This window comes from Macaca thibetana, chromosome 11 (genome assembly GCF_024542745.1).
Source record: "Macaca thibetana thibetana isolate TM-01 chromosome 11, ASM2454274v1, whole genome shotgun sequence".
NCBI classification, from domain to species: Eukaryota; Metazoa; Chordata; class Mammalia; order Primates; family Cercopithecidae; genus Macaca; species Macaca thibetana.
This window is the reverse complement of record NC_065588.1, coordinates 10,041,426-10,286,535: the sequence shown is the minus strand read 5'-3', so window position 1 is coordinate 10,286,535 and position 245,110 is coordinate 10,041,426. Positions and strand designations below refer to the sequence as shown.

General features: G+C 37.9%; 7 protein-coding genes, 2 long non-coding RNA genes and 2 pseudogenes across 20 annotated transcripts; 6 read left to right on the top strand and 5 right to left on the bottom strand.

The window, feature by feature from the left end:
- Window positions 1-13,530: 13,530 nt before the first annotated feature.
- CLEC7A (C-type lectin domain containing 7A) lies at window positions 13,531-26,277 on the top strand. 5 transcript variants are annotated; one of them, XM_050746613.1, is made up of 6 exons: window positions 13,531-13,820; window positions 15,917-16,015; window positions 17,060-17,197; window positions 18,325-18,476; window positions 20,081-20,199; window positions 24,791-26,277. In XM_050746613.1, exons 1-6 carry the CDS (start codon window positions 13,691-13,693, stop codon window positions 24,921-24,923), a joined length of 771 nt encoding a protein of 256 aa, XP_050602570.1. In that variant the 5' UTR covers window positions 13,531-13,690; the 3' UTR covers window positions 24,924-26,277. The 5 variants fall into 5 exon arrangements, with proteins under 5 accessions (XP_050602570.1, XP_050602571.1, XP_050602572.1 ...); XM_050746614.1 differs by lacking the exon at window positions 17,060-17,197; XM_050746615.1 differs by lacking the exon at window positions 20,081-20,199 and having other exon boundaries at window positions 13,560-13,820.
- A 3,885-nt stretch (window positions 26,278-30,162) lies between these two features.
- LOC126930498 (heterogeneous nuclear ribonucleoprotein A/B-like) lies at window positions 30,163-32,835 on the bottom strand (annotated as a pseudogene).
- Window positions 32,836-46,241: 13,406 nt separating this feature from the next.
- On the top strand, window positions 46,242-76,991 carry CLEC1A (C-type lectin domain family 1 member A). 3 transcript variants are annotated; one of them, XM_050746634.1, is made up of 6 exons: window positions 46,242-47,335; window positions 56,617-56,715; window positions 64,590-64,766; window positions 70,348-70,499; window positions 72,578-72,696; window positions 75,041-76,991. In XM_050746634.1, exons 1-6 carry the CDS (start codon window positions 47,221-47,223, stop codon window positions 75,219-75,221), a joined length of 843 nt encoding a protein of 280 aa, XP_050602591.1. In that variant the 5' UTR covers window positions 46,242-47,220; the 3' UTR covers window positions 75,222-76,991. The 3 variants fall into 3 exon arrangements, with proteins under 3 accessions (XP_050602591.1, XP_050602592.1, XP_050602593.1); XM_050746635.1 differs by lacking the exon at window positions 56,617-56,715; XM_050746636.1 differs by lacking the exons at window positions 56,617-56,715; window positions 64,590-64,766 and having other exon boundaries at window positions 46,246-47,335.
- A 3,579-nt stretch (window positions 76,992-80,570) lies between these two features.
- On the bottom strand, window positions 80,571-94,837 carry CLEC9A (C-type lectin domain containing 9A). The gene is made up of 6 exons (XM_050746633.1): window positions 94,572-94,837; window positions 92,992-93,072; window positions 85,661-85,807; window positions 83,717-83,868; window positions 82,064-82,185; window positions 80,571-81,112 (listed from the first exon to the last, which is right to left on the bottom strand). The coding sequence occupies exons 1-6, from the start codon at window positions 94,822-94,824 to the stop codon at window positions 80,980-80,982; spliced, it is 888 nt and encodes a 295-aa protein (XP_050602590.1). The 5' UTR covers window positions 94,825-94,837; the 3' UTR covers window positions 80,571-80,979.
- A 4,502-nt stretch (window positions 94,838-99,339) lies between these two features.
- Window positions 99,340-135,845, top strand: LOC126930102 (uncharacterized). The gene is made up of 8 exons (XR_007717450.1): window positions 99,340-99,432; window positions 114,508-114,596; window positions 115,359-115,474; window positions 118,252-118,410; window positions 119,314-119,489; window positions 121,508-121,622; window positions 127,923-128,109; window positions 135,798-135,845. It is a non-coding gene; the product is annotated as an uncharacterized LOC126930102 (long non-coding RNA).
- Window positions 101,607-108,611, bottom strand: LOC126930101 (C-type lectin domain family 1 member B-like; annotated as a pseudogene).
- On the bottom strand, window positions 124,926-133,242 carry CLEC12B (C-type lectin domain family 12 member B). 2 transcript variants are annotated; one of them, XM_050746803.1, is made up of 6 exons: window positions 133,009-133,242; window positions 130,807-130,905; window positions 128,951-129,169; window positions 128,285-128,439; window positions 127,969-128,084; window positions 124,926-125,378 (listed from the first exon to the last, which is right to left on the bottom strand). In XM_050746803.1, exons 1-6 carry the CDS (start codon window positions 133,097-133,099, stop codon window positions 125,228-125,230), a joined length of 831 nt encoding a protein of 276 aa, XP_050602760.1. In that variant the 5' UTR covers window positions 133,100-133,242; the 3' UTR covers window positions 124,926-125,227. The 2 variants fall into 2 exon arrangements, 1 of the variants encoding a protein (XP_050602760.1); XR_007717449.1 differs by having other exon boundaries at window positions 125,336-125,378; window positions 127,822-128,084.
- A 6,102-nt stretch (window positions 135,846-141,947) lies between the features above and the next one.
- On the top strand, window positions 141,948-143,560 carry LOC126930099 (uncharacterized). Its single transcript, XR_007717448.1, has 3 exons — window positions 141,948-142,030; window positions 143,075-143,322; window positions 143,426-143,560. It is a non-coding gene; the product is annotated as an uncharacterized LOC126930099 (long non-coding RNA).
- Window positions 143,561-146,752: 3,192 nt separating this feature from the next.
- Window positions 146,753-170,151, top strand: CLEC1B (C-type lectin domain family 1 member B). Of its 3 annotated transcripts, XM_050746801.1 has the most exons (7): window positions 146,762-147,015; window positions 147,662-147,760; window positions 148,761-148,880; window positions 149,039-149,193; window positions 150,789-150,895; window positions 168,730-168,877; window positions 170,063-170,151. In XM_050746801.1, exons 1-6 carry the CDS (start codon window positions 146,952-146,954, stop codon window positions 168,833-168,835), a joined length of 651 nt encoding a protein of 216 aa, XP_050602758.1. In that variant the 5' UTR covers window positions 146,762-146,951; the 3' UTR covers window positions 168,836-168,877; window positions 170,063-170,151. The 3 variants fall into 3 exon arrangements, with proteins under 3 accessions (XP_050602759.1, XP_050602758.1, XP_050602757.1); XM_050746800.1 differs by lacking the exons at window positions 168,730-168,877; window positions 170,063-170,151 and adding an exon at window positions 152,697-152,923; XM_050746802.1 differs by lacking the exons at window positions 147,662-147,760; window positions 168,730-168,877; window positions 170,063-170,151 and adding an exon at window positions 152,697-152,923 and having other exon boundaries at window positions 146,753-147,015.
- Window positions 163,757-182,265, bottom strand: CLEC12A (C-type lectin domain family 12 member A). Of its 3 annotated transcripts, none has more exons than XM_050746798.1 (7): window positions 181,633-182,265; window positions 177,437-177,547; window positions 170,076-170,174; window positions 169,626-169,814; window positions 168,419-168,570; window positions 167,020-167,129; window positions 163,757-164,483 (listed from the first exon to the last, which is right to left on the bottom strand). In XM_050746798.1, the coding sequence occupies exons 2-7, from the start codon at window positions 177,525-177,527 to the stop codon at window positions 164,327-164,329; spliced, it is 798 nt and encodes a 265-aa protein (XP_050602755.1). In that variant the 5' UTR covers window positions 177,528-177,547; window positions 181,633-182,265; the 3' UTR covers window positions 163,757-164,326. The 3 variants fall into 3 exon arrangements, with proteins under 3 accessions (XP_050602755.1, XP_050602754.1, XP_050602756.1); XM_050746797.1 differs by lacking the exon at window positions 181,633-182,265 and adding an exon at window positions 177,655-177,717; XM_050746799.1 differs by lacking the exon at window positions 181,633-182,265 and having other exon boundaries at window positions 169,626-169,793; window positions 177,437-177,702.
- A 32,121-nt stretch (window positions 182,266-214,386) lies between these two features.
- Window positions 214,387-237,560, top strand: CLEC2A (C-type lectin domain family 2 member A). The gene is made up of 4 exons (XM_050747565.1): window positions 214,387-214,441; window positions 227,913-228,079; window positions 233,997-234,100; window positions 237,446-237,560. The coding sequence occupies exons 1-4, from the start codon at window positions 214,387-214,389 to the stop codon at window positions 237,558-237,560; spliced, it is 441 nt and encodes a 146-aa protein (XP_050603522.1).
- Window positions 237,561-245,110: the final 7,550 nt, after the last annotated feature.

Below are 245,110 nucleotides of genomic sequence, written 5' to 3'. Positions count from 1 at the left end.
CGATCTCCGCTCACTGCAAGCTGCGCCTCCTGGGACTACAGGCCCCGCCACCACGCCCGGCTAAATTTTTGTGTTTTTTAGTAGAGATGAGTTTCACCTTGATAGCCAAGATGGTCTCAATCTCCTGACCTTGTGATCTGCCCGCCTTGGCCTCCCTAAGTGCTGGGATTACAGGCGTGAGCCACCACGCCTGGCCTCTTTTCCTTCTTTCTTGCTTGCCTTCTTCTTTTATTTTACTTTTCTTTCTTCTTCCCTTTCTTTCCTTTCCTTTTAAAATTATATTCTCTCAGGGCTTCATTTTTAATAGTGTCTCTTGTTATATCTCCAGGTTCACTAATCTTTCCTTCTGGGTGTCCAATCTGCCATCCATACTTTACAGTGTATTTTTAATTTTATCTTTTGTAATTTACATTTCTAAAAGTGCACTTTGGTTTTTTTTTTTTTAGTCTTCTACATCTCTATGTAACTTTCAAAATACATAAATGTGTTCTGAACATGTTAATTATCTTAATGTCTGCATCTTCTAATTCTAACCACTGAGCTCGTTTTGATTATTATTCTCTCCATTATGGGTCATATTTTTCTAACTCTTTGCATGTCTGCTGATCTTTGATTAAAAGCCAGACATTGTTCATTTTACCTTGGTCAATACTAGATAGGTTTGTGTTCCTTTGAGTTTTATTGTGAGATATGTTTAAGTTTCACAGAAACAGTGTGATGTTTCTGTTATTGCTTTTATGATGGGCAATATTAAAGAATTTGTCATTCTGGGGCTTAATTATTTCCCACTGTGAAGGCAAGATTTTCTGAGTATCCTACTCAAAGCCTCACTGAACTATGATCTTTTCCAGCCTTAATGTTGGGAAAGGGCACTGTTCCTTGCTGTGTGTGTGGGAAGCACCACTGGGAAGTGCTTCCTCTAATCACTTTGGATGTTTCTTTTCTTGGACCCTCTGGTAGCTCCTCATACTTGTGCTTTGATCTGGACTCTGCTGAGTCCTCAAGCAAGATCCTCTGTAGATCTCTGAGGTTCTTTCTTGATGTAGCCTACTGTTCTCTTGTGCTATCCTCTGAACTCTGTTTACCTTTTTCTTCTCTGACATTCAACTTCACATTTCTTTAATCCATGGAATTTACCAGCCTCATCCTCAGTTCCCCTTCCGTGTGTGTGGCCTGAAACATTCTAAACATGGTAAGCTGAGGCAACTATAGAGCTCACCTTGCTTGTTTTCCATCTCTCGGGAATCACTGTCCTTGATTACTTGATAGCCAGTGTTTTAAAAACTGTTGCTTTATATATGTATATCGTTTGGTTTGTTTTAATTTGGAAGGTGAACTGAGTCCTTGTTACTCTATTTGGCTATAAGAAAAAGTTCAAGATAAGTGTTTTGTAATTAGGTACTTAAGTTTCTCTTTCTGTTAGAGCTACTGATATCACTGAACAAAGATATGTTGAACTGAGAGTATCCCTGGGGAAAACATTGTAGTTCAAGACTGAAAGATGGATTCTTGACTTTGTGTCTGGTAGTTTCTATTTTAAAGTTGATGACAGGGCTATCTTCTTTAGCCAAGCTGACAGTGCCTGTGAGTCATTGTCCATTCGCCCTTACTATTTCTGTCTTCAATCTTTATAGACACTGGTGCATTATTTTCTTAAACCTTAGATTCAGAGGCAATTGCCATGATCTGATCTATCCTGGGGATAACTCTTTCTATTAGTTCATATACTGCTGATCCCAACTGTATCATTTAAATCAGGGCTAACACTTCAGCTCTGGGCCTGAAGCCTGTTACGTGCATGCTGTGATCTAAGACTAATTTTTACATTTTAAAAGGGTTATTACAAATATATGCAGCAAAGACTGAAAGACAAAATCTAAAACAGTTCCCTCGCTCCCTTTTCAGAAGATATTTACTGACTCCTGATGTAAATAAACTGTTGTTCGTGCATGTATTTCTTTAACGAGAAATAAATATGATAGTTTAGCACAAGGGCTCTGAAGTTGAACTGAGTTCAAATCCCAGTTAATTACTGAACATTTCTGTTGTCTAAGGCAAGTTATGTACCCTCTTAATGCCTCAAAGTTCTCAGTTGAAAGAAGAATACCGCTAATAGCTACCTCAGAGATATTTGAGGATTTAATGGAATGGTATTTATAAAGTCCTTCGCAATGTGCCTAGAATTTGGTTAAGAGTCCAAGAAATGTTAGCTATTCATATATTTGTTTAATTTTTTTTATCTTCTAAAGGCCCTATAAATATTTCTGGTTTTGATTGTCGATTCTTAAGTTCTTAGAGCATAATCTAAGAAATGATCTAAAGGACCTGTTAATTAGGTTTAATTGCACTGGTGAACATTACTTTGGATTCTTTGTTGCTGTTGTTGTTAAAATAGCATGCCGTGGAACAGATCCTGACTTGGCGCTTCTTTTACTAACCATAAAAAGTAGCGTCCAGCATTTCTGCAGGGTTTTTTTTTTGTTTTTTTTTTTGTTTGTTTGTTTGTTTTTTAATTGTGGAGATTTTGCTGAGGTTCACTGGGACTCTGAAAGAAAACTTGAGTTGGTATGGGACTAGAAGGTATATAAGTGAATATAATTTCAAATATCCAATTACCTTAGAGTATTTCATACAGTCAACTTTAGGCTATACTGGTTTAGCAGAATGCGTAAACTTTCCTGAATTTATTGTTTAAGGTTTTTTTGTTTAGTTGGATTTTTTTTTTTTTTTTTTTTTTGAGACAGAGTCTCACTCAGCCATCCAGGCTGGAGTGCAGTGGCATGATCTTGGCTCACTGCAACCACCATCTCCTGGGTTCAAGCAATTCTCCCGTCTCAGCCTCCTGAGTAGCTGGGATTACAGGCACCCGCCATCATGCACGGCTAATTTTTGTATTTTAGTAGAGACAGGGTTTCACCATGTTGACCAGGCTGGTCTGGAACTCCTGACCTCAGGTGATCCATCCGCCTCAGCCTCCCAAAGTGCTAGGATTACAGGTGTGAGTCACTGTGCCAGGCCTGTTCATATTTTTAAAATGTAACAAGTAAAATTAGCAAATTTAAGACATTCCATCTTTATATTAATATCTTCAAATGTTCTTCCTTTGCATCTGTGTTTATCTCCCAGATCCTCTTAATCTCCACTTTTCCATGACCCCCTTCATCCCATGATGGATAACACCTGTAAAAAGATGCCATAAACCATAAAACTGTTGGAGTACTCGTTTCCTGGAAGCAAATTAAAAATATATGGACATATTTTTCATTATTATTCTTTACATATGCATATAGTTTAATTGTTATTCATATATATATATATATATATAAGAAGTGAGGAGTACTAAGCATTGACACAGTTGGGAAGCACAGAGTTAAGTAGGAATATCATCCATCTGACTTGTGTGTGGACCATAAGGAAATCTGAGGGCTTTCATAATTATTAAACTGACCTTCAGTGACAACACAGTTAAACTTAATGGTCCATGTTACACTCCAGCAAACAGTCACATGTCTCAGATCTTCCCTAGTTCTTTTACTCCTTTAACAGCACAGCTGGTAGATAATCTGTATCTCAACTCTCAGATAACATACAATCCAATAGTAATATTATACATAATTCAAATTCAATAAAGCATCCTATAGTACTGATAGCAAAAATCTATCTCAGTATATTCATTAAACATCAAATTGTCTGCCTTTGCTAAGCTTACACAACATTGTCTTATTTATTTACAACAAATGCCAAACCTTTTACAAATTAAAATAATTACTTATGCCTGTCTTATTATTTTGCTATATTTTGAAAATGATATAGGATATCTACTATGTAATTTTTTTTTTTTTTTTTGTGAGACAAGGTCTTGCTCTGTTGCCCAGGCTGGAATGCAGTGGCACCATCTTGGTTCACTGCAACCTCTGCCTCCAGGGTTCCAGCAATTTTTGTGCCTCAGCTTCCCGAGTAGCTGGGTCTACAGGCATGTACCACCATGCCAGCTAATTTCTGTATTTTTAGTAGAGATGGGGTTTCACCATGTTGGCCAGGCTGGTCTCGAACTCCTGACCTCAAGCAATCAACCCACATGGGCCACCCAAAGTGGTGGGATTAGAGGTGTTAGGCACTGCGCCTGGCCAACTATGTAATTTTTAAAAGGGTGAACATATACTTCAGTAAGCTAGATACAAAAATAACAATTTCAGATATTTTGATTTCCCTTTAATTAATTTTGACAAAGATATATGGATTAGAAATATTTTTTCTCATTTTTTGGTTTATTCATTAATTAATTCATTTATTTATCAACGCTCTAGTGAATACCTTCTTTCTTTAGTGCTAATAGGGTTGACAGTAATGAATATACATAGAACCTGTTCTTGTGGTGCCTACAGTGTGGTATACAGGAATAAAATAAACAAATTAAAAATAGCTATAGTCGGGCACAGTGGCTCATGCCTATAATCCCAACACTTTGGGAGGCCGAGGCGGGTGGATGACGAGGTCAGGAGATCGAGACCATCCTGGCTAACGCGGTTAAACCCCGTTTCTACTAAAAATACAAAAAATTAGCTGCGTGTGATGGTGGGCGCCTGTAGGGCCAGCTACTCGGGAAGCTGAGGCAGGAGAATGTCATGAACCCAGGAAGCGGAGCTTGCAGTGAGTCAGGATCGAGCCTCTGCACTTCAGCCTGGGCGACAGAATGAGACTCAGTCTCAAAAAAAAAAGAGAGAAAGCTAGGTATATGATCGTATTCATTCATTTAATGTTGTTAATGCATCACTGTAGGCACTGGGAATTGGTACTGAGCAAGAAATGTTCCCTTCTTTCTGGGAACTGATGGTGGCAGAAATTTAAAATTAAAAATAAATGTACATGGTAATTATTGAACTCTCACAGGTGATCTTAATAGAAGCTAACTCCTAATGATGATAATTCCTTAGGAATGAAGAAATGAAGAACCATAGATGCCTGTTAGCAGAATGAAAGTGCCATTTTTATTATGAGACAGGTCTAGCCTGCAGAAAATTTTCAGTTTTACTTGCAAATGAATAAAATAGATTAACTTCCTCTAACTTACCTTGAAATTCCTAAAACGAAGCAGCAGATGGCACCATCACGTCATTCACGCCTGCGGATTTTGCTACATCATTTTGGTTAACTCATGCTGGCTTAGCTCAGCTCAAACACCACAGGGAATCTTTTTTTATCAGTTTTTCTGTACTTATCTTATTTGCCACACAAGGATCCCAACAGAGATTTAAGACCCATTATCATTTTACTGGTCAAGAAGCAAGCACAGAAAATTAAACAATATATCTAAAGTCACACAGTCCATCAGTGACAGAGTCAGAAGCAGCAATGCCACATGCGGCATTTATTGGATAGCATGTAGACTCTGAAATTCGAAGTTCTACCAGTGACTTGAAGTTTTTTCTTTCTTATGTAATTTAATTCACCTATATTGAGTTGTTTCTTTTCTTAAAAATTATTTATTTATTTATTTATTTAGCCTTGGTTAGTTTTGAGGTGAGGTCTCGCTCTGCTGCCCAGGCTGGAATACAGTGGTGCAATCTCTGCCTCCCGTGTTCAAGCAATTCTCTCACCTCAGCCTCCCGAGTAGCTGGGATCACGGGGGTGTGCTACCATGCCTGGCTAATTTTTGTATTTTCAGTAGAGATGGGGTCTCACCATGTTGGCGAGGCTGGTCTCAAACTCCTGACCTCAGGTGATCCACCCACCTAGACCTCCCAAAGTGCTCGGATTATAGGCGTGAGCCACTGCGCCCACCTGTGTTGTTGTTTTTTTTTTTTTAAGACAGAGTCTCACTCTGGTGCCAGGCTGGAGTGCAGTGTCAGGATCTCAGCTCACTGCAACCTCCTCCACCTACTGGATTCAAAGGATTCATGCCTCAACCTCCCGAGCAGCTGGGATTACAGGCCTATACCACCACGCCCTGCTAATTTTTGTATTTTTAATAGAGATGGGGTTTTGCCATGTTGGCCAGGCTGGTCTCGAACTCTTGGCCTCAGGTGATCTGCCCACCGCCTCGGCCTCCCAAAGTGCTGGGATTACAGGTGTGAGCCACTGTGCCTGGCCTGTTGTCTCTCTTTTTAAAAATGAATGGAATTTGTCAGGTGAATAGCTTCCCAATATTTTCATAGCTCAATTGCTTTTTTTCTAAATGAAATTGTATATAAAATTTCCACCTATCAAAAAAGCAACATCAGAGATACTCTGGTTGAATCAATATTGGGACAGTCCAGAGACCTTCCTGTTTGGCCTGTCTTGCATCACATTCTGCCATGCTTTTCTACTAAAGATAATGCTGCGTTATAGGATACAGGAGAAAAAAAACAATAGAGTTAACATATTTCACTGAAACATGGATGGCCAATAAAGTAACAAAAGTGAATGCAATGGAACACAAAGGTGCTATGGGTAAAATAAAGAAGGGTGACCCGCAGGTAACCTAAAGCAAACAAATAAACATACACAGCTGAATTTTGCTTCCTATGCCATTTTTTTCTTGACTCCCACATTTGGAGATGGTTTTTTTTTTTTTTCTTCCAAAGTTTCTCCATTTGTACCCACATAGGAACGGTCTATTTAGAGGGTAGATTTTGCCCCCATACCATTGCTTAAGAGTCTTCTGAAACTACCTCCTGCATTCAAAATGAAAATGGGCAGTTTGGGACTCAGTGTCCTTGGTCAACTGCCCTGTTCCTGCTTCTTCCAGTTTCTCTCACTAGACCCCAGGACTCCTTTTCCCAGCTACTCGGGAGGCTGAGGCAGGAGAATCGCTTGAACCCGGGAAGCGGAGGTTGTGGTGAGCCGAGATGGCACCCCTGCACTCCAGCCTGGGCAGAAGAGTGAGACTCCATCCCCCTGAAAAAAAGACAATTCAAAATTCAAGTAAATGATAAGTTTAAAAGTACCCAAACTTGGTTTCAGGATTAATTCTAAAATTCATTTAATTGAATTTTTCTCTAATTGTACTCTTGAAAAAGAAGTAAGTGTAATATCTACTATTGAAATGGTCAGAAGCAAAGGAGGGAGGAGAAGAAATAACACTTTTTAAAAAAAGAGGTGGACACAGAAAACTTACAAATAGGCTGTTTATTTATTGTATATGAAATTTACTTATAAACTTATAAATAGTCGATTTATGAGTTTTCTACGTCCACCTTTTCAAGGAAGAGGAGTCCTGGGGTTCAGTGAGATAAACTGGAAGAAGCAGGAACAAGGTAGTTGACCAAGGACATTGAGTTCCAAACTGACCATTTTTCATTTTGACTGCCCGAGACAGTTTCAGGGGACCCTTGAGCAATGGCATGGGGGCACAATCTACCCTCGAAATAGACCGTCCCTGTTATGGGTGCAAATGGGATTACAGGCACCTGCCACTACACCCAGCTAATTTTTGTGTTTTTGTTTTGTTTTTGAGACGAAGTCTCGCTCTTGCCTCCCAGGCTGGAGTGCAATGGCGTAATCTCGGCTCACTGCAACCTCCGCCTCCCGGTTTGATTTAGCATTCAAATTGGAAGAGAAGTTTAATTTTTTTTTTAATTGGGAAGGTACTTTGAAATGTTGCTATCTTCTGAGGACTTACATATTTTTCTGCAGTGGTTCTTGAGTTTAATACTTAACTTGGTTTTAATAATCTTGTTTTCTTTATTTTTATTATTTTTTTGAGACAGAGTCTTGCTCTGTTACCCAGGCTGGAGTGCAGTGGCACCATCTTGGCTCACTGCAACCTCTGCCTCTGGGGCTCAAAGAAATCCTCTCACCTCAGTCTCCCAAATACTTTGAACCACATGCACATACCACCATAACTGGCTAATTTTTTGTATTTTTTTTGTAGAGATGTAGTTTTGCCATGTTGCCAGACTGGTCTCGAACTCCTGGACTCAAGTCATCCACCTGCCTTGGCCTCCCAAAATGCTGAGATTACAGTCATGAGCCATCGTGAGCCATAATCTTTTCTATTTAATTCATGTATCCATTTATTTCTATATATTTACATGTTTACTTATTTCTCTTCATTTATTTGTATGAGTTTTCAAGAAAGGCACATTAAACATGTACAAAATAGATATTTGTTTGTAAAGAATGCTACTTTTTGAGGTTTAATTCTGAGAATAAACACTACTACTTAATGCATTTAGCAGTGAATGAGCAGACCGACTCAGCTATTCTTTTATTTTTTATTTCAATAGGTTTTGGGGAGCAGGTGGTGTTGGTTACATGGATAAGGTTTTCAGTGGTGATTTCTTAGATTTTTGTTGCACCCATCACCTGAGCAGTGTACACTGTACCCAATGTGTAATCTTTCATCTCTCACCTGCCTCCCGCCTTCCCTCCAAGTCCCCAAAATCCACTGTATCATTCTTATGCCTTTGTGTTTTCATAGCTTAGCTCTCACTTTTTTTTTTTTTTTTTGAGACAGAGTCTCGCTCTGTCGCCCGGGCTGGAGTGCAGTGGCCGGATCTCAGCTCACTGCAAGCTCCGCCTCCCGGGTTTACGCCATTCTCCTGCCTCAGCCTCCCGAGTAGTTGGGACTACAGGCGCCCGACACCACGCCCGGCTAGTTTTTTGTATTTTTTAGTAGAGACGGGGTTTCACCGTGTTAGCCAGGATGGTCTTGATCTCCTGACCTCGTGATCCGCCCGTCTCAGCCTCCCAAAGTGCTGGGATTACAGGCTTGAGCCACCGCGCCCGGCTGGCTCTCACTTATAAGTGAGAACATACAATGTTTTGTTTTCCATTCCTGAGACTCAGCTATTATGAATTCGGTTCTTTCAGTTATTTTATTGATGTAGTATTCAATCTACCTCTGGGTTCCATTAATTATAATTTTAATGTGTTTTTCACTTCTAATAACTCTTCTCAGATTGCTCATTTTTCTTTTTTCTTTCTTTCTTTTTTTTTTTTTTTTGAGACGGAGTCTTGCTTTGTGGCCCAGGCTGGAGTGCAGTGGCGCGATCTCAGCTCACTACAAGCTCCGCCTCCCGGGTTCACGCCATTCTCCTGCCTCAGCCTCCCGAGTAGCTGGGACTACAGGCGCCCGACACCTCGCCTGGCTAATTTTTTGTATTTTTAGTAGAGACGGGGTTTCACCGTGTTAGCCAGGATAGTCTCCATCTCCTGACTTCGTGATCCGCCCGCCTCGGCCTCCAAAGTACTGGGATTACAGGCGTGAGCTACCGCGCCAGGCCTCTTTCTTTCTTTTTTTTTTTTTGACAGAGTTTTTGCTCTCGTTGCCCAGGCTGGAATGCAGTGGCATGATCTTGGCTCACTGTAACCTCTGCCTCCCGGGTTCAAGCGATTCTTCTGCCTCAGCCTCCTGAGTAGCTCGGATTACAGTCAAGCGCCTCCATTTCCGGCTGATTTTGTATTTTTAGTAGAGACCAGGTTTCTCCATGTGGCTCAGGCTGTTCTCAAACTCTCGACCTCAGGTGATCCACCCACCTCAGCCTCTCAAAGTATTAGGATTACAGGTGTGAGCCACCGCACCCAGCCCTATTGCTCTTTTTTTCTCGGAAGACCCACTTGCTTTACGGATGCAAGTTTTCAACAAATCTCCCTGAAAATGTAAATTAGATAATCGTTGTTTGTTTGTCTTTTTTTTGTTGTTGTTATTAGGTTGGTTTGTTTCCACCTGTTTCTTTCTTTCTTTTCTTTTCTTTTTTTTTTTTTGAGACGGAGTTTCACTCTTGTTACCCAGGTTGGAGTGCAGTGGCGTGATGTCGGCTCACTGCAACCTCCACCTCCCGGGTTCAAGCAATTCTCCTGCATCAGCCTCCTGACTAGCTGGGATTACAGGCGCCCGCCACCACACCGAGCTAATTTTTTGTATTTTTAGTAGGGATGGGGTTCCATCACATTTGCCAGGCTGGTTTCGAACTCCTGACCTCAGGTCATCCACCCACCTCAGCCTCCCAGAGTGCAGGAATTACAGGCCTGAGTCACCATGCTCGGCCTTCTACCTGTTTCTTGCATTAACATTTAATGAGGGGTATTTTTCTCTGAATACACAGACTATCTCTCCCACTGTCTTGACATATGAAGGGCATCGTTTTTCTAGTTTGTCAATGATTTGTGTAATTAACGTTTAATTGCTTTGTTTTAGACAAAGAGACAAAAAAGGAGAAAAATGAGAATTAGACTAAAGTTTATGTTATTGAAAAATTTCTTTGACAACTTAGAGAGTTAACTGTTTTCATAGGATTGTGATTAAATAGGGGGAGACAGTTAAAGTCACTACAGGGAAAGACTCCCATTGGAGGCCTGATTTGATAGTAAAGACAGCTTCTTTTTTTTTTTTTTTTTTTTTTGAGACAGAGTCTCGCTCTGTCGCCCAGGCTGGAGTGCAGTGGTGCTATCTCGGCTCACTGCAAGCTCCGCCTACCGGGTTTACGCCATTCTCCTGCCTCAGCCTCCCGAGTAGCTGGGACTACAGGCGCCCGCCACCTCGCCCGGCTAATTTTTTTGTATTTTTAGTAGAGACGGGGTTTCATTGTGTTAGCCAGGATGGTCTCGATCTCCTGACCTCGTGATCCGCCCGTCTCGGCCTCCCAAAGTGCTGGGATTACAGGCTTGAGCCACCGCGCCCGGCCAAGACAGCTTCTTATTACTGACTGCAAGGTACTCCCCTTGTTATTGTTCTCCATTTCTCTATTTCTCTATTTCTATTTAGGAGGCTCTTCTTCCTGGAGACAATTTATTCACTGTTTGAGAAATTCCATGGTATCCCTTTGTAGAGGTGAAAGATTCCTTTTCCTCACTTATTGCTAGGTTCATGGCACCTATAATAAAACATAGATTAACAAGAGAATAGCATCCAAATTTATTTAATAGAAGTTACCTGAACAAACAGACCTTGTTAAATTCTACTCAGCTTATTACCATTAGATTATACCCTTTTGTTCTCCAATCATACTTCTGCATAACTGTCCATAGAAATATTCAGTTTGTCCTGTGTCTTCATTTCAGAAGGCTCTCTTGTCATAAAACATTTATATGCTTTTGTTTTGTTCATCTGTCTTTTGCTGTAGGCGTCTCAGTCATGAACCTTGTGATGGGCAAGGAAAAGATATTACTTTTTCTCCCCTACATTGGACAAGGGGAGTGTGATCTAATGGTAATAAACTGGAGGGAACTTAGCAAGGCTAATTTGTTCAGATTCTTCTTGGCATCTCTGTGTCTTCAAAGATAAGGATGTTTCTTTCCTCTGGGAAAGGATACTTCTAGAATAAGGGTCTTATGATCTGCTTCAGGGCAGAAAGATGCAGAAAGGTGTGAGAGTGAACTTCCTGATCCTGCTGTTTTCTCAAATGCCAAGAATCCATATTTTGGGGCTGCGTGTCCTGAACCTCCTACGTTGCCTTCCAACCACTGCATTATAGAACTGAAAGACTGATGAATGTTGAGGTTAAGATCCACATTACCACTTTGCAACATGTCTACAAAAACTTAGTAAAACTTCCATGGCAGCTTAAGTAAGGCGGGAAGCTCATTTATGTACTCTCCTTGAGCTCTCCTCCATTTTGATAGGTGTTAGACCGTGAGAACTGCAGAACCCTCATCATATAACAACTCCTCCCAAATCTCTGCACTAGAGACTTGGCAAACTCTAGCATGCCTTCTAGCAGCTTACGGCAAGGTCCATACGATGACTCAGCTCTACTTAAAATGCCAGCTAAGGAAGCCCAATGCTGCTAGGAGAATTTACTTTTTGTTCCAGTCAAAACTTGGTAACAGATAGGCTCCCGAATTCCTTTTAGAGCAGTTACTTTAGAAATCTTACAGTTAGACCAGGTGCGGTGGCTCACGCCTGTAATCCCAGCACTTTGGGAGGCCAAGGCGGGAGGATCACCTGAGGTCGGGAGTTCAAGAGTAGCCTGATCAACATGGAGAAATACCATCTCTACTAAAAATACAAAATTAGCCAGACGTGTTGGTGCATGTAATCCCAGCTACTCAGGAGGCTGAGGCAGGAGAATCGCTTGAACCCAGGAGGCGGAGGTTGCGGTGAGCCAAGATCATGCCATTTGCACACCAGCCTGGGCAACAACAGCAAAACTTCATCTAAAAAAGAAAAAGAAAAAGAAAAAGAAATCTTACCGTTAAATTCTTTCTCTGCCCTTTGAGAAGCAAATCTACCACACAGAACTCTTTCTTCAAGGACTTGGGAGCTGTTTCTTTGAAATGCAAACATTCAGGGAGATAAATCTTGCTCTTTCTTTCATATGGAGCATAAGGACCAACTTAGCTGGGTGCTTCACTTCAACTATATCACCATGTCCTTCTGTCATATAGAGAGGCGAAGTTTCCCTCCCCTCTGGATAAGGGCCAATTAACAAATCCAGAGGGTCTAGTCACATTAACCTTCCTTAACACCACTCGGTATCTTTTCCTTAGCACACTCCACTTTAAAATGTCATCGGCTTTACTTTTGGGGAAGTTGAGTTCAGTTCAACAGGAAACAGTGCAGCTGTTTCCTATTGCAATAGTATTACCGAATAAAACCTGTCCTCACCACATTAACTAGTATCCAGATTTGTTGATCTTTGACAACACACAGATGTCTCCTGCACTTTACTGGCTTCAAGATCTGGTAAATGAGTTGAACACCTCTTCAGTTTCCAGCAATGTTAGGTGTTTTCTATATTTCTTTGATTTGATCATTACTATGGAAACTGGAAGAGAGGGAAAAATAATCAAATATCTGGCATAATATTTCAGTCCCAACACCTTCCATAAGCTGTTCCTTGCAATATAAGTGTATGGAATGATGAAAGAGGCAGTGTAGCATAACAGAAAAGATCATGAGTTTTGCAGCAAGAGTCAGCTTTGATTTGATTCCTTGCTCTAAATTTTTAAAATTAGCTTCTTAAACCTGAGAAAGAGACTAAATTTTCTGTCTCATTTTTTCGTTTGAAAATAGAAATAATAATGCCTACTATATAGACTTGGAAAAGTGAGATTGAACAAGAAAACATATGCAACATGTGGTTCCTAACTCATAGTAATTGTTCAATAAATAATTGTTATTTTGTGTTATTAATATCTGATAATTCTCAAAGAGATTTGTTTTCTCTGTCTCTCTGTCTGTTGTTACAACAATGCACCTCCTCATGCCATCCCTCATTTACCTGTCTATATATTTCCTCTATTAGGCGATGTCTTTCTTCTTAGGTATCATTTTTCCTTGTATTCTAAGCTCCCGCCAATTGAAAAGGTGGATATTCAGTACCTGTTTATGTAATTTAAAAAATACATGAATACATACATGAACAAAGTTACAACAAAGTTATGGTAAACTTAGAGCACCAAAACTGTAATAGTTTGCATAGGTTAAATTAATTAATGTCAGATTTAGTTGTGAGAGTAATGAAGGCAGCATAAGACATTAATTTATGCATTTTTTCTTACATTTGGTCTGAAACAAAGACTTATCTGCTATGCTACCTTTCAGTTTTCCTGAGTCAGCAGTCTCAGAAACAGGATCTAAAGGTACAAATGGAAAATTACCACAGCATAGTTTCATTTCCTGCTCTTGAATATCTGGCTGAACTACTTAAGCTTAATTTGTTAAACCCCAGTAAGTACCTATCCCACATGATTTGACTCAGAGATTCTCTTTCCTCCACAGGCAGTCATCTCAGGAGCAGGAAGAAGAGAGCTCCCAAATGCTATGTCTATTCATGGGCTCTCAAGAACAATGGACTATCATCCTGATTTAGAAAATTTGGATGAAGATGGATATACTCAATTACACTTCGACTCTCGAAGCAATACCAGGATAGCTGTTGTTTCAGAGAAAGGTATATATATATATTTTTTCTAATGTATGCCTTTAGCTCTCCCATTTGAAAAGATCCAAGGGGAGGCTGGGCACAGTGGCTCACGCCTATAATCCCAGCACTTTGGGAGGCCAAGACGGGTGGATTGACTGAGGTCAGGAGTTTGAGGCCAGCTTGGCTAATGTGGTGAAACCCCGTCTCTACTGAAAACACAAAAATTACCCAGGCATGGTGGCACACGCCTGCAGTCCCAGCTACTTGGGAGGTTGAGGCAGGAGAATCATCTGGACTCGGGAGGTGGAGGTTGCAGTGAGCCGAGATCACGCCCCTGCACTCCAGCCTGGGTGACAGAGCAAGACTCCATCTCTGAAAAAAATAAAAACAAACAAACAAACAACAAAACAAAACAAAAAGATATAAGGGGAGAAAATTTGAGAGGCTTGTGATGTGTACATTTTTATGGATATACTTTTAAAGGGCTTCAGATGTCAATGAAGATAATTTGAATGCACCCTAAACTTTTTTTCATGAAAATTATTCAGTGACTAATTATTAGTATTTAAATTAATTATGTCTGATGGCAGAAAATGCAATTTCTATTTTATATAGATATAGACATTTCATCAGTGAGGAATCGGTAATAAGTGGGATAATACACAAAGATAAAGGATTTCCGTATGAGTGACTTGTTGCTTGTTTGATAGAAAGGCTAGATTATTGAATGGAGGCCAGGAAACTTAAAGAAGTATATATATGAACAACATGTTTTTTTGTGGTAAGAGATTAAATTGTTTTTAAACAAAAAACAATTATTGGTATACCAGTGAAGGAAAATATATTAATATATGGTGGATAAAAACATCCCATTGGCAGGACATGAGTCTTAAACAAAAAGTAAACGAAATGAAATAGAAAGAAGGGCTTTGGAAGATCTCTGTATTCACAGAGTGGGTGATTTCGCCTACTCTATGTGACACTTCTATGAAATGTCCTGACAGATTAGTCTCAGTGGAAAGCAGAAATACATTCTGGTTATGGCAATGTTAATACAAAATTAGTTCCCTATTTTCTTTGAGAGAGAGATAGATCATTTGTTGGTTTTGACACCAGAGTTTGCTTTCTTCTGCTTTCTGATTCTTCACATTGCACAAATATTTTCCTCTCAGTACTGATGTAATTCTTTTCTTGGGCAGCCTATTGAGGAAGGGTGGAAAAAGTGGGTGAGGCAAGAGGTAGGGAGACATGTGCATGTTTATGCATATGTATAGGCAAACGGTATCCTGTAACAACACACCTATAATGTGCTAGCAGTGGCTAAACGAGGTGCTTTTATACGTGTTAGCTCATTTAATTCCCACAATAATCCTTTGAGATATTATTACCCCAGTTTCATAAAGAGGAATAAAAAACAACAAAGGGAGTAATTTGCCCTGGGTCATGCAACAAACATATGAAAAGGGAAAATTACCCTTAGTAATCATTGCTCTCTTCCCAACATTAAGCTATTTCCTCTAAGAATCAGTGGGATTTCAGGGATCCTACTAAAGTCGTGACCTATAGATATCAATGTGGAGCTGAAATTAGGAGCATACAGATATCAAGGCAATGTGCTGAAATTATAATTGAAGAAGAGGTATCCTTACCAGGGGAGAAAAACACAGCGAATCCTTGATGACTAGGTAACCTAGGCAGTGATTAATAATTCACTTTAAAATTTGCCAGTATTTTTTGTTATTGTTGTTTTGTGTTCTGTTTTTTTTTTTTTTAACAGGGTATCGCTCTGTTGCCCATGCTGCTCTGGAATTCCTGGGCTCAAGCGATCCTCCTGCCACAGCCTCCAGAGTAGTTGGGACTACAGGAGCTCACCACCATGCCCAGCTAGTTAAATTTTTTCTTTCTTCTTTTTTTTTCTTTGGTGGGGACAGAGTCTCCCTGTGTTGCCCAGGCTGGTCTTGAGCTTCTGGCCTCAAGCAATCCTCCTACCTCTGTCTCCCTTCTGGGATTACAGGTGTGAGCCACTGTGCAAGGCCAGATTTTTGATGAACTGTAGAACTGAAGTGCCCCACCTTCTGTCATTCTCTTTCTTTATTCCATTTCTGCCCCCTCTGGCTCCTCAGGATCTTGTGTTGCATCTCCTCCTTGGCGCCTCATTGCTGTGATTTTGGGAATCCTATGCTTGGTGATACTGGTGATAGCTGTGGTCCTGGGTACCATGGGTGAGTATTTGGTGGAGAAGATCAACAACAACAATAACAACAACAGACAATTTAGTAAGCAATTATTATGTGCCAGGCACTCTTTTAAGGGCTTGACATGCATAATCTACTTTAATTTGTATGTAATCTGGTTTTGTCTTTATTGGGTTGGAGCTGTTAATGCCCATTTCACTTATAAAGGGTGTGAGAGACTGAGAGGTTATTTTCCCCTTCCAGGGTTATAAACTAGTTAGTGGTGGGACCATGATTAGAAATTTAGGCGATCTGTCTAAAAAACTCATACTCTTAACTACATTGCTCTCCTACCTCCCTTGCATAGCTGGTTTCAAAGCTGTAGAATCCAAAGGATAATAAATTAATGGAAGGAAACACATGGAGCTGAAGAAGAAAGTACAATATGGTGCTGTCTTCCTAATGAAATAAATTAACTAAATAGACATTAACCTGTTTTTATGAGTCATATTATTTAGGGAACTTATTTCTGATCTTTAATATAAACACCTTTGCATAGACCAGAAATTTCCTGAGGCACTTGGTCTTAAGTCGGTATTTTGTAATGGATGAATTGTTTTTTAGATTTTATATCACATGCAATCTGTTGTTAAACACCTTCAGAGAGTCTTCATGACATTCCTTAATTAGTCAGATGCACTTAGTCAAGTGCATTCTATGTTATAGGTACTGGGCAGTTTCTCAAGGACCTCTCATTTTTAAGTAATAGAAGAAAGGTGAAAGATGTTGCTATTTCAAATCTGCCATGGGTCCAGTTAACTCTATGACATTTGCCTCTTGCTGCCTCCCTCGTTCTATTTCTTCTTCTCTACATTCTTATTTCTTTTTAACTATACCTCCGTTATGAAAGTTATTTATTTCTTTTCATCTATCCTATCAATCATCTTTACTTCTCCACAGCAATATATCATCTATTTATCATTAATCAATAATGTATTCTTTTATTCCAATAACATATGGGTTTCGGGATTTTCATTTTCAAACACAGAAGAATGACTTTTTTTCTGTCACTGTTATTGTTGGGATATGAAGCTATTTGGAGACCCAATTCAGGAAGAAACTCATTGGAGAATGGCTACTTTCCATCAAGAAATAAAGAGAACCACAGTCAACCCACACAATCACCTTTAGAAGAGAGTGTGACTCCTACCAAAGCTGTCAAAACCACAGGCAAGGGCATAGTTAAAGGATGGAATCTTGATTCAAGAGGGTTAATTGTTGGTGCTGAGGCCTGGGGCAGGGGTATAAGGAAAATATGCTTAGATTCAATGATTGTACATTTAAGGCAAGCACACATATTAGTATTAACTTAGTGTAATATATCCCTGTCATATATACAATAAGGTGAAATTATAAGTACTCTATGCACTTGGCTGAACGGTTCTAAATTGGACTTTATTAATTTTTAAAATCAGTAACCGATTTATCACTGGCTATGTGCTTAGATCTACAGGAGATCATATAATTTGATACAAATAAAAGAAAAGTGTTCTCTCCCCTTACAGAATTGAGATTTTTAATGCGATACAGTTAGAATAGAAAATATGACATTAGAAAGGAAGAATGACAGGGAGAAAGGAAAGAAGGGAAAATGTTGCCAAGAATAAAGAAGCTATATTAAAAATATACAAAAGAGGTAGACCTAATACACATGTTCCTGAAAACTCATCAAATTTGTTTAATCATACAATTTCATTTACTTAATTACAATTCTATATACACTTGACCTTTACTTCTAATTGCATCATAATTGACTATGACTTAATGTTTTCACTTCAGTTTTTCATCTCTGGTCCCATACCTCCTCACTATTTTTATTAAGTAGCTAATAACATATAAGAGAGAGAGTATGTAATATGAATAACTGACCTATACTTTTTTCATTTGGAAAGTCACATTCTGAAGTAGATCTTACATCATAAAATAAGTTAAGTAGCAAATGAAATTGCTGTGTACCTCAATGATTGATTGTGAGTGGAATTATTTTAAGGAGTTATTAAGGAGAAAGGTAGTTTTGAGCTAAATTAGAAGGAATAGAAGACAAATCAAGAAAAAAAGGATAGTTGGCTGCCTAAAATACTATTTATAGCTAATTCATTTTTAAATTCTAAATGAATAGGAAGATTTGAATGTATTCTCATCTGTAAAATCATATCACTGTAGTTTGAATTGAAAATGAAATATAATAATGGCAACTCATTGGTTTTTTCATAAGTGTCCTTAAGATGAATGTTGTTCATACTAAAAGAGTGAATTGGTGTGCTATGAACCTCATGGTACTAATCTTTTATTTCCAGGGGTTCTTTCCAGCCCTTGTCCTCCTAATTGGATTATATATGAGAAGAGCTGTTACCTATTCAGCCCGTCACTAAATTCCTGGGATCGAAGTAAAAGACAATGCTCGCAACTGGGCTCTAATCTCATAAAGATAGACAGCTCAAAGGAATTGGTAAGTGTAAACTTCTGTTGTAATTATCTGTGGTCTGTATCCAGAAGGAAAATAGAGGGAGATTCCAGGTAATAACAATTTTTCCTAAAATGAAGTCTTTTTTTTTTTTTTGAGGCAGAGTCTCACTCTGTTGCCCAAGCTGGAGTGCAATGAAGCCTCGACATCCCAGGCTCAAGGGATCCTCCCACCTCAGCCTCCTGAGTAGTTAGGACTAGAGGGGGCACCACCATGCTCATCCAATTTTTTTTTTTTTTGGTATTTTTCGTAGAGATGGAGTTTCTCCATATTGTCTAGGCTCGTGTCAAACTCCTGGGCACAAGCGATCTGTCCATCTTGATCTCCCAAAGTGTTGGGATTACAGGTGGAGGCCACCACACTTGGCCAAAAGTCATTTTTAATATCTCTATAATTATAATCATAGCATGCCTTAAGCACATAAAGTGCATAATATATACTTTTATTTTTAACTAATTTTATTTATTTATTTTTAACTAATTAAAAAAAAAACTGTATTTCACCTTGAAATAAATCCTTTCAAACACACTCCATGTATGCATGACTGCAATAATCAGGCCATTACCTGTTTTTGTGCGTTTGTATTTCAATTGTTAAATTTGGTGGAGTAAAGTAGAAAATTCTCCTCCTTGTCATCATAATTATCAAGAAAATGGCAACAATGATAATATATGTTTAGAAATTATTTACTCTTTGCAAGATACTGGGAAAGGCAAAGAGGGTTAAAAAATAACCCTGCTATCACAGGACACATATAATCTTCTAAGTAAAAAAAAATGCAACTCAGCAGCTATTAAAAGTTAAATATCTGGCATTGGCAATAAATGCTATAGGAGTTTAAAGAGATCCCCGTGTTCCTAAGAAGTTTTCAGAAAAAGTGGCACTTGAATGAAGGGTAGAGCTTAGATGAGGTACGAGAAGGGGTTTATAGGAAACATTCTACATTATAAATCTAAACCAGTCTATAACTTCTACATCTACTCTCACTATTCTAATTTTGTTTTTGTTTCTGTAATGCCTTACTCAGTAGTAATAATTTTTTTAAAGTTAATGGAACTACATGTATGGCAAAGAAAGAGTATTGGGTTACAAGTCTATCTGACTTTTAGGCCAGCCTATAATTGAAAATAAATTGTTATAGATTTGTAAACAATTCAGATATCTTCGCTGAATCTCAGATTACTTATTCATAAAATATGCAGTTGGACTAAATCATTTTTAAGTTTTTATCTAACTCTGAGAAATATTTCTTAACAAAAGTAGCATCAATTTATTTCTTCAATTGGAGAAGACAATGGCTAATCACCCATGAAAACTGCCTAGGGGGCCTGTCATCTGGGATTTTGTCAGATAGGTTGAATGGAGGCAGTACAATCTTCACATTATAAATCTATTCTTTCGGAAAATTAAATGATAATTACTTTAAATAAATAAGGTAGGCCTTTTGAGACATTCAATGACAGGTTGATGCCAGGTTAGGCATGCATTCTTTACCAAAGTGATTCGATCAGTTGTCTTTTTCTCAGTGTCCATGATAATGGTCTCTCTCTCTCTCTCTCTGTTCTATATTTGTATATGTTTTGTTACAGGGATTTATAGTAAAACAAGTGTCTTCCCAACCTGATAATTCATTTTGGATAGGCCTTTCTCGGCCCCAGACTGAGGTACCATGGCTCTGGGAGGATGGATCAACATTCTCTTCTAACCTGTAAGTGTTTGGAGAGACAATGCTTCATCCTCTTTCTCAGAGAAGTTTCCACCTCATCTATGAAAACCTCTGTCAAGCATCTAAGAACCTGATTTGCTGACCATATATGAGAAAGAGAGAGAGAAAGATATAGAAGAAGAGAAAGAGTGAGCTACAACAAAAGGAGAAAGATGAGGAGAACCTTAGAGTGAAAAGGAGCGAGGCCATCTAGCAGCATCAACACAGCTGTTTTTCTAGTTTTCTTACCAGGGAGGCATCCAACATGTTTGAAGTTGTCCAGGCAAAGAGCAGTCACTGTCAGTCAGTGTAACCCCCTGGTTAAGAACATGGGCTTTGAAGCCAGACCTCAGTTTGGGTTAATGATTACCCCACTCACTGATCGTGTGACATTGGGGATAAGTCACTTTTCCTCTATGAGTTTCATTTTCCATAAACAAGAATAGAAAGTTACTCTTGGCCGGGTGCGGTGGCTCACACCTGTAATCCCAGCACTTTGGGAGGCCCAGGTGGGTGGATCACTTGAGGTCAGGAGTTTGAGACCAGCCTGACCAACATGGTGAAACCCCATCTTCACTAAAAAATGAGCCAGGTGTGGTGGCATTTGCCAGAAATCCCAGCTACTCGGGAGGCTGAGGCAGGAGAAATGCTTTGACCCGGGAGATGGAGGTTGCAGTGAGCTGAGACTGCACCATTGCACTCCAGTCTGGATGACAGAGTGAGACTCCAGTGAGACTCCAACTCAAAAAAAAAAAAAAAAGAAAGAAAGAAAGAGTACTTTCCTCTTCGAATTGTGAGATGGGTATAAAAGTAAAATAATTTAGCACAGTGTCTTGTACATAGTTAATGAGCGATATTATTAAGTTAAAAAGCAACCACATTTTCACATTTTGCATTTTAAAAAGATATTTTAAACGTATTTCACATTCGCACGATTATACATTATTCCTTATTATGTGTTGGTCTTTGTCACTGCAGTTGTCATTCATTTGCTTTTTAATATCTGCAGAATATGAAATATGTCCCTTTTAAGTTCTTATTATTAGTATGTGTGTGTGCACACCTGTGTGTGTTTTTTCATCTCAGTAGGAGTATGGTTTGATTTAGTTTTTCAAAGAAAATAACTTTTGACTTTGTTGACTCTGCCTCTTTTTATTATTTCTTTCATTAACTTTGATTCTAGTCTGTATTACTTCCTTCCATCTAATTTATTTTTATTTTATTTTATTTTTTTGAGACAGAGTCTTGCTCTATTGCCCAGGCTGGAGTGCAGTGGCGATCTCAGCTAACTGCCAGCTCTGCCTCCTGGATTCATGCCATTCTCCTGCCTCAGCCTCCCAAGTAGCTGGGACTACAGGCTCCCACCAGCACGCCTGGCTAATGTTTTGTATTTTTAGTAGAGACGGGGTTTCACCGTGTTAGCCAGGATAGTGTCAATCTCCTGACCTAATTTATTTGTTTTAAATTTGCTATTCCATCTCAAACTTCTTGTATTGGGTGCTTGACTCATGAATTTAAGCCTTCCTTTATCTCAAGTATGTAGATTTAAAGGCTATAATTTTAATGTATTTTCATTGTCATTCAGTTCAAAATACTTTCTGATTTCCACTGTGAGTTGCTCTTTGACCCCGGAGTTATTTAGAAATGTATTTCTTAATTTACAAACATATGTGTTTCTGGTTATCTCTTTGTTTTAGGTTTCAGGCTTAGTTCCACTGTGATCAGAGAACATGCTCCACGTGCTTGCAGTTCTCTGATTTTTATGTGCTTCTTCCTCTTTCCATATGAAAAGAATTGTGTTGAAATCTTCCGCTGCGTTTCTACTTATAGTTCTGTAAACATTTGATTCGATGTGTTGAAGCTGTGTTATCAGGCACATAAGATGTAGAATTGTTACTTTTTTTCCCTTTCTTTCCTCCTTTTTGGACTGATTTAACACTTTTTCTTATTTTTTTTTCTTTTCATTTGTAATGTGCTCTTTCGTGTCTTTTACATCTCTTTTTCTAATCTTTTAGTAGTTTTCCTAGGAATTACACATGCATACTTCACTCATCAAAGACTAATATTAACTGACATTTTTATGTACTTCCTGACCAATATAAAAATCATAGAGCATTCCTTTACTCTGTTGACTCCCTCCTCCATTTATATGCTATTATATTAATGTATTTATATTTATTTATTTATTTTTATTTTATCTCCCAGGCTGGAGTGCAGTGGCGCAATCTTGGCTCTCTGCAACCTCTGCCTCCTGGGTTCAAGTGATTCTCCCACCTCAGCCTCCAGAGTAGCTGGGACTACAGGTACGCCTCCAGCTAGGTGTGGTGGCCTGCGCGTGTAATCCCAGCTACTCAGAGGTTGAGGCACCAGAATTGCTTCAACCCGGGAGGTTGCAGTGAACCGAGATCGCGCCACTGCACTCCAGCCTGGGTGACTGAGCCAGACTCAGTCTAAAACAAACAAACAAAAATAGCCCTTGGGCTGGGCACAGTGATTCACGCCTATAATCCCAGCACTCTGGGAGGCTGAGGTGGGCGGATCACTTGAGGTCAGGAGTTCGATACCAGCTTGACCAAAATGATGAAACCGCATCTCTACCAAAAAAAAAAAAAAAAAAACACACACACACACACAAATTAGAAATGGTGGTGCACAGCAGATTTATGCACTAGTATTCATTTCAATTTGCCCACATATTTATGATTTTATTTATTTCTTTCTTCCTTTCCAACTGCACATTTCAGGTATTTTTTCTTAAGGCTGATATTTCCAATAAGTATAGGATTAGAGGTTGGTTGTTTCTTCTCTCAGCCACTCAAATATATTATTCCACTGTTTTCTATTTTTTATTGTTGTTTTTGAGAGGTCATCTGTTTGAAGGTAATACATGTTACTGAAAAATTCTCAACCATACTTGCTTCATATTTTGCTTTGACCCATCTTTTTTCCCTTCTCCTGGAATCTCAGTTACATTAATTACAGACCCGTTGACACCATCCTATATGTTTCTTTTGCTTTTTCCTGTGTTTTCATTCTGTTTTAGCTTTTTGCTCCAATCTATGTAATTACCTTTCACATATCTTCCAGTTCATCTATTTTTTCTCATCTGTGGCTAATCTACTGTTAAATGCCTCTATTAAGTTTTTTATTTTGTTTGGTGACATTTTCAGTTTTATAATTTTAGTTCGGTTCTTTCTCAAATCTATTATTTCAACACTTATACTTCTATTTTTTCTTCCAACATTCTTAGTATTATCTTTTAACTTTCAGAATACACTAACCATAGTTGTTTTAGCTTGTGTCTAATAATTCCAATTTCCTATATGTATCTGTTTCTGTTTTTTTTCCTATTTTTGTTTTGTGTTGATTAGTTTTCTTTTATGTCAGATTGCTTTTTATAGGGTTGTTAACATTGTATCTTAAAATCTTTGCAGAATTAATTTGAAGTGTTTTTTCATTTGCCTCTGTTCTCACCACCAGGTCTGTTCACCCAATAGTGTGAACAGTACAAACAGCTGAGTATAATCACTTAACTGTTTTACTTCTACTAGGCTATGTACAGTGAATTTATTAACAATCAGCCAAATGTATTTTCTACTTTTTTATAGCACTTGTTTGTCTTGAATTTTCTTTTGCTATTTTAAATGTATGGCTAGAGGACTCTTTCTGTAATCACAAGCAGGCCCAAGTTAACATTTTGATATGTTTATGTTACTAGTCTTTGATTTTCTGGGTGGCATTTATTTAATCTAGCTGTGTCTATGCCCCCAAAACACTTAGAGATCAAGGAAAATTTTGAAGGAATAATGCTGGTCAGAGTTCTCCCTGAGGTCTGAATCTAAGTAGTTAATCTTAGTCTTAGTCATCTCTAAAGCAAAGTTTTCTCAATCTTCCAACCTCAGGGTCAAGAAGGAGAGATAGATACCCAGGACGAAGAGTGCCAAGTCATAGCTTTTGCACTGAGGCTCAGTGATGCCCTTTGAGCTTGACTAATTAACACTGCTGCTTCAGGAGACTGAAGACTAAATTGAACAGGACCATACTTCTATTTACCAGTGTTGATTTCCATAACTATCAAGCATTGTATTGTAATGTAATTCTCCTTCCAGGATACATTAAAATATGCAGAGTTGTTTGCGCTGCCTTTAAATGGCCTGGGCATCTCTGATTCTTTTTCAGTTCTAGATCCCTTTCAGCATTAATGCTTCTGCTTGGTCTATTCATTAAGTATATCCAGTAATAATTTATTAAACTGTTGTTTGATAAAGAAACATTTAAGTAATAGGCTGAAAGATATATAAAGAACTTTTTATAGAATATTAAATAATTTTCCTTCTTTGTCAGGAACTTTTTTTAAGTTTATGCAGCTAGTAGTATTTCTTGAAAAAATTAAGTTATTTTTCTGCCTTAATAATGTAGACTATTCATTTAACCACTTGAGATTCACAACAATTTAGATTTAAGCTTCCTTTTCCAATAATAGAAACACTTCAAAAATCTTTTCACCGATATCCTTACTAATTTATTTGAGCGTCCTGTAGACAGTATTCTTTAACATTTGTTCTAATTACCTCACTGTATTCTATTTTAACAGATTTCAGATCAGAACCACAGCTACCCAAGAAAACCCATCTCCAAATTGTGTATGGATTCATGTGTCAGTCATTTATGACCAGCTGTGTAGTGTGCCTTCATATAGTATTTGTGAGAAGAAGTTTTCAATGTAAGGGGAAGGGTGGAGGAGGAAAGAGAAATATGTGAGCTAGTAAGGTGGACAGAAAAAGGAACAGAGAAGAGTAACAGCTGAGGTCAAAATAAATGCAGAAAATGTTTAGTGAGCTTGGCAAACTGTAATCTTAACCAAGAAATTGAAGGGAGAGGCTGTGATTTCTGTATTTGTCGACCTACAGGTAGGCCAGTGTTATTGTTCTACGTGCTAAATCCCTAGACATGGAATCAGGGCAGCTAAGCTTGAATTTTTTTTTTTTTTGAGATAGGGTCTCACTTTGTCACCCAGGCTGGAGTGCGGTGGCACAATCTCGGCTCACTGCAGCCATCTCTTGCCTCAGCCCCCCCAAGTAGCTGGGACTACAGGTGCATGTCACCATACCAGGCTAATTTTTGGTGTGTTTTTGTAGAGACTGGATTTTGCCATGTTGACCAAGCTGGTCTTGAACTCCTGGGCTCAAGTGATCTGCCCACCTTGGCCTTCCAAAGTGCTGGGATTACAGACATGAGCCACCACACCTGGCACCAAGCTTGAATTTTCTTTCTGCCATTGACTTGGCATTTACCTGGGGTAAACCATAAGCAAGTCTTAATTTCTGGCTCCATCCGAGTTGTTTTTGTGCTCAACAATGCCATTGACGCGCATGGTGTGTTGCCATGATTTGAGTCTCAACTTCTAGCAGTATATCAGATATGAACTGAGGGTGAAATATATTTCTGAATAGCTAAATGAAGAAATGGGAAAAAATCTTCAACACAATCAGAGCAATTTTATTATTTTCATCGATCTGATCATAATTATGATTATCATCTTTAAAAAGCAGGAACTCCTGCTTTTTCTTTATCAGTTAAATAACCCAGAGAGTATGTCTGCTGTATCTCTAATAGAATCTTGTATAATATGTAATTGTAGGGAAACTGCTCTCATAGGAAAGTTTTCTGCTTTTTAAATACAAAAATACATAGAAATACATAAAATCTGATGATGAATATAAAAAAGTAACCAGTCTCATTGGAACAAGTGTTAACATTTTGGAATATGAAACATGTTTTATTAGTTTTGTGATGTACTGTTTTATAATTTTGACTTTTTTCATTAATTACTGTAAAATGGTATTATTGGAATGAAACTATATTTCCTCATGTGCTGATTTGTCTTATTTTTTTTCATACTTTCCCACTGGTGCTATTTTTATTTCCAATGGATATTTCTATATTACTGGTGAGGCATTTATAGTCCTCTAATGTTGATTAATATGTGAAAAGAAATTGTACCAATGTCACTAAATTATTCACTTTAAAATGGCTGTTTTTATGTTATGTGCATTTCATTTCAATAAAAAAAACTCTTATTAAAAAACCCCTGGCCCCTAAATTATGTGCCTGTGTGTCACAATCCCTATCACAATTTGCCCTCTCCCCAAAAATGATGATGAATTTGGTATGGGTGGAGTGGATATTTACAGTAGATATTTTGATATTAAAGCATTAATTTGAGATCTAAAAAATTTAAAACACCTAAGAGAAGGTAAAGATTTTTGTGAGGTTTACTATTGTTGTTTAATATGCAAATTTGTGTTTTCATTATTTAAAAAAATGTAGAAAGGGAAGAGATAGACAGATGCAGCAAACCACCATGGCACATGTATACCTATGTAACAAACCTGCACATTCTGCACATGTATCCCAGAACTTAAAGTATAATTAAAAATAAATACATAAATAAATAAATGATGTAATGTATAATAAACATAAAAGAAAAGGAAGAGATAGATCAGGCTGAGAACATGAGTATGGTTAACTGTTTTAAGTAGTTAAGGCTTAGGATGGAGTTTGGAAGAGATACCTAGTATTTTAATTTTGGTTTTGTTTTGATTCATTCCTCCCAGGTCCTCAGGATATAGTGAATGAGTCAAGAAATTATGGTAATCAAGGTAAATAACTGGATACTGAAGATCCAGCTGTACTAATCTAGGACAGGCCAGGCAACCTAACCCATGACGTGAGTTATCATGAAAGTGAGGGTGTAAAGTAAGATTGCTCTAGGTTGTGCAAGACAAAGAGTACCTGACGTGTTGAGATACGTTTATATCACAGCTTATATGGAAATATATGTGAATAAACAGAAAACATACACACTTTTCCAAGAGACAGAAAAAGTGAAATAGCTGCTAGCTGAACCTCAGTTGAAAAGTTAAATTCGAGATGAGTAATGATCACACCAGGAGACATGCTGAGGGGCCACCATGTTCACATGTCTGGATTACAGCAATAATTTTTGTAGTAGTGTCTGAGCCTTCACCCTTGTCCTCTACAGTCTATTTTCAAACAAATCAGAGTGAGGCCATTACATTTAAATAAAATCATGTCGGTTCTCTACTGAAAATTCTCATCAACTTCTCATGTATCTCAGAGTAAAAACAAAACCACCCAAAAATGAAATACCTTTGTAATTACCTGTAAGAAGCTACATATTCTGGTCCTCTTAACTTTGAGCTAAACTCCTACTTCCTTTATCTTTACTCATTGCACTCAGGACGCTGGCTTCTCTGTTGTTTCTCAACCATGTCAGGCATGCTTCCACCTCAAGGTACTGGTGATTCTTATCTCCTTTACCTGAATGATTCTTACCTGACAAAGCTGCAGGACCTGGTCTCTCACCTATTTCCCATCTCTGCACAAACATGAGCTTCTTAATGATACTTACTCAGATAACTCTAAAGTTACCAACCCTTTCTCCCTACATTCTTCATCTCCCTTACCTCTGTTTATTTACCATAGCATTTATTATAGTCTAATATACTGTACTATTTACTTATTAGGTTGGTGCAAAATTGCGGTTTTTGCCATTGAAAGTAATGGCAAGAACCGCAATTACTTTTACACCAGACTGATACTTCTTATCTTTCTTATGTATCATCTGTTTTTCCCCATAGAATATAGTCTCTAAAAGGGTTGACAGCTTTGCTGTACATGGATGTATCCAAGAGTCTGAGAATAGTACTTGCCATACAGTTGATAGTCAAAAATATTCTTATTTTTGAAAAAAAACTTTTAAGGAAAAGTAGTATAAATGTTACTATAGGTTGATTATCAAAAATTATTAGTAATATACTTGAATAACCGAAGCTTGGTAAATAGTTCTAATTGCTATTTTATGAGAATCATAATTGCAGGCACCTCCTAAGTGCCTTTCTTTCTGATCCCAGCTGTTGTTAATTTTTAACCCTCTATCTCTGTTTTATTCACATATGGGCTTTACATAACTTCATCTTCGCAATTTTGACTACCTTCTCTTTTATATGGCTCTCTGATATCCAACCCAATGCAAACAAACAATTTTTGATTTCCTACTTCTTACAAGGCACTGTGCAACAGGAAGGTATTTTTATTTTTATTTATGTATTATTTCAATAGCTTTTGGGGTACAAGAGGTTTTTGGTTACATGGATGAATTATATAGTTGTGAATTCTGTTTGTAATGCACCTGTCAGTCACCTGAGTAGTGTACATTGTACCCAATATGTAGTTTTTTTAATCCCTCCCCCTCCCTTTTCACTTCCTGCTTCTGAGTCATTACATCACTCTGTATGGATTTGCCTACTTATAGCTTAGCTTCCACTTGTAAGTCAGAACATAGAGTTTTTGGTTTTCCACTCCTGACTTACTTAGAATAATGGCCTCCAGCTCTAACCAAGGTACTGCAAAAGACATTATTTCATTACTTTTTATGGCTGAGTGGTATTCCATGGTGTATATATACCACATTTTCTTTATCCACTCATTGGTTAATGGGCACTTAGGTTGGTCCCATATCTTTGCAATTGTGAATTCTGTTACTATAATCATACATGTGCAAGTGTCTTTTTCATATACAACAACTTATTTTGGGGTAGATACCCAGTAGCAGGATTGCTGGATTGAATGGTGCATCTACTTTTAGTTCTTTAAGGAATCTTCGTACTGTTTTCCATGGAGGTTGTACTAATTTACATTCCCACCAGCAGTGTATAAGCTTTTGCTTTTCACCATATCCATGCCAACATCTATCGTTTTTTTTTGACTTTTTAATAACAGCCATTATTGTAGGAGTAAGATGGTATCTCACTGTAGTTTTAATTTGCACTTCCCTGATAATTAGTAATGTTGAGCATTGTTTCATGTTTGTATATCTTCTTTTGAGAAATGTCTACTTATGTCCCTTGCTCACATTTTGATGGGATTTTTTTTTCTTACTGATTTGAGATCCTAGTAGATTCTGGATATTAGTCCTTTGTTGGATGCATAGTTTGCAAATATTTTGTCTCATTCTGTGGGTTGTCTACTCTGATTATTTATTTTGCTGTGCAGAAGCTTTTTAGTTTCATGAAGTCCCATTTATTTATTTTCATTTTTGTTGCATTTGCTTTTGGAGTATTAGTTATAAATTCTTTGCATAGGCTAATGTCCAGAAGAGTTCTTCTAATGTAATCTTCTGTGATTTTTATGGTTTCAGTTCTTAGATTTAAGTCTTTGACCCATCTAGAGTTGATTTTTGTGTAAGGCGAGAGATTGGGATCCAGTTTCATTCTTCTACATGTGGCTTGCCAGTCTTTTCAGCATCATTTATTAAATAGGTTTATGTTTTTGCATGCTTCAACAAAGATCAGTTGGATGTTAAGTATTTGGCTTTTTTATGGCGGGGGGTTAATGTTTTATTTTAAACGCTTGGATAGCTTCAATACCCAGGTTGTGGCAAAATCAGGACACGTGTAAAATATGTTACATTAGATTCCCCAAAGGTACTAAAAAGTACAGTAAAATTAACCCTTCCATTACTGGAAGTGTATGACATAAATAATATAAAATTAAAAGGTGACACTGGTTTCCTGAGATACAATATACTCTGTACAACCAGGGCCCACAGGTCCAGGCTGCAGCATGCGGCAACAGGAAGCAAAGACTGCCATTTTGTTGTGGAGGACCTGGTACTAAAAATCAGCCAGTAATGCCCCTCCGGCCTCTCAGACACCACACGCTGCCTAAATAACTAGAGCTCTGGAAATAGTAAACAAGAGAGTGATTTCCGTGTGGGAAATTTTAAATAAGATGCACGTGGGACAAGCCTAGAAAGTCTGTCAAGTTAAATTTGGTACATAATTGTGTTCACGCCATATCCAAACACAGCATGTGTGTGATTGGTTGGTCTCTCCTGCTGCTGTCTCAGTATGGCTTGCAGGTATTCTGAGGGCCACCATGTCACTGCCTGTTGCTGTAGTTTGTACTACCCTGACCACCACCACCACCACCACCACCACCTCCCGCTGCCTTGTTACCTCAGTTGTGGTTTCCACAGCCCCGAGAACCATACCGCTGCTGCCAGTAAATTTCTTTGGGCTGGGCCACCTTGATCTTACACTTGCTTCCAGTGATAGTATGGAACTTTTTCTCCAGAACCTTCTTCACAGATTTTTTTTTTTTTTAAGGTAATAAACACAAAACCTTGTCTTTTGTTAAACTTTGGATCCAATGAATTTCAATGGCCTCAGTCTCCTCAAACTCGCCAAAGTACTCCCTGATCTTTTCCTCAGTGGCTTCAGGATTCAGACCCTCCATGAAGTCATGTTTCCGGAATTGGTGGGTTCTTGGTCTCACTGACTTTAAGAATGAAGCTGCAGACCCTCCTGGTGAGTGTTACAGTTCTTAAACATGGTGTGTCTGGAGTTTCTTCCTTCTGGTAGGTCCGTGGTCTTCCTCATTTCAGGAGTGAAGCTGCAGACCTTCCCGGTGAGTGTTACAGCTCTTAAAGGCGGCACGTCTGGAGTTGTTCATGCCTTCCGGAGGGTTCGTGGTCTCGCTGGCCTCAGAAGTGAAACTGCAGACCTTACCCCTGAGCGTTACAGTTCAGAAAGGTGGCGCGTCTGCAGTTGTTCATTCCTTCAGATGTGTCTGGAGTTGTTTGTTCCCGCAGGTGGGTTCGTACTCTCGCTGGCTTCAGGAGTAAAGCTGTAGACCTTCGCGGTGAGTGTTACAGCTCATAAAGGTGGCGCGTCTGGAGTTGTTAATTCTTCCCCGTGGGATCATGGTCTCGCTGCCCTCAGAAGCGAAGCTGCAGACCTTGGCAGTGAGGACTACAATTCATAAAGGTGGCACGTCCGGAGTTGTTCGTTTCTTCGGATGTTTAAATGTATCTGGGGTTGTTCGTTCCTGCCGGTGGGGCTCGTAGTCTCACTGGCTTCAGGAGTGAAGCTGCAGACCTTTTGCAATGAGGGTTAGAGTTCATAAAGTTGGCGCGTCCGGAACTGTTTGTCCCTCCTGGTGGGTTCCGGGTCTCGCTGGCTTCAGGAGTAAAGCTGCAGACCTTCACAGGGAGTGTTACAGCTCACAAAGGCTGCCAACCCAAAGGGTGACCAACAGCAAGATTTACTACAAAGAACAAAAAAATCAAAGTCCCCACCCCTCGGAAAGGCACTCTAGCGGGTTGCAACTGCTGCCACTGGTGCTCTGCTTTTATTCCCTTATCTGGCCCCACCCACATCCTGCTGATTGGTTCATTTTACAGAGAGCTGATTGGACTGTTTTACAGAGAGCTGATTGGTCTGTTTTGACAGGGTGCTGATTGGTGCGTTTACAGTCCTTTAGCTAGACCCAAAAGTTCTCCAAGTCCCCACTAGATTAGCTAGACACAAAGGGCTGATTGGTGTGTTTACAAACCTTTAGCTAGACACAGAGTGCTGATTGGTGTGTTTACAATCCTTTAGCTGGACACAAAAGTTCTCCAAGTCCCCACTTGATTACCTAGACATAGAGCACTGATTGGTGCATTTACAAACCTTTCGCTAGACAGAAAAGTTCTCCAAGTCCCCACCCTCCCAGAAGCCCAGCGGGCTTCACCTCTCACTGGCAGTCGCCATGGGACTCCGTGGCACCCTGCCAGGACACCCCCACAGCCCAGAGGGATCTCGACCCTGATCAAGCCCAGCAGGCGCCTACCTGCCTCGCGGAATGCGGGGCCGCAGAGCCCACGCCCACCAGAGAACCCGCGCCTGCCCGCGACTGCCGCGGGCGGCCCCGGTTCCCGCCCGCGCCTCTCCCTCCACACCTCCTGGCGAGCAGAAGGACCTGGCTCCTGCCTTGGCCAGCCCCCAAGAGGGGCCCCCACAGTGCAGCGGCAGGCTGAAGGGCTCCTCAAGTGCGGCCAGAGCGGACGCCAAGGCCGAGGAGGTGCCGAGAGCGAGCGAGGGCTGCTAGCACGTTGTCACCTCTCATTCATAGCCATGGCCTTTTCAGGGTCAATGACACGGCCATCCAGCCTGTACTCCTGGTCTAGGACCTTCTGCACATTGGTTGCATCTTTGAACAGGATAAACCCAAACCCTCTTGCCCATCCAATGTTGGGATCCATTGTTTTTGTACAGTCAATGACCTCTCCAAATTTAGTAAAATGGTCTTTTAAATCTTTTTTGCTGGTATCCCAGCTCAGGCCACCAACGAGTATTTTTCCTGCATCCTCCTCGTTTTTGCTGGCATTGATCTGTTCGTCCTCAGTGATATATTTTTTTATTTATTTATTTATTTTTTTTTGAGACGGAGTCTCGTTCTGTCGCCCAGGCTGGAGTGCAGTGGCAAGAGCTCGGCTCACTGCAAGCTCCGCCTCCCGGGTTCCCGCCATTCTCCTGCCTCAGCCTCCCGAGTAGCTGGGACTACAGGCGCGGTCCTCGGCGAGTTTTGATTTTGATTCCCGCTCGAGGGCGCTGCGGCGGCACCGACGACTCGCCTTCGGGGAGGCCTCGGTTCTCGGTGGCTCCAGTCGTCTCTGAGGACATGATAGGCCGAGTCGTGGCGGCTACTCACCCACTTGTCCCCACCCTCCGGGGAAAGCGCCTTGGGCTCTGCTGTGCTCCAGCTCGGACTGCTGAGGTCTGGCCTCATCAGCTGACTGAGCCGCTTCAACTGCAACCCCTCCTTCCCAGCTGCCTCCGCAGAGAACCCACTTACCCACGAACCAGTTCCCGCTGGCGCCTTGCCGCCGCCTCTTTTTTGTTTTCTGTTTTTGTTTTTTGAGATGGGGTCTCGCTGTGTTGCCCAGGCTGGAGTGCAGTGAAACGTAATCTCAGCTCACTGCTGCCTCTGCCTCCCAGGTTCAGGTGATTCTTCTGCCTCAGCCTCCTGAGTAGCTAGGATTACCGGTGTTGGCCACCACATGCAGCTAATTTTTGTATTCTTAGTAGAGAAGGCGTTTCACCATCTTGGCTCTGCTGGTCTCGAACTCCTGTCTTCAAGTGGTTCGCCCGCCTGGGCCTCTCAAAGTGTTGGGATTACAAGTGTGAGGCACGTTGCCTGGACATTAATTAGGCTTTACTTCTGAGTTCTCTTTTTTCTATTCCACTGGTTCATGTGTCTACTTTTATAGCAGTACCATGCTGTTTTGGTAACTATAGACTTAGAGTAAAATTTTAAGTCTAATTATGTGATGCCTCGAGATTTGTTCTTCGTGCTTAGGATTGTGTTTTCTATCCAAGCTCTTTTTTGGTTCCATATGAATTTTAGGATTGTTTTTTCTAGTTCTGTGAAAAAATGATGATGGTATTTTGATAGAAATTGCATTGAATCTGTGGATCACTTTGGGCAGCATGGTCATTTTCACAATATTGTTTATTCCAATCCATGAGCATTGGATGTGTTTCAATTTGTTTGTGTCATCTATGATTTCTTTCAGCAGTGTTTTGTAGTTCTCCTTGTGGAGCTCTTTCACCTCCTTGGTTAAGTATATTCCTAGGTATTTATTTTTGCAGCGGTTGTAAAAGGGTTGAGTTACTGATTTGACTGTCAGCTTGGTTGTTATTAGTGTATAGCAGTGCTACTGAATTGTGTACATTGATTTTGTAATCTAAGAGTACTGAATTTGTTTATCAAGTCTAGGAGTCTTTCAGAGGGGTCTTCAGAGTTTTCTAGGTGTACAGTCATATTGGTGGCAAACAGTGATAGTTTGACGTCCTCATTATCAATTTGGAGGCCTTTTATTTCTTTCTCTAGCCTGATTGCTCTGGCTAGGACTTCTAGTACCATGTTGAACAGAAATAATGAAAGTGCGTATCCTTGTCTTGTTATAGTTCTCAAGAGGAATGCTTTCAGCTTTTCCCCTTCGGTATGATGTTGGCTGTGGCTTTGTCCTATGTGGCTTTTATTATTTTGAGGTTAAGCCTTTTCTATGCTTAGTTTGTTAAGGGTTTTTATCATAAAGGAATGCAGGATTTTATTGAATGCTTTTTCTGCATCTTTTGAGATGATCGTACGGTTTTTGTTTTTAATTCTAATTATGTGATGTTTCACATTTATTGACTTGCTTATGTTAAACCATCCCTGCATCCCCGGGATGAAACACACTTGATCATGATGTATTATCTTTTTATATATTTCTTTTTTTTTTTCTTTTTGAGACAGAGTCTCATTCTGTCACCCAGGCTGGAGTGCAGTGACATGATCTCAGCTCACCACAACCTCCACCTCCCGGGTTCAAGCGATTCTCCTGCCTCAGCCTCCGGAGTAGCTGGGATGACAGGCACGTGCCACCACACCTGGCTAATTACTGTATTTTTAGTAGAGATGGGGTTTTGCCATGTAGACTAGGCTGGTCTCCAACTCCTGACCTCAAGTGATCCGCCTGCCTCGGCCTCCCAAAGTGCTGGGATTACAGGCATGAGCCACTGCGCCCAGCATTGTACTATCTTTTTGATTGGCTGTTGGATTCAGTTAACTAGTATTTTGTTAAGGATTTTTATGTCTATATTCATCAGGGATATTGGTCTGTAGTACTGGTCTTTTAAAAATTATATTCTTTCCTGGTTTGGGTATCAGGGTGATATTGGCTTCATAGAATCATTTAGGGAGGATTCCCTGTTTTTCAGTTTTTGAATAGTTTCAGTAGGATTAGCATCAATTCTTTGAATGAGTGATAGAATTCAGCTGTAAATTCATCTGGTCCTAGGCTTTTTTTGGTTGGCTTTTTTTTTTTTTTTTTTTATTACAGATTCAGTTTTGCTGCTTTTTATTGGTCTGTTTAGGGTTTCTATTTCTTCTTGATTTAATCTAGGAGGGTTGTATTTTCTATGAATTTATCCATTTCCTCTAGGTTTTCTAGTTTGTGTACTTAGAGGTGTTCATAGTAGTCTCAAATGATTTTGTGTATTTCTGTGGTATCTATTGTAATGTTTCCATTCTCATTTCTTTTTTTTCCCCGGAGGATAAACTATTTATATTTTATTTGTTACTATATAACATATTGACTGCTTCAAAAAGCAATCAAACCCAAACCAAACAAAAACCTAGAAATTCAGAATTTGACAGATACAAATGTATGACGGTTGCCTTATAAACAGCTTGGGAAGCTATATTTCTATATCAACAATGTCAAATTTGCAAAAGACACAAAACTAGAAAAAACAGTTAACATTATTTCCATAGATCATATTATTCTCTCTTTTTTTTATTATTATACTTTAAGTTCTAGGGTACATGTGCACAACATGCAGGCTCATTACACAGATATACGTGTGCCATGCTGGCCCACTGTATCCATCAACCCATCATTTACATTAGGTATTTCTCCCAATCCTCCCGCCCCCCACCCCATGACAGGCCCCAGTGTGTGATGTTCCCCACTCTGTGTCCAAGCGTTCTCATTGTTAAATTCCCACCTACGAGTGAGAACATGTGGTGTTTGGTTTTCTGTCCTTATGATAGTTTGCTCAGAATGATAGTTTCCAGCTGAATCCATGTCCCTGCAAAGGACATGAACTCATCCTTTCTTATGGCTGCCTAGTATTCCATGGTGTATATGTGCCACATTTTCTTAATCCAGTTTATCATTGATGGACATTTGGAATGGTTCCAAGTCTTTGCTATTGTGAATAGTGCTGCAATAAACATACGTGTGCATGTGTCTTTATAGCAGCATGATTTATCATCCTTTGGGTATATACCTAGTAATGAAATCGCTGGGTCAAATGGTATTTCTAGCTCTAGATCCTTGAGGAATCGCCACACTGTCTTGCACAATGGCTGAACTAGTTTACATTCCCACCAACAGTGTAAAAGCGTTCCTATTTCTCCATATTCTCTCCAGCATCTGTTGTTTCCTGACTTTTTAATGATTTCCATTCTAACTGGTGTGAGATGGTATCTCATTGTGGTTTTGATTTGCATTTCTCTGATGACCAGTGATGATGAGCATTTTTTCATGTGTCTGTTGGCTGCATAAATGTCTTCTTTTGAAAAGTGTCTGTTCATATCCTTTGTCCACTATTTGATGGGGTTGTTTGTTTTTTTTTCTTGTAAATTTAAGTTCTTTGTAGATTCTGGATATTAGCCCTTTATGAGATGGGTAGATTGTGAAAATTTTCTCCCATTCTGTAGGTTGACTTCTCACTGTGATGGTAGTTTCTTTTGCTGTGTAAAAGCTCTTTAATTATCCCATTTGTCTATTTTGGCTTTTGTTGCTATTGCTTTTGGTGTTTTAGTCATGAAGTCCTTACCCAGGCCTATGTCCTGAATGGTATTGCCTAGTTTTCTTCTAGGGTTTTTATGATTTTAGGGCTAACATTTAAGTCTTTAATCCATCTTGAATTAATTTTTGTATGAGGTGTAAGGAAGGGATCCAGTTTCAGCTTTCTACGTATGACTAGCCAGTTTTCCCAACATCATTTATTAAATATGGAATCCTTTCCCCATTTCTTGTTTTTGTCAGGTTTGTCAAAGATCAAATGGTTGTAGATGTGTGGTATTATTTCTGAGGCCTCTGTTCTGTTCTGTTGGTCTATATCTCTGTTTTGGTACCAGTACCATGCTATTTTGGTTGCTGTAGCCTTGTAGTATAGTTTGAAGTCAGGTAGCATGATGCCTCCAGCTTTGTTCTTTTTGCTTAGGATTGTCTTGGCAATGCGGGCTCATTTTTGGTTCTGTATGAACTTTAAAGCAGTTTTTTTCAATTCTGTGGAGAAAGTCATTGGTAGCTTAATGGGGATGGCATTGAATCTATAAATTGCCTTGGGCAGCATGGCCATTTTCATGATTTTGATTCTTCCTATCCATGGACACGGCATGTTCTTCCGTTTGCTTGTGTCCTCTTTTATTTCGTTGAGCAGTGGTTTGTAGTTTTCCTTGAAGAGGTCCTCACATCCCTTGTAAGTTGTATTCCTAGGTATTTTATTCTCTTTGTAGCAATTGTGAATGGGAGTTCACTCATGATTTGGTTCTCTGTTTGTCTGTTATTGGTGTATGGGAATGCTTGTGATTTTTGAACGTTAATTTTGTTTCCTGAGACTTGCTGAAGTTGCTTATCAGCTTAAGGAGATTTGGGGCCGAGACAATGGGGTTTTCTAAATATGCAATCATGTCATCTGCAAAGCGGGACAATTTGACTTCCTCTTTTCCTAATTGAATACCCTTTATTTCTTTCTCTTGCCTGATTGCCTGGCCAAAACTTGCAACACTATGTTGAATAGGAGTGGTGAGAGAAGGCATCCTTGTCATAAATAGCTCATATTATTTTGAGATACGTTCCATCAATACCTAGTTTATTGACAGTTTTTAGCATGAAGGGCTGTTGAATTTTGTCAAAGGCCTTTTGTGCATCTGTTGAGATCATCATGTGGTTTTGGTCGCTGGTTCTGTTTATGTGATGGATTATGTTTATTGATCTGCATGTTTTGAACCAGCCTTGCTGGTTCATCCTTCATCCCAGGGATGAAGCCCACTTGATCGTGTTGGATAAGTTTTTTGATGTGCTGCTGGATTCAGTTTGACAGTATTTTATTGAGGATTTTCGCATTGATGTTTATCAGGGATATTGTTCTAAAATTCTCTTTTTTTGTTGAGTCTCTGCCAGGCTTTGGTATCGGGATGATGCTGACCTCATAAAATGAGTTAGGGAGGATTCCCACTTTTTCTATTGATTGGTATAGTTTCAGAAGGAGTGGTACCAGCTTCTCTTTGCACCTCTGGTAGAATTTGGCTGTGAATCTGTCTGGTCCTGGACTTTTTTGGTTGGTGGGCTATTATTGCCTCAATTTCAGAGCCTGTTATTGGTCTATTCAGAGATTCAATTTATTCCTGGTTTAGTCTTTGGAGGGTGTATGTGTCCAGGAATTTATCTATTTCTTCTAGATTTTCTAGTTTATTTGCGTAGAGGTGTTTATAGTATTCTCTGATAGTAGTTTGTATTTCTGTGGGATTGATGGTGATATCCCCTTTATCATTTTTTTATTGCATCTATTTGATTCTTCTCTCTTTTCTTCTTTATTAGTCTTGCTAGCGGTCTATCAATTTTGTTAATCTTTTCAAAAACCCAGCTCCTGGATTCATTGATTTTTTGAAGGGTTTTTTGTTTTTGTTTTGTCTCTATCTCCTTCAGTTATGCTCTGATCTTAGTTATTTCTTGCCTTCTGCTAGCTTTTGAATTTGTTTGCTCTTGCTTCTCTAGTTCTTTTAATTGTGATCTTAGGGTGTCAATTTTAGATCTTTCCTGCTTTCTCTTGTGGGCATTTAGTGCTATAAATTTCCCTCTACACACTGCTTTAAATGTGTCCCAGACATTCTGGTACATTGTGTCTTTGCTCTCATTGGTTTCAAAGAACATCTTTATTTCTGCCTTCATTTCGTTATGTACCCAGTAGTCATTCAGGAGATGGTTGTTCAGTTTCCATGTAGTTGTGCGGTTTTGAGTGAGTTTCCTGAGTTCTGATTTAATTGCACTGTGGTCTGAGAGACAGTTTATTGTGATGTCTGTTCTTTTACATTTGCTGAGGAGTGCTTTACTTCCAACTATGTGGTCAATTTTGGAATTAGTGCGATGTGGTGCTGAGAAGAATGTATATTATGTTGATTTGGGGTGGAGAGTTCTGTAGATGTCTATTAGGTCCGCTTGGTGCAGAGCTGAGTTCAAGTACTGGATATTCTTGTTAACCTTCTGTCTCATTGATTGGTCTAATATTGACAGTGGGGTGTTAAAGTCTCCCATTATTATTGTGTGGGAATCTAAGTCTCTTTGTAAGTCTCTAAGGACTTGCTTTATGAATCTGGGTGATCCTGTATGGGGTGCATATATATTTAGGATAGTTGGCTCTTCCTGATGAATTGATCCCTTTACCATTATGTAATGGCCTTCTCTGTCTGTTTTGATCTTTGTTGGTTTAAAGTCTGTTTTATCAGAGACTAGGATTGCAATCCCTGCTTTTTTTTTTTTTTTTTTTTTTTTGCTTTCCATTTGCTTGGTAGATCTTCCTCCATCCCTTTATTTTGAGGCATCTCTCTGCATGTGAGATGGGTCTCCTGAATACAGCACACTGATGGGTCTTGACTCTATCCAATTTACCAGTCTGTGTGTTTTAACTGGGGCATTTGGTCCATTTACATTGAGGGTTAATATTGTTATGTGTGAATTTGATCCTGTCATTATGATGTTAGCTTGCTCTTTTGCCTGTTAGTTAATGCAGTTTCTTCCTAGCATCGATGGTCTTATAATTTGGCATGTTTTTGCAGTGGCTGGTACTAGTTGTTCCTTTCACTTCTAATGGAACTTTCTTGAATCTTCTTTTTGTCTTGCTTAATCTAGCTAATGGTATATCTATTTTGTTTATCTTTTCAAAGGGCCAGCTTTCTGTTTCATTGATGTTTTGGGTTTTTAAAAAATTTTTAATCCCAGCACTTTGGGAGGCCGAGACGGGCGGATCACGAGGTCAGGAGATCGAGACCATCCTGGCTAACACCGTGAAACCCCGTCTCTACTAAAAAATACAAAAAAAACTAGCCGGGCGAGGTGGCGGGCGCCTGTCGTCCCAGCTACTCGGGAGGCTGAGGCAGGAGAATGGCGTAAACCTGGGAGGCGGAGCTTGCAGTGAGCTGAGATCCGGCCACTGCACTCCAACCTGGGCGACAGAGCGAGACTCCGTCTCAAAAAAAAAAAAAAAAAATTTTTTTGGTTTGTTCATCTAAATATCATTTAGATCTGCTCTCATCTTTGTCATTTTCTTTCTTCTGCTAGCTTTGGGTTTAGTTTGTTATTATTTCTGTAGTTCCTTGAGGTGTGACATTAGGTTGTCAAGTTGTGCTGTTTCAGAAGTTTCGAGTAGATATTTAGCACTATAAACTTTTCTCTTAGCACTCCTTTTTTTTTTTTTTTTTTTGCTATATCTCATAGGTTTTGATAACTAGTGTTACTACTATCATTCATTTCAATTAATTTTTAAATTTTCATCTTGATTTCATTGTCAACCCAAATGAAAATAATGAGCAGATTATTTAATTTCCATGTATTTGTTTAGTTTTGAGGGTTTCTTTTGGTATTGATTTCTAGTTTTTTTCCACTGTGGCCTGAGAAGATACTTGTTAACTTATTGAGATTTGTTTTGTATCCCATCACATGGTTTATCTTGGAGAAGGTTTCATGTCTGATGAGAAGAATGTATGTGCTTTGGTTCTTGCAAAGAATGTTCTGTAAAGCCCATTTGTTCTAAAATTTAGTTTAAGTCCATTATTGGTTTGTTGACTTTCTGTCTCAATGAACCACTGCTACAGGTGGAATATTGAAGTCCTCCACTGTTATTGTTTTGCTGTCTATCTCTTTCTTAGCTCTGGTAGTAATTGTTTTATGAACGTGGGAGCTCCAGAGTTAGGTAAATATAAATTTGTGACTGTAATATCTTCTGTTTGGATTGATCCTTTTATCATTATATAATGACCTTTGACTTCTTTTTTTTAAACTATTGTTGCTTTAAAGTCTGTTATGTCTGGTATAAGACTAGCTACTCCTGCTCACTTTTCATTTTCATTTGCATGAAATATCATTTTCTACACCTTTACCTTGAATTTATATGAGTCCTTACACGTTGGTTGAATCTCTTGAAGATAGCAGATATTTGGTTTGTAATTTTTAAAATTTATTCTGCCAATCAGTTTCTTTTAAGTGGAGCATTTAGGCCATTTATGTTCAATGTTAATATTGAGATGTGAGATACTGTTCTACTCATCATATTAATTGTTACCTACATACTTTGTGTTTTTCATTGTGTTGTTGTTTGATAGGCCTTGTGAGTTTTATGCTTTCAAAAGGTTCTATTTTGGTGCATATTGAGCTTCTGTTTCAAGATTTAGAACTCCTTTTCACATTTCTTTTCTTTTCTTATCTTTTTTTTTTTTTTTTTTTTTGAGACATAGTCTCACTTTGTCACTGAGGCTGGAGTGCAGTGGTGCAATCTTGACTCACTGCAACCTGTACCTCCCAGGTTCAAGCGTTCTCCTGTCTCAGCCTCCTGAGTAGCTGGGACTATATGCACCCACCACCAGGTCTGGCTAATTTTTGTATTTTCTTTTTTCTTTTTTTTTTTGAGATGGAGTTTTCCCTCTTGTTGCCCAGGCTAGAGTGCAATGGCCTGGTCTTTGCTTACCACACCCTCCACCTCCTGGGTTCAAGTGATCCTTCTGACTCAGACTCCCAGCTAGCTGGGATTACAGGCACCCACCACCACACCCAGCTAATTTTTGTATTTTTAGTAGAGATGGGGTTTCGCCATGTTGATCAGGCTGGTCTCAAACTCTTGACCTCAGGTGATCCGCCTGCCATGGCCTCCCAAGTGCTGGGATTACAGGCATGAGGCATCAGGCCTGGCCTAATTTTTGTGTTTTTAGTAGAGATGAGGTTTCACCATATTGGCCAGGCTGGTCTCCTGACCTTGTGATCCTCCTGCCTCGGACTCCAAAAGTGCTGGGATTACAGACATCAGCCAAAACACCCGGCCCTTTTCACATTTCTTGTAGTGCTGGTTTGGTAACACTACAAATTCTCTCAGCATTTGTTTGTCTGAAAATGAGTTTATCTTTCTTTCATTTTATTATATCACTCTTTCATTTAGTTTTGCTGGATACAACATTGTTGGCTGACAGTTGTTCTGTTTAAGGCAGCTAAAGACAGGGTCCCAATTCCTTTGGGCTTATAAGGTTTCTGTTGAGAAGTCTGCTGTTAGTCTGATAGGTTTTCCTTTATATGTGACCTGATGCCTTTTGTCTCACTGCTCTTAGATTTCTTTTCTACATGTTGACTTTTATGGCCTAATGACTATGCCTTGGTGGTGATCTTTTTGCAATGAGTTTCTCAGGAGTTCTTTGAGCTTCTTGGATTTGGATATCTAAATCTCCAGCAGGGCCAGGGAAGTTTTCCTCAATTATTCCTTCAAATAAGTTTTCCAAACTTTTTTTTTCTCTTCTTCCCTCAGGAACACCAATTATTCTTAGATTTGGCTGTTTTACATACTACCGTATTTCTTGGAGACTTTGTTCATTTGATTATTTTTTCTTCATTTTTGTCTGATTGGCTTAATTTGAAAGCCTCATCTTTGAATTCTGAAATTCTTTCTTCTACTTATTCTAGTCTTTTGTTAATACTTTCCACTGCATTTTGTAATTCCCTAAATGTATCTTTCATTTCCAGAAGTTCCTTTTTTATGATATTTAGCTCTCTAGAAAATTTTTCTTTTGTAATCTGAATTTTTTTCTTTTAAATTTCTTTATGTTGGTTTTCACCTTTCTCTGGTGTCTCCTTGAGTAGCTCTTATACAACATTCTAAAGTCTTCATTTGCTATTTCTAAAATTTTGTCTTAGTTTGGCTTCATTTCTTGAGCGCTAATGTGATCTTTTGGGAGGTGTTATAGAACCCTATTTTATCATATTAACAGAATTAGTTTTCCTCATTTGGGTAGACTGTTTCTTCTAATTATTCTTAAATTTATTTTTGATTTGACTGTGTGATTTTATTTCTTATTTTCCTTCTTAAGGGTTTGACTTTAATGTTTATTGTTTGTTATAGCCTAATTTGGTTCTTGGTGCTTTTAGGGTTGAAAAGTCTGTATGATTTCCTTGGTTATAGAGAAACTTTGTATGATGGCTTTCTCAGATGCTAGACATAGCAGTAATGTACTCAGTGTGTGAGCAAACTTACTGTCTCTGGAAGCTTATCTCATTCCAATGTGGTATGCACTTTTAAACTTTTTAACTTTTCCCCAGTATTTCATTCACTGGGTTGATGGTTCAGGCTTCAGGCCAGTAGTGGAGGTGTTCCCAGGTAGGAACCAGTTGTGGCTAAAGAAGGTGGGTAAATGCAATACCCAATGGTGGGCAGAGGTCTCAACCTTGACAAAGGGGGCTGGGGGAGTTGTCAGTGAGACACACTGAAGTCTTATCAGGGGAAGGGTGGTAGCCACCTTGGCTCCCCTGTCAGGTCAGCAGGGAAGCTATCCATCTCCCAGACACACGCCTGTCCCAACATTCTGGCTATTCAGATCAGACAGGCCTCTCTTTTCATCTGTTGGAATGTTAATGTTCCAAGTAGACAATTGTGACTCTGCCTCTTATGTAAGCCTGAAACTGGAGGGTGCTTCTCCTGTGGGGATGCGGTCACCCTGAAGTGTTCGAGAAAGTCTGTCTATGGGTGCATCCATGCTGAGCTCTTGTGGGAGAAGACCCAGCTGTGTCTGCAGTGGTGGACGAGGTTGGTAAGAAGTCCCTTTCTCCAAGATCCTTGATAAGCATCAGGGCTGTCTGACTGTTGGGACAGCTGTAGACATTCCCTGCTGAACCCAGCACTTCAATTCTGCCTCTATTGAAAGAAACTTCCCACCAGTGGAACAATCTAATCCTCAAGACCTGCCATCTGGATTCTTTGGTCACACCGGGTGTTCCCTTGATGTGGCGCACTCTCCCTTTCCGTAGGAGTAGAAGTTCCTGACAGACAGACTACTATGAGTGCTGCTTCTCCTCTGGGTCTAGCCACTCAGTGGCTCCAGATTAGTGCTGGGAGATGTCTGCTAAGGATCCAGTGACATGACCTGTCCTCCAGTTTTTCAACAGCAGGTATCAGCACCAGGTCTGATGGGGGTGCCAGGGGCGTGACATAGACTCTGTGAGATTCCTTGATTATAGATAACTTTAGTGCGTTGTCTTTCTTGAATGCTGGTTCAAGTAGTAATAAACTGGTCATGTGGATAGACTCAGGACCTCCTGGTTAGATAGGGTGGTGCAGGAAGTGGTAATAGCTGAGGTCATACAGTAGTTTTGTCCTTCCTGAGTGCAGTGTTATTCCACCTACAGATGCTGTAATGGACTGTGTTGGTAGCCTTCCAGCTACTGGGTGGCATTTGCAAGAGAGTACCAGGTGTGGTAGTAGCAGTGGGATTTGTGCTTGCCTTATGTTGCCCAGGGTAGGTAGTCTGGCTTCTCAGGTGATGGATGGGGCTATAAACCTCCCCAGGGTTTCTGTCCTTTGTATTAAGCTACCACGGTGGGTGGAGGGGCAAAGCCAGACGAGGGCTGTGTTAGGTGGGTCTGCACTCTGAGTCACCATGTGCATGGCAAGCAGCGGTCCCTGTCGGAGATGTGTTTGCACAGCGAGTGGGGAGTAGCAGGCAGCAGTAAGCCTAACCCAGATTTCACACAGTTGACAAGGCAGATCTGGCTCCTGCAGTACTCTGCTAGCAGCAGTGAGCTAAGTTCCAGGCAGTGTGCACTCAGAGCTCACACCAAATTGCCATGGTGATAGCAACTGCTGGCTTTCGGGCCATGCCATACTCTGTCACCCACACAGCTGGCACCCAGATCCTGCACTCGTGGCTGCAACACATTTCCCACTCATCTTTCTGGTTCTGGCCAAGGGAGTTCATCTTCTCTTGAGGTTATATTGTGAATTTCAGTTGGGAGTTTTTACAATGTGCATCCCCTGGCTGAGCTAGTTGGCTGAGTTCCACGAGGTTGTCTGTGAGGTGTAATAAGGAATAGCTTCCCTTGGTTCATGCTGGAGACTGGGAATACACACAGGCCTCTTCCTGCTGCTGCTGTTACTTTTATGTTCCTCACTGCTCTTTTAATTGGTTCCAGTGCTGGGAAGGGTTAAGGCCTTCCCCCATGGCATGGACTTTCAGGTTCCCCAGTGGGGGTTTGTATCCTGGAGCCAGTCTCTTCACCTCTCACACCCTGGGGGCTTACAGTTTTTCACCTAACTGACGGCGTGGGATGTAACCTGCTGCTTTTTTCAAAGAGTCTATGGATTCTTTCAGTTTTCCTGTTCAGTTCCTGCATTGCTTCTTGGAAAAATGTACACAGTGAGAATTTTTATTTTTATTTTTTAGATGGAGTCTCGCTCTGTCGCCCAGCCTGGAGTGCAGTGGCACGATCTTGGCTCAGTGCAACCTCTGCCTCCTGGGTTCAAGTGATTCTCCTACCTCTTGCCTCCCCAGTAGCTGGGATTATAGGCACCCGCCACCACACTTGGCTAATTTTCATATTTTTAGTAGAGACGAGGTTTTGCCATGTTGGTCAGGCTGGTCTCCATCTCCTGACCTCAGGTGATCCACCCACCTCAGCCTCCCGAAGTGCTGGGGTTAAAGGTGTGAGCCACCATGCCTGGCCCACAGTGAGAGTTTTTTACTCACTATTTTATCCTTCCAAGTGGTAGAGTCATGCTACCACTGCCTCCAATCTGTCATCTAAAAAAAAAAAAATCCTGTTTTTAAAAAATTTAGAATAATTTGATGAACAACACACAGCTTAAAACACATGTGAATCCACAATATGCACTTCCTCATAGATCTTTTAGATGGTCTGGCTACCCCACCTGGAGCATTCTGACACTCCTTTATATTTAGCATGTTTGATTTTGCCCATCTATCACTTAACATCTGGAAAAGTTTTGGTAGAGTAATATAAGCCTATTGTACAGATTCAGGAAGAACTTTTAGACATTATCTAAAACAATCTTCTTGTCTTTCAGTTTAGGAAATGCAGACGCAAATTGTTAATTGTCCTCCCAAAGCCACAAGGTTGTTACTGATAACTATCTTACTATGGTTTGAATGTGTTTCTTGCACGATTCAGGCCTTGCCAGTTTGGTAGTATTGAGAGAGGTGGGGCCTTTAAGAGATGGTTTGGCCTTGAAGGCTTCTCTCTTGAGGATGGTATTAAGACCTTTATAAAAGAGGCTACATAGCCGGGCACGGTGGCTCAAGCCTGTAATCCCAGCACTTTGGGAGGCTGAGACGGGCGGATCACAAGGTCAGGAGATCGAGACCATCCTAGCTAACACGGTGAAACCCCATCTCTACTAAAAAATACAAAAAACTAGCCGGGCGAGGTGGCGGGCGCCTGTGGTCCCAGCTACTCCGGAGGCTGAGGCAGGAGAATGGCGTAAACCCGGGAGGCGGAGCTTGCAGTGAGCTGAGATCCGGCCACTGCACTCCAGCCTGGGCGACAGAGCCAGACTCAGTCTCAAAAAAAAAAAAAAAAAAAAAAAAAAAAAAGAGGCTATATGTAGCATTTGGCTGGCTTGTCCTTCTGCTTTCTGCCACGTGAGAATAGCCTTCCTCCACTACAGAGAGTGCAGCTCTCTCCTGACATCCAAACCTGCCAGTGCCTTGATCTTAGATTTCCCAGCTTCTGGAATGCTGAGAAATACATTTCTATTGCTTGTAATTTATCTGGTCTCAGGTATCCTGTTGCAGGTCAGCACAAACAGACTAATTCTAATGTACTGATTCAGGAAGAATTTTTTTCACATTACCTAAAATATTTTCCTCTCAGTTTAGGAGATTTAGGCACAAACTAACTGGCTTCTGCAAACCACATGGTCGTTAGTAATAGTTTTAAAAGTTTTTACTTCCAGTAAAATGTATAATTCCTCATGATCATAATGTACCAAATGTGCTATAAAATGTTACATCAAGTTCAGATACTATAAGAATGATCACTACTCTGTTCTTGGAGAAAGGAAGGGGCTAGATCCTATAATCTCTTCTCTTTTCACAAAGGCACAGAGAGGTTAAACTAAGTGACTCCCTAAAGGATGGGTAAGAAATGAGGATGCGTGTCCTTCCAAGTTATTATTATTCCGCATGCTCTGAAGGAACCACAGGGCTACACCATGCTATTGTAAGTTCTTGCCTTCTTTACACTGAAGTTACATGAGAAATGCAAACAGGTAAACAAAAAAGACCTGAGAAAGGCCAACTTTTTGATGACTGTTTAGACAGAGACTGCCTAAACCGAAAACGCATGCTGTTTCCCCTCAGCCTGATTGATTTGGCATTCAGAGTACAAGCTCACAGCAGAGGGGCTGGGCCTGTCCAGTCAGGAACTGCAGTCGGAGACTTCCCCTGCTACTTGCTGGGAAAGAACATTAGGAATGCCTTTCAGTGCCTTGCTTCCTGAACGAGCTCACAGTAGCCAGGCGGCCCAGGGCAATCCCACCATATTTCACTCTCACCGCTGTAGGAATCCAGATGCAGCCCAAGTACAGCAGCACGAGGGACGTGCTGGATGATGATGGAGACACCACCATGAGCCTGCATTCTCAAGCCTCTGCCACAGCTCGGCTTCCAGAGCCCCGGCGCACAGGTACCCTGTCTCCTGGAGTCCAGATAGACCAGAGCCCTTGTGAAATGTGTGAGATGAGCTATCCCTCCTAGAAATTTGTACATTTAACTTCTATCTTATAACTTTATTTCCAATTCCTGTGACATAGTAGTGATTTTTTTTTTTCCAGTTCTATTCAGTTCCATAATTCACACAGTTAGAGAAGGATTTTATTTCCTGGGCCACTCAGCCAATCTAAAGCTAAAATATGACTTCAGTTCTAGTGAAAAGGACTCACATGGTAATATACACAGGACTAGGTTCTAGGTCCTAACCCAGGTACGCCACTTTCCTTCTGTGTAACCTTGGATGAGTTATTTAAGTATCCTGGTAACATCACACTCTTTATTTATAAAATATTAATGGCCACAAACATGTATAAAGGGCTCATTATGTGCTGGCAGTGTTTTAAATGCTTTAAGTATATTAATTCATGTTAATTTGAATTAATATTAAATAGAAGTAATAAAACTTCCTTTACAAGGTGGTTGTGAGTACTGAGAATGATAAATTATGTAAAATATTTGAGTGTCTGTCTGAACTGATGTAGACTGACACAAAATTGCTGAAAGGAACACTTGAGGAATTCTCAAGAAATGAAATGTTGAAAGGAATCCCACATTTTAGCTTTCATTCAGTGCCTGTATTTTAATATGTCCTTTCCCTCTGATTATATCATCGTTTTCTTCGCCTTTGTAAATTTGGATATACATTTAAAATATTTTAAAAAAAGATCCTGTTCCTTATTTCTTTATCGAATAACTTTTAGTTTTCCTTCCTTTCTCCTACTAAACCCTCCATTCACTTTCTATTTATTAAATGACTCTCCACCTGAGACCTACTAATATGGCTCTTTTTTTGTTGTTGTTGTTTTTAAACTAAACTACCCAGTAAGCTGTTAAGGGACACTGGGGATTTCCAACCTCTTTGAAATGAAGCTAAGTGACAAAGTAGGGATGTCAGCTTCTGTAGCCACAGGATATGTGTAATAGGATACAAAGTGTTTTCCTCCAAAAATCTTAGGAAGAGTCCATTTGTAGGGCTGTGGTTTTGAGTAGCTTGTATATAACTTCATTTTCCACCTTTGACTGGAGCCAGAAGCCTCTCAAAGATTAGTGATCAGCATAATCAGGAACAGCATGTACAAATAAGTTCTGCTGAGGTTGAAGGGTGGAGAGGGACGTGGAGCAAGATAAAACACTAGCTGCAACATCTGGGAGCTTCTCTGTAAGAAATAGAAATTGAAGCAGTAGGAGTAGAGATTACAAAGAATTGTGTTGGAGGAAATCATCTGGAAATAGTTATCTTACGCAACATATATGAGATCTTGTTTTCATCTTTTTATGGTAATACAAACATTCAGGGGAATGCCATCATAGAAGTATAATTATTTCTTAGATAAACATATCTGATATACCTTCGCTGATAAAAATAACAGCAGAAATCACTCAGAAATTTTTGGCAATGTGGAGGATTCAGATTCAACATACTGATGTGACACCATTAAGAGCTGGCAACTTTTATTTTTTAGAATTAATACAAATCACATTCATTTAATTTCTAGACTTTTGTCAATAACAATTGACATAACAACTATGTTTGTGTTTACAAATGACAAACAAGATAGTAAAAATGCCAAACAATTAAGATAGTGAAAATGAAAGACAACAAGCTCATATATTTTTCACAAACTTATGTTTGGGGTCATGTTATCCTAGTACTGAGGATATAATGTCCAATGTGATATGGTCCCTGTTCATAAGGAAATTGAAAGTCTAATACAATTCTCAACTGAGAAATAAGTATAATAAGGTGTTATGGCAGAAGCATGTACAGTACAGCCGAGAGCTTGGTTATGTCTACCTAATTAAGTAGAGGAGCTTAGGAAAGGCTTAACAGGAGGAGCGACTGTGGAATGGAGTTAATTTTAAGATCTTCCACATAATGTGGAATCAGGAGTGAGGATGTTTGAGAGGCTGGGGAACACTACAGACAGAGAAACATATGAAGGGAAAGTCATGAAGGTTTTCAGTAGCTTTGTATTTTTAGAGAACTATAAGCAATATGTATGGCATAGGTGTAGAGTTGGAGGAGGGAAACTTGGCAAGGGGGTAAGTCTGGCAAGTTAAGGAGGTATTTTCGGGCATGCTGCTCTATTTTAATTCTATTCAATATTTAAAATGAGGTCAATGCAGGATTTAGATAGGGAGAAACAGAATTTTGCATTTGGGGAAGACCTTCCAGGCTGCAATGGAAAGGATAGGTTGAAAGTATATGAAACTGGATGTGCCGATACCAAATTTTTTCACTAGTCGGGTACAAGAGTAAAAGAACCTGAACTGAGGCAGTATAGTAAAAACGAGGAAAAAGAATCAGATATGAAAGATGTCGAGGCGATGGAGTTTAGATAATCAGTGATTGGTTACATGTGAGGAGACAAGGAAAGGGACCTCGGTGGTAGGTTGACTAGGTTCTGTCTGACGTAATGTGGATGGTACTGCTGTTTAACTGAGACAGAAACTATAGAAGGGACAGGAAAGGTGATGAATTGAGTTTGAGTTTAAGGGGTCTGTAGAAGGAGGGACATGCATTTGGAGCTGTCCAAAGACACCTGTATATGCAGGATGTGGGTTAGGCTACACATATTTGTGGGAATTACTGGCATAGTAATTAAATAAATAAATAAAGTAGATGAGGTACCTAAGTCATTAAGTAAAATAAATGGATAGTAACTAAAATGTATGGGAGTGAGTGAGATCACTGAGGGAGGGAATGTAAAATGAAAAGGTGAATGAACAGAAGAATAGAGTGTCAAGGAGAAAATCTGAGGGAATATCAGGACCTGAGGAGCAAGAAGAATGAAAGATTCCAAAAGGAGCTACTAGGGATGAACAGCAGAGAGTGGTAGAAGCAGGAATCTGGGAGAGAGACCTCAAGGGCATCAAGAGACAATAAAGTCAAGAGTAATGGAAAATCAGAATAATGGAAGAGACAATAAATTCAAGAGTATTGGAAAAGTCAGTGATGATGACTGTGAGTGTTAAAAACAACAAATAACAAATACTGCAGAGAGTTTAAGTAAAAGGAAGACTAAAAATGAGTATTTAACAGTTTATCAAAAAGGAAGAAAATATTTAGTTTTGATAGCAGTAGTTTAAAAAGGAACTGATGGTTACATAATAAAATGAACAATTACTTTGGTTAAATAATTTTAAAAAATTTAATAATAAATTCAAGTTCCTCTTTACCCTTGTTTGCATTAATTACAGTACTATTGCATTTCCCAGTGTCTTAGTTTTATTTCCTCAATTACAGCATAAATCTCTCATCACAGTCATGACATAAATCACTGTTAACTGATTCAAGAACTTTTTAAATCAAACCTACTCATGACAAGACATTATGGCATGTACTAGAGGAACCTGTTTTTCAGGTGCTTAGAGAAGTGGAAGGAATGCTCTAAATCAATAGTTGTAGTAAATGTCATTTAGTGCTGTTAAATCAGTGTTGGAGGCCACAGAAGCAATATAGGAATGAATGAGTTACTGATTGAGTTTAGTTTTACAAGTTCCCGGAGGAAGTGACATGATCTGGACCCATGAGGCTAACGAGTATAATGAGATCCTATTAGGAGGAGCCTGATACAGCACACTAAGAAACTGACTAGGACAGAATGAGCCTTGGGAAATATTTCTTCCTATGGAAGAGAGGAAGTGTGATTAAATTTTGCTTTCAAAATTCATCTTGCTGGTAGAGTGGATATTTCGTAATGTAGAAGTGAAAAGTTGCAAGCTGCTGTCGTTCTATGATTCCAGATGCACTGCCATGTACAAATATTGATCTGAGATGTGTTGGGAGGATAGGAAGATGACTGAAAATGTCCAGCTCTGGAATCCGTCTGCTTGGGTAGCTCTGTTACTTACCAGTTGTGCAAACTTAGGCAACTTCAGTGACTCCTTGGTAATTGAATTTTTGCAAAGGTTGCTTCCAATGAAATAAAGTGTATCTAGAACACACTTACAGTTACTATTAGTAACTATTTCTTTCTCTCTGTTTTTCAATATTCTCCATTCAATCATTCTATATAAAGACATGAAGAAACACAATCCTGGGGAGTTACTAATAGTTCATTAGTAACTATTACTAATAGTAGCTGTGTGTTCCTGAATAAGCTGTCTAAACCCGCTAGGCCTCAGTTCCCTACCTGTAAAATGAGATAATAATATCTACCTTATAGGGGTTGTTTGTGAGGCTAGATGAGAACATTCATATAAGACATTTTTCTCAGTAACTCAAGAAATTTGAGAAATTATCATGAATGGTAATATTGTTTTTGAATTTTATTTCAGTAAATAGTATCTGTTGATGGAGATATAAAATTGCATCACCTAAATTTTACTGAAGAGGAAAAATATAATTAAGTTTCTAAATACTGTGAATTGGAACCTCAATGATATTCTAGAAATAGCTCGTATGTTCTTAGATATATACTTTTTTCAAATAATAGGAAGGATAACACACATTTTCATTTAGAGAGTATGAAAATAGCAATATTTGAAATAGATTCATATGAGAAAAGAAACCTGCATTTACATGAACACAGAAAAGCAGACTCAACCCATGAACTCAGACTCCTATTTTCCCATGCACTACATGTGAGGATTAAGGAAACAGAGACATTTACATTTCAAAATACAAAGGGATCAAAAAGTGCTTTCTGAAATATTGTGTACATTGCCACCAGTTTTGCCCCCATGTCTTCGTGACTCCTGACTGGCTCACAGAAAAGTGTGCAAAGTATAGCGTTAAGCATAATGATTTAATCCTAGCTCTGCAACTAGTTTGTAATGTGCACATTATTTAAACTCTCGGTGTCTCCTCCAGCTTTTAAGACCTTTTGCATTCATAGGTATACTAATAGACTGTATATGGTAATGTCAGCTTAGTTTCTTGGGTGGAAAACAAAATTTTCTCTCTCTGATGCCTGATGAAGGGTAACTGGTTCAGTTTGACAACTCTCCACCCACAAAGTTTCATATAATTACACAGTAATTGGTATCCAAAATTTGACCCTAGCACAAAGGCCTTTTATACTATGGTTATACTAAGAGGATACAGGAAAGGTTTTTTTTTCTATATATATCTTATTATTCTTAGGGATGTTTATATCATTCCTTGGCCTATCCACACCCCTTTCTAAGTATGCCTCAGGAGAGAGCAAAGGGGTTCTCTTCCAAAAAATAAAACCACAATAAAGCCAGGCCAAACTCAAGCGACCTCCCAGGCATCTTATTTTTGTGAAAATCTTTCTCGGGTTAGGGTGAGGGTGATCCCTGGAGAGAGACTTCAGTATGATTAGGAGCACTTGGAATAAAACTGAGAAACATTAGACTCATAGTTAGAAGAAAAACATCTAGAAGGAAAAATAGCATCAAAGAAAAAGAAAAAGTGAAACTTTCAACTTCATGGACTTTCCGTCATGGGAGCTTGGTTTCCTGGAAGATGAACTACCCAGGATTGTGTTTCTCCATGTCTTTACATAGAATGATTGGATGGAGAATATTGAAAAAGAGAGAGAGAAAGTGAGAGAGCAAGAGGGAGATGGGAAGAGAGAAGAAAAATTTCAAAATGGGAAAATTTGATCAGAGAAAGAGGATTTCTTAGAAGAGATTTTTAAAAACCTTTTAAAGCCTATTATATTTCTTTTATTTTTTCCGACCTAGAGGCAATCTTAGGAAGGATCCTGTATTTTTTTTTCTTTTCATGAATATAGTTATCATTGAAAGATGTTCTAATTTCTAAAGTCCAGGCCATCACTTCACAGAAGGAATTTAAGTTCACTCTTTTTGGTCCTTTGGGCAGAAAAACAACACTTCCCATGTCCTCGATATTATGCAAGGGAAAGCAGATTTATTTCATTTCATTTCATTTCGTTTCATTTCATTTCATTTCATCACTACTTTTGAGAGAAGATCTTGCTCTGTCACCCAGGCTGGAGTAGAGTGGCACGATCACGACTCACTGCAGCCTTGACCTCCTTGGCTCAAGCAATCCTCCCACCTCAGCCTTCTGAGTAGCTGTGACTACAGGTGTGTGCCAACATGGCTGATGAATTTTAAAAACTTTTCTAGAGATGGGGATGGGGTCTCACTATGTTGCTATCTTTTGTAGAGATGGGATCTCACTATGTTGCTCAGGCTGGTCTCGAACTCCTGGCCCAAAGCAATCCTCCTGCTTCAGTTGGGAGGATTCCGAAGTGATGAGATTACAGGCCTAAGCCACCATGCCTGGCGGAAAACAGATTTATAAAGAGATAAATAAGTTAGTTGACTGTCATAGTTCTTCTCCTTTACCTCTTATTTTTAATTTCAGCCAAATATTAATTATAAGAAGTAACAGGATTTTAAAAATTATTATGACTTTGAGATGTGTATTAATGTAACTATGTTTGAGTAGGGGTAGGTAGGCATATAACACAGATATTTGTATATAATGGACCTATTCATTCATTTATTTAAATTTAATTGAGCTTATTTCAACTACTGCACTAGGAACTGGGTTACAATAATGGCTAAATAGATATTTTCCAAGAAAGAGCTTAATTTTTCCTGGAGTAAGACAGATATAAGCTAAATGAAATAACAAAGATATACAATATATTTAATGGTAATAAGAGGTATGTGGAAAAATAAAATCACCATAGTGATGGGCTCACATAAGCACTTTTAACTGTGGAATCTAGAAATATCCATATGATTAACTTTCTTGGACTGTATGGAAATTTACAAATACAGGGTTTTGGAGAGGATGATTCATCCAAACTATATTCTGCCTCTAATCTTTTTTTTTTTATGTTCTGCTGATCTGAAATACTTTTATAAGTCGATACCATGAGAAAACCATCCTTTTGCAAAAAAACCAAGACTAAATCACATAGCTCAGTTAACTGAAGGAAACAGGAGGAGGCAAATCTCCCTTAGATTTGTTCATGATATAATCTCACAAAAGTCAGTGTATAGAAACCACCATGGCTGGGAGATACATTTAGCTGAGCCTGTTTTCTGCTGACATAGATGTTGCTGAGAAGTCAATGGACTACAGAAAAACAAACAAACAAACAAACGAAAACCCTGTAAGCTTAACTTTGGAGAACCCACTTAACTCTTTAAAACTTAGTTTAAGTCATATTAATTTTTTATAATTTCATTTTTCAATTATTTAAACTGTCAAAGATTTACTCAGCCCTTATGTCCCAGGCACTACTTTCAGTAGTGGAAATACACTGGTGGACAAGATAGACAAGATCATTGTTTTAATGGAATGTTAAATGGAGAGAAAGGAGACAGGCAAAAAGAAACAAAAGTCATGAAAATATTACCTAGTACAGGGTGAGTGATATGCTAGAGATGGACTCATGGACCTCCTCCAAGGATGTACCATTGAAACTGAAATTAATGCAGAGGCAGAAGTGGGGCTGATACAAGGTACTTAGGGTCGAGCTTGATCAGATCAAGGATTAAACGGAAGGCCATTGTGAGTAGTACATGTGAATGAGAGGAAAATAGTTCAGAAAGGGATGAAAGAGCTAAGGAAGGTCTCAATAAGACTAATGTAGGATTTAATTTTAAGTGCAATAAAGCTTTTGAAGTTTTTAAGTAGGGAAGTAGCATAATAAAATTGCCATTTTCTTTTTTTTTTAAAAGGAGCAATCTGTGAAAAGTGATTCGGATTTTATTCTAAATGTAATGAGAGCTATTTATAAAGGAGATGATTGCTAAGAAATAAGATTCACATTTAAAAATACACCAGTATGTCTACTCTGAGACTTTAACTTATTTTCCCTACTAGATTGTAAGTTCCAGAGGATAGTAATCATATTGTCTATTTCTATATTCTTTACTAGTTATCATTCCCCATTTGGAAATAATGTTTCATATAAATCTCTGTACGTGGTAGCTCATGCCTGTAATCCCAGCATTTTGGGAGGTGTCGTAAGAGGATCACTTGAGCTCAGGAGTTAGAGAACAGCCTGCAGCCTTGGCAACATGGTGAAACCTCATCTCCAACAAAAATATAGAAAAAAAAAATTAGCCAGGCGTGGTGGCACGTGCCTGTAGTTCCAGCTACTCAGGAGCTGAGGTGGGAGGATTGCTTGAGCCTGGGAGGTGGAGGTTGCAGTGAGCCGAGATCACGCCACTGCACTCCAGCCTGGAAAATCTCTGTACCTGGAATGTTTTATGTATAGGACCTTGCTAGAAGGAAAAGAATTTTCTTTCAAAAAGCCCCTCTGAACTCTTTAATCTTTCTGTTTCAGAACGTGACTTGAATTCTCAGTGAAGTAGAACTAACGGGCTACAAAGAGATGAGAGTTTCTTTGAGGATTTCACTCTCTCTTTGTTCATTTTTATCACAATGCTAGATGCCAGCTGCACCTGAGTGAAAAATCTTCCCTGTCAGATACATTAGGTCATTCAGACTCAGATAGGTGATCTCACTAGGTGAAGGGTCTACCCATGACTTACAGTAAAATCTCTGCAATTACTAGTCAAACTTACGAGAATGGAGGGCAAGGAAAGCATGTTTGCCACAGTTTTAAAAATTATTTAACTGTTGCAAAAATAGTTTAGATTCATCTTTCAGAAATTGATGATCCTATTTCTTTATAATCTATTTTTGAAAAAATATAAATCAAATGAATGAACAAACAATATCCTTACAAAAGAGGGACTTTCAATGAGGCAATTCCACAGAAAAACAGTAAAATTATTACTTCCCATTACTAACATGCAATTTGCCCTTTAGAAAAAGCATATACGGAACTTGGGGGGAGGGGGATGTTTTTCAAAAGTAACAGCAAATTAATTTCATCTTCCCCTGATTATGTAAAAAGTTGTCCCTTGGTAAGGTTCAGAGATTCTCAGACATTTTCATGACAGTCTTTCATAATTAGAATTTTGACAAGCAGAAGGTTGTACAACCAACCACATAAAGATAATGCATAGTGTGCTTCAGTGCAAAGTAAGACTTGAGAGGTCGATACAAATGGGTGGGGTTTGTGAGAAAATCTAGCTGTGATAAGTGAGGCTTGCACTGAGCCTTATGATGATGTTTCTGAGGACAGAAATCAAGTTATCCAGCCCCCGTTACTGTTGTCCAGCATAATTTGTTCCCGTGCAGAATCAACTCCTCTCCTTTACCTGTTATTGACTTAGATGCGAGAGGAAGAAAAAGCCAAACCCTGCTTTCTCTTCTGTTCCCTGCAGAGCACAGGGCTCCCTCTTCAACGTGGCGACCAGTGGCCCTGACCCTGCTGACTTTGTGCTTGGTGCTGCTGATAGGGCTGGCAGTCCTGGGGCTTTTGTGTAAGTCTGCGCTCTGACCTGGGGGAGGATCCTGGTTCCAAGGTTTGTCTAGGATGAGAAACACTTGTCATGGATTTGTTTTTTAAGCTTTAATTCTTTAGCCTTTGGAAAACTCAGTGTATCTTTTCTTAAATGTAGCTATTTAAATGGTGAATAATGGAAGAAGAATTAAAATATGACAATCAGTTGCCAACTAGAATTAAACATTCTGTTTGAGATAAGAAGGGTTTTGTCTGGTTGTTTATATGTCACTGTCTAAAAATATCATTTATTTTAAATAAATGCATGCTTCAGCCCTCTCCCATTCCACAAAAGACTAGGGTATCAGAGGTTTTGACTCTGAGAATACAGGGTTCGGTGGGCTAGTGCAGAGTATACTACCCACAGAGCCGCGCATACCGTCAATACAAGGAGAGTAGGTAAACTCCTTCATCATCGTATATTTTAAAGGCCAGGAAGTTATACAGTCATTTTATAAAAACTTGTGAAAATCAAATCGGAAAAATGCATATCTAAAAATATTTAAATTTCAAACTAGTAAAAACAAGTTAAAAACCTTAAAAAAGAAAGTGGATGAATTTGCCTCAGTAGGTGAAGTCCCCACAGCAATGTTTCCTAAACAGCTGAAGAAGGTTATTCAAAGAAAAATGTTATATAGAAGAGCAGATTTTAATGTCAAAAACTGGATTTTACAGGAATTTTAAGACTTTTGTTTGTATCTTATATTTCAAAATTACAAATAATTTCTTATTGCCCCCTTTGATCCCAAAAGTTTTATTTCATTGTGATATAACTATTATTTTGCAACCACCATTATTCTTGGAAATACAGAGGAACTCTCATGATTCATGAGAGATTTCTATACTTAGATGTAGAGACCTGAATTTCAAATCTGAATGTTGAAAATTTCTAGTAAAATGACATTAGGAATTTACTTGTTCTCAATGATCCTAATTGCAAACTATAAAATCATGGAAAAAATAATAACACTATTTCAATAACTGAATAAGTAACAATATATGGTATACTGTCAATACTCAATATAATAACCAACATATAAACAGATCGGTGGTTTTATGTTGAGTAACATTTGAGAGTATACATAAAAAGATTTATCAAGCAATAAATATAGGTTGAGAATTTATTCTTGAAGTTGGGAACTAATATTATAACTCCACATTTCTATTTATGTATTTATAAATAGATATAGATAAATTATTTAAATTATACATTTTTTTAGGCCAGGAATGGTGGCTCATACCTGTAATTCCAGCACTTTGGGAGGCTAAGGCAGGCGAATCGCTTGAGGTCAGAGTTGGAGACCAGCCTGGCCAACATGGTGAAACCTCATCTCTACTGAAAATATAAAATTTAGTGTGGTGGTGGGCACCTATAATCCCAACTACTCAGGAGGCCAAGGCACGAGAATCACTTGAACCCAGGAGGCGGAGATTGCAGTGAGCCAAGATCACACCACTGCACTGCACTCCAGCCTGGGTGACAGAGTGAGACTCCATCTAAAAATATCTATCTATATATATATATAGATATAATATATATATATATAGACTCCATCCAAAAAAAAATATATTTTATATATAAATATATATAATACATATATTAAAATGTTATATATGTGTGTGTGTATATATATAACATTGAGGTATGTCCTTTATATGCCAATTTTGCTGAATGTTTTAATCATAAAGGAATGCTGGATTTTTTCAAATGCTTTTTCTGCATCTATTGAGATGATCATATGATTTTTGTTTTTAATTCTGTTTATGTAATGTGTCATATTTATTGACTTGTGTATGTTAAACCATCCCTGCATCCCTGGGATAAAACCCACTTTATCATGGGGTATTATCTTTTTGATGTGCTGTCGGATTCAGTTAGCTAGTCTTTTTTTTTTTTTTTTTTTGAGATGGAGTCTTAACACTGTTGCCCAGGCTGGAGTGCAGTGGCACAATCTCGGCTCAGTGCAACCTTCGCCTCCTGGGTTCAAGTGATTTTCCTGCCTCAGCCTCCCGAGTAGCTGGGATTACAGGCACCCACCACCACGCCTGGCTAATTTTGTGCTTTTAGTAGAGACAGGGTTTCTCCATGTTGGTTAGGCTGGTCTCGAACTCCCGACCTCAGGTGATCCACCTGCCTCAGTCTCCCAAAGTCCTGGGATTACAGGCATGAGCCACCGTACCAGGCCCTCAATTAGCTAGTCTTTTGTTGACGATTTTTGCATCAGTGTTCATCAGGGATATTGGTCTCTAGTTTCTTTTTTGTTCTGTGCTTTCCTGATTTTGGTATTACTGTGATACTGGCTTCATAGAATGATTTAGGGAAGATTCTCTTTTTCTATTTTTGGGAATAGTTTCAGTAATATTTGTACCAATTCTTCTTTGAATGTCTGATGGAATTCAGCTGTGAATCCATTTGTGTATAGACTTTTATTTGTTGGCAGTGTTTTTCTTACTGTTTCATTTTCACTACTTCTTACTGTTCTGTTCATAGTTTCTATTTATTCCTGGTTTAATCTAGGAGGGTTGTATATTTCCAGGAATTTGTCTATCCCCTCTGGACTTTGTTTATAGTAGCTTTGAGTGATCTTTTGTATTTGTGTGGCATCAGTTGGAATATCTCTCATTTCATTTGTAATTGAGGTTATTTGGATCTTCTCTCCTTTTCTTGATTAACCTTGCTAATGCTCTATGGATTTTTTTTTTGTTTTTTTTTTTTTGAGACGGAGTCTCGCTCTGTCGCCCAGGCTGGAGTGCTGGAGTGCAGTGGGCGATCTCGGCTCACTGCAAGCTCCGCCTCCCGGGTTTACGCCATTCTCCTGCCTCAGCCTCCCGAGTAGCTGGGACTACAGGCGCCCGCCACCTCGCCCGACTAGTTTTTTCTATTTTTTAGTAGATACGAGGTTTCACTGTGTTAGCCAGGATGGTCTCGATCTCCTGACCTCGTGATCCGCCCGTCTCGGCCTCCCAAAGTGCTGGGATTACAGGCTTGAGCCACCGCGCCTGGCCTGCTCTATGGATTTTATTTATCTTTTCAAAGAACCAGTTTTTTGTTTCATTTATCTTTTGTATGTATTTTTTTTTTTTTCATTTCAATATCATTTAGTTCTGCTCTGATCCTTGATACTTCTTTTCTTCTACTGGATTTGGGTTTGGTTTGTTCGTGTTTCTCTGATTTCTTGAGGTGTGACCTTAGATGGTCTATTTGGGGTTTTTCAGACATTTTGATGTAGTCATTTAATGCTATGAACTTTCCTCTTAGCACCGCTTTTGCTGTATGCTAGAGGTTTTCATAAGTTGTGTCACCAATATTATCGTTCTGTTCAAAGTATTTTTTAATTTCTATCTTGATTTTGTTGTTTACCCAAAGATCATTCAAGACCAGATTATTTTATTTCCATGTATGTGTGTAGTTTTCAGGGTGCCTTGTATTGTTAATTTTCAATTTTATTTCACTATGCTTTGAGAGAATACTTGATATAATTTCAGTTTTCTTAAATTTATGGAGACTTGTTTTGTGGCCTATCATATGGCCTTTGTTGGAGAATGTTGCATGTGCTGATGAAAAGAATGCATACTCTGCAGTTGTTGGATGGAATGTTTTGTAAATATCTGTTAAGTCAATTTGTCTTAGGATATAGTTTAAGTCCATTGTTTCTTTCTTTGTTCTTCATTGTTGACTTTGTGTCTTCAAGACCTGTCTAGTGCTGTCAGTGGAGTATTGGAGTCCCCCACTTATTATTGTGTTGCTGTCTATCTCATTTTTTAGGTCTAGTAGTAATTGTTTTATAAATTTGGGAGCTCCAATGTTAGGTGCATATATATTTAGGGTTGTGATACTTTCCTGTTGAATTATTCCTTTTATCACTATATAATGTCTATAATGTCTCTCTTTGTTTTATTTTATTTTATTTTATTTTTTCCTGTTGTTGCTTTAATGTCTGTTTTGTCTGATAAAAGAATAGTTACTCTGGCTCATTTTTGTTTTCCATTTGCATGGAATATCTTTTTCCACTTCTTTACCTTAAGTTTATGTGAGTCCTTATGTGTTAGGTGAGTCTTTTGAAGACAGCAGATACTTGATTGGTGAAATCTTATCCATTCTGTCATTCTTTATCTTTTAAGTGGAGCATTTAGGTCATTTACATTCGGTGTTAGTACTGAGATGTGCAGTACTGTTCTATTCATTATGCTAGTTCTTGCCTGAATATCTTGTTTTATTTTGTGTGTGTGTGTGTGTGTGTGTGTGTGTTATTGTCTTATAGGTCCTGTGAGATTTATGTTTTCAGGAGATTCTATTTTGGTGTATTTTGAGGTTCTGAGATTCTGTTTCAAGACTTAGCACTCCTTTTAGCATTTCTTGTAGTGCTGTCTTGGTAGTTACAAATTCTCACAGCATTTGTTTCTCTGAAAAAAACATTATCTCTCTTTCATTTATGAATCTTAGTTTCGCTGGATACAAAATTCTTGGCTGACGATATTTTGTTTGAGAAGGGTCAAAATAGGACCCCAATCCTTTCTGCCTTTTAGGGTTTCTGATGATGTAAGCTATTAATCTGATAAGTTTTCATTATAGATTACCTGATGTTTTTGTCTTACAACTTTTAAGATTCTTTCCTTCATCTTGACTTTAGATAACATAATGAATATTTACCTAGGTGATAATCTTTTTGCAATGAATTTCCCAGGTGTTTTTTTAGCTTCTAGTATTTGAGAGATTGTTTGGAGGTTCTAGCAGGAGAGTGCAGCTACTTGTATACCCTTGACCAGACTGGTCCTCCTCTATCGGGTATAGTCATCCTCTTCGACCATGTGCATTCAGGAGGGATGCACCAGGAGCAGTGAGGGAGGAAGGGGACACATGCCTAGCCAGCCAGATCAGCCAAATGAACACTGGCAATCAATGGGGTGACAGATATCGCAGCCAGAGAACCCTTACATCCTGAGCTTCTAGTGTTTGAATGTCTAGATCCCTAGGAAGACCAAGGGTTTTTTCCTGGTTTATCCCCTCAAATAAGTTTTCCAAACTTCTAGATTTCTCTTCTTCCTCAGAAACAATTATTCTTAGGTTTGGCCATTTACTATGGCTCCAACTTACTTGGAGACTTTGTTCATTTTTTTTTTTTTCTATTATCTTTGTCTTTGTCAGATTGGGGTAATTCAAAAGCCTTGTCTTCAAGCTCTGAAGTTCTCTCTTCTTGTTCTAGTCTATTGTTGAAACTTTCTAGTGCATTTTGTGTTTCTCTAAGTGTGTCTTTCATTTCCAGAAGTTGTGATAGTCTTTTCTTTATGATATTTATTTCTCTGGATAATTTTTAAAATCCACATCCTATATTGTTTTTTAAAATTTGTTTAGGCCAAATGTGGTGGCTCATGCCTGTAACCCCAGCACTTTGGGAGGCTGAGGAGGGAAGATCACCTGAGGTCAGGAGTTCAAGACCAGCTTGGCCAACATGGTGAAACCTCATTTCTACAAAACTATAAAAATTAGAGAGGCATGGTGGTGGGCACCTTTAATCCCAGCCACTTGAGAGGCTGAGGCAGGAGAATCAAGTGAACCTGGGAGGTAGAGGTTGCAGTGAGCCAAGATCACACTACTGCATTCCAGCCTGGGCAGCAGAGTGAGATTCTGTCTCAAAAAGAAAGAAAGAAAACCATAAATAAGTTTCTTTAAGTTGTTTTTCATTTTTCTGTGGTATCTCCTTGAGTAACTTAATAATCAGCCTTCTGAATTCTTTATCTGGCAATTTGAAGATTTCTTCTTGGTTTGGATCCATTGCTGGGGAGCTAGTGTTATCTTTTGGTGGTGTTATAGAGTCCTGTTTTGTCATATTACCAGACTTACTTTTCTGTTTCCTTCTCATTTGGGTATATTGGGTATTTCAGTGAAAAGATCTGGAACACACAGGCTGCTGTTCAGATTCTTTCATCCCATGGGGTGATCCCTTGATGTTGTGCTCTCCCCCTTCCCCTAGGAATAGGACTTCCCTAGAGCCAGACTGCAGTTATTGTTATTCTCTTCTGGGTCTAGCCACTGTGGGTGCTACCAGGCTCCAGGCTGGTGCTGGGGAATGTCTGCAGAGTCCTGTGATATGATCCATCTTCAGGTCTCCCATCTGTGGGGCACCTGCTATGATGAAGTTGGCAAGGAAGTGAAGTAGACTCTGTGAGAGTCCTTGGTTGTAGATATGTTTAGTGTGCTGGTTGTCTTGAATGCTGGTTATGCTAGCAGTGAAGTTGTCAGATGGACACACTCAGGACCTCTGGTTAGCCAGGATGTTGCAGGCAGTGGAATTAGCTGTTGTCTTTTCCCTCCTTGGAGCAGGGTTATTCTGTCCTGAGTTACTCTAATGGTTTGAGTTGGTTGGCCTCCAGCCAGGAGGTGGTGCTTTAAAGAGAGCACCAACTGCAGTAGTAGACAGGGGATTTACATCCTGTCCTGGTCACTCTGTCCCCATGTTATCTGGCAACAGAGAGATGGATTTCCCGCCAGTGAAAGTGAGAGTCAAGTATTATTTAACTAGAGGTCTGGCAAACTGAAAAAGGGTTGGGGCTTCCAGATCATGATCAGTTGTTGGGATCCTGTGATTCACAGCTTGTTCTAAGTTTGCCAGGATAAGTATTCAGGTTTCTCAGGTGATGGGCGGGGCCATACAGCTCCCAAGAGTTTATGTCTTTTGTGTTTGGGTACCAGGGTGGGTAGAGAAAAAACATCACATGGGGTCAGGGTTAGGCAGGTCTGAGCTCACACTCTCCTTGGGCAGGGCTTGCCATGAATGCTGTGGATCATGAGGGTTGCTTCTCAGGGTATTATGGCTGCCTCTGCTGTGTCATACAGGTCGCCAGGGAAGTGGGAGAAAGCTGGCAGTGATAGGCCTTACCCAGCTCCCACATAGCTGGTGAGGCAAGTCTTGTTCCTCCCATGCCCCACCAATAACATGGAGTTTATATCCTGGCAGCTCATGCCTGGGGCTGTGATCTTGCCCTAGGCTACAACCCTTCCCACTGAGAAAGCAAGCAGGCTTTCAGGCCACGCCCCTCCCCACCTTCTCACACCATCTGTTACAGTTCCTGTGCTGATATCTGTAGCAGTTCCTCTTTGCCCCCTGGATCCTGCTTAAGAAAATTCGTATCCAGTTGAAATTATTACAAAATTCATTTGGAAGCTTCTTTCATCCTGTGACTCCTCTTTAATTCCACTGGTTGCCTTGTCCAAGGACCCCTGTGAGACAAAGTCAGGGATGGCTTCCCTGGGCTTGAGCTGGAGAATGGGAGTGCCTACAGGACTCTTCCTTCTGCCTCTTCTACTTTTATGTTTTGCATATATTTTATATTTGGCTCCCTATATCCATTTCTGTTCCAGGTAAGGTTAAATCCTTCTCATGTAACCCAGATTTTCAGGTTCCCCAGTAGGGATGTGCGTTCAGAGGTGGGTTTTTCGCCCTTCACACATTTGTGGCTGTCTTACAGAATTTTCAGTATTGAGTTGCTTCCTTCAAAGGATCTGTGAATTCTTTCAGTTTTCCTGGTATGTTCCTAAGGTGGTTCCTGGAGGAAAAGTTCACAGTGTGAGTCTCCTCACGCAGTTCTGTTGTCCAAGTGGGAGCTCCACCTTAGCCCTCTTAGCTGCCATTTTCTCCCCATGACTTCACATTTTTAGACAGACTTAAAGAAATTAATTTGCCCAAGGTGATACAACTTTTCATATATGTACTAGAGTCCAAACTTGAATATAGGCAATATGAGATCTCAGAGCCTGAGATACTAAAAAATATACTGTTTGTTTTCCCCATAGGCAGAAAATGGAAATAAAACATAGAAATAAGCTGTCCAGTCTGACTTGGTCATTTGGGTTAGTTTTTCAGTACTACCAGCTCTCCAATACTGGTCAAGGCACCATTTCTCAAATGGCAGAAAGATTAGGAAATACATCCCGAGAGTTGCAATCTCTTCAAGTCCAGAACAGAAAGCTTTCAGGAAGTCTGCAGCATGTGGCTGAAAAACTCTGTCGTGAGCTCTATAACAAAACTGGAGGTAAGTGTGTCCTGGTCACTCTGTCCCCATGTTATCTGGCAACGGAGAGATAGATTTCCCACCGGTGAAAGTGAGAGTCAAGTATTATTTAAATAGAGGTCTGGCAAACTGAAAAAGGGTTTGGGCTTCCAGATCATGATCAGTTGTTGGGATCCCGTGATTCACATGTGTCTGTGATACCATACATCAAGGGACTCTTCAAATGCAGACATTTTAAAACAATACAAACAATTAACTATGAATAACCAAAATAAGACAACAAGTAAAGAAAATACAGGGTTATGTCTCAATTTACCTCAGCAGATGTTCTTACAAATTCTTTCCTAGTAAGAAGTAAGTAAACTCATAACTGTAGTTCTCAAATCTTAAAAATCATACAGGGACTAGTCCAAAAATGCAGATAACCTGAATCAAACTCAAGTTATTTTAATTCAGGATAACTTGGCTGGGTATCAGAAATATGTAGCTTATTAAGGACCACAGATAATGACAGTGCCAGTGGTAGGTGAACCACCATTGATAAATTTACTGCTGGAGAAGGCTAGGAGCATCGTTTCAGTGTGAGTGTGTGTGTATTCCTATTCTATTCTTTTCAAGTTTTGTGATAATCCACTTTATTCAAGTCAGCTCTCCCTTCTGCTCTCTTTATCATGCTTACTTAGGAAATGGCATACATGTTCAGGTTTCCACTTTTTATTTCTTTTTTAGGAACTCTGAAGGAGGGCAAAGTCTCCTCATCTACTATACACACACCACTTCCCACCTGAAACAGACATCCTGATTGCGTGGCTACCTAGGAAAAAATATTAATAGGCACAGTTTTACTTCTCTAAGTGATTCTTTCCTACATGACTAATGACCTCAATGGTCATAATGTCCTTATTTACTAATTTTTCTTTTTCTGTTTTTTTTGGGTGGGGGGAGATGGAGTCTCATTCTGTTGCCTAGGCTGGAAGGCAGTGACATGATCTCAGCTTGCTGCAACTTCCTCCTCCCAGGTTTAAGCAATTCTCCTGCCTCAGCCTCCTAAGTAGCTGGGACTACAGGTGTGCACCACCACACCCAGCTAATTTTTTTTTTTTTTTTTTTTTTATTTTTAGTAGAGATAGGTTTTCACTGTGTTGGGCAGGCTGGTCTTGAACTCCCAACCTCAGGTGTTCCCCCTGCCCCGGCCTCCCAAAGTGCTGGGATTATAAGCGTGAACACCCCACCTGGCGCTTATTTACGAATTTTCCAACAAAGCCCAGTGTGCATACTTTCCTTTGTTATTTGCCATATCTTCAAAAAGATAATCCACTACTTGACAGGCTGAGGCTGGAAGATTGACCTGAGGAGATCAAGACCAGCCCAGGCAACATAGTAAGACACTATCTCAGAAATTATTTTTATTTTTATTTACTTATTTATTATTTATTTTTAAAGTCAGAGTCTCACTCTGTCACCTAGGCTGGAGTGCAGTGGTGTGATCTCGGCTCACTGCAGCCTCCATCTCCTGGGTTCAAGCGATTTTCATATCTCCTCCTGGGCAGCTGGGATTACAGGCGTGCACCACCACATCTGGCTAATTTTTGTCCTTTTTTAGTAGAGATGGGGTTTCTCCATGTTGCCCAGGCTGGTCTTGAACTCTGGCCTCAAGTGATCTGCCCCCCTCAGCCTCCCAAAGTGCTGGGATTACAGGCATGAGCCACTGCACCTGGCCAAAAATATTTTTTTTTTAAGGTAACCGAGATTTTCCTAACACAAATGGTCTTTCAAATTTTTATTTAGGTATATAAAAACAAATAAAAAGAGAAACTATGCAAATAAGTCATTTAATTTAAACATAAACTCTAAATGCAAATATATTAAAGTTTCTTCTCATATAAAATTCTTATATACTTTTGGTTAGATGTCAGTTCTCAGTTTTAATCTGCTGCTTTTTATTTCTTACCCTCATCTTACCCATTATCCATCCATCCATCCACCCACTGAAGTGATATTTATCCATTTAGTTAGCACTACTACCAGTATGGTTGGAGTATTTACTGAATGCCTACTGATGCATATCTGACAAAACACACAGGATGTCTACTGTCATGGACCACTTACTCTAGTGGGGTGGTAGAAGTAAGTATATTGAAAAACATAAAATAAGATGACTCATGTCTTTATCTGTTTGTGTTGCTATAAAGGAGTACCCGAGCCTGGGTAATTTATACAGAAAAGAGTTTTATTTGGTTAATGATTCTGCAGGCTGTACAAGAAGCGTGGTGCCAGCATCTGCTTCTTCTGAGAGCCTCAGGCAGCTTTCACACATGGGGGAAAGTGCAGCAGGTAACAGGACAAGAGTCCAGGAGGCAAGAGACTGGGGAGGGATGTGCCAGGCTCTTTTTAACAATCAGTTCTCCTGAGACTAATAGAGCGAGAACTCACCAAGCTGTTCATAAGGGATCTGCTCCCTTGTCCCAGACACCTCCCATTAGGACCCACCTCCAACACTGGGGATCAAATTCCAATATGAGATTTGGAGGAGACAGATGTTCAAACTGTATCAACCAGCATTTCCAAGTTTTCCCCCAATGTTCCCTATTTTAGTACTAAAAGTCCCAGATTCTGGGAAACTCTAGGTCCCAGGTATACAATAATGATTAGCCAGCCTAAATATAATGTATGAGAGATTAATCAATCCTATGAGAAATGAAGGCAAACAAGGCAAGAGGGATAAGGAATTCAAGGGTAGTCTGTTGCTACTTTAAATAGAACAGTCATAAATCCTTAATTAAGATGATTATATAGTAGCAAAGACTTGAAAAGTTGAGGGAGTTAGCTGTGTAATACAGATAAATAACAAGCTTTATAGGTAAAACAGGAAACACAAGAGCCTTAAAACATGGATGTATCTGCATATTCAAGGAATAATAAGGAGCCCACGTGGTTGGAGTGGGAGACTAACAGGAGGCTAGGTAGAGATCATAGATAGCATTAGGTGCCTTTGCGAGAGATTTGGCTGCTATTTTGAGCAGATGAGGATTAATTATGGGGTCTTGAGCAGAGGAAATACATGATCTGGCATAAGTTTTTAAAGGCTTAATCTACAATTATGTTAAAATTAGACTAGAAGAGGAAAGAATAGCAACAGAGAAATCAGATAAGAGATGGCTATTACTAAAATCCAGGAGAAATATGATGGTTCTTCTAACTAGGATATTGTTTGTGGAAATGATTTTGCATGATGGGACACAAATGGATGTGTGAGAAATGAAAGATTCAAAAACAGCTGCAGAATTTGGGGGCAAAACAGCTAGAAGCATAGAGATGTGATCGAGCGAAAGGAGGAAGAATTCTCTGGCTACAAGGGGAAAATTGGAAACCAGGAATGCTGTTTGGGGAGCTAGATATATGAGGAAAAAATTCTGGGCCAGACATGTAAACAGACTTACATTCCTTTTGTCCAAAACACAGCAAAAATGAAGGGGAAATGGAGAGAGAAAGGACTGTGAGAAAAAAAAGACGATTAGCCTTTTTTTTTAGGATGACATATTTTCATGTATTTATGAAATGGAATGCCCTTCCTGGGGTTTTTGGCCTTGCTAATATGACCATTGTTGTTTATTGATCCTAAATATCCGTAAACATTTGTTGCACTATATCATATACAAAAATAGTAATTTATAGGTAAAGAGAGTTCATAGAAAGTGTACGTGTTCCGTTTAGAAATTAGTTGATATTTTATTTTTCTTAGGTGTATGTGCCATGGACAAAACATTTGAGAACAGGTCATTTTCAGTCCACCCATTTTTCTGGCCAAAAATATGCATTTTCTCCTTTAAAAATATATATTTTTGAGGGGGAGCAGAGAGGTGGGGAAACAAGGTCTCACTCTGTTGTCTAGGCTGGAGTGGAGGGTGTATGTATATGTATATCTATTTATATCTAGGTCTATACCTATATCTATACGTATACATAGAGAAATGAATTTCTTCTGACCTGTATTCCATTTTCCTCCTCCAATGGTTTAAGTAATAGTATATTAAATATTTAGTTAGTTGAAGTTAAGGAGGTAAAGCGGTTTCTCTATTTCTGTCTCTTTAGTTACATCGTATCACTACCTATTTCACATAAGGCTCTCAGTCCTTTAGTCTCTCACCTTTTGATCTAATTGTCCCTTGCTTCCTCTTAAACATTCATTGAAAATTTCTCTATTAATTCCCATGCAAGTATGGGACTTATTTTTACATAGAGCACATAGAGGGTCACTTGTATCTGAAGATCAAAGGTATTTAAGAAAACATTGTACGTGAGATGGGAATAAGGTATTAATGCACTGTACTAAAATTGCAGTTACATAGTTTTTATTTACTGAATCCAGAGCAGAATGAACCAGGATTCTCCTTGCTGAGTCCAGTTGCTGCTTCATAATCTTTTTCAGCACGGCACTCCAAGCACGTATTACCCATCTAAGTTCTCATAACACCAGGGACCACAGTTGAAACTGACCTTTATTAAATGCTTCTTATGCGTAAGTCTCTGCACAAACTGCACTCTGGTTTTTACGTATTTAATCTTTACAATAATCCTTTTAGGTAAGCGTCATTCCCATTCTTGTTCTGTGTTTTAGGAAGTCTGAGGCTCCCTGCATTTTTGCTTGAGTCTCTCCAGGTTGTTACATTTCTCCTGGTAGAATTCCGAAGCAAGCAGACCTGTCCGAGAGAGTGCAAAAACTATTGACTTCCACAGCAAGTTTTTCATAACATGACAAAGATATCCTTCTAAGTTATTTATTTAAATTTTGTTTTACTTCATGAAATATTTCAAATTTACAAGAAGATTAAATGATAATATAATACCTACCTGTGTATTGGCTACTGAGATTTTAACATGTTATCTAGGTCGCTTTTAAAATAAAGAAATTGTTATGGCTATGACTTGAGTTCTCATCCCACTACAAACCCTCAAGAGACTGGATTAGGTTCCTAACTAAATGACCCAAGGTCATGTATCCACATAGGGTTAAAACTATAGTGCTCAGGGCTCGGATCCTATGTTTGCGATCCCTACCCATAATTCTCTGGCCTGGATGCCCAATTTAATTTGCGACACATGGAGATTCAGCATTCTAACTTCATGCTTGCTTCAGTGTTTTTTTCCTTAAAAAGACTCCACATCGTATCGGTATATACTGTCTTTTTTAAAACTGATTTTACTGTTATGTAAGATAATTTTGAGAACATTATAGAAACTTTATTTCCTAAACACAATGCGGTTGGAGTTTCTGTACATTTCAACTGCTTTGTGAAATTGAATATTCTCTTCACGTGCTGAATTTCACAGGCAAGTGGCAAGAAAGTTCCAATGATTTATTACTAGATTCCACATAAGCAATTAGTGTCTGTTTTAATTTCTACAACATACTTAGGACCAGTTACAATTCCTGGCATTTAGTAGGTATCCAGTAAACATTGTAGTTATCATTGCCTGGGCAATTAATTAAATATTGAAGAGGAGTTAATTCTTTCTTAGGACATCAAATATTATGTAATTTCAAGAGAGGAGCAAGACAGACTCATACAGAAAATAACAATAAATTTGGCTTTTTTCCAAGTGCACAGGTGCAGCCCTTGTACTGACCAATGGAAGTGGCATGGAGACAAATGCTACCAGTTCTATAAAGACGGCAAAAGTTGGGAGGACTGTAAATATTTCTGCCTCAGTGAGAACTGTACCATGCTGAAGATAAACAAACAAGAAGATCTGGTAAGATTCTGAGGCTTTTCTCAAAAAGACGCCTTAAAAGAGTTAAGCCAGAAGATTCTAAGGATCAAGAATATAGGTCCACGGTTTTTCACACTCGTTTCAATCAGGGCCTGAGTCTTATTCCTATTGCTTTGAATGGTCCCCTGAAGTAGCTAGAAGGAGTTGTGTTCTCCAGAAATACACACCCCTTAGAAAGATAAGCAATATCACTTCAAACTCCCCTCTCAGGGAGCAAAGGTAGAATGTCCTAACTTCTTTCCTGTTTTGGTTTGGGTAGAAAAGGAAGAATATTGATGCAATGTCAGAAACATGAAGATAGTACTGCCTGCTCTTCCATTTTAAAAGTGGCAAAGCTTTTAAGTGGAAAATATTTAACTAAATTATTACCATAACCTGCAAATATATATCTTGCTTTCCAGAAGTTTACAGTCTAGGATAGATTGGTCAAGGCAAATGTGACAATAAAACTACAAATTGACATATATTGAGTTAGTACATGCAATTAAAGTACACAATTAAAATATGATTATTCCACTTTCTCTCATATTTATTATTGCCTTTGAATTGAAGTTCTTAAATGGTATGGCCGTTGCTTATTTATCATTGTTTCTCTAGAATTTGGCAGAGATTTTTCTTGAAAAAGAGTAGGTTATCAACAAAGGGTTGTTTAATTGAATTAAATTCTCAGCTCACTATACAAATTCTTAACATCATTCTAGTTACTTCTTAATTTCTACCTACTTCCTGAAATCTGTGATGAAAGAACCTCTGTAATTTCTCTCAGCTACTAAGACATTTTATAACCCTTTCTCGATGGCTTAATTTAGGCATCAAGCGAGGCAATTTCTTTGACTAAGACAGTGTGCCCTAGCATAAACCCTCCTAATTTTTCTTATTCTCTTTGATTCCTCTGCCTCCAGCATACACTGCAAACTCAGGTATAAAATTGAACTATACTATATCAGGTGGTAGGACATTTTCTTGTTAAATCTATGTAGTTATTTTTTATATGAACTTCATATATTTGTATATATTTAAATCCTTTTCATATGATTTGCTTTCAAAACTTTTAATTTGAAGGGACCCCCCTATTTAATTAGAATAAAGATTTTCAACTACAGTTATTTTCACATGTTACTCTATGACTATTGCTTGCTAATAGCTTCATTTACATTTGCAATAATCTCTCATTAAATCGGTATATTTTATTAATTATCTGAGGGGTTATGGATGTAACAATGAAACAAAGTGTATGGCCTTGAGAAACTCATTGTATAAATGGGTAATTATAATAAATATTTAGATAATGTCTATGTTAAAATATTAGGAGTACACTGAGCCTGGGAGGTTGAGGCTGCAGTGAGCCATGATCGTGCCAGTGCACTCCAGCCTGGGCGACAGAGTGAGACCCTGTCCCCACCAATTCTCCAAAAATATGTATTAGGAGTGCAGAGTGAGACTAGATAGAAGGAAGCAAATCACTTTTTAAATGTAAACATATGTTAAATATGGATATTGGGAAAAGAATTACCATGTATAGGACTATACACATGTATGCACATAAATATTTATAAATAGAAATTTAAAAATTTCTTTCTCCCCTTCCTAGTCTAAGACGTAAATCATCCTTGCAAATTTTTCTTTTAGTTTTTTTCTTCCTTTCCCAGGCATTTATAAAGGTTGCTACCTCATTCCTGCACTTTTCCCTCCATATTCTTCCCTGTCCCAGAATCATTCCACATCTCTTTATTAGTCTTTCCCTCATATTTTTATATCAACATTCATATTTAATTCTGTGCCTTAAAAGCCATGGGTCAGGAATAAATCTGGGTTGATGTGATTTCTGCTTTCAGAATATCGATATGTGTTCCACATTTACTAAGACAAAACGAGTTATTAAACCCGGACAAATTTCGGACAGGCCTCAGTGTCGATGCTTTTTCTCTTAAGCATGTGAGCATCTGTGTGAAGCAGGACTGGTGTGTGCTTTGAGAAAAGCGTTGGCTGGCCCATGCATGTCTGTGCATGTGTGTGATCATGCCTCCAAAGCTAAAGCTTTTCTTGTGTGCTTTCTGCAGGACTTTGCCATGTTCCAGAGCCGCTCTCCGTTTTTCTACTCTTATTGGACAGGGCTTTTGCGCCCTGACAGTGGCAAGGCCTGGATGTGGATGGATGGAACCCCTTTCGCTTCTGAACTGTAAGCCTTCAGGATATTTTATGGGAAAGGCATTTAACAAAGATATTTTGCTTGAGTGACAGAGTTCAAGAATTTGGTCCATCAAGTATTGCTCAAACTTCTGCTTTGTACTGGATACTGTGTTTGCAGGAGGATGACTGAAGATATTTGAACCATAGTGCGTCCTCATTTTGTTGTGTGTGTGTGTGTGTGTGTGTGTGTGTGTTTGTTTGTTTTTTAAGATAGGGTCTTGCTCTGCTGCACGGGCTGGAGTGCAGTGGTGCAATCTCTGCTCACTGAAGTCTCTGCCTCCCAGGCTGAAGCTCTCCTCTCATCTCAGCCTCCTGGGTAGCTCAGACTACGGGCGCGCACCACTACATCCAGCTAATTTTTTGTATTTTTTGGAAAGTTGGGTTTATGCTGTGTTGCCCAGTCTTGTTTAGAACTCCTGGACGCAAGCGATTTGCCCTTCTTGGCCTCCCAAAGTGCTGGGATTACAAGCATGAGCCACCACACCCGGCCAGTGCTTGCTTTGGAACTGCTTATAAGCCAGTGAGGGAGACAGATACACAGCATTAGTGAAATATCAGGGTAGTTCTCTTGCTGCTGGCAGAAGTTTGTGTCTGGGACATACTGTGGATGAGAGAAGGGAGAGACAGAGAGAGAGATCTTTATGGGCGAATAAACTGAAGCCCAGGAGTCCAGGCTGTAATGGCGGTTGCCTAAAATCACACAACTGGTCAGTACCCAGAGATAGGATAAGATTTCTTGGCTTTCTGTGCATTAGTAAAATAGGGAACACATCTTTAAAAAATGCAGTCTCTGAGAAAAGATTTGCTGAAAATGTAAGGTGTAATATAAAACACTAGTCTCATATATGCCGTGAGCATTTAGATAGGAGTACACATGGTATCTGTGTTAGTCTATTTTTGCATCAGCATAAATGAATGCCTGAGGCTGGATAGTCTATAAAGAAAGGAGGTTTAATTGGTTCACAATTCTGCAGGCTGTACAAGCATCTGCTTGGCTTCTGAGGAGGCTTCAGGCAGCATTACTCATGGCAGAAGGCAAAGCAAGAGCTGGCATGTCCAGTGGCTAGAGAGACCACAAAAGAGAGGGGGGTGGGAGGAGGTTCCAGGCCCTTTTAAACCACCAGATCTTGCATGAACTAACTGAGTGAGAACTCACTCATCACCAAGAAGAGGGCACCAAGCCATTCATGAGGGATCCACCCCGATGACCCAAATACCTCCTGCCAGGCCCCACCTCCAACACTGGGAATGATATTTCAACTAAGATTTGGAAAGAACAAACATCCAAACCATATCAGTATCCTTTGAAACAGGAAATTGTAATTTGTCTATCAAAATATATCACATTTAAAGCCGTATTTGAACAGACATCCTTCTTCCCTATATACAATATATCATTTATTCTCCCAGGAGACAGGATATATCTGATGTAATCATTTGTATTTTACAGTTAAGTAAACTGAGTTACAGAGAAGGTAGATAACTTTTTAAGTGGCAGAGAAACTATATAAATTTGGAGGAGAACACGTAGCTTCACTTTAGTTAGAAATGATTTTTGCTGTTTTGGGTGACCTGCTGTTTCTTTTTTTCCTCCTTTAATAATTTATTTATTTATGTATTTATTTATTTTTATTATACTTTATGTTCTAGGGTACATATGCACAACATGCAGGTTTGTTACATACATATACATGTGCCATGTTGGTGTGCTGCACCCATTGACTTGTCATTTACATTAGGTATATCTCCTAATGTTATCCCTCCCCTCTCCCCCCACCCCACAACAGGCCCCAGTGTGTGATGTTCCCCTTCCTGTGTCCAAGTGATCTCATTGTTCAATTCCCACCTATGAGTGAGAACATGCGGTGTTTGGTTTTCTGTTCTTGCGATAGTTTGCTGAGAATGATGGTTTCCAGCTGCATCCATGTGCCTACAAAGGGCACGAACTCATCCTTTTTTATGGCTGTATAATATTCCATGGTGTATATGTGCCACATTTTCTTAATCCAGTCTGTCACTGATGGACACTTGGGTTGGTTCCAAGTCTTTACTATTGTGAATAGTGCCGCAATAAACATACGTGTGCATGTGTCTTTATAGCAGCATGATTTATAATCCTTTGGGTATATAATGGGATGGCTGGTGACCTGCTGTGTCTAAGAATGAGTGTGGAAACTTAGGGGCTGAAGAGAAAGAGGCATATGACCCCATTTTCCCAGTAAACTGATTCTGGTATCTAGACTATAATTTTATCACCCTAGGAAGAATGGGTATTTAATATTTTATTTTAGAAATAAACTGTGATTAAATTTACTGTTTCTTCATTTTTTCAGGTTCGAGATTATAATAGATGTCACCAGCCCAAGAAGCAGAGACTGTGTGGCCATCCTTAATGGGATGATCTTCTCAAAGGACTGCCAAGAATTGAAGCGGTGTATCTGTGAGAGGAGAGCGGGAATGGTGAAGACAGAGAGCCTCCATTTCCCCCCTGAAACATTAGGCGAAGGTGACTGATTCTCCCTCTGCAACTACAAATAGCAGAGTGAGCCAGGCAATGCCAATGCAAGGGCTACTTGAGACGTCAGGAAATGGAACATAATCAGGAAACACTATCTCTCTGACTAGTACAAAATGGGTTCTCGTGTTTCCTGTTCAGGATCAGCAGCATTTGTGAGCTTGAGTTTATGCACATATTTAAAAGTCACAAGAAGTCTTATTTACATGCCACCAACCAACCTCAGAAACCCCTTAATGTCATCTACCTTCTTGGCTTAGAGATAACTTTTAGCTTTCTTTCTTCTCAATGTCTAATATCACCTCCCTGTTTCCATGTCTTCCTTACACTTGGTGGAATGAGAAACTTTTTGTAGAGGAAATACATCGAAGTAACATCCTTTTCCCTGACAGTCAAGCAGTCCATCAGAAATTAGCAGTTACTCCCCAGATTATACCACCAAATACACAAGGCATTCTTTTTGTTTGTTTCAGTTCATACTAGTCCCTTCCCAATCTATCAGTGAAGACCCCATCTGCCTTGTCTATGCCCTGTTTCCCAACAGGGATGTCTCTTGATATGAGAATCTCAATGCCTTATAAACATTCCTTCCTGTGTCCATTAAGACTCTGATCATTGTCTCCCTTCCATAGGAATTTCTCCCAGGAAAGAAATATATCCCCATCTCAGTTTCATATCAGAACTACCGTCCCCGATATTCCCTTCAGAGAGATTAAAGACTAGAAAAAAGTCAGCCTCTTCATCTGCACCTGTAACAGTATCAGTTCCTATTTTCTTCCATTGACCCATATTTATACCTTTCAGGTACTGAAGATTTAATAATAATAAATGTAAATACTGTGAACTGTGTGTGATTTTACAATGGACTTGTGATTTGTGGGAAAATTCAGCATGGAAATGCTTTTCAGAATATGATGGCAATCATTATTTTCATCGTGCCTTGCTGAGAGTTTTTGGGGAATTTACAAGAGTACGGATTACACAATTATTCGGAGAAAATAAGATGTCTTTGAAATACATGTTGTCTTCAAGAGAACAGTTTTAACATTTTCCTAAAATGAAATATTTTGAGGCAAGCCTATGGCATCAACACATGGTTGATGAGGTAGTTGCGTTGCATTATGCACACAATTTCCAGTCAGGTAGTGGGAAATGAACAGAGACAGTGACATCTTTGTAGCTGCCCCTTTGTGAGGCACTTCTTTCTTGAGATGACTCCATGCACAAATATAACAGGGATCGTTGGGAGTGACACCATCACAGCCACCAAGTTTATTGGTTTATTGATAGTCAATTCTGAGGGTTTAATGCTAGAAAGGATAACATTATAAATCTTTGTTTTTCAACAGTGGCAACTGAGGTGCTTCAGTTTTGTTTTTCATAAACATCTATCTCATGGTAAAATGACATAGAGTAGCAATAATGTGATAGAAAGAACACATTGGTGCTCACTTTCATAAATTTCATTTTGTTAGATTGTCACTTAGCAAAGACGATTGCAGATTCTTCCTTGAGAACTTTCCTTTCAATTTTCTGTTGATTTCCTTAACATTTTCTTCAGGGTTGAGGAAGTTCTGTTGATATATTGTGTCATGCAAAGAAAACTGTATTTGTGGTTAGAAAATGAAGATTTTAGATCTCTTATTCTGATTTACTTATTAGGCAAGTCACTTTACTTCATGAAGCCTGTTTCACTGCATATGAAGTAGAAATAGTTATAATTTCCTCATAATGTTACTATTAGCTGAAATGAAGTAAATGTGAAATCAGTTTCATAGTGTGAACTTCAATATAAAATGTAAGGGAAGTCAAGAAAATATTTTTAAAAGGATCTAGCGATTTATTTTTAAATATAGGGGGGCACACACACATGCATAAGCAATGTTAAAAAGAAAAAAAACTTCAGCTGAATTAAATTTAAAAGAGTTTAATTGAGCAATGAAGCATTCACATATCGGGTAGCCTCCAGAGCCAGAGTAGACTCAGAGGCTCCAGAGCAGCCATGTGGTGGAAGAAGACTTATGGACAGAGAAAGGAAAACATAGTAAAGAAAACGGAAGTGACGTACAGAAAAAGCTGGATTGGTTACAGCTCTGAGTTTGCCTTATTTGAACACAGTTCAAACAGTTGGCTACCTTTGATTGCCCAAAACACAGTGATTGGCACAAGTGTAGGCTAGGGTCTATTTACACCTCAACTTGTTATAGTTGACATTATGTACAGAGAATCCTTTAGGCTAAACTTAAAATATGTGAGAAGGCGGTGTTAGGCTAAACTTGATTTATTAATAACAACCAACTTCTTTGGAAATTTGTATTTATGAACAGATTGTAGAAGGGCACCTACTTTGTGGAGCTAAGGATTTTATTACCAAATATTTTTGATGATGAGTGCAGATTTTCAATGGAAGTAGTTCATATTAATAAGTACATAACAAGAAATGAGAAGTAAGTCTGCAGTTAAGCAATTGTTATGTAAGCCTTATTGCTACAGAAGGAAAATATGACTGATAGGAGGAAGTCAAATGATTTTGTGGACTAAGCTGTAAAACAGAGACATGCACCCATTGAAGTTTTGACTCCTAGCATCCTATATAGCTGCAATCTAGCTCAGGGATGGATGACAAGCATCTCTTTAAGTGCCATTGATGTGAAGAGTCTAGCTGCCTGCAGAGTGAGTGGTGAATGGTATGTCATTCCAAGTCTGGGACTAAAGGATAGTGTCACTTTACATTGTGAGGAGGAAAAAATAACATACATTTGACATACTTCAGCTCCTTCCCTTCGTCTTTCCCCTTAATCCCTTTGTCTTTATAGGGATTATTCTTCTTATTCTTCTTCGTCTTTCCCCTTAATCCCTTTGTCTTTAGAGCAAAACTCACAATATTGATCACAGTGTGAACAAACATTTCAAAACAACAGAAAAAGTGTATTGCATAACATTCTCACTACACACTTTTGAAAAATCAATATTACGAATAGGAAATAATGATAAAGTGAATTTTAAAATCTGATTTGCTAAGAATAATATCCAGTTGAGAATCAGAGAGGGGCACTGTATGAATTGGTTTTTCTGGATGAGGAGACTTTTTTCTCTCTAGGTTCTTGTTTATGTAATTCTGAAGAAATTGCAGGAGCAGTCAAACGAGGAGCCCAGCCTTTCCTGGTAGAGCTGAGATCCCCGGGTACACAATAAGCTCTTTCTTTTCCTGAGGATATTGAACCTGCTCTCAGGATTTATCAACAGGAAACAGGCCATGAGCCCTGTAACAGCAGGAAGTGTGAGAAGGGTAATGGGAGCTTTTATTTTAAGGATGCAAACACATTATGAACAAGGTAGAAAGTCTGGTAGGTTATCTCAGGGCCAGCTTTAATATGTGGGCGTCGACTCCTCTGTAGGGAGATTCTTACAGTATTTGAAGATTACAAACAGCAGGATCCTCTGATTTAAAGTCTGCATGACTTTTGTACACACTTCATTATATGAATAGATATTTAGGCTCGAATAATATCTATTATTCTACCAATATTATAATATATATATGTATATATATATTATACATTTAATGTACTTTAACCCAACATGTAACAAAAGCTTTTTTACATTTGCAAGACAGTTTTATTTTTAGTTTTCTTTTCGTTTGTTTAAGGCTAACTTAGAACTCAATGAAAGAGATCTAAGATGCCCAATTCATTGTTGGTGGGACTAGGATCTAAGACTGGCATACTCAGTGTTGTATTTGAAAAGCCTTGGTATCCTGGACCAACAACAACCTGCAGAGAAGAATCCCCCCACTACAGCATCTGTGTGGAAAGCAGCATTGTTGCTGAGGAGATCTGTAGGAGCTGAAGTCAGCTGTGCTATAGATAAATTGTAATTTGAAAATACTGCATCATACAACGGGATGACATCAGTTGAAGAATGTTTGCCTTTTGCTTTATTGTACTTTTTAAAGAATGATCATAAATGCTTCATATCCTTTCTCTAAACGTAGTTCCATGACAATGCTTTGAAGAATCTTTAAGGCAAACAATCTTTGCTAGTAAATTCTGCTATTGTTTCTCCTTTATTCCAGGTTATTACATTCAGCTGCCAGCTGTCGGCTGTAAAAATCGAACACAGGAGACAATATATGCTGTGTTTTCTCTGCTATTCTCCTTTTTCAGGTTCGGCAGAAAATTAGAGAAAAATCTCTTTTACTTAAACTCCCACATTTAAACTCTAGGTCAAGGTAAATAAGCAAAAACATGCTCTTCTCATCCTTACACAACCTTACCCATTGTAAAAGGACATTTAGGTAAGAGGATATTTAGTTTCATTTAAATGATTTCCAGTGACTCAGAGAATTAGGTTTTATTTTTACTTTATATATTTAAGTGATGTCTTTACGCTTAGGAAGAAAAGATGATAATCTAATGAATCTCAGCTCCTCCTTGTGAGAAATGAAGAATTAAATAAACTTATATTGAATTAAGCAAATATTTACTGAGAACCTACTAAGTGGTAAGGCATGCCTGTAGGGACAGTAAGTGGTAACAAGTAATATAATAATAATTAAGGAATCTATTCTTTCTGTAGATCACAAGGTACTTTGCTATTAATCGTCTCTTGGGGATAAGATAGCCCATGCTTCAGGGAGCCTACAGACTTAGCACAGAGAATGTCTATGGATTTATTTGAGGAGAATCCATTAACTTTAAAGCAGATATTCTCTCCAAAGAGTTGCTGACATTTTACCCATAAACTTTAACTTCTCAATATCCCTGCAACAGGAACAAAAAAAGGGATCATTTTTGTCTGGGATGCACAAATAAAGGTTGATGTGTGGAGATGACTGGTGATATAGTCCAGAGAACAAAACCAAGCACTGATAGAGTGTTCAACTCTGTGCAAGACTATTCTTGGCACTGACATATATTTACAGTCTAATCCTCATACAATATTTTGAAGTAAGTTCTGTTGTTATTTTACAACGAGGCAATTGAGGCACTGAAAGATGTAATCGAAAGTGCTGGCGTGTTAACCCTGAGGGACCAGACCATGAGCCCTTTGATTTGTGAATGGTAGGGATGGTCATTGAGAGGAAAGAGAGAATTCACAGAATTCTCTGGAGAACATTCTGATCCTGGCATCCCGACTATTCCTTCTGCTTATGTCCAATTCTAGTAGTTCATCTTCCTAGTAGAAATCGAATCTTAAAAAGTACATTGTCTTACAGGCTGCAGATAGAAATCTGCCTTTCTTTCAATTTGGAAATTCATATCTCTGTTCTTCTATCCTATCAGTCTGATAACATAATGCCTGAAAGGCTAGAAAATGCATGGAAAGATCTCACAGACAGTGAGTTTAAAAGGCCAAATTTATTTATTTATTTTAAAAATACTAGTCAGCTGTAACTGCTTCACCTCCCCCAACAACATAGATCTGTACCTTGTGTGAAATTTACAGTCATTCTGGGCTCTAAACGATAAAAATGATTTCTGTGCGTTTGTTCTTAATTCTTCGGGGTTTTGTCCTCTGTAGCTCTAAAGTTTTATTCTTGCAATATGAACAATATCGAATGAAATCTGGACGGTGTGGAAGAATATTCCAAGTGTATTATTGAGTCCCAGGTTGCGAATTTCATTACCCACATTTTGGTTTACTGTTCTGTTTTTGTTTTTGTTTTTGTTTTTTTTGCGTGGGTGTTGGAGGGTGGGTTTTCCAATGGCCTGTTCCAAATAATAGTGTAATAGAACACTTTGAACACAATTTCTTTCAGACAGAGGATCTTAACGCATACTTCTCGCAGATAAAATACTTCCAAGTGCTGCAGTTAGACGAAAGAAGGGAACTGTTTTTGATGTATCCACAGACTTGGTTGGTTGACTGGGATATCTCTACTGGCAACCTGGAAAGGCAAGTCAGCATTTCTGAGGTTAGATTTGGGGGTTTCAGAGATGTTCCTGAGGGTAACTAATGAGATGTGTGTAGCTACTTGTTTTGTTTTGTATTAACATAGCACCTTCCTGTGGTGGTTTCGTCCTCCTTCTTCAGTAACTGCTTATTTCTCTCAATAAGGAATGTTAATATAATTTGAACAAAAACAGCATGTAAAGAAAACGAAAACATAGATACCCAAAGACAGTCCCTAAATTAGAATGTCTTTGCTGACTCTTAATTTTCAAAATACTAAGGCACCTGATTCTGCTTCTCCATCTCCCCACTGCCATCTGAAAAGCTTAATGTGGAAATGAATAGTTACTCTCTACATACTAAGCAATACAAAAGAAACACACTTGATAATTATATTATTCATCAGACACTCAAATTGTGAGGTGAATTTTCTATAAGATTATAGTAGCAGGGCTGGGAAGGAGAAAGACTTAGAAGGCATGAAGCTATTCTTAATTTTGTTAGCTTTAATCCCAATTAGGCCGGGCGCGGTGGCTCACGCTTGCAATCCCAGCACTTTGGGAGGCCGAGGCAGGAGGATCACGAAGTCAGGAGATCCAGACCATCCTGGCTAACACGGTGAAACCCCGTCTCTACGAAAAATACAAAAAATTAGCCGGGCGAGGTGGCGGGCGCCTGTAGTCCCAGCTACTCAGGAGGCTGAGGCAGGAGAATGGCGGGAACCCGGGAGGCGGAGCTTGCAGTGAGCCGAGATCACGCCGCTGCACTCCAGCCTGGGGGACAGAGCGAGACTCTGCCTCAAAAAAAAAAAAATATCCCAATTAGCCGCCTGTAACATTATCATGCTGCTTGTCCCTTGGAGAAAATTCATGATACAAGGTAAAATAAACTTTTGAATTCCCTCATGTTTCTAACTTTTCTTGTAGCATTTTACTCAGAGACTTACAGGCCAGGAGAAGGAGAGGAGCCATCTTGCCAAAGCCAGCGTCCGCTGTGTCCGTCCTGAGACAACCCCACCCAGTAATCGTAGCTTCCTCTAATCTTCCTCAAGCTGCCAGTGATAAAATCCTATAAGAGATAAGACCTGAACTGTGAAATGAGAAAACAAACAAACAAAACTCTAGTGAAATATAAAGTGTGACATTGTGCCTAGCTAGAAATTAATGGGAACTTGAAATCTGGAAAAAGAGAGAAGGGAGTATTATAAAAAAGTGCAGATACATTTTTTAGACTATTTTCTATTGCTGTATGATCCATGTGGTGTTAAAAACTATGAAAAAAAATAAACAACTGAGATTTTTAAAGTTTCAATATATTCAGAGCCCGATAGGTGGTATACGTCAAAAAAAGAAAGTGTTTTACTGAACCTTCAATATCAAAAGTAAAAGTATTCTTGACATCATAGACCACATAGAATAGTCTTTCTCAGAATACTTCGATGTGGAAAAATAGTTCATGAGATTCCAGGAGTAACTTAAGTATGAGCACATTCGGTTAGAAGAAGCATTCTAATTTGTGTCATCAAATTTGCACATAAAATAACTTTTTAAGCATACAATTGTAATAATTTACTTCAAGTGTTCTTGATTTGTTGCATATCCTTAACAAATTATTTTCTCATGACTTTTGTTGAAATGAACTTCATCTAATTACTGAATATAGCAGGAATACATTTCTTATAGGGCCAAAGTGTGCAATTTTGCCTTCTATTTCACATATATTTATGGGTAGAATGAGTTCAAGGAAACATCTTATTGTTCACTTGTTTTATTTTATTATTATTATTACTTTTGAGATGGAGTTTTGCTCTTGTTGAAAAAGCTGGAGTGCAATGGCACTATCTCAGCTCATTGCAAACCTCTGCCTCCTGGGTTCAAGCAATTCTCCTGCCTCAGCCTCCCACGTAGCTGGGATTACAGGCTCCCACCACCATGCTCGCCTAATTTTTGTATTTTTAGTAGAGACAGGGTTTCACCATGTTGGCCAGGCTGGCCTTGAACTCCTGAGCTCAGGTGATCCACCCACCTTGGCCTCCCAAAATGCTGGGATTACAGGTGTGAACCACCCCGCCCAGCCTATTCACTTGTTAAGACGTTGGTAAACTAGATTTAATGCCAATTAAACATTTCATTTAGCAGATACCTATTTTTCAAGACCTATTTATTTCATGGCATCACTTCAGTTTTTATACTTGTTTTTTCTTGATAATTACAAGATTATTATAGGTTATTATATTTGCCTACAGCATTGAAAATAATATGTTTAAAACATATCTGCAACTATAATGTATGTATATCTTGAAGTGGATTATCATGCTATGAAATAGTATTCTCCTTATTCCCTCCTCTTTTTAATTAACCAAGCACATAGAACAAACATATTCTTCCCGATTTCAGATAACCATCCTGTTTTTATGTTTTCCCATTAAAAAGAAAATAAAACATACAGATTCTAACTTTGTCTCTTTTAAACCTTTATTTTTACAATTATACTGCTGTTATACAATATTAAGAAACTTTATCTTATGAGAATGAGGGATTTCTTTTAATAAGTAAAATGGTATTTTCAGAATAACATGAGACCACAAAACAGTGTTTACCATTTCTTCTTTGCTCTCTATTTGTAGCAGTGTGGAACCTTCCTTTAAACAATTCTCTTGACTGGTGTGCCAAATTCTCCAATGTTCAGAGACATAGTAACAGCTTTCTCTGTTCTGAATCCAGTTGTTTGGACAAGGACTGCAGTTATGGGCTTTGAATATAAACATTTTACTTTAGTATCTTATTGTAAAATATTAACAACATATATCCCCCAAAAAGCCCCTTGCCTCACGAGGCTGAATCCCATAACATAATGGCTCACATGATGTAGCACTTACCAATTTCAGCTTCTCTGAGGCTCAATAGAGTAAGATTCATGTAATACGTTCTACATGCAATGGGCCTTTAACTTAAATATGAAATTAATTGTGGGATATATTTAACTAATTTTTTTATCTTCTATAATAGTTAATCTGATTATTCCCGTTTTATCAGTCTTTCCTTTCTTTGAATTCACATCATTTATTGTCTTCACTTATTTGCTTATTGTTTCATGTCAGTTAATCTTACTGCCCCAATTTAGCTGGGAATGTACTGGACCATTGCATGGATTGAATCATAAGCCTTGAATTTATGTTTAAATTCTGAGAGCTAAACAAGGAAATATTTTATAGATCATGGAGAGAACAAGTAATCCACCTTAAGAAGTGATTTGAAAACATGCAGGTGAGGAAAATTGGAGAAGAACATAAGTGAACAATATGTGTAGTTTAGGACTCTGATACAACTAAGAAGTAAGCCTTAATGTTTAATCAGTTTTATAGAACCTGTTTTAAGATGGAATATAGTCACAAAAGAAGAATGGTCAAATGTGTAAAAGGGGGACCAAAGACCAAGAATTTGACCAAGTGTTTCTGGCACAGGTTTATAGAAGGAAAGACACTGAAACTTCTACAGCTCTGGTTTCTAGACAGTCCCTGTATTTAGGCTAAGAAATAACTCATGAGTAGCTTCCATGGGCCAGATGTTGAGTTGTTTAAAGCTCTTCAATACCTTTTGTTTGGAATCCCTGCTAACCAATATCCTGAACATTGTTAGAGTTATAGTATAAATAATGTAGACAATGGTATTTGTGACGCTGAAGAACGTGTTGGATTTGTAGGTCTCCAAAATGGATATTGTTGTTCTATTGAAGGTTGATGGCTCAGAGGTGGGTCTCACTCGAGTTTGCAGTGGTCTGCTGCATATAGAGACATTGTTGGGCACACAGTGATCCTTCAAATACTTGATTAAATTTTAATCAGAAAGAACTATGGTTGATTTTTGACATCTCTCATTGGCAATTATGTAAATGGTATCCAGTCTAGGAAAGTTAATTCTCTAAACTATATGTACAAGCATTATGAAATGCCAATTAAGTAACCATAGAATACTTGACAAACTATATGACAGGTAGAAATAGACTGCATTAGGTTTAAAATGCTTGTAAAGCATATAAAAGATTAAACTGGAGTAAATTCATAGAATTTTAAAAAAGAGCTAGGTCCTGCATCGTAAAAGAATTTTGCAGTAAATACTCATTTTCAAAATGAATTTTTCTGCTCAAAGCTATCTAAACTTGAAACTAAAACAGTATCTAAACTAAATATATTGGGAAATTTGGAGCTAGAATTAAAATACCCTTACAAATTGGAATGGCTGGATAAAACGATGTCTTTTTGTGTGTGTGCGTGTATTTTTTTAATCTGACCTACTAATTGCACACACACCTCTTTGGCATTTGACAGTACATTTCCTTTAGTTGTATTCTTTTGGATCCCTGGTGTTTCCACATAGTATTGGATGTTATAATAAGATTGAACTAAAGAGTGATCAAAATTATGTTACTCTTATTATGAAATCCTAACAGTTTTGCAGAGAACAAAATGTGTGTCACTGTTACTTTTCAGGTATTGGTGTATATATTTAGATGTATACAGTGGAAACTGATTTTTATCCATTACCTGAACTAAAAGAGCTTTGCATGAAGGTTTGACAAAATTTCATCTGAAGGACATGGCTTCTCTTCCATTCTGTAAAGTTTAGCAGTGCCCTCTCTTGTTGGATGAGTTTTTCTTGCTGCTGCATCGCAATGGTGGACACCTGCAACACTTCAAATGACACCAATGATTCCTAATAAAATACTGACATTTTATAGCAAAAGAATCCTTCAACACAGACTAAAGATAACTACAAATTACTATTATTTTTTAGACTTGAATTTGTATTATTTTAGTTTTTGCTTAAAATTTACATTGTACAAGAATCAAACACTACAAAGGACATGGAACAAAATTTCTCTTGCACCCCTTTTTAATTCACTCGATTTTACTCCCCCCAACCAGATTTACCAATTTAATTTTTATTATTTGGGAGCTTTTGAATGTTACACATAAAACAAAATGAAACTTTACAAATGAAAGCAAATGAATATAAAACTCGCTCTCTCCCCTTAACACAAATGGTAACAATATGTTTACATGGTTTTGCACCTTTTATCATTAACATACATATTTGAACATAGTTCCATATCAGTACATAGACATGTAGAATTATAGTACAATGGCACAACCAGGATATTGACATTGATACAATCAAGAAACTCGGCTCCTCCATTACCATCAGGATCTGTCCTTGCCCTTTTATAAGTACACCCACTTCCCTCTTGCCTTCACCCTTGTTTACTCCTGGCAATCACTAATTTGTGTTCCTTTTCTATCACATGAATGAAATATAAATGGTATCTTACAGTATGTAACCTTTTGCTCTTTGCTTCATTCACTCAGAATAATCCTCTGGAGACTCATGCAGACTGTTGTTTAAATAAATAGTTCACCTATTTCGTATTGTTGAGTAGAATTCCATGATATGGACTATCACTACTAGTTTAACTGTTCGCCCACTGAAGGACATCCGGGTAGTTTTCAGGTTTTAGTCATTACAAATAGAGCTACTATAGGCAGTCATGTACAGGTTTTTGTGTGAACATAAATTTTCATTTCTATGAGGTATACGCTCAAGAGTGCAATTGCTGTGTTTTAATGAAGTGTGAAGTTTAGATTTTTAAGAAACTGCTACACTATTTTCCACAGTGGCTACAGCATATTACATTTCCACCAGGAACGAGTGAGTGATCTGCTTTCTCTGTAGCTTGACATGCATTTGATGTTGTCACTTACTGTTATTTTAGCCATTCTGATTATGTATGTAGTAATATCTCACTGTAGTTTTAATTTGCATTTCCTTAATGGCTAATGACATTGAACATCTTTTCTTGTGCTTATTTGACATTCGTATATTCTCTGTGGTGAAATGTCTTTTCATGTCTTTTTGCCATTTTCTCATTGGATGTTCTAGTTTTTTACTGTTGAGTTTTGAGAGTTCTTTGTACATTCTAGGTTTCAGTCCTTTGTCAGATATTGATTTACAAGTATTTATTCCCAGTCTGTAACTTGTCTTTTATTTATTTACATGTTTATTTTTGTAGAGATGGGGTCGTACCTTCTTGCCCAGGATGGTCTTGAACTCCTGGACTCAAGGAATCCCAAAGTGCTGGGATTACAGGCATAAGCCACCACACCTGGCCTGTAACATGTCTTTTTATCCTCTTCCTAGTGTTTTTTGCAGAGTATGTACGTTTCGTTTTGATGAGGTCCATCCAGCTTACCAATTTTTCCTCTCATTAATCATTTTTTGATGTAAGTCTAAGAATTATTTGCCCACCTTTAGATTCTGAAGATTTTGTCTTATATTTTCAGAAACATTTATAGTTTTATGCTCTACATTTAAGACTGATCTATTTTGAGTTAACTTTTAATTTTTGTGTAAGGTATAAGACTGAGGCTTATTTTCTTTTTCCTTTATTTTTTCTTTCCTATGGATGTCTAATTTCTCCAGCACCATTTGTTGAAAAGCCTATCCTTCTTCTTTCAATTGACTTGCACTGCTGAAAAAAATCATTTGGGCATATTTGTATGAGTCTATTTCTGGATTCTTTATTGTATTTTATAGCTGTCTTTTTGTCCACTAATACACCTAGCTTTAATTAATACAGGTTTTGGAATCAGGTAAATTGATTCTACTCAGTTATATAATTGGTTTAAAATAAGTTTATGATATGTTAATCATTATCAGATTGTGGCTATTGAATAGACATATTGTATAGAGAGAATGGCATCAAGAAAAATTAATTAGTGAATTAAGAAACAAATCAAAATACCTATGCATGTCAGCCAGACCTTTAGGATTAAAAATCCTCTTTTAGACAGAAACAGAACAAAAGAGGAGAACAAATGGGCAAATCTCTAAAATTATGTTCATATTTTTAACCACAAAACGGAGGTAACCAAGATCACACACAAAAATCTTCTGACCAAGACAGGCTGGTCGCGGTGGCTCTTGCCTGTAATCCCAGCATTTTGGGAGGCTGAGGGGGGTGGATCACTTGAGGTCAGGAGTTCGAGACCACCATGGCCAACATGGCAAAGCCATGTACTAAGAATACAAAAATTAGCTGGGCGTCGTGACGTGCACGTGTAATCCCAGCTACTCAGGAAGCTGAGGCAGGAGAGGTACTTGAACCCAGAAGGCAGAGGTTGCAGTGAGGTGAGATCATACCCCTGCACTCTGCACTCTGGCCTAGGCAAAAGAGTAAGAAAAGAAAAGAAAAAAAAAAACCCATTTAGGCCGGGCGCGGTGGCTCAAGCCTGTAATCCCAGCACTTTGGGAGGCCGAGACGGGCGGATCACTAGGTCAGGAGATTGAGACCATCCTGGCTAACACGGCGAAACCCCGTCTCTACTAAAAAAACACAAAAAATTAGCCGGGCGAGGTGGCGGCGCCTGTGGTCCCAGCTACTCAGGAGGCTGAGGCAGGAGAATGGCGGGAACCCGGGAGGCGGAGCTTGCAGTGAGCTGAGATCTGGCCACTGCACTCCAGCCTGGGTGACAGAGCGAGACTCCGTCTCAAAAAAAAAAAAAAAAAAAAAAACCATTTAATTACATATCTACATATTCTGATCTGTTTTACTTATCAACATTGCTGCTGAGAAGAAAATACCAGACATCAAAAGCCATGGACTAGACAAAGCAGATGTTTATGCCCTGTCCGTCTGTGGATAGGTAAAAAAACTCACGCTGTCAGCTGCTTGGAGTTTTTTCCCTCTTTTTAGCAAAATGATGGATCTAACCAGAGTCGAGTGTAGGACAGTGATGCGCTAATTTTATCCTATTAATGATCTGGCATGTTTAGATATTGAAAAATAATAATTTTCCTCTTAGATTCAATATATAAATCTAAAATTTTATATTTAGATGCTTTTTTAGATTAGCCATATTATAGAAGCTGCTGTTGTTTGTTTATTACTATCTGAACAGCTTATACTATATGAAACTGTAATAAAACTGGAGAAAGAGAAATGAGACTTCTCTTAGAGTTTCACCCTAAATGGGAAGCAAAATGTAGCACCTTTATTGGGGTTGAAGTTGTAATAAATTTGCAATGAGGACTAAAGACAAAACAATATAATTACCTAGGGAAAAATAACAAAATACTTTTAACATCCCCCAAATAAAATTATTTGTCATATGATATTATACATTATACCTAATTGATGAATTAAGAAAATGAACAGTAAAAACAAATAAAAAAGCTGATTTCTTAGAAAATGTTTTGAACTATAGTTTTTTTAATAAAAAAATTAATGGCATAAATAATGTAGAAAAATTAGAAAATGTGAAATAGTAGGAAGAAAACGAAAAATTAAGTCTACTTACTTTGAAACCTACCACTCAAATATGGCCATTAGTATTTAGTTTATATCTATTGAAACTCTTTCCTATGTACGTATATAGAAAAGTATTTTATATACAACCTTTAGAAAACCATATGTTTATATAAATGTCTTTTTAGAAATCTGCTTCTTTCATGAGAAAATATTGCATAACCATATTTCCAAAACAATAACAATGGTTCTAGAAGATTTCTTTAAATAATGGCATTGTATTCTTTTATATAAATATGACTTAATTAATTTTGCCAGTCCTTCTATTGTCAGGTAGGAATGAACTGTCCTTTAGTAATATATATGAGCAATTTGTAATTAGCACTTTCATTATATTCATGTTATGATGCTTTTAAACAAAAGGTTATAATTTTCATTTACTACTTTTTGTCAGAAACATGGTCCTATTTAAAAAATATATATGTATATAAGTTAAATATGTTTTGACATTTGTCTTACAATGCAAGTTTTCATAAAGAGAATTGGATGTAACATTTTAATTTAAAATGGAACATAATCAAAATGGAATATTTATTAAAAAATAAACATGACTTTTGTAACTCAAAGCCTACTGGCTATAACATAATCTATAACCAACTGGGACAAGTAATTAGTTATTGAACAGAATGTTTCACATGAAGAAGCTGCTTATTGCTTAACACAACAGTTTCAATATGGTAACTGGTTGTATTTTTTTAAAGCCCTGAGTGTTCAAAATGTATAAGAAGACCTAGGCAAATTATAAATTTAAAAACAACAATAAAAATTCATAGTCACTGCACTTGAACAAAAGCTAAAGGAAAATATACTTTACATCTGTATAGTGGTATTTAAGTTTTGTAAGTATACATTTTTAGCTATTAAGACAAAATTTAAAAAGCAAAAACTTTTATTTGTAAGAATTTTCTAGAAATTACTGGAAGTCTTAAGCACATGGTTTTCTAGCTATGTTTCTTTTATCCTCATCAAAGTAACATTTTCTTCATACAATTTGTGTTTGGGGAGTTAACTTTTTTTAAAGATACACTTCTTTCATAGGATTAAAACATTTTAAAAAATCCAAACAGTAAACATTGAAATATCTTTTTCTCTGCATCGTCACAATTTATCTCACTCCTCTTGTCCTCACTTTTAGTATTTCTTATATAACCTTCCGTTGTTGGTTTAAATTCAAGAAAATGTTCATTTTTAGTCAAATTGTAACATAGCATATACATTTAAAAAATAATTTCAGCTTTTATTTAGATTCAGGGGGTACATGTGCAGGTTTGTTACTCAGGTATATTGCATGATGCTGATGTTTGGGTACAACTGATCGCATCAGCCAAGTTTTAAATGCCGTTTTTTTGCGCTTTACATACAGAAGTGTTTCTTCTTTCTTTTGTTGTTCTTGCTTCCAGGTATTCTGTTGTGTAGATGATGTACCCTTATTTATTAACATGGTCTCTTATCAATGTGGTGGGTATTTGAGGCTTTTCCCCTATTGTTAGATTGCAGGTTTATCCATAGGAACAATTTCCAAAAGTGGTACTGCTGGGTCACAATTAAGACAGTTTAAAATAACTCACCATCTTAAGAACATGATTTATAGGTTTTATATAAAGAGATTTCCTTTACTAGACCGAGAAGACACTTACGTATACACTGAACAGCAAATCTTTTGACAACATGGAAAATGTAGAGTGTATTTTTTTTTTTTTTTTTTGAGACAGAATCTCTCTCTGTTGCCCAGGCTGGAGTGCAGTGCTGCGATATTGGCTCACGGCAGCCTCCACCTCCCTGGTTTAAGCAATTCCCCTGCCTCAGCCTCCGGAGTAGCTGGGATTACAGGCGCATGCCACCACTCCTGGCTAATTTTTTTGTATTTTTAGTAGAGATGGGATTTCACCATGTTGGCCAGACTGGTCTCGAACTTCTGACCTCAGGCAATCCACCCGCGTCAGCCTCCCAAAGTGCTGGGATTACAGGCGTGAGCCACCACGCCTGGCCTAAAGTGTACTCTTATAATCATCCTTATTATGTAATATATGATTTTTGTCTATATAGTAGAAAAAATATTTGGCAATTGGAGACTATAGATTTATGTTTATATAAAAACCAAATTATATATCCCATTCACTTGACAACATTGCTTCAAGATGTTGCATCTTCAATTAATTTTTGTTTTTAATTGGAAATGATTTTATACTTTAGGTTTCAAAATCTTCTTACCCCAAATAATTATTTGTAAAATAACATTGAAATTCATTATATAGAATTAACATTTAAACAGCACTTTAAAATATTTGCAATGCAATTTAAATATGAATTTTTATATTGTAGAGGTACAATGAAGCTTGGCAATGTGTCATTAAAAGTCCTCAATTTTTGCAGAAGTGGATTATTAGATGTTAATTGACTTAACTGGTCTTTTAGATATAAATTGTTTCTATTGTGTTTGATAAACAGGTATTTAATATGTATGCTTCTTAAAAAATGAGCTCACATTTGCCTAAAATATGTATTTTTTAATAAGACACAAAGAGAGTAGATAGAGAAAAAGAAAGCTGTCTTGAAGTTCTAACATTTTTGTTAAGCTGTGAAACTTTATTTGAGGAGATAGACAAAGTAACAATTACTGATTAAGCTCTTAGCAATTCTTAAAACCTTCCTGTAAAAACCAGCAGAAAATGAAGCTCATGACATTACCTGAGCAAGATCAAACTTCCCATATTTTGTGAATGCGAATCTGAACCTTTCCCTTCCTTATTCTCAGAGTTCATAATTCTTCCTCTCTGGCTGATGTCTTTTAGATAGAGATATGATTTGCCAAGGCATATAAGAAAGAAACATCTATCCAAACAATACCCTTCACCTCTGTCTTTTAATGTACATTTTTCTTAGTACTAGCATGAGTGATGTTAGAGGTTCATAGTTCTTTTTCTGGAAACTGAAGCTCTGTAATTATTAAATTTTATAAAAATTGCACTTGTCAAACATGAAAACATTTCTTCTATTTGGACTAAAAAGCAATGTGGTTAAATGTGGCCAACAAAGCTCTCGGGTTTGCATTAAACATTTTAAATTGAAACTTGCCTAATATAAATAATCTTTAAAAGTCAAATTTAAATTAAATATGTATTAGAAACAGAAAAGCAGAATGTGAAATCTTTCAAATTGAATGCTTTAGTACGTTAGCATGACTCACAAATTGAATTAGAATACGTTATTATTTTCATTGTTTCTCCCAGAGACCTACAGCATATAATTTGAGTTAAAAAACATGCAATAGATCACTGAAAGTTATCAGTGGCATCCAAGTGCTCAGAGAGTTCTATCAAATGCTTGAAATTTGAGGCCATTATTTTACATCTTTTATGTGCATTCACATATTACTTGATTGATTTTCCATCCATTTATAAATTATGAAGTTCTATACATAATTACCTACATATATCATTATATATAAGCTATTTGTAGTGTATAATACATATATCAATATAGGTTATTTTGAAAATATATTTTTGTACTTACACTTGACGCCCAAGAAAACGGATGCTGTTAATAACCCCATGCAGAAAATACAGGAAATCACCGTCACAAGACACCATGCTCCTAACCATGGAACAGGAAAAATGAAACCAAGTTAGAGAAAGTAGATAAAAAAGATGGGGCAAGGATGGATTGAGATTGAGTAAAAAAAGGAATTAACATTGGCATTTCTACTGAGAGTTGTTGGGGCCTGGAATGTGTAAAAGAAAAGGAAAAAGAGAACCTTTGCTCAAATGCATTGAAATACAACTCATAACTTGGAATACATGTGATATGGAAATTGCCAAATTAAATAGATTTAATAGTATACTTCTGTTATCCTTATCTTTGATGTCACACCTTATCAACGAATTATATGTATTCTTTTCCAACCATATTTTAGAGATTCCCCCAAGCCAAATGCTAGCTTTATCTTTTGAGATCAAAAATGCTGTCTCACATCTCCCCATCTCTTCAGTGTTACTTGAACATGGTTAAATAAAAGAAAGATACACATTTTAAATATATACTTTTAAATATACATTTTTGGAAGACGAACAAGTTTTCCAAGGTAATTTTACAAACCTGCAGAGAGGAAAAAAAGGAATATGTGATTTTTTTGTATTCAAACACTAATCAGAGAAAAATAGTTAAAATTTATCTTTGGATATTGTGATAGGCAGAGAAACGCCCCTGCCTCACATGCCAGTGTCATAATTACTGGAACTTGTAAGTTACCTTATGTGGAAAAGGGACTTTGAAGATGTCATTAAGTTAAGGATTTGGGATGGGAAGATTAACCTGAATTATCTGGGTCCTCTTTAAGCGAGAGGTAGGATATTGGAAGGACAGCATGGCGTGATAATGGAGGCTGAGAAACATTTAAAGACATTATGTTGTTGGTTTTCAACAGAAAAAGGGTCCATGAGCCAAGTAAAGCAATAAATGCAGCTCTAGAAACCAGAAAAGACAAGGTATAGATTCTTCCACTAGATTCCTGTCAACACCTTGGTTTCAGCCCATTGAAATCCATTTCAACTTGTGACATCTAGAGCCCTAAGATAATAAATTTACGTTCTATTAATCCCCTAAGTCTGTGTGATTGGTTACACCAGCAGACAGGAACTAATATAGATATTAAATGATGCAGACAGAACTAATCACTGTAGCCAACAACTCTAGGCCAATGAGATCCTGCCAGTTTTTCAACCTATGTTTTCTCTTTTTATTTATTAGTATTTATCAGATAATTTGCAGAATGTTTTAATAGGACTTCAGTTAATTAGAGTTGTATTTTTTCACAAATTTCCCAAATCAAGGTATTCTTTTTCTTTTCCAGAGAGGCAGAGGAAAAAACAGTTCCACGTATTTATCAAGTTAATTGCTCTTTTTATTTTTCACCTTTAATTACTCCTTCTCCACTTCATTAGCATTTCACGGACATTACATTACCCTTAACTAGACTATCTCAGATTAGAATAAGCATCTTGGCCTCATGATAGAGCAGAAAAAAACAAAACAAAACACAAAGAACAAAAAACATGAACCCTAAAGTCTCGCACAAAATAGCTAGAACTGGTTACCTGAACATTTGTTGGAAGACAGACATTTCTGGTAAGTGTTTGGTGCTGGACTATCCCACTGAAGAGAGGTGTATATTTCTTCCTCATGCATGTCTGAGGTGCTTTGATAGGAAAGCAGTCCACACAGGAGGCTGGAACAAATAACTCCTCTTGTGGTTTGGAGCAGGTTGGTGAAAGAACTGAAATTGGTTACATTTTCACAGTAGTGGGAAACTATATTTGTGTTTAAGGAGTAGAATAGATGCACCTTCATTCAGAAAGTGGAAGTTTATCAAGTCTAAGCCAAAACACAACTTGGTGAAAAAGGAAATGAGAGAGAACTGAATTCAGAATGGCCAATGATAGAACATTTTTTATATGGTTTCCAAAATGTAGCAGATGTTGAAGGTGATAGCACTGAGTTCAGAAGAAAAAGATGTAAGTGCAAAGAACGCACTTGCATTTGGTATAGGAGATGAAGCATAGGGGTGACCTAGATAGTAAAGATATAAAGATAACTCACATTGGGCAAACCAGGGTGTAAAGAGTGGGAGATAACTGGGTAGCCTCAAACAACAAAGCTAGGAAGGGATTTCAACCTTAAGCTAAATTTACATACTGTATATTTGTTGGTGTAATGCTAGTTACTGTGATAAATAAACCTCAAAATATCAGCGACTTAACACAATAAAAGTTTATATCTTACATAATGTTTTAGCTCCAGGAATCCTAGTTAGTGATAGCATTCCTCCAAATGAGACTTGGGATTCTTTCATCTTGTGAGACATTGGAGTCCTTGACTTCCATCCACTGGGAAAGAAAAGAGAAGGTGATGAATCCACACCTGCTCTTGAAAGCCATAACCTAGAATAGCATGTCTCACATTCACATCCACCAAAGGCATGCCCACTTTTGGACACAAGGTTTGAGCTTGCAAAATGTATTTTTTGCCTGGACAGCAAACTCTTGATGACCACTTCACTCTAGAAGGAAAGCATGAACTATTTAGCTGACAAATGGCCATTTCTGCCACATCTTGTGACTATAGCATCAGAAATTTGAGACTTTTAATCATCATTCATCGTTTGACCACTTGTCTTTATGGCCAAAGGTTATGTCTAAGTAACATAGTCTACGAGTCCCAACATTATGCAAAATTACACTGTTTGCTTTTGTTTCAGTATCTCACTGGATTCATCAGTCTTTTCCCTAGCAATCAGGCCCCCAGAAAGAAACAAAGGGCATACTCAAGGGGTAATCTAAGGGCATTTAATTAAAGGACTGTATATAAAGTTTCGGGAAGTGTTAAGGGAACCAAAAAGGGGTGTGACATATGCACTGGGAAGCTGTCAGGTCACCTGAATAATTAAGCTGAAAATGTTTATTGGAACTGCATGACCTGCCTGACAAAGGCCCTGGACTAACATAGAGAACGTGTACCTTTGCCAAACCAACACATGGCAGGGAGAGAGCCCGTCAAATTAATACCCTACCTCTGATCATCAGTGCCTTCCATTGGCTGAATTTACAATTCAGGGGCCAAGTTTATGTGCTCTGATAATGTGTTCATTTGAGCTCAGCCTCTCAAAACACAGGTTGGAAGTGAGATAATCCTCAGGGGCAATTGAAAAGAATATCCAGCCCATTCACATATATATATATTTTAGATGGAGTTTCACTCTTGTCGCCCAGGCGGGAGTGCTGTGGCCCTATCTTGGCTCACTGCAACCTCTGCCTCCTGGGTTCAAGCAATTCTCCTGCCTCAGCTTCCCAAGTAGTTAGGATTACAGGCACCTGCCACCACACCCAGCTAATTTTTGTATTTTTAGTAGAGATGGGGTTTTGCTGTGCTGGCCAGGCTGGTCTCAAACTCCTGACCTCAGATGATCCACCTGCCTCAGCCTCCCAAAGTGCTGGGATTATAGGCATGAGCCACTGTGCCTGGCCCCATTCTTCAATATTTTATGTGATGCTCACATGACCTGAGATTCACATCTGAAAATTAACATAACTTAATCCCACATAGCCTTGAAGTAGGGTCACTTCTATCTTGAGGAGAAACAGAGGAAGAAATCATAAGCATACCAAATGTACATTGAGACTAATGTTAGGAACACGGTAACAGAAGCATAAGTTGTCATTAATTTCCAATTGTTCTCAACTTTTATCAGCACTAAATATCAGGCTCAGAAAGACTCCTTTTCCCCAAATATAGAACATTCCCTGATAAATTTCATTGTATGGAGCCATTGGCTTCTCCTAGTGCAGGATTAATATGTTCCCTTTATTACTTTTGATGTTTTTAATCGTACCTTTATTTATTGTTAATTATATTCCAAGTGCTATTTTCAAGAACTTATACATAAATTATTTTGATTATTACCAACGGATCAATGAAATAGGCGCTATCATTAGCATCGATTACAGGCAGATCTTGTTTTATTGAGCTTTGTATTATTGTACTTTGCAGATACTGCATTTTTTAAAAGTGAAGATTTGTGGCAACCCTCTTCCAAGCAAGTCTATCAGTGCCATTTTTTCCAACAACCTATGGTTACTTTATGCCTCTGTGTCACATATTGGTAATTCTCATACTATTTCAAAACTTTTCATTATTGTTACTTGTTATGGTGATCTTTGATATTACTGTTATAATTGTTTTGGGGACCCACCGTGAACTATACCCATATAAGCTGGTTAACTTTGTTGATAAATATCAGTAAATACTGTGTTGTTCTAACTGTTCCACCCACTGACTGTTCCGTCATCTCGGTACCTTTTCCTTGAGCTTCCTTATATTCCCTGAGAACTAACAATATTAAAAACAGGTCAAGTAATAATGCTACAAAGGCCTGTAAGTGTTGAGGGGAAGAGTTGCATGTCTCTCACTTTAAATCAAAAGTTAAAAATGATTAAGTTTAGTGAGGAAGACATGTCAACAGCCAAGATAAGCCAAAGCCTAGACTTATTACATAAAACAGCTAGCCAAGTTGTGAATGTAAAGGAAAAATTCTAGAAGGAAATTAAAAGTGCTGCTCCAGTGAACACAAAAATAATAAGAAAGCAAGATAGCCTTATTACTAATATGGAGAAAGTTGAGAGGTCTAGATAGAAGATCAAGCCAATTACAACATTCTCTTAAGCCAAAGCCTAATTCAGAGCAAAGCCCTAACTCTTTTCAATTCTACGATGAGTGAGAGAGGTGAGGAAGTTGTAGAAGAAAAATTGGAAGCCAGCAGAGGTTGGTCCAGAGGTTTAAGGAAAGAACCCATCTCTCTAACAAAAAAACGAAAGATGAAGCAGCAAATATTGATTTAGAAACTGGAAAATGTTATCCAGAAGATAAAGCTGAGATAAGTGAAGGTTGCTACATTAAACAACAGATTTTTAGTATAGGTGAAACAGCTTTGTATTGGAAAGATGACATATAGGACTTTTATAGCTAGAGAGGAAAAGTCAGTGGCTGCCTTGAAAGCTTCAAAGGACAAACTGACTCTATTGTTAGGGGCTAATGCAACTGGTGACTTTAAGTTAAAGCCAATAGTCATTTATCATTTCAAAAGCTCTAGAGACCTTAAGAATTGTCCTAAATATACCCTGCTTATTCTCTATAAATAAAGCAACAAAGTCTGGATGATAGCACACTTGTTTATAGCATTGTTTACTGAGTATTTTAAGCTCACTGTTGAGAACTACAGCTCAGAAAAAAAAGTTTGTTTTTTTTTCCTCAAAATATTGCTGCTCATTGACAATGCCTCTATTCACCCTAGAGCTCCGATGAAGATGTACCAGGATATTAGTGTTTTCATTCCTGCTAACACAGCCTCCATTTCTGCAACCAATGGATCAAGGAGTAATTTTGACTTTCAAGTCTTATTCTTGAAGAAATAAATTTAATAAGGCTATCACTGCCACGGATAGTGATTCTTCTGATATATCAGAGCAAAGTAAATTGAAAATCACCTGGAAAAGATTTACTATTCTAGATGTCATTGAGAAGATTTGTGATTCATGGAAGGAGTCAAAGTATCAACATTAACAGGTGCTTGGAAGAAGTTGACTCAAACCCTCATGGATAACTTTCAGGGGTTCAAGACTTCAATGGCAGAAGTAACGGCAGATGTGCTGGAAATAGCAAGAGAATTAGAACTGGAAGTGAAGCCTGAAGATGTGGCTGAATTGATGCAATCTCATGAGGAAACTTGAACAGATGAGGAGCTGCTTCTTATGAATGAGCAAATAAAATGGTTTCTTGAGACAAATATTATTCCTGGTGAACATGCTGTGAACATTGTTTAAATAATAACAAAGGATTTCAAACACTGCATAAGCTTAGTTTTTACAGCAGTAGCAGGATTTGAGAGGATTGACTCCAATTTTGAAAGAAGTTTACTATGGGTAAAAGGCTATTTAACATGATTTCATGCTACAGATAAAAATTTCATAAAAGGGAGAATGAATTGATGCCACAAACTTCACTGTTGTCTTTTTTTTTTAATGGAATCTCACTCTGTCACCAGGCTGGAGTGCAGTGGCGCAATCTTGGCTCACTGCATCCTCCGCCTTCCAAGTAGCTGGGACTACATGTGTGCACCACCACGCCCAGCTAATTTTTGTATTTTTAGTAGAGACAGGATTTCACCATGTTGGCCAGGATGGTCTCCAACTCCTGACCTTGTGATCCGCCCACCTCAGCCTCCCAAAGTGCTGGGATTACAGGGCATGAGCCACCGTGCCTGGCCCACAGTTGTCTTATTTTAAAAATAGCTGCATCTGCATCTACCCTATCCTTCAGCAACCACCACTCTGATCAGTCAGCATCCATCAACATCGAGGCACAACCCTCTACCAGTTAAAAGGTTTCCACTCACTAAAGACTCAGGTAATCGTTAGCATTTTTAGCAATAAAGTATTGTATTTTTAAATTAAAGTATGTACATTTGTATACATAGTGCTATTGCATACTCAATAGGCAACAGTTTAGGGCAAATATAACTTGTATATGCATTAGGAAACCAAGTCATTAGTGTGACTCACCTTATTGCAATGATTTCTTTATTGTGGTGATCTGGAACTGCGTCCACAATACTTCTGAGGTATGCTTGTAACTTAGTTGTAATTTGAAGCACAGAGGAGTCGAATTTTGCTAAGTTCACTTAGATAATAGGTAGAAGATTCAGTATTTGGAATGAAGTGTTCTGATTTGTGTTACTAACGTTTCTGTTATTTTGATTTCATGTGTAAGATGCTTTAGATACGAATACTAGGAAAAAAGTATCTTTGTAGGCACAGTTTGATTGGCTTACATTTTTAAGTTGTATTGTTGCCATGCACTAAGATACTATTCTTCTAAATTTATGTGTGCCATAGTGATGTATGAACATATGCTTTCCCATTTTGGGGAGATGAAACGAAAGCCAAAGATATGGTTAATTTTTGGATAATGTTCTGAATTATTAGTTCCTATTTGGTTTCTCTAAATAAACAATTAAAAATAAGAAAATAATAATACATTCACTCCAAATCCAAGATCTCTAGACATTTGAAATAGCAAGTAGAATTTGAGGTATTTCTGTTATTTTTCCTAAGCCCTCCAAATCTGCTTGTTTATTGATAGTCTAGAAAAAAGATAAAGATTCAAGTGTCTTTGAGTGTTAGTGCACAAAGCTTTAAGAGTAACACACATTTATTGAGGATGTATTATGTGCTTAGTATTCTGATCAATACTTTATATAATCATATCAAATGAGCTTCACAATTACCTTATGAGCAAGGTCATAATATTAAACCCATTTCGTAGATGAGGAAATAGAGTTTTAAAGACACTAAATTACTTATAGAGAGAGTAAGTTCTAAAGTAGTGATATTTCTCTAACTGTATTAAAGACTACTTGTACAAGAATTATGTCATGGTGCTTGTAAAAACCCACATCTCTGTGTGTCCTCAGGCTTCCCACTGAGTAACATCAGCATTTGTGTTTGAATGTCTCAATGTTTTAACCAACACCTCAGCTGAGATGTTTGAGAATCATGTTTATAAATTGTATTCACTAAAGAAGGGAAGCTGTGGGAAAGAAATGCAGTTTTTGCCTATTATCCTGTGAAAGGGTGCCTTTCCATGTATTCTATAAATGCTTGCTGAGTTATTCAGCAAGAAGCAAGCATAGAGTTGTTAGGAAAAGACCTAACTAAAGCATTTTAACTTGTCCTTCTGTGCAGTAGCCTCTGGGCCTTCTTGAGAAGCATTTATTCATTTTACAAACCCCACGAGCTTTCTTACAAACTTTCTTTTCCTTCTTTTGCACAAAATTACTGCTGTTGAGTCTAACCAGAAATGAACTTGGAATAGTAATTGTATTTCTGTAATGTCTTTCTGTTTCCTGTAAGCCAGGATCTGGGGTTGGTGCTGGTAATACAATAGTAAATGGAGAAGTCACAGTGCCTGCTTTTGTAAAGTTTCTGGTATAGTTAACACTACAAAGTTTTATTTTAAGTTGTAGAAGTGAGGTATAAATGGAGAATGTATTATTCCTATGTTAAGTATTAGAAAATAGAAGGTAAAAAAATCTATGTGACTTGTTCATTTTTGTACTTTAAGTGACATTATCTAAATTGTTCTACCGATTCCAAGTTTAGTATTCGTTTTGTTACATCACGCTATCTTTCAAACTTAGATATTCTGCATACATTTTAAGCTTCGATATTTTGCCCAACTTAATTAAGCACTAGCCTATATTGTCCTGATTTTAATTTTATGTGTGTATATATGAAGATGCAGTAAATCATATTGTATTCAGGTAATTAGAAATTAGACAAGAAGAAAGAAAATTAAGGGAAAGTAGAATAATTGGGAAACAAGTGATCAATTTACATGTTGGCTTCTGGATATTCAAAGAAGGGAGTGGGCAAGTGATTCTGGTAGTAAAGATAATATTAAAAATGACATCAAGGAGAAGAAAGGAAGAAATAAGCAATTTTTGGCTATTGATTTTTTCATTCAGAACTTTCATTGTGCAATAAAGCCCTTAACTGTGATATCCGGCCCCTTTCTTTGCATTAAGGTAGCCGGTCCACCTTGGCCATGCCAGCCTTCCTCTCACACATTCAATAATGTGTGTTCTCACAGAAGGTAGGGTGCCTTTTCTGATTATGAAAATAAGCACAATTCACATTTCCTTTTCCATCTTCAGAAAGCTCAAACCTGTGAATGGGAAAGGTAGAATAAATTCCTTCAGAGACTAAGGAAGTAATCAACAGTCAAACTCTGTGTATAGTATTTTGATGCACAAAATGGAGACTCTGGGGAAAACAGAGAAAAGAAGTTTCTCATTATTGAGTAACTCCCAACCTGCTTGGTAGTAGAAGGTATGCGTATCTGAAAAGCTCAATGGCAATTTCGTGTGGCGTAAGATTAAGGAGCACGGGAACACTAGTACAACAGGAACCCCAAAGAAGAGATTGAGATAGCTCTGAAATGATGGGAAAAGGTTTTATTTACAAGTTCAGACTTTAGTTCAGTATTGATGGAAGGGCAGGATTTAGATGAACAGACAGGAGATGGACAGGACAAATAGCTGCCATGGATGGCAATAGGTTCATGGAAAAGTGAATTGACTCAATATTTTTGAACTGAGGATTTATGTTACAGGATAGATGATCTAAGACAGCGTGCTATATTGTAATGGCTGTTATCTTTTATTCTCTTCTAGATTGTTTATCATGAGAGGGACAAAGAATATATATTAGTTTATGGGGCATATATCTGCATAACTATGTGACAACATTGTTCTATGGGCTGAGGATAGACTGATAAGGAAAGGCAAGAAAGCCAAGGGCTTTCCTGCGGGGGAACTTCCATTTCAGTCAGGTGATGCCAGTAAGAAGCCCACAAATAGACATGAAAATTTCTGACAGTGGTAAAGTTACAAAGAAACAAAACAGTGGTAGACTGTGTGGATGTGGGCTGAAGGGAAGCTAATTTAGTTTGGGTAATTAGACTTAGCTTCATTGAAGAAGTGATGTTTAAATAGAGACTGGATTCACAAGAAGGAAACAGTCATGGGGTTGTGGAGGCAGAGCATTCTAGGAAAAGAAAATAGCAAATGCAAAAGCCTTGAGACAAGAAAACGAGTTTGATTTGTTGGAAGAATTTTTTTTAAAAACCCACTAATTTGTCTGCAATATTGTGAATGAGGCAGCAAGTAATAGGAGATAAAGCCCATGGTCTGTGAAGAGTTGTAGCTGTAGTATCCTGAGATCCCACCTGTAGTAAATACTTACTAAATATTTATTAAATAAGTTAATTAATAGTATAAGTCATGATCAGATTGTGCAAGATTTGGTTTTCAGTTTAAATTTTACTTGGAGAGAGACTGTAGTTTTGATATGTAGGATGGACGAAAGATGTTGAGACTGGACTTTGGAAAACCATATAGGAAGCGGCTGAGGTTCACAACCCAGTGTTAACAGCCCATTTGCCTGCATCATGTGTAGGAGGATAGAGCTTCATTAATGGACATTGGAATTATCCTGTGAACCACAATGTATTGAATTCTTGGAGACTTGGAGGATAGAAGAGTAGGCAAAATGCCACTGAAAAGTCTAAAGACTCTCAAGTTTACAACTTTCAACTGTAAAATAATAAGGATGAAATTTTGATTTAAAAATATGTGGAGAGGGCCAGGCGCCCCGTGGGCTCACACCTGTAATCCCAGCACTTTGGGAGGCTGAGGCAGGCGGATCATGAGGCCAGGAGATGGAGACCATTCTGGCCAACATGCTGAAATCCCGTCTCTACTAAAAATACAAAAATTAGCTGGGTGTGGTGGTGCGTGCCTGTAATCCCAACTGCTCAGGAGACTGAGGCACGAGAATCACTTGAACCCAGGAGGTGGAGGCTGCAGTGAGCCAAGATCGCACCACTGCACTCCAGCCCGGTGACAGAGCGAGACTCCATCTCTCTCTCTCCATATATATATATGGAGAGAATCAGAGCAATCTAAACACACACACACAAACACGCACGCACACACACTCTGTTCCGTGATAAAGATGAATGTAGAAATGAAGGGGAATAATATCAGGTATAAAGATCGGTTGTGGCTTAGATAAAAGAGTTTAAGAAGGGGAGGGAGGAAAGTAGAATTGTCTTATGACCAGTGCTCTCTTGTTTGAAGTAGGGGGTAAGTGACTCAGCTGCTGCTTATATAACCCATAGTAGGGTGTAGAGACACATCTCAACTATTAAGTGACTTGGACTGAGAGGAAAGGGGATCTCAAGAATAAGAGTTTCTAGTATTACTTTCTATTCTGAGTGTTGGGGACTTACATATATTTTTAGAGAACTGAGCCATCTCCCACTTCCAGACCTCATTAGTGTTATGGTGGGATAATCCGACCCAATGAATTAAACCAGTCCTGGCTTTGATGTATTCCTATTGTAAACATAAATAAACACAATGGTCAGATCCCTCCATAGCTGTTGGTAATGACATAAAGACAAAGCTTTATGATAAGACTTCGGACAAAAAAAAAAAGTTGTATTACATGTCTATATTAATATTAATGTATTTCATTTGATATTTGAATCTGTACCAATTTCACTTGTCTTAGAACTTAAAAAAGCTTGTAGGACACAAGTAAAATTGTACACAAAATAGCTGATATTCTAATCTTCCTATGTGTTTATAGCATATATTTATATCTGCAATCAATTGAAGATTATACTCCCAAATAGACTACCAAACATGATTCAAAGGAATAAATGTAAACAGTTAGAGAAAGAAAACACAAAGAAATACCTTATTGGTGAGCTTTATATTCCTTAGATTTAAAACTCTATATGGCTTGGTTTTATTGCTTAGCTTGCCTATAAAATCTTACCTACAGAAGCATTAATTTAGTTAGTTGAGTCAAGGAGTATATAATGTCTTTCTCAAAGGGATTTATTATCTACCTTTTCTGGTTTACTTATCTCTAGTTAGCAATAATCACTACCTACTATACTGTATACTATGTCGTTTGTTTTGTTTCTTGGCTGTTGCTTCACCTAAAATATACACTCCTTGAGCTTAAGGATTATTTTTTGTGTTTTATTAACTGCATAGGTCCAAGTCCTGGATAGTTTTAGCACATATTTGTTGAATTAATGAAGGAATAGGTAAATCAATCAGTATATGAGTAAGAAAACTAAATGGAGGACAAACGTCTACATTCTTTCACACCTCCCGGAATAACAAGTGAGAATGCATTTTTGGCAAATAGGAAGTGACTTGAGGTTCTTGACCAATATGTAAGACTCAGAATGGCATTCCACAGGAGATATTGTGTGACAGTCGCATTTGACTGCTTATTTCTAAAAGCTTAAGCCACTAGTAACCTTTCTCTAATTTCCTAATCTTTTCTTTGGAATATATCAACATTACATACTTCCCTACAGAACCTGACAGATAAATTCTACTTGAAATTCACCTATACCTTTTTTTTCCTTAAAAAAAATTGCATGACTACTTTTAGTTATAAATCTTTAAACTAGAACCAGCCTAGACTAATACAAATTCAGGATATACATATATGTTTTCAATTAATCGTTTTGTAACAGAGCTGAGATTTTAGGAAATTCTCTTATTTTGCTGGAGCGGAAACAAAAGCTAATTAATTTTACTGGATATCCTTTGTATGAGTTTGAGCCCACAAAAACAGTAAGTGGGCAGTGCAGCAAGTTAGAACAACACAGGACACAAATGATTGAGAACATCACTGGGCTGACTCTTTTTGTGTGACTGACTATGTACCTGAGCTGTCAGGAAGGGACAAGTCAATTTGACTGATCAACTCTAGCAATGTTGTAGAATATTATGATTGGATTGAATATTTGGGTTCTGTAATCCTTACTAGGTTTCCATAAGGTTCTTAGATTAGTACAAACTGAAAGATGTTAAGAAAAATGTAAAAAACAAAAAAGGTCAGGTGTTACATTTGAGAGTTTTCTCCCTTGCCTCCAAAATATTTGACATAAGAATCTTCTTACCAGAATGTTCTGGTTGTCAATCTTCAGTAGAGTAGCATTCATGTCAGTGCAGTACTGCTTACTCTCTTTCCATGTCAAGTTGTATTTGAAGAACCCGTAGCGGCTATCTGCATAATATCTCCAGTTTGTGTCACAGGGGCTGTGTTTATGGTCGTCTGGAGAAACCAAGCACGAGAATGTTGTTGCTGTTTTTAAATTGGAATTACATTTTCCCTACATTCAATGTTTTCTGCAGATCTCAAGACTCCCTTCAGTTACCGTCAGAGAAATGCTCCAGGGATTAGAGAAATGAAGAGGTTAAAAAAACAATACTTACTAAAAGTACCCTTCTGTTTTTGTTGTTGTTGTTGTTTTTGACTGAGTCTCACTCTGTCACTCTGGCTGGAGTGCAGTGGCACGATCTTGGCTCACTGCAACCTCCACCTCCCAGGTTTAAGTAATTCTTCTGCCTCAGCCTCCCGAGTAGCTGGAACTACAGGCACCCACCACCATGCCCAGCTAAGTTTTTTTTGTATTTTTAGTAGAGACAGGGTTTCACCATGTTGTCCTGGCTGGTCTCGAACTCCTGACCTCAGGGGATCTGCCCGTCCTGGCATCCAAAAATGCTGGGATTACAGGCGTGAGCCACCACATCCAGCCGCCCTTTTGTTCTGATTGTTTTGTTACATATTGGCAGAAGAGCTTTGCTAATTGTTGCAGAGTTCCTGAGAGATTTTCATTCTCAACTTGTAGGTAATTTTGCTGCATGACAGCTAGATATAAAAAATAAATAATAACATTTTGTAATCAGAATTATAAAAATGATGCAAAGATTTTTTATTGAATTTTCATTTCATTAAAATTGCCAATATCTGAAGAGTTTACTAGATACAGGTGATTAAATGAATGTTGAAAAGAGTGAAGGGGCTATAAAGAACAGATTAAGAAATACACAAAACTGACACCTGAGGGTTAATAATTGAACTGTTTGAAGGAGACAATCACAAATAAAAAAGATTCCTAGATCAATAACGTGCCCAAAGCAGTTGTTTTGACATTTTCTTGAATACAGGATTCTCAGCTGAGTTCAGAGAGGTGAATGAACTCATTTTCTGTTCCTTGCGTGATACCAGACTATTCATTTATTTTAAAATGCATACTGATTTCTTGTTATGGTTAAAGTACTTGTGATAAGATTGGGCACGGTGGCTCATGCCTATCATCCCAGAATTTTGAGAGGCCAAGGCTGGCAGATCACTTGAGGCCAGGAGTTCGAGATCAGACTGACCAACATGGCAAAACTTTGTCTCTACTAAAAATACAAAACTTAACCAGGCGTGGTGGTGCGCACCTTACTGCCAGCTACTCGGGAGGCCAAGGCATGAGAATCTCTCAGACCTGAGAGGTAAACGTTGCAGTGAGCCAAAATAGCTCCTCTGCACTCCAACCTGGGTGAAAGAGCAGAACTTTGTTTCAAATAAATAAATAAATAAAGTACTTGTGATAATTAGGTAAATAACAAAGACATAAAAGATGATAAATGAAAGATTCTAAAATATCTTATGAAAAATGAACAAATATGTAAACAAGCAACAGCTATGCAGACTACAGTGTGCCACTGGAGGACTGTGAGATTTACTGGAGGGAAGCAGCACAATATTTTAGTAAACAAAGTGGGATGAAGGAAATTTGAGGTAGAGAGAATAGAATGAGAAAAATTTCAGACAGGGGAACATAGGATTTACATATGAAATTGAAAAACTCCATGGTTCTTAGGATATGCAAGATAGGAAGAGGGACAAAATAGTTTTTTAAAATAGTTTGGATCCATATTTAGGAGTTCTTAAAAGCCAGTAGTAAATTCTTAAAAATACTTTTAAGTAATAAAAACCTAGAAAGTTATTTTGATCACAAGGAAAAGGTCGGTGTTCTCCTTCATTGAGAATATCTTGGCAGCTATGTATAGGACAATTGAAGTAGTGACAAACAGACAAATAGTGACAATTGAGAAGCTTAGTGGGATATGCCATGACCCTTCAGTATTACCTTCCTCCAGTCGAATCTTTGGCAAAGAGTCAGCACTTACACCAAATCCCCAGGGCCACCAGCCCAACAACCATCCCCACGCACAGAATCAGCAGAATCGGCCATCACACGCCACCAGGAATATGCCACTGTAGGCATAAAATAAAGATATCAAGGAGCAGGCAGTGTGGGTTAGCTATGGGGAAGGCTCACCCCTGCCCCTGTCCCTGCTGTCTCAAGATTCTCCAAGTAATGGAAAGAGCTTTGCTGGCAGATCTCACCTGTGTTCTCTTGATGATCATCAACAATAGGCATGGCCCACTCCCACAGCACACACCCATCCTCATCCCCAATGGACTTTACCTCTCCAAGCCAAAACATTACTCTCTGTTAAGGCCTGATGTGTTTGTATTTTTTGTTTTGTTTTGTTTTATGCCCACCCATCCCATGAATAACTGCTTTAATAAACAGCAACTGGAGAATCACACACACATTTAACTTTATGAAATGAGCTTTTATTTTAGCTTGCATTGAAAGTAGTTATAAGAACAGCCATACAAAGCTAGATGATGTGTTTATTGTAGGAATATTGGGGAGGATTTTGTCTATTTTGCCATTAGAGTAGCTCTTACATACCTTTATGGAAAATTATTTTGTTGTTGTTGCTCACATTTAGAAAATGAAGTTTCCAAACATTATCTTCCCTTGTCCCCTAAACCTCTATGCCTTCAAACATTAAACTCTCAGAGGATTAATACAAAGTTCCCTGCCCTTATATTTGATATTTGTATTCTAAATAGGTCTGTATGAGCCTATGAAGGTACAGCTCAAATGCTATAGAGCACTCACGTTATTCAGGAAAAAGAAATTGAACTATATATACTATCAATAGTAGAAAAAGAAAAAAAAGGTTGTATTCATTTTTCTAATTCATTTCCAAATTATTGGCTCTGGGCATTCTTATCTGAGGTGAGAGCTGGTTTTCAAATTTCAATATTTAAGGTGATGTATCCATCTTCAACCTTCATGGCTACCTGAAGACTGCAAGTGAGCACAGGGTTCAATGACTTTGCAAAATGTAGTGTCCAACTCTTACAATTTCAGTATCTGTCAGTATATGATCTTCCTCTCTGGTAGGGTAGAACCATGTGAGATGGGACACATTTTTTTTTGTTTGTTTGCTTTTTGTTTTCCAGGAAGCCCTTTAATAGGTGCTCAGAGATACGTGGACCGTGAACACAAAAACACAAAAATAATAAATAACTTGTGGTAAAGAAGTAGATAGAGCATTTGTTTCCTGTCTCCTTATCTTCAACATTAAGTAAATAGATACTCCACCATGTGTATCCTTCTGAAGAACAAAAGTTCATGATTCATCTTAGCCCTAGCATAGTCTAAATCACATTGTTCAAATGAAGTGATTTCCTATGGATAGCACACCAGCAGATATACAGTTTATCCCATTGTGAGAAGCAAGTCTAATATAATTGGATCTTATAGAGGCTAAATTTCATGGCCTTGTGTTGGAAGAAATCATTCCTGATTATGACCTAGAATTTACCCAACTTCTTGCATATTTTATACATCAATTTTTTTTATTTGAAGACTCCATGTGGGGCAGGCCTGATATTGCTTAGATTTAGATATTGAAGGAAAACTATCAAATAAAGTAAAATAATACAGTTAGTGACTTGCTGCATTATTCTTCAGTAATGTTTGCACTTTACAGTGAATTTCTTGGAAATGGAGAATTTTGATGTGATGAAATCACCTAATTTCAGGTATAGTGGTGATTAGATTAATATTTAAGGCTGAATGGTTTCGTAGTATCCTTTCATCACAATGTAATATGTATCGTATTGCATACATTTAACTTTATGAAATGAGCTTTTAAGTTATTTTAGCTTGCATTGAAAATAGTTATAAGAACAGCCATACAAAGCTAGCTGATGTGTTTATCATACGAATACTGGGGAGGATGTTGTCTATTTTGCCATTAGAGTAGCTCTTACATACTTTTATGGAAGATTTTGTTGCTGTTGTTAAACCCCCATGATCAAAAAAGCTTCCATTTTTCCAAATAAGTGGTACTCTTTTACTTTATAAGTGATCCGATTTCTTTTTTTTCTTCTAATTAGCAGAATGTTAGACTTCTCGATATAGTAACTATGTGAGTTGTAGTGGCAGATATTTTGTTTACTAACATGCCCTTTGACATAGCTTGTACATATTTTTTTTCTCCCTGCTATCTCCTTCTCTGTGAATTCTTTGTCAATTCACTTAAAATGATCCTCCATTCTAAAATTTCTTTCTCTACACTCTTCAAATTATTTTGAGAATGAAGTGAAGAATAAACAACCAAAAAAGTAAGACAGTACCTGATTTTGGAAACAGAAACTTAGTATGATTCAAATATTTTGACCAAAAAAACCAATTCTTAATAATAAAAAAGCTCACTTCAAATCAATACTGAATTTCTTAAAAGTACTAAAAATTTAAAAAGTTAAAATCCCAAACCCATTTTTGTCACTGAGTTTTTTAAAATCTCAGTTAAAATATTCAGTAGTTCTCAGTTGTAAGCTGGGTAAATTCAGTCACTTACCATTCACCTACCACAGCGTGTGTCCTTGTAACTTCTGTTTTAGCCAAAAGGGACTCTTAAAATTCTTCCTTCACTCATTCTCAGGCTATGTGAACTTTCTTTTTGAACATTTAGAACATCTTTCCTACTCAACTACACACCAGCCCACGTTCTTGTCCCTCTTCCTTGCTTCACTCTTTTCCATGACGCTGATCACTACCCAACACACGTAGAGATATCTTTGGTCATAAATGTTTTGTCCTTTATTCCCAGAAGAAAGTGTCCCATGGCTCTAAAATAGTGACTGACATGCAGTTAAAGCAGGTTCTTGAGTAACATCCTTCTGTGTAAGGTTGTTTTGTTACAACGATGTTGAGAAAAAAAAAAAATTCCTTCCCAGCTGGGGCCACTGTGTGGAGCTTGCATGGTCTCCCCACGTCTGCATGGGTTTTTCCTGGGCCCTCCTGTTTCCTCCCATGTCCCAAAATGTGCACATTAGGTGAGTGGGCGTGTCTGCACGGTCCCAGTGTGAGTGAGGGTGCGTGTGTGTGAGTATGCCCTGCGATGGGATGGTGGCCCCTTCACAGTCAGTGCCCACCTTGGTCCTGAGCTGCCGGGATGGTCTCTGGCCACCTGAGACATGGAGCTGAAATAAGTATGTGGGAGAATGAATGAATGAATGAATGAATACAAATGATTGTAAAATAAGAATCTGTAAAATAGTCAATATACAAATGCAGGTAAATAAGCAATGCAGTTGGAAAGGGCTCAGTGAGTCCGCCCTATTCCTGATTGTGTATTGTTGAACTGCATGTTTTAGGAGGTGCTTGTGTCAATTTTTATTTTGCAAACACCTATTCCTTGATTTTACCTACTACTGTGACCAACACCCACTGATTTACTAAAAATTGGGTATATAATTATCTTGTTTTCATTCATCTTTTCTAAATGTACGTATTATATATAGTTCACATTTGTTTTAATGTTTACTCTTAGAAGTGTTTTGAGTCTTTATTTACAAGGTAGGTGATGTTTTTGTGACCAGAAATATGCTGGTTGGTTTGGTTCTACCTTGTTTCTACGCAGCTTCCAAGAATCTATTGATGATGTTAAGTGAGGATTTCCTGTGTTACCCAATACATATTTGTTGAATGAATGAATGAATGCATGTATGTATGATGGGCATTATCATCCTGATTTTGAACATGGGAAGAGAAGTTTAAGAAATTTGGGGGACTTTTTAAATCATGGTATTTCTTGTAAAAAGTAGCACCTAGTAGCATCTACCCAGTGTGTAAATTCTTTCTACTACATTTTGATGTCTTTCATATACTCCATCATCTATGTTTATAGCTGAAGAATGAGTAAAAGACACTAAGATAGCAATGACAAGGAGTACATGCAGTAAGAATTGAAATTAGTGGAATGTGTAACATTGTAGATAAGACTGATTAACATACAGGGATGGTCTGTGGATGTGTAAAAGAGAAGGACCATAAGATGTTGACTACTGTGGGTGTTATGACTGCAGACAGGAAAAAAAGGAAGTATTTTGCAATTGGTGATAGCTTTTCACAGACTTCTTACCACCTTTAAGCTAAAGCCTTAAGTGCTTCTATCAGTGATATTTGGTCCTCTCTCTTCATTACAATTGTTGGTTCGCCTTTGACTTACCAGGCTTTCACACAAATACTAAATTCTGTAAGATTTCCTGTCATAGAAAAGTATAATTAATATTTTCTCCTTCATTTACAGAAAGCTTAAACATGTGGATTTCAAAGTGGAATGAGCTTTATTAAAAGTTAATAAACCAAACAACTAATAACTCTCAGACCAAAATTATGGCAGATCATTTGTGACAAACAGTAGTGAAAATGAAGGGAAAAATGTGTCAGACTGCAGTCATATCACAAAGTTTATCAAGCATTTGCATACAAAACATATGTAAGTGAAAAAATAAGAATGATAATCAATTGGATTAATTAAGATTTGCATTGCTATTTGAAGGAAAGGTAAATATTGCCTAAGAAGAGAAAGAAGAAGGCAATGTTTATCAGTCAGGGCAAACATCTGAATAAAAGTCTGGAAGTTTGAAAGTATACTTCTTGTAAAAAGCAGTACCAGGCACTGGGCATGGTGGCTCACTCCTGTAATCCCAAATATTTCTGGCGGCCATGGTGGGAGGACTGCTTGAGCCTGGGAGTTTGAGGTCAGCTTGTGCAACATGGTGAAACCCGTGGTTTATAAAATTAGCTGGGTGTGGTGGCGCATGCCTGTAGCTCCACTGCGTAGGAGGCTGAGGTGGGAGGATCACCTGAGCCCAAGAGGCGGAGATTACAATGAGCTGAGATCATGAATCTTGCCACTGCAGTCCAGTCTGGGTGACAGAGCCAGACCCTGTCTCAAAAACAAAACACTAACAATAAGAAAAATGTACTATCATCTAATCTACCCAGTGTGATTATGGGAAATAGTGTGACTGATTGAAAGAAAGTGAACTGATCAAGTATATTTGAATTGAGGATTCATAGTATGTTAAGTATATCTGCCATTGCACTTTCCTTTAAAATTACTATAAAATTTCATGACAGGGGCAATTAATCATTTATCTGAACGTATGTGATACAGAAGGGGGGCAGAGAAGTGCTGGGTAGAGAAAGGTGGGTCCTTGGCGAGGGCTCCACCCCCGGGCCTTTGCCCATAGTCCTAGGTGAGGACAGGCACTCCTGCCTTCATGCCCAAAGGTTGCATTTCCCAAGACCACCCTGGCCCACATGTCCCCATCCTGTGCCTATAAAAATCCCAAGATCCTAGCAGGCAGACACACAAGTGGTTAGACATTGAGAGTAGTCATCAGTGGAACAAGACACAAGTGGCTGGACGTCAAGAGCACATGGGCAGGCCACCAACTGGTGAAACAAGGAAGAATTCGGCCAGGACAATCTGAGGAGAGCCCGTGCCACTGAGTGGCCAGACTCCAGGGGAAAACCATCTCCCTTTTGGCTCCACCATCTGCTGAGAGCGACTTCCTCTCAATAAAACCTTGCATTCATTCTCCAAGCCCACGTGTGATCTGATTCTTCCGGTACACCAAGGCAAGAACCCTTGGATACAGAAAGCCTCTGTCCTTGCTATAAGGTAGGGGTCTAATTGAGCTGACTAACACAAGCCACCTATGGATGGGTAAACTAAAAGAGCACCCTGTAACACATGCCCACTGGGGCTTCAGATGCAAACATTCACTCCTAGACACTGCTGTGGGGCCAGAGCCCCACAGCCTGCCCTTCCCCTAGAGGTTTGAGTAGCGGTGCACTGAAGAAGCGAGCCATACCTCCATTGCACGCTCTGCAAAGGGGATAAGGGAACTTTTCCCATTTCATATGTTTATTGATCACTATTGAAGTCTCAGGCATGTTTCTATCTTCTGGGGACTAATCATTAATGAATCATACAGCAATGAGCTTATATTATAGTAAAGAGTGGGGAGCACAGATAGTAAAGAAACTTAGAAAGCAAAGATCAAGGTAATTTTATATCATGAAAAGTGCTACAAATGAAGAAAAGTGATATAATCGAGTTCTTCTGGACAGGCTCGAGGCAGATCCTGGTTGTGTTCATGAGGATTGGTTTGTTTAAGCTTCACTGTCAGTGCTTGGGCAATTTCCCAGGTTTCTTCCATTTTTAAGATAATCCAGAATAATCCAAACTTACTTCTACGATGACAGCTGCCATTTATTGCTCTTTCTATATGCTTTTATCAGTTATATTTGTGGTAGGCACTGAACTTATGGCAAATTTACTATTAAGAAAAATAAAGCACAGAGGTTCAGTAACTTGCCAAAGGCCACAGGACAAGTAAATGTTGATCCAGGATTTGAATGAATCAGCCTGTCTTCATAGTACTTCATTTTAATTGAGACATTTTATTATCCAGGTCAGGTATACTCACCTAATTGGGTCTATATTAATACATTTCAAAATAAATTCCTTCCTGTATTCATCCTCTGTCTCCTCCTTGTGGCCATTTATTTTTCTTCTGTTTTTAGTTTATTTTTGTTTCCCTTATGTCTTTGATAACTATGACTTTCATCTTCATTTTTCCCTATTTCTATCTTTGTAAATACTTCTGAATTCATTGTCATTCTGGCCATTCTCGGGTACTATCCAATTAGGCCCCGCTTTAAAAGTGTCCTCTGAAATAGGCATGAGATGTGAGAATGGAAAGACTGTTAAAGAACAGAGAGAGAATGAATCCTCCTATCATGCTAACTCAGTATTTCTTTTAAGGTATCTCAATCAACAATACTTCCATAATTAATAACTGTGTTTCCATATTTTCCAAGGTGAACAATATTTTCTGACAGGTTTAATTCATGTGAGAGCAGCAGGAAAAGTCAAAGATGATTCCAAGTTTTTGGCGGAAGAACAGTAGGTATGGAATATTCATTTATCGAGATGGAGAAACTTGTTGGGAGGAGTTGCCCATTTTTTGATGTGTTAAGTTAAAAAATTCTATAGTAGATCAAAGTCAATATGCCAAGAATCCAGTCAGATATGTGGTTCTGGAGATCAAGCAATGGTATGGAAATACAATTTTGGGCATTATCAATGTATGGCTGTTAAGTCATGAGGTTACAAGAAATTAACTCCCATTATGGCCATTCAATGGGTACTATCCAATTTAGTTCATCCCAGGATGAATTAAAAAAAAAAAAAAAGAGGACAAAGAACTGAATTCTGGGACACAACAACATTTTAAATTAATTTAAAGAGGAATCCAAATCTGAGGGAGGATTGGGATGTGAGTGAAGCAAAACGAAAACGAAGAGAACGGTGTCCTAAGGAACAACATATTTTAGTGAAGAATATATGTGATGAAAAGGAAATAATCAGTTGTTGTTGTTTTTTTAATGCTTATCTGGTGAATAAGATGAATTCTGAGAACCAGCCATTAGATGTGTTCAGATGGAGGTTAATGGTGACTTTGACCGGAGTGTTTTCATAGAAATAGTGAAGGAAAAAGCCTAATTAGCATAAAAGAAAAGTAGGATGAAACAGTAAGCACAGAGAGATTTTTGAACGTTTTTGCTGTTAAGAAAATTAGAGAAATGTTAAGAAGAAATATAAGAAAATTAGAATCATGTGTATGGGGCCTTGGTAAACAAAAGATGGCTTTTGCTTGTTTTTAACATAGAGATATTGCACCACACTGGGAGGTGAAGGTGAGTGAACAAGTGGAGATGAAAAGAAATTGATAGTGTCCAGAGCGAACAAAAGAAAGAAAATTACAAGCTTGAAATCCCTAAGGAGGTAGGTGGATTGATTTCAATATACAGATGGAGATTGATCATAGATAATGTTACGGCATCTTTGGGGTGTTGATTTTCTGGTTGGAAACCTTTGTGGCCGCGGCGTCTTTGTCCAAGTTCTTGTCCTGTGTCTATGGTTGCTAGATTGTATGTTAATATTATACTTAGCTCTGTAAGAAACTGCCACACTGCCTTCCAAAGTGGCTATGCCTTTTTACCTCTCACCAGCGGTGAATGAATGCTCCTGTTGCTCCACATCCTTGCCAGCATTGGATGTTGTGAGTATTTTGGATTTTAGTCATTCAAATAGTATGCAGTGGTTTCTCCTTGTTGTTTTAATTTGCAGTTCCCTCCTAAGGTATGTCATCGAGCATCTGCAACACTGAACACTTCCCCTTCTACTTTGAACGTTATTTGTAGCATTTATTTGTCTCCTGTAACCCTGCCAATCCTTCCCAGCCCTCAGAGCCTTCACTGACAGCATCGGGCAGCTCACTCGTTCCTGATCCCATAGTAATTTGTGCATAACTTTTCTTGAGATTTATCACATCCTGTTATATGCTGTTTCTTCTATTGACATTGGTTGCTATGCCCATTTCTCAGCCTACTGGCTTCAAGCAATCCACCCACCTTGGCCTTCCAAAGTGCTGGGATTACAGGTGTAACTAATTGCACCTGTCCTTGCTACTCCCCTTTCTAAATAAAATTTCAATCTGAGTAAAAACTAAAGCCAATTCCTTCCCAAAACAGTGGGGATGGGGAGAGGGGGCACTGACACAAGATAGAAGACAATCAGTAGCACCAGACAGTGAGTCAGCAGAGTCAGTAAAGCCTCAGGCCATGAGTTAGAAGACACTTCACAGATTAAAGGAAATCAACAGAGGAGTAAGAAATAACCAGGGAGGGCCTCCTGAAGATTATTGTCTGACTCCCTTTCCCTCTATCTCTAAAGAGAAAGAGAAGAGGACATTTTAAACTGAGGGATCAGTAGGAGCAAGAGTAAGGAAGCTGCCTGATTTACAGAGGCTCTCTACCGCCTCCAGCATCAGGCCTTTGAAATACACTGATGCCTTTCCACCAGCAGCTCCAGCCTTCATCTCCACTTGAATCTTCCCTCACCCACCTCTGCAGATGATACATACCCCCACATATCATTCATTATTTCCTAAATATATCAGCTCACACCTTCATATTATTTTACGTTTGTTCAGAATCTTTCCTAACCTGGAATGCCCTTTCCCCTTTCTCCTTTAATCACGCCTTTCTTATAAAGTAGGCTCAGATTACCTTCTCTGTCAGCATTATCTGTAATGCCATGCCTTCCACCCTACTGCCAGTGGTTCTTACCTCTTCTGCAGAGAGTATCATCAGTTTGAGTCATTTAGATGGTGGCTAACTTGGGAATCTTTACCATTATGTGGATCAAATAACCAGATTTTGATAAGAAAAATAAAAATGCTATTGTCACATAAATTGCTGGGTTTAATCATTTGTGGGCCCTTGAGTGTGTTTCCTTCAAGGCAAAGTAAGCTGATGTGCTTCACAGCAGCTTGCGGGTTATTTGAGAAGAATCAAAACATGTTGCCAGTCTAGCAGAAAAGCATTTCAACTTCACCACAGATTGCCACAGCCTCCGGACAAGCGGGAGTCCCGCCCCTTCCACACTGCGGGGGTGGGAGCTGCTGCCCTCCGGGGCACTGGACCACTCCATCTCTGCAGCCTGCACCTTCGGGGCCGGGGAACTTGACAGTTTCTTATAGAGCTAAGTATAGTATTAACATACAATCTAGGAACCGTAGAAAGTGGAAAACATATACACACAAAAACTGGCACACACATTTTCTTTATTCATAATTGCCAAACATTAGAAGCAATTATGATGTCTTTCAAAAGACGAGTGGATAAACAAACTGCGGTACATTCATACAATGGAATATGGTTCGAGGATAAAATGACATGTTGTCAAGCTATGAAAAACATGGAGGAATCTTCAATGCATATTACTAAGTGAAAGAAGCCAGTAGGAAAAACTATCATATTATCCTAGCTATATGACATTCCAGAAAAGTCAAGACAAAGAAAACAAAGAGATCAGTTGTTATCAATGATTCAGGGGAAGAGGAAGACTGATAGGAAGGGGGAAGATTGATAGGAAGGGGGAAGACTGATAGGAAGGGGGAAGATTGATGAGTAGGTAGAACACAGGGGATTTTTGTCTGCAAAAATGTCTGCAAAAATGTACACCCATGTACATAATCAGGGCTCTGAATTTCTTAAACTTTTCAAATTTTGGGGCAGGGCCTATTGAATGGGTTGGGGGAGACCTTCCTCATTGATACCTACTAATGTATATACAAATTTGAGACAGATATTTTGAGGGAGAAAGTGGAATTCAGGTACAACTTACCTAGTACCCCAGAAAGGTGTCAAGTGGAAGTAGAAAAAAAAAGAGGTGTGTGAGGTAAAAAATTAAATTCTAAATGAGAACATGGAGGTTCTTGTGGAAACTTTTTTCTTGTGTGTGTATATATATATGTGTGTGTGTGTATATATATGTATATATGTATATATACACACACACACATACACACACACACTATATTTTCTTTATCCACTTGTTCATCAATGAAATGAACATTTAGGTTATTTTCATATTTTGACTTTTGTGAACATGGGAGGAAATGAGATATTTGCAAAACTAACTCAAACATTGCATTAAATGGTCCATATTTAATATAAAGAAATCAAGATAATTAATACATACCTCTGACTTTTCAGATAATGGATGTAAGCCTTATCCTGAAAGGTGGTAATGGAGCAAAAGACCAGTAATATAAAATAATTCAGGAATCCATAACATGGCAAGATAGCAAGGATACAAATTTTTAGAGGGTCTCTAAAATTTCTACCCTACTCAATATACAGAATAAGGAACTGGTAAGTATGCAGGTCTCTGTCTTTTGTTAAAATTTACAGAGGTGAGGTGAGGAGGTGAGGATAAGTTAAAAACAATTATTGAGTACCTAATAATAAAATACTATGCTCTCAGGCGAGTCTATAAATTATCACATTTAATTCTTCCTTTGTGTGCAAACAACAGCCCTACAAGTCTGGTAATATCATTCTTAATTTTTAGATATGAAACCTAGGCTTTAGAGGATAAAAAAACTTAATTTAGACCACACAGCCTGGTTTTGCATATTGAATAGGATAACAAATAAAAAGAGACAGAGGAAATACTTACTTCCTCATTTAAATACTTATTTTTGTCTTTCATCATTGAATTCCAAATCTAACATATCATCTTGGAAAAGAGATTCTAGGGAAATGATAGTATACAAGAAGAAGAAAATAAAATACAAAACAAAAAAAGAGAATAATTTTAAAAAGACATTGCATCTTGAATTTATAATTGTTCTAAGGTGGATACATTGATATTGTATAAAGTTAAGGTTTACACAACAACTCACCTGCCTTCTGACAATTCTGACAATCAAATGCAATACTTTGGAAAGTTTTAGAAGAGCACGTTTCATGAGGGAATCAAACTTTCAGTCTAGGTAAATGAAAAGTATGCTGGGAAGAAGTTTTAAAAAGTAAACACTTGTTGGGATTTTCATTTATATTGGATTTAATAGAGTTTGGAGGCAGAGGAAAAGGCAGGATAAGAAATCAACTTTCTAACTTGTGCGTTTTTTTCCAATGTCCATCCTCAGCACAGAAACCATGGTGGTGTCATGGAATGTTGTCAATTTCTGATACATTTCATCATGGTCAAGGCAGCTCCAGGAGGCAGCATCATGGACGATTTGACTTATGTTCTGCTTTTGTCTTCTACAGAACTTTGTGTCTCACTGTTACCTCCTTCCTGGCTGGGTTTTTCACATGGCACATCCAACTATGAGTGTGGAAAGATAGCATAATCCTCTGACTGTGTCAAATTCTTAGGAAAGTGTGACTCTTATAAGATGGCACAAGCGCTTCCCTGATGTGTTTCAAGTTCTTAGAAAAATGTGGTGAGCTATTCCTTTTTCTTTTGGCAGGTTTTTGTCTTGGTGTTTACCAAGTGATCTGAGATAGAGAGGTGTGGGGGAGAGGAGAGAGCGCAGGAGAGAGAAAGAGAGACACAGAGAGAGAGAGACAGCGAGATGGGGAAAAAGAGAAAGGGAGAGAGAGGAGAGAGGGAGAGAGGGACAGAAAGAAACGGAAAGAGGGAAGGAAGGAAGAAAAGGAAGGAAGGAAGGAAGGAAGGAAGGAAGGAAGGAAGGCAGGAAGGCAGGCAGTTTTACTGCGTGGTCTGTGCCCTTAACCACAGTGATTTACCTCCATGAAATGAATTTCCTATTTAACCCTCTGATTACATAGAGGTTACCTCATACAGATAATCTATAATGAAAGTGATTGGAATACGGTAAGCTTATTTTTTGCCAGGATTATAATACCTGGTATGATACTAGTTTACGTCTCTTACAAACTACCTAAGACTAAATTTGTAAGTTCTGGTCTATTATTAAGCGAGATCTATGCAATTTCAAATACTGGGAAAATGTGTGTACTGAAATATGCATTACTAGAAAATTAAAAATTACTCATTTTAAAAAATGAGTTGGAATTCCTGTTAGAATTCTTATAACCAGGATGCCCTTACATCCCTTAGGAGACATTGTTTGGTAATTTTCATTCCTTTTATGATTAAAAATGTATTTTTTTTGGTCTACTGTATTAGTCTGTCCTCATGCTGCTAATAAAGACATACCCAAGACTGGGTAATTTATAAAGAAAAGAGGTTTAATTGACTCACAGTTCCATATGGCTGGGGAGGCCTCACAATCATGGTGGAAGGCAAAGGAGAAGCAAAGTCATGTCTTGCATGGTGGCAGGGAAACTCCCCTTTATAAAACCCTCAGATCTCATGAGACTTACTCACTATCATGAGAACAGCACAGAAAAAAACTCGCCCCCATGATTCTATTACCTCTCACTGGTTCCCTCCCATGACATGTGAAGATTATGGGAGCTATAATTCAAGATGAGGCACTTTTCTTGCCTTATGTATTGCTATTTCCCTTCATAGCCTCTGTTGCTGGTCTGATGTTGGCTGATTTGAAACCACTAGGAATGCCATCCCTACTTGCTTGCCTTATTCATAAGTATGTCTTCTTTAAAAAACACTTTATTGGATATAATGGATATTTAAAAGCTGTACATATGTAATATATGCAACTTAATGTTTGTAGATAAGTATACACATGTAAATAAACCATCACAACAATGTGTACCATAAACATAGGCATTATCTTGAAAAGTCCTCTCACCCTCTTTATTTATTGTTATTATTTTTGTATGATAAAAACACAACATAAGATTTACCCTCTTAGAAAATTCTAAACGTATAATATAGTATTGTTGTCCATAGGCACTATGCTGTACAGTAGATCTCTAGGACTTATTCATCTTGTGTAACTGAACTTTCTACCCTTTGGCTAATACCTCCTCATTTCCCTCTCCTCTAATCCCTGGCAACCACCATTCTACCATCTGCTTCTATGAGCTTGGTTATTTGAACTTCCTCATACAAATGGTATCATGTAGTGTTTGTCCTTCTGTATCTGGCTTGTTTCACTTAGCATAACATCCTCCATATTTATTCATGTTGCTGCAGTGGCAGGGCTTCTTTCTTTTAAAGGCTAAATAATATTCCATAGCATAGAGATGTGTTTTATTATATTTATATTGTTATATACCCTGAAAAAGAGAGAGAGAAAGAGAGAGAGAGGAAGGAAAGAATGAAAGAAGAAAGGAGGAAGGGAGGGAGAGAGGGAGGCAGGGAAAGAAAAGGAAGGAAGGAAGGAAGGAAGGAAGGAAGGAAGGAAGGAAGGAAGGAAGGAAGGAAAGGAAGTCAGACAGACAGGTGTACAACTTGTAGTTACTTGTTCAGTAAAACTAATATACCTGTGGAATAAAAAATTACATTTACTTGAGGACCACATTGTTAATTTTGGCCACCTGTTTATAATCTGCCTCTTGTTTTCAGTCCTCAGCTTCACAGTGGATTCTCATTCCAAAAGTGTATCATCTCCCCTTCTTGCCCAATTTGACTCCATCATACCTACCCTGAGGAAAACTAATGTGTCTAAATCCTTCTGCATGTAAGTACAAATATATACAAGTATGATTATATATGTTTGTATGCAGCCTCGAATGTGCCATCAACACTATTGTCCCTGCCTCAACCATGTGTATTCATCACCAATGGAGCTAGTTCACTTGTTTTCTTAATATATAATGGAGGGTTGGCTATTTTGCTGGAATAAGGGCCATTGGGCCTACCTCAGTACAAGGATTTTCAACCTTAGCTTCACATTGGAATCATATAGGAAACTTTAATTTTTTTAAATAATCCAGCTACACTTCTCATCAATGAAATCAGCATCTTAAGAGGTGGGACAATCTTAGACATCAGTATTTCCTCAAAGCTCCCCAGTATAATTTCAGTGTGCAGCAAAATTGAAAACTATTTTCAAAGAACTAGATAGATCAAACTTCATATCACTTGTCCATCCTAACCATGCCAATTAATACCTTCAGTAAGGGCTGTTGGCTAAGATTATGACAGTGAAATAGCTGAGAATTGTCACTACATCTGTCCCAATTCTGACCTGTCCTGAGCTAATGTGGTCTGCACAAACCAAACTAATTTTTCTAACATTGCAGAAAGAGCCATCCAATTTGAAGATGGTTCCAGCACCTTTGTCTCTGGGCCTGTTTGCTCAGGGAGGTAGTATTGATGTTATTTATCCAAACATTGCCACTCAGGCTGAGTTAATAAAAATCACCTGTGTAGTTTGAGAAACTTACAGATTCTCCATTTCTGTCTTCCAACCATTCTGATTTTATAGATCTGATGTGTGACACAAATATGCCTTTAAGGTACTATCTGTGTAAATTTGATGTGAAGCCAGGTTTGGAACCCACATTAAATTCTCACATTGCTATAAAGAAATACTCAAGACTGGGTAATTTATAAAGAAAAAAGTTTAATTGGCTCATAGTTCTTCAGGTGGTACAGGAAGCATGATGCTGGAAACTGCTGGGCTTCTAGGGAGGCCTCAGGAAACTTACAGTCATGATGGAAGATGAAGGAGGAGTGGGTACTTCACATGGCTGGAGCAGTAGCAGGATAGATGGTGTGGTGTGGGGGTTGGGGGGATGCTACACACTTTTAAACAACCAGATCTTGTGAGAACTCACTATCATGAGAACAGCACCAAGAAGATGGTGCTAAGCCATTCATGAGAAATCTACCCCCATGACCCAGTCACCTCCCACCAGGCACCACCACCAACATTGGGGATTACATCTCGACATGAGATTTGGTAAGGACACAGATCCAAACCATATCAATGATCTTTCCCCTAAAAATATACCATTTGCACATACCTGTATATATAAATAAAATATCTCAGGGATTTTGACTGGAGAGGGTGTTGGGGGCAGTAGGAAAGGAAGAGAGAAGAAAAAGAAAGAGATGAAAATTTCTGGAAACAAGCCCTGTCTCATAGGCTAAGTTACCAGAATCAAAAGATGAAGCATTCTGACACAAATGGCTAATGTATCTTGAGAACTCTGGATTTGTGCATCTACTGTAGAGGCCGTCAGGGATAACATGATGATAGCACGGCAGCAAGGAGGAGGCTCTTAGTAATAAGAGCTGATCAAGATCCAGGGCACTGTGAGGTCACAAACAGAACTTTTAATGAGTATAAAAGAGTTTACATGAAATAAGAATTAAAACATACAATATACCAGAAAAAAACCTATAACTTCTTAATAGGAACAAAATAACCAATTAAGGTATTCTAACTGTTAAAAGTAGATCTTCTTATTAGAAATAGAGGAATGAAAGAAGTTATTTTTCTCCTGGGAATAAAATGAAACCCAAATGTGTGGGAGTCAGAGGCAGAGATTTTGAACTTTAATAAATAATTTTATCTTTGTGAGAATGCCAGGGGCAAACTGCTAAAGAGAAATGAAAGAATCAAGTTTCTTCTTTAATCCATGTGTATGTAACTTATGTTTGAATCCTGTATAAGAGCTGAGACTCTATTTACTTGAACTATGATAATTGTCTGTATTTCAAAAGTTGTGCTTAAATATATTGTTTGTAATTCTTACTAAATTTTCACATTGACATTTTTCCTTTATTCTATAGTTTCTGTTGGTGCATATATAAAACACTGATTAGTTCATAATTTTAAATATTTAGAGAATAAGAAGCTACTAGATGGTATGTATGAAGTTGTAGTTTCAAAGGACTGTCAAAGTACTGAAATGCATCTAACTTTGAACTTGGATTATATCAATTTTCCAGTAAATTCTAAATTTCTGACCTAGCAAAATCAGTATCAAAGGCTAATTTCACCATTATTTTCTGCCTACATATAGCTATGGAATGATGTGAGGATAAATGGAAAACTATATCCTTTACCAGTATTCTGAAATCAGCAATTTTGTTCCAGGAAAAATCTTAAACCCTAGATTTACAATATTTAGCATCTAGTGTGCAGGAACACTGACAAACTGTGATTCAGGAAAGGCCTAAATAATTAAAGATAATGGTTTTTATATTTTGATGTCTTCAAACAGTTTATTAAGACTTTTCTGAGGGAAACAAAATATCAATTGTAAGAGAATATATTTTTATAATAACTCCCAGATTACAAAATCAGTAACATCAATATTACTAATTTAGATAAATGATAAACATATAACTATTGGCCAGGGGCAGTGACTCACACCTGTAATCCCAGCATTTTGGGAGGCTGAGGTTGGCAGATAGCTTGAGCTTAGGTGTTTGAGACCAGCCTGGGCAACATGGTGAAACCTCGTCTCTACAAAAAAATACAAAAATTAGCTGAGCATGGTGTTGCATGCCTGTAATCCCAGTTATTCTGGAGGCTGAGGTGGGAGAATTGATTGAGCCCAGGAGATCAAGGCTTCAGTGAGCCAATCACATCACAATACTCCAGCCTAGCTGACAAAGTGAGACACTGTCTCAAAAAAAAAAAAAAAAGTAAATATTAAATGCTTATGCTTCTTCACCTAGATTACAAGTTATCTAAATTTTAAAGATTAATAAAAATACTTATTTTCATAGGGTTGTTGGAGAAGAAAAGTTATTTTGCAAGTGCAGGGTGACACTTAGCTGGTTCACAGTGGTACAAACATTTGCTAAAATAAAATATTTCCAAATCAGTTGATACAGTGCTGCAGCCCCAGCTACCAGGATCCTTAGCCTGGGATCCCCCAGACCTCCACATGATCCAGCAACTATCACAACAGGCGTCTCTTGGACCTTGTTCTAGTGCTGTGGCCTGTGTTTTTAAATATTTAATTATCACCCTAGTTTTTAAATATTTAAATATCACCCTAGTGCACACATGACAATATAATAATAATGTAAGAAAGGAGTCTTTATTTGAGAAAGCAAAGAAATTCAGTGAAATGATTCTGAGACAATCATAAAGCCATAGTATGGCTATTCCCCTTGGTCCCCAGGGATAATTGTAAGACTGAATAATAACATCAAATCAGAAGATGTCAGACAAGGAACTGGAGAATGTTTGTTAAACAAGTTCATTCGTCTGATGATGTAAATACACAGTCATTTTAAAAGCTGGTTTTGGCTCTGGTACCGTAGTTTCCTCTTTCCTCTCCAAGTCTCTTACTTCTTGGAGAATTTGGAAGAAGCATACTAATCCAAATCCTCGATCTTCACTGGGGCGGCCGTCTTCTCGCAAATCCAAAAAATTTCGGCGCTACAGCGAGAAATATAAATATTTCCTTTTTGAAAATAAGCACATCCTTTGGATCCATTGATCTGGTCCAGTTCTTTAGTACTAAATCTGAAAATTAATTTGAAATGTATTATAAATTCTATATTTGAAACATGATCACTATTTAGTGCTCTCAGTTGCTCTTACAGCCAGTGTCATGTATCTGAATATTGAGAGACTTCTGCCTCCACAAACCTTCAAACTCTGAAGCTGCCTAAAACTGGCACAAAATCTGCCTAGAGCTGGCACATGTGGGTTCTTTATTTTAAGTTAATCATGATCCCGGGTAGAATTCTTTAAGAAAATACTTAAATCCTGGGCTGAGAATTTGTATGTCCTTCAGAAATATGGAATTCCATTAATGAAAGCTACTCAGTTCAGCTTATATTAGAAGTACTTGAAGTTCTCTGGGACTTTATGAAGAAAAACATAAAAATAAAATCACGTTCTGTTATAAAAAGCTATCACATTTTACTATGCACAAATATAACTTTTCACATAGTTATACATATGCGGTGGGTAAAAAGAGAACCAGACAGACATTAAAAGAGGAAATGAATGACTATATAGATATGGTGCTGACAATAGTATTCACTTCCTCTGCTAAGAAAGTGATGTTAACCCTGAAATAATCTCTTTAGAAAATTATACTTGTCAGGTCTAAATTTTCTGTGTGCCCAACATTGTTTTTTCCTAAATGACCTGCATTACACTGCCATATTCTTTTCTTGCTTCAGGGCTAGGCTTTCTAAATCTTAGCCTGGGCTTTTACTCAGTAGTCAAGGAAATGGTTCTACAATCTGGAAGCTCAGTCTCTCTAACCTGAGTTTGACATGCTGGCTTATCTGACAGCTGCATGTCTCAGGGGCCAGGGTCTGTAAGTTCCGAACCCTGCTGTGGGGGCCACCTCCCTCACACTTTGATTAAGAGTGAGTAGAGAGGCCAAGGATGATTAAAATCCCTTTGGGAGAACGGACACATCTTAGATTCCAACACGGAATGTGTTTACATGATGTCATGGTACTACTCCTGGAAACCCTCAGTCTAGTAGCAACACCTCAGATTAATATTAATCAGTTCATGAGAGTATTGCTCTCATCACGAAGAGTAACTGTCACTTTTTTTGTTTGTGTATTACTCTGCATGTGCTTTTTGTCATTATTATTAGTGTGAAACCAGACTAGTTGACTTGATATGATTGATAATGGTGATTAGAGAATGGGGGATTAGTGTTTGAGTAGAAGTAGCCACAATGAAACATTGGGAAATGGATGAAGATAAAGTGTATCCAGGGAGAAAGTAACAGACCTAGCATTGTTTGTGATTTAAGGAATTGCTGAGTCACAGCTGAAGCGTGGCATCTTTGACAGAAGATGAGTGATTATTATTCAGTTTAAGAAAACTGACAACATGCTTTAAAGAGTGAAACAGGAGGGAGGGCGGTGGATAATTATTTGTTGGGGGAGGAAGGTAGATAAAAAGCCATTATGGATACAAATATCTTGTTAGATAGAAGAAGTAAGACCTAGTGTTTGATAGATTATTAGGGTGAATACAATTAACAATAATCTACTGTACATTTCACAATAATGAGAAAATAATAATTTAAATGCTCCTAGCACAAAGAAAAGATAAATATTTAAAGTGATAGATATCCCAATTCCACTTATTTGATCTTTACACACTATCTGAATGTATCAAATTATCTCATGTACCCCAAAACATATGCACTCTTATGTATCAATAAAAAATTTAAAAATCCATTAAGATGCCAATGATCTTAAATTTTATCTAATATAAAAACACTATTATATTTAAAATATTAATACAGTTTCATTTAAATGTATTTAAGATGAGAGGTGTTCCTCAAAATTTTTTTTTATCATCTGTGAAATAATTTAGCAAACCTAATATCCCCTTACACATTTTTGTTGACATCTATTTTTTCATAACTTTAAATAGTTAAAAAAATTGAAAGTTTCCAAGTGTTATATATTCTATTTGTCCTTTAAATATTCTCATCCAAACCTTGAAGTGGAAGGTTTAGTTCATTTTAATTCATAAAAGACACTTGCCATACATATGTTGTAATTTGCAAGTCCTCAACATGACACTAATTCTTGAACTAATCAGTCAATTCAGTCTTACTTTTTGTTAGAAAATAGTTGACAGTTATTTGGTATAAATAAATGTGTTGATGTATGTTCTTATGACCAGCAGTACCCTTTTGGATTGGAGGTGATGGAGAATCACAACAGCTGAGTGACTGAGTGCACAGTTCCTAAAGTGCAATTTATGAGCTGAGTGACCTCAGGCAAATTACTTAATCTCTCTGTGATAATATTTCTACCTATAAAGTGGGAATGTAACAGTGCTTTCTTCAAAGGTTAATATTTATAAAATACTTTGAATGTAGTATTAGGTGTGTGTGTGTTAAATAAACACATTTCTACCAAAAGATAAAGTTCAGTGCCTTGCCATAAATTTGTCACAGAGATGAAATAAACTATACCTCCTTTCAATATTTGTTACTGGAGCTCTTTTCTCAGTATGTTGTACTCCTCTTTTTATGTCTGTATTTATAATTCTCACAATCATTATTAATTTTCCCAGGATTCCACGGAAAGCTTGTGTTTACCCTCAATAGTTAGAGACGTACAAGGATGGAGAGGGAACAGAGCCATCTTCCCAGAACCAGCTTCTGCCAGAGGAGTCCCATGATAATCCCAGCCAAAAGAATGAAAACATCAGTAATGGCTGTGACGTAAGAAAATCCTGAGAAAACAGAAAAAAGTTTTATGTGAGTGCCACATTCCAGTTTGCAGAGTTAAGATAGATGAGAACATTCATTAAATTCATGTATTAATTCTAATTCAAGATGCACTGAATTTCCATCATGTGAATCAGATATTTTATTTATTTCTCTCTCATTGTATAGATAATGTCTATAACTAGAGAAAGAGACTCAATCCTACCTTTTCTTCCAAACTGTCTATCTTCACTAGGGTGGAGTTCTTGTCTATGCAGTCCTTTCTACTGTTAGTCCAGGTTTTCTCTTCATTTGTTGTAAAATAATAGCAACTATTTTGGTACCATTGCCACATCTTAGGACATGGATTACATCTGTGGTCTGAAAAGGAAATTACACCCAATAATATAAATGGAATGACCCTGGAGTGACTGGAGAAGGCTTTGAAACAAAATCATTTAATTGAACAATAGGGTCTGAGAGTCAGCACCCTGAAAGCATACTGCTTTAGAAGCCTCTGAAAATAAGGTGACCCCTGGTTATGGGTTGGGGCAATAGGGATTCTCTTTTCAGGGCTTAGTCTTCTGGCTTCAGAATTACCAGCTGTGCTTTTAAGCTTTCATAACAACAGGATCACCTAGAAATAGTTAATGAAATGAGGGGTTGAAGTATCTGGATTGGTATCATTCCAAGATACTTCCCAAATTTGCCTGTGGCTTCAAAAATATTAAATGAATTTGTATATCCTTGCTGTCTGTAAATTTGGTGCAACATCATTGAGGTTCATTGGATGACATCTCTCTCTCTCAATACTCTGAGGTGGTGCATGTGATCAACTTAGACCAGGGCGACATATGCCATCTGACTGGTCAGCAGGTCTAAGTCTGATTACCTGAAGTGTGAATGATTAGCTCTTGACACAGTTTGACGGCCATTTGTTCCTGCCTCTTCAGTAGACTGGAGATCTGTGACTTGAGAAATTCCTCCTCCATGGACAAGTTATTGGAGTTGCCCAGTTGCTGGGATAAGTTATCCTGCCGCTGGTGGATGGTTTTCTGAAGTTGACTCAATTTCTCTGAATCTGAGTTAATGTCATTAGATATCTGCAAAACTCCAAGACATGACAGGAGACAAGTTCATATGTTCTTGTATTCTCATAACTGTAGACAATTCTTGTGACAGAAACATTTCTTAATTGTTCACGATTCACTAGTAGCTCTTAGTATTTGAGGTATCATGCAAGAAACAAACCAGATGCCTTTCTATTCCAAATAATTTATAGTTCTTTTTAATTTTATTTACATTTTTATTATTACACTATATTAAAATAATGATTTAATAATTATGTATTTCTGACATCACATCTAAGGAAGGGCCAGTCATTCTGCCACTCATTTTCGTGAAATTATTTTATTTTTGTTTTATTTTATTTGGAGATAGATGATGTAATTGTTGTTTTAATGAAAACAGCATTCTTTGGGACAATGGATATTGCAAACGCTGCAGATGACCTGAGATGCTTGTTTACCAAAAGGTTAAAAAAAGCAGATCTTAATGGCACATCAGACCATTTCTGGTCATGGGTCCATGAAATACGCCCTTTTCATAAGCATTTAAGGTGCTTCATCAGCACAACAAATTTAAGAACCACTGCACCAAAAGCACTAAATTTTAGAAAAGAAATGTCACCCTTCTATAGCAAATCAATGGACATATGTTATTGCATTTTCACTTAATTTTTAAATATACATTATTGTAGAAGATCAGCTGCTAATCTCATACTGATTGGCTCCAGAATATCTGTCACTGCTGCTTGAACATCATATTCCTTTTCAAAAGAGCAAGGTACATCATTAACCTCTTTTTATGTTGACAAAGATATGTCCAAATCCTCATTATCAATTAAATCTTAAAAAATTATCCATTAAATCATTAAAAAGAAATGAATGTGGCAGAGGAGATGTTAGTATCATTCAGCAAATTAACTTTCTTGACTATGAGTTCCCTGTAAGTGAATACCATGCCAATTCACTACTCTGTATACCATACACTTAACAACTCTATAAAGTTTGTATTCTCAGGATGTTTTCCTCATTACTCAAGAACTCCCTACCATGTTCATCCCCAACTGCCCAAGGATGGGTCAGAATCAATAGACCGTTACTTTGTGGCCGTGGTGCTTGAGAGTGGAGCTTCCATTGTCATGTGGAGATGGTTCAACTCTCTTAGTTGGTAAAGTGTATCAGGCCATTCTTCCTCCTTGTTTATATGTCTTTTCATTCATAGAAATCAGGCTGCTGCTGCTACTTGGAAGATTTCTCTCCACTAGAGAAGTCTCATGTAAGCAGACTGAGCCTAGTCTAGTGCTAAGTCTTCCCGGTAAATAACATAGCATGCACTTCCTTCAGTACATATTTCTTGACTTTATTTCTCAGCCTTGGAATGATAAGTGAATGTGTGTCTAGGCAGAAAAGAGGCTCTTTATCCTAATGAATAACTAGAAACAAAGAGTCTTCATTTAAGTCCAGTTTAGCTTATCAAGATAAAACAATGAATTTAGAACCACATCCTGATAATGTCTTTTGCCGGTTTATTGGGAAGATATGACGAATAGGAGAGATATGAGACAGCAGAAAAGTATCAGAGGATTCAGGATGCTAGGACCCATCTGCAATCCAAGCTGATTACACATGGTTTACAAATATGTTTTCTAGTTGCTTTTGTTGGGTTCGATGCGGATTTACTTACACATCATCCCCAACGTCACCAGCCCAATCAGCAACATCAGGCAAAGAGTTAGCAGACCCAGGGCAGCATGACGCCAAATGGGAGATGGAGCTGGATGCCCTGGAGAAAGCCCACAAAGCAGTTAGCAAACAGAACTGCTTTGTGCTTGTTTCGCTTTGGTTTGTTTATTTCTCACACTTAGGGAGCTTCCAGATACTAACATTTCTTTCTTGCTCCTTTAATGCCCTCATTTAGAAAATACCTAATATGGGGCCGGGCGCGGTGGCTCAAGCCTGTAATTCCAGCACTTTGGGAGGCCGAGGCGGGCAGATCACGAGGTCAGGAGATCAAGACCATCCTGGCTAACACGGTGAAACCCCGTCTCTACTAAAAATACAAAGATTAGCCGGGCGAGGTGGCAGGCGCCTGTAGTCCCAGCTACTTGGGAGGCTGAGGCAGGAGAATGGCGTAAACCCGGGAGGTGGAGCTTGCAGTGAGCTGCGATCCGGCCACTGCACTCCAGCCTGGACGACAGAGCGAGACTCCATCTCAAAAAAAAAAAAAAAAAGAAAAAGAAATTACCTAATATGAAGTGCAATGAGGGTGCCGTCATTGGTTCCCCTCCATTTCTCCACCACTCTTCTTCCCTTTAAGAGGAAGCTTCTCCTAATTTCAAGGTTTTTGCTTTACACCATTACCCACTTTTCTTCCTCAAGTTTATTGAATTCATAAATGAGAGATCTATAAAGTGTTTTTCTGGATGATACTGACAGTAGGAGACACCTCAAGCTTTTGAGCTCAAAAGTCTCTATAAGGCAGATGTTCTATCTGCCTTGTAAAAGTGGATTCTACTTTTTAAAGTATCTTTTACCTGTTAACAATAACTTATCTATTATTCATGCTATTTATAACCTAATAACTAATGAATGAATACTGAATGAAAGAAAGAATGTGCAGTCTAACTTACAAACAGCAGAATAGACCAGAAAGCCATTAGCATCCTACTTGTAGTAGTTGTTGTCTAAAATATCAATGATTGTCATATTTTCCTTAGCTTCGTGTTCCTTGATTTAGGTCCAAATAACATCTAGCCCAATATTTTAGATATAGCGTTACAGTCTCCAGGTGCATTGATATGCACCATATCCACACCTCCCTTTTTCCTCACAGATTAGAATTAGAAGTTAAAAAAAAAAAAAGGCAAAAATGTGGAACCACCTTTATTAGACACATGCAAAGTCTATTCCCATCATCTTTTTGTAGATATCCTTCCCTCAAATGTCATGTACCACACAAAATGTAAAGATAAATCTAGAGGGCAGGAGAAAGAAGTTCAGATGACTGACATGATTCAGGAGAACCTGGATAGTTAACATATCTGAAAATAAGAGATGTGGTCTTATGTCCACAGAATCTGGTTTGATTCTTGAACATGGAGACTGCTATTTATTCCAATTAGGCATAAGAGAATGAGCTGAAGACCAGCACTGAGTCTGGGCTTCCCCACATAGCAGTTGTGTGAGCTTGTTAAATTATCTAATTTCTCTCAGCCTCAGTTTCTTCATCTATGTAATGGAGAAAATACTAATATTCGAATATTATCGTGAATTGTCATCACAATTATATCTGTATATAATGTACATAAAATACTACCCAGATACTATTATTACTGGTTCAACATTACAAATTATACTTGGATTTCAACTACCCTAAAATTTGAAAAACTACTGACAAAAGAGAAACTAGCTCTGATCCATTTCTAATCCACTCACTCATCTTCCAGTTTTCTCTGAAGCAACTTACATCATCTAAAAGAAAAATGTCCTCTATCTTCTCTATTTTAGAAGCCTCCAATCTGGTTTCTGAAAGAATATCCTCCTGGCATCTCTAACAAGGTATAAATATCAAGGATTATATTCATAAAAAGAAATCTCTAATTCCCCAGGCTCAATTTCTGGCATGTCCAGTCAGAATTTTTCTCTACAACACAGAGCTTCCTGAAACATAGTGATATCACACAATTTTAAAGAGGTTCTGAAAGCCACATATTTTCGCTTCAACCTTGGGAACACTCACTCTTCTACTACATTCCACAAGATTTGTTCCCATTTTGGAGATTTCACAGCACACTGTCTTTAACGCCAGCATTAAAGCCGGCACCTCAAATCATTTAACACCTGTCCGCTCCCCCAATGACACAGCTGGTGTTCTCTGAACTCCTACCTTTTTTTCTTAGGTTATTTCCATGTCGGTTATTCCTTGCTCCAGCATAATCCTGAAATGTGAGTGTCGCGTAGGTCACTTCTTCAGACATTGTAGAAGAAAACCCTACTTTAAATTATCTAATTAATGTTTCAATATCTTGAGGCCTGGGAACAGGGTGTCTTTTTCAAGGCTGGGAGCTTTGATATAGACACTCAGCTGACCCAGACACACTCCACTGCCCCTCTGTAAGAGGAGAATGACAATTTGTTTCTCTGCAGAGAAAGTGAGAAAAGTCAAATATTCTCCTTAGAAATATTCTCATTAGAATGTTACAGATCTCAAACTGTCTGCTCTGTCAGCATTGTTTCTTGCTGTGCAGCTAAGAAGGGGTGCTTGGAGGCAGAACGGGAGGAATGTGGAGAACCTCCATGATCCTGGAGGTAGAGGCTGCTCTGAATGTTTCAGAAAAGAGTCAGGTTATCTTCTTTACATCTACCTAAGGCTAGCTAATCTGCCTGGAGATGCTGGTTCTAGTTTATTCTCAGCCACATCAGATATTAAGCAGAAACACACATTAAGACAGGAAGAGCTGTGTCACAGACCTGGCTGCTATTATAGGAAATTCAAACACGTGTGTGTGTGTGTGTGTGTGTGTGTGTGTGTGTGTGTGTGTGTGTGAGAGAGAGAGAGAGAGAGAGAGAGAGGGATGGTGTTGGTAATGGGGCATGGAGAAGAAATTGATAGCTACTTAGCTACTTAACGTGAGTATGAATGGGAGTGCCCTCTTCTGGCAAGATTGGAAAAGTTCCTAACAGAACAACCACCCTAGAATAATCCTGCAGACAGCAAGGAATACACAGGACAAAATTTTTAAAAGATTTTTAAAACCTGAAGTTTCATGAGAGTGAAAGTGAAAAAAGCAGGTCGATTCTAGAGAGAATGAGACTGGCACATGGTAAGGTGTTTTTGGTTTTATTTTTTATTTTTTTAAGTTTTTTATTTTTTATTTTTTTATTTTTTAGATGGAGTCTCGCTCTGTCGCCCTGGCTGGAGTGCTGTGGCGAGATCTCGGCTCACTGCTTTTAGTTCGTTTGTTTGTCTTTCAGTCATTCCTGCAGGGTAGCGGAATTCTTATAGAAAGCATGCTGTATATCCGGATTACAAAATCAGATGATGCTGTGTGGGGCAACCACAGCTACAAAGAGCGCTGAAGTAACTGAATATCCATACAACTACTGGTTAATGAGCATCTCTAGAGTGTCTTTAGGACTTGAAGCCTCTTTAAACTTCTATGTATTTAGATTTTATTTTTTTTTAACTTAATAAAATAACCAACCTCTATTTTATCTCGCTTAGGTCTAAAAATACTCTGAAAAGATGCATCCAGTACAATTGAAGTAAACTCACTGCACTGCTTTGTGTGATATTATAAATTTGAACTGTGATATTATAAATTTGAACAACACAACATGAGCAATAAAGAGTTGACAGTTTGTATAAACAGTGTTCTATTATCTGGAAGAACAGGAGAAAACAACATGTTGCACATGTAGTTGGTCATAGGATTTATAGCCATAGGATTTACATACACCTTAAAAAACTGAACCTACTTCTAAACCTACCATAACTTTTCATTAAATTTACTAATTTATATAACAAAGTAAATTGTTGTTAAGAATCTGCGGGAGGTGGAATAATAGCCCTGAAGGATGCCCACGTTCTAATCCTCAGAACCTCTGAATATGGCGGCTCACCTTGGCAAAAGGGACGTTTCAGATACTGTTACGGTTTTTCAATAGTGTAACTGATCAAATAAGCTAGGAGATGCTGTAAATTTTGAAGGTTACAGACCTTGAGATGAGAAAATTACCCTGGATTATCTGGGTAGATGCGATTTGATTACTTGAGTCCTTAAAAATGGAAGATATTTCTTAGATGTGGTCAGAAGGTGATGTGACCAAAACAAAGAAAAGAACGCTCAGGGACATGCAATATTGCTAGCTGAAGAGGGAGGAAGGGAGCCAGGAGCCAATGAATTTGGGCTAGATAATGGGAAGGTAATAAGGAAACAGCGTTTTCCACAGAGCGAGCCTTTAGAAAGGAATATATCCCTAGCGAGAGCCCTGATGTTAGCCCAGTGAGACTCATGTCACACTTTTAACCTGCAGAGCCTTAAGATAATACATGTGTGGCAATTTGTTACAGCAGCAATATGTAGTCAATACAGAACCCAGGAAAATATGGGCGGGGCAGGGGGGCGCTATACATGAGTGATGAAACTAAGGAATCTCTTCTAAAACTTTCCTTTGGGGAGAGGCAGATGATTACATAACTGTACTTAGGTGGAGGATTTGGTATGAGTTTTGTGGTTTCAGATGACTGGGGAGTGATCTAAAACTTCCAACGTTCATGTCTGTGTGGAGATTTTCTTAGTCAAAGGTGTCCATCATGAGGTGCCCTCACTCCACAGGTGTGAAGCAGGTGCAGAAAGGCAATGTGAAAACTTTCTCTTTAGGAATATTGTGCATGATCTCTAAACACCTAAATGTACATATGCTGCTTGTTCATTGTTTTTTTCCAAATTGATTAAATACTCAAAAAAATGTTGGAGGCTCTAAGTCATACATCAACAAAACTCCACTATCAAAAATATGGAAACAAATAATAAATCTATACTTTTTACTATTCTAGGTGAATTAAGGCAGAGACCATTGACATTAATAGGACCAGTTTAAATAGGTGATTACAAAAATAAGAAATTAAGAATGGTTTTCTCTCTCTGTTCTGGTCTGTGTCGGTTCCTCCAGGTGGGTTCGTGGTCTCGCTGACCTCAAGAATATAGTCATGGACCTTCAAGGTGAGTGTTACAGCTCTTTTTTTTTTTTTAGACGAGTGTCGCTCTGTCGCCCAGGCTAGACACTCGCAATCTCGCAATCTGACACAGTCTCGGCTCACTGCAAGCTCCGCCTCCTGGGTTTATGCCATTCTCCTGCCTCATTCCCCCGAGTTGCTGGGACTACAGGTGCCCGCCACTGCCCCAGCTAATTTTTTGTATTTTTAGTAGAGACAGGGTTTCACTGTGTTAGCCAGGATGGTCTGGACCTCATGATCCACCTGCCTCGGCCTCCCAAAGTACTGGGATTACAGTTACAGCTCTTAAAGATGGCACAGACGCAAAGACTGGGCGGTAGCAAGGTTTGTCGTGAAGAGCCAAAGCACCCACAGCACCTGACTAGATTGCTGCTGCGGCTGGATGGGGTGCTCAGCTTTTATTTCCTATTGTCCCCACCCATGTTCTGTTTCTGTCCTATCAGAGTGCCCTTTTTACAATCCTCCCCACAATTGGCTATTTTTAGAATCTGCTGATTGGTGCATTTTACAGAGCACTGATTGGTGTGTTTTACAGTGTGCTGATTGGTGCATTTTACAGAATGCTGATTGGTGTGTTTTACAGTGTGCTGATTGGTGCATTTTACATGGCGCTGATTGGTACATTTTACAATCCTCTTGTAAGACAGGAAAATTCCCCAACTCCCAACTCTATCCAGGAAGTCCAGCTGGCCTCACTGCTCATAACTTTCACCAGATTTTGCAAAAACTGGGTTTGTATCCTCATTTCCTTAATTATTTAACATACCTTAAAGTTTCCTAACAAAGTATTAACCTCTCACTATCCATGAAATGATGCTTAGCTTGAACAACGATGAAGAATGTCACCTGGTTCCTAATTATTTCTAAGAGAAAGTAGATTGATAACACTTCTCACATACTTTCTATTATTATGATCCAAAAAGCTGTATCATCTATCATTATTAGTGTATGATCATATTAATTTAGACATTTCTGTACTTTTCTCCCTTAAAAACTTACAGCATCTCTGTAGCTTATTTTATCGGTTACACTATTAAAAAACTCACTTTGTTACAGTCATTTACCAAATTCTTCTCATTTCTTTATTATTTTTTCAACTATCTTAAATCGTATTGACCTCAACTCCTATCATGATTATCATCAGCGATTTCGACATTCGGGTGGGTGATAATTCCAATACTCTGAGCTCTCAGTTCTTGAATTTGCCTCCAATAACCTTACCCACACTCAGAAATCAGTTGCTCGCACACAAAAATCAGTCACCCACTAGATGATCCTAGTTGGGAGCTATGCTATTCACCATAGTAATCACTAGGCATATAATGGCTATTTAAATTTAAATTAATTAAAATTAAATAAAATTTAAAATGTATTTCCTAGGTCTCACTAGTCATACTTCAGGTACTTACCAGCCACAGGTGGCATTGACTATGCAATTGGACAGTGCAGGTAAATAATATTTCCATTATTCCCAACATTGCTATTTGAACAGCACTGTCGTAGAGTGCAGGCAATTTCATTTCCAGTATGAGAAACTCCTCCATTATCTGTTTCAGATATTTCACTCTCTGACCTCCACCTCCTATCTTTCCAGCCCACTCTCTCTGGGGATTCTGCACTCTACAGTATTTCAGTGCCCACTGAGATAGCAACCTCACTGACCATGCCACCTTTTCATTGTTGTCAGTCCCTCATGTCTCACTGCCTATTATACCTAGCATGCACCACTTACTGGGAACAATTATAAAAATCATTTTATTACACACAGCTCCAACTTCCTTGCTTATCTCTTCATTCATCATAAGCATCTAGAAAATGCAGCTTGGTTAAATCCAACCCTACCTGCTCTGTGCATACATTCAAATAGCTGAATGTGACCATATTAGCTGGTTTTATCTTACGTTTTTGAAATGTAACTTCCCAGCACTCTTACTAATCAATCTGTTCTGCAAATCTCCTAAAAGATTATTCCCCATCTCTTTTTCTTTCTCAAACTCTCAAATTTCTGTCTTCTCTTTCTACAAACTCAGTGGTTAACCTGGCTTTTCCATTAACATTATCTTAAGCAAAAAAATTCAGAAAGGCGTTTTCTCTGTTTCACTAATCAAATATACCAAAACATCTACATCAGTATGTAAGGTAGTATCCTTTTCAACAGTGGTTAAATTGTACTACCTCATCTAAGATTAATCTCTATCTGTATATTAAAATCCATTCACCTGTCTCCTTAAAGATTTCAAGCTTGCAATTTTCCTTCTTTTTTTCTTTCTGGCACTATCAATTTTTCCATTTTTTTCGTCTCTACTTGTTCACTTACATTGACTTCCCAAGATGATGTAATATCTCCTATGTAAAAACAAGCAAAAGCCATCTTTTGTTTATCGTACCACCATACACATGATCACCCCATTTCTCTAATTTTCTTAACAACAAATGGCTTCAAAAATTTCTCTGTGGTCTTCTCGAACTTATTCTAATTAGGCGTTTTCCTTCACTATTTCTATAAAAACAATCCTGCTAAAGTCATCATTACCTCAATATAAACCCATTCAATGGCTAGTTCTTAGGATTCATCTTACACATTGTATAAACAGAATTTTAAATAACTGATTATTCACTTTTTATAATAATCTTGCTTCTCCAAAATACTTTGTTCCCTAGGACACCATTCTCTTGGTTTTCCTTTTGCTTCAGTCACAACCCAATCCTCCCTCAGATTAACTGATTCCTCTTTAAATTAACTTAAGATGTTTTCGTGCCCTAGAGTTCAAATGTTGGTCTTATTAAAAAAAAAAAAAAAAAAAAAAAAAAAAAAACTTATCCTGGATTGAACTAAATTGAATAGTACCCAGAGAAAGGCAGAATAGGAATTAATTTCTTACAGATTCATGACTTGAGATAACAGCCATACATTGATAATGTCCAAAAATTGTTATTTCCATACCAGTGCTTGATCTACAGGATCACATATCTGACTGGATTCTTGGCATATTCTCTTCAATATATTATATGATTTTCTAACTTAACACATCAAAAAATGGGTACTTTTTCCCAATGTGTTTCTTCTTCTTAATAAATGTACATTCCATGTGTACAGTTTCTCGGCTAAAAACTTGGAATCACCTTTGACATTTCTTGCTGCTCTCACATGAATTAAATCTGTCAGAAAATATTGTTCACCTTGGAAAATAGGGAAACACAGTTATTAAATGTGGAAGTATTGTTGATTTAAAAGACCTTAAAAGAAATACTGAGTTAACATGACAGAAGGATTCGTTCTCACTCTGTTCTTTCTGTTCTCACATTTCATGCTTATTTCAGAGGACACTTTTAAAGTGGGGTTTAAATGGGCAAGTACCTAGAGAATAGCAAGAATGACAATTAATTCAGAATTATTTACAAAAAAGAGATAGGGAAAAGTGAAGATGAAAGCCAGAGGTATCCGAGACTTAAAGGAAACAAAAATAAACTAAAAGCAGAAGGAAAATAAATGGCCACAAGGAGGAGTCAGAGGATGGATATAGGATGGAATTTATTTTGAAACTTATTAACCCTTGTATTTACCCAATCAGGTGAATATACCTGACCAGCATAATAAAATATCCCAATTAAAATGAAGCACTATGAAAACAGACGAATTGATTCAAATCCCGGAGCAACACTTACTTGCCCTGTGGCTTTCGGCAAGTTACTGAACTTCTGTGCTTTGTTTTTCTTAATAGTAAATCTGTCATAAGTTTAATTCCTGCCACAAATATAACTGATAAAAGCATATAGAAAGAGCAATAAATGGCAGCTGTCATCGTAGAAGTAAGTTTGGATTATTCTGGATTATCTTAAAAATGGAAGAAACCTGGGCAATTGTCCAAGCACTGACAGTGAAGCTTAAACAAACCAATCTAATCCTCATGAACACAACCAGGATCTGCCTCAAGCCTGTCCAGAAGAACTCGATTATATCACTTTTCTTCATTCATAACTCTTTCCATGATATACAATTATCTTGATCTTTGCTTTCTATGTTTCTTTACTATCTGTGCTGATCACCCTCTACTATAAAAAATGCTTGTATGATTCATTAAACATTGGTCCCCAGAAAATAGAATTGTGCCTGGGACATCTGTAGTGATCAACAAACATATGTTCAAATAAATGATTAATTAATAGTCCCTGCCATGAAGTTTTATAGTAATTTAATTGGAAAGTACAATAGTAGCTATACTTAATATTCTGCGAATCCTTAATTCAAATATACTAGATGATTTCACTTTCCCTTTGATACAGACAAGAGACAGGGAAATACTGGGTAGAAGAGGGTGGTTCCTACCACCCACGGGGCCTGTCGTGGGGTGGGGGGAGCGGGGAGGGATAGCGTTAGGAGATATACCTAATGTAAATGACAAGTTAATGGGTGCAGCACACCAACATGGCACATTTATACATATGTAATAAACCTGCACTTTGTGCACATGTACCCTAGAACTTAAAGTATAAAGTGTAAAAATATATTTTATATATATGTATACTTAAAGTGTGTATATATATATGTGTGTGTGCATATACATATATAGAAGAGGGTGGTTCCCTGGCATGTGCCTCACCCTCAAGCCAGGAGACTGGCAGCCTAAAATGTGTATAGACATTCCTGTTTTCACGCCCCCAAAATTTGCCTTTTGGCCTGCCATGCCCCCTATTCTGTACCCGTATAAACTCTGAACTCCAGGCTCCAGATCAGATGAGCAGACAAGGAGATGAGAAGACAAGCAGATGAAAGGTGGAATGACATGGCAGAGAAGGAGAGAACGGGAGGAACTTCTGAACACCAAGAGGAGTTCAGCTGGGAGTGGTCAGAGAGTAGTTTGGCTGTTGGATGGCCAAACCCAGAGGAAGATCACTTCCCACTTTATCCACCTTCCAGCTCCCCATTCATCCCACTAGGAGCCACCTCCACAACTCAGTAAAACCCCCACATTCATCCTTTGAGTTCGTGTGTGACCTGTTTCTTCTGGGATGCTGGACAAGAGCTTGGAATACAGAAAGCTGTCACACTGGCCCTCTGCCCTTGCAGAAAGGCCGAGGAGTCACTGAGCTGGTTAACACTTAAGCTGTCTGCAGATGGCAGAGCTAAAAGAGCATTGTAACACTGGCATTCCAGGCACCCACCCCTAGACACTACAGTGGGGCCCAAGCCCAAAGGGCTCACCCCAGCCCCTCCACCTGCCTGTCCGCATGCTGTCCCTCCCACAAGGGATTTGAGCTCATGACAGTCAAACAGATAGACACACCCCTGTCACACACCCTGCAAGGGGGGCCAGAACTCTCCCATTTCACCTTAATCACATGATTTCCCTCAATCACACTGGGTGGATTAGATGAAATTAGATGGTACTGCTTATTTTTTATTTCTTTTTGAGTTGGTCTGGCTCTGTCACCCAGGCTGAACTGCAATGGCACAATTTTGGCTCATTGCAACCTCTGCCTCCTGAGCTCGAGTGAACCTTCCACCTCAGACTCCCAAGTAGCTGGGACTTGTGCCACACACCACCACACACAAATAATTTTTTTTGTTTGTTTGTTTTTGGTAGAAGAAGGGTTTCAGCATGTTGCTCAGGCTGGTCTCAAACTCCTGAGCTCAAGAAATCTTCCTACCTCGGCCTCCCAGTGTGTTGGGATTATAGGAGTGAGCTATCATGCCTGACGCCTGGTATTGCTTTTTACAAGAAGTACATGTATTCAAACTTCCTGACCTTTATTCAGATGTTTCCCTGCCTGAAAAACATTGCTTTCTCCTTTCTCCTCTTAGTCAATATTTACCTTTTCTTCAAATATTAATGTAAATCTTAATTTAATTGATTGTTATTTATTATTTAACTTTTTACTTACATATGTTTTGTGTACATATGCCTGATCAACTCTGTGGTATGATGCAGACTGACACATTTTTTTCCTTCAGTTTCCCTACTGTTTGTAATAAATGTTCTGCTGTAATTTTGGTCTGATATTTATTAATTGGTTAGTTTATTAACTTTAAAAAAAAACTTATTTCATTTTGAAATCCACATGTTTAAGCTTTCTGTAAATGAAGGAGAAAATATTAATTATACTTTTCTATGACAGGAAATCCTACCATTTCCAGATTAAACAGTATTTGGTATTTGGGGAAAGCCTGGTAAGTCAAAGGCGACAGCTTTGGTGTAAAAGTGGTATACATTCAAAAGTCTGTGAATAGCTAGCATCAGTTGTGAAACACTCACTTCCTTTTGTTTCTGTCTGGAATCATTATTATAACGCCCACAGTGGTCAACATCTTGTTGTCTTTCTCTTTTACAAATCCACCGGCCATCCCTGTATATTGATCGGTCTTAGCCGTAACGTTATGTATTCCACTAATTTTCATTCTTACTGCATGTATGCCTTGTCATTGTTGTCTTAGTGTCTTTAACTCATTGTTCAGCCAAAAACATAGATAATGGAGTCTATGAAAGACATCATAATGTAGTGGAAAGAATTTAGAAACCGGGTAAATGGTATACTTTTTACAAGAAGTGTGATGATTAACAAGTTCCTCAAATTATTTAAACTTCTCTTCCCATGTGCAAAATCAGGATTATAATGCCTGTGATACATATATGCTTCACTTATTCGACAAATATGTATTGAGTAACACAGAAAGTCATCACTTAACATCATTAATTAATAGATTCTTAGAAACTGTGACTTAGGTGAAGCAAGGTAGAACAAAGCCAATCTGATCATAGGCTAATGGATATAAACAAGAGCTAAGCACTTACAGCATATTTCTGGTCACAAAAACATTACCCAAGTGGTAAATAAAGACTCAAAACACTTCTAAAAGTAACTATTAAAACAATTGTGAATTATACATAATACATACATTCAGGAAAGAGGAATAAAAACAAGTAAGGTAATTATTTACTCAACTTTTGGTTAAACAGTGGGTGTTGGTGGTCATAGCAGTAGGTTAAATCAAGGAATGGATATTTGCAAAGCAAAAATTGTCAGAAGCACCTTCTAAATGACGTAGGTCAACAAGACTATTATCGGTAGAGTGGGCTCCCTGAGTGCTTTCAGACTGCATTGCTTATTGTCTAGTTTATACTGCATTTGTATAGTTATTGACTATTCTACAAATTCTTATTTTATAATAATTTGTATTCATTCATTCATTCATTTTCCGATCTGCTTATTCCAGCTGTATGGTTTAGGTGGCCAGAGCACATCCCGGCAATTCAGGGACAAGGTGGGCACTGACTCTGGACAGGCCACCATCCCACCACAGGGCACACGCACACACACACCAACATTCAGTCACACTGGGAGCATGTAGACACACCAATTCACCTAATGTGCACAGTTTTGGGATGTGGGAGAAAACTGGAGGACCTGGGGAAAACCCACGCAGACAGAGGAGACCGTGCAAACTCTACACAGTGGCCCCAGGTAGGAAGCAATTTTTTTCCTCAAAACATTATAACAAAACAATCTTATACAAAAGGATGTTACTCGAGAACCTGCTTTAAGTGAATGTCCATCACTATTTTAGAGCCAAGAAACATTTTCTTCTGGGGATAATGGATGAAAATTTTATTACCGAAGATAACTATGTGTGTCGGATAGTGATCAGCATTATAGAAAAGAGTGAAGCAAGGAAGAGGGACAAGAAGGTGGGCTGGTGTGTAGTCAGGTGGGTAAGATGTTCTAAATGTGTGTGTGTGTTTTTCGTTTTTTTTTTAAATAAAAAAAGAGAAGTTCACATAGCTAAAATCTAACACTCTGTGCTTCATAAAGACTAGCCTCATGATTTTTCTCCGTGAATACTCAGCACCAATTTCAGTGTCTGGAACGTAATTAACATTCGTTAAATATTTGCTTTAAAACAGACAATTTAGAGTGTTCTTAATCTATAAAATATTAAATGAATAAAAGGTTTTATTTCAAATTCATTTTCAGCAGGAAATTTGGAATAAAGAATTTTTTTAGGCCGGGTGTGGTGGTTCACACCTGTAATCCCAGCACTTTGGGAGGCTGAGGCAGGCAGATCATGAGGTCAGGAGATTGAGACCATCCTGGCTAACCTGATAAACCCTGTCTCTACTAAAAATACAAAAAAAAAAAAAAAAAATTAGCTGGACGTGGTGGCAGTTGCCTGTAGTCCCAGCTACTTGGGAGGCTGAGGCAGGAGAATGGTGTGAACTTGGGAGGTGGAGCTTGAAGTGAGCCAAAATTGCACCACTGCACTCCAGCCTGGGCAACAGAGCAAGATTCTGTCTCAAAAAAAAAAAAAAAAAAAAAAAAAAAATTTAGCTGTATATAGTTTCCTTAGTGAAGAAAAGGAGAAGGGAATAAGATATTCAAGCAAGGTTAAAATATTGACGCAGAAATAAAATAAGCTAATAATGGGCTTTAGAGGGTGATTAAAAGGTAACTAGCAAAGACTCTGGATTTGGGAAAAGGAAAAGAAACATTTGTGATATCTGTCTCTCTTTCCTGTAGTTCTCTGCTTAATTTTTGCTGAGTAACTCAACTTACATTTATAGAATGTGGGGAGGGAGCAAAATTAGAACTCAGTGTTATCAAGGGCTAGTTCCTTTGGCCCTGAGAGCCTCTGTCTTCACTCAGCTTGCTTCTAACACCACAAAGTCACGTTAGGGGGATAGACAGAAAAGCAAACATGTATTTTGTGGAACACAGATAAGATATAAGACTCTCAGACTGTGGCTGGAATGATCAAAGATCCAAAAAGAAAGATTAAATTACAAGAAGAAAGAGGAATGAAGCAATGGAAAGTCCAGAGTCTGAGATATAGGAAAGGAGTGTCTCCAAAGGCAGCGTGTTAAATACTTCAGGCATTAAATATACCGTTCCAAGCATTAAAGGATCAAGAACTAATCCTGGCACATTCCTGGTGGTTTACAAAAATAAATGGGATATGTTTTATAATGAAATCAGCTGCTCAAGACGTAGAGAATGTGGATACCTCAACAAAGCAATCTAATGGTTATTTTTAATACCATCATAAAGTTTTTGTTAATAAACAAAAACTCTTGACAATAATTACAAAATCTTCTCAATGTCCTTGGATCTTACCTTTACATATCTGATTTAATGTAACGAATTAAGTTTTCATATGTGCCTGTTTGGTACCTTAGAGAACAGAATAAAGCTTTATTAGAAAAGTGTCATTTGAACTATAACCTCTGCACATTTTTTTTTCTCTCTGTTACTTTGTCACAGTTATTTTTTCAATTATTTTTTAGTGTTTCTGTATATTTTAGGTAACAAAACACTGAAGTAAGGCAGTGACAGAACCTGAAAGAGGGGGGTTACTGTGACAGAATAGCCTCAGGACTTGCTGATGAGTAGGTGCAGAAAGGAAGGAAGAGAGGATCAAACCCCATTCCAACCCGAATCTTCCAGAAAAGCCTGAGGATTAGTGATGGGAGAGCGAAGAGTCCCTTTTGGCTGAAAGAGAAGTTATGAGAACAGAAACAGTGGTAGATGAATGGGAAGTGACTGAATTTACCCAGCTTATGATTGGGAATCCCTGAATATTTTAACTGAGATAAGAAACTCAGCAACAAAAATGGTGTTGGGATCTAATGTTTTTTTTAAATTTTTAATCCTTTCTTAAAATTTGGCATTTATTTCAAGTGTGATATTTTAATTAAGAATTAGTTTTGGTAAAAATATTTGAATCATAATAAGTTTGGCTTTCCAAAATTAGGGAATGTCTTTTATGTGTGTTACATTTATTCTTCACCTCATTCTCAAAGTAATTTGAAGAGTATAGAGACAGAAATTTAGAATGAAAGATAATTTTAAGTGAATTGACAAGGAATTCAGAGTGAAGCATATAGCAGGGAAGAAAAAAAATCTACAAGCTATGCCAAAGGGCAAGTTAATAAACAAAATATCGCCTACTACAGCCCACATAACAACTATATTGAAAAGTTGAATACTCTGCTAATTAAAGAAAAATAGAATTTAGATTATTTATAAGGTAAATGCCTACTAAAAGTTTTGCTAGTCATGGCTATTTAACAAAAGTAAAAATCAGCCATAAAACTAAGTAAGAGCTACTCTCTGGCAAAATAGATAACATCCTTCCCAATATTCCTATAATAAACGCATCAGCTAGCTTTGTATGGCTGTGCTTATAACTACTTTCAATGCAAGCTAAGATAATTTAAAAGCACATTTCATAAAGTTAAATATGTGCAATCATATTACATTGTGATGGAAGGGTGCTAGGACTCATTCAGTCTTAAATATTCATCTAAGCACCACTGTACTTGAAATGAAGTGATTTCACCAAATCAAAATTCTTCCATTCCAGGAAACTCACTTTAAAGCACAAACACTAGTAAAGAACAATGCAGCAAGTCACTCACTCTGTATTATTTTACTTTATTTGATAGTTTTCCTTCAATACCTAAATCTAAGCAATATCAGGCCTGCCTCATGTGGATCCTTCAAATAAAAAATAAAATGTATAAAATATGCAAGAAGTTGTATAAATTCTAGGTTATAATCAGGAATGATCTCCTCCAACACAAGACTATGAAACAGCTAATTTAGCCCCTGTCAGATCCAATTATATTAGACTTGCTTCTCACAACGGGATAAACTATATATCTGCTGGTGAGCTATCCGTGAATTTTCATCAGAAATCTCTCATTTCAGCAATATAATTTAGACTAAGCTAGAGCTAAGATAAAGCAGGAACCTTTGTTCTTGGAAAGGATACATATGATGGAATGCCCCTTTATTTAGTGTTGAAGATAAAAAAAAAAAAAAAAAAACAGGAAGCAAATATCCTATCTACTCCTTTACCACAAGTTATTATTATTTTTGTGTGTTTGTGTTCAAGATCCATGTATCTCTGAGCAGCTATGAAAAGGCTTCCTGGAAAACAATAAGCAAAGAAAAAAATGTGTCCCATCTCACATGGTTCTACCCTACTAGAGACAGGAAGATCATATACTGACAGATATTGAGATTGTAAGACTTGGAAACTACATTTTGCAAAGTCATTGAACTCCGAGCTCAGTTGCAGTACTCGGGAAGCCATGCAGGATGAAGATGGATACGTCACCTTAAATATTAAAACTCGAAAACCAGCTCTCATCTCCGGTAAGAATGCTCAGAGCCAATAATTTGGAAATTAATTTAAAAAATGAGTTGATTCAGTTTTTTTCTTTTTCTACTATGGATAGTGTATATAGTTTAATTTCTTTTTCTTGAATGATGTTAATGCTCTAAAGCATTTGAGTAGTGTTTTCATAAGCTCATACAGACCTATTTAGATTACAAGCATCCAATATACATGCAGGGAAAACTGCATTAAGGTTCTGAACGTTTAATGCTGGAGGGCATAGAAGTCAAGGGGATAAGGGAAGAGAATGTTTGGAAGTTTCGTTTTCTGAATGTGAGCAAATGAGTGTGATTCTTCATTTGCTGTTTATTAAAACAATTATTCATGGAATGGGTGGGCATAAGACAAAACAAAACAAAAAATACAAACGCATCAGGCCTTAACAGCAAGTAATATTTTGGCTTGGAGAGGTAAAGTCCATTGGGGATGAGGATGGGTGTGTGGTATGGGAGTGGGCCATGCCTGTTGTTGATGATCATCAAGAGAACACAGGTGAGATCTGCCAGCAAAGCTCTTTCTATTACTTGGAGGACCCTGAGAAGGCAGGGGCAGGGGCAGGGGTGAGCCTTCCCCATAGCTAACCCGTACTGCCTGCTCCTTGATATCTTTATTATATGCCTACAGTTGATCCTGCTTCTTCCTACTGGTGGCGTGTGATGGCTTTGATTCTGCTGATTCTGTGCGTGGGGATGGTTGTCGGGCTGGTAGCTCTGGGGATTTGGTGTAAGTATTGACTCTGCCAGAAATTTGATTGGAGGAAGGTAATACTGAAAGAGTCATGGCATATCCCATTAAGCTTCTCAATGGTCACTATTTGTGTATTTATCACTACTCCAATTGTCCTACAGATAGTTACCAAGAGAATCTCAATAAAGGAGAATGCTGACCATTTCCTTGAGTTTAAGATAAGGTTTTAAGATTTTAATTAATTAAAAGTTATTTTTAAGAATGTACTACCAGCCTTTAAGACCCTCCTCAGTGTGGATCCAAACTATTTTTAAAAACTTCCTTGTCCCTTTTCCTATCTTGCATATCCTAAGAACCAACCAAACTAGAGTTTTTCAATTTCATATATAAATTCCATGTTCCCTTGTCTGAAATTTTTCTCATTCAATTCTCTCTGTCTAACATTTTCTGCTTCTCATTTTGCTTACTAAATTATTGTGCATTTCTTCTTTCTGTAATTCTCACAGCCCTCCAATGGCACACTGTAGTCTGTGGAGTTGTTGCTTGTTTGTGCATTTGTTGATTTTTTAAAAGATGTTAGAATCTAACACTTATCATCCTGTATTTCTTTATTATTTACCTAAATATCACAAGTACTTTAAGCATAACAAGAAATCAGTATGCACTTTTAAATGAATGAATGGTTTGGCATCACAGAAAGTACAGAAAATAAAAGGTCATTCACCTCTACAACTCAGTTGAGAAGCTTGTATTGAAGCAAGTGAATACAAGCTCTGGGGATATTACTGATGTTGGGATTTTTTTATTTGTCATTGTCTCCTTCAAACAGTTCACTCATTAACCCTCAGGTGTCAGTTCTATTTCTTGATTTGTTCTTTATAGCCCCTTCACACTTTTCAATATTCATTTAATCATGTGTATCTAGTTAACTCCTCACATATTGGCAATGTTAATGAAATGAAAATTCAATGACAGATCTTTGCATCATTTCTATGGTTCTAATTACAAATTATTATTATTTACTTTTTGAATCTAGCTGTCATGCAGCACAATTACCTACAAGATGAGAATGAAAATCGCACAGGAACTCTGCAACAATTAGCAAAGCGTTTCTGCCAATATGTAATAAAACAATCAGAACTAAAGGGCACTTTCAGTAAGTACTGTTTTTAACCTCTTCATCTCTCCAACCCCTGGAGCATTTCTCTTATGGCAACTGAAGGGACTCTTGAGATATGCAGAAAACATTGAATGTGGAGAACATGTAAGCCCAATTTAGAAAAAATACACCATTCCTGTGCTTGGTTTCTCCAGAAGGTCATAAATGCAGCCCCTGTGACACAAACTGGAGATACTATGGAGATAACTGCTATGGGTTCTTCAAGCACAACTTAACATGGAAAGAGAGTAAGCAGTACTGCACTGACTTGAATGCTACTCTACTGAAGATTGACAACCATAACATTCTGGTAAGAAGATTCTTATGTCAAATATTTTGGAGGCAAGGGAGAGAAACCTCAAATGTAACACTTGACCTTTTTTGTTTTTTACATTTTTCTTAACATCTTTCCGTTTGTACTAATCTAAGAACCTTATGAAACCTAGTAAGAACTACAGAACCCAAATATTCAATCCAATCATAATATTCTACAACGTTGCTAGAGTTGATCAGTCAAATTGACTTGTCCCTTCCTGACAGCTCAGGACATAGTGGGTCACACGTAAAGAGTCAGCCCAGCAATGTTCACATTTATTTGTATCCTCTGTTGTTCTAACTTGCTGTGCTGTCCGCTTACTGTTTCTGTGGACTCAGACTCATGCGGGAGATATCCAGTTAAACAAATTAGCTTTTCTTTCCACTCCAGCAAAATAAGATAGTTTTCTAAAAATCTCAGCTCTATTATATAGAGATTAATTCGAGACATATATGCATATCCTGAATTTGTATTAGTCTAGGCAGATGCCAGGTTGAAGATTTATAACTAAAAGTAGTCATGCAACTTTTCGAGAATAAGAAATTGTATAGTTGGATTTCAGGTAGAATTTATCTGTCAGTTCCTATTGGGAAGTATAGAATATTGATATATTTTAAAGAAAATATTAGGAAATAACAGAAAGGTTCCTGGTGGCTCAAGCTTTAAGAAATAAACAGTCACACATGACTTTCACACAATATCTCCTGTGGAATGCCATTTTGAGTCTCACATATCTGCCAAGAAGCTCAAGTCATTTTTTATTTACCAAGAATGCATCATCACTTGTTATTCTGGGAGGTCTGAGAATGTATAAGCATTTGGCCTTCACATAATTTTGTTACCCATAGGTTGATTGATTCACTTATTCCTTCATTAATTCAACAACTATGTGCTGAAACTATTCCAGAATTTGGACCTATGCAGTTAATAAGACAGAAAGAAAAATCCTTAACCTCAAAGAGAGTATATTCTAGTTAAAGCAACAGCCAAGAAACAAAACAAATGATATAGTATATAGTTTACTAGATAGTGATAATTGCTAATTAGAAGAAAGTAAATAGGGAAAGGTAGATGTACGTTATTTATAAATCGTTTTGAGAAAGACATCATAAATGCCTTTATACAATTAACTAAAACAAGTTAATACTTCTATATATAAGATTTTATAGGCAAGACGAGCAATAAAACCAAAGCAGGTAGGACTTTAACTCTAAGGAATATACAGCTCATCAACAATATATTTCTTTGTGTTTCCTTTCTCTGTTTACATGTATTCCTTTGAATCATATTTGGTATTCTATTTGGGAGTATAATCCTCAACTGACTGAAGATCTAAATATATGTCATAAAACAAAGCAAGATTAGAATATCAGCTATTTTGTGTACAATTTTACCTGTGTCCTACTTTTTTTTTAAGTTCTCAGACAAGTCAAATTGGGACAATTTCAAACATCAAATGTAATTCATTAATATTAATATAGACATGTAATCCAACATTTTTTGTCCAACGTCTTATCACGAAGCTTGTCTGTCATTACCAAGAGCTGTGGAGGGATTCTGATTATTGTGTTTATTTATGTTTACTATAGGAATACATCAAAGCCAGGACTGGTTTAATTCGTTGGGTCGGATTATCTCGCCAGAAGTCCAATGAGGTCTGGAAGTGGGAGGATGGCTCGGTTCTCTCAGAAAATATGTAAGTCACTGGACACTTAGAATAGGAGGCAGTACTAGAAACTCTTATTCTTGAGATTTCCTTTTCTTTCAGTCCAAGTCACTACTATGGATTGTATAAGCAGCAGCTGGTTCATTTACCTGCTAATTCAAACAAGAGAGTACTGGTCATAAGACAATTCTTCTTTCCCCTCTCTCCCATTCTTTTGCTCTTTATCTAAGCCACAATCCACCTTTATCTCTGATATTATTCCCATTCATTTTTACATTCAACTTTACCATGGAACACTGTGTGCATGCGTGCGTGTGTGTGTGTGTGTGTTTTGCTTGCTCTGATTATCTTCATATATTTTTGAAACAAAATTTCATTATCATTATTTTACAGTTGACAGTTGTTACCTTGAGAGTCCTTTTGAATTTTCAGTGTTATTTTGCCTACTCTTCTATTCTAGGAGTCTCCAAGAATTCGATACTTTGTAGTTCACAAGATAATTCCAATGTCCATTAATGAAGCTTCATCCTTCTACAAACAATCCAGGCAAAGGGACTAATTGCATTAAGAGTTGAGTTGCTTCCTATATGGTTTTCTAATCTCTAGTCTCAACATCTTTTGTTCATCCTGTACATCAAAACTGCAGTCTCTCTTCAATTAAAATTTAAACTGATAACCAAAACTTATATAATCTGATAATTACTCAAATTATTAATTAAATTTTTAAACAAATATTTATTAAGTATTTGCTATAGGTAGAATCTTAGGATACTACAACTACAAGCAAGCCTCTTCACAGACCTTGGGCTTTATCTCCTATCTCCCATTGCTTGCTGCCTCATTCATAGTATTGCAGGCAAATTAGTGTTCTTTCCATTCTTCCAACAAATCAAACTTGTTTTGTTGCCTTAAGACTTTTGTCTTGCTATTTTCTTCTGCTAGAATGCTCTGCCTCCACAACTCCATGACCATCTATCTCCTGTGACTCAAGTCTCTCTTTAAACATCACTTCTTCAATGAGGCTAACTCTACCCAAACTAAATTAGCCTCCCTTAAACCCACATCCATACAGTCTACCACTGTTTTGTTTCTTTGTAACTCTTATCATTGTCTGAATTTTTCTTGTCTATTTTTTGTGGGCTTCCTGCTGGTATCGCCCCATTGAAATGAAAGTTCCCCAACAAGAAAGACATTATCTTCCTTGTCTTTCTTTATCAGTGTGTCCTCAGCACGTAGAAAATCTTTGCCACATGGTTCTGCAGATATTTTCTAAATAAACTAATAAGTATATGTTCCTTGTCCTCTCATTATAAGCAGTTTAGAAAGAAATAAATATAACTTACAGCATGCTGTCTTAGATGATTTATCTTGTAACAGAAAGCCTGATTTCAAAACTACTGAATCAACTCACTTTTCCACGAGTGTATTCCCATCCATTGCAGCTACTCGTCCTGTAGGGCTCTTCCATCTCCTGTCACTTCATCTAAGCCCTGACTTTCCATCAATACTGAACTAAAGTCTGATCTTGTAGATAACGCATTTTCCCATTATTCTGGAGCCATCTCCATCACTTCTTCAGGGCTCCTATTGTACCTAGAGTTCCCTTGCTCCCAATCTTATGCTACATGAAATTGATATTGGGCTTTTCAAATATACGTACCTTGTACTGCCAAGCAGCGTGGAAGTTTCTCAACAATGAGAATTGCTTTTTCTTTTTTTCCTATTTTCCTCAGAGACTCTATTTGGTGCATCAAACTACTATACACAGAGTATGATTACTGATTGTTTGCTTAGTTTTCAAAGGAATTTATTCTAACTTTCCCATTCACAGGTTTGAGCTTTTGGAAGACGGAAAAGGAAATATGAACTGTGCTTATTTTCATAATGGGAAAATGCACCCTACCTTCTGTGAAAACAAACATTATTTAATGTGTGAGAGGAAGGCTGGCATGACCAAGGTTGACCAACTACCTTAATGCAAAGAGATGGATAGGATAACACAGATAAGGGCTTTATTGTACAATAAAAGATATGTATGAATGAATCAGTAGCTGAAAATTGCGTATTTCTCCCTTTCTTCTCTTTGGAGTTATTTTTAATATTATCTTTCCTATCAGAATTCCCTAGTCTCTTCTTTGAATATACAGAAACAATAACATGAGTTTATCATTTACTTCCCAATTATTCTATTTTCCTTTAATTTTTATTCTTCTTGTCCTCCATTTCTAATTACCTGAACATAGTATGATTTACTGCATCTTCAGATATATACACATAAAATCAAAATCAGGCCAATATAGGTTAGGGCTTAATTAATATAAGTTGTGCAAAAAGTTGTTGAAATCTGTCCAAACTATCTAGGTTTGAAAGGCAGTGTAAGATAGTAAAAGGAATATTAAACTTAGAATCAGCAAAATAATTTAGGTGTCAATTATGTAAATGACAATCATGAACCAGTTTCATAGCCTTTTTAACTTCCTTTTTCTCATATTTAAAATAGAAATAATAACACCCATCTTTTATACCTCACAGTTCTACAATCTAAAATAAAACTTTAGAGTGTTAACTGTACTAGAAACTCCATGAAAGCGAAGAGTATGACTTCCCCATTCACTATTCTGTTACCAGCACCAACCCCAGACCCTGGCTCACAAAACAGAGAGATATTAGTTTCTCATTGTATAAGATAATTCATGAGAAAAATACCTCAATCATTAAAACATTACACAAATACAATTACTATTCCAAGTCTACCTCTGGTTAGATTCAACAGTAGTAATTTTCTGTGCTAGAGAAGGAAAAGAAAGTTTGCAAGAAAACTCATGGGGTTTGTAAAATGAATAAATGCTTCTTAACAAGTTTCAGAGGCTACTAGACAGAAGGACAAGTAAGAATGCTTTATCTAGCGTTTTCCTAACAGTTCTGTGCTTTATTTTTGCTGAGTAACTGAGGAAGCATTTACAGAATATGTAGAAAGGCACCCTTTCACAGGATATAGGCAAAAGTTGCATTTCTTTCCCACAGCTTCCCTTTTTTAACTAGTGGATACAATTTATGAACATGATTCTCAAACATCTCAACGGAGGTGTTGGTCAAAACATAGAGAAACCAAATAGGAAACACAAATGCTGATGTTACTCAGTGGGAAGACTGAGGACACACAGAGACCTGGGTTTTTACCAGCACCGTGACACAATTCTTATACAAGTAGTCTTTAATACAGTTAGAGAAATATCACTACTTTAGAACTTACTCTCTATGTGGCTTTGGATAAGTAATTTAGTGTCTTTAAAACTGTATTTTCTCATCTTGAAATGGGTTTGATATTATTACCTTGCTCATAAGTTAATTGTGAAGATCATTTAATATGATTATGTAAAGTATTGATCAGAATTCCAAGCATGTAACACATCCTTAATAAATGTGTGTTACTCTTAAAGCTCTGTGCACTAACACTCAAAGACACTTGAATCTCTATCTTTTTTCTAGACTATCAATAAATAAGCAGATTTGGAGGGCTTAGGAACAATAACAGAAATACCTCAAATTTTACTTGTTACTTCAAATGTCTGGAGATCTTGGATTTGGGTAATGGTATCAGTATGTTTTTTATTTTGAATTGTCTATTTAGAGAAACTAAATAGAAACTAATAATTCAGAAAACTGTCCAAAATTAGTATCTCTGGACTTTGTTTCATCCCCCCAAAATGGAAAAATATATGTGTATACATCACTATAGCACACATAAACTTAGAAGAAGAATATCTTAGTGCATGGCAACAATACAATTAAAACTGTAAGCCAATCACTGTCATTTTTTTTCTGGTATTCCTATCTAAAGCATCTTATACATAAAATCAAAACAGCACAAATGTTAGTAGCACAGGTCAGACCACCTCATTTCAAATACTAAATCTTTTACATGTTATCTAAGTGAACTTCAGCAACGTTTGACTTCTGCCTTGTTCAATTTGAAACTAACCTACAGGCATGCCTTAGAAATATTGTGGGTTCAGTTCCAGACCACCACAATAAAGCAATTACTGCAATAAAGTGAGTCACACTAATTATTTGTTTTCCCAATTCATATAAAAGTTACGTTTGCATTACACTGTCTTCTATTAAGTATGTAATAGCATTATGTCTAAAAAATGTACACAGTTTTGTTAAAAATACTTTATTGCTAAAAATGCTAACAATTATTTGAGTCTTTAGTGAGTGAAAATCTTTTTTTGCTGGTGGAGCCTTGATGTTGATGGCTGCTGATGGATCAGAGCAGTGGTTGCTGAAGGATGGGGTAGATGTGGCTATTTTTAAAATAAGACAACAGTGAACTTTGTGGTGTCAATTTAGTCTTCCTTTTATGAAATTTTTATCTGTAGCATGAGATGCTGTTAAATAGCATTTTACTCATAGTAAACTTCTTTCAAAATTGAAGTCAGTCCTCTCAAATCCTGCTACTGCTTTATCAACTAAGTTTATGCAGTATTCTGAATACTTTATTATCACTTCAACAATGTTCACAGCGTGTTCACCGGGAGTAATATTTGTCTCAAGAACCATTTTCTTTGCTCATCCATAAAAAGCAGCTCCTCATTTATTAAAGTTTCCTGATAAAATTGCATCAATTAAGCCACATCTCCAGGTTCCACTTCCAGTTCTAGTTCTCTTGCTATTTCCACCATACCTGCAGTTACTCCCACCACTGAAGTCCTGAACCCCTCAAAGTCATCCATGAGGGTTGGATTCAACTTCTTCCAAGTGTCTGTTAATGTTGATACTTTGTGCTCCTTCCATGAATCACAAATCTTTTTAATGGCATCTAGAATGGTAAATCGTTTGCAGGCGGTTTTCAATTAACTTTGCTCTGATATGTAAGAAGAGTCACTATCTGTGGCAGTTATAGCCTTCTGATGTGTATTCCTTAAAGAATAAAACTTGAAAGTCAAAATTACTCCTTGATTCATTGGTTGCAGAAACGGATGCTGTGTTAGCGGGAATGAAAACATTAACCTCCTGGTCCATGTCTATAAGAGCTCTTGAGTGACTAGGTGCATTGTCAATGAGCTGTAATATTTTGAAAAGAAAAAAAAAGACCTCTTTTTTGCTTCTGAGCAGCGTTTCTCAACAATGGGCTTAAAATATTCAGTAAACAATGCTATAAACAAATGTGCTGTCATCCAGACATTGTTGTTTCATTTGTAGAGCATTGGCAGGTTACATTTAGCATAATTCTTAAGATCCCTAGGACTTTTGAAATGGTAAAAGACTACTGGCTTTAACTTAAAGTCGCCAGATGCATTAGGCCCTAACAAGAGAGTCAGCTTGTCCTTTGAAGATTTCAAGCCAGATGTTGACTTTTCCTCTCTAGGTATAAAAATCCTAGATGACATGTCTTTCCAATACAAAGCTGTTTCATCTATGCTAAAAATCTATTGTTCAGTGTAGACACCTTCAGTTATCTTAGCTATATCTTCTGGGTAACTTGCTGCAGTTTCTACATCAGCACTTGCTGCTTCATCTTTCGTTTTTATGTTAAGGAGATGGCTTCTTTCCTTAAACCTCATGACCCAACCTCTGCTAGCTTCTAACATTTCTTCTGCAGCTTCTTCACCTCTCTCACCCACCATAGAATTGACAAGAGTTAGGATCTTGCTCTGGATTAGGCTTTGACTTAAGAGAATGTTGTGATTGATTTCATCTTCTATCTAGACTACTAAACTTTCTCCATATCAGTGATAAGCCTATCTTGTTTTCTTATTATTTGTGTGTTCTCTGGAGCAGCACTTGTGATTTCTTTCAAGAATTTTTTCTTTACATTCACATCTTGGTTAGCTGTTTTATATAATAAGCCTAGCTTTTGGCCTATCTGGGCTTTCGACATACCTTCCTCACTAAGTTTAATCCTTTTTAGCTTTTGATTTAAAGTAAGAGACATGCGACTCTTCCTTTACTTGAACACTTACAGGTCTTTGTAGGGCCATTATTGGCCTATTTTTAATATTGTTAGGGCTTAGTAAATATAAGGAGGCCCAAGGAAAAGTAGAGAGATGAGGGAACAATTGTTCAGTGGAACCGTCAGAACATACACAGCATTTATTGGTATTTATCAATAAAGTTAACTGTCTTATATGGGTACAGTTCATGGTGTTGTTAGGAATAACGCTCAAAATCCTAAGGAAATTAAACACTCAAACAAAGGATTCTTAGCAAAGCAATTTTACTTCTGCACAGAGGGGTGCCTCCTTGGCCAGTTACCATGAGAGCACACCTGAACAGAGGGGCACGAGAGCCTTTATTCCTGATGCAAGTCCTGCCCGTGTACCTTTTCCCCATTGGCTGGGCTCAGGTCGTACACTCTAAACTCATCCTGGTTGGCTAAACATTTGATTTTTTTTTTTTAGTTAGGGCGGGCACGTAAAAGAATTGGAGAGGAAGGGGAAGGGGTGTCTGTAATGAGCTAGAAAGTTAGTCCTCTTTCCAAATAAGGAAAGGAAAGTGAGCTGGTACTGATAACGCCTGGTACTGTGGCATGCCTGGGCATCTAACAAGGCAAAAAGAAAAAAAGGTGAAAAAAGGTGGAGGGGTACTATGAATTAAAGAATAAAAGATTGATCAGATTATTTGAAGAGCAACTTCATCATATCCCGCAACTTCCCCCTTTCCCTTTTGTCATAACTCTTTCTCTTCAAATCTTTCTAACATAATTTGGCTCCATTGTTCTACTTGGTCTTCTTGAAGGAAAAGCCTATTTGAATCGGGGGAGGAGGATCCTAAGAGGTTTTAGTGAGAGCTATTTCAATAAGTCTTTGAATTAATCCTCAGGCACAGGGTACGATGCAGCATCCTACTAGAATAAGCAACCCCTTTCCAATGGCCAGAGAGAGGATTGAGGACATAAGTCCCTTCCATCTACCGAACAAATTTCCTATTAAATTTGTGAAGGGATCATTTAGTTCAGAATTTTTGGCTAACTCATTTTATAGGGCAGTAAGACCCTGTAATGCTTTAGTTACGGTCTGCCAGGAGCAGTGTTATTAGGGATATAAGTACAGCATTGAATCCTGATCGTGACACAAACTCCACCTTCTTTTGCTAGTATCATGTCTAATGCTATCCTATTTTCCCAGGCCATTTGACTGGTGGGTCCGAAGGAATTAATAAAGATCAAAGAACAATTAACACATTGGAATATTGTCAGACATAAAATTTATAAATGAAAGGCTAATCTAAGAAAGAAAAAACCCAGATAAATGCTTACTGTCTAATTGGGAAAATTTTACAGATAATTTTGCTGTCTTTGAAATTATTCTGTATTCAAGGTAGCGTTTTTTCCCATTCTAATACCACTTGCTAATTTTACTATAAAAATAAATATTTTCAACAACAAAAATTGCAAAATAAAAAAGCACATAAACCATATCATCTTAGAATCTCATCTTCCTCATTATATGTATAAGAAAACAGGCAAGGTGCAATGGCTTACACCTGTAATCCCAGTACTTTAGGAGGCTGAGGTGGGTGGATTACTTCAGTTCAGGAGTTTGAGACCAGCCTGGGCAACATGGCAAACACTGTCTCTACAAAAAAAAAAAAAAAAAGTCAGCTGGCTGTGGTGACACATGCCGGTAGTCCCAGCTACTTGGGAGGCTGAGGTGGGAGGATTGCTTGAACCCAAGAGGTCAAGGCTGCAGTGAGATATGATCATGCCATTGCTCTCTAGCCTGGGCAACAGCATGAGATCCTGTCAAAGAGAAGAAAGGAAAGAGGGAAGGAAGCAAGAAAGGAAGAGAAGGGAAGGGAAGGGAAGGGAAGGGAAGGGAAGGGAAGGGAAGGGAAGGGAAGGGAAGGGAAAGGAAAGGGAAGGGAGGGGAAGGGAAGAAAGGAAAGGGAGGGAGGGAGAGAGGAAGAAAGAAAGGAAGGAATATTTGCTTTAGTAATATTAATAATATTGCTAAATATACTAGTAATAGGTGCTCTGTTTTTGGGTGCATATATATTCAGATTGTTATGGTTCTTTCATCATTATGTACTTATTTTATGTCTCTTTTTATGGTTTTTGATTTAAATTATGTTTTGTCTGATATAAGTATAGCTACTCCTGCTCATTTTTGATATGCAATGTGAATTCTTATTTTCCATCCCTTTTCAGTCTATATGTATCTTTACAGTTGAAGTCAGTTTCTTGTAGGCAGTACATAGTTGAATCATTTTTTAAAATCCATTTTGCAGTCTACGTCTTTCACTTGAGAAATTTAATCTGTTTACATTTAAGGTTATTAATAGGTAATAAATTATTTCTGTCGTTTTGCTAATTGTTTTATGATTGTTTTATATATGCCTTTTCCTTTCTCTCTTATTATTTATTATCATGATTTTGTGGTTTCCTGTAGTGGTAACATTTGTCTCATTTTTCTTTCTCATTTGTGTGTCTGCTATACTAATCTGTTTCATACTTTGATATTTTTTCATTATGGTAAATATCATCCTTTTATTTCCCGATGTAGGACTCCCTGAAGCATTTCTTAAAAGGCTGGTCTAGTGATAATTAATTCTCTCAGTGTTTGCTTGTTTGGGAGATTTCATTTCTCATTTTGAAATACAGTTTTGTTGATTGTAGTATTCTTGACTGTTACTTTTTCTCTTTCAGCAGCTTGAATAAAGCATTCTATTTTCTTCCAGCCTATAAGGTTTCTTGCAAAGCAATTCACTTAGTCTAATGGGAATTCCCCTCTATATGACTTGATACTTTGCTCTTGAGGGTTTTAGAATTTTCTCTTTGTCTTCTACTTTTGACCGTTTGACTATAATGTGCTTTGTGTAAGATAAGGTTGAATTTTTTTGGAGATCTCTGAACTTCCTTATCTGAAGGTCTATATCTATTGCAAGACTTGAGAAGTTTTCAGCTATTATTTTGTTTAATTGGCTTTTTGTTTGTTTGTTTTTGTTTTTTGGAGATAAGGTCTCACTCTGTCTCTTGGGTTAGAGGGCAGTAGCATGAACATGACTCACTGCAGCCTTGAACTCCTCAGGCTGGAGTGCAGTGATGTGATCATGGCTCACTTCAGCCTCGAACTCCTAGGCTTAAGCACTCCTCCCACCTTAGCCTCACAAAGTGTTGGAATTACAGGCATGAGCCACCATGCCCAGCCTGTTAAAGGTTTTTATGTCTTTGCACTTCTTTTCTTTTTCTGGAATTTCTACATTTTGAATATTTGCTTCCTTTATGGTATCCCCTATGTCATGTAGAATTCTTCATCCTTTTTTCTTCTTTTTGTTTTGTTTGGGTTATTTCAAAAGTCATATCTTCAAGGTTAGAAATTCTTTATTCTACTTTATCTTGTCTATTGTTGAAGCTGTCAATTATATTATTTCATTTATTAAATTCTTCCAATCTAGGATTTTTATTTGACCTTTTATGACATTTATTGCTTTGTTGAAGTTATTACTCAGATCATGAATTGTTTCCCTAATTTTTATCATCTTCTATATCTCACTGAGTTTCTTTAATATCATAATTTTTAATTATTTCATCAATTTCCTTTTTCTGAAATTTTTTTTCTAGAAAATTACTGGTTTTTTTGGAGGTGTCGTGTTTCCACACTTTTTTTATGTTTCTTGTGTGCTTATGTTGGTATCTGCACATCTGATGTAATGGTTGTTTCCTTTAATTTTATGCATTGGCTTTCATAGGGAAACACTTTTTTCTATAGATGTATGTGTAGTATTGGTTGAGTAGGGTGCTTTGGCTTTGATTCTAGGTGAGCTCAATAGTGTAGTCTCCATATGATTTCTTCAGCTGTAATTAGCATCATTGATGTCTGATTTCCTCAGTGGCTGAGGCTACGGTGAGACTTTGCTGGGGATGGGAATGCCAGGCAACATGTGTTGCTAGTCTCTTTGCTAAAACATAGCGAGAGTCACCGTTACTGCAGTTCCCAACAATTTCCTCATCTTCATCTGAGACCACCTCAGCTTGGATTTCACTGTCCATATGATTATCAGCATTTTGGTTAAAGCCATTCAACAAATCTCTGTGAAGTTCCAAACTGTCCCACATTTTCCTGTCTTCTTCAGGGCCCTCCAAACTGCTCCAACCTCTGCCCACTACCCAGTTCCAAAGTTGGTTCCACATTTTTGGGTATCTTTACAAGCACTGCCCCACTCTACTGGTACCAATTTACTGTATTAGTTCATTTTCATGCTACTAATAAAGACATACCCAAGACTGGGTAATTTATAAAGAAAAAGAGGTTTAATGGACTCATAGTTCCATGTGGCTGGGGAGGTCTCACAATCGTGGGGGAAGGCGAAAGGCATGTTTTACATTGCAGCAGGAAAGAGAGAGAATAAGAACCAAGTGAAAGTGGTTCCCCCTTATAAAACCATCGGATTTCATGAGACTTATTCACTAGCATGAGAACAGGATGGGGAAAACCGCTCTCCTGATTCAATTCTCTCCCACCAGGTCCCTCCCACAACACGTGGAAATTATGGGAGCTACAATCCAAAATGAGATTTGGCGGGGCACACAGCCAAACGTATCAGCAGGAAACTGCCCAACTCTCCCTATAAAATACCAAGTTAATCACCCCAGGTGAAGCAGTTAATATGCTTCACACAAAAACCATGTTGGGCTGGTTTTATGATAACTGGGTTATCCTCTCGGCAAATATGCCTATTACCCAGGTCAAGGTAAATTTTGGAGTTCAGGGAGCCCCTTTTGCATTGGTGCCCCTCCCACAGAATCACAGGACTGTTTAAGAAGCCTTATCAAATTTGTTGTTCCTTATAGGTCTCACAGATGCAGCTCCCTGCTGGGAACCCAAACCCTTTTTCACCAGAAAAGATAAAATAGGCCTGGCGCGGTGGCTCACGCCTGTAATCCCAGCACTTTGGGAGGCCAACACACCCGGGTGGATCACCTCAGGTCAGGAGTTCCAGACCAGCCTGGGCAACAAGGTGAAACCCCATCCCTACTAAAAATACAAAAATTAGCCAAGTGTGATGGTGGGCACCTGTAATCCCAGCTACTTGGAAGGCTGGGGCAGGAGAATCGCTTGAACCAGGGAGGTGGAGGTTGCAGTGAGCTGAGATCATGCCACTGCACTCCAGCCTGGGTGACAAGAATGGGACTCTGTCTCAAAAAAGAAAAAAGAAAAAAAAAGAAAGAAAAGGTAAAATGATCTGGGGCCAAGAACAAAACAAAACAAAACAAAAAAAACAAACGAAAACATACAGGTTAATAGAATTATAAAATTTAAGACGTTTAAACAAACTTTGTAGAATGTAGTTGTAAGCCCTTTACCTAAATGCCTTGTGAAAATGGGTACTACATCTGACTGGGAGATGTTTCCCCTTTCTAGTACTACAAAGCTGAAGGCATGTAAATCTGCTCTTTGAGTAAATTTTAATTGAACACGCTGAATGGGAACTAGTAAAATTGCCTGAGCCCACAAAGTATTGGGTAGAAGCTAGAGTGCTAGTCGGCACAAATCCTCCTCTTCATAGCCATTTGTGGCACATTTATTGGGGCTGATGGCAAAAAACTGTAAATACTTCCCAATGACAATACTGAACTGAGAATTTCCACCTGAGAGGCATTTACTGCCTTGCTATGGAATTTTAACTGAAGCTATCCCTATGCTAATAAAAATGATGGTGCTCAAAAGAGTTCCATAAAAACATAAAAATGATTTACATAGAATCTTGCTACCTGGGGATATTAGGAGAAAGTACTGATAAGTAGGGAGCCTCTTTCCTAGATTCTACCATGCCTGATAGACAGCTTTCATGAGCTGTTGGCTTGTAAATAGCATTTCCCTAATATACAAACATTGTTTGAAAGCTCCTGCTCTGGTTAAAGCAAGGTCAATAAAATCTTTTTCTTTTGAATTATTTGAGTGAAGTATGTTTTTGTAAGCAAATTTATATTTCTCTTTGAGTTCTAAAATTTGGATTGTGATTTTATGACAGTATGGTTATTTTCATAAATTCAAAAAGCATCTTTTAAAACAAAAGAATTTGAGACACTGGTTATTTTGCTAAGACTTTAACTAAAATAGCATATTTTTAGGTAAAGTTTAGTCAAGGTCAACTTAAAGAAGCCTATATGACCAATCCATTCTTGCTGCATTTTTAATTAATTAATTAATTCTCTTTTGGAGATGGAGTCTTGCTCTGTCACCCAGGCTGGAGTGCAGTGGTGCGATCTCACTTCACTGGCACCTTTGCCTCTTGGGTTCAAGCGATTCTCCTGCCTCAGCCTGCCGAGTAGCCGGGACTGTAGGAGTGTGCCACCATGCCTGGCAAATTTTTGTATTTTTAATAGAAATGGGATTAAAAATACAAATCCCGTATTTTTACGTGGCTCTCCCTCATTTTGGCATCCCATTGAGCCAGGATCTGTATTTCACTGCAAATGCTCTGCTGCAAAAACTCTACAAGCACGCTTCCCTCTAGGCCCAGTTACTGTCACAGAAGAGGAGGGGGCATAATATTGTAAAGGCTGGTTTTAAAGAACAAAATTAGGTCAAGCTCAAACCCTCCAAATCAAGGAGGGGTACAAAAATGCCTAAACAGCTGATAAAACAAGTTCAGTTGCTTTCTAAATGAGTATGTGTCACTTTTGCATCTACCCCAACCATGAAATTTTTTTTGCTTATTATAGAATTACAGGAATATATTTACTAACAGGATAAAAAATACCTTGTAACAAAGCCTCTTGGGTGTAATACTCCCCGTTAAGAGTTATGAAGATAAACATGTCTCTATATATATTTTTTCAGAGCAATGCTTATGCTTGCATAGCTGATTGCTGTATGTCTTTAACAAAAGCCAAGCTTACAGTAGCTCAACACACAGAAGTTAAAAATAAGTCAGTCTCATAACTTGCCTTTTCATTTTTGTTTATTGGCTTTTACTTAAAATAATAATTTTAAGAGGTAATAAATGCATGTCCACATCCATTCTTATCTGGCCTAGAACAATCAATTGGCTAAAAGTCCTTTGACTCATAAGGCCTTCAGCTATAGGGAGTCCCACGGAGTATAGGATGGACCGGAGATGGCGAGCCATGCCACCCTGGCAATGCTATGGGACAAAATTAAAATCTGCTGGTCTTGGATGTTGCCTCTGGCAAATCTTGGCCAGAAGGGGAAGAATGTAAATGAAAAATAAAATTCGAAGGCCCCCCACAACCATCTGAATGGACTTCCTCTTCTCCAGGGTTCAGGCGATGATGGGAAGTGGGAGGAGGGACATGCTTCATTATACCTCTCCAGCATTAACATTCACAATCTATTCTCTCTGAAGCTTGCTACCTGGATGTTTCATCTGCGTGATAAAATCCCAGGTCCTTAGACAAACTCAACCAATTGTGGTCAACCAGAAAATATTTAAATTTACCTATAGCCTGGAACCCCAACCCCCCACTCTCCTTAAACGTATTTGATTGATGACTCATGCCTCCCTAAAATGTATAAAACCAAGCTGCACTGGATTGGCCATCTTCTCACATATCATTTTTTTTCTATAAATGCAGTAATCATAATGAACATATATTCTATTTATATATCCACAAAACATGTTATTTAAGTCAGATGCGTTTCGTGTAACCCTGAAAGAGAAAGTAAAGAATTACACTTGGCAAGTCAGATATTTGAAACATATTCACAGAAAAAAAAAATTACACTTCCAACATGATATTATTGCCCTAGACTCTGCATTGTTTAAACTAAATCTAATTAATGTTCAGAGTATCAAGAATGTCCAAGTTAATTGTTTATGTTGACACATATGCAATGTCAAATACTGCTTCATTTCTCCCTGTTTTTTCCACTTTCTAACATCTGATATTTGCTGTCCTTTGCTTACAGACTTAGCACCCCAGCCCCTTCATGTATAATATAATTTGGAATAATACCATTCTGTAAGATTCTCTAGTCTAGCTGGCCCAGTAGTAAGTCTTGGACCCTGTCTCCCTCAAGTGCTTTTTATAATCATCAAAGTCAGGAATTCACCTGAGGTATGACACCTTAAGTTCAACATCATCTCTAAGTGATATTTTCAAAAGATTTTACTCTCAAGTTCTTTTTTTTTTTTTTTTTTTTTTTTTTTTTTTTTTTGAGACAAGAGTCTTGCTGTGTTGCCTAGGCTGGAGTGCAGTGGCGAGATCTTGGCTCACTGCAAGCTCCGCCTCCTGAGTTCATGCCATTCTCCTGCCTCAGCCTCCTGAGTAGCTGGGACTACAGGCGCCTGCCACCATGCCCGGCTAATTTTTTGTATTTTTAGTGGAGATGGGGTTTCACCATGTTAGCCAGGATGTTCTCGATCTCCTGACCTCCTGATCCGCCTGCCTCGGCCTCCCAAAGTGCTGGGATTACAGGCGTGAGACACCGCGCCTGGCCTTTACTCTGAAGTTCTAATGACCAGCCCATAAATACTAGATTAGTGATCAGGGACTATGCATTAAAAACAAATTTATAAATTAAAAAAAAAAATCTTTTAGAATAATTTAGCATCAATATTTGGGTAAAAAAAATGACATCAACCAGTAAATAAGTTCATCAATTAAATTTTTAAGAATGAGATTTATTTGTGGTGACATAGTACAGATGTCATTTATTATGGCCCCCTCTCAGAAACAAACCCCAAAACAACACAGAGTTAAAAAATGAAAATAAGGTATGTATACATATATATATACACACACACATATATATCACACATACAATTATTATGTACTTTTTTCAGTTTTCTTTCTGATAATTGAAAATATCTACAATGTTTTCCATTCCATTATAGATTACCATTCCATTTGCAATAATTACAAACACATACATATTCTACATTTTCAAAACAAGATTCCATCTGTACTCTCTCCTGACACAACATTACCTTTGTCTCTAGTCCTTCACTACAAATTAGGCCTTTAAAATATATATCCTTCTCCACTTCATTTGTAGATAGCTTATCTCCCATTGTATCCTATCATTGTCAACCACCAGAGGTAGGGCCAACCATCAGAATGGAAATTAGTGTAAACTCTATGGCAATTTTTCAAAGAGCTAAAAACGGAATTACCATTTGATCCAGCAATTCCACTATTGGGTATCTAACCAAAGGAAAAGGAATTATTGTATTTAAAAAAGACACCTACACTCAAATGTTTGTTGTAGAACTATTTACAATAGCAAAGCCATGGAATTGACCTAAGTGTCCATCAACGGATTATTGGATAAGAAAACGTGAAACCGTGTTTTCTTTTAGAGTATATACACCATGAAATACTACTTAAGTATAAAAAAGAAGGAAATCATGACTTTGCAGCAAAATGGATAGAGCTGGAGATCATTCTCTTAAGTGAAATAACTCAGGAACATAAACTTAAATATTGCATGTTCTTACTTAAGTGGGAGCTAAATAATATGTACACATACACATAAAAAGTGGAATAATAGACATTGGAGACTCCAAAAAGTAGGATTGTGTCACAAAAATAAAGAATGAGAAATTATCTATTGGGTACAGTGTACACTATCCAGGTAATAGTTACACTGAAAACACGACTTCATCATTACACAATATATTTATATAACAAAACTGCAACTGTACCCCCAAATCCATAAACTTTTTTAAATGCCCATTTCAAGTGTCATTTATAACAAAAGTATCATTGCTAAAATTTATATTTTGTTAGTCTGTGTATTCTTACTGAAGCATTTATCACACTATATTCTCTTTATCTCTAGCATCGTTCAATCAGTCTGCACATATAATTGATGGTTAAGTAACTTTAGTGATGAATCAATATTTCATTCATCTTTGAACCCTAAAACTTAGCACAATATTAAGTATTTGTTAGTCCAGTGACTTTTCTGGGCTTCCATAATTTTTCTTAGATAAAATTATTTACAGAGGTCTCCATAATTTGGCTGCTGTAATTTTGTTAGTTACCTGTCAAAATTATAGAAGACATTTATGGTAACTTTCTGTATTAGAAAATACATCAAAGAAGCATGATAGAAAAGGGTGCTTTTAGGATGCAATTTCATTTCAATTGAAGCTGGTTTTAATTTGAATCTACAGTTCTCCTAAGGAAAATACCTCTACTCAAACCCAACTATAAAATTTTAACAAGAATAGACACTTACCAGGCAGAGGAGTTGATTATATCATCCACGCTCGTACCGTAACTGTAATCTTTTTCAGGAGATAATCCCAGCCAATAGGGATATGACGTACTCTGGGATTTTATAAATTCCTACAGGAAATACAGATGGTCTGTTTAAGAAACAGTCTCCTACTTTTGTATTTTACATTAGAATGTAATTTCTTACAAATTGCTGCTTTAAAGTAACATACTTGACATTGCACTACTACTATTAAATGTCATTATAAGAAATTGAAAGAAAGTACTCCTTATTACAAAATTTCAACATTTTTAACAATATCACAGCTGGTCTCACAAGAAGAGAGGCCCTACTAATCCATGTATAACCTTAATTTACAGTCAATGAAAAGTCCACAATGACAAGTTCAGAGTTCAAAATTTTGAGCAGTAAATATTGTGTCCAGGGCCAAAGGAAGTGGGCAATGACTATAAACAAGAGTTAACAGAAACAGAAGGAGTAGGAAGAAAATGCCACAGACTCAGATGTGAGTGGTTACAGAACAGAATTCAGAACCAGTCCAAAATTTTGTAGCCAAATAACAGGATTTTTTCTTATTCCAGCCTTTAGAAAATTTGTCTAGAGTAAGTAACTGTGAATGGGTCCTTGAGAATGATCTGATGAGGAAGAGATTATGGGTTGATTTCTCTCTCTTCTAGAAAGGATGATGAAAGTTTCTTATTGTGGGGAAGCAGAGACTTTTAGAAAATGTAATTTTGCTTAAAAATATATGATTACTATTTGAGAGACCAAAAATGCTATGTAGTAAGTATAACATGGAAACATTATTTAGACATGGAAAACTAAGAAAATGAAAAAATCAATAAAGCTGCTAGAAAATACATTTTTCCTGGGATTCAAGAACTCAGTGCAATATATCTGTTTGACACTTGCCTGTGCCATCTTACTTCAGTTCTTCCTGTTTGTACATATTTTATGCTAACCTACTATAACTTGCCTATTTCTCTTAGTGAATTAAAAATTACAAAATGGTAGAAACAAAACATATGCTCCTATGTAGTTCTTACGGAATTACTAACCCTGAGGAATAATCTCCATATCCTCTGTTTTTAGATAAATGTTTATAAATTATGTTCTGAGATTTGATTTTAGATTCTAATTTGGAAATGCTTACAGACTTTTAGATTCTGGGTGCCCTGTAATACTCATCTACCTGTCGTCTAGTAATCCTCTTATGCTAAGGTCCTAACCTTGTATATGTTTTACCTTGCCTATGATAATCTTGAGATAAGTGTACAAAGTTTCAGTCACTTCATACCCCAACTAAAATAAACCAGAATCATGAGTGGGTTGATTGAGGTCTTCTCCAACATGCCACATCCCTTTCTATCCCATGATGGCAGAAACACCTGGGCTTTACCAATGCATTTTTATTGTTTATCTTCAACAGGCTGGCATTCTGAGCAGCACAGGCCATTCTACTCTCCTGCCATGTTCGGACATCATCACTTAGGAAATAACAGCTGTCCTTATGCCAAATCCATCTCCTTGGACAAGGCTTACATTTGTGCTCTGGAAGAAGAACATAGTTTTATTTAGGTTTTGTTGATAGTCATAATAATTCTTATTATTTCCTTTCTTCTCTGTGTGACATTGACCACATTTGCTGTTTATTCTTCTTTCTTTTTCTTTCTCTCTTTCTTTTTATTTATTTATTTATTTTTTTGACAGAGTCTTGCTCTGTTGCCCAAGATGGAGTGTAGTGGCGCGATCTCAGCTCACAGCAGCCTCCACCTCCTGGATTCAAGCAACTCTCCTGCCTCAGCCACCCAAGTAGCTGGGATTACATGCTGTGTCTTCTTTTTACACCAAAAGGGAAGTAAGTGAATCCTGTATTCTGGTTCCTTATATACTACCATAATGTGTCAGACCCATAACTTGAACAAAAAAATTTCAAATTAAGCACTTGGATTCAAGTGTATCTTCCTGTAACAATTCCTCTTTGCTATTTTTTATATTCTTTAATGACAATAAAAACTAGTTACAGGAAACATTCTGCATAGTAAGAATTAACCCCACCTATCTATACAAATCTTACCTTCTTTAATTTTTGTTCTCTGAACTGTTGAAATTTTGAGGTTTCTTGGGAGCAAAAGGAATATGTTTTAGCAATCATGACTATAGAAACTTACGGAGACACTAGAAGACCAACTCCCCCTGATCCCAAAGGTGAAGTCTCTATTTATTTTTTCCTATGGAATTTGTTATCAATCACTGACTGAAATTTAAGAATGAAGTCACCTGTAAAGAGCTGTCACTTCCTCCCTATCTTCTATTAACCTCAGTGCCCAGAATAATTATAGTAACTGACAGATTAGAGAAACTGTCCTGTCTAACATTTTATTATGTAACCATTATCTCCTGATAATTTGGGGGCCTATTGCTATTATGACTTTTTCTGTTTTTCTTCTAACTGTGTGGAAATATCAATGAATTCTCCATCAACCACACGTAATTCTTTCCCCCAAATTATGACTCCCTAGGGAAAGGCTGCTAGCTAATTATAAAATGATTCTTAAGAGACTCAGTGGTTTAGTTTATTGTCCAATAAATAACTCCAAGATTACCTTGTTCTTTGCTGTATAGCTCACGACATAATCTGGTGGCTATTGTTTGCAGTGTGGTGGAGAGGTTCCTGATCTTGTTGGAGCTGTTCATGTTACTCATCAGTTGTAGAGACACATTTCTTTGAAGCTCTTCATTGATATTTTGTAGTTTGTTCATTTTTTTCATTGCTGTCTTCAAAGTAATGTGAACTCCACATCAAAAAAAATGAATTCTCAATAGAACCATCATCCTTTATCATTTGCAGAAGTAGTATAAAGATCAAAGGGGTAGGGAAAGCAATTACTCTACAGGAGTGAGGGAAAGAGACTGAGTTCCACATTGTAAGTCCCCCTTGTGGGCCTATCACCTATCATTATTATAAATCTTCCACTTAAGGAATAAACTTTAGTTGTTAAATATTTGAAATTCTAGATACTTTCTCTTTTGACCAAAACAGGGGCAGTACATACACATGCTTCCCAAGACTCCCAATCCAATGAGCATCAGAAGGCACAGAACAGTCAGAAACAACGCTGCTGGACGCCATACACAAGAAGGAGCTGGAGGTGCTGTGGAAAGCAAAATTAACAGAGAGGCCTAAAAATGGTATACACTTTCATTTGAATTATTTGCTCATTCATTCATTCATTCATTCATTTTATCTTTATTTCCTAATATGCCTATTGGAAAGAAGTGGATTTACTAGCCATTCAAGAATATTCAAAAAATATTTTTGAAGAATATGTCAAGAATAAATCAAAATCACTTCATTGTTTTGTATGTAAATTGATTCTAGCAGGAGAAGCTGTTAACTGGTAGACTGATTTAAAAAATCAGATAAGCAAAAACAGAATTTGTAATAGAGAATGGAGAAAACCAGTCAACCTAGATATGGTGTATTTTGTTTATACAAATTTGGGAAAAGTCAGTAGCTGGAAATTAACAGAGAAGCCAACAGGAGTAGTCTTTGCTTGAGTAGACAATTGTGGCATGTCAAGAAAAACACTTTCAGTTGTTTATGTATCCCCCCCGCCAGGTAATTATGAGAATTTAGCCGCAGAACAAACAAAATAGGCTGTCTCTTTGTAATGTCTTTGTTAATCCTCCCATTAACTTTTGATCTTAGTCAGTCCAGATCTACACCATTTTTATTGTAATTTTTCAAAAATTTTTTCATACTTTTTTGCAAGAAATTTTTATTGAATACTTCCTTTTTAGGGAATAGTGAATCTTAGATCATTTCTCTATTTAAAAAAACAGAAATTATAAACTTTATAATATGAGTGAATTATTATTGTGACTATGTTATTTAAATAATCATTATGTATAAAGGTATTACACATTAGGTAAAGACTAGCCAGGTATTTCAAGAAAATACAATGCTGGGATACTATAATAATCTTACTATACTTCTGAGCTATGTCTTACATCTCACAGTTGATGGTGCAATAATATTGTGAAATTCAGAGATAATCACTAATAAAAAGTAAAACTTAACTTCCATAGACTTTAGAAAATAGTTACTACTGAAAGGACTACATGTTCAAGATTTTTATCTAAGATTAGAATTATAAATTCAAGCACTCTTTCTTAAAATTATTTTCTTATTTATATATGTATTCAATTATTCAAAAGTTTATTTATTCAATGAACTTATTCAATTATTAAAAAGTTTAATTATTCAAAGTTATCTTTTGAGTGCCTTGCATTTATTAGGCATTATCCTGGGTGCTAACAATATCGAAGTGAGCAAGATGTACACGTTGCTGTTTTCATAGAAATAAATTTTAATTGTAGGGGGAAATAGATAAATAGATATATAAGTGAGACAGGAAGAAAGGGAAAGAAAGGGAGAAAAGATCTCAAATTTGGCTATGTTGTGCAGAGATTTGAAATTAAGCTGTTATAAAGAGCAGGCAGTTCAAATCATATGAACATAAGGAACCAGCATGCAAAATCAGTAGGAAGAATATTACAGGTAGCAATTACATGAAGTTCAAAGACAACAATTTAAGGAAAAGATTTCTATTTGAAAAACAGAATATATTCAGAGGGGCAGAAGAAGGGTGGCCAATGTGAAAAATTACATTAAAGAAGGTTTTATTTGTTTTCTTTTGTTTTGTTTTTAAAATAACAAGGAGGAAACATTATTTACAGCCTTTTCTAGCCAGAGTAAGTTAGATTTTTGGGGAAAGCACTGGAAGAATTTAATCTAGGATGGCAAAATAAAGGAGTTGTTTTATCAGTAAGAAATCTGTTACAATATGACATGGAAAGAGAGCAGTAGTTTGATTAGCTAGCACTAGGGAATTTGATGACCCATGGATAAATTAAGTATACATTTTTAAGCTAAAATCTATGGCACAAATTTATGAAATTTTTCTTTAGAGAAAGTTGGTAGATATGCACATTTGTAGGCAGTATCTCATAGTGATAAAAAGCAAAATGCCATCTTTAGGGTTAGCATGTGTATTAGTCCATTTTCACATTGCTAATAAGACATACCCAAGACTGGGCAATTTATAAGGAAAAAGAGGTTTAATGAACTCACAGTTGCACATGGCTGGTGGGGGCTTACAATCATGGTGGAAAGTGAAAGGCACGTCTCACATGGTGGCCAACAAGAGAAGAGAGAACTTGTGCAGGGAAACACCACTTTATAAAACCATCAGATCTCATGACACTTATTCACGATTACAAGAACAGCATGGGAAAGACCCCCACCACATGATTCAATTACCTCCCACCAGGTCCCTCTAACAACACATGGAAATTGTGGGAGCTATAATTCAAGATGAGATTTGGGTGGAGACACAGCCAAACCACATCATTGCACCCCTGACCTCTCCCAAATCTCATGTCCTCACATTTTGAAACCAGTCATGCCTTCCCAACAGTCCCCAAAAGTCTTAACTCATTTCAGCATTAACTCAAAAGTCCACAGTCTATCTTAAAAAAGGCAAGTCCCTTCCACCTATGAGCCAGTAAATTCAAAAGCAAGTTAGTTTCTTCCTGTATACAATGAGGGTACAGGCATTGGATAAATACAGTTATTCCAAATGGGAGAAATTAGCTGAAACAAAGGGGCTATAGGCCCCATGCAAGTCCAAAATCCAGCAGGGGCATCAAATCTTGAAGCTCCAAAATTATCTCCTTTGGATCCATGTCTCACATCCAGGTCATGCTGATGCAAGAGATAGGCTTCCATGTCTTTGGGCAGCTCTGCTCCTATGGCTTTACAGTCTCCCCCCTGGCTGCTTTCATGGGCTGATATTGAGTGTCTGCAGCTTTTCCAGGTGGACAGTGCATGCTGTCAGTGGATCTACCATTCTGAGGGCTGAAGGATGGTGTTTGACTTCTCACTGCTCCACTGGACAGTACCCCACTGGGGACTCTGTGTGGGGCTTCTGACCTCACATTTCCCTTCTGCACTGTCCTAGCAGAGGTTATCCATGAGCACCCCATGCCTGTTGCAAACTTCTGCCTGGACATCCAAGTGTTTCCATACATCCTCTGAAATCTAGACGGAGGTTGCCAAAACCCAATTCTTGACTTCTGTGCACCTCAAAGGTTCAACACCACATGGAAGCTACCAAAGTTTGGGGCTTGCACCCTCTGAAGCCATGGCCTGAGCTGTACCTTAGCCTCTTTTAGTCATGGCTGGAGCAGCTGGGATGCAGGGCACCAAGGTCCTAGACTGCACACAGCAGAGGGACCCTGGGCTCAGTCCATAAAACCATTTATTCCTCCTAGGCCTCTGGGCATGTGATGGGAGGGGCTGCTGTGAAGACCTCTGATATGCCCTGGAGTCATTTTCCCCATTGCCTTGGCGATTATCATTTGGCTCCTCATTACTTTAGAAATTTCTTCAGCTGGTTTGAATTTCTCCTCAAAAAAATGGGATTTTCTTTTCTTTATCATTGTCAAGCCACAAATTTTCTGAACTTTTATGCTCTGCCTCCCTTATAAAAGTGAATGCTTTTAACAGCACCCAAATCAAATCTTTAATGCTTCACTGCTTAGAAATTTCTTCTGCCAGATATGCTAAATCATCTCTCTCAAGTTCAAAGTTCCACAAATTTCTAGGGCAGGAGCAAACTGCTACCAGTCACTTTGCTAAAACATAACAAGAGTCACCTTTGCTCCAGTTCCCAACAAATTCCTCATCTCCATCTGAGACCACCTCAGCCTTATCGCCATTTTTGTCAAAGCCATTCAAGAAGTCTCTAGGAAGTGCCAAACTGTCCCACATTTTTCTGTCTTCTTCTGAACCCTCCAAAGTATTCCAACCTCTGCTAGTTACCCAGTCCCAAAGTCTCTTTCACATGTTTGGGTATCTTTACAGCAGTGCCCTACTCTACTGGTAACAATTTACTGCATTCGTTCATTTTCACACTGCTGATAAAGACATACCCACAACTGGGTAATTTATAAGTAAAAAGAGGTTTAATGGACTCATGGTTCCATGTGGCTGGAGAGGCCTCAAACTCATGGTGGAAGGTGAAAAGCACATCTCACATGGCAGCAGACAAGAGAAGAGAGAACTTGTGCAGGGAAACTCCTCTTTATAAAACCATCAGATCTCATGAGACTTATTCACTATCACAAGAACCTCATGGGAAAGACCCTCCCCCATGATTCAATTACCTCCCACCATGTCCCTCCTACAACATGTGGGACTTATGGGAGCTGCAATTCAAGATGAGATTTTGGTGGGGACACAGTCAAACCATATCAGCATGTTTTGGTTTGAATTCTGGTTCTGCTGCTTATTGCTTGTGAAACCATGAGAAAGTTATTTAACATCTTTTAACATCTATGTGTCTAAGCTTCAGCATTGTTAAAGAAAGGGAGAGAGAAAGACTGCAAAATATCAGACACTAAATGGTTTAATATTTGTAATGCAATTAGAACAGAACTGGCACAGAGGTGAGGCTGTCTGGAGAGAGAGACCATTTTAGAAGAAAAATAAGTATTACTATTTTTGACATTTTAAGTTTAAAATGAGATTAGAACTCCTTATGGAAATGTGAAAGAGGCACTTGTATTTTCTAGTCTTGAGATCCAGGGAAAGGTCATACAGAGATATCTGGGAGTCCCTCTATTTAAAGTCAAACAACTGAACAAGGTAGATTAGATGAGTGTATTGAGTGATGCAATAAAAGGGGACACAGGACACGGCTCCAGAGTATTCCATCTTGTAGAGTTTCATCTAGAAGAAAGAGTCAACAAAGACTGAGGAGAGGCAGGCATGGTGACAGGAGAAGCCATAAGGATGTGTCAGGAAGGATGTGCAAAGAAAGCCTTTAGAGGACTGTTCAACTTTTTGAATGCTGCAGGGAAGTGAAGTAATGGAAGAGACATGTGATTACTGGGATGAAACAGGCAGGACATCAGTGACCTAAAGCTCAGTCTCCAGGACACCAAGGGGGCAGAAGCCTAATAGAGTTGGTTGAGAACAGAATGAGAAGTGAAGAACTGAGAGTCAGTGGCCAAAGAAAATGCTTTCAAAAGTTGAGCTGTGAAAGGAAACAAATAAGTTACATAATAATGGAAAGGCTTAAGTGGTCAAGCAAGGATTGTGTTTTGTTATGATATGAATATGTTGGTGAGTAGTAGAGTATGTTAGTGCACTAAAAAGGAAAAGCAGAGAAGGAAGAGAGAATAATGACACAGGAGAGAAAGGAAAAAAATTACAGAAGTCTGTCTTTGAAAAGGACACATGGACTGAAATTCAGAGCAAAATGGGGAGCTGTCCTTTCATAAGTGCATACCTATCATAAATACTGTCTGGAAGGAAGGCAGAGTATCAGTAAAGACATTGTAGGATAGAAATTTAAATAACAAAAATAAAAAGTGTAGGTTGATGCTTTTTTCTCACCAGAGGAAAGGTAAGAGTAACTGGAGTTGAAAATTTGTGCATTTTTCACCAGCAATATTCAACTCTGGGGCAGACTGGGTAGATATTTGGGTTTAACCAGAACTGGAGTTGTTTTTATTTGTTGGTTTTTGGGTTTTTCGTTTTGTTTTGTTTTGATTTGTCTGAGGCAGGATCTTGCTGTGTCACCTAGACTGAAGTACAGTCACCTGATCATAGCTTACTCTGCACAGCCTCCAGTTTCTGAGCTCGAGTAATCCTCTTTCCTCAGCCTTCCAAGCAGCTGAGACAATGGGTGCCCAGTTAATTAAAAAAAAAATTTTTTTTTATAGACATGGCATCTCTCTCCTTTCCCCAGGCTGGTCTCAAACTCCTGGCCTCAAATAATCCTCCCATCTTGGCCTCTCACAGTGCTAGGACTATGGGTATAAGTCACTGCCCCTAACCAGAATTGAAGTTTTTAAGGAAAAATTAACATACATTGAAAAGGAGAAATGTAAGAGACTAAGAGTAGACATTACATAATACAATGTTGTATTACATAATGTGGATTCTAAGCTGGATAATGAGAAAATTAGATGAGATTAAGAACATGAAGAAGACATGGATTCAATATTTGCATGAATTCAAAGAATTCTTGTGGTGGGAACTTAAGGTGGATTGGCAGGAAAAGAGGTGGGAAAGGGCATGAGGGGACAAGTAAAGGGCAATTGTTGGTAATATTAAGCTTATGATATGCCCATTCTCTTTCGGCATATAAAAGAAGAAATACAAACAGGGAAATAAAGACAGAAAATGTTGTAAAATTCGTAGACCCTTCTTCTTTCTAAGAAAATTTCAGTATTAAAAAAGAAGCCCACAGAATTAATCTGCTGTCCTTTCTCAAGATTTACAATGCTCATGATAAATAGATTCAAGATGTAACAGTGAAATTTCTGTTTATAGCAATGCTAGAATATTAAAGATGTTATATTCTGTGTGGGGATAGGGGAGGGGACAAAAAGTTAAATAATATATGAGAATTTTGGCACTCTTCTCTCCTTATTTCTCTGTTTCTATCACCCTTCTTTGTGTTCTCCATTATCACTGTTTAAGTTATTTTTAACTCAAATACACTGGTTTAAACTATGGATTCACTAGGGCAGATTTCACTCCAAAAGGCTGGGAGCCAGAAGGTAAGAACCATACATAATAGGAAAACTATAGGATTCTGAGTAAGATGAAGAGTAGTTTTGTTTAAGTGAAAGTCAACACAGATGGTCCACTTATTTCATGATTTTAATTTGAATTGAAAAATACAAAGCTTCCTGATATTATGTGGTTTTGAATATTATGAATATGTTATATCTTCTGATATTTCTTTACTTCCTTTATTCCTTAATTATTCATTTCATTTAACTTAACATATTTTATTTTTTAGTAAGTTATTAAAAAATCTCCAAAAGCAGTAGGAGAAATTTTAGGGTGATATATGCCTGGTTTGGCAGATAGTCAAATGAAATCCTTTAAAGATCTCTCCGACTCTTTGTCTGTCTCTCCTTCTTTTCTGCATGCATACCCAAAGTATTTTCTTATTAAAAACACACACACACACAGATGTGAAGTCATGACTTTCCTGAACATGTTCCTTTTTCCATGGCTTCATCTCATAAAGAAATAAAATCTTCACACAACCCAATCATTTGAAAAATTCTGTCCCAATTATATTGAGTGTGATAATAAAAAATTTCAAAAATGTGAAAGATTGAGTCTTCAATGCACAGATAAGTGTTTTTACAGAACCCTTTTTTCCTAATCATTTTGTTTATATACTTTTGGTTCCTTTGCTTAAACATAAGAGGCTTAATTGAAAATTTAAGTTGAATAATAACTATATTACTAATACTGAAGATGCAAGGCTGTAACCACTTCTATTACACAAACTTATGACACATCCATAACTCAAAATCTTACCTTTTTCCCCAAATTTGGCAATTTCTTGGATTTTTTCTGTCTCACTGGAGTTCTGGAATTTAAGATCTGCATAAGTAACTTCTTCAGACATTGATGAATATGTAAAGAAATCTTGACAAAGTAAAAACACAAAAAGGTGAGAATGAGTTAACAGAACTGAATATTAAACAGGACCTATAATTTTAAACTTCTGTTTATAAACGGAAGCTTAAGCTTACAAGTGTAAACTTCTGTTCATAAACTGACTGTACCAATCACCCATATGTCTGCAAATGAGCGATGTCTCATCTGTGGCTTCAGTTAAGAACACTGAACTGTTGCAACAGGCAATATCTTTCTTCCTCATATTTCTTCCTTTTTCTCAATTTCTGTATATTTACCAACTGCAGAAAGTAGTTTTTGAAATTGTGTTTGGATAATATTACTAGTGTCATGCAAGAGAACACAAATAACTAGCACCATATGGTGCAGACATAGTGCAGGATTTATTGGTGAAAAACTTTCAAGCAGAAAAATAACAGAAAAGATACAGTTCTCAGACACTCACTGATCTGCAGCTGTGGCCTGGCATAGATATTCCTTTTGTATCATGATGAAGGTCCTGATAGAAGGGTTCTCTTCACTGGGAGACTGAACATGCAGAGAGCACTCCCAGGGAGAATGAGGCAGTTAGTGTCATTCCATTGCCATGTTACATAGCTATAGGTTTGCCCAAGAGAGGTAGGGAATGCCTAGTTTCTCTAAATAACAAGATACAGGTTGGTGCAAAAGTAATTGTGGTTTTTGCCATTAAAAGCAAAAGTAATTGTGGTTTTTGCCTTTAAATGTTTACAAAATTACTTTAGCGCCAACCTACATATTAAGGGATCTGAGGCCCAGAAACCACACCAGGGAGTATGTATACTGATGACCAAGGTCTGTATACTTAGGGCTCTGGGAACAGCTTTGCAGGCCAGGAAAACTATAATCAGCCTTGCTCTCTCTCTACAGACTGACTCAATCCATTTGATCGCCTCCTCAGCTAAGCTAACAAAAGTGGGAAGGAAATGAGTCTCCAAAGTCCACATTTGTGTCTTATTAGTTAGACTCAATAGTCTTAGTATTTTTGATCTCATGTCTTGATCAAATATGCAAGCGGAAATGAGGGGTGGAGAGGACTGTTTTTGAGTATGTTTTCTAATATTCATTAGTAAATCTTACTGTAAAATTCTTCTTGACATTGCCACATATAAACCATAAAATGGTTAGGCCTGATTATCATACATATAAAAGAGAATGCACAAAGATTTTAAAAAATCAATTAAAAACTAATTGCTTTATTATGTCAGGATAGACAGGAAAAATAAAAGGCTCCCTTTATAAGAGCTACTAAAAATAAATAGGACAATATTACAGATAGAAATTAACTAGATATTTGCACAACCAATATGAACGAAACAATTTTAAAACTATTGAAGAAAAGAAAAAAAATAGAAAAACATGCTGTGGGATTAGAAGCATCAATACTGTATAAAAAGAAACTAAATTCTCCTAAATGTATCAAAAAATTCAATGTCGGTTTAATTAAAACAATAGTAGATTTTCTCCTGATGCTTAAAGAAAAAGCTATTGAAATACAGTTGAAAATATTACCATGAAAATATTGGCAGCCAAATTTAAAGGAAAATATATTCAAAACATGATTACTTCATCTTAAGTACTTTATTAATGTTGATTTTATCTTTACAACTCTCTAAACCAGGTATTACTATCACCCTTATTTTACAGAGGGGGAAGTGAGTTGCGAAGTGGTTAAGTTTGTATCCAACATCACATAATTGGTGAGTGGTAGAGTTGAGACTGGACCAAAGTCTCCGGTTACCTTGTTCAAATACGTGCACAGGCTCTAATGCCTCCCCTGGTGGGAAAGACTAGCCCTCTGCTTTTCCTAGGTGGATCAAATATTTGTATATAAATATTTGTTTATAAATATCTCTTTGTTTGTGAAAGGATGGAAACCGGCCACCACACAGGCAGAGTCTTGTTCTGTGTTATATTGCTGTGTTGTTTCATATGGAAGATGGTTTCATCAATCAACACTAGAAGATGAAGAGTATATGATGAATTGTAAGAGGAAACAAATGAAAAATCTCAAAGTCCTGTTTGCAAGGTACTCTATTTTGTTGAAAATATTTGAATAACTATTACTTCATACAAAATCCTTGGTTTAGAGCCAGCTAAAACATTCATATGCACATGAATAAGCTGAGATCTGAGATGATTTAATGGTTTGCCCTTCACAGCCTATATCAGTTTTTTTTTAATTCTGTTATTGATATACAATAGTTGTACATATTTTAGAGGTACATGTGATATTTTGAAACCTGTATACAATGTGTGATGACCAAATCAGGGTAATAAAAATATTAATTCCCTCAAACACTTACGTTTTCCTTCTGTTGGGAATACTACAATTCTTCTCTTTTAGCTATTTTGAAATATACAATAAATTATTGTTAAGTATAGTTTTCCCACTGTACTATCAAATACTAGAATTTGTTCCTTCTGTCTAATTTTATTTTTGTACCCAACCAACTTATCTTTATCCCCCACCACCCCTTTCCAAGCATCTGGTAACCACAATTCTACTCTCTGCCTCCATGAGATTCATTCTTTTAGCTCTCACATATGAGTGGGAACATGTGATATTTGTCTTTCTGTGCATGGCTTATTTCAGTTAACATAACGACCTTCAGTTCCACTCATGTTTCTGCAAATGACAGGAATTTATTTCTTTTTTATGGTCGAATAATATTCCATTGTGCATATATACTACAGATACCTGCACTCCCACGTTTATTGCAGCATTATTTGCAATAGACGAGATACGAAATCAGCCTATATCAATTTTCATTCCAGTTGAATACTAAGAGACAATCTGCAAATATAATTACAAATGTCTTCCAATATTAAACATAAGTGATACATTATCCATTACCTAAATTATATATTTTTTGTGAGTTGTTATAATGGCAAAAAGAGAAAGAAATGAAGATAGGTGAAGAAAAGTGCACAGGGATAAAAAGTTTGGAGACACACACGTTCAGAGTCACATCATTTAAAAGGTGAGAGACCGCAGTGACAGTGATATACTCAGGTACAAAAAGGAAACACACACTTGGGATCCAAAAACCAAAAAACAGGTTATACATTAAAAGGAAAATTTAAGAAGATAAAATAACAAGACAACTTACAAGATGTAGATAAGACCAAAGGAAACCAGTGAGGGATAGTGAAATACCCCAGGGCTAGCTACTGCGAGAAGCCATTACTACCATTAGGCCTGAGAGAACAACGCTGGTAGCAATTAACTGAAGCAGCAGAAAGTACAGCTGATGAAGGCTGCCTCCCCGGAGGTACACTCAGTGAGAACAACTCCATATCCATTTCCTAGTGCTGTAGGGAAGGATTCTCCCACCTTTAAATCTTTGCTTATTCTTCCTATTAGCACAAACATATCTAGAGCTTCAGGACAATAGTGTCCAGGGATATTATATACAAGAGTCAGCATTCTAGGGCACTACAAAGGGATTAGAATGGTGAATAGTAGATCTACTGATATCATTATCTGAACCATATATAGCTCAGTTTTTATCATTTGACTTGTCAATTAGTGTTTTGATATTTAGTTCTTTTTCTTTTTAGGTTGTCCCATAATTTTTAATTAAATGATAGGCTTTATGTACTAAAAACAGAGATTTTAAATGATCTTCCTACCAAAAAGTTTTGTTTCTTTTTTTCTGGCAGTCACATAGAATATAAGCAGTAAACCTTGATTAATTGGAGCCCCTCAAATTTTGCCTTCTCAGTTGTTTTATGTTTTATCCAAATTTTATGATTATCTTTTTGTAGGTTTCTTTCATCTGATACAAGCTGCAGTGCTATGACTAGAATTGGCTTTATTCTGGGTTTGTTCTCCAACAAACTAAAATTGGGAGGTTATTCAGTGAAGAAGGAATGTAGCTATGTGCAGGCAGAAATGTAGCTGTGTTGGGGAGGTAAACCAAAAATGAAATTCTAAGGCCTCCCAGCCATCTGAATGGACTCCCTCTTCAACTAGGGCTCTTTGAAAATTTAACCTGAGAGGCGGGTTCAGGCCATGACAGGAAGTGGGTGTTGAACATGCTTCATTATAGCTCTCAGGTATCAATACTTACAGTCTATTCTCTCTCAAGTCTGCTATCTGGAGACTTCGTTTGCATGATAAAACCTTGACTTCTACAAGCTCTTATCACAACCCAGACATTTCCTTTCTATTGATTCCAGGTCTTTAGATAAACTCAACCAATTGCCAATCAGTAAATGTTTATAGTTGATTGAAGTCTCATGTCTCCCTCAAATGTTCGAAACCAGTGTGTAACTGAACCACCTTGGGCGCATGTTCGCAGGGCCTCCTGAGGGCTGTGTCACAGGCATAGTCTCTCATATTTGGCTCAGAATAAATCTCTTCAAATATTTTACAAAGTTTGACACTACGTGGACGGGGAAAATCGAAATTAGGCAGAGGTAAGGAAAAAATCATACTGACTGAAGGATCTATAGTCTCATTTTCTGGGTATGGTGCTCTGATGAGTGTCAGTTACTTGCCTGAAAGTCAGTTTCCTGAGCAAGAAACTCAGGAAAGCAAATAAGTTTTGTTTGTTTTTGTTTTTTTGTTTTTTTGTTTTTGAGACGGAGTCTCGCTCTCTCGGCCAGGCTGGAGTGCACTGACATGATCTCGGCTCACTGCAAGCTCCGCCTCCCGGGTTCAGGCCATTCTCCTGCCTCTGCCTCCGGAGTAGCTGGGACTACCAGACAGGGTCCATTTCTGTTACAAAAAAAAAAAAAAAAAAAAAAACCACCTGTAAATATTAGCTCTAGGAGTTCTATGAGTTCTATGAGACAACAGGGCCGGTTTCAGTCTCTCTTTTCTATTTATCACTTCCTCAATCATGGAGAATCTGGTCGCTGATCCTTCCGGCTGCTTCATGCTGAGGAGGGGTGAGGTGCAATAATGATAAGGAATGGAAATGTGGCACTATAATCAGAAGTACTCATGAGTACCGGGTCAGCATCTGGCTTGTTGGAGCACTATGATCGGGGTATGTTTATTTTAGTTTTAGAACCACATTTGAGGCCACATTGAACTAGGATGATAAATAATATAGATAAACCAATTTAAAAATACCAGAGAATTTGGAGTGGATCCCATGGGGAATCCAAGAGAACAATCCTAAGTCTACCAAAAAGTATTCCTGATTCATTATATCTTACATGTGAAAAGCTGTGGTTTTACAGAGAATAATAACAACCTGAAAAGTGCCTGTTCCTTTTACAGTTTCTTATCTAGGATCTTTGGTTGGGCTTTGAATTATTAACTTAAAGCCATGTGTAGGTTCACAAGAGCATGACTGTTTCCCCTAGAGAGATCCCAGAGTGACTGGTTTTACTGAGTATGTTGAATTCATGGTTTAACACTGGCTAACTTGGTAGACAAGTGGGTGGTCAGCAGCACCTCAAAAAGACCGACCTATTGTGGTTGCAGCTAGTCTTCAGTCTGGTGTGATTTCCAGGTCTTCGGTATGATTTGATTCCCTGGTTTCAAACACAGAAGAGGCACGTTCATACAGAAATGAAGCCTGTTGGAGAGACTAGTTAATATATTCCCTGATTGTTTCATGTATGACCTAGCTTCTGTTTCAGGGGAGGAAAAAATCCTCAAGCCTCAGAGAGTCCAGGAAAATGGTCTCCAAGTCAACATTTTGAAAGGGGCTAAGAGCTAAGCCATTTCTGGGAGCTGCCAGCACCCTCAGCAGGGCAAAGGGCAAGACCTTTTCCCAGGTAAGATTTATCTCTTGGAAACTGAAGTTCCCTTGGAATATGCCAGAGGGAGCATTGATTGCCAAACTTTATTTTGTTCCATATCATTTCCAGGATGGTGTGACTACCTGTCCCATGTCCATCCTGTTCCTCAGTGGAACCCCTGTAGCCGAGGGACTTAGAGTTAAAAAAGACTTATAGTCAATTAAACATTCTAGGCCAGATAAGAATCGAGGTGCCAGGGACTCATTAACCATTAAAACTCTAAGCAATGAAAGAGCCAAAAACCAAAAAGTAAGATTAATGTTTCTTTCTTCTTTTTCTTTTTTTTTTTTTTGAGACACAGTTTCATTCTTCTCGCCCAGGCTGGAGTTCTGTGGCACAATCTCTGTTCACTGCAGCCTCTGCCTCCCTGGTTCGAGAGATTCTCCTGCCTCAGCCTCCAGAGTAGCTGGGGTTACAGGCACCCACCACCACGCCCGGCTAATTTTTTGTATTTTTAGTAGAGATGGGGTTTCATCACGTTGGCCAGGCTGGTCTCAAACTCCTGACCTCAGATGATCCACCTGCCTAAATTATATGTCTAAATTATAAATTATATGTCTGTGTGTACATGCATTCATCTAAAAACATGAGTGTTTCGCTTATTTTAATCTATAACTGAGATCTGAGTTCTGAAGACCTTCCTCTGGAGGCTCAGTAAATTTACTTCATCTAAATGGGTCCAGGTGCTGGGGTGATTGCCCTGTCTTGTCTCCTGCTAGATCATGGAGGTTTGGGAAGTTCCTTGAGACCTCCAATAAACTTGTTTGTGGAGGCCTGGGATGTTTCTTCAGACCCCTAGTAAACCTTGTTTAATCCTAAACTGGTCCTGTTAAGAATCCCTTCATTATCTTGTCATGGTCCCGGGAAAGTCCTAGGCAAAACTCTTGGTGGGCTTTTGTTACAATCCACCTTTTGGATGAGGGCACGGGCTCTTTTAGCTTTTAACTTTTAACTTAACTACTCAGTCAGTCCTGAAACAGTTGTTATGGAGGCCCGCATGAGTGAGACCCGGCCTGCCACATCATTATAAAGCCAGTCCCCCATGGCTTCTATTTGAAGCTTATCTGTTGCTTCATCTGGAGTGCTCCACTTGGCATTTATAGGTGGAGTGGGACAATTCTTCTGAGTAAATAGGTCTCACAGTGTTTTATCCAGTCCATAAAGTAGGCTGTTTTTTGGGGGGAATAGCTTCCAATGTGTCTGTATTACATATACCCATCTGCAATTCTTCCGTTGTGAGCTGTGGGTTCTATGTCAACTGGCTCTTCCACTCTGCAGCATTTAAAACCAAAGACGTTGCGCCTACATTAATTACTCTCACAATTTTAGTAAAGATTCCTCAGGAAGCTAATGATACTGATTTACAAAATGGAACAATTCCTTCACATTATACCCTCTAGTTTCAGAAGTGACTTAAATTTCACTCCTTCCCCACACTGACTACCTTCCAGGAAACTACAGGTCTCAGAGGTACTTTCTGGTTTCCTGGCCTGATTTTCTCCTTAGTGAGCAGCCTTGAGGCTAGTGGTCTGAGTTCAGACAGACCCACATCTAGGCTTGGTTTAGCCTCAAGGCCTGACACAATATTCTCCTACTTTAATTTTATCTGTTATAGATGTGAAAGGAAAATAAATCTTGGGACCCCCAAATCACTAAGCCTAAGAGAGAAGTCAAGCTCGGAACTGTGTCAGGCACACCTGACTCCCATTTTATTCCATTGAATTTCACCCTGGCAATGTAAATTGATAGCTTGTCTTCACAGGCATGGGACAAAGGACAGAACTTGAAGTCATTCCTCTGCTCATCTGAAACAAATGCATGCCTGATTGCTTCCTCTACCCGTTTGTTTGTATAAAAATGCAGATTCACTGAACTAGACTGAGGCATAAGTGACTATTTCTTTACCCCACTCTCACATGTAATTGTGTATGCAGTGACAGGCTGATCAAAGTCTCAAAAGAATACAACCATTTTCTCTTATCTACTACCCACATCTTTTTTTTTTTCTTTTTTTTTTTTGAGACAAAGTCTCACTCTGTCACCTGGGCTGGAGTGCAGTGGGATCTCAGCTCACTGCAACCTCTGTCTCCCCAGTTCAAGTGATTCTCCTGCCTCAGCCTCCCGAGTATCTGGGATTACAGGCATGCACCACCACACCCAGTTAATTTTTGTATTTTTAGTAGAGATGGGATTTGTCCATGTTGGTCAGGGTGGTCTCGAACTCCTAACCTCAGGTGATCCACCCACCTCGGCCTCCAAAAGTGCTGGGATTACAGGCAGGAGCCACCGAGCCCGGCCCTACCCACACCTTTGTAAAATTTCTTCCTCTTTCCTCAATATCTTCCCTTTCCCCTTTAAATATTGAAGCCCTCAAAATAATCTTTGGAGAAAGGCACAGACCTGTGTTCCAGGCACATATCCTTACCCTTGGCAAAATAAACTTTGAAATTGAGACCTGCCTTAGATACATTTTGGTTTACATTGATAACAAAAACCAAGGGATTGAAAATTTTGCTTTTTTAAAAAATTAGTTTTTATTTCCTTATGCATCCAGTGAACCAACTTCTTAGGTGTTGAATCCATATCTAAATTCCACTGGTAACTTATACTTTTAATAACTGAATGCAGCACAGCACAGATGTATCTCCATACCATGGGTGACCAGGTTGTCATAGGCCAAAGATTAATCTAATAACAGGGATACTACAGTTTTCTTCCAAAACATAATGTTTCTTTCTCCACTTCCCCATTTCCATAAAAGGCAAATCATAGTAGGACCAATTTATTTACAAAATCAGTTTAAATCTTATTATAGTTTGCCTCATTATTTGCATAAACTGCAGCAAGAATTATTGTTCATATACGCTCCTTTTAATTGGCTTTGCTAGAACTTTTCATAAGGAATCGCAGATTTGATTTTTAAAAGCCTCTTGAGCACAACCAAGAATTTATCTGTGCTTGCAGATACGTGTATGAATTGGGTGAATTCCTCTTTTCTTGAGGTCCCAAAATAACTTGAGATTTCTGGGCCTGAGAACATTCATGTTCCTCGTCTATAAAATGTTAATATCTGATAGACAGCTCAGAATTTCTTGCTTCCTAGGTTTCCATTAAAATTTAAGATTACTAAGAATGAGAATTCTAGCAAATTGTATGATTCCACGTACATAATGTGCCAAAGAAGACGTGTTCTTATTGATTAAAGAAATAATTTTGTTTAACTCAGAAGTTATCTAAAGGTTAATTCAAATTATGGACTTAGGTTGTTTATGAAACAAGATAGAAAGGAACCAGTAACTAGGGTAGAGAGAGATAGATTTGTCCCCTGTGTTAGAACAAGATTTTCTTAAAATATTGATTGGACAAGAGGTTTCGATTTTGATTCTATAATCTGTTACTTATTGAATACTTCTCAGATCTATATCTCCAAAGTGCAACTTTGTTGTGTTTTGTTGCTTTCAGTTTGTCTCCCCATGAAGGAGCCTGAAATGAACCTATCTCCATCAATTTTGTTAGTTCCTGTATTTTATTTTATTTTTTCCCTCTCGCCTTAACTGCTGTCACGGTCAAATAAAATAAGAAAAAAAAAAACAAAAACAAAACCCATAAACTTAAATACATGGATACTTGCACTAATAATGCAAAAGTTTCAGCTATTTTTATTAAACCAACAATGTTAAATTAGTCTTATTTATCAAAAAATCACACAAAGATAATCTTGTTCTTGACTGGGTTTATAGTCTTATAACCTTTTTGCCAAACCCTGACACCTTTAAATATCTAGCAGAGACAAATGTAAAACCCAAACAAAAAGGTATGCTGACAATTCCAAAGACATTTCTAGTTTTATTTTACAAATGATCTAAAAGCTATCTTGTTCATTAAAGATTTACTTAAGTCATGTAAACTTGAAAAATGCTTAGACTCATTTACTTAACTTCTGAACACTTTTTAATTTATAAGCCAACTTGATACCCTCTGAAAACAACACGTAATATCTACACACATATACCTACATATGCACAAAGATCCAATAGCTTTACCTTTAAATTCCAGCCGTGAGATAGCAATATTAACTCACTGGTTTATGAACATGTTCACATGGTTAAACTTTATTTGTTCTGATAGGTAATCCAATAAAGGTCGTGAAACAAAATTTTGAGTAAAGCAGTTTCCATGATAGTTTGATTATTATTATTTTTTGAGACAGGGTCTCTATCACCCAGGCTAGAAGTACAGTGGTGTGATCAAGGCTCGTTGCAGCCTCAACCTCCCAGGCTCAGTTAATCCTCCAACCTCAGCCTCCTGAGTAGCTGGGACTACAGGTATGCACCATTACACCCAACTAATCTTTGTATTTTTTGGTAGAGATAGAGTTTCACCATGTTGCCCAGGCTGGTCTAGAACTCCTGGGTTCAAGTATCTGCCCACCTCAGTTTCCTACGCCCAGCTGACAGTTTGATTTTTACAGGTCAGACCTCTCCAGACTCCAAAGAACTCTGTAGCCAACCAGCACCATGTACTAATCAGACCTGCCTCTCCTTAGAGCAGCAGCATGGAAGCCTGGAGACATGGACTTCCATCCCATATTTGCATTCAACAGCAAAATAAATCCAAATATAAGGCAGCGCTACAATTCAAAGACTGTCTGAGGTCAGATGAGATTGGGCATGTTCAGTGTGATATGGGTATAATATTCCCTCACTCCAGACGCCCACAGCCATATACAGACCAACCCTGAAGAATACACCCAAGTGGTCTGCACTCGGACCAAACCCTCATCTCCCACAGCTACATCAACACACAAACAATAAGCAAGTCCCAAGAGAGTCCAAACTGAAACAGTTGAGTTGCTTTCTCCCTGTTTGCTGGGCTTGTTCAATCTGCAAATGGAGATTCCTTCAGAATTTCTCAAATTGAGAAGAGCAGATCCTGCTGTCTGGACCCACAAATGACACTCCCTTATCCAGACACAAGCAGAATTCCTAACAAGCCCCAAGAGTGTCTGAACTGGAACAGTCAGGGTGTTCCCTCTCTCCGTCAGTTGGGCTTGTTTAATTGCCAATGGAAATTCCTTCAGAATTTCTCAAATTGAGAGGAGCCATTCCCACTGTTGGTACCCACAAGAGACACTCACCTATCCACACGCAGATGTCAAATTTCAGAGGCTGTTCTTCCTAGACAATCAGAAAGAATTGGTTGGGACTGGGAGCAGTAATGCTATATAAAGACTAAACCCACATCCTGCCTAAAACAGTTGGGCTGCTGCTTAGGGTTGCAGAAATTCTCCCAGCTGGTGATAGCCGAGCCCAGAGCAATGTCTTCCTGATGAGGGAAACAAAATCTGTTACTGAAATGCCAGAGGTTCAGTCTAGGTCCCATTACTCATTGCACAGAATGCCCATCACTGAGGCAAGTATTTCCAGGGCAGATGACTTTATTCAGGTGCTGCAGCTGAGAAGAACTGCAGATCAGTCTCAGATTCATCTCCCCAAATGACTGAAATTGGGGGTTTACCTAGCAGAGCAGGAATGTAGCTACTTACATGCAGGAAATAATGTAGCTATGTGTGGGAAAACAGAATTTGAATTTCAGATAAAAATGACTTATTTTTAGGCCGGGCGCAGTGGCTCACACCTGTAATCCCAGCACTTTGGGAGGCCGAGACGGGCGGATCACGCGGTCAGGAGATCGAGACCATCCTGACTAACACGTTGAAACCCCGTCTCTACTAAAAATACAAAAAAATTAGCCGGGCGCGGGGGCAGGGGCCTGTAGTCCCAGCTACTCGGGAGGCTGAGGCAGGAGAATGGCGTGAACCCAGGAGGCGGAGCTTGCAGTGAGTGGAGATCGCGCCACTGCACTCCAGCCTGGGTGACAGAGCCAGACTCCGTCTCAAAAAAAAAAAAAAAAAAAAAAAATGACTTATTTTTAAAGTATTGCTCATCAATGTTTGTATTTGTTGTCTCTGCAATTATTTGTAGTCGATTGAAATTCAAATTTAACTGAAAATCTTGTGTCTTAATTTGCTAAATATGGCCACCATATCCATAAGCCCATTGGAGTGGACTGGCTAAAAAAATGAAGACAAATTTGTATAGGCAGCATACATTCTTTTAATGAGAAGAGTGGTTTAGTCTCACCACCCACCCTAAAGTACACTCTCCCCACTCTTCTACATACGTTGTCAGTCAACCTATTCACCACCCAATCCCATGTTTTTCACAGCATTTATCAAGAATTTAGGTGCCCAGGTAATATTTTCCAGATGATCGAGAGGCATCAGGACATTCATTATGTTTCTTTTATGGACTAACTGCCTGCTAGTCTAGGTCAAGTCACAGAAAGCTTATGGACTGAAGCAAGAGCCCAGCTACTAAGGTTAATGGAAAATAACTTTGCTGTAAAAGAAGCTTCATAATGCCTTCAATGGTTATTTATGATGTAGCTTGTGTCAGAATGTCCTTCCTTTTTAAGGCTGAATAATATTGCATTGTATGTATATACGACACTTTTTTAGTCCACCCATTGACGGACACTAGGGTTGCTGTAACCTGTTGCTAGCACAAAGTCCTAAATTCAGGCTGCCACAACAATAGCAAAAAACCTGAAATATATGCACTTACACACCAAAATGCTAGGTCTAGTTGTCACCATCTCTGCCTTTTTAAATTTTTCAGGGCAACGGGAGATTTGATGGGGAATGAGCACCACGCAGCTCTGTGCAGGAGTGCCTGGAAGTGAGGCCCGTCAAGGGACCGCTGCCAGACAGCTTCACACCATCTTCAGATCTTTACCCAGCAGGGGGCACGGGCTTTGCCAGACCACATTTTTGGTTACTGCAACCCAAGTTGGCTTCTAAACCTCAAAACCTGTGACAATGATACAGATTTTTTAATCTACTTTTGTCTAAAACATTTAAATACTCTTTCTGAAGTAACTCATCTCAAAATCCAATGCTAGAAAAATGGAAATAATTACAGGCCGATGCAATGATGTAAAGGTTAAAAAGAAGCTGTCCCTTCTAAGGAGTCAGAGGAAACCTTTCCTTATGAAATGGTTAATGAAATAAATAGGAAACAAAACTCCAACACGATCATAAGGTTCCAGAAAATATTGTATATTTATGAAAAAAGTAATTTGTATGAATGAAATATTTCTTAAGGTTCTGCCCTTCTTTCCTTCCACTCAACAGGAAATGAAATTACTGGATTTATGGTCAAGGAAAAGTCACTAACCCACAGCTCTCAGACACACTCATGAAAATGGGAAGAATGCATACACGGGGATCAGAGAACAGAGAAACACGTGAATCTTGTGGTTGGAAAGAAACGCACTTTGGTATGTACACACAGAATTAACTTTACTTTTCCACTAAGTTTGCTCTGAGACTTAGAAATCCCTACATCTGGGTAGGCTGGAGTCAACCCCAAGGCTTTTATGGTTCCTTGAAGTAACAAGAGCAGTCTCAAGTCAGAAATAAATAGATCCAGTCTAGCACAACATTGAAACTCCAAACTTCAATTTAAACTCTACTTGGAAGCCTGAAGAAGAGGAGGCAAGCCGTTTTGCTGCCTCGTTTTTTTCTCCTAGCGTCATCAAATCCTCAATTCATTGGCTGCTGTTTCTTAAACATTTCATGGAAAAGAGAAACAGAAGCACAGAGATCTGCTGTTAATGGCGCTTTCTCTTACAAAGTGCTGTTGGGGTTTTTTCAGAAGTCATACCGTGTGACTGAAACTTACCTCCTGTCTGATTTCCTCTCAACTTTTGGGAATCTACAGATTCTTACCATTAGGATTTCAGTGTCTGGCAGTCCTCTGGGAAACTACTTTTTAAAAATTGTGCTAAAGTACACATAACAAAATTTTTCATCTTAACCATGTTTAAGTGTAAAGTTCAGTAGTGTTAACTGCATTGCATTGTTTTGCAATCAATCTCCAGAACTATTTTCACCTTGCAAAGCTAAAACTCTGTATCTGTGAAACAATGACTCCCCATTTTCTCTTCCCCCAATCCCTTAGCAACCACCATTCTACTTTCCATCAGCTGCTCCTCTAGGTAACTCATATAAGTGAAATCATTCAGTACTTGTCCTTTTGTGACTGGCTTATTCCACAGAGCATAATGCCTTCAATGTTTACTTATGGTGTAGCTTGTGTCAGAATGTCCTTTCTTTTTAAAGCTGAATAATATTCCATTGTATGTATACACCACATTTTTTTAGTCCGACCATCCATGGACACTAGGGTTGCTTTAACCTGTTGACTTGTGAATAATGCTGCTATGAATATGGCTGTGCAAATCTCTTGGAGATAACCTGCTTTAATTATTTTGGCTATGTATCCAGAAGCAAAAGTGCTGGATTATAATTTAATGTTTAATTTTGGGGGAATCACCATATTGTTTTCTGTAGTGGTTGCATTACTTTACATTGCCATGAAAATTTCACTAGGGTTACAATTTATCCATATCCCCATAGCATTTGTTATTTTCTGTTTCTTTTTTTTTTCCCCCCCCACAGGAGCCATCTCAATGGATGGGAGGTGGTCTCTTAATATAGTTTTGACTTGAATTTCCCAAATTATTAATGATATTGAATGTTTTTTCATATGTTTGCTGGATATTTGTTTATGTTTTACAAAGAAGTATCTGTTCAAATCCTTTACCCAGTTTTAAATCAAGTTATTTGTTCTTTCATTTGTTTGTTTTCTGCTGCCTTATAGGAACTTGTGATATATTCTGGATTTTAATTCCTTATGAGATATGTGATTTGCAAACATTTTCTCCCACTTTGTAGGTTGTCATTTCACTCTGTGGATTATGCTGTTCGATGCACAGAAGTTTTAAATTTTAATGTAGTCCAATTTGCCTGTATGAGTGGTATTGGCACCACTTCCTTTTTTTGTGTCTCATAATGAGTAAACCTACACACACACACATACACACACACAAAAATATTTTGGTGGCCAGGCGCGGTGGCTCATGCCTGTAATCCCATGTAATCACAGCACTTTGGGAGGCCGAGGCGGGTGGATCATGAGATCAGGAGTTCGAGACCAGCCTGGCCAACATGGTGAAACCCATCTCTACTAAAAATACAAGAAATTAGCTGGGCATAGTGGTGACTAACTGTTATCCCAGTCACTCAGGAGGCTGAGGCAGGAGAATCGCTTGAACCCATGAGACCGAGGTTGCAGTGAGCTGAGATCATGTCACTGTACTCCAGCCCAGGCAGCAGAGTAAGAATCCGTCTCAAAAAATATATATATTTTGGCAATAAGACTGTTTTTGGTTACATAGCCAAATCCATTCTCTTCTTCTGTATTTCAGGTAGAGTCCTAATTTTATCAGTGGAGAGTGAGTGTATATGAAATTGTCTATGTCTATATAATCCATATCTATATGTCTGTACCTAGTTCCAGTGCGGAGCTTCTAAAAATGTAATTTCCTGAACAGTAGGGGTGCTAGGGACATCTTGTATTATTTGGTTTTTAACACTGGTTTCTGACACAGAGTGGAGTGCCTAACACCTTTGTAGCTGCCTGAGTGATAGGAACACCTGACACAGAGCGCCTAAATTCCTCGGGATGTTCTGGGCAATACGAATATCTCTGGTTCTAATGAGGAGACTCTTGGTAGGCTTTTAAATGAAGGCTGGTTGCCAGAAAGATCAAGACATGGTTAGAGGCTTAGAAATTTCAGTCCCACCCCACATTTGCCAGAGATGGGCAGGGGGCTGGAAAAAGAGTGAGTAATCAATCATGCCTACATGATGAAACCTCCATAAAAATCCCAAAAATACAGTGTTACAAGAACTCCCAGGTGGACAGACACACTTATGTGCCATGAAGGTGATGCACCCCAACTCTATAGGGACAGAAGCTCCTGCACTCCGGACCCTTTCAGACCTCCCCCAACTATCTTTTTATCTGGATGTTCATGTGTGCCCTTTATTAATATAATAAACTGGTAAACATTGACTGTTTCTGCAAATTCTCTGAGCCCCTGTATCAAATTAATCAAATGTGATGGGGCGTCGAGGGAACCCTCAATCTGTAGCTGGTTGGTCAGCAGTTCCAGAGGCCCAGACTTGACACTGGCATCTGAAGTGAAGGGCAGCCTTGATGGACTGAGCCCTCAATCTGTGGAATTTGATGCTAACTCCAGGTGGATACTGTCAGAATTGAATTGAATTGAATTACAGGACATACCGTTGGTGTCCCCTAGAGCAGCAGTCCCCAACCTTTTTGGCACCAGGGACTGATTTCAGGGAAGACAATTTTTCCACAGACCCTGGGGTGGGGGAAGATGGTTTCAAGATGATTCAAGTGCATTACGTTTATTGTGCACTTTATTTCTAGTATTATTACATTGTAATATGTAATAAAATACTTATGCAACTCACCATAATGTAGAATCAGTGGGAATCCTGAGCTTGTTATCCAGCAACTTGATGGTCTCATCTGGGGGTGAGGGGAGACAGTGACAGATCATCAGGGATTAGATTCTTCTAAGGAGCACACAACCTAGATCCCTTGCATTCACAGTTCACAGTAGGGTTTCCACTCCTATGAGAATCTAATGCAGTGGCTGATCTGACAGGAGGTGGAGCTCAGGCAGTAATGCAAGTGATGGGAAGCAGCTGTAAATACAGATGAAGCTGTTCTCTCTTGCCTGCCACTCACCTCCTGCTACGCAACCCCATTCCTAACAGGCCATGGACCATTCCTAAAAGGCCATGGACCGGTCCTGACGCATGGCCCGGGGGTTGGGGCCCCCTGCCCTAGATAATTTATTGATTCGAGGAGATACCCCCTCCCCACACATCTGGTGTAGGAGGTGAAATACTAAGAGTGTTGTGAGAAGAAAACAATACCCCCGTCACCATATATATACTTGCTTCTATGAGGGAGCGGTTGATCTTATCTCTAATGACTTGGTTGAATTTAGTCTAAGCCAATCATACTGTTTCTATTCCTCTTGAAAGTTATCATCTTAAGAAGGAACATCTGGTCTGTCAAGGTAAATGAAAAATGAGAGAAATCTTCTGGTTGAATTCTAGGAACTATTTTCCACTCATTAAGAAGATAGAAGCAGAGACTGGCATGGTGCAACTTCATGGTAAGGATCACTAGGGACTGCCAGCAGCCCCCAGAAGCTGGAAGAGAGGTGTGAAGCAGGTTCTTCCTCAGAGCCTCTTTATTCCAGACCTCTGGCCTCCAGAACTGCAAGAGACCGCATTTCTACCATTTATAGCTTTGAAATCTGTGCTAATTAATTACTGAAGTCACAAGAATACATTACATAAATAAGTATAAATAATTCTTATGTATAGAATAAGGTCTATACACATGCAATATACGCTTATACATGCATATGTGTTTGCTTGTATATGTATTGTGTGTGTGTGTATATCTATGTCTCCAGGCTGGAGTGCAATGGCACCATCTCAGCTCACTACAACCTCCGCCTCCCGGGTTCAAGCGATTCCCCTGCCTCAGTCTCCTGAGTAGCTGGGATTAAAGGCAACTGCCATCATGCCCGGCTAATTTTTATATTTTTAGTAGAGACGGATTTTGCTGTGTTGGCCAAACTGCTTTCAAACTCCTTGACCTTAGGTGATCCACCTGCCTCAGCCTCCCAATGTGCTGGGATTACAGGCGTGAGCCACTGTGCCCGGCCGTATATGTATATTTTAAAGAGAATGTCCGTGGGGAGTAGGGTATGTGTATACACTTTACTTTGCATGGTTCTAATACGCATAAACTTCACTTTCCACAGTTTAATTAAATAACCCTTCGACAGCACAGTTTAATTCTTTAAGCATACTTATCTACATTTGTATTATATTTACTGTAAGTAATGGTATAAAGTAGAAACTTCCACGCTAGTTTTTCAGCTCACGAATCACTATATATGTAAGAGGTTTGTATTGTGATTAACGACCAATCATGTCACTTTTTTCCAAGTCTGTCAATGATTGATTGGTCACCTTGCATCTTTTATCAGTTAATACAGAATAACACGGAGAGTTATTCTGTATTATTTTGTAAATGTCACACGGATTTGTCACTGTATGACAAATTTCAGAGGAAATTTGACACAGGAAGACAAGAAGAGTCATAAATTGACACAGGAAGTCACAAATTTGACACAGGAAGACAAGAAGATAATCGAAACAGGAAAATTGCTTAGTGACACAAAGTACAGCAAAAAAAAAAAAAAAATGAAGCTGGAAGGGAAAAGCAAATAGAGGAGAAATGAAGTTAGAGAAGCAATAGCTGTTGATAGGGTTATTAATACTTCACCTTTTGAAAAGTCTCTAGATAATGCAACCAGAGGAATTTAGTGAAGGCACACTCATTGACAAAACACTAAGGTAAGTGGTTGTGAGGAAAAGAATTAAGAGGTCCCAGAGGAAGCTATACGAGCTAGAGTGTTCACATCAAATGAACTCTCAGAATGTTTCCTAACATTTCAAGTGCAAAGAGTAGTATATTGGAAGTCTATCCAAATTTAGGAATGAAAAAGCTCGAGAAGGCGTCGAAAGGAGGCTGGCTCCGTATTGTAAGCGATACAACAAGAGCACGTGCTCAATTCACACTACTCGTTGTTTTTTTTTTTTAAAGCAAAACACTTGAAACTCAATGTTTTTAATGTTTTAATTACTACATACTTTAAAAATATTAATGTTATTGTTGTTCACATTTCACTATACGTTTATGAGTAAGAGTAAGATAATTTTCAATCAGGAAGAGAAGATAAAGGAAAAATCATAATTTTCCCTATTAATTATGCAAATAGCTTGGTGTGATTTCAGCTTGTGCAGTAGTTTTTATTATCATACACTACAGTGCAAAATGAAAACTGTATAGGAAACAAGCTTTCATTAGTTCCTATGAAAACATGTAAAAACAATGGCTTTGTTTTCCCACATTTTACTAAACACTCCACAGATACACGTAGAACACAGTGGTTAAAAATATAGAACAGAAAAAAATTATTAAAAACAAGAAAATGGGGGCAGATCCACCTCGTGGCGTGAAAGAATGTGTGCACTTTCCAGTGCAGGCAATTTATGTTATATACCTGTGTCCAATCGAAGGTTTTTAGGGAGACAATATAAAGAAGACCGAAAGGGAGGGTGTGGGACTCCCCATTCTCTGCTCTGCCTAGCAAGCAGGTGGGAGGTGAGGTGCCTATTAGGTTGGATTCTCAGTTATCGCTGCGCCCCGGCCAATTGTGAGCTGCGGAAATCAGGGGCTGTGGAGCCATCGCTGCCGGGGCAGAGGCACCGCTGGTGCATACCCGGCTGCTGTTTCTGCCCCTGCCTCATACAAAGGTCAGAGAAGGCACATGACACGCCCCTGGGGGCCATCTGACCGAAGTCCAGTCTGTGGGGCTGAGTGGAGGCGGCCAGGTTGCTGCGCTGTTTCTCCTACAGTCTTGCTGCTACACCACCCCTCAGAAAAACCGGGTCCTCAGTTTCCTGCGGTTTGCACTCGCCAAATATAATGAGCAATTTGCAATTCTCCCGCAGGATTATTCCAGCCTCTGTGATCACACACGGAAGGAAGAGCTTTCTTCGTGAGGGTTGGAGATGGAGGGAGAAGGGATCGAGAAAAAGGATGGGAGGGAAGTTGTGGAGCAGAAAACCAACACGCCAGGTGGATGAGGTTGTGTGATTATTCTAGCATCTTTTCTTGATCCCAGCTTGCAGCCTTTTAGCATTGGGAGGGAAGGGCAGGGTGGGGGATGGCGACCATAATATAGATCTTAAATAAAAGCAGTTTTTATTAATAAAACAAAGACTTCAATAATAATAATAATAATAATAATAATAATAATTGGCGATTCCAGCCTTCTCCATCATATTGGAAAAGACAATAGTTCATTAAAAATACTTGGAATTTTCTCTTAGAAAAGGCAGTATTTCATTAAAAGACCCTACGAGGAAACCGTTGGTTTTCTGTTCTGGGAGCAGGGCGGAAGAATTAGTAACACAGTTCTCCCAAATAGCACAGGAAAGTGGAGCCAAAGCACCTTCGAGGCCCCTGATGTTCAACTGCTAGGTCTTAGTTTCCTTTCTTATTTTTCTGATATATTAATTGCTGAATTGTGAACAGTAGAACACACAGAAGATAGAGAAAAGAGTAAACATGATGGGTTTTTTGTTGCTTTGCTTGTTTTTTTTTTCTCTTTGTAACATAATGACATCTGTTTCTCTTTGGAAGATAATGAAATGTGTTTCTCTTTGGGATAATAGAAAGGAAAATAATGATCATCTCAATTTTTATATGTGGAGGCATTGCTTTTCTTCTTTGGGGAATTTTAGGATTTCCCAGAAAATGTAAGTAAACAATTTCTGCTAAAATTATTAACTTAATGATTAACATTATTGTATTATCGATTCAGCTGGATACCAATAACTAGCCTTTCCTTTCTTAATATAGAAGGATTTAGAGGTAAAAGCAGTTTCCAAGACAGTGCATCTAATTGCTCTTCAAACTTAGTCACCTGCTTCACCTTCTAGAATAATCAGTCTTTTAGTAAATATGTATCAAGCTTCAGGCACAGTGCTACGTGCGGATGATACAATGAAAACAATGGTATTTCTTGCCTGAAAGTAATTCACCTTTAACTGAATAAAGAAGCATGTAAGCAAACAACTGTAACACAAAAGAAATAATTACTAAATAGAACTATGTTCAATTAGAAGCAGGAGAGGAGGTTATAAGTTAGCTGCTTGTAGTCAAGGCTTTAATGAAGGGAGAAATATTTGTGCCAAATCTTAAAGTCAAGTAGGCATTTATCAAGGGTCATCTTAGAAAGAACATACATGTCAGCGAATCACACCAGGTGTAATCATGATGGAATTACAAAGAAGTAGGGTGAGGAATTGGCAATTGTATTACATTTCCCCAGTGCATTAACTCACTGCCATTCATTAGTAATTTATATCTTCTCCTTCATCTTCATTCTCCTCATCCTCATTCTCATGTCTATACCCTTGCTTCCAACTTGTTCTAATTTTAACAATTTGTAGGAAACTTCCAAATTCTCCCATCACCACACCTTCTTACTTACTCCATCTCTGCCCCTACACTCTGCCTAGACTCCTGGCACTGTAGATGCAGTATTCATGTTCTACAATAGATGCTATATTCTTTCACCGGGTCAGTAATATCACCCTAGTAATTCTCCACTCTCCTACATCATCCTTTTTTCATCCTCATCTGAAACATCTCCATCAGCAAATATGACATACTGGTATCTATACCAATCTTGAAGAAATAAACAACAAAAACAACAAACTTTATTAGACCCCACTTACCCTTTAGCAACCAATTTATTGTTTTTCTCCTTGGTACAGCAACCTCCTTAAAAACTTCCTTTGATGGCGTTTTAAAATAGTTTTTATCTTTCCATTTTCTGTTAAATCCACTTGGATCAAGCTTCCACTCTGCTGTTTCCACCAAACTTGTCTTTCAAGTTCATCAATAACTTCCATATTGCTAAATCCACTGGTCCATTCTCCCTCCTCACTTTACCATATAACCTGTCTGCAGCCTTTGGCACCCCCTTTTTCTAAAAAAAAAAAAAAAATTCATTTGACTTACATGATGCCATATTCTTGTGGTTTGCTTCCTAATCTTTTTACCAACAACCCTGATTTCCTGATTCCCCTTCACTCCAATCTATTTTATGACAAACTGTATAATTTCAGATGCGTAAGTCCCATAAGAGTAGGTATTTCTGTATGGTATGTACACTATTCATAGAGCTACAAAAATGTCTGGCATGTAGTAGGTGCTCAGTCGGTAGTTGTTGACTGCATAGATGAAAGAATGGATTAATTAGTAAATGAATGAGAAAACTGGCTTTCCAGTGACTCAAGTTTTGAATTAAGTACTTGGGTTTTATATTGGTTATTGATTTGAGTTTGACATTTTAAAATAATTTTGAACATGACACTTTCATATAACTTTGATAACTTGATTTTTTCACCTCAGTCTTACACCAGGTCTCAACTACATAGAATCATATTTTGCTAGTTGATCATTCCCGTTAGGGATCTTCCCACTCACAGGTTTGAAGATGAACCAGTTATTTATTTCAGCTGTGGGTAGGAGGTGCTCTCAGAGCTTGTTTCTTTCAGGATTATACCTTAACAAGTAACTTCCTTTATCTAGTGCAGTGACTCAAGGAGTAAAAAGTGGAGAGTTAAAAGGGAAATTTTAGCATTCTTTTCTCTCGTTTCTTGTTTCATAAAGGACAAGGAAACAGCGCCACCTTCTGGAGAAATGCTGTCTTTGAAAGACAATATAGCCTCAGTTAAGTCGATGATAGGAACCAACTCACTGAAGTTACGAATATAGAAAAATTTGTTTATTGACACTGCAACTTGTTCTAGAGAGCATAGTAAATTTTAGGAAAGGAATGGATGAATAAAGAAAATTCATGTAGTCTAAAAAAGAAGAAGGGAAAATGACTGGAAGATACTGAATTTCTGGAAGTTTGTTATTGAGTTTTAAAATTTTTCATAGATCTCGTTCTCCAGTGTTTATTCCTTTCATGTTCTGTTCTCAATATTCAATATTTTTGAGTTGATGTTTAAAGTTAAGTCATTCAAATTGAATATGTAAGTAAAACACATTTTATTAGTCTGAGCTATATAATAATATTTTACTCTGAAGCTCACTCTTTCTTTCTCTGATACTTTCTTTATTCTTTTTCTCTATTACCTGGTAATTTCAGTTGGAATTCCAAGGCACCTTGGAAATAAGACATGCCTAGAAAATTTAACCATATGTCCACAAGGCTGGAACTGAATCAATAATAATTGCTTCTTTCAATCTGAACATGAAACAACGTGGATCAATGGCTGAGAAAACTGCAAAAGATATTATGGATCCCTGGCCAGGCTCAACTCTCAGAAGGAAATGGTTAGATTTCTCCTTTGCAATGTTAATCTCATTTAATAGCTACTAAAAGACAGGCACTCTTCTAGGGTGTGATACATTAGCAAACCAAAGAGTCAAAGATCTTTGCCCTTGTGGAGTTTACATCCCAGGGGAAGAGATAAGCAATGAAAAATTATCTTATGAAATATGTAAGTTATATATTGTGTTAGAAGCTGGAAAGTTTTACGCAAAAAAATACAAATTAAGGGATATAATGAGTTCTCCAAGTGGGTTTACTGCAGGTAAGGTTATATCCCAATAAGATGGTGACATTTTAGCAAGGATGTGAAGCAGGTAAGGGAATATCTGGAAGTGATCTTTCCAGGAAAGGAAAATGGCTGGCCCGTGTGTCTTAAAGCCTGTGAATGTCTGGAATATTCAAGGAACAGAAAAGAAGCAGCCAGTCAATGTATCTCAAATGAGGGAGCGAGTGAAGACTGTGGATCATTAGGGTGTTGCAGGCTAAATGTAAAGAGTTTAGTTTCTGCTCCAGGCAAAATAGGGAGATATTGACAAATTATAGGGGAAAATGTAATAGGATCTGACTTAAGTTTTAAAAGAATCATAATCTTTGCTGTGATGAGATTGGCTACTGAGTGGCAAATATAAAAGGAGGGAATCATGTTATAAGGCCTTTGCGGTAACCATGAAAGATAATAATGGACTTAAACAGGGACAACGGCACTGGAGGGGAGTGAGAATGAGAAAACTAGGAGAGATCTATGACAGCACTCTGTATTTTGTAAAAGGAATCATTGATGCATTATCAGGGCCCTCTTTATATTGGTTTGAACTGAGCAAGCATGATGCAAACAAAATGTGGATGTGGGCAGATGGAGCTACATCCAGCAATTGGTAAGCCTTACTAACATGTATTTACTATTAAATGTGTAAAGCGTGGTAAAGATTCTGAGTCTATAATTGGCTTCCTCCATAGAGTCCTCCACATCATCCCATCAAAAGGTCCCCAAAAAATAGATGCCGAAGAGAATATGGTTTTTCGTGAGGTTTTTCGTGAGTTACGGTTTTTCGTGAGTTATGGTGAGTTATGGTTTTTCGTGAGGGTTTGGCATCACATACCAATATTTATGTATATATGTTGAATTGGTATATACCACATGTGAGTCACAAGAGTTCCCTTTATCCTAAACTGGATACAAGTCTAAGCAGTTTGATCCTTTCTTCTTTCGACCTGGGACCTTGCCTTTTGTTTGTTGTTGTTGTTGTTCCTTTGGCCTTTCATTGATGGGAGAGCATTAGAGAGTGTACTGAAGCCTACCAGAGAGTGTACTTTCCACACCCACCAGTGGCCTGACATGGAAGAGATTAAGTTAAGAAGAGAATATGTTTGCCTCAGTTTACCTTTGTTTAAAACTCAAGAACTTCTTTATATTCCATAGCTTGAAAGACTCATCATACACTTAGAATCTTGTTTGTTCTTAAAACACTTAAAAATTTCTCCAATGTCAGGGTGGAGAAAGTCATATAAAGGATATTGAGTTCTCAATATTCTTTGGTGAACTTAAGGTGACCACTAGCTACCATTTATTGACTGCCCACTTCGTAATAGATACTGATTCTGTAGCACTCCATGCCAGACATTACATGTTGTATATAATAAAATTAGTAGCAGAAGTTTCTACATTTGAGAAAATTCTCTTATGATTATTGTATTCACATTCAATTTAGGGTGAAAATGCACAATGATTTGAGAGTGATAATATACCCAATATTATATTTTTATCTTTGAGAAATGTAAAAAAAAAAATGACACAGATTAAACTTTCTGACTATAAAATGTAATATATTTTCTTGAAAGAAAATATTCACAGCTTAATGTGGCATTACATATTATAAATAGGCCTATCAAAAAATGAGACAGGAGTTAACATTGGTGTATTAATTTGCTAGGACTGCTGTAATAAATGCCACCGAATGGGTGATTTAAAGATAGCCCTAGAGGCCATTAAGTCCAGGTTAAAGGTGTTGGTAGGGTTGGTTTCTTTTGAGGCCTTTCTTCTTGGTTTGCAGATGGCTGTCTTCTCACTCTGTCTCCATGTGGCCTTCCTTCCGTACACACTCAAGTCTGTGTCTGACTTATTTCTTCTTACAGGGACATCAGTCATATTTGATCAGGGTGCACCCTAAAGACCTTTTCTTACCTCAATCACTTCTTTAAAAAAAAAAACAAAAAAAAAAACAAATACCTTATCTCCAAATCTGTCACATTCTCAGGTACTGGGAGTTAGGTATTTAATGTATGAAATTTGGGGGCCGATAATTCAGCCCATAATAGTTGTTTAGTTGGCACTGTGGATTGGATAACCATAAAAATATACATATATTTTGGGAATGGGCAGGATAAAAATTTGAAGTGACCCTAGAAGTTAAGAAAGTGTACACCAGCACTGTGAAGTTCTCCCAAATGATTATAGTATAATTATGTATTATAGAAATGTCTCTAGAAATGTATCCAGAAATGTATCATGATTCGCCATTCTATTTTTCCCCCATTTTGAATTTCATGTTTATATGTATGGCATAAAATATGAATTGAGAAAATCTTTTCTATAGATTTTATTTATGTTTACTTCTGTGTATCGCAATCTATTGAGTAAAGAATACCTGTTTCACTACAGTGATGGTGGTAAAGAGTGGCCAAATGAACATTTATTTCAGCATTAATAGACCAATTTTGTAATATATGAAAGGTATGTTCAATGAAATGTCAGTTACACTCCCTCTCTTTGTAATTTCTAAATGCCTAAATATATTGATACATCAATGTTTATTCTACAGTATAAAGGGAAGAATCCAATCCCTCACAAAATGATTTACAATGTTTGCTATAGTATCAACAGCGTAAATTTCCAGGACTGTGTTGTTAGGCACTGAAGTCACATGGTGTCCTTTTCTTCCTACCATCAGGGTCCTGAGGTAAAGTTTGGAGAAAGATATGAGGAGAGCAACAGCTTGTTTCACTTCCTCTACTCCTTCCACACTGCACATGTTTTAGAAACAGGGCTATGGGAGGCCAAGGCGGGTGGATCACGAGGTCAAGAGATCGAGACCATCCTGGCTAACACCGTGAAACCCCGTCTCTACTAAAAAATACAAAAAAAAAAAAAAAAAAAAAAAAAAAAACTAGCCGGGCGAGGTGGCGGGCTCCTGTAGTCCCAGCTGCTCCGGAGGCTGAGGCAGGAGAATGGCGTGAACCCGGAGGCGGAGCTTCCAGTGAGCCGAGATCTCGCCACTGCACTCCAGCCTGGGGGACAGAGCAAGACTCCGTCTCAAAAAAAAAGAAACAGGGCTAATGAAATCTATTTTCGAGGCTGTGCTCAGTTATTTCTCAGGAGGTCCAGTAAACAAAGAATTAATCTCTTTGTTTTGTTCCAGGTTCAGTACTGAAGAAAGTGGTGATTGTGCCTTCATACATAAGACAGGCATAAGTAGTGCCAATTGTAATAATACAAAAAAAAATATGTTTGCAGCAGAAAAAGCTACTGTTCTTAGATAAAGAGTTCTCCCATACAGGAAATAAAATAATTAACAAAAACCCATCCTTTTTATGTATTATAAATGAATATAGATGCATTTCTCTTTTTGTGAAACATATTTTAAGTTGATTGATGAGAATTTAAATAATATTCATCTTCATTGAAATGATTATCACGAAACCTAGAAATTAAAATGAGTTTTTACATGGTGCTGCTAGACTACATAAATTGTTGCATCTAAACCCATGGGCATAATGGTGATCTCAGTCAGAACTGATGTGTCAGCACTTCCTCGGTGGAACAAATTGAAAGGTAAAGGGAAGGGAGTGAAAGATACCTCCACTTGAACAAAATTCTATTAAATCTGACTAAAAGAGATAAAAAGATGCATAAAATTTGGTGAGGATCCAGTGCTTCACTCATCTTAGTGGTATGTCACTCATTTAAACAGAACTACCATTCGACCCAGCAATCCCATTACTGGGCTTATACTCAAAGGGATATAAGTCACTCTACCGTAAAAACATATGCGTGAGTATGCGCATAACAGCACTATTCAAAATAGCAAAGACATGGAATCACCTTAGATACCCATCAATGGTAGACTGGATAAGGAAAATATGGTACATCTACACCATGAAATACTACCCAGCTCTAAAAAAGAATGAGATCATGTGCTTTGCAGCAACGTGGATGGAACCAGAGGTCATTCTACGAAATGAACTAATGCAGGAACAGAAAACCAAATACCACGTGTTCTCATGTTTAAGTGGGAGCTAAATATTGAGTACACATGGACACAAGAGAACAAAAGGCGTCAGGGCCTACTTGAGGGTAGAGCGTGGGAGGAAGGTGAGGAATGAAAATCTATCTATCAGGTACCATGCTTATCACCCGAGTGATGAAATAATTTGTACTCCAAACCTCCACGACCTATATAACATGACCATTTACCTATATAACAAACCTGTACATATACTCCTGAAACTAAAATAAAAGTTAAAAGATAAAATTTGGAAAGAAGGTCCATGGGAGAAATATTCAGATGTTGGTTAGGGTCTCTGACCTTGCATCACCATCAGAGACCAAATTCCCTGGAAATACTGAGCCACGTACAACTTCCCATGATTCCCTAGGTCTTTAGTCAAGTTATGAAACTAGCGAATTATTTACATTAAGTGGATTTGTTGTTCCTGTTGTTGCTGAAACTAGTGAAAGAGTCGAGTTTTGTGCTATGAGTCATGGGAGCAAATGGTGAGTATTTAGAGATGGAGAGGACCACGAAGAAGGAAGCCCTGGTGACTTGAAGAAATCATGGAGAGTTCTCTGGATTCCCACAAAGCTATGGGGTTTAGCTTCCAGGTAATACTTATACAGGTCTCAGGGAGACAGAGGGCAAGGGTTAACATCTGACTGTCATTAAAAGTCTCTGCACTTCTTAATATTCTACTTTGGCCTAGTTTTCTTTTCTTCACTTTTACATTTCCTAATGAGTAATTCTCTTTTGAGTATTAACTTGTACCATGAACTATGCTAAATACTTTTACCCCTCAATAATGAATAATTTGTATCATTTTTTTGCTTAAATAAGTGAGCAAATGAAAGATTTTTACCTGGGATTATAGTAAATGTGGGAACCACATTTTAAATTCAGCTGGGTCTCACACACATCACAGACATTCAAACAATATGGGAAATAATATTGAAAAAATAGATGGTATGTTTAGCATCATCAGAAGCAAATTTTGTCAGCATCTTCTCATTCTCTGGGGATGGGATTTAATAGTGTGTAAATTGTGTTAGCAGGTTAAATGCAGGCGTTGTTAAATTATAATTTACACGCTGTACAAGAACAAAGATAATTCTAAAATTTTCAGATTATTGTACTACAAAAAATGACCATCGTCAGCAAAAGGTGGATGTGGAATGACACTTAGGCATTTTTAAGGTCATTAAACATCTCCATCAGCCATCTCTGGAGTGGCAACTATCACATTAGAAGGGGACCGCTTTGCATCTCCTAATGATGACATTTCTATCGAGCTGTACTGAAACAGAAATAATGTTAAAAAGAGTCAGAGTGCCCAGTGGTGAAAATTTGACAGGTAAAGAAGAAAAGAGAAAGGAACGAATAATGGGCTACGGGTTGAATTTTATGAACATGAGGAACAGAAGTTTGAACATTTTTAAGCATACTTATTCAGGCTAGGTGAATGGATTTCATCCCCTTCCAACTTATTCTGAGGACAGTATCCAGAGTGAACATATTAAATGTAGGTCAGATCACACTACTATTCCGCTCAAAATAATTTTCCATCTTCCCGTTTCACTTAGAATATTAGCCACAGGCCTCAGAATTGCAAAAACAGAATTACCCTGTTGGTACTTAGCTGAACTCTTCTCTCACAGTTCTTCTCCAGACACAGCTGGCTTCCTCACTCTTTCTGGAATATGCCAAGCACACACCCGCCCTAGGATCTTCACACAATTCCACCAGGATGATGGTATCCACATGGCACTTTCCCTCCCCAAAGTTCATTTACATTTCACCTTCTCAGTGATGCTTACCCTGACTACCCTGTTAAAATTGCAGCTAACACTCCTCGACCTTGACATTACTAATCAATTTTAACCTGGCCTATCTTTTGCTTTTAGTGGAACTTATTACATATTGAAATACCATACCATTTGTTTACTATCCTTAGTCTTTATGTTTAAACTTCCTGGAATGGAAACTCCATGAGTAAAAGAAACTCTGTCTATTTTGTTCATAGATGTATCTCAAGCACCCAGAAAAATGCAAAGTACAAATGAAACATTCTGTAAATGTTTGTTGAATAAGACAATGAAGAGGCAATTGTATACGTATATGTAATTCTAACAGGAAGCAAGTGATGTGTGTGTATATTTATGTCTCTAAATGTATTAATGTATTAATATATTTTTTAATGTATTTTTGTTTGTTTTTGAGACAGACTCTTGCTCTGTCGCCTAGGATGGAGTTCAATGGCATGATCTCAGCTCACTACAACCTCCGCCTCCCGGGTTCAAGCAATTCTCCTGCCTCAGCCTCCCAAGTATCTGGGATTACAGGCTCCCGCCACCATGCCCAGCTAATTTTTGTATTTTTAGTAGAGACAGGGTCTCACCATGTCGGCCAGGCTGGTCTTGAACTTCTAACCTCAAGCAATCCACCTGCCACCACCTCCCAAAGTGCTGGAATTACAGGTGTGGGACACCACGCCTGGCTGACATTTCTTGGAGAATGAGAAGTACTAGATTTTTGTTTGATTTTTATGAAAATAGTTTTCTCCAAAAGACTGCTAGCAGAAAAAATGACTTATCTGAATAGTGCGTTTAAGTGAGGAATTGGGCCTGGTTCAGCCCCTGGCTCCAACCTACTCTAGATCCACTGTCTGAGTGGAGCACATTCTACTCTTCATGAGCACTAAGCACATCCTATTTTGCTACCCAACGCTTTCCTTCAGGAGTGATGCTGATTCCTGGGTAGATAATCTGTCTCATTGTGAGAAGCACAGTTGGAAAGCCCATTGTTCTGTGCACCTAGGCCATATTCTCCCAATATCAACTTTTTTTTGGAGGGGGTGGGGATGGAGTCTCGCTCCGTCACCCAGGCTGGAGTGCCAGTGGCACGATCTCAGTTCACTGCAATCTCTGCCTCCCAGGTTCAAGCAATTCTCCTGCCTCAGCCTCCCAAGAAGCTGGGACTACAATCGCCCGTCACCACACCTGGCTAATTTTTGTATTTTTAGTAGAGATGGGGTTTCACTATGTTGGCCAGGTTGGCTAATATCGACTTTATCAGTCATAAAGCTGATATTTCCTTGCTTTGTTTATTTTTTCTTGGTTTGAAAACCCGGCAGGAAAGAGAAGAATATACTTTGTTGGACCTGTAAAATCTCAACAAGAGATTTTTCCAAAGAAATCTCATCACCAATTCTGCCAACTCTCTTAACACTTTTGTGTTTCAAAAGTTCCTGGAATCATGGAACAGATTCTAATCTTACTCATTTTTTTTTTAAACAGAAAAACACTTTATTTCTATCAAATTGAAAAGTATGAAACTTCAAGCAAGATAATCAAAATACATACAATTAACAGGATAGCATATACAGATCAGACTGGAGTTTTAGATACTTTGAAGCACATACACCAAAATTAAGATGGCCAACAACTGTCCCGCTGAGGAAAATCTGATTTTCTCATCATGAACACACGACTGTTTCATCATAAACACACAACTTCTGGGAAACTTGAGCTGACATTTCACAGGACAGTAAACCAAAGAGACAGGTTGTCATTGGGTTACAGAACTGATCTAAGCTTGAGAGAGATCACAGTGAAATGACATTGTAACCCAACAATTTCCCCAGAGATTCGTTCATCTCAAACACAAGAATATAAAAACAGTAGTACAAATTCTCATAAAACTAGAAAAGCCCTCTAAGCCCTAATATCCTTGGATCTTACAAAAAGACTGAGTTTTCATTCTTCTTCTCTTTATTCTTCTCTAAATTAAATGCAAAATAGTTTATTATTCAGTACTTTTCTGACTGTGTAGCCAAAGCTTTAAAATGAAGATAAGAATAATTTAATAAAATGAATTAGACACATATCAACCCTAGGGGGAATCTTCAAGGTGGTCTGCTCCTTTGAAAATCTTTATACAGGAAAGCTTTTATTTAAAGAATGGGCTGGGCATGGTGGCTTACACTTGTAATCCCAGCACTTTGGGAGGCCGTGGTGGGCAGATCACCTGAGGTCGGGAGTTCGAGACCAGCTGGATCAACATGGAGAAACCCTGTCTCTACTAAAAATACAAAATTACTCTGGTTTGGTGGCGCATGCCTGTAATCCCAGCTATTCAGGAGGCTGAGTCAGGAGAATCGTTTGAACCCAGGAGGTGGCGGTTGTGGTGAGCCGAGATTGCACCATTGCACTCCAGCCTGGGCAACAAGAGCAAAAAACTCCATCTCAAAAAGAAAGAAAGAAAGAGAGAAACTGTGCTTCCTGGAATAACCTAATTATTACCAGAGGAAGGAATTCATATCTATGCCATACAAGAGTTTTCACCTTTTAGAAATGTTTTATTGAAGGTCACACACACACACACACACACACACACACACAGACACTGATCAAGTTGGGGAATTCCCTGAAGCATACAGGTAATGGCATTTATTCTGGCAAGAACTGTGCAAATTGTTACAAGAAAGTTAAGGGATGGCAAATATGAACAATTGTATTTCAACAGATGCAGGAAGCAGTTGAAATATGGCTTCACAACATCTGGGGATTGCACGCTTGGTCATCTGGAAACCAGATTGGATCAGTTACACATGGAAAGGAATAACTTATTGCCAGACCACATTTCTATATTTAAAAAAGTCTCCATTACTAGGTTCTTTTTTAGAAGACACCAAATAGACCAGGGAGTTACTAAAAAATGCAAGGGGGTTGTGAGAAAGCAAGTCATGCTATGAATAGGACCTTACCTTATGAGTTGCCTCTCTAGCAAAATCAACTGCAGGAAAGAAAGACACTATCTGTTAAAAGAAAGATAATAAATGGAATTCTCGGGAGGACACAAATACCTCCTGAAATCCTGTAACTCAGCAGGGTACAGATGAGACACGCCCTCTGTAGATACAGTGTGCAACTACCAGTGTAACTCTGAGTGTCCGTTTCCTGTCTCTGCACTGAAGCACCAAAAGCAAAGACTGATTCCAGGCTGAAGCAAATAGGTTGTTTTATCTGTTAATGAAAACAGGGAGCTCAAACTAGGGAAAGGTATAAAAAAGGCCCTTCGAATTTCCTGAGTAATCCCCGCAGGTACATGAAAACATGTTTAAATAAACAGGATTATTTCCATTTATAATACAAGGAGGCCAGTTGGTTGAGAGTATGACATAGGTAATTGACTAGGATTTGGTTAGCCAATGGATGTAATGTGCCTAACATGGAGTAAACAGACAGTACCCAGTGCCTATACCTGAACACACTGGGAAACATGCGGTATTTATTATTTGAGCAAAGACCTCCAGCAAGCTTAAACTCTTTGGACAAAAAGCTAATGTCAAATACTGAACAAAGGTGGCTCACGCCTGTAATCCCAGCACATTGGGAGGCTGAGGCGGGCGGATCACGAGGTCAGGAGATCCAGACCATCCTGGTGAACACGGTGAAACCCCGTCTCTACTACAAATACAAAAAAATTGGCCGGGCGCGGTGGCGGGTGCCTGTAGTCCCAGCTACTCGGGAGGCTGAGGCAGGAGAATGGCCTGAACCCGTGAGGCGGAGCTTGCAGTGAGCTGAGATCCGGCCACTGCACTCCAGCCTGGGCGACAGAGCGAGACTCCGTCTCAAAAAAAAAAAAAACCAAAACAACAAACAAAAAAACAAATACTGAACAAAGGAAGTTGGTAGAGGAGTGTCTTACTCATTTATTCTGAAAATCCTTGTAGGATATTTGGGATCTCACTTTAGTACTTCCTATCTTCTGTAATTTGGTGTGAAAACTTCAATTTTCACATCTACACATATAAGCACTCACACAGACACATTTACTGAAATATAGATGCCTGTATTCATATATTCTAGAACACACAAATACCTGCCTATTTATACACTCTAAATACACATATACATGTATATGCATATGCCACATATTTAGACATATATAAACATACATTAATATATTTACATGTATATGCACATACATGTGCATATAAAATACATATATAGTGTCTTTATATAGTAAATATATAGTAAATATATACTGTATATTTACTATATAAAATGTATATAGTAAGAAACTGGAGTGGCTATATCTACTAGAAGATAAAGTAGACTTCCATAAAAGGCACATTACTATGGATAAAGAAGCACATTTCATAATGATAAATATGTCAATTCATCAAGAGAACATAATCATAATTGTGTGTGCATCTAATAAGAGAGATTTAAAATACAAGAAACAAAAACTGAATTGAAAGGAGAGGTAGACAAACACAATTATAATTGGGAATTTCAACCACCTTCTGCCAGTTATTGATAGAATAATTAGAGAGTAAGTTATAGAAGAAGGCTAGACAACACTATTAACCAAACTTTTGTTAATACTTATGAAATAGCCATCCAACAATAGCAGAGTTTACTTCTTTTATCAAGTTCATGCAAAAAATTCAAGACAGACCATACCTGGGTCACAAAAAAAGATTAAATAAATGTCGAAGAATTTAAAAAATGAAAGTATTCCTTTAATCACAACAGAATCAAACTAGGAAATGGTAACCCACATTGTATCTGGAAAATCCCCACATATTTAGAATGTAAAAACAGACCCCAAATTAATGCATAGGAAAAAGAAGAAATTACAAGGAAAATTATGAAATATTTTGAACTGAATGTAAATGTGAACACAACCTTGTTTTGCGGGATGAAGCTAAAAGAGTGCATAGGAGGAAATGGAGAGCAATGCAATGCTAATGTTAGAAATGAAGAAAAGCCTTAAGTTAATCTAGGCTTCTATATTTAAAAAGAAAAACAAGAGAGAACTAAACCTAATGTAAAAAAGAGTGGAAGTGAAAACAATGAAATAAAAATGAGAAAACTGAAAGAGAAAATTAATGGAAACAATACCTGGTGTTTTGGAAAGATCAACTTTTATCCAGTTCAAAGCTGGATAAACATCTAGCCAGATCAGTAAACTAAGAATAGAAGGAAACTTTCTTAAGCCAATAAACAGCGTCTTCAAAACCCTACAGCTAGCATACCTTACAGAGAAGATAATGGTTTTCTCGAACTAAGACTGGAGACCTTGCAGGAATAGGAAATCTCCCCCTTTTATTCGACATTTATGCTGGTGCTAGCAGTAAAATAAGGCAGGAAAAAGAAAGAAAAGAAATGCTTATTAGAAAAAAATAAAGTGGCCTTTATTCACCGTGGCATAAACACCTCTGCAGGAAATCCTAAGGAATCTAAAAAACAGATAATAGAACAAATAAGCGAATAGTTCAGCAAAGTCTGAAGATGCAAAGTCAATAAACAAAAATACCTTCCTACATCCTAACAACAGACAATTGGAATTTTTTGTTGTTGTTGTTGTTGAGATGGAGTCTCGCTCTGTTACCCAGGCTGGAGTGGCACGATCTCGGCTCACTGCAAGCTCCTCCTCCCGGTTTCACACCATTCTCCTGCCTCAGCCTCCCGAGTAGCTGGGACTACAGGTGCCCACCACCACACCAGGCTAATTTTTTTTTTTTTTTTTTTTTTTTTTAGTAGAGACGGGGTTTCGCCATGTTAGCCAGGATGGTCTTGATCTCCTGACTTCGTGAACCGCCTGCTTTGGCCTCTGAAAGTGCTGGGATTACAGGCATGAGTCAGTGTGTCCAGCCAGACAATTGAAAATTTAAGTTCATTCTGTAATACCATTTGCACTGATATCAAAAATATAAAATACATGGGGATAAAATTGATGATGTACGTGCAAAAGTTGTACACTAAAAACTCTAAAACATTGCTGAGTACTAATTAAAGGAGACTGAATTTTCAGGTAAGTGACAAAGTAACTTAAAAAAGAAAGGTAATCTTTTCAGCAAATGGTCCTGGAACATTGGGATATTCATATTTTGAAAATTTTACATTGATTTTTATGTGAAGTATCCCATATGCAAAGTTTTTATCAAAATGAACCAAAAACTTAAATATGAGAGCTAAAAGTTTAAAAAGGCCAGGAAAAAATGGGGTGATCTTTGTGACCTTGAGATAGGCAAAGGTTTCACAGTGAAGATACAAAACTTAAACACCATGGAAAAAATGATACGTTTGACTTTATTTAAAAGAAATACTTTTGACATTTCAAAAAAAGTGTGAAGAAGTAAATAATAACATCATATACTGGGAAAGAACATTTGCAAAACATATATACAATGAGTGACTCATATCCAATATTCAAAAAGAACTCATAACTTAATAATAGGCAACCCAATCAAAAACTGGCAAAGTATTGCACAAACATGTCACCAAGGAAGACATATGATCAATGTGAGGAAGATGCTCAACATGATTAGTCGCTAGAAGAATGTAAACTGAAACCCTGAAACCATATGAAAGATCAATACATATGTATTAGAAGAGCTAAAATTAAAAGAGATAGACAATAACACGTGGTGTTGAAGATGTGAAGTAACTGGAACTCTCATATATTGTTGAAGGAAACTGAATCTCATACACTTACTTTGGAAAAACAGTTTGACAGCTTTTTATAAAGATAGACATATTTATATGATACAGCAATTCAACTTCTGGGAATTTATCCAAGAGAAAACTTGCCCACACAAACGTGCTTGTTTACAGCAGTTTCATACATAATAGTCACACCCTAGAAACAAAAGTCCATCAACTGGTGATCGAACAGATAATTTCTGTTATAACGTACAATAGGAATACTACTAGGAAATAAAAGGGAATGAACTATTTACATGCCCAACAACTTGAGTGAATCTCAAAAGCATTATAAATGAAATAAGCCAGACAAGACACCACATATTATATAATATAGTGTAAATTTCTTAAAATTCTGTGAAAGGTGGCTCACGCCCGTAATCCCAGGACTTTGGGTGACGGAAGCCAGAGGATCACTTAAGCCCAGGAGTTCGAGAAAAGTCTGGACAATATAATGAGACCTAGTCTCTACAAAAAATAAAATTAGCAGGGTATGATGGCGCCTGACTGTAGTCCCAGCTACTTGGGTGGCTAGGGCAGGAGGATTGCTTGAGCCAAGGAGGTCAAGGTTGCAGTGGGCCAAGTTTTCCCCACTGTACTCCAGCCTGGGCAACACAGTGAGACCCTGTCTCAAAAAAAAAATTGTCATGAAAGGAAAAACTATGTTGATAGAAAGCAAATTAATGCTTGCCAGGATCCAGGGTCAGGAAAGATAGTGATTACAAAAGGAAAAAAAAGAAAGATGATGGAAACTCTCCATAGCATGGTTGTTGCAGTGTTTACGTGATTGACTTCATGATCCTTTTGTTATGGATGAGTTAATTTTTTTTTTTTTTTTTTTTTTTTTTTTTTTTTTTTGAGACGGAGTCTCGCTCTGTCACCCAGGCGGGAGTGTAGTGGCCGGATCTCAGCTCACTGCAAGCTCCGCCTCCCGGGTTCACGCCATTCTCCTGCCTCAGCCTCCCGAGTAGCTGGGACTACATTAGCTGGGACTACAGGCGCCCGCCACCTTGCCCGGCTAGCTTTTTGTATTTTTTAGTAGAGACGGGGTTTCACCGGGTTAGCCAGAATGGTCTCGATTTCCTGACCTGGTGATCCGCCCGTCTCGGCCTCCCAAAGTGCTGGGATTACAGGCTTGAGCCACCGCGCCCGGCCAGATGAGTTAATTTTTAAATTCCTTCCCTAAACTAACAAGTCTGCCTACTTTTATCTTTGATCTAGAATTAGTACTAATTTTTTTCATTTGGATTGCGTAAGAGCCTCTTTTGACTGAAGCTTTCTCAGCGCCTAAGTAAGTGATGTACATAAAAGACCTTGCACTGCTTTCCTGCTGATCTCCATCAGTTAGCACCTCGTCATGATTAATCCAGAGCTGCGGGATGGCAGACCTGATGGCTTCAGACGTCGGACAAGTAAGTTTTACAGAGTGAATGAGAAGGAAGTAAAGGAAAGATAAAATACAGGACAGCTTAAAAATGTGGACTCTTTACTTACGCTGAAAGTCTACTAAAGTGAGGCATGGGGAAGCACTTCTGGAGGATTGTGGAAGCCTCCTAGAGCATGTAGAGTTTTACGCCCGCAAGAGAGGGTATAAGCTTGTGTGTAGGAAGGTTTGGGGGAGAATTTTATGGTACGTGTATTATATCTCAATAAGGATGTTTTTAAAATGTACTTTCACAGGAAAAAAATTGCTTAACACTTTTATACAGAATAAAAAGCAAATGCTTCACTCTGGAAGGAGGCTTGGCGATTGTGACTTAATGAGACTGAAAAGAACTTTTCAAAAAGTGTAAGATTCAGCTAAGGCTAACAATGGAGTTGGTTTTCAGTGGATTGAAACATAAACAAACCAATAAATAAAAACAAGGTACACATACAAACGCCCTCCATTCACAATAGTTCAGAGGGTTTATGTTAAAGAAAACAAATGAATAGTATGCCAAATGACTGGAATAGGAAGCCTGCCAAAACTTTAAGATAAAGACAGTGAAGAGATAAAAAGTAAAATCTTGAAATCAGTTACGGACTCCAGCTGAAACCTCTGTTAAAGTTTACTGGTATGAATTCCCAGGACAACTGGGATAATTCTCTTAATAAGAAGTAAGCCTGATACTCTTAAAGTTTGAAGAGACCTCAGTAGCTACCTAATAAAATTTTTCATCTACCGTGCCATTTCTAGCTATAGCACTTCTAGCAGCCTAGACTAGAATGTTTTCAGTAATAACATCTCTCAGTCTTAGAAGACTTTCCATTTTAATTTAGGGACGTTCTAGTTAGAAGTTTCTTTAGGGTAAGGTTAAATTTACCTCCTCGTATATTCTAACTATCGGTCATAGTTACGAACTCTTGATCTATGAAAACTTTATGAGAAAATTTTTTTAAGTTATTCTAAATTTTACACAACTGGACATTAGTATTACAAAAAGAAATAAGATTCCATTCCTTTATCCAAATAAATTAGTCAGGCTTGTCTGGGTAACAGATTTAAGAATTTAGAGAGTATAAAGTGGAAGAAAATTTGTCTCATTGCATAACGAAAAGAGGCAAAATATGAAGGATTTACTGAAAGATTATGAGAAAACCGGACTGCAGGAATCATTAGAACATCTATTTTGAGAATTTAATTGAAGCATAATAAAAATGTTCCAAAAGAAAAGAAATAAAATGAAGAAGAGCCAAGAACGCAATAAAAACCAAGAGAAAATAATAGTTATAGAAATATAATCTTTGAAATAAAGAACATTTTGAGGAGTTAATTAGTAGAATGGATGCTGATTAAGAATGAATAAGACCTAGGAGACGCTATTATAAACATGACAGAAAAGAAAACAGAAAATATAAAATAAAAGCTGAAAGATATGAAAAATAGAAGTAGAAATGCTACCTTCTAGATAAGAAGAATCTGAAACGGAGAGAGAGAGAAAAAGAATAGTGGGTAGGAAATATTTGAAGAAATAATATTCCAACTTCTAAAATTAATAAAAGCCAAACACCTTTTGAAACTTCAAAAGTGTGCAAACAAAATAGATAAGAAAAAACATGTATCTTGGCACAATGGAGTGAAATAAAAATATACAAAATAAAAAATAGAGGTAACAGGAGATGTTAATGAAAAAGAGAAGAAATGAGAAGGATAACAAATCAAATGGTGGCTATTAGAAAAGACTAAAGAACAAGATGTCTAAAAGTTTGCAGAAGAAGATACATTAAACAAAATGTCAAAAAAGTACAAATAATCACAAAAACCACAAATACTAAAATGTAATAAAACATTATGGAAATAATTCATCAATCATTATGGGGCAAACTCTGTTGTCTTAAAAATTTATATATTGAAGCTCTAACCCCCTCTACCTCAGAATGTGACCTGGTTTGGTGATAGTGTCTCCACCACATTAAAATTAGGTCGATAGGGTGGGCCCTAATGTAATATTACTGGTGTTTGCATAAAAAAGAAAAATTTAGAGACAGACCCATTTACAGGGAGAATGCCATCTTCAAGCCGAGGAGAACAGCCTGGAACAGATTCTTTCCTTACAGGATTCATAAGGAACCCATCCTACCAGCATCTTAATTTCAGACTTCTTGTCTCCAGAACTGTATGACAATGCATTCCTGTTCATTTTAGCCGCCCAGTTTGTGACAACGTATTAGGGCAGACCTAGCAAACTAAAACATTAATGCATTTATAAATATAAGAAAAAGAACAGGGAGGTCTAAAAAATATAAAATGCAACGAGAATAAATAAATAATTGTAGAACTATAGAAATTAAAAATAAATAAATTGAAAAGGCAACTAAAATAGAGTGATCTACTGATCTTTCAAGAAATAGCTAATTTTTGTATTGGACATCTTGCTTCAAAAAATAGCAAAATGAGAAATTTACCCCAACTTAATAGACTTTTTGATTTCTAAACAAGGTCAGAACAAGACAATAAGAAACAGACTCATCGTCTTATGAAATTAGAAATAGAAATCCCAAGAAAATATTTATTTACTATATACAACAAAGCAGTTAAAAATTCATATTTAAGTGGATTTATCTTAGGAGTGCTTTGATATCAGAACAGCAGTGCAAGCTATCCCATTAAAAATTTTTGAAAGTCCACACGATTATTCAGTAAGTGTATTTGATAACAACAAGAAAACATTTGACAACATTCAATGTCTGAGATAAGTTCCTCTTAAGAAACTAGGAATAGAAAAATTCTTTTTTAAATTGCTAATGTTGTATGTTAAATTTATACAGCATTTTTACAGTGCTTAATAATGAAAATTTAAACATTCCATTTAAGATTAAAAACAAGAAAAAATGTTCACTGTAACTACTACTGTTTAGCGATAGTGTAGTATATGCTAAAGGTAGCCAGTGATATAAGAAAACAAAGGGAATTATAAAGGAAAAGGATTGCAATAGAAGAGTTGTATCTGCAATATTTTCAGATAATTTGATTATATAAAAATAAATACCAACAGAATCAACTAGAAAACTATTGGAAATAATACCAGAGTTCAACAAGGTTGCTTAAAAGTGCACATTTAACAAATCAATACTATTTCGGTATACTAGAAGTGTTGTTTTTATTTAGTTTTTTTCAGCATTTTTTGTTGTCACCATGAGAACAGTAGGGATGACTTCCAATCTATTGTAAATATCGCATGCCAGAGCAGGAATGAAGGACATGTATTTTAATTAAAAATAAAAACTGCTGAAGAGTTTTCCAAAACACTTATACATTTTTGTACTTCAACCAGTGGTGTATGTGTTTTGGGTGGTCTATATCCTGCTAACACTTGATACTGTCTGTCTTTTTCATTTTAACAGTACAAGTGACAAGTAGTCATATTCCATTGTGGTTTTATTTTGCATTTTGCTTGTGACTAATAATATGGAACATCTTTTATGTCCTTATTGGTCACTTGCGTGTATTCTTTTGTAAGTATTTGTTCAGTACTTTGGTTCATTTTTTTAATCAAGTTGTTTGTACTATATCTCTAAATTACAGACCTTTTAATATTTTCGATACTAGTCTTTCTAGTTGCATACATGTGTTGCAACTATTTTCTCTCAGTCTTGCATATTTATATTCACAACAGTGTCTTGTATTTTAAAATGGGCAGTTTTAAATTTCTTTCTTTCTTTCTTTCTTTCTTTCTTTTTTTTTTTTTTTTAAGACAGAGCCTCACTCTATCACCCAGGCTGGAGTGCAGTAGCACAATTCTGATCACTGCAGCCTCTGCCTCCTGGGTTCAAGTATTCTCTTGCCTCAACCTCCCGAGTAGCTGGGATTACAGGTGCCTGCCTCCATGCCTGGCTAATTTTTTGTATTTTTAGTAGAGAAGGGGTCTCACCATGTTGGCCAGGCTGGTCTCAAATTCTTGACCTCAGGTGATCCACCCGCCTTGGCCTCCCAAAGTGCTGGGATTACAGGCATGAGCCACCATGCCTTGCACTTAAATTTCAATTAAATTCAATTTATTATTTTCTTTTAATTTTACACTGTACTTTCTCTTCTCTCTCTAAGACATCTTTACTAATTCTCATGGTCACAAAATTTATTTTATGTGTTTTAGAAATTTTATGGTTTCAAGTTTTATGTTCAGGTCAATGAAATGTCTTAAATACATTTTGTAAAATGATGTTATAGTACGGTAAAGTCTTTTTTTCTCAGTTGTTTCAATACCATTTGTGTGAGACGTGGCTTTGCCCATAAATTACTCTTTCGAGTATCTGAAATTTGTGCAGTGGTTTTTGTCTTTTCCTCTTCCTTGTTCTTCATTTCTCCCTAATCTTGAGGAAAAAAAAAAAAACAACACATTTTGTATTTTCTATCTTTAGCTATTGTTTCTCTTGATGTAAGATAAATTACCAAACTCTTCTTCTTATCAAACATTCTCTTTGTAAACATCTTAGAATCTGGCTTCTCTCAATCTCTTCTTGAAGTTACTTTGTTGCACATTATCTGTTGTCGGGTGATCATGAAAACTAATAACTTTTAGTTTTCATTCACTAAGGCTGCTTTAAGCTCTGAAGAAAGAGAGAAAGCCTATGACTTCTTTTTAAATTTTTCTTTCTTCGAGTCCTGTTTTCTAATACTTAAACATATGTTTGTATATGTACATGTATATTTACATACATATAAAGCATATATATGCATATAGGCATGCATACATATATGTATATATAATCTGTGTTTATGCACATATGTACTATATGCACATATAGTCATGCACGGCAGAACAATGTTTTGGTCAGTGACAGATTGCATAATGACAATCGTCCCATGAGATTACAGTGAAGCTGCCCTGTAAAGATGTACCGTTTTTGATCTTTTATATGGTATTTTCACTGTACCTTTTCTATGTTCAGATGCAAGTATTTAGCATTGTGTTATAATTGTCTGCAGTAATTAGTACAATAACATGCTATCCAGGTTTGTAGTCTAGGAGCAACAGTCTGTCATATATAGCCTAGGTGTTAGTAGGCTGTACCGTCTAAGTTTGTGTAAGCACAGTCTATGATGTTCCCACAATGACACAATCACCTACAGGCACATTTCTCAAAATATCTCTCCATTGTTAAGCTATGCATGACTGTACACACACACACACACACACACACACACACACACACATTCTTCCTAGATTGTTTCTACATCTACTAATCATATATCAGCTACAATTACTTTATCATTAATAGAATTATTATTTGTTCTTAACCTCACAGCATTTCCATGAGTGTCAAATCCTCAGTCCTCTCTAATTTTTTTTGCTTACCACAAATAAATAAATTACTGCTTTTATCTTGAATATTCTCTTGCTGAAACACATTGTTTCTTTCCTCCATGGCTTAAAGAATAAAGAAAAAATGTATCTCTCATTTAAGGTCTTCTGTCACGACCTTATGACTCCTTTCTTTCCTGTCTTCAATTCTACTGCCTTATATATCTGTTATAAACATTTGTTCTAATCATGGACCTTTTGATGATCTTTGTGCTTTTTTGCTTACAATCCCCCATTCAAACTATTTCTACCTTTTGAGTAACCTTTCCTTTCTTTCCTCATTCCCCCAAGACTAAGTGATTTCTCCACTCACCACTCTTTCCAGCTGAACAGCTATAGCAATCATTTTTTGGTACTTACCTTCCTTGTACTTTGTGATGGTTTGCTATCCTTTGTTATTTTGAGATGTATATACTTGATTGAGGGTTTCCTGATTAACAATTATAGGAGAGGAATACACCAGTAATAATATCCAGTGCTTATTCAGAAATTTTATAATATGTGTTGATTTAATTTGCAGTTTGCAACTTTAAACCAAACTGGAAGATTTGCCTTTGTGTGTGCTTCGTGATTATTTTTGCAGCTTGCATTATTATGATAGGTGAGTGGTTTAATTCATACACTTTCTATGGTTCTTCACACCTGATGGGTCTATGTATATCTCACATTTAACTCCAAATCTCCCAGATCTAGAGTGATTAAGGGTTTTGTAGACACTTGTACTCAAGTTTTTACCAGTTCAACATTTTTTACCATAATCCTTGCCTCTCCTCAAAACACTCTCAGTTTTACAGTAGAATTATGTTCTTGACTTTATAGTCCTTGACGCTTAAGAAAAATAATCTTAAATTCTTAGATGACCACCAGATGGCAACAGCAATAGCTATGTTACTGAAATGCCAGGGGTTCAGTCTAGGTCCCATTGCCCACGGCACAGAAAGCCAATCCCGGAGACAATGACTACTGCCAGGGAAATAGGATTTTTATTTGGGTGGTGTCAACAGGGAGAATGGGAGATCAGTCTCAAATTCGCCTACCAACTGACTAAAATTAGGGGTTCATGTAGCAGGAAAGAAAGGTAACTATTTGTGAGAAAACAAGAATTAGGGAAAGATAACGAGGATGTTAGGCCTGGTCAACAGGAATTAGGGAGGGATAGGGAAGAAGAGTCGGTCAACAGGGAACAGGTGGTGGGTGAGGCAATCATGATGGTGAGGAGTCCGTGGTCTGGAAGTGGTGATCTGGTGACTTTCAGTTTCCTGTTACTATCTGCGAGGCCTAAAGATCAGATGCCTAAAGAAGGAACTCAAATAAGACAAATTTAAGTTTCAAGTTTTAAAACTAGGAGGATCTATGTCTATATCTATTAAAAAAAAAAAAAAAAACCCACATAACATCAGTTCTATGGGCTTGTTACAGATAATTTTCTTTTTAAGAGTTTGTGAATTAGTGAGCTAATGTTAAATATACTATACTCTGTTTTTTGAATTTAATCTTCATTAGGCTAGGATACAGGTACAAGAAAATCCATTTACAGACAAAAAATATACAGGATACAATAAGTAAGTTGCTTCTCACAAATAATACATTCCAGACCTAGGATCAAAAACCTTGGCTGTATAACTCTAATGCTTGATAAATTTTAAAAATCATGCAGCTCGACCTTCATAACTGTAGCATTCTTTTAATTTCTTTTTAATCAAGAGTAAGTTATGTCACTAATTGTTTGTTCTATAAAACATTTATTTATTTCTATTAGCTGGGAGGCAAAATTTTACCTCTACCTTCTCAGGGTTTTTCTGCTGGGCCTGAGAATGAAATTGGCACAAAACACATCAACTTGAGCAAAGCACATGTGTTTAGTTAATACAAGTTTGACGTGACATGCATGTCTTCCTTATGAAAGCCTAAGATGCAGGTAGAGTTGAGCACTTATATATTGAATTCAACAAATGGTAATAAATTATTAAAATGTGGCAACACAAAGGGGCTTGATCTAGGGTAATTACTTGGGTGGAAAAGTGACCAGAAAGACAAATGTTAAATTAACAAATGTTGTTTGTACATATTGCCTTTGGCCTCAACTACCTATCCTTGATTATAAGAATGTTACTTTCCCTCTGGTATAGAGAGGACATCTTCCACGTAGGTATTTTATCTCCTGCTTATAAGAAAAAGAAGGAAGCTTAGAGTGTTTTGTCTTGCATCTGCTGTTTTAAAAGTGCCTTTAACTCAAAAGAGTCTATATGCCAGACTGACATATTTCGGGGCATCATGTTCTGAACTCCTTCACTATCGTATTAAGTTAAATGAAAAAAAATAAAGAAATAATGACATATGTGACCTGTTGGCAAGACTGTCTCATTGGAGTTGCAATATTTGTAAAAATGAAGTTAAATTTCCTCGGTTCTATGGGTTTATTTGGTGAAAAAGATCCAAAGGGAGAATTTAATTCCTGAGCCATGGCCAAATAGTCCCCAGCACTTGATTTTTCGTATGCATCGTGTGCTTAATTTAGCACTTAAATTTTGCTAAGTAGCACTGCTGTTTGTTTTGCTTTGTTTGCTTTGTTTTGTTTTCCTTTGGTTTGGTTTGATGTGGATGGGTTTGGCTTTGGTCATTCTCAAAAACGCTGATTGTCTTCTTGTTTATAGTCTCTTCTGTCAGTGTAGTCTTAGAGCTTAATGTTACTGGTGATTAAACATCTGGAAGTTAAGTGTAGACAAAAGTTTCTACAAGGAGTTTTTATATTCATTTATTCATTGATTTAAAAGAGCAGAAAGACAAAAGAAGACATTTATGTGGCCAGTAAACATATGAACAAAAGCTCATCATCACTGGTCAGTAGAGAAGTGCAAATCAAAACCACATGAGATACCATCTCAGGCCAGTTAGAATGGCGATCATTAAAAAGTCAGGAAACAACAGATTTGGCAAGGCTGTGGAGAAACAGGAACACGTTTACACTGTTGGTGGGAGTGTAAATTAGTTCAACCATCATGGAAGACTGTGTGGCAATTCCTCAAGGATCTAGAACCAGAAACACAATTGATCCACCAATCCCATTACTGGGTATATACCCAAAGGTTTATAAATCATTCTACTACAAAGACACATGCACACATATGTCTACTGCAGCACAATTTACAATGGCAAAGACTTGGAACCAAGTCAAATGTGCATCAGTGATAGACTGAATAAAGAAAATGTGGCAAATAAACACCATGGAACACTTTGCAGCTATTAAAAAGAATGAGTTCATGTCCTATGCAGGGACATGGATGAAACCAGAAGCCATCATCTTCATCAAACTAACACAGGAACAGAAAACCAAAAACCGCATGTTCTCACTCATAAGTGGGAGTTGAACAATAAGAATCCATAGACACAGGGATGCGAGCATCACACACTGGGACCTGTCAGAATGAGTAAGTTGTCTCTGACAAATGCTGCATTCCAGACCTAGGATCAAAAAACTTGTCTGTATAACTCTAATGCTTGATAAATTTTAAAAACCGTGCAGCTCAACCTCCATAATTGTAGCATTCCTTTAATTTCTTTTTAATCAAGAGTAAAGTTATGTCACTAATAGTTGTTCTATAACATTTATTTATTTATTAGTATTGGGAGGCAAAATTTTACCTGTACCCTCTCAGGGTTTTCTTTGTTTTTTTTCCTTTTTGTTTTTGCTGGGCCTGAGAATGAAACTGGCACAAGACACATCAACTTGAGCAAAGCATATGCATTTATTTAATATAAGTTTGACGTGACATGTATGTCTTCCTTATGAAAGCCGGAAGATGCAGTAAGAGTTGAACACTTATATACTGATTTAAACAAAGGGTAATGAATTGTGAAAATGTGGCAAGTCAAAGGGGCTAGATCTAGGGTAGTTAATTAGGTGGAAAAGTGACCAGAAGGATAAATGTTAAATTAACAAATGCTGTTTGTACACATTTTCTTTGGCCTCAACTACCAATCCTTCATTATAAGAATGTTCCTTTCCTTCTGGTATAAAGAGGATATTTTCATGTAGGTCGTATTTTATGTCCTGCTTATAAGAAAGAGAAGGAAGTCTAGAGTGTTTTGTCTTGCATCTGCTGTTTTAAAAGTGCCTTTAACTCCAAAAATTCTGTATGCCAGAGTGACATATTTCAGTTCTGAAATCCTTTACTATCATATTGTTTCATGAAAAAAACAACGAAATAATGGCATATGTGACCTGTTGCCAGACTGTCTCATGAAAGTTGCAATATGTGTAAAAATGAAGTTGTTGCATTTCCTCTGGCTACAATGGGTTTATTTTGTGAAAAGCATCCAAAGGTCGAATTTAATTCCTGAGCCATGTCCAAATAGTCCCCAGCACTTGATTTTCCATATGCATGCTATACTTAATTTAGCACTTACATTTGGCTAAGTAGCACTGCTGTTTGTTTTGTTTTCGTTTGGTTTGATTTGGTTTGGTTTGGTTTGATGTGGATGGGTTTGGTTTTGGTCATTCTCAACAATACTGATTGTCTTCTTGTTTACGGCCTCTTCTGTCAGTGTCTTAGAGCTTAATGTTATTGCTGTCTAAACATCTGGAAGTTTAATACAGACAAGAGTATCTACAAGAAGTTTTTATATTCATTTATTCATTGATTAAAAAGAGCAAACAGACAAAAGAAGGTATTTATGTGCCCAGTAAACATATGAAAAAAGCTCATCATCACTGGTCAGTAGAAAAGAGCAATTCAAAACCACATAGATACCATCTCAGGCCAGTCAGAATGGTGATTATTTACAAGTCAGGAAACAAGAGATGCTGGCAAGGCAGTGGAGAAACAGGAACACTTTTACACTGCTGGTGGGACTGTAAAGTAGTTCAAACATCGTGGAAGACGGTGTGGCGATTCCTAAAGGATTGAGGACCAGAAACACCATTTGACCCAGCAATCCCATTACTAGGTATATACCCAAACGTTTATAAATCATTCTACTATATAGACGCACACACACATATGTTTACTGCAGCAGTATTTACAATAGCAAAGTCTTGGAACCAAGTCAAATGCACATCAATGATAGACTGGATAAAGAAAATGTGGCACATACACAACATGGAACACTATGCAGCCATAAAAGAGAATGAGTTCATGTCCTTTGTAGGGACATAGATGAAGCTGGAAGCCATCATCTTCAGCAAACTAACACAGGAACAGAAAGCCAAACACCACATGTTCTCACTCATAAATTGGAATTGAGCAGTGAGAATACGTGGACATAGGGAGGGGAACATCCACACCAGGGCCTTTTGGAGCCTGACAGAATGATTAAGTTGCCTCTCACAAATAATTCATTCCAGACCTGGGATAGAAAAGCTTGTCTGTGTAACTTTAATGCTTGAAAAATGTTAAAAACCATGCAGCTCTACCTCCATAATTGTAGCATTCCTTTAATTTCTTTTTAATCAAGAGTAAGTTATGTCACTTAGAGTTATTCTATAAAACATTTATTTATTTCTATTACTTGGGAGGCAGAATTTTACCTCTACCCTCTGAGGGTTTTTCTACTGGGCCTGAGAATGAAATTGGCACAAGACACATCAACTAGAGCAAAGCACATGTGTTTACTAAATATAAGTTTGATGAGACATATATATCTTCCTTATAAAAGCCTAAAGATGCAGTTAGAGTTGAACACTTATATACTGAATTAAACAAAGGGTAATAAATTATGAAAATGTGGCAAGGTAAAGGGACTTGATCTAGGGTAAATAATTGGGTGGAAAAGTGACCAAAAAGATAAATGCTAAACTAACAAATGTTATCTGTACACATTTCCTTTGACCTCAATTACCTATCCTTGATTATAAGAATGTTACTTTCCCTCTGGTATAGAGAGGACATCTTCCACGTAGGTATTTTATCTCCTGCTTATAAGAAAAAGAAGAAAACTCAGAGTGTTTTGTCTTGCATCTGCTGTTTTAAAAGCGCCTTTAACTCCAAAGAGTTTATATGCCAGACTGACATATTTCAGTTCTGAAATCCTTTACTGTCATATTGTTTCATGAAAAACAATGAAATAATGTCATATGTGCCCTGTTGCCAGACTGTCTCATTAAATTTGCAATATGTGTAAAGATGAAGTTGATACAATTCCTCTAGCTACTATGGGTTTATTTTGTAAAAAGGATCCAAAGGTAGAATTTAATTCCTGAGCCATGGCCAAATAGTCTCCAGCACTTAATTTTCCATGTGCATGCTATGCTTAATTTAGCACTTAAATTTGGCTAGGTAGCACTGTTTGTTTTGGTTTGGTTTGATTTGGTGTGGTTGGTTTTGTTTGATGTGGATAGGTCTGGTTTCGATCATTCTCAAGAATACTTATAGTTTTCTTGTTTATAGTCTTTTCTGTCAGTGTATTCTTAAAGGTTAATGTTATTGCTGTCTAAACATGTGGAAGTTAAATATAGACAAGAGTTTCTACAAGAAGTTTTTATATCATTTATTCACTGATTAAAAAGAGCAGAAAGACAAAATAAGACATTTTTGTGTCCAGTAAACATATGAAAAAAAGCTCATCATCACTGGTCAGTAGAGAAATGAAATCAAAACCACATGAGATACCATCTCAGACCAGTCAGAATGGTGATTATTAACAAGTCAGGAAACAACAGATGTTGGCAAGACAGTGGAGAAATAAGAACACTTACACTGTTGGGACTGTAAATTAGTTCAACCATCGTGGAAGACAGTGTGGTGATTCCTCAAGGTTATAGAACCAGAAATACCATTTGACCCAGCAATCCCATTACTGGGTATATATCCAAAGGATTATAAATCATTCTGCTACAAAGACACACACACACACATATGTTTACTTCAGCAGTATTTACAATAGCAAAGACATGGAACCAAGTCAAATGTGCATCAGTGATAGACTGGATAAAGAAAAGGTGGCACATATACACCATGGAACGCTATGCAGCCATAAAAGAGAATGAGTTCATGTCCTTTGCAGGGACATGGATGAAGCTGGAAGCCATCATCTTCAGCAAACTAACACAGGAACAGAAAACCAAACACCGCATGTTCTCACTCATAAGTGGGAGTTGAACAATGAGAATTCATGGACACAGGGAGGGGAGCATCACACACCGGGGCCTGTCAGGGGTAGGAGGTAAGGGGAGCTAGATCATTAGGACAAATATCTAATGCATGTGGGGCTTAAAACCTAGATGACGGGTTGATAGGTGCAGCAAACCACCATGGCACATGTATACCTATGTAACAAACCTGCACATTATTCATATTTACCCCAGAACTTAAAGTTTAAATTAAAAAAAAGACCAGAGAGAGAGTTGAAACACGTTATATTGTATATGCTGTGTAATAGCGTGTATCCACTTCTGAGCACTACAATAAGCAATAATAATAACTCATGATGAAGTAGGGAGTGCAGCCTTTGGAGTCTGCCCTACATTTGAGAAGTTACTTGACTCTTTACTACTCACATGAATTTATTCAAACATGTGGAATGCATGGACTTGTCTTATTCTAAATACTTAGCACCTAAATAAAACCATGAGACAGTAAATTTCCAAACAATGTGCTTTTTATTATTATTCCATATTCTTCAGCACTGGATGTTAATGAAATGAAACAAATGTTTCACTAATTCTTATGTTTCACCTATGTGCTGTCCTTTATGGCAAATTTCACTTTCCTAGCTTGGGTATTTTCATAGGTAAAGGAAAGCCTCCATTTCTTATCCTAACCTTTGAAGCATAAATTACATGCAGATCTCCAATCTACCTTGATTGCATAACTTATAGCTAAATTGTGTGCATTGTTTTTGCCAGGATGTCAGTACAGATTATGAGAAGCTAGTGGTTCCATTTCTCAAAATAGAAACCAGGAAAATAGATAAAATATGTATTGCTTGATCACTAAATGATCTTGCTTACAGACAGGGGAAATTAATTCATCCTTAGTCTAGGGGTGAAGCTAACTTACAGGCCTCAAACCACGGGAGCAAAAAGTAAAATTAATACACAGAATGAGTAGAAACAGTTTTTAACTTGTGCTTTATCTGATCATTTCTTTCTTTTTTTCAGTCAAATGGCCAAAATGTGATAAACGTGTGGCATGTTCAGGCGACTGGCTTGCAGTGAGAGAAAAGTGTTTCTATTTTTCTGATGATACCGGAAATTGGACAGCCAGTAAAATATTTTGCAGTTTGCAGAAATCAGAACTTGCTCAGATTGATACACAAAAAGATATGGTAAGGAAAGAGAAAAGTCTTCAGTAATTTCGGAGATTGTTTGTATAAAAACATGATAAAAACAAGAATAGCTAATACTATAATACTATTGATCCCTGAACAACATAGGTTTGAACGGTGTGGGTTCACTCATGCATGGATTTTCTTCCCTCTGCCACCCTTGAGAGGACAGCAAGAGCAACCACTCCTCTTCCTCCCCCTCCTCAGCCTACTCAATATGAAAACGAGGATGAAGATGTTTATGATGTCTCACCTTCACTTAATGAATAGTAAATATATTTTCTCTTTCTTACGAATTTCTTTTTTTTTTTTTTTTTTGAGATGGGGTCTCGCTCTGTCACCCAGACTGGAGTACAGTGGTGCGATCTCGCCTCACTGCAAGCTCCGCCTCCCGGGTTCATGCCGTTTTCCTGCCTCGGCCTCCCGAGTAGCTGGGACTACAGGCGTCCGCCACCACGCCTGGCTAATTTTTTGTATTTTTAGTAGAGATGGGGTTTCACCATGTTAGCCAGAATGGTCTCGATCTCCTGACCTTGCGATCTGCCTGCCTCGGCCTCCCAAAATGCTGGGATTACAGGCGTGAGCCACCGTGCCCGGCCCGATTTTCTTAATAACATCTTCTTTTCTCTAGATTCCTTTATGGTAAGAATACAGCATATTATTCAAATAACATAAAAATATGTGTCAATTTACTTTTATGTTATCGGTAAGACTTCCAGTCAACAGTAGGCTACTAGTGGCTAAGTTTTCTGTTTTTGTTTTTTGTTTGTTTGTTTTTAAGACAGGGTTCTCATTCTGTCGTCTAGGCTGTAGTGCAGTGGTGCAATCTCAGCTCACTGCAGTCTTGAACTCCTCGGCTCAAGCAATCCTCCCACCTCAGCCTCCTGAGTAGCTAGGACTACAGGTGTACACCACCTTGCCTGGCTAATTTTGTTTATTTTTTGTAGAGATGAGGTCTCACTATGTTGCCCAGGCTGGTCTCAAACTGGGATCATGCAATCATACTGCCTCAGCTTCCCAAAGTGCTAGAATTAGCATGAGCTACTGTTGCCCAGCATGGTTAACTTTTGAGGAGTCAAGTTATATACAGTCTTTTGATGACACAGGGAGTCAGTGCCCCTAACTGCCACATTGAGTCAACTGTATATGACAATATGTGCTAAACAGTGTTCTAAGCACTGAAACTATAAAAACTCATGTAATCTATCAACACCCATGAAGGAGTTATATAACTCTTCCTGCTTTAAAGATGAGGAAAGTCAGTCACAGAAATGTTATATAACCCAGTCAATGATACAGCCATAAGTTTTTGAACTGGGATTTGAACCCAGGCAAGATGACTAGTAATGCCATGTCCTTTACCACAATGCATACTATTTATGTGTCTAAATGTCTTCATTAAATGTTCTTAGATTATTAAGTCGATTATTTTTTAACCCTTTCCAATTTGCATTCTACCAAGCATAGACAGAAAAAATTAAAATAAAAAAATACAGCTCTTGGAATTTAGGGACAAAGATATGAAGGAAATATGTGCCCTTTGAAGAAGCAAGTGAATTAATGGAAGTAAAGAGGGCAAAGAATGAGACATGTGGACTCTCGGGACACAAAGTAGGAAAATAGATTAGTTTTTAAAGAATAGCTGGGGATTGGGGAGTGGCCAAGATGACCAACTAGAAGTAGCTGGTGTGCAAGGCTCTCACAGAGAGGAACTGAAGATGTGAGTAAATACAGCACTTTGAACTGAAACATCCAGGGTACACGCAATGGAACTAATCAAGGAAACAACTCAATCCATGGACAATGGAGAAAAGCAAAGCAGGTGAATGGCCAACCTGGGAGTGACATGGAGCCAGGGGAACCTCCCCTTGCCCAGGGAAGTGGTGAGTGAATGTGCAACCCCTGGAACCCATGCTGCTCCCATGGATCTTTGCAACCCTCAGGTCGGGAGATCCCCTTGTGAACCAGCTCCACCAGGGCCTTCAGTCTGACACACAGAGCTAAGCGGAGCCTCAGGAGAGCAGCTGCTCAGGCACATGCAGAGACCCGGGAGCCTTAGATAGCCAGGCTTTCCAGGCTTCCCAGCAAAAGTAGTTGCAACTCCAGCCAAGAGGGAGGTCAGACCCCCTGACACATCCCTAGTAAAGGAGCTGAATCCAGGGGGCTCAGCAGTGACATTCTGTAGGACCCTCTTCCATGGCAACTCACAGGATAGGACCCGCTAGCTTGGAGTTCTAGCCAGCCATCAATAACAGCATTGCACCTCCCTGAAACAGCTCCTAGAGGGAGATGGAGGCCACTACCTTTGCTGTTTAGGTGACTTAGCCATCCAGCCTTCAGGGTTTGGAGAATCCACGTTGACCAGGGGCGGAAGTGGCACCCCAATACAGCACAGCTGCTCTACAAAAAAGTGGCCAGACTGCTCTTGTAAGTGGGTAACAAATCCCATTCCTCCTCACTTTACAGGATCTCCAACCAGGGTCTTTAGCCGCCTCCTACAGGTGTGTTTGGGCCAGTAATAGGTGTGTGCCTCCCTGACACAGAGCTCACAGAGGGAGGGGCAGGCCACCTTCTTTGCTGTTTTGCAGGCTTCACTGTTGGTATCTACAGGGATCAGAAAATCTGAGGTGAATAGGGACTGCAGATGGCCACCAGCATACCACGGCAGGCCTGTGATAAAGTGGCCAGACCGTTACATGGGTGCCCATCTCCTTGTCTCCTCACCAGGAGGGTCTTCCAGGCCTGGGCCTCCAGCCCCCCCTTGCAAGAGCTATTGAGTCAGTAGCAGCTCTGGAATGTCCTGGACAGAGCCTCCAGAGGCAACTGAATACCCCTCTGCCGCTGCCTCTGCACTGGAACTGCCCTTGCTGCCCTCAGACTAATGAAGGAGCCAAGACTCTAAGTCTCTCATCCACATCTCCAACAAGTTGCAGGAGAAGAGGCCAGTCCATCTCCACAGGCTCTGCCCGCCCACCTTGTTCATCACCAGACATGGAACCCCCAGCATGGGCCCACAGCACAGACCCTCCATCCTGGGCTGATTGCACTGAATGATTGCTTAGTTGCATCTCTCTGGAGTGAAGCTCCCAGGAGAAAAGCCAAAGACCATTGGCCTTAACCACTACTAAGGTCTCTTCCATTGCTGCCTCCAAGTTGGGGAAGAAACAAACACTTTGATAACCCAAGAGCTGCAGTGGGCAGCCTAAGAGTGCCAAGCCGCAATCTACAGCCAGCACCCCAGAGGGAGAGAAACCCACATTTTCAGGACATTGAGAGAGAACAGAGCTGCAACTGTGAGGAAACATAAGGGAGCCACACAATCCAAGAGTCTCCCAACTGACAAATATGTCCAAGCGCCACCTCCTGGATCACACCTCAAAGCTTCAACACCAAAAATGTCTGACTAATACAATCCCTCTAAAACCAAAGACAAGACACCTTTAAATAAAGACCCTGCCCAAAGTTTCAGCCCTGTGAAAACATACAGAAAAGAGGTCTATTGACTGTACTTAATATACACTGCAGGTAAAGTAACACCCACATGCAGTGATGAGAGAGAATTAATAGTAACTGAAATAGCCAGAGTGTCATATGTTCTCGAAACAACTGTACCAGTTCTCCAACAAGAGTTCTTAACCAGGCTGAACTGGCTGGAATGACAGAAATCCAATGCTATTCCTATCAAACTACCAATGACATTCTTCACATAACTAGAAAGAAAAAATTATTTTAAAATTCATATGGAATCATTAAAGAGCCCAAATAGCCAAGGCTAAGCAAAAAGAATAAAGCTAGAAGCATCACATTACCTGATTGCAAACTACACTGCAGGGCTACAGTAACCAAAACAGCATGGTACAGGTACAAAAACAGGCACATAGACCAATGGAACAGAATAGAGCGCCCAGAAATAAGGCCACACAGCTATGACCATCTGATCTTTGACAAAGCTGACAAAAAGAAGCAATAGAAAAAGAACTCCGTATTTAATCAATTGTGCTGGAATAACTGGCTAGCTATATGCGAAAGATTGAAGTAAGACTCCTTCCTTATACCATACACAAAAATCAACTCAGGATGGATAAAAGACCTAAATGCAAAACCCCAAACTATAAAAAGTTTAGAAGAAAACCTAGGCCATACCATCCTGGACATTGAAACAGGCAAATTTCATGATAAAGACAACAAAAGCAATGATTAAAAAACAATGCAAAAATTGACAAATGGTATCTAATTAAACTTAAGAGTTTCTGCACAGCAAAAGAAACTATTAGCACAGTAAATAGCCAAACTACAGAATGGGAGAAAACTTTTGCAAGCTCGGCATCTGCTGAAAGTCTAATATCAACATCTATAAGGAACTTAAATTTACAAGAGGAAAACAACCCTATTAAAAGTGGTCAAAGGACATAAACAGACACTTTTTAAAAGAAGACATACATGCCACTAACAAACATGAAAAAAAGCTCAACATCATTGATGGTTAGAGAAATGCAAATCAAAACCACAATGAGATATCATCTCACACCAGTCAGAATGGATATTATTAAACAGTCCCAAACTATAGATGCTGGCGAGGTTACAGAAAAAGAACACTTATACACTCTTGATGTGAGTGAAAATAAGTTCTGCCATTGTGGAAAGCAGTGTGGCAATTCCTCAAAGAGCTAAAAGCAGAACTACAGTGGTTGCAGTGGTGTTTACATGATTGATTTATGATTCTTTTGTTATGGATGAGTTAATTTTTAAATATCTTTTCTAAACTAATCAGTCTGTCTACTTTTATTTTTGATCTAAAGTTAGTACTGACAGTTTCTATTTGGATTGGGTAAGACTTGCTTGTAATTAGTTAATTGTTCGTTTAAGACAGAAGTTTGTTCAGTGCCTATGTAAATGATGTACATAAAAAACTTTCCAGTTCTCTCCTATTGATCTCAATTAGCACACTGCTATAAATAACCCAGAACTATGTGATGGCAGATATGACAGATATAACTATTGGTTAATGGGCTTAATACTTGAGTGATGAAATAATCTGTAAAACAAACCTTTATGACACAAGTCTACCTATGTAACAAACCTTCACATATACCCCAGAACCTAAAATAAAAGTTAAAAGAACAAAAAGCTAATGAAAAGGTTTGTCACTTAACAGCAAAAATCCAACAGAGGAGTGACTAAACCCATCACTTAATAGATTTCATTGCAGTAAATTATATTCATATAGAAGTTAGTTTTATCTCTTATTATATTTAAAAAATACAATATCAGTGGCATTCATACTGTAGTATCTAATCAAAGTATTTTATCACTGGATTTCCCTATTCTCATAGTATTTATACTTTCCATTAAACTACTCCCCCTGCATCCCTTTTTTATGATTTTAGGAAAAGTGCCTGTGCACACAAAACATATATATAAGCATTAGTTCTCTATCATCCTTGAAGATGATGCTGTATGAGATCTCATAGAACCTGCTTAGGTCCTATATTGTCATCTAGGCAAATTTAACGTCAAATTAATTTATAGCCTATGTCATTCACTCTGTGACTAGAACATATGAATGGTTTAGGAATTTGAACTTGAAGGAAATAAAGTTAAATATGGTTTTTCCTTAATTTCTCACTTGAGACATGGGGGTTACCTTTAAAGATAATCAGAGTGTAGCTCGGAGTGTCAATGACTTGATTGTAGCACAACTATTTGGAGATACTTAAGATGCAAAAAAGCAAAATGAAAATCATTCTGATAAAACTAACCCAAATATCAACATCTGTGCCGTTTGTTGTTACAGAAGCATCAGGGAAGACAAATTAGAATGTGAATCCTAAAAGATAGAATAATTGGGGTGGGAAGCATGTTCAGCAATGTGCTGTAACATATTAAGTCATCGCTGATTCCCTTTGCTTTGTGAAAGGAATTTTTGAAGAGGTATGCAGGAACTGATATGCACTGGATTGGACTAAGCAGGAAACAAGGAGATTCTTGGAAATGGACAAATGGCACCACATTCAATGATTGGTGAGTTTCCAATGTATTAGGAATGTTCTAATTCTGGTGTGTCTTATGAAAAAATTTAAAGCATTTTGAGTTGTATTATTATAAACAAATCTATTTTCTATGTGTAATTAACTTTTCAGTCTCCAATCTATGACATAGGCCCCTTCACATTGAAGCACACCCTAGAGCAACCCATTTTCTTCTCACCTTGTTAAATAACACACAGTGAAATTTTCCATTTTTATTTTTATTTGTTATTTTATCTTTATTGTCAAGCTCTTGCTTGAGAATTAGTGCTCTTTTGCTAATTCAAATTTAATCATTCTGCAAATTTTAAGTCAAAACTCATGTATTACTTGTACTTCCTTCCAACTAAAGTTTCTATAAGATTTCTTTGTCTTTAAAGGGTTAAAGACTTTATAGTTGTCTTTAACATTTCAAATGCCCACCACAATGAATACTATTTATTTTTATTTATTTGTTGCTTATTTTATTTATTTTTATTTCTGTTAGCATTTCCTGGGTAGGTTAAAATTGTTTTTTTTGTTTTGTTTTGTTTTGTTTTTTGAGACAGTTTCGCTCTTTGTTTTGTTTTTTGAGACAGAGTTTCGCTCTTTTTGCCCAGGCTGAAGTGCAATGGCGCGATCTCGGCTCACCGCAACCTCTGCCTCCCGGGTTCAAGCGATTCTCCTGCCTCAGCCTCCCGAGTAGCTGGGATTACAGGCATGTGCCACCACCCCGGCTAATTTTGTATTTTTAGTAGAGACGGGGTTTCTCCATGTTGGTCAGGCTGGTCTTGAACTCCCGACCTCAGGTGATCCACCTGCCTCGGCCTCCCAAAGTGCTGGGATTACAAGCGTGAGCCACCGCGCCCGGCAAAATTGTTGAAAGTATTTCTTGGATTAAAATGGTTGAGGATTGTGTAGTTGTCTTTAGCTTTCCAAATGTTCATCATAAGCAATATTATATTTATTTTTTAAATTTTTGTTTATTTTTTATTTAGTTAAAATTTTTATTTATGTAACTGTTTCTTGGATACATATATATCTCTGCCTTATTATTTTAGTAAAGTGCTAAATTTAAAAAAAGCAACCAATAAAACAAATATTGAAATATGCAAGACAGGACAAATTATACTTATAAATAAGAAAAGATTTGGTTATCAACAAAGAAAATTAATAAAAAAATGTATATTTTTTATTTTACTGTAAGTTCTGGAATACAAGTGCAGAATGTGTAGGTTTGTTACATAGGTACGTGTGTGCCATGGTGGATTGTTGCACCTATCAATCCATCACCTAGGTTTGAAGCCCCACATGCATTAGCTACTTGTCCTAATGCTCTTCCTCCCCTTTCCCCCACCCCCTTCTGCCCCCAGTGTGTGTTGTTCCCCTTTCTGTGTCCATGTGTTCTCACTGTTCAACTCCCACTTATGAGTGAAAATATTCAGTGTTTGGTTTCCTGTTCCTGTGTTAGTTTGCTGAGGATGATGGTTTCCAGATTCATCCATGTCCCTGCAAAGGACATGAACTCATTCTTTTTTTATGGCTGAATAGTATTCCATGGTGTACATGTACCACATTTTTTTTAACCAGTCTATCTTTGATTTCCATTTGGGTTGATTCCATGTTTTTGCTATTGTAAATAGTGCTGCAATCAACATATGTGTGCATATGTCTTTATAATAGAATGATTTATATTCCTTTGAGTATATATCCAGTAATGGGATTGCTGGGTTAAATGGTATTTCTGGTTCTAGATCCTTGAGGAATCACCACACTGTCTTCTACAATGGTTGAACTAATTTACATTCCCACCAGCAGTGTGTAAGCAATCCTATCTCTCCACAGCCTCACCAGCATCTATAGTTTTTTGAGTTTGTAATAATTGCCATTCTGACTGGCATGAGATGGTATCTCATTGTGGTTTTGATTTACATTTCTCTAATGGTCAGTGATGTTGAGCTTTTTATTTCATGTTTGTTGGCTGCATAAATGTCTTATTTTGGGAACGGTCTGTTCATATCCTTTGCCTACTTTTTGATGTTTATTTTTTCTTATAAATTTATTTAAGTTCCGTGTAGATTCTGGATATTAGACTTTTGTCAGATGGGTAGATTGCAAAAATTTTATCCCATTCTGTTAGTTGCCTGTTTACTCTGATGATAGTTTCTTTTGCGGTGCAGAAGCTCTTTAGTTTAATTAGGTCCCATTTGTCAATTTTGGCTTTTGTTGCTTTTGACATTTTCATCATGAAGTCTTTGCCCATGCATATGTCCTGAATGATGTTGCCTAGGTTTTTTCCTAGGGGTTTTATGGTTTTGGCTTTTACATTTAAGTCTTTAATCCATCTTGAGTTAATTTTTGTATAAGGTGTAAGGAAGGGGTCCAGTTTTAGTTTTCTGTGTATGGATAGCCAGTTTTCCCAGCACCCTTTATTAAATAGGGAATCCTTTCTCCATTGCTTGTTTTTGTCAGGTTTGTCAAAGTACAGATGGCTGTAGATGTGTGGCATTATTTCTGAGGTCTCTGTTCTGTTCCATTGGTCTATATGTCTGTTTTGGCACCAGTACCATGTTGTTTTGGTTACTGTAGCCTTGTAGCATGGTTTGAAGTCAGGTAGCATGATGCCTCCAGCTTTGTTCTTTTTGTTAAGGATTGTCTTGGCTATACAGGCTCTTTTTTGGTTTCGTATGAAAGTTAAAGTAGTTTTTTTCTAATTCTGTGGAGAATGTCAAAGGTAGTTTGATGGGAATTGCATTGAATCTATAAATTACTTTGGGCAATATGTCCATTTTCACAATATTGATTCTTTCTATCCATGAGGATGAAATGTAAAAAACAATATTGTCAGCAGTCTCTTAGGTTTCTATTGCAGTATGTTTCAAAAGTACCAAGCAAATATAAATCTTATTTTTACTCTTTGAAAAAGTACATTTACTAAAATTATGCCAGAAAACTGATATCTTAAATTTCAGGAATCTTTGAATTTGGCAACTCTCTCTTTCTTTGCATATAGATAGAAAGAAGAAAGGAAGAAAGGAAGGAAGAACAGAAGCAAGCAAGGAAGGAAGAATAGAAGGAAAGAAGGGTCTTACCCCTGTCTTTGTGTATCTATATGTGTCTATCTACCTATCTACACGTTGTTCTAAGTAGGGTTACAGATTTTAACTCCAACAAACACTTATGTCCAGTCTTATTTCCCTTAATATGCCAGATATTTTAATGTAGCATATGGTGATGAGTGGGTATATTTTCTGGGAGCTCAGTATTTGGTATAATATATTTAAAATCACTTTATTCTTAATTGTATTTTTGATTACAACTGTAAGTGGTTCCCAGACTGATTTAGAGTGTTCTTTTTCAGGTTTGAAATTATAGGGAACGGATCCTTTGCTTTCTTGAGTGCTGATGGAGTCCATAGTTCCAGAGGATTTATTGATATCAAGTGGATTTGCAGCAAACCTCAATATTCTTCATAGAGCAGAAAAAACTTGAAAATGACTATCACACTTCAAGATTGAAAGAAGAGCTCACTATGCAAAAGTGGTTTTCTCACTCACTCTATTATAGAATACAGAACCTTGTGAGTAATAAAAGAACCAAACGTGACTGAATACATGAAGGATTATAGACAGAACTTTATAAATTCAAGATACATATCTGCTCCAATATGTGCAAAAATCAGAAAAATCCTGATTCTACTAAGAATTCAGAGCAAATAAAATAACAATAAACAATTAGGTGACCTGTGGCTACAATGATGGTTTTAATAAGTCAAATTAAAGTGATCTATATTGATAGGCCAGCCAAGAAGTACAGCTTAGGAACACTTTTACACTGTTGGTGGGACTGTAAACCAGTTCAACCATTGTGGAAAACAGTGTGGCGATTCCTCAAGGATCTAGAACTAGAAATACCATTTGACCCAGCCATTCCATTACTGGGGATATACCCAAAGGATTATAAATCATGCTGCTATAAAGACACATGCACATGTATGTTTATTGCGGCACTATTCACAACAGCAAATACTTGGAATCAACCCAAATGTCCATCAGTGACAGACTGGATTAAGAAAATGTGGCACATATACACCATGGAATACTATGCAGCCATAAAAAAGGATGAGTTCATGTCCTTTGTAGGGAATGGATGCAGCTAGAAACCATCATTCTCAGCAAACTATCGCAAGAACAGAAAACCAAATACCGCATGTTCTCACTCATAGGCGGGAATTGAACAATGAGATCACTTGGACACAGGAAGGAGAGCATCACACACCGGGTCCTATTGTGGGGAGGGGGTAGTAGGGAGGGATAGCATTAGGAGATATACCTAATGTAAATGATGAGTTAATGGGTGCAGCACACCAACATGGCACATGTATATATATGTAGCAAACCTGCACGTTGTGCACATGTACCCTAGAACTTAAAGTATAATAAAAAAAAAGAAGTTAAAAGAAGTATGTGTTCTATACATGTAAATATTAAAAAATACTAACTACCGTGACTTTGACGTAAAGAAATGTTGCAAGAGAATCGCATACAAATGAACATTTACTTCAACAATGTCTTTAGGACAAGGAAATACCCACCTCAAAAAGAACACTGATTTTATTGTCCTAGACCGTTTAGCCTGCTATAACAAAATGCCTTAGACTGGGTGACTTATAAACAAGAGAAATTTATTTCTTACAGTGTTACCGAAATGACAGAGGTCTGTTCTAGGTCCCAGAGCTTGCTACACAGAAAGCCAATCACTTTGGCTTCTGTGAGACAAGTATTGGCAGGGAAGAAAGCTTAATTAGGGTTCTCCAGCTGAGGAGAACAGATCAGTCTCAAATCCGGATTCCCAGATGACTAAAACTGGGGATTTATATACTGGGGAAAGAATAACTACATGCAGGAAAACAGGAATTAGGGAGGAGTAAAGAAGAGGAATTGGCCATAGGAAGTAAGAGGTTGCTTAGGAAAACAGGAATTAAGAAGAGGTAAGGAAGAGAAGTTTCAATTCCTTGATACTATATGGTAAGCCTGAGGGTCAATTTCCTGAGGAAGGAACTCAACCTTTAAGATAAGATAAATATAGTTTCAACCTTTAAGACTGGGAGGGGCAATTTCTATATTTATCAAAAACATCTTACATGGGGCAATTAAGCCAGTTTCAACAGTTCTGGAGGCTGGAAGTTCAAGCATCAATGGATTTAGTGTCTGGTGAGGGCCCATTTTCCAGTTTATAGATGGAAGCTTCTTGCTGTGCGCTCCCATGGTTGAAGAGACGAGGCAGTTCTCTGGAGCCTTTTATAAGGGCACAATCGCATACACTATGGCTCCATCCTCATGAACTAATCACCTCCTGATGAATGGCTCCATCCCGTAATACCTTCACATTGGTGATTAGCTTTCAACTTATGAGTTTTAGGAGGACCCAAATACTCAGAACATAGCATCTACAAATAATAAACACTGATAAATTATAAGAGTTATACATAAAAATTATAACATACTATATAGACTAGGGTAATAAATATCAAAGTGAACAAATAATAGATTAGTGAAAAAAAATGCAATCTCCCAAGTAAGAAAAAGGAAAGAAAATGAATTTGGGGCACATCGTTGGATGCTTCATAAAATTGAAATTCTGTAGGGCATTCAAAAGGTTGTATCAAAGCTGCCTTGTTGCATTAGTGCAGATTTAATTACCTGCCTGGGTAACTGTGATCTTTCAGAACAAGTACAAATGTGAGTATAGATGAATAGATAGTAAGAAAAGCTAGACAAAAAAAAAAAAAAGTATCTTGATTACAGTGTGAAAATGAGACAGGCAGGTGGGAAGTAGTTCCCTGGAGAAACTCCCACCAGTCTGCCCACTGAGGTGGAGCCTTGGGAAGTTCACAACTTTTGCATCAAAGAGGAGCCTGGACCTTCCTCTTCCTGTGTGGAACCTGAGATTTGAATGGTCGACAGGAAGTGCTCTAGCAGAGGACTCTGACTTTGTGGAGGATCTTGTTTTCCCCTTTTTTTTTTTTTTTTTTTTTTTGCTTTTCACCCAATAAAACCCTGATTTCACCCAATAAAACTCATCCTCTAAACCATCTGTGGGCCTAAATTTTTATGGACATGGGTGGGATAAGAACACGGTCTTTAGCTGAACTAACGAAGAGTCCTGCAACAATTTTGGCACACAATATGGGGGCTCAAGAAGAGGTGAATAAAATGGGGACTCAAAACCTCTCATGGTTGCTCCTAAGGATTTTCATCCTCCAACTTCTAAGGGTGGGGAAAACATGCCTCCAAACCCTGTCACTCTAAGGGTCAGGGGAAAGGGCCTTTTCTTTCTATTTTAAGAGGGACAGGCAAGTGGGGTCTCCTCACTCTGCCTCCCCTCCATGCAGGGGTGGGACTCATGGCCTAAGGGTCCCGCACAGCCAGCCGGCTGGCTCCTAGCCACAAGCCACCGTGGCCTTCTCCTTTCCCACGCAAGGGCTTCAGCTTTATTGGATGAAAATTAAACTTTTCACCTAGTGAAACATCCACTTTCATAAGAATAAGAGGTTTTTCCCCAGGCATTTTAAACCGATTTTGTTTTATCCCCTTCTCTACCCCATCAGCAGTTAACCTTTAAATTTTTTTTTTTTCCTTTTAGAGGACACTTTTACAAGGTCAGGCCCCCCAACTATAACTGTACTCTCTAAAGTTTCTGTTGTGAAAAAGGAGTTGTGGGGCTAGTCTTGGACTATAGCCAATCTGGTGTGCTTTGCATGTCTGTATGGTTTGTGCTGCAGGCCTCCTTCTTGCTTTACATACTGGGGGCATGGCCAGCCTTGCATGACAAGGCTGTTAGGCAGGAATCTAGACCCAACACGGTGGTATCGCCGGGCATGGCAGGCCCTTTGTTAGGACTTCCCACCCTTCAATTCCTGCTAAGACTCTCAGCGCGTGAAAAAAACCCATGCCCCCCAAACACCCCCCGCTCTGCGCAAACTCCTGGACACGTCATTCCTCAGAAATCCAAACCTAACCCAGGAAAACGGAAACCTACAAACCCCGCCTACCTCGCCCTATAAAAGGCCCCCATACCCGCCCCCAGCATAACTTCCCCGGCCCTCCTCCTAGGGGACCGGTGAACCTCTCCCGTGAGCTCAATAAAAGCTACCTCTGTTCTCATCTGCCTCCTGTCTTCTTGCTAGGCTCCCCATTGCATTACAAAGGCTTTATTCAGAAGCCCTGCCTTAGGTGATGAGCCCTATCAGGTTAGATATCTACATGCTCTCCTAGCCCTGTCTCTTAAAAGAACTCACCCAGGGACTGGGTTTCCTTCTGCCTATCTGTGTGTATACTGTGTGTGATGTGTGTAAAAAGAGCTTTAATTAATTTGTCCTAAAGATAAGTGCTTGGATCAAGTAATTTTTAAAGGGGAAGATAAAATCTGTGGTACTTTCAGTTCACATGACTTTAAACTTTGTGAAATAAAAACAGCCTTAAAAATTACCAGTAAAATGCAGGTGTCACTAAGAAGTAAATAGGTGAGCTAAATTATGCAGGTTGGAGTTAAGATTTGCTAAAAGTTTTAAGGTTATAAACTACTTTTGGGGTTTTGAGAATTCTTGGACTTGCTGGCTTCACAATTGGTAAGGTCTGGCAATATATGGAACTAACTACACCATTAATTAATGCCAGAGATTATAAATTCCTCTTCAAAAGGTTTAATTGTGTAATGCCCTTGTTCTTTGTTCAGAGGCCCAACCTTCTTGTACTTCCTTGTTTCTAGCCTGCAAACAGTCCTCCTGCTATTGCTGTGCCCTGACATGCCTAGACATGTCTCAGCCTCATTCTACATTCCTTTCCTTATTCAGAAAAAGGTTAGCTTTCTCCCATCCACAAGCAGCCCTCTTCCCTTCCCTCCTTATTCAGAAAAAGGTTAGCTTTCTCCCATCCACAAGCAGCCCTCTTCCCTTCCCTCCTTCTCCCCCATCACACATCTGCCTGACATAGAAGGTTTAAGTGTTTAGCCAATCGGGACTAGTTTGGGTTGTGTGGTCTGACTCCAGCCAATAGGGAATGACACAGAAGCAGGGACTGTGTTAGGAATAAAAACCTTTACTCTCCTTTGTTCAGTACAGACCCACATGTACTGGGTCTAAAATTACAACTATCTTTTTTTTTTTTTTTTTTTTTTTTTTTGAGACGGAGTCTGGCTCTGTCGCCTGGGCTGGAGTGCAGTGGCCGGATCTCAGCTCACTGCAAGCTCCGCCCCCCGGGTTTATGCCATTCTCCTGCCTCAGCCTCCCGAGTAGCTGGGACTACAGGCGCCCGCCGCCTCGCCCGGCTAGTTTTTTGTATTTTTTAGTAGAGGCGGGGTTTCACCGTGTTCGCCAGGATGGTCTCGATCTCCTGACCTCGTGATCCGCCTGTCTCGGCCTCCCAAAGTGCTGGGATTACAGGCTTGAGCCACCGCGCCCGGCCTAAAATTACAACTATCTAAATTACAACTATGTACTGGGTCTAAAATTACAACTGGGTCAAGTTACAACTATCTTAAACCAAAAGGCAGGGAGGTAGCTCACTGACTCAAGCATCTTAAAATACGAAACTATTCTATTAGAAAGAAATGATTTAACACTAACCACTGATAACTCACTCAACCCAGCAGGTTTCTTAACAGGGTATCCAAACCTAAAAATAGATCACATATATTTAGATTTAATTAACTACCACACAAAAGTCAGACCAGATTTAGGAAACACCCCTTTCAAAACGGGGTGGCATTTATTTATAGATGGCTCCTCCCAGGTAATTGAGGGGAAAAGACATAATGGATATTCAATAATAGATTGAGAAGCTTTAGTAGAAATAGGGTCAGGAAGACTGGCTAATAATTGGTCTGCCCAAACTTGTGAACTGTTTGCATTAAGCCAGGCTTTAAAATGCTTGCAAAACCAGGAAGGGACAATTTATACCGATTCTAAGTATGCATTTGAGGTAGCTTATACCTTCGGGAAGATTTGGACTGAACAAGGTCTTATTAACAGCAAAGGCCAAGATCTCATCCGCAAAGAGTTAATCACCGAAGTGTTAAATACTCTCCAGTTACCCAAAGAGATAGCGATTTTCCATGTTCCAGGACACCAAAAAGGCTTTTCCTTTGAAAGTCAGAAAAATAACCTTGCAGATCAGGTAGCCAAACAGGCTGTATTTCCTCTGAAGTGCTTGTTTTTCATTTAACTCCTTGTCTTCCTCCCCTGTGGCTTCTGTGTTCCTGGGTAAGTACCCCTAAAGCCACCCCATTATTAACGTTAACAAAAAGGTGGAATGGTTTTTCTAGGGATGGTAAGGCTAGAACAGGGGCCGTTATAAGCATATGTTTTAATACTTCAATTTGATGAATTTCTTCAGGAGTCCACAGAATATGATCAGGTTTCCACTGGGTAAATTTTCTGTATAAAAGTTTAGTTTTTAGAGCATATGAGTGAATCCATAAGCGGCAATATCCAACTAATCTTAAAAATTTTCTGCTTCTGCTTAGTTTGAGGCAAAGGTAAGGATCTGATTCCTTCTACTTGTTCGGGTCCCATCCTTCATTTGCCTTTACTTATTAAGTGTCCTTACTATGTAACTTCAAGCTCTACAAACTTGAGTTTTCCTTTTGAAACTCATAATCCTTCCCCTTGTAAATGGTTAAGAAGGTGTGTAGAGAAGGCAGCTACTTTCTCTGCATTTTCACCAGATATGAGAAGATCATGTACATATTGAAGCAGACATATTTGTTTTGGGGTATGAATTTATTCTGAAACTTGTTCTAAAATTTGGTCAAAAAGGTTAGGGGAATCTGTGAACCCTTGGGGCAAAACTGTCCATCACTACTGTTGTTTCTATCCAGAATAAGGATCTTCCCATTCGAAAGCAAATATGTGCCAACTGTCCTCAGCCAAGGGACAGGCCCAAAAGGCAGCTTTTAAGTCTGTGACTGTAAACCATTGATGGTCACAGGGGATTTTGCTGAGGATGGTGTAAGGGTTAGGGACAACAGGATAAGTAGTTTGGACTAACTGGTTGATAGCTACGAGGTCTTGTGCTAGTTGGTATGACCTGTCTAATTTCTTTACAGGCAGTATTTGGGTGTTAAAAGGGGACATGCAGGGTTCAAGAAGCCCATCTGGAATGACATTTTAGATTATGGGCTTCAAGCCTATTCTGCCTTCTAGGGGAATGGGATATTGTTTTCTTCTTACTGCTTCCCCAGCCGTTTTTAGCTTTCTGTGTTTTGGAAGGACTTGAGGTCTTCCTTGATTTTCTTCTCTTGACCAGACATCAGGATGGATGTATCTTTCATCCACAGTGGTAAATAGGTTTAGTGAGGTGAGGAATCCCTCCGGGCCAACATGTAAGCTGGTGGCCTACATGTTGGCCCAGAGTTCTAGAACATGATGCCTAGTTCTAGCATTAAGTCCCTTCCTAATAGGTTAATTTCTGCTTCAGGTATTAAAAGAAGCTTTATGTGAGTTGATCAGTTTTTATACTGACTTCTGTTTCTTCTAAGATTTTTACTTTAAATCCTTCTCCCTTTACCCTGAGACAGAAAGTTCTGAGGAGCAAGTGATATCAGATGGAGGGAAACACACAGAGGAACTGGGTGCTCCTGAATCTACTAAAAAGGTTGTGAGTTCATATTTGGGTCCCACCTCTAAGTTTATCAAAGGTTTTTGGTGGGACTTGAGATAAAAGAGACAGAGCCTTCTATTGATGGTCATAGGGAATTTTGCTGAGGATGGTGTAAATTTGTAAAGGGTTATAAAAGGTTTTTGCTTCTTTAAAATTTCTGAGTCATCATTTTTGCAAAATAAATAGTGGACGTAGCTGTTGCATTTATTATGAAATCTTTTAAATAAGTTCTTACCAACATGCCAGGGGTTTGGTCTAGGTGCTGCTGCTCACCACACAGAAAGCCAATCACTGACATGAGTTTTGCCAGGAAAGAAGGCAATTGGGTGCTGTAGTCAAGGAGAATGGGAGGTAAAGTTTCAAAC

What these genes read in the sequence shown, in the direction of transcription:
- CLEC12B (XM_050746803.1), bottom strand. Translation starts at nt 133,099, where the DNA reads ATGTCTGAAGAAGTGACCTACGCGACACTCACATTTCAGGATTATGCT. An exon ending in AAATAACCTAAGAAAAAAAG is followed by an intron (nt 130,906 to 133,008) that starts GTAGGAGTTCAG and finishes GGCTTTCTCCAG; the next exon opens with GGCATCCAGCTCCATCTCCC. An exon ending in TAGACAGTTTGGAAGAAAAG is followed by an intron (nt 128,085 to 128,284) that starts GTAGGATTGAGT and finishes CTGTTTTCTCAG; the next exon opens with GATTTTCTTACGTCACAGCC.
- CLEC9A (XM_050746633.1), bottom strand. Translation starts at nt 94,824, where the DNA reads ATGAAGGTGCATCTATTCTACTCCTTAAACACAAATATAGTTTCCCAC. An exon ending in TAGAGAGCAAAGAAGAAATG is followed by an intron (nt 82,186 to 83,716) that starts GTAAACACTGTT and finishes TATCTCTTATAG; the next exon opens with GATTTTATCACTGGCAGCTT. An exon ending in TCCTCTCCTTCTCCTGGCCT is followed by an intron (nt 81,113 to 82,063) that starts GTAAGTCTCTGA and finishes TTGCCTTTCCAG; the next exon opens with GTTGCCAGTAGAGATATCCC.
- CLEC1A (XM_050746634.1), top strand. Translation starts at nt 47,221, where the DNA reads ATGCAGCCCAAGTACAGCAGCACGAGGGACGTGCTGGATGATGATGGA. An exon ending in TCCAGAGCCCCGGCGCACAG is followed by an intron (nt 47,336 to 56,616) that starts GTACCCTGTCTC and finishes TGTTCCCTGCAG; the next exon opens with AGCACAGGGCTCCCTCTTCA. An exon ending in GGCAGTCCTGGGGCTTTTGT is followed by an intron (nt 56,716 to 64,589) that starts GTAAGTCTGCGC and finishes CATTTGGGTTAG; the next exon opens with TTTTTCAGTACTACCAGCTC.
- CLEC1B (XM_050746800.1), top strand. Translation starts at nt 146,952, where the DNA reads ATGCAGGATGAAGATGGATACGTCACCTTAAATATTAAAACTCGAAAA. An exon ending in AAAACCAGCTCTCATCTCCG is followed by an intron (nt 147,016 to 147,661) that starts GTAAGAATGCTC and finishes ATATGCCTACAG; the next exon opens with TTGATCCTGCTTCTTCCTAC. An exon ending in GGTAGCTCTGGGGATTTGGT is followed by an intron (nt 147,761 to 148,760) that starts GTAAGTATTGAC and finishes TTTTGAATCTAG; the next exon opens with CTGTCATGCAGCACAATTAC.
- CLEC2A (XM_050747565.1), top strand. Translation starts at nt 214,387, where the DNA reads ATGATTAATCCAGAGCTGCGGGATGGCAGACCTGATGGCTTCAGACGT. An exon ending in TGGCTTCAGACGTCGGACAA is followed by an intron (nt 214,442 to 227,912) that starts GTAAGTTTTACA and finishes TCTTTTTTTCAG; the next exon opens with TCAAATGGCCAAAATGTGAT. An exon ending in GGCACCACATTCAATGATTG is followed by an intron (nt 234,101 to 237,445) that starts GTGAGTTTCCAA and finishes GTTCTTTTTCAG; the next exon opens with GTTTGAAATTATAGGGAACG.
- CLEC7A (XM_050746613.1), top strand. Translation starts at nt 13,691, where the DNA reads ATGTCTATTCATGGGCTCTCAAGAACAATGGACTATCATCCTGATTTA. An exon ending in TGTGGTCCTGGGTACCATGG is followed by an intron (nt 16,016 to 17,059) that starts GTGAGTATTTGG and finishes TGGGATATGAAG; the next exon opens with CTATTTGGAGACCCAATTCA. An exon ending in TCAACATTCTCTTCTAACCT is followed by an intron (nt 20,200 to 24,790) that starts GTAAGTGTTTGG and finishes CTATTTTAACAG; the next exon opens with ATTTCAGATCAGAACCACAG.
- CLEC12A (XM_050746798.1), bottom strand. Translation starts at nt 177,527, where the DNA reads ATGTCTGAAGAAGTTACTTATGCAGATCTTAAATTCCAGAACTCCAGT. An exon ending in GCTATACAGCAAAGAACAAG is followed by an intron (nt 168,571 to 169,625) that starts GTAATCTTGGAG and finishes TTCTTCTTCCAG; the next exon opens with AGCACAAATGTAAGCCTTGT. An exon ending in ATAATCAACTCCTCTGCCTG is followed by an intron (nt 164,484 to 167,019) that starts GTAAGTGTCTAT and finishes TTTCTCTTTCAG; the next exon opens with GGTTACACGAAACGCATCTG.